A 243,793-nucleotide genomic window follows, 5' to 3' on the forward strand; every position below is an offset into this window, starting at 1 on the left:
AAAATAGGACATAAACCGTCACTATACATAGCCTCACAAGAAACACTTTCAAGCCGTGGGCTGACTGGTGGAGTATGCTATACACAATGCAACTCGGTTGTAGGATGCTCCAGAAGAGACAAAACTAAGATAAAGAACCAGAACTGTGCTTACAGTGGGATCAGTTTGGGGAGAGTCTCAGGGAAACTCCTTCAGTGATCCTGAGTCTTGATGTGAGGTGATGGAACCTCCTTGGAATAGCAGGCCTAAGACCTGTGCATTTACTTGTATGAAAATTTACTTAAAAATTTACTTAAAAAACATAAACACATATGGGACTCTGACATACGTGTTGAAGTATTTCTAGGTAAAGCATATTGCTGCCTTTGCTTTATGTGGAAATGTACCTACAAAGTCAGGTGGGTAGACAGGTGGCTAGATGGCTGGATGATGACTAAAATTAGGCCAAATGTTAGTTTTCATGAGCCTGTGGGTGTTCACTTTGTTTTTTCAACGTTTCTGTGTGTTTGAAAATTTTTGTAACAGAATGTTATTGGGGAAATAACTGGTGCTAATTGCGTTTCTTGGCTGGACCTTAACACAGTCTATGTGTTCCTCCACTGATTGACATTTGGACTGACATCACTCACTGTCAATAGGAAGGTTCCATCCTTATTTGTTTTCTTGGTGTTGTTTGTTTGCTTTTTGGGTTTTGTGCACATGAAAAGAGTGCATATCTCAGACAAAGACACAGAAGTGCTTCTTTGACTGAAAACGTCTCTTTTGCTTTGTAAGGGGCCTGGGGAACTGGGCTCAGAGGTGGGGAGGGTTTACTTGGGATCGCTTGTCCCCATGTTTGAACTACAAAGGGTAGCCTTACCTCGCTTTCCCAGCCTCCAACTGATGCCTAGAAATGGCAGAGGCTGAATTACCTCAGGGTGGTCAGCTCTGGTGTGGGAATGGCAGTGGTTAACCCATTGTCAGCTGCACCATAGCGATGGTCTCTGCGCCAAACTCAGATCTCAGGGGTGCAGCTGAGAGGTGGACGGTAGAGAGGATTGGTGGCCCGTCCCCTAAAATACATGTCCAGGTCCATCATCGAGCACTGATGATAACAACGTGTGTGGGGGGGGGCAGGCTGTTACCTGCCCTTCTCGAGGAGGACCTGCAACTCTGAGCTAGAAGGACCACCCACAGAATTCTTGGGCTGCCTCAGGCAGGCAGGGGCCCAAAGGCATCCTGAGCTGGGGAGGCTGGACTCCACTCCCCATTTAGCAGCATCTCTGCTGCTAAGAAAAAGGAGAAAGGACTAGAGACCAGGAGACTCTGGGAGGTGGAGGGGTAACCTGGGGGAGGCCTGACATTGGTGGGAGGGGCAAGGAAGTCAGGGTGCTGGATCTGCAAACAGGAAGGAGGCTTAAGGATCTTATGGATGGTTAGAGCTAAGAGGTTCATTCTGGTATCGCTGCTCACCATTTAGCAACCAAAGAATGGGGTAGAGAGCAGTGGTGGACAGATTTTCAAACAAAATGAGTGTCAGAGTGAGTTCTTGATGCCTTGAAGTATGTATGTATGTATGTATGTATACATATATATTAATATTATAAATATATATTGATGTAGGAAAAAAAGAATCAACTAAGCCCCCCTGTTTTCCTCCTAAACCCTTAAGCTTAATTTCAAATCTGAATACCCTAATTGCAAATCCAAACTCCCTTAAATAGTCTCATTATAACTCATTTTATTAAATTTCTTTAAGCATTTTTGAAGTGCATTTGCAAGTGGATGCTTCCTGTGTTTGCTTGGAGTACTTCCCATGCCTGACCTAGCAAGCAAAACCTTTCCAAGCACTTAACTAACTCCTGCAAATTTAATAACTCGGAATCATAAATACAGTGAATACCGGATCCTCATAAACATTTCAATAAACTGTTTACAAAACTAATCAAATTATCTTACAACTTTTAATTTAAAATCACAAGTCTCAAATCAATTACCCAAATACACATTTACAATGTAATCCAAAATATGTCAAATTCTCTTTTACATTGCAATCCCAGCAAAGACCAAATATTCAGTTGGCCCTTAAATTTATCACAAATGCATTAATATTAGATGTTTAGTTGATTTTGTTATTCCTGTATTTAATTTAATCTTCCAGGGATTTTAAAGGATGCCCCTGCTTTTTCTCATCTCAGGAGAACTGAAGTTATTATGGACTGCTGCCTCTCATTTCAAGCCAGCCCAGGTCTGTGACCACAGGGCAGTTCTCATCCCCTGACTCTAGTTGCTTGTTATGATTTGGATGTGAAATGTCCCCCATAGGCTCAAACATTTAAACATGGGCCTCAGGTGGTGGCAACGTTTTGGAAGGTTGTAGAAATCTTTGGATGTGTAGCTCTGGGGTGGCTTCCAGGTCCAGCCTAAACTGCCTGTGTTCCTTGATCCACAGAGATGTAACAGGCTATGCAGCCAGTTCCTGCTGCCTCCAGGGAATTCCCAGTCACAGTGCTTCATCTGACTACTCTATTCACTGAACAGTGAGCCCCAATCCCCACCTTCACTCCTAAGTGGTTTCCTTCCAGGCCTTCTATCAGTGGTGAGAAAGGCAGCCCACAGGTATGACTGGTGACTGGAGCCTTCATCATCCTGGCTCAGTCATCTTTGCACTTTTTAATGTATATTAGTGCATCCCAAGCACACGCTGTTTGATGTTTCTGGACTCACAGCCCAGGTGCTTTATATTCCAATTACATCGTTGCCTGAACGAGAGACCTGCTTGGATTCTCTGATTCCCCCCCTGCCCCATTGAGACCACACTACATTCTGTTTTATCCAAATAATCACTTGGTTCTCTATCTCCTGGAATTCGCTCTTCTTTTCTAATTTCTCATCTCTGGCAGGGCCAGCACTTGTAACAAGATGCAGTGATTGGATTCAATCTGACCCCATGCCTTTGCCTGGCAAGTCGATAAACTAAATTTAATGGCATTCTCTCAGAGGTGGACCAAGCCAGGAGAGATATTGTGGTGGCCATGAAGGTCATTAAAGAAAATGGTGGTAGGGAAGAATGGACTGGCACTCACAGTCAGGCCCTGCTCCCAGTCAAAGCCTGGCATTGTAGACTCCACAGTATAGAGACACTAGAGCTAGCCCGTTCCTGCCCATCGTGGAGTTCCTCTAACAGCCTTTGCTTAGAAACTGCCGGGGCCTGGCCAGGCCCCTCTCAGAGCCACACTGGGTGTGACTCTCTTCCTTTCTGACTACCTGCCTTTCCTGTTCTCCTGCCATAGATGTCCACACTGAGGCAAGGTGGGAAGGCTCTCCCTCTACTCCTGCTCTGAGCCCTGTCTTCTTCCCAGAAGTCTGTTCCAGGAGATCTCTTGCATGTCTCCCCCTGTCTCTGCCTGAAGGACTAGTCCTGGTAGAGGGAAGGGACAGCAGGGTGGTGGGATTGGCTCATTCCCTAACTGGCTCTTGCCAAGGACCACCTGTTCCAAGTGGGACACGAAGTACTGATAGCCTTTGGCACAAAGGGGCTGGCAATTTCACAAGTGGTGACCTGAGAAAATGACTGGGTGGAGGATAGCACCTTTGGTAGCACAATGGCATAAGCATCTGAAGGACAGAGGGGACAGTGCCAAGGAGGAGGATGGTGGGACTGGCTGGTTTTTAAGGTGTGACACCCTGCAGAGGGATAATGAGAAACTGAGAGCAGTTAACCCATAGTTAGGAGCTAAGGGTGAGAGCCGAATCTTTGGTCGCTTGTAAAAGAAACGCTGATCTTTGCAGTGAAAGCAGAGTCAGGGCTTAGAGGTGCAGAGAGCACCTAATGTGGAAATGCTTTGGCAGTGCAGGTCTGCTGTGCTAAGGGCAGGCTCTGGTTAGGAAACCTGGATCCCCCAAACTGCTGGTGCTTCTAGAAACAGTGTACCTCTTTAGTGGAGCTGTAACTTTGTCTTTGGAGAAGATACTATAAACACTTTGCATTTTCTGGGCCTTGAGAACAGTCCCCTGGTTCCACATCTGCCAGGGCAAGCACAGGCTTACATCCCAGCACAATCTGGTTTGGACTATGTTAATTCTGATTGAGGGAGGGAAGAAACAATGTTTCAGTGAGGTGCAAGAATTAAGAGGCCCGTGCTGACACAAAGCGGTAGAAATAAACAGCTGAGGGTGATGGGGGTTGTTCTTCTGCATGTATTGGCTGATGAATAAAACACTGATTGGCCAATAGAGGCAGGAAGATAGGCAGGACTCAGGGATGAGGAGAATGCTGGGAAAAGGAAGGCCTCAATTGAGGAGACGCCAAGTAGCCACCAAAGGAGTAACAGGTCCAGGCATTCTCCGGTAAGCCAAGACAATGAGAAAATATGTACATTAATAGTTTGGGTTAATAATTAAGAGAGAAGTAGCCAGTAAGCCATCAGCTAAACAGTTTTATAACTAACGTAGCATCTGTGCCCTTATTTGGGGCAAAGCGGCTGTGAAATCAGGTGGGACAGAAACCTCCATCTTCATGAGGGAGAACCAGAATTCAAGCTCCACTCAGCTAGAGTCCCAGTCCAATGCTCTTCTCCCCTTTTCTCCCCGAATGCCTCTGAAGATGCTCAACACATCAGGGTCTGAAGCCTGACAGACTCTGCCTGCATCACTTAATTAATTCATCTACCATCTAACTGGCCGTGAGGACGGAAAAAGTGAGTCAGCTGACATTAGGAGGAACTGGCTCCCAGCGGCCTCCCGCCAGCCAGAGCTGCTCTATATTTGAAGGTCAGACATCAGAGCCCAGCTGTCCATGTGGAATTTAACCACCAGGGCCCACATGACTGCAGGCAGTCAGACAGTGGGGAGGGGACATAGCCACAGACTGGGGGTCCCAGGTGCTCAGAATGGCACAGCCACCTCTCCATCTTCTCATGTGGGTCTCACGTGATTTAAATACCACAGCCATAGAAGCCAGACATGTTTCAATGTCACCTCCATTCGGGGGATTATATGGTTGGATGGACCCTTGAGGCAAGCACCGGCAACAGTAGCTGGATGAGAGAATGAGGTCCCAGGGCTGCAGGTATCCAGCACCCAGTGTTCCAAAGGGGAGGGGTGCAGTGTCATCTGAACTAAGTGTAGCCCTCTGTTGTCTGTTGCCGGAGAACAGGCTGAAGGGATCTCCCCAGGCTTATTGGACAGTGTTTCTGAGAGAAGGAGGCAGAGGACGGTGAAATGCCACGCAGACGGTAGAGTGTGATGTCATTTTTTAGTAATAGGTCTGCAAAGTGGAGTAAGATACCGTTACAGTTGCTGTTGTCCCTTCTTCCAGAGGTGAAAAGAGTCATCTGCCAACTCCAGGGGCAAGATGAGGGAACAGTAGGCTGTTGGGGGCACCAATGGGAGGAAGACGTCCATTGCAGATTTATACCAAGGCAGAGGGACTGTCAGAAGAGGCAGCGAGCCTGCCAGGCTGGGTGTGTGTGAGCCCAGGCTGGCTTGTCGGGGACACTGAGAGAGCCTTGCAGCTGCTAGAAGGAGACTTTCACTCAACCCCTTCTGGGCTGCTTTCAGGTTTGCTGGGAGGTAGGAATGAAGGGAGATACAGGAAAGGAGGTGGAAGCAGGAGACATGGGTTCTGGGTTCAGAACTGGCTGGGCCCCAGTTTGCAGACCCTCGCCCTCCCTCTGCTCCCTCATGCCCCACCTCCACCCTGGCTCTGAATGCTGGGACCAGCTCTGAATTCTAGTTGTCTTTTCAAATGGCCTTTTATGTAGAAGGCCAGATGCTGACGAGATCCCCTGGGGTCACTTGCCCTGCCTTCTAGGTGACCTTCACGGTCCCTTTCTAGCACAAGAGAAACAGTTTGGAAAGTGCTTCTTGGGAATCCAGAGCTCTTGCTTCAATTCTGGTTGTTCACCAGCCTTCCACGGTACCAGGATGGGTTCCAGTCTTTGCAGATTTCCAAATCTGTCCATCTGTCTGTCCATCTATCCACTCTTTTTCTCCTTTGTTAAATCCCAATTCTTTTTCCTGGACTCAGCACTTTAGGGCTCTAACCTCTGATCCTCCTTGGGCCTAGATATAGAAGTTGGAATGTGGATTTGAGCAGAAAATAACTTGATCAGTGTCCCTGGATCTGCCAAAAGTAGACTGAGAAGAAGTTGTCCTAATTATAAAAACATGCCCTGCATCCCTGGGGAAATTAGTCCACTTTGATATCCTGGGGTTGCAATTAGTCTCTGAGGAGCCATGTCCTAGCCTGGGCTGTGGTAAGGAGTAGAGCTGCCAAACTGACTTAACAATACAAGCTCAGCCCTACCCAAGCACAGTGAGTTTAGGCCCCTACTTTATCACTCCCCCATTTTGCAGCTGATCTTCAGAGAAGACAGGTGATTCCCTAGGATCACACAGGAGACTAAACTCACCAGCTGCACGCTGCTTCTTGGTGAGCAGGGACAGCCTAGTTCCCAAGGTGGACATTATAATTGTTGCTTCCAGATCCCCCCAATTACCACTGGCTGGATCTGTGGCTCTTGGAACTGGGCCTGTTTCTTTGTTGTACTTGTTTCCAATGGACATCACCTATGGTGGTCCTTCAGCAGCCTGCCCTGGGCTACCAGGAAATCTTATCTTATGTGTACAGCAAAACTGAAGAACCTGGGAATTCATTTTCCCTTCAGCTAATGACTGTCCAGTGCAGTGTGGTCTTTGCACAGGACAAGCTGGGGCTTAACATACACTTCAGAGGCCTGAGGGATTGGCAGCTTCCTTCCCAGCGAGCCCCTTGTTGGCTTCCTCCTTTCTTTCTTGCTCATGCTTCCCAGGTGCTTTTCCTGGGAGCAGTCTTGATAAATTACTTGCATGTGGGGTTTGGTCCCAAGAGTTCCTTATGTGTCTCCAGATTCTAGGCCAGGCCCTGATAAGGTAAGAGCTCAGAGACAGTGAATGGAGCAACCAATGAACTTACAGGACTTTAGGGACCAAGCCCAACTCCTCATCCATAGATGAAGAATCAGGCCCGGTGCAAGAAAGGCAGCTGCCCTCAGTCCAGGCCTGATCCAGAACCCTGATGTCATGGACTGTCAGGTCAGGGGCAGCCCCACTGCTGAGAAGCTTCCCCCAGAAGGCCTTGTAGGGAAAAAGGGCTGGCCAAAGAAGCACACCCTGAGCAGAGCCAAAAAAAAACACACTTTAACCCTGCAACCAGAACCAAAAAAAATGCACCCTGTCCCTGACACCAGTGCCAAAGAAACACACTTTGTCCCTGGAATCAGAGCCAGTGGAAGAAATATACCCTGGCCCCAAAATCAGAGCCAAAAGGCTAAAAAGGACCAGTGAAAGAAACACACTTTGGACCTGAAATCAGAGCCAAATCTGAACCTGAGCCTGAGCAGAAAACCAACCAATCCCTGAGCAGGAGATCTAGCCAGTCTGAACTCAGGGATTGAAATCTGACCAATCCCCACCCTGGAAACCCCCCAGGAAAAACTCCACCCCTAAGACACATATAAACCTGTGTCTGTTCAGCCCTGTGGCTAAGCCACCCTGGCAGATGGCAGCTATTATCTTGGATTCTTCCCTCCCAATAAATCTGAATGAGTTTTGGGTGAGACCGTCCTTCCCCAGAATGGAGTGGAGGAGAGAAGTAACCACGGTTCGCCAAAGCCAAACAGAGCAGAGCGGAGCGGAGCGAGCGGAACAGGGCTATAACTTCCCCTAGCGAAGCAGAGTTTTTACCCTCTGGTGTACAGGAGCCGAGCTGTAACAACTTCTCTGGGGAAGCCCTTCCCTTCCCTGCCAGAGCAGAGCTGTTACACTGGGGAAGCCTTTCCCTGGAGCAGGGCTATACGCTGCTACACTTACTGTGACCTGTGGTATTCCTTGACTGCCGACTGCCAGAATACCTTTCCATCCGAGCTGTCACACTCAGTATTCTGTGCCAGAGTGCCTTTCCATCAGAGCCTCTGCAATGCTTACAGGCCTGTCATAGAGGAGGCAGTAAGTGTCCAGGACCTCTGAAGGTGAAGGATAGGACCGTGAGGACTTATTATGGGAAGACATCTTGGCCAGACTTAGGAGGAAGGTGTTGGGATCTCTTAGAGTAGGAATGTTTAGGTTGAACCTGGAGAATGAACCATAAGTGAGCGGGTGGAGGGTACAATGACATTCCAAGCAGAGGGACCTGCAGGGGCCAAGGCAAAAAGGAAAAAAAGCTGGACAATGTAGGTTCTCCCACATTCTGTTGGCATAACAAAATACCCGAGGCTGGATGTTATAAAAGGAAAGAGGTACATTTAGCTTACAGTTCTGAAGGTTGAAAGTCCAAGATTGTGCAGCTCCGTGGGGGGGGGGTCTCTAATAGGACATTGTGATTGTGGCATTGTAGTGGGAGAAGGTGCAATAGGAAGAGGTCACATTCAAGGCAGGAAGTCACAGAGGAGTAAGGTTCACTCTTAGAACACCTCACATTCGAGAAAAGCCACTGTCCTGTGAGACCAAGTATGTTGAGATCAGTTCCCACATGACCAATCTACCTCTTGAGGGTCTCACCTCCCGATATTGCAAGACCCAGAACGAAACTTCCAACACATGAATCTTTGAGGGGCACAGTTCAAACAGAATGGTCACAAGGCAGGTCGGACAGGATATCCCAACTAGGACTGTCCTCACAATGGTCCTCAGTAGGGCCTCAGGGATGGAAGCCTGAGAAGGGTAGCCACTGCAGGTGGGAGTCCACTGCCCCCTCCCAGTGCAGGCTCTGGTTCTGAGGGGCCCCTGGGAGCCTCAACCCTCTCCCCCACAAAGTACCCTCAGCCCAAGTTTCTCTCTGGGCTGGTTCCTCATCTTGGAAGTCTAAAGGACAAGACTCTGGGCACAGGTGACCTCACAGAGGGCTTGGAATTTATTTTTTAATAATTCTCACTTCTTTTTATTTGTGTGTGTGTGTGTGTGTGTGTGTGTGTGTGTGTGTGTGCTCATGAGCATGTGGCAGGGCATGTGGAGGTCAGAGGGAAACTTACAGGAGTTGGTCCTCTCCTTCACTATGTGGGTCCCCCAGGATTAAGTTCAGGTCATCAGGCTTGGTGGCAAATACCTTTACCTACTGAGCCATCTCAGCACCCCCAGGCTAAGATTTCTGATGCCTGGAAACCTGTGAATCAGGTCTGAGCCTAGTAAATGGGGTGGCTGGAGAAGACTGAAGGGTCTGCCAGGAGCAGAGGGGGATGAGCTCATTGTAGCTCTGCATCCACTGCTTTTTGAAGAAGGCTGCTTGGGTACACTGGTTTATAACACAGGGACATGAATTAAGAACAATTTTGGTCCCAGTGATAATCTGTTCTGTATCTCAGTTGTAATTCTAAAATTTTCTTCTTTTCCCTTTTTTCTTTCTTGGTTCTGTTTGTTAGAGAAAGGTCTACCTACACAGCCCTGGCTGGCTTAGAACTAAATATGTATACCATATTGGCCTTGAACTTATTTTTCAGTTTTTATAATTACATTTGTTTGTTTGTGTGTGTGTGTGTGTGTGTGTGTGTGTGTGTACACATGCACAAATTTGCCCCAGTGCATATGAGGAGATCAGGAGATAACTTGTAATATAACTGGATCCTTCTTTTTTACCACATGGATCCTGGGGATTGAACTCGTATAGTCAGGCTGTCAGCAAGTGCCTTTACCCACTAGACCACCCTGCCGACACATGACCATGAATTTCTGATGATCTTTCTATGTCTACCACCCAAATGCTGACCTGATAGGTATGACTCACCATGCCTGGCTAAGTCTCCTGTTGTGGAATAATCTTTTTGTATACTGTGAAGATGTGTCTTTGCCAAGGCACCTTGTAATTGGTTTAGTAAAGAACTGAATGGACAATAGCTGGGTAGGAAGAAGTTAGGTGGGATTTCCAGGCTAGTAAAAAGAACAGGAGATGAATCTAGGTGCAAGAGAGACACCAGAGGACATGGAGAGTAAACAGGGGGGTGCAAAATGGAAGAGAGGTAAAAAGCCACCAGGCAGAACACAGATTAATATAAATGGGTTAATTTAAGTTATAAGAGCTAGTGGACAAGCCTAAGGTATAGTAAGTCTCTGTGCCATGTTTTGGGAGATGGGGGTACAGAGAAAGCCTGCTAGTCTCCTTTTTTTTTTTTTTTTAATAAATAGCACAGAATTGGGTTAACTTTAGTAACACCACAGTTCTGGCCATAAAGCTGCAGGCAAGTGTCTGTTACTGAAGCCAGGGGAGGGAAAGAGCACCCTAGCACAGGACCTCAGCTCTGATGGAGGGTGGGGGATTGACTTAGGTGCCTTTTTTAGCTGTTAAGAGAAATAAGCAGTTTTAGGGAATAGCTGTTCTACTTTGCTGCTGTTGCTGCGATAAACACCATGACCAAAAGCAACTTGAGGAAAAAAGGGTTTATTTAGTTCATAGGTTCCAGTCCATCATCACCCTTGGAAGCCAAGGCAGGAACTCAAGGCAGGAGCTTGAAACAATAACCATTGAGGAATGCTGCTAACTGGCTTCTTCCTCTGGCTGGATCAGCTAGCTTTCTAATATACCTAATTCCACCTACCCAAGGATGGCTCTGCCTGCTGTGGGCTGGACCCTTCTCCATCAATTAGCAATCACGGAAATGCTCCAAAGACAAACTAATGGAGACAATTCTTCAATTGAGGTTCCCTCTTCTCAGGTGTCTCTAGGTTTGCATCAAGTTGACAGCCAAAGCTAACTATGACAGGGACTGTGGTGGTGGTTTGAATAGGTATGACCCCACCCCCTAGGACTCATGTGTTTGAGTGCTTGACCCATAGGCGCGTGGCACAATTAGGAGATATGTCCTTTTTGGAGGAAGTGTGTCGCTGTGGGGGCAGGTTTTGAGGTCTCCTATGCTCAAGCTACTCCAGGTGACACAATTCACTTTCTGCAGCCAGATCATCAAGATGTAGAACTCTCAGCTCATTTGCCAACACCACGTTTGATAGCCTGAATGATAGCTACAATAATGGACTAAACCTATGAATTGTAAGTTAGCCCCAATTAAATGTTTTTCTTTATAAGAGTTGCCATGGTCATAGTGTCTCTTCATAGCAATAGAAACCCTAACTAAGGCAGGGGCAAACTCCTATTTTAATGTACAGGAGACATGGAGAGGAGAGGAAGAGGGGACTGGACAGCACTTAAAATAGCTCACACGCTGGGACAAAAACGTGTGTGTGTGTGTGTGTGTGTGTGTGTGTGTGTGTGTGTGTGTGTGTACACCACAGTGTGTGGGAATATCAGAAGACAGATTATTTTTATTATTTTACTTTATGTATATGTGTGCTTTTCCTGCATCAATATCCATGTACCACACTGCTGTGGTATCTGCTGAGGCCAGAGAACAGATATTTGATTGGAACTAGAGTTGTAGACAGTTGTGAGCTGCCATGTAGGCACTGGAATAGAACCTGGGCCCTCTGGAGAGCAGCCAGTGCTCTTAATGGTTGAGCCATCTCCCCAGCTCCCTCAAGGGCTTAACGTTTGACAGCCAGTTCTTTCCATCTACCTTGTTGATGTAGTGTCTCTTGGGTTTTGCTGCCGTTGGGCTGAGGATTCCAGGCTAGCTGGACTGGGAGCTTCTGGATGACTCTGCTATCCTATCTCCATGTCCCACCGCAACCATGGGAATTCTAGGACTATGAATTCATGTCATGGCTTAAAAAACAAACAAACAAACAAACAAACAAGAATTCTGATAATCAGTCTCAGGTTATCAGGTTTGCACAACAAATGCCAAATGCTTTAAGCTGCTAAGACAAGATGTTGGCCCCAAATGACAGGTGGGGGAGGCACATACATACACACACACACACACACACACACACAGAGAGAGAGAGAGAGAGAGAGAGAGAGCCACATGGATGGCCCCGACCTTTTACTTTCTTGTCCCAGCACTGTTGTGCAGGTCCCACTGCTGCTAAGAGCGGGAGAGAGAGGCTTCTGGACACAAGACTGACTGATTTGTTCTAAGTGGTGCTGGGGCTATTCACACTGGCTCACACACCCATCAACCAGCCTCCTCTACATGACTGTGTGGCTGCAGACAGAGGCTGAGACCAGCTTCTGACCTGCCCAGGAATCTGAGGTTAGGAACTTGGTCACAGGTTAGACTTGGAGGAGAGTGGTGGATGAGAGAGGGAGGAAGGCACAGGGATGGCAGGCAAACATAGTAAACATCATCTCCAAAGCAGCCTGTTGACTGAGACCCAGAGGCTGGGAGACACTGCTTCAAGGCCAGCTCCACTGTCCATTCGATCTGGCCCCGAAAAATCCTTCATGTGTTTCCAGATCGTTCCATGTCTAGATTGGACTTAGGTCAGCAGTTTCCAACCATCTTCATCAGTGACCATTTAAGTATATTTGTAGGTGGGAATCCTTTACATAAAACAGGCAGGAGTGACATTGTTACAACTTTTTGTTTCCCTTCAGATTTATAAACATTACTCACTGGAGAGTCAGTCAATGGAAGCAATAAGGGGGTTTTTGTTTGTTTGTTTGTCTTTCATTTAAACAACCCAAGTAACTTGACATTGGAATGTGTGTGTGTGTGTATACATATGTATATACATATGTATACACACACACACACACACACACACACACATATATATATATATATATATATAACTAGTTGTGACTCAGGGTCAGGGTCAGCATCAATAGCCAATTCATTATTCAGATTTGGTTCCACTGGGTTGTCAATACCCTCCTCCACGCTGAGCAGTGGTTGCAGATGATAATGAATTTAAAACATTTTACCTTATGCCCTTAGAATACTCTTTAATTAGATGCATCTAAGAACTTTAGAGGAATAATAGGCAATTATTATGTTTCAGGGTTCAATTATTAATAATACCCCAACCCTGTTCTTATCTCTTAAACAGTATTCAATTCGAGGGAGCCAAGGAGTGGGTTTCTTAGTTACAGCGCCCATTCTTTGACAGAAAAACCACCTTTCAAATATAGCTTGAAGGATGTTTGAGCTTGTCATTTAAGAAAATCTCATGCCTCAGTTCCCTTATCTGACAGCTTTTCACTCAGACTCCCAAACAGACAAATTAATTTTGATTGCCTGTTAAATCCTGAGCTTTAGGATTCGAATTTACCCTAAACACATTATCCAGTGTTGCCAGCAGGGGGACAAGGTGACCCTAGGTGGATAAACTGCACCTGTGTGTGTGTGTGTTGGCAAGTCAGATAAGAGGGATCCAAACTCACAGCGAACTTTGGTAGGTCCTAAGAGTCAGCATGGGGACCTTACCCATGGTCCCTTCTGGGATGTGCAGAGTCAGCTTCTTGCTGAGCTGGATTCTGATGGGGAGTGGTGTGTCAGTCACTTAGAATGAACTTGGTATCAGACTTGGAGTCAGCCTGTACCCCAAGAGGTCAAGTGTGGCTATTGATCATTAAGAAGCTTATTAAAACAATAGCCAAGGGGCTGGAGAGATGGTTCAACTGTTAAGAGCATCTGTGGCTCTTATAGAGCACCCACATTCCTTTTCCAGCCCCCACATGGGGGCTCACAGCCATCAGCAACTCCAGTTCCAGCATATCCAATACCCTCTCCTGCCCTCCCCTCTGTACCACGTATGCACAGAGTACATGTATGTGCATGTGAAGAAACACAATTAAAATGAAATACATTAATTTAAGAAAGTAGCTGGATTAGGGACTAGCAAGATGGCTCTATGATCAAGAGCCCATATTGCTCTTGCAGAAGGCCTTTGTTGAATTCTTAGCAAATGGGTATAATTGCAGGTCCAGGGGCCTCAAGGACACCTGCATTCACATCACATACTACAAACACATACACATAACTTAAAAAGATAAATCTCTTACAAATAATCATACAACAGCTAAAATAATAAAAAGCAGAGAAGGGAGATTTGTTCAACATCTTCACATTAAAAAGGGGGGACAAAGAAACCCAGCGACCCCTCTAGTCCATCTTTGGGATCCTGAAGTGAGATTGAAGTTTAAATAGAAGACTGGGACTATGCGCATCTAAGCAGTCTGGTCAAGGCGTGCTCCCCCCCCCCCCCACCGCCCAGCCTTATCTTGTAAGGTGATCTGACAAGCTGTCAGAGCTGTCAACTCTCTCTTTTGGAAGGAGGCATGGAAGGAGGCCAGTTTCCTTTTTTAGCTGCCACCGGGCTCCAAGACTCTCAGCCTTTTCCTTCTTCCCGAATGAAATTCACAAGGTAATTCCCCATTTCTTGGGGCCCATTGTTTCAACAGTCTGATAGCGGCTAGGTTGGGGGACACAAGTGTCTCTTTAGAATGTCTTCATTTCTGACAGGCTTACAGGGACAATGGAGTGCCCAAGCTCCTGTTACATGCCCTGAGGGGAACACTGCAGACAAACAATCTCCCCAAGCAGCTGCTGGAGCCCAGGGAGGATGGAGGACGGAAGCCCAGCTAGAGGGACTTCCTCTCAGATGCCCAGGGATCCCTGCAGCAGGAGTGGAGGTGTCGGCCGAGGCCAGCCTGCTCAGCAGCACTTCTGTCCAAGATTTAAAACAACCCTTGAACATATTTAGGGCAGGCTGGGGAGATGGCTCAGCTAGTAAAGTGCTTGCTGTGGAGGCATGAGGCCTTGACTTCAAACCCCAGTACCCACTTAATGGTCCTGTGATACCAGCGAGAGGAGGCAGAAGTGGTGTTGTTGAGGGCTTGCCAGCTGGCCGGCCAGTCTAGCCCGGCCAGTCTAGCTGAGTCAGCAACCTCCTGCTTCCCTGAGAGACCCTGTCTCAAAAAATAAGGTGGAGAGTGTCTGAGGAAGACACAGAAGTGAATCTCTAGTCTCCACATGCAGCACACACACATGTACAGGTGCACATGCATGTGTATGCTTCCACATGCAAATACATACAAACCGTGCTCGTGCACAATACTTACTTTTTTTTTTAGGCAATGTTTGGTGATGGTGATGTACCCAAAGGTCTTTTTCGGTTCCTAGAAGTGCCAAGTAGCCTACTTAGGAAACTCCAAACCTGGACTGCTGTCTGAGGGCTGCCCACCTGGCCCTGTATGGGCACAATGGCCTTGTCAAGATTGATTCTGTTTTCCTCTCCCATCCCCCACCCTGCATGTTTGTTGGAGTAGAACCCCACCCCCTAACCCCCAACCTATGGGATTCCCTTCTAGAAAAGTCATTACTGCTTCTCTTGGTCGCCTGCCAGCTCTAAAGTGTCTTTTTAATTGCATCTAATTTGGCCTCATCTCATTAAATCCTTAATTTAAACCGGAGTGATCCCTCCAGCTCTAGCTGCCTAATGACAAAGGGGCCTGTGCAGCCCTTCCCCCTTCTGAACAGTTTCTCACTCCCGGCTGCTCTCATTTCCAGGTGGTCTCTCCGGGAGGTTTCTGACAAGTGGCTGTCGTCCTTGCCACGCTGAGCATGGCGCCCAGCCAGGAGGGCTTCCCGGGAGCTGTAATTACTGGGAAAGGCTCACCCCCACCACCCTGCTGGAGCCCCAGCTCACAGCCCCAAAGTGGCTGCTGCAACAATATCCAATTCTACAGGTGCAGGCATGATCGAGGAATGAGGCAGAGATCACACAATGAACACATGGCAGGAATCACAGAGTCCAGACACCATGCTTTAGAACAACCTGACAGTACATTGCTGTCTGTAAAGTTGACCCTCAAGAATCCTACAAATGAATTACAAAATCTAACCCCCCCCACACTTCTCAAAATGCAAGTTTAAGCTGAAGATTTTGTACTGGGCTGCCCTCAGGCTTTCCTTACACCCATGTTGCCTGTGGGCTGACAGCTCAGGGCAACACAGGGTCTTCCTGGCCTCATGCTGTAGATGGGGGCATTTAAGCTTATGGATAAAGTAACAGGTTCCAAAGCCCACATGATCTCAGTGAAAGGACTCATTCTCTGTCTCCCTCTCTCTACACACACATACCACACACACACACACACACACACACACACACACACACACACACACTCCTCATCTCCTCTCAGATTTACCCTGGTCCCTCTTCTAGTCACCCAGTACCTCAGCAACTCCTTGGACATGTCTGTACATCTGTCCCAGAACCTGTCTGCAATGCTGGCCCCTGTGTCTCACCTGGCTTATGTCACCTTCCCATCAGCTGTAACCTGCTCTCTTCACAAAGGTCTTTGCATCTTTGCTGTACCGCACCCCTGTCTTGGGGTTTCTATTGCTGTGAAGAGACGCCATGACCATGGCAACTCTTGTAAGGAAACATTCGCTGGGGCTGGCATACACGTGGGAAGTTTAGTCTGTTACTGTCATGGTGGGAGGGCAAGGCAGCAGGCAGACAGTGCTGGAGAGTTAGCTGAGAGGTCTACGTGCAGGCTGGCAGGCAGCAGGGACAGAGTGAGATACCAGGCCTGGCTTAAGCTTCCAAGACCTCAAAGCCCACTCCCAGTGACACACTTCTGTAGTACGGATAATAAAAACCCAGAGACAGATATTGGGGTTCAAGCTGAAGATCAGAGAAGTAAAGCAGCAAGCTAGTAGCTCTCACCTCTACTGCCTTCCCTGGGACTGGAAACTGATCTTACATGACCCTTTGCTTCTTCCTTATGTACCTCTCTAGTGCCAGAATGAAAGGCATGAGCTCTGTTACTCTTTTAGACTGATTCGCTCTCATGTAGCCCTGGGTGGCCTTGAACTCACAGAGAGCCATCTGCCTTTCTCCTGAGTCCCGGGATTAAAGGTGTGTGCCATCACTGCCTGGCCTCTATGACTAGCTAGTGTGGTTGGCTTTCCATTCCAATCCCCAGGTAAATTTTACTAAATCATAAACGATATATCACAGCATATTTCCTCCAACAAAGCCACACCTACTCCAACAAGGCCACACCTCCTAATATTACTACTCCCTGTGGGCTTACGGGGCCATTTCCATTTGGACCACCACACCTTCTTTGTTTAGTGGCTGCCCTAGAAGCCTGAATGACTTCTTGAAGAACACCATTTCCAATGCAAGGTGATCTCCAAACCTAACTGCTCATCGGCACAGGGGCTGTCAGTCATAGCAACACTCCAGAAATGGGTTGGTCTGTCATATACCCACTCCAATCCTATCACTTGCAGCTAAGATCACTTCAGTCTCCTCAAAGGAAGAAGGGAAAGGTAAGGGAAATGGAGCCTTTGCGTTTATCTTGAGGACAGTGTGTGGCCCCTGGAGGCGGCAGGAGACATACATTGACCATGGTTACTTTTCCTTTTGAAGTCTGTGAAAGATCTAATATAAAAGAATAGAACAACCAGGTACGTTGACACTCTAGCTATCCCAGAACTTGAAGGCAGAGGCAGGAAGATGCAAGTTCAAGGCCAGCCAGCACTGTCTTCAGTGTTCCATGCCAGCCAGTGCTATATAGTGAGACCCTATTCCATTAAAAACAAAACAGAAGACCGGAATATAAATCACATCACCCACAATTCTTGCACCCAGGGAAAACCAATGGCAACACTTTTTTTGGAGACAGGGTTTTTTTTTTTTTTTTTTTTTTTTTTTTTTTCTCTATGTAGCCCTGGCTGTCCTGGAACTTGCTCTGTAGACCATGCTGGCTTCGAACTTAGAGATCACCTATCTCTGCCTCCTGAGTGCTGGGATTAAAGGCATGCGCCACCACCACCTGGCCATTGGTAACATTTAGTGAGGTTTATTCTTCTATTTCCTGGCAGCCAGTCACCCAAGCCTGTCCTCGGGAGAGCCCTTTCTTACATTTGTCTTCACACCGACACCTTCATTCAGAGGACACACAGGGAAGACAGTTATGTTCTCATTTTCTCTGACACAGGCTCACAGCTGCGCCCCCTCCTGGCAGGACCTTTAGACTCAGCGTGGTAAAGGAGGAATGTTCTCATTCTCCAGGCCCACAAGATGCATGGAGAGGATCTATGGGCTCATAGCTTCCTCCCTCCCTCATCATGGCTGCCCCCCTGTCCTGCAGTAGCTCTGTGATCTCTGGCCATCTGTGGTGTGAGGATCTGTATTGAGCCTGTATCCCAACCCCTACAGTGTTCGTCCACCATTTCCTCCAGGGATCAGAACATAGACCTGGCATGCATGGCTGGGGAGCAGGGAATTTTTCTCTTGCAGCCAGTCCTGCCTCCCTTCCTGTCTTTTACAAATCCCTTAGTTAAGGTGCAGGTTCCTGTTTCACCTGGTCCTGTAGTCGTTCAGCCCCAAATATACACACAGAGACTTATATTAATTATAAACTGTTTGGCCAATGGCTCAGGCTTCTTACTGGCTAGCTTTCTCTTAATTATTAACCCACAACTACTAATGTATGGATTTCTACATGGTCTTATCTTACTGGAGAACATCCAGTGTCCTATCTTCCCAACAACTACATGGTGTCTTTCTTGAGACCTCTTTCTGTGTCCTCTCCCCAGAATTCTCCTCCTCTCATAGCCCTGCCCATACTTCCTGCCTGGCTACTGGCCAACCAGTGTTTTATAAGGAACAAAACCAGAACTCATGCCTGAAACTGACAACTGTCAAAAGAGCAAAGGCCTTTCCTCCTCCTCCTTCTCTTCCTCTTTCTCCTCCTCTTTCTCCTCCCACTTCTTTCCTCCTCGTCCTTCTCTTCTTCTTTTGAGAAATACATTGAGAAGAAAAGCAAGAAATATCTAGACAGAAACAAAAATATATTATGAGCACAAGCTCTCAGGTCCCTGCCTCGCTCCAGTGAGAGTGCAGAACGAGCTTCATTCCTAGTCCAGCATGAGGCTCTCAGGACACTGTCTCCTTGATCCTCTGCCTGAAGCAGCAGAGCTAGTCAGGTAATGAAGCTGCTGCTTTCACACTTACCCCTGATAATTGGTCACCCCTTTTGAGAGCAGGTGGGTTCTGATGCAGTAATTGGCTGGGGACAGAGCTGAGCACCTGGGGATTGCAAAGGTGTTAATTGCCAGCCTCCCTCCCAGTGCCCATTCTTTCTAAGGAAGGATAAGAGATCTCTGCGTGACTCCTAAGGACCAAAGGGCAGGGATACACCATGGATGGGGGTGGTGGCAGTCAGTGGTAGAGCTTGGACTCAGGAAACAGGCTGGGAGACTGGCTGCACAGCTTGAGGTTTTGCTTCTGGTGGGAGGAACCCACAGAAGGGCTGGTCTGAGAACTCCTGTAGTTCTTCCCAAATGAGGCTGGCAAATGTCCAGCCTGAAACCTAGAGCCCTGGTCAGTGGCTCAGGACTTCCTACCTCAGGTGTTTGTCAAACAGTGTTCAGACACAGTGCATCATTGTTGGAAACTAAATGATTATTAGCAGCAAGCAGCTTTTTCTCAACCACTTTGCTCCCCAGAATGTGTGCCTTTCAGTCCCCTCATTGGGCCGGGAGCCTTGATCTTCAGGGGGCAGGTGTGCCTTTGTTGGGGGAGGGGCAGGTGTGCCTCTGGGACCCAGGCCTGTTCCAGTTCATAGGCACCGAGCTGTGGTGCACAGTTCTTCAGGGGAATGTTAGGTCCACAGCAGGGTGGTGGCCTCACCTCAGCCACCCTTGGTCACCTTGAGACACCTCGTATTAACACCCAAATGCTTGTGGGAAGGTGCACATGCTAACAGTGTTCTGGACACCAGAGAAAGGGCTGGGGCTCAGGATCCTTCTCATTGTTAAGGACTCAGGCTCTGCCCTTCCTGGTTACCTGAGCCACAGCCTGGGAGTTAGCTGTCTAGGCATTCTCCCATCCTTCACAACAGTCCCAAGCCACACCCTGCCTTCTGTTCCCACAACTCTGTCACAGCTGACAGCATAGCTCAGTCCCTGTTGTCTCAGTGGGCCCCTGCTGCCTTGATTTACCCCTCTCCACCAACCTCTGTCTTGTCGCCAAAATGGACTTGGTGAGATTCTGTCTGATCTGATTGTTCCTTGTATAAAAATCCTTCTGTGGGCAGCAACACACACACACACACACACACACACACACACACACACACACACACACACACCCTGGCCTCTGCCTTTCTCTCATCTAGTACTTACTCCACCACCTGGAAAAAGCAGCCCTTTTTGCTTATTTTTCTTGTCTGGAATATTCTTCCCCCTTCTGCAGGCCAATTCCTGATCATACTTCAAGGACCACTCTCAATGGCTACTTCAGATCTTCCTAGAAAAGTTATTCCTTAATTCTTTTATTTCATTTTGAGACTATTCTATCTGTGATAGGTAGAGAAATGCTTCCCCTTCACAATCTCTCTCTCTCTCTCTCTCTCTCTCTCTCTCTCTCTCTCTCTCTCTCTCTCTCTCTCTCTCTCTCTCTTCAAGACAAGTCTTCTCTGTGTAGCCTTTCAGACCAGGCTGGCCCTGAACTCAGAGGTCCGCTTGCCTCTGCCTCCCAAGTGCTGGGATTAAAGGTGTGTGCCACCACTGCCCAGCTTACAATATCTGTTTTTGGAGCCTATAAATATGTTACTGTATATGCTATAGTAGTCTATTTTCTATAACTAGAACAAAATTCTTCAGCCTGACTAAAATATATAGAAAAGGGGAGCCAGACATGGTGGCACATGCCATTAATCTCAGCACTTGAGAGGCAGAGAGTTTGAGAACAGCCTGGAGTACAGAGCAAGTTCCAGGACAGAGGGAGGGAGGGAAGGAAGGAGGAAGAAAAAGGAGGGCAGAAGGGAAGGAAGAAGACTGTTCCTCACTCTGACAGGGTAGCCTTACTATGCATTAGGGGGGTTGATTCCATTTCCCAGACAGAAAGCATGGCACCCTAATGCCAACTTTCTTGCTTACCATATCCTAAACCATGCATGTGTGGTCTCTAGTCAGCCTTCCCTGGGTCTCTGGGTCACTTAGCTTTCTTTCCTACTCCAGCTTCTACTCAGAAACCCCCAACCATAAACAAGATGTCAAACTCAGAGGCCAGGACACACCCTGGCTCCTGGACCATCACAGTACCTCATTTACAATGAGGGGGCTAAGCCTGAAAGACAAAGAGGTCAAAGGGTCAGACCATGATGTGGAGGTGAGAAGTACCCAGGGTGGGCCCCTCCCACCTGCCTCTCCAGGGACTCTAGACAGTAGGATCAACAACCCTTTTCTCAGATAGGGAACTGAGGAACACAGACATTCAATCCCTTGGGCACAGCTAGTTAGTTGAGCTCTGGACTCTCAATCTCTGCACTATTCTGAAAGATGGAGAAACTGAGGTCCAAGAAGGCTTCTCCAGGGTCGTGTATGAACAGAAAGTGGGCTGCTGGAGTTTGTGTCAGTCTTCCAAATCCATGATGGGAGGAAGTGCCTGGACTGAGCTGGAGCCTGGCAGGCTTGCTGCCATCTTCAATTAAACCGTTTGCTTTTCTGACCAGAGTACGATTTAACTAATAGCATCAGTTTTCTGACACTATTGATCTGCCAAGATTAAATATGTTTGTCACAGTCAAGTGAACTAATCACTTTATTGTATTTCAAATACTAATTTCACTAGATAGATGTTGGAGGGGGTGACCCAGGGGAGGGAGGAGGAGATGGGCATGAGCATGGAGCTGGTGCAGGGAGGCAGCAGGCGATCAATGCAGTGGATGTGTCTAGAGGTAGCCAGGGCTTTCCAGAGGCCCATGGTGCTCAGCCTTGGGGAAGCTGCATCCTCTCCAGCCTCCAGGCATACTTGAAATTTGTCTTCTCAGGAGTAGCAATTTCTCAAGCATTATTGGAAAATGGTAGACATTCCCAAATAGCTAATCTAAATCACCCCTCAGCTGTGCCTCTCGAGGTTGCTCTCACTCTGCTAGATGCAAATGCTGCTTCTCTGGGCCATTAGCCATTCCAGGAACCACCGATTCACAGCAAAAGCTGGAAATGAACTCATCTGTCTTTCAGGTTTGGCGCTGCCGTTCCCATAGCTCAGCGTGTTAGATGGAAACCCCAGGTTTCTTAATCGGCCCCTGGCCTGAGTGCAGATGATCAAGGCCCCCTCCTTGTGAGACATACACACAGGTACACACAAACACGTGGACACACAACCCGAGTGTATATACTTATATAACACATCCACAAAGTATGCACTCATGTTCACGTACTATGAGTGAACATAGATACAGATATGTGATGCTCCTGTAGCCACATATGCAAGCTCACACATGTACACAACTGCATATGCTCAAATACAAGATGCAGAATGCTGGGTCTGGCAAGATGACTCACCATGTAAAGGCACTTTCTACCAAGCCTGACTGAACTCACTTGACTTCGGTCCTTGGAACCCACATGGCACAAGGAAAGAACTGACTACTGCAAGTTGACCTCCACACATGCATCAGGGCATCCACTGTTGCCCCTGGAACTAAAGAAAGGCAGATAGTTCTTCTCCATCTTTGGCCTTTGAGGCTTAGGCCTTGGGGAAGAGACACAGGGAAAGCTGGTTCCCCATTGAGCATCAGGTCCCAATGTAAAGCCCTCCCAGTTCTCATGAGCATGCACTGAAATGAGTACAGCAAAAAGACGGAAAACCGTGGTCCTCCGAGGAAGAGCCCTCTGTGCTGCTCACTGAACCCACAGGCTATATGGACATAAAGTTCTTTGCAAAGAGCCTGATGTCTCACATCCCTGTCTCTTTCAGTCTAGCTTGGCTATGAACTCTGTGTTTTGGCATTTTCCAGCCCTATTTGATAAAAGGGGTGGGGGGCATTAGTGGGCAGCTGCAGCTGGAACTGGGGCTTACTGACTCCCATACAGGTAGGTTGCCGACCCTTGGTGACCTCTGGCCAAACCTACCTAGCATCTGAAGCTGGCCAGGGCTTCCTGTTCCTTCCTCAGCCTTGTCATGGTGGCTGCATTTCCTGGCCACAGTTTGCCCTTGAGCAGAACTCCTTACTACTTTGCACTCTGTCTTTTGCAGAGAGCTGCAGAGCTGTGTGGAGAAAGGCTGCCTGGGCAACAGAGCTGAGCCAGGTACTATTTTTAGAAGCATAATTTTTGTGACTTGGAATCTTTAAGATCTGGAACCTTCCTGGGGCATTTGCTTCGGCTTCAGAAGATCATCCATTGCTGGGAATCCTAGTGGGTTAAACAAGATAGAAAAATCAACAGCATTTCCCCAGGGAGATGTGGAAAGTCAGAGGGTAGAGGAACAGCTTTGCTGATCATTTCAGGTCTCTGAATGTCATTAAACCAGAGAGCATGTGCTAAACTTGTAACCCGGCCTCTGAGTTTCTGTCTGTGCTATGCAATTCCAGATGTTTTACCTCTTTTTAAAAAATCTGTTTTATACATGATGGAGTACCCAATTTGGGGGGTGGAGAATCTGGTTCTTCTCCTGGAGCCAGCAAATGCAGGCAGCTGGCCAGCCTGGAGGCATTTGTAAAAAGTCAGACCTAGGACAAGTTCCACAATGGGCTTCCAGGCTCTGTGGATTTGGAGTCCAAAGGCCTGAGCTCCAGCTCTGCTCTGTCTATGGCCTCTTGAGCAAGATGCCTGAGGCCCACGGAACCCAGGGGTAGTTGGTGCTAAATACCAAACCATATACCCTTAGAACAGGCAAAGCTTAAGGCCAACAAGGGGACCTAAGTGGCTGGGACCAGGGAGAAGCATGTACACAGCGGCCAAGCCCTGGGAAGGAGGTATTATTCTCTCCCGACTGTCCCAGGCTCTGCAGACTTTCAGAGCCTATGGCAAGCAGGGAGGACCTGGGGGGGGGCACAGCAGGGCCTTGGCAGTCTGGCATTGACATTTCAGGATGGAGTCATCAGTGTTCTTCCTCAGGCCTCATCAGGATTGTCACCAACTCCCTTTCTTGGTGACACCATGGGTCTTCTCAGTTGTATGTACTAGTGGCTGGTACACATTTCCCAACTCCCAGAACTCTATTCTCCGAATGTCCCCTTATCTCTGGATACTTCCTGTCTGCAGGTTCCTGCTCATCAGCCTGATCCTTGAAAGTCAGCATTTCCAAGACTATCTTTCCACCTACTCACCCACCCACCCACCCACCCACCCATCCATCCATCCATCCATTATTTAATCATCTAGCTACATCACCTATCTATCTCTATCAATCATTTGTCTGTCATCTATCTCTATGGCTATCAGTCATCTAAGTGGTCTTGGCTATCCCATGTCCTCTGTCACCTTGTGTGCTTTCTGAAGCTTGTGTACATAACTCTTGCCTACATAACTCTTTCACTTGCTCCCTGCAGTGATTTTTCCCACACTGCCAGCCCGAGTACAGGCAGTGTCTGGCACTGACTTGGCAAGTCCATCAGAGTTTAGGTCTCTGGTTTTCTTTGGTTTGTCCCTTATGGTTACACGAAGGCAGCTGCTGTGCCAGCCATCCCATCTGCATTCTAGATGAGAAGACATGGGAAAGGGGGGGCAGTGGTTTACCATTCTCTCTTTAGAGTCCTCCAGGAAGCTCCACCCAATAGCTTCCCCTACTTTACTTTGTGCCTCAGCAGACCTACCTGCAGAGATATGCAGTGTCCTCTCTGCACATGGTTTTAGTGGGCGTGCCATCATCTCATCACGGAGGTCAATGGGAGGGGCTGAGTTACTTCTCAGACCCCTCCCCTGTGTGCTTTAAACTCCTCCCACCCTACCTGCACCCACATCCCTCCAGAACCTTCTATTGTATCCCCCCACCCACCCATAGCCAGGGCCCTAGGCCCATCCCTCTCACCAGTACCTCCCCAGATCAGATTCCCCAGCATAGAGTCTCCAGGCTGGCATTTATGACCCCAAACTCTGCAGAATAAGCATGATCTCTGGAAGCAAAAGTTGGGGCTTTGCTGCCATGTTGCTGGTGGGTTTCAGAAAAGAGCAGCTCGCTCCAGGGGAAGGGCAACTGATCCTGGAGTGAACACACACATTAGCTCTGCCGTGCCCAGATAATGAATAGAGAGAGGCTCCTCCACCGTGCTGATTTATATTGTTATGGTTTCTTCCACAGGCCAAGGCACTCATATCCTTCCGCCTCCCACCTTCCCTATTTGCTACAGCAAGGAAATCACATTTTTCATGACTCCTGAGAATTACCGGATGGCGGCGGCTTTATTTGTTAAGGATTGAACTTGGCCATTTCTCCGATGGGGGCTGAACCCTGCTGTCACGCACAGCTTCTCATCCGGAGAGATACCGAGGAAAAGAAATCAGAAGCAGGACTCGGTGTGACAGTGACAGTCTGGCAGGGCTCCAGGGACAGGGGGCTAATAGGGTCTCGCGGCAGGGAGGCCCCGATGCCACTGTGCTGGAGGGGATGAGGTGAGGGTGAGACTTTGAAAGAATTGTGTCACCTATAAACCCTCGGTCAGCAGCGGAACAGTAAATCAGCCAGAGGCTGGAAAGCAGGCCAGGCCTTCCCAGGGCAGGAGCTGAGGGCCTGCTGGCCTGGGGGGCTGCGGCAAGGATTTACAGGGGTGCCCAAACCCAAGACCTTGGCTATAAATTTTTCAGTGTATATATGCATTTCCCTGGGGCTATAGTTCAGAGCCTTTATCAATTCTCTAATCCCAAGAAGTCCTGATCTAGTTAACCCTATCCCCACAGAGAGGGGACCAGCCATGGTCCCTCGTAAGAACAAGTCAGGACTAGGATTTTGCATTCAGGTCCAGGTGTGGCCTGGTTAAATCCTGGCTGTGTGACTTTAGGCTGGTCTCCTTGCTCTGTTTGAATATTATGCTACACAAACACACACACACAGAGACAGAGAGAGAGAGAGAGAGAGAGAGAGAGAGAGAGAGAGAGAGAGAGAGAGAGAGAGAGAGTTGCCTGGGGTAGGGGTAAATTCAACATCAACATTCACTCACAGAAGATTCAGGATTGGTACTCAGTCTTTAAATCAACAAATAACTTAGAAAAATCAATGTTTCTCAACTATTTACCTTCTTATTTATTTAGAAAGCATCTTACGTAGCCTAGCCTATCTTCCAACTTGGCTTGTTAGCTGTGGATGACCTTGAACTTCTTATCTTCCTGCCTCCACCTCCCCAGTGCTGGGGTGACAGCATGCTCCACCATATCCAGTTTCTGTGATGCTGGGATCAAGCTCAGAGCTTCATGTATTCTATTCAAGCACTCTACCAACCGAGCTGCCCTCTGTCAGCCATTTTTCATCCCGTCAGCTAATCTTTATTGAGTATCTCATTTAAGACACTGGCTGGACAAAGTTCACAGTTCCCACTTCCTGACTGGGAGCTCGGTAGGGGGCTCTTGGAGGAGAACAAACCATTCTCGTTGCCATGACAACACCTTGTCCTTCCATAGTGTGACTATTGTGACATTGCAGTTAATGTCCTAACAAGGTCAGCACAGGCCTTTGCGAGAGCATGGGGTGAGGTACCATGCAGGGGAGGGAGGAAAAGTGTTGGGGGCAGGGTCAGGAAAGGCTTCCTAGAGCAGGTGACTAAACTGAGGCCTAAAGGGGAAGCAGCAGTTGGCCAGGAAAGAGCTAGAATGTGGCTTAGCTATGGAAATCCCAAGCATCCAGGAATCAACCACACACCCAAATGAACTCTTTATAAGTTCCCAGGCTGATGCCTTGAGAAGGTCCTTCAGTCCCCTCATAATTTCCTACAGTCTTTATAGATCAGGTAACAGCATTATAACCTCTATGTGACCATCTGAGTTGTCCTTTAAGTCCCCTGGAAATGGAATCTTCCATTACAGTTATGTATGTTTATAGGAACATACATTGTAGGAGCAAGCATTAGGGAGTGATTAAGACATTCTTCCTTAGAAACACATTCCTCTATATACCCTTTGACCAGAGAGCTGCAGAGATGGTTCTTTAGGGCAGTTTCCTGTAAGGTTTTAAGATAAAGGGAGGGACTGTAACAAGCAGAGCCCTCCACGCTTTTTAAATCATTCTACTTTCCCACAATCCTGTAGTTTCTAGACAGAATTCCGTTAGGCTATCCTGACATGAAGTAATCATTTGATTTTATTATGTGCATATATACAAGAGTGTAATTACATATTTGTATCATCTCCCTTCTGTTCACAAAGGTCCAGGAACGAAATAAAGCCAGTAGGAAACACCGACTGCGCCTTGCTGTGTTATCAGCAGAGAAGCCACATCTGTGCCCTCCACCTCCTGTCAATGTTGAATTTTTGTGCACCTTCATTTAGAATCAGATGGACCAGAGTCTTATCCAGAGGAGGCTGGGCTGAGAGCGAGGTAAGGTGGTATGTAAGCACATGACCACTGTGCTGTCCCAGGCTGGTGGAATCCCAGGGTCCCTGCTCCACCAAGGACAGCCTGAGTGATGGCCTCAGCGGTGATTAATGCTGCCTCCCTTGGCCAGACGTGGGCCTGCAACCAAGTGCTGCTGTCATCTCTTTATTCTTCGGCCCCGCCATTATTGAAAATCAATAAACTGTCCCAGCCCAATGAAGTTCAGCAGCTGGGATGGAGTCCATAAATCAAATAAAAACTAAATTATATTTAAATAGGAGCTGGGAGTAAGAAGGCTGTGTTGGAGTAGAGCTGCAGCGCCCAAAAGATGAACAAAACAAATGCCACTTGGCCAGAAAGGGAAAAGGCTGGCTAGCCTTTCTATCCAGCTCTCTGCTAGTCAGCTATGAAGGGTGAGGCCCAGAGTCGTCCTGTGGTCACACAGAGGGAGGGCCACTGCTCCAAGCCTTGAACCTCCCCAGAACCCACTGCTCTTCTTCCCAAATGGCCCCAGACCAACTCAAAGCAACAACTGAATTGCCATTAGCTTGAGAGGAAATTCAAGAGACAGGGTCCACACAGTCAGGCCCTTTGCTCCTTCCTTTACCGGTCTCGCCTCTGTGTTTTAAGATCCCAAGTGGTGTCTGCCTTCAATAACTGACACCGTAAAAGGATCTGGAGCTGGCACAGGGCTGGCAAATCTTCATGCTCTCCCAACCAAGAATATCTAATACCCTGAGTGGGGTCCTCAGGAAGGTTTTGTCTTGCTAGTGGGCCTGACATAACTCTGGGAAGGCGTTGGATACCTGGAAAGGATCTGACCGATTTGTGCTCCAGAACAGACCACCGTGCTGTTTCAAGGAACACAAAATCCAACAGTGATGCATAGAAAACGTGCAGCGCCTACCTACAAGGGACCAAACACCCAGCGGTCTAAGAAATAGGAAAATATGGGCAGTAACTCAATATGGATGATAAAATCAACAGATGAGGACATTAGAACAACGATCCATAGAGTCCATTGCGACCCCAGTGAAGAGAGGTTTAAGATCCCAGGGGATATGTGAAATGGGATCTATCTATGCTAGTAACTTGCTCAGCAAGAAAGGAATAGATTACTGATGACTACAACAGCATGAGCAAATTTGAAAGCCATTATGCTGATTGCATGTATATGAAATCCTAGAGAAAGTAACAGTACAGTAATGGGAAGCAGATCCATTGCTGTAGGATAGGTTGGGGAGGGAGCTGACCTGCAGAGGGCACAATGGAGCTTTGGGTAGGGGTCAATAGAAATGTCCCTGTCATTAGCTGTGGGGATGATTATGAGTGAATACATTTGCCAAAACTCATCAGCTCAGCAGTTAAGAGTGACAACTGCTCTTCCAGAGAGTCTGAGTCCCCGTGTTGAGTGTCACACAACAACTTGAAATTCCAGTGGAATCGGATACCGAGGGAATCTGCACTCCTGTGACCACACCCCCACAAAGACACACACGTACAAATAAAACTAAAAAATATATATCTCAATCTTTAAAAAAATCTCATTGTGGACATGGCTTTAAGAAGGCAATGTGAGAAATCTGTGAGCATGAAGTGGACTGTGGTGATGTTCATGCCAACCAACACATGTGATGCCATGTATAGAAGCGAAACCACCCATTACAGAGGGAGTGGTGCAGGAGGGGGCAGTTTGTCAATGCCAGTACTCAAGATGTGACTTGAGTGCTAACCCCAGGAAGCTGGGTAACGGGTACACGGGAGTTTCGTAATAGTTCTTCCAACTGCATGAACATCTGAAATAATTGCTCCATATAGCTGATTTTTGAAATGTTCCATACAAACTGTCAAAGCTATTTCTTCTCATAACCTGCTCTTTCTTGACACACCAGCTTCCATAGAACATGCGCTGCACTGTTATGGTATGCTGAGGAAATGTCGGGATTTCACATGTTTTTCTTCCTCTGTTTTAAGCCAACAGGAGAAATGGATGGCTTTTCTGTTATCCAAGGATGATTGGAAAAGTTATGGGACACACCTGAGATTTCACCCAAGGGTTGGAGGGGTAATGAACCACAAAGAACCAATTTGAAGAGACATTGGAGAGAAAAAAATTAATGTATTTTCTACTTGTATCCTATTTAACTTGAATTGTTCAAAGAAATAGCTATGGCTTATTACATTGTGATAACAGATGATGGCCTATATTATTCTTATATCTCCCAGTTAGTTTCAGCTGTCAACGTGACACATCCCAGAGTGACTGGAAGAGTCTCAATTGGAGGGTTGCCTCTATCAGATTAGCCTGTGGGCATTTCTATGGGGGCATTTTCTTGTGTGCTAATTGATGTAGAAGGGCCCAGGCCACCATGGGCTATGCCACTTATATAAGAAAGCTGCCTGAGCCAGAAGGAGAAAACTTGTGAGTTGTGTTCCTTTATGTCTGTTTCAGTTTCTGATTGAATTCTTGCCCTGACTTTCCTCAGTGATGAATTATAACCTAGAAGTGTAAACCCAATAAACCCTTTTCTTTCCAAGTTGCTTTTGGTCATGGTGTTTATCACCACAACAGAAGGCAAACTAAAACAAAATTGGTTTCCACTGCAAGCATCTCTGCATCTTCATCAGTGGCCTCTCTTTGGAGACAACTCTGCCATATGATACCAAGTCTCAGCTTCTCTCCATAACTTTTTTATGCTTTCAAAACCAGTACCATGTGGGAGACTGTTATATAGTATTTGCTAAATTCTGCAGCCAGCTTGATGTGTAGCCTTCAGCCCCCTGAGCCACATCTTCAGTGTGATAGCTCTGAAGAAACATTTCCCAGAAAATTTCACTTCAATGATGTTGACCTCATTAACCACAGCTGATTCTTCAGCCTAGCTGACCAACAATCACAGAGTCTCAACATAAAATATTAGAGAAATGGTCCTGAGAGAAACTTTGCACCTGTCTGGAACATCACAAGCCAGGCTTCCATCATCTGCATTTCTTTCCGCATTCCTGTCTTCCAAGCTCCCACTGAAGAGTCATTAAGCTCTGAGCACTCAGCAGCTTTTCAGTGCAGTGTTCTGGACACTTCCATACTCTTCCCCCAAACAACATGGTCATTTATGTCACAGCAACAACTGACCTCTAATGGAGTTGTTTCCTACACATCCCAACATAGAAGACACACAGCCTTTTGTAGGTGTCCAGTATCTAAGTCCTATTTCTATCTTTGGCATTAAATGGGGTCCCAATGTAGTCAGCCCTCTGATGGAAGATATCACTCTATGAATATGTTTCTCTTAATTGGTTAATGAATAAAGCACTGTTGGCCAACAGGAAAGCAAGATAGGCGGGACTAAGAGACAAGGAGGATTTAGGAGAGGGGTAGGGAGGGAGGAGTTTCAAGATGTAGGACCAACAGTATAGAACTCTGGGCCCTCTCTCTGGTAATCCAAGACCATGTGGAAACTTAGATTACTAGAAATGGGTTAATAATTTAAGACAGACCTAGCCAATAAGAAACTAGTAACTGGCCAACAGCACTATATTTAATACAGAGTCTCTGTGTGTTATTTGGGGCTTGCACGGCTCTGGGTCCAGGCAGGCGGAAAAACTGCTCGTTAACAGCCTTCCATATCTATGAGTTCTGAATGTACAGATTTAATTAACTTTGGATCAAAAAAAAATGTTTTTCATCTGTAATGAACATGTGCAAAATTCTGAAGTTATATTATTATCATTCCCCAAATAATACAATACAATTGATGTTTACATAGCTTTTTCCATTGAGTAGAAGTAATCTAGAGATGACCAGGTAAATGGTAGCAAGTACATGGATTGATGGGACTGCTTTCCCAGATTCCTTTGCTGCTGGCATCTAGGTTCATGTATTTGCCTTAGTTAGAAACTATTGATTGTTATATAAAATTAAATAAAAAATACTCTATATGCATAAAAAAAATAAAATAAATTTAAAAAAAAAAAAAAGAAACTATTGATACAATGAAATAGGAGTCTAGAAAGAACCATTTCTGACCATGAGCTGGAGAAATACTGAACTAAACTAAGGCCTGATGGTATGTGGCATTGTTTCTGGCATATATAGGGACTTCCCCAGACACATCTGGGGCTCTGAAATCCTGGCTGCTATCTGGTCTTCATTTTCCTTGCCTGCCCTCCAGTCCTTATTGAGAATCTTTTCTGAGTGGAGGGGGACAGACAATAAACATGATAAATTACAGAGCATATCCACAAGTGAGCAGTATTATAAAGTAAAAGAAGGAGAAGTAAGGAAACGGGGAACAGTTGGGAGTGGGGGTAGAGGGGACTGGGCCTCACAAAGGAGGATGCTGAGCAATGACACAAAGGAGGTAAGTGGGTCTCAGGGAACTGTAGCCCTGGGGTGAGAGCTCCCTGAGGGCTGGAAAGCCAGTGAGAACAGCAGTGTGGTTAGAGTGGAGAGCTGAGGGAAGAGAGGCTGAGGGAAGAGAGGCTGAGGGAAGAGAGGCTGAGGGAAGAGAGAGGCTGAGGGAAGAGAGAGGCTGAGGGAAGAGAGAGGCTGAGGGAAGAGAGGCTGAGGGAAGAGAGGCTGAGGGAAGAGAGGCTGAGGGAAGAGAGGCTGAGGGAAGAGAGGCTGAGGGAAGAGAGGCTGAGGGAAGAGAGGCTGAGGGAAGAGAGGCTGAGGGAAGAGAGAGGCTGAGGGAAGAGAGAGGCTGAGGGAAGAGAGAGGCTGAGGGAAGAGAGGCTGAGGGAAGAGAGGCTGAGGGAAGAGAGGCTGAGGGAAGAGAGGCTGAGGGAAGAGAGGCTGAGGGAAGAGGGGCTGAGGGAAGAGAGGCTGAGGGAAGAGAGGCTGAGGGAAGAGAGGTTGGGGGAAGAGAGGCTGAGGGAAGAGAGAGGCTGAGGGAAGAGAGGCTGGGGGAAGAGAGGCTGGGGGAACAGAGGTTGAGGGAACAGAGTGTTGGGAACCAGCAGTCTGCAGAACTCAATGTCCTTATTCCCTAACCTGCCACGCCCATCCCTCACCTTTTTTAATAACAATAAGAGGTGGAAATGCTGGGAACCAGCAGTCTGCTGACCTGCCCCTTGATGATTGGCTGGATGCTCATGTCCATGTCTCCTCTAAGTCATGACTTACCTGGCTGCTCAAGCTTTACCTGGCTGCCAGGGGGCTCAGTTACGCATGAGCAAGTTTCCCTTTTAAAGCAAGTGCACCAAGTGCACCTCTCTCTTGCCTTTTCTCTCTTGCTCTTGCTCTCTCTTTCTCCTTCTTCCTCTGTCTCTCCCCTGCTTTCGGTTGGCCACCAGCTACCCCCTTTCTCTCCCCTCTCTCAATAAACTCCATGTGGGCGCTGAGTCTCGTGTTTGTGTTTCTTAGACAATAGTTGTATCAAAAAAAAAAAAAAAAAAAAAAAAAAAAAACAAAACAAAACAAAACAAAACAAAAAAAAAAAAAAACGACAGAGAGGCTGGAGAGTTCCAGCACAGCCAGGTGGGAGAACCAAGCAATAAGCCATCCGTATGTATTACAGTTTGAATAATAAATGTCCCCAAAGACTCACAGGTACAAAGCATGGGCCCCATGGCCGCAGTGTGTTCAGCCTGCAGAAGTCATTGGACCAGGAAGGCTGTAACCTCATCAATAGATTGATGGTGAATGGACTGTGAAGAGGTGGGGCCTATTTAAAGGAAGTAGGTGGCTGAAGACATGCCTTGAAGGGTGTGTCTTGTCCCAGTTACTCTCACAGTTTCCTGGTGGCTATAAGGTAAGCAGCTTCCCTCCATCTTGCTCTTCAGCCTCACTGGCCCAAGGCGGTAGAGCCAGCCGAGCATGGAGCAAATGGTCTGAAACTGGGAGCAACCATACCAAGTCTTTCTCCTTTCTTTGTTTCTGGTGTTTGTGTTTGTTTCCTTTATTTCTACTGTAATGGGAAGCTGACTAACATGCTGTGTTTTATGTCTTAAGAGGGCCATTCTGTGTGCCACGTCCTGGGCAACATGCTACATAAGCAGATGGGCATGAAAGCAAGGACATAGGTCATCACAGTGTGCCACACAGAGAATATGGTGGCTTGAACCTGGTCTACCAGCCATGAGCTCAGCTCTGGACATACGCTGAAGGCAGAGTCAGTTGGATTTGGAGCCAGGAGCCTGAGTTGGCACAAAGGTTTCTGGGCAGAATCCCTGGAAGATGGAGTTATCATTTTCTGGGGGAAGACAATGTGTTGTGTGGTCTGAGGTTTAATTGTTAGTCTCCGAAGGCTGTTGTTTCTTTTTAGTTTTCACTGTGTAGACCAGGCAGGTTTCAAACTAACAGAAATCTGCCTGCCTCTGTCTCTGGTATCAAAGCTACCATGCCCAGTCTGTCAGAAGCTTTTGCTGTTGTTCAAGTTTGAGGGTTTTGCTTTGTTTAGATTTTTAAAATGTTATGTGTATGTTGCCTACACATATGTCTATTCACCACATGTGTGCCTGGTGCACACGGAGGCCAAAAGGAGGTGTCAGAATCTCTGGAACTAGAGTTATGGTTGGTTGTGAGTTGCTACGTGGGTGCTGAGAACCGAACCTAAGCCCCTGTGAGACCAACCAGTGCTCTCCACTGCCAAGTCCCCTTTCCAGCCCACCAGAAGTTCTGAGTCAACTCTTTGAGTTCTAGACTAAATCAGTTTTCCAACCCCATTCCCTACAAATTACTACCTTAAAGCCTTAGCTTCCAGTGTGGTTGTATTTGGAAGTGCGGTGTTTAAGAGATAATTAGTTCAAGATGAAATCATGTGCCCCCTGTGGTGGCTTTAGTGTCCTTATGAAAGAGACACCACACTCGCTTCCCAGGCAGAGGCATTGAGTTGGCAGGTGGCAACCCAAGCCTAGATCTAAACGGGAAATACGGGGTGTGGATGTAACGTGGGGCTCGTTAGCAACTATAGATGACTTAAGTCATGAGACAGCAGGGGAATGAGAAGAGACACCCGAAAGAGCACCCGGGGTGCATCATCTGTACAGTGGGGGGCTCCTTTAGAGAAGACTGAAATAGCTTCCAGCAAGGAAGACAGTGTCCCACTGTCAAACACTAAAGAGAAGTCAGAGGCGTCAGAGGCGGGAAAGTCACGATGCCCGCACATTCAGGGCTAGAAGGTTATTGGTGAGATCTTAACCCCACCAAACTTCTACACTTGGGTTTGCCCTCCAGTCTGGTGGGTGTGAATGGCACCATTGCAGCTGCAATTGCTTTAAAATTTACTCTGCTGTTTTCCTTGAGATCCAGGCTATGAATTCAGTGAGACACGGAGCCATTCTGGAACGCAGCCCTCTAGTCATGTCTGGCTCCCACACAGGTCAGAGGGCAGAGGTAACCAAAGGTTTCCTTTCTTGCAGGGGTGGATTGTCCTCTCAGAGTGGAGGAGTAAGTTTCCTGGCTATCTTTGTCTTCTGTGAACTTGCAAGGGATTCTGGACCTGCATCATTGCATGTGATGATACAGGGTAGAGGGAAGGAAGGTATGAGCCAAGAGACAATTAATGGGAAACTCACACAGAAATATCAGGTTCTTAAAAATAGTCACATAGGTGGGTAATGATGGAAACGCACACCTTTAATCCCAGCACTCAGGAGGCAGAGGCAGGTGGATCTCTGAGTTTGAGGGCAGCCTGGTTTACAGAGTGAGATCCAGCATGGCCAGAGCTATAAAAAAAAAAAAAAAAAACCCTGTCTAGAAAAACCCATCAACTAACTAACTAACTAACTAACTAACTAACTAACTAATAGGCACAGGGTCTCACTATGCAGCTTAGGTTGATCTAAACTCAGAATATAGTCTTAAGCCCAGGACCCTGCCAGACTCTGCCTCCTGAATATTTGGCTATTATGCTTGGAAAATATTTGAGTTTTACCAAAAAGGCCAAATCACTGCTCTTCAATTTTTATGTCTGAGACAGGGACATAGTGTCTGCAGATTTCAGGGTTGCCAGCCTCCTTATAACTGAGGCAACTGCTTACAATGGTTCTTTCACACAGACAGACAAATGGCTACTTCCCTCTGGCTCTGCTTCTGTGGAGAATAATGACTGGTGCATAAGGAAAAAGAAAGACCCAAGAAGTTTGCCAGTGAGGTGCTACTGTGACTTGGGGTCTTCAAGTCTTCTTTGCCTGCCGCTGAGGACCCTGACCCAGCTAGACACATACCTTGGTGTCTCAGCCTTTACTTTCCTGACACCTGGGTTGAGCTGATGACCCACCCCTGACAGCCATTTTAGTTCCGGTATTCCAGGAGTCCTGAGATGCTGGGCTATAAGTCAAGGGCAGAAAGAAGCCTTGATACCATTCACAGCTTCCAGACTGCTGAGGATTCATGTCCATTCCCATGTCAACTCTGACTGGGTTACCACCACCCCTACTCCAAAAGGCAGCAGGGATACTGGTAAGGATGTTGGGGATTAGACATGCAAAGGCATTCTAGACAGATGCCACAGTGCAGGCAAAGACACACTTGCTTTTGACAGGAGCAGGCCATGCGTTGTAGGTGCTTTATACTGTGTACGCAGCTCTTTGTAGTTTCCGAAGCTCTTTCACACATCGCTTTACCATTCTGTGCAGGGCAATCAATGTGCTTGTTTGACAGAAAAGGAAACAGAGGCTCTAGGGTCACATGCTAGAAATCAGCAGAGGTGAGATTTGAACTCAAAGCTCTTTGTGCTTCGCTCAACCCCACAGAGGCTCTGAAGCTGATGACTGGGATGACACCTATGTGTCAGGGTATTGACAAATGAGTGTGATTCCTCTGGCCAGCCATGCTGCCTTTCTTATTCACAGTCAGGAGTGGGAGGCGGGAGCAGACACAAAGGGACACAGGACCAATCCATCACTGCTTGATCCAAAGTGTTTTTATTTGGATCCCCCTCCTGGTGCCTCCTGGGACAGCCAGGGGGAAAGGCACATTTTGATTCTAACAGAGCTGTGTACCTTTGTGCCAGCCTGGCTGAGCCCAAATGAAGGAGAAACGATAACTTCATTCCCACTTGGGGGCAACTGGTTATGTCTGGAAACATTTGAACATCCCATAAAGCTCATTTCTTTTGCAAATGAGCCAGATAACACGGAACACATCAAAGTGAAATTCCGTTGGGCTTTCCATCTGGTGGGCCTCTGGGGGAATGAGCCTAGCGCTGCCTTTGTTAATCAGGCCCTAGGAGTTGGGGTTTTATGCTGAAATACAAATAACTATGCATTTGTGGGGAACAAAGCCAAGATGTGATCTCAACTGCATTTGGACTAAAACTCCCCTCTGCCTGCTAGCCGTCCACACATTACACTCAGAATGCTTCCTGGTCTAGACAGCTACATGATCTTTTGTCCCTGCATTCAGAGAAGGTGGACATGGCTGGGCATCTCTTAGTCTCCCTTGATTGCCATGTGCTTTTGGAGAGAACTTTTGTTGTTCAAATCTGCAGCTGTTTGTGTAAACCCAAGGGCTCCCACAACCTCAAAGACACAGTTCCCTAGAGTCCTGCGCAGCATCTTGCCCCTTGGATCCTGCTCCTGGTGGAGAGGTTAGCCGCTAAAATCACATTTCCTGGACCCCACTGAGTCATGAGTGCAAAGTAGATGCATTAATTGGGTACACTCACTTAGTTGTGAAAATCAGCCATAGTCTTGCATGGTCAAAGGTGCCTGTAACCCCAGCACTAGGGAGACTATGGGGTGAGGAGCTGAGATGGAAGGATTTCCATGAGGCAAACCTGGGCTACATAGTCTGAAACCAGCATTGGGCTCCATAGCGAGTTCTAAGCCAGGCTAGGCTACAGAGTAAGACCTTATCCCAAACAAACAAAACAAAACAGACACCCCCACCTCAACTCACCTTCCATTCCTTCTAGAAAACTGGGTCACAGAAGCACAGGGTTTCCCTGAAGTGTGTCCAGAATAATGTCTCCAGAGCCTTTTGGCCCCGGATGACAATAGTGGTAGTTTTATCCTGTACCCAGTCAACACCGAGAGTCTTCTCAACACATTGACAGAGAAGACACATGGTTGAGTTCTGCTGTACTGGGAGCCATTCTGAATGGCAGGCTGGGAGCCCACTCCTCCAGTCCTTTCGATGACTGGGTCATCCCCAAGCCTGGGAACTCCCTTCCCAAACAGAGTACTCAGGTGGTGGATGTTCAGCTGGGCCACTTGTCATCTAAGGTTAGGAACTAGACAGTGGCCAGGATGTCTATGGGATGAGAAGACCAGAGACACTGTCATGTGACTGGCTCCAGGTGTAGGTCAGGAGGGAGCCACCTTTTCCACATCTCCTGGAGACCCACAGCCTTGCCTTCTCCACTCCCCACCCCCACCCACTCCACAGTGATAGTCTAGCCTCAACAGGCTCATGGCTACTGTAGAGCTCTCAGTGTTGGCCAGCTAGTAACAGATGTGCAAGAGGGGCTAGCCTCATCCCACCTTCACACTTCCCTTGGCTTCACCATGCGCAGGCATCCCAACATGTCACCTCTGGTACATCTCATTTCCATCAGATCTGATTTCTGCCCCATCAAAGCCATGCAAGTTGTTGGGATATTCCAACATAGTAGGGGGGGGGGGCAGAAACTTAGTCTTCTGGTACTTTCTTGAGAAACTAAGTGCTTAGACTACAGGACATAGGTTTGAAGCCAGACAGTCTCGAGTTTGAATCCTGAAATAGGTGCCTGAAATATGACATGCATCACTATCTGGGCCTTAGTTGCCCAGTCTAACAGGGCTTTGCCAACCCCCAGCTGAGGAGACTGTCAAAAATGAAAGGGTCCAAGCCTGGACCACACCATGCACACAAATGGGGGCTCATAGCACTGGGGTAAGTTGGGAAAGTCACACTGGCCACTTGACACCTAAGAATGAGGATATAAGGCCAAGAGCAAATGACCCAGGGACCCAGCACCTGCCATCCAGGCTGGGCTTGTCCCTCAGCAGGACTCTGTATGCCTTCAGCATTTGCTAAATAGCCAACCATGGAAATCACTTCAAATGTGTAACTGAGGCTAAAGCAGGAGGATTGCTAAGAGTTCAAGGCCAACCTAGGCTACATAGTAAGACCCTGTCTCAGGGAAACAAAGAATCAACACAAAGTATATCTGGTCCCAAACATGTGCCACACTCCACCCACGGCAAGTGTCTTCCTGTGCATATCTTGAGTCACAGCATCTCCTTATTCTTAGTCCTTCTAACAGACCCAGCTTTCAGCCCTGGAAGATAGCATTGATTGTCTCTCCTCACGAGCTCCAAGCTGCTTGCAGCCCTAGTGTGCCTGGAGGCTTGAGAATAAGCCTGGGGGTGGGGGTGGGGGGATGGTGGGTCTCATGATGGGGTAGAGAGACATAGGCCAGGCCAGAACAGCTGATGGAGATGGGAACATTGGAGTCAATCAAGCAGGGAAAATTGTTTCAATGCTGGAGACCCAAAACATGCACATGGCTGTGAATTCTCTTGAAATGGGTTTTCACCTTCACTCTTCCTTGGCCCAGCTGTGAGACGCTGGCAAATCAGAGCTCAAGCTGTGCCAGCCCATCTGCCACTCAACAGGCTTCGACAGACACTCAAATAGCCTGTCTCTGAGGCATATACTCACCCAAGTTCTCAGAGTCCTGCTGACATCTATACAGAGCTGTCACCACACTGACCTTGTGAGGGTTTTTTTTCCACAGCAGGGTCTTTGCTTCACTGTCCCTGCATTTGTCACAACCAACCACGGAATATACTCTGTCCAGCCTGTCTCACAAAAACCCAATGCCCAGGTTGGACAGAGTGTAGGTGAGCAAAACCCTGTGTAGAGAGCTTGAGGGTGTGGCTGAGGAAGCTAAAGTGATTATGGGCATAGGGCTTTCTGAGCCACATCTGTAACCTCAGCCTTCGGAGGAGCATTTGCATATTCATGTGGAAGCCTCTTCTGCTCCTGCAGCTAGCTGCAGCAAGAATTCAGGGCTTCTGGCTGGCTCCATACCCCCAGTACTTCAGAGACTCTGTTAAACTACATTATAATTAGGACTAAGAAAGCCTGCAGGTGCGTTTTAATATAACCCACAAAAGCAGTCGCGTGTGTCTTGGGTCCCTAGTGTTGAGACAGGCGTCTTTCCCAGTTGCCTGGCTCCAACTGCCCTCACCTCCAGCAGCTGTTCTACTGGAGGACCAATACAACAGGTGTAAGGTCAAAGGTGACTGCAGATTTGCAGTCACAAAGGACAAACTGTGAAGGAGTGATCCAAGTCCTCAGCAGTTGGCTGAATGTCTGACTATACAGCTGTGGCAGAATTGGGGGGAAGGGGGGTCGCTCCCTGTAAGCCTGTAAGCCTGGCCACTGGGTTCCCTGTAAGCCTGGACACTGGGCTCCCTGTAAGCCTGTAAGCCTGGCCACTGGGCTCTCTGTAAGCCTGTAAACCTGGCCACTGGGCTCTCTGTAAGCCTGTAAGCCTGGCCACTGGGCTCCCTGTAAGCCTGTAAGCCTGGCCACTGGGTTCCCTGTAAGCCTGGACACTGGGCTCCCTGTAAGCCTGTAAGCCTGGCCACTGGGCTCTCTGTAAGCCTGTAAACCTGGCCACTGGGCTCTCTGTAAGCCTGTAAGCCTGGCCACTGGGCTCCCTGTAAGCCTGTAAGCCTGGCCACTGGGTTCCCTGTAAGCCTGGCCACTGGGCTCCCTGTAAGCCTGGCCACAGGAACTGTCTTGGTCCTGCCATGGTCTCACTTGTTGCCCAGGGACTGTTCATAGATTTGGGGTTGGGAAGTGAGCCAGGACTCATCTGGTTCCAATCCTCATCTGAGACACCAGGGCTACAAGGGGTTCTAACGCTGACTTCAAATGTCAGTCAGTAGTCAAAGACTATAGGCACAGGGTCATTGAAAGATAAATAGCACAGTGGCCATCTGCCCAGCTGGCATTTCTCTCAGTACCCAAGCCCAGTTTTTGATAAAGAAGCAGAGGCCCAGAAAGGTGGTGCCACATCTCCCAACGGCATCGTGAGTATGAGGAGCACCAAGGAAAATATTAAAAGTCAGTTTCAACAATCTCTGCCTCCCAGCCTCCCTGACCCCTTCCCTATCCCCTTAGCCTTTCTTTCTCCTCTTTCCCTTCTTTCTCGTCTTCATTAAAAAAAAAATAATATGTATCAAAATATTCATGCTCAGGACTTACCTAAGACATCTGGACCTTTTTAAATGTTATTTCAAGAAACGAGATGTACTTTAAAAGTAAGTAAAATTGAGATTCCACTTTGTTAAGATCAGTCTCTCACTATATAGCCTTTGAGATCATTTCTGAAATATGATGTTTTAAGTCAAGGTAAATTTCTAATGCTTTGGGTCCATCATTTCCATGTGGCTCCTCATAATTACACTCGCTTGATGTTTTTGAAAGCATTATAATTATCAGCGAAAATCTTTGTCCCTTTTGTGTTCTTTATGTGGCCCAGATTCACAAGTTATTGAGGAAACACTCATTTAGGGATGGGGACAAGGAGTGGTCACCCCAGGCTTCTCCCAGGTCCCTCTGGGCTTTGGAAACCCTGTATGACAGCACATGGTTAGACTATGCTCTTTCCAGGCTCTTGAGCTCTGGTACTCTCTGCTCATGAACCTGAACGACAAAGCAATCAAAAACTTAACATTTTGCAAGCCAGGCAGGTGGTCTGCTTGCCAGCTGGCTGCCCAACCCACAAGCATGGCTTGTCCTGTGCTGTGCTTGGCAATGGTCAGGAGGACGGTTTGGGAATAGGCTCCAGCAGATTGGCCTCGCAGATGACTGCCCAGCTGCCGAGCTGAAGGGAAAGCAGCAGAGGCCGGCAGCCAGGGTAGGCAGCCTGGGAGGCAGAGCAGGTGGCCTTTAGTATAGCAGGTTTGGCAAAGTCATGTCTGGACCTCACTCTGGGTTCTGTCAGGCTGCTGGAGCGAGAGAAGGGAATGGACTCAAGTGTGCAGTGCATGATGGGAGACGTGGGGTGGAATACGCACGGCTGGCAGGTTCTGCGAGTCTTAGTATGGCTGCCTGCACACCGGACACTGGGCATGCAAGGCCACAGCCAATGCTTGTGGTATGGAGCAAAGGCTGACTACCAGCCTGAAGCTCAGTCTTGGAGGACACACATAGTGCTAAGGACAGACAAGTCCTGGATGTATGGGGAGGGGTCAGGGTACTGCATGCATCCTGGTACAGTCACTCTGTTTATTTTCCTGCCACTCTCTGGGCCTCAGTTTCCTCAGCAATGAGACTTTTGGAAGCAGGCAGAAGTAAATCAGCTCAGAGACAGGAAGGACTGGCAAGGAGCCAAGGCTGGACTGAGGCCCCCCAGCCCTTGGCCTCGCTGGGTACCAGCCTGCTGGCCTCCCACCATCTGCGGCAGAGACCACCAGTTGGAGTCCAGGCTGGTGTGGCAGCGGTGGCTGTCCCCCTGAACCAGTCCTCTGGGAAAGCAGTGAGAGAGAGGAAAGCAGAAGATCCTTCTAGAACACTTTGTTACCTGTTCTTCTCATTGTTTTCCAGTCATCTTACAACCTTAGAAATCACAGACCCTGCTAACAATGGAGTTTGTCCCTAGGCATGGAAACACAAAGGAATTGCATCGCTCTGTAGATGCTGACCGCTTTCATATCTTCTCAAGGTTCTTGGTTTTTAAATGTTTTTTTAATTTCATGCACCTCGGATGTGTGTGCCTATGTCTAATGTGTTTATATGCATATTCGTATGTGCCGTGGTGTACACATAGAGGGGAAAAAACAAAAATAAAAAACTTGGAGTCTGTTCTTTCCTTTCACAGCCCGGGACTGACTTCCTTCAGGCTTGGTGGTAGAGCTTTTGTTGTTCTTTTGATACAACTATTGCCTAAGAAACACAAACACGAGACTCAGCTCCCACAATGAGTTTATTGAGAGAGGGGAGAGAAAGGGAGACAGAGAGAGAAACAAAGAGTAAGAGAGAGAGGCGGGCTTGGCATGCTTGCTTTAAAAGGGAAACTTGTACATGCATAACTGAATCCCCTATGCAGCCAGGTAAAGCTTGAGCAGCCAGGTAAGTCATGATGTAGAGAAGACATGGCCATGAGCATCCCGCCCATCATCGGGACTGCTGGTTCCCAACAAACTTTCCCACCTCTTATTGTTATTAAAAAGGTGGGGGTTGGGCATGGCAGGTTTGGGAATAAGGACATTGAGTTCTCAAGACTGCTTCCTGCTGACTTGGGGTATTGATCATTTTTGGGGAATGAGAAAGCTGGGGTGCTGCCATGTCCTGGTAGCTGGTTATTTCGTCACAGTCCTGTCAAAAACTCTGGCATCTTTTTGAGATCTGGCAAGATGTCAGCAGAACAGAGGACAGGGTTAAGTTTAGAAAAAAGTTTTTTTTTCTTAGGTCCTGGTACTTGAGGGTTGAATTGTAAGATGAGGGAGAGGCTCCCGAGGTGAGGGAAGGGAAGTCCTGGGACCAGGGAAAGGTTGAATATTTATTTGGAGTGAATCTGACCTATTTGGATGGGTCCAATCCGGCTCCCTGGAACTTACAAGAATCCTTTGAGTTTGTGAAAACATAAATATGAAGACACATCAGCAACATACTCATGTTAGAAATAATTTGGCTGAAAGAATTAACACATACAACTGGCAGATTTTTAGTACAATGAAAAGCACCTTAATTTTGAACTTATAGTTACAGTTATGATCATATAGTGGCATAGTATGGTGTTTAGTGCTCTGTCAGAATTGGATTGGATTAGTAGCTCATTAAAACTTTATTGATTAATGTTAAGGGTATAAACAGTAGCAACCTTAAAATACCTATTTCTGAAATCTGTTTTGTAACAGTTGGAGCCTCGACTGCTGCTTTAAGCTGACAAAGCTACCAGTCGTCAGAAGCATCAGAGTTCTTGAGAAGGATAAAATTTTACCTGAGTGATTAGACAGTAACAGAGACTTACTAGCTGGCAGCATGGACAGCCACCCCCAGGTCCTCTACAGTTGTTGAGGTGAGAGGCGTTAAGGATGTCTGCCTTCTGCTGATGGCACAAGACCTGTGGATTAGGAGTTTTTGGAAGACTTACCTTCCATTGGTCCAAGCAATGTGGAGAAAGTCGATTCCACTGCCCTCTTGTCCATGGTTCTTAGAGCCCTTTGTAGCAGTTGAGATGAGAGGCAGGATTGCTCAGTGGCTAGTGTTGCCACTTTTGTGGGTGGAGCTTCTTCAATGTCCACCAGTCTTCTTGGAGGAAATGGGTGTTGCCAGCAGCTGGCCTGTCTCTCTGTTATAAAAGCTTTTTAATGAAACATTTTAAATGCCATATTCTCTAGATCTCTGAGCATTTGAGGGCTGTCTGACTGTTTAGTATACCTTAGTATACAAAATTTGTCTTTAGTTATTTGTTTTAAGCACATAGGTGGCTAGGTAAGGCTTTATCCCTGTAATTAATTAATCTGTCTGGAAAACTGGATGCAAGCTGAGAGGCTGTGGAGGGATGTTATACTCAGAGCCCTCCAGCCTGACTGTAACTGGTTTTAACTTAGTAGGTTAGATTTACACCTGTAAAGGACAAAGAGGTAGAGAAAAACTCCCTTTTGTAACAGAAGCTTAACCTTTATAAACAGCTTACAGGAAGGACTGGGTGGCATAAATATTTTGTTAGTCTGAAATAGACCTTTATAACCTTAAATGTTTATCCTCATTTAAAGACACATAACAATTTAGAAATATTTGAGACTTAGTACACTTGAATTTAAGTTGTATAGAGTTAGCTTACACTTACATATAAAGTTAAATTTAAATCACATGTACAGATATATTAAACAGGACTGGGTAAAAATGAGAAGAACCAGAGTCACGGCACCAATGTTGTTCTTTTGCTATAATTATTGCCTATGAAACACAAACACGAGACTCAGCGCCCATGTGGAGTTTATTGATAGAGGGGAGAGAAAGGAGGGTAGCTGGTGGCCAACCAAAAGCAGGATAGAGAGAAGAGAGAAAAAGAGCAAGGGAGAGAGAGAGAGAGCAAGAGAGAGAGAGAGCAAGACAGAGAGAAAGATCAAGAAAGAGGCATGCTTCCTTTAAAAGGGAAACTTGCACATGCGTAACTGAGTCTCCTGCGCAGCCAGGTAAAGCTTGAGCAGCCAGGTAAGTCATGATGTAGAGAAGACATGGCCATGAGCATCCCGCCCATCATCAGGGGGTGAGGTCAGCAGACTGCTGGTTCCCCACAGCATTTACCCACTGAGCCATCTCAGTGAACCTCAGTGTCTTAACCACCTGCCTGTGCACCTCTGGGAATTCTTGGAACCAGTGGCATGGCTGATAGTTTCACTTGCTCATTAGCGAGTTAAATCAGAATTGAAGTATGCTCATCTTGTATCTGTGAGACCCATTAGCACGGTTGTCTAGAGCTACAGCTTGAAGCAATACCATTCATTAATTCGTCAGTTCAAGCCTGTCTGGTCTGAATTAGCTACTCGGGTCTTCCAGAGTCAAGGTGTCAGCCAGCAGCGTTTCTTCCTGACCTTGTGGAAAGAACAGACTCCTGAACTCACTCTGGTTCTTGGCTATATTCAGCTCTTGGAAGTTGGAGGGCTGAGATCCCTCCAGCTGTCAGCTGTGGCTACCAGCAATGAGAGAGCCTACTAATCCCCAGGGGCTCCTTCTTGGCCAGGAGGAACAGGCCTCTCTAACCTCCTCCTCTGTGACCCCCAAAGGGAGAACTCTGCTTTGTGTGTGTGGCAGGGGAGGTCCCTGATTAAGTCAGGGCCTGTGTCCTAATCAGAGTTACCATTGCTGTGAGGAAACACCATGACCAAAGCAAGCTGGGGAGGAAAGGGTGTATTTGGCTTCTGCTTCTGCATTGCTGTATCATCGAAGGAAGCCAGGACAGGAACTCAAACAGGGCAGGAACCTGGAAGCAGGAGCTGATGTAGAGGCCATGGAGGAATGCTGCTTACTGGCTTGCTCCTTGTGGCTTCCTCAGCCTGCTTTCTTACAGGACCCAGGACCACAGCCTCAGGGTTTCCCCACCCACAATGGGCTGAGCCCTCCCACATCAGTCACTAGTTAAGAAAATGCTACAAAGGCATGCTCACAGCTTAGTCCTAGGGAGGCATTTTCTAAGCTGAGGCTCCCTCCTCTCAAGTGACTCCAGCTTGTGTCCTTGATGTAAAGTCAACCAGCAAAGCCATCTAGAATTGTCTCCCTTTTGCTGGGTAATATGACCTAGTTCCTGGATTGATGCACTGTACCTACAGGTTCCCCCTATGTGAGGTCACAAGGGGTCATCTCAGAAGCCCAGCTACTACAGTCATGATCTTACCTTAGATGATAGACAGACAAACAGACAGATGATAGACAGATAAGAAACCTCAAGCCAGGTGGTGCTGGAGGCAGTGTTTGCCTTTAATCCCAGCACTCTGAAGGCAGAGGCAGGTGGATCTCTGAGTTCAAGTCCAGCCTGGTCTACCAAGTGAGTTCTAAGACAGCCAGAGCTTTCAGAGAAACCCTGTCTCAAAAAAACAAAAACCTCTTCAAGACAATGCATACAACCTGAAAAGTAATCAAAGAGTGACATATTTTGGAGGTAGGAAGGCAGGAGAATGGGGAGTTCAAATCCATCCTTGGCTACACAGCAATTTGAGGTCAGCCTGGACTACATGAGATCCTGCCACAAACAAACAAATTTAAAAAAAAAAATGGAAATATGCTAGTGGAGATTTTGAAGGAGATAATTCCCTTTTAGAGCTACCCTGCTCAGGTCACTTTTGAGTTTGATCATGTTGACTTTGGCTGTCTCACCAGCCAGACTAAAAGTCCCCCCCAAAACCAGAACTTATGCCTATTTATCTGACCAACAGCCCCCAAAGCTCTAGCGTGTAGGCTGGGGACAGGGTAGGAATTAGTTTGTTTTCTGTTGCAATAACAAAATATCCAAAGCTGGGAACTTTATAAAGTGCAGAGTTCTCATTTATGGTTTTGGAAGCTGCAGATCTAATACTGAAGAGTTCCATCTTTTGCAGCCTCAGGTATGGACTTCCCAGATGGCATCTCAACATGGTGGAGAATGGCCACGAGAGAATTCTCAAGTACGTGGGGCAAAGGATTCCATACAGAAGGATTCCAACCATGAGCGGGGTGTTCTGGTCTCCAGGGGCACACAGAAATCATCAGATGGGAGACATCACAGTTCCAGTACTTATTTCCTTTGTGTTTTTTAACATACTTTTTATTTTTTACATTTCATTTGAGGGAGGGATGCATGTGCCATGATAGGTGCATGGAGGTCAGAAGACAACCTGGAGGATTTGGGTCCCTCCTTTCACCATGTAGTTCCTGGGGATTGAACCGGAGTCATCAGATTTGGCAGCAGGCACCTTTACTTGCTGACTCAGCTCACTGCCTTGATTCTTTGCCTCTGAACTTTAGCATATGCTGTTCCTTTTGCTTAGCACTTCCTTCTTCCTACACTCCACAAAGGGATTTCTACTGAATCTTCAACACCCAAGTCAATATCAGGTCTGGGAACGCCCTTCAGAGGCATCGAAATGCAGGAGGACAGGAGCTTTGGCCCTGTCCTCTCCTAGCTGTGTGTCCTCAGCCAGTTCTGTAAGAGAGCTGAGCTTCCTTGAGTGTAAAAGGAGAGCTCTGCCTGTAATAGCAAAGTCAATACTGTTGGCTGGTCCTCAGAACAACAGTACAAGTATGATTGCACTGGGCAGTTGTCACCTCTAGACCTCACTAGTTTTCCCAACAGCCCTATTAATAAGGAAGGCCTGTTGTCTTGCCATTTTTCAAATGAGGAAACTGAGGCTTGAAGATGTCAGATTCAATATTAATATTAATCTGTTCCCAAACTTGTTCCTTTTCTTCTTCTCCTCCTCCTCCTTTTTTTTTTTTTTTTTTTTTTTAAGAAAACGTTGAATGGATACAGAGCTCCTGGATAGCCTCTCAGACAACCCAGAGAGAAGACCAGAAATGGAAACTGAAAAAAACAACCACCACTTGTTTTTTTTTTAGATGTATTTTATTTTTAATTGTGTGTGTGTGTGTGTGTGTGTGCGCGCGCGCGCACGCGCCTACCTACCTGCCTGCCTCTCTGTGGGTATGTATATGTGAGTAAGTGCACATAGAGCATGCATGCAGAGGCCAGAAGAGGCTGTGGGATCCATGGAGGCTGGAGTTACAGGTGCTGTGAACTCGGCTCCAGCCCTCACCCACACAGTGCACTTTCTTTACCTCTGAACGGTCTCTCCAGTCCCCTCTTTCTGCCATACTGTGTTCTAGGAGGCACTGGAACAGCTGCCAGCCTTTCCCATCCCCCAGCCCTTCTCACCTGGACCAATGCTTTGCTTCCTCCTTCCGCTCGCTCGTGCCCCCCTGGAGTGTCTATCTCCCTTGTCAATTTCCTCTGATTTGGAGTCACCTGGGAGACACACCTCGGACTGTTCATGTGGGTGTTTTCAGAGTCGTTTGACTGAGAAGGGAAGACCACTCTGAACTTGAGCTGGGGTTCTGGTCTGAATAAAAAGAACAAGGGAGGGAGATGCCCTGATGTGCATCAGCACTCCCAGCTTTCTGAGCCACTCAGATGTGAGCAAACCGCTCTTTGGTGCCAGCCTTCCTTGCCATGATCGATGGTACCTTCCAACTTCGAGATATGATGAGCCTTTCTTCCATTGTGCTGTCTCTTATTCCGTATTTGGTCGCCAAAAGGGGAAAGGTAACTGTGTGCCCTCACTCTGACAGAAGGCGGTGTGAGCTCTTTCCATATGTATCGGTGTGTCCTCCATTCTCACCCAAGTCTGCAAGCACATCTGATGCTCAACTGAATTCATGACTCGCCGCGGGAACTTTTCAGGAACCGCTTATGCAGTGGAATGATTAAAATCCACACAGCAGAAGAGCCAACATTCTGCTCCCTCCCCCTCCATCCCTTATCCATCAGTATCTCAGCTACGCAGGCCCCACAGGAGCCAGCACCAGACAGATAAAAACATCAAGGCCAGTTCCAACTTCACACAAGATCCTGGAATTTAATTTAACTCCTACAGACAGTGCGCTGATGCTTCTGTGGGCTCCCAGAGCAGCCTCACGGAACAGCTGGTAACAGCTGTGGTGGCTTTGCCTTCACACCTCCCTTGGAATCCCACGGGATTCCATGGAGGCAAGGATCTTGCAGAAAAACTCACAGTTGCCCAGGACTCAGTTTGGGAAGGAACTGCACAAATCACTCGGTGACCTTACTTGTGTTTTAAAAACAACTCAAATGAGAGCCTGGGGATTGCCCCAAAGTCTCATAATTTTCCTTTGCTTTTGATGACTGGCTTTAAGGATTAAACAGGGGGCTAGAGAAGCAATTCAGTGGGTAGAATGCTTGCTGTGCAAGTGTGAGGACCTGAGTTCAGATCTCCATAACCCAGGTAAAATGAGATGTGGTGGTTTGTGCCTGCAATCCTAGCACTGGGGAGGCAGCATCACAGGGATCCCTGGAGTTCACTGGCTACCTAGGCTTGCCAAATTTGTGAACTCCAGGTTAAGTAGAGACCCTGTCTCAAAAAATAAGGCAAAGAATGATTGAATAATATGCCCAATGCCACGCATACACAGCATACACACAGGCATGCACATACACACACCATACACCACACACACACACACACACACACACACACACACACACACACACACCATATACCACACACACACACACACACACCACCACCACCACCACCACCACACACACATGCATAAGCACTTATGTGCACACACACCCATACAGCAAACACATATACACCATTCAGACACATGAACACTCCACAAAGCACACACATGCATATAACACTGGCTACCTCGAACATGCATCTAGAATATAAACAGGTGCAGCATTTGCTAGCCACACCGGGGTCTCATGCTGATACTCTCCCTGCTTCCTCTGCCCCACAGCCCCGTCACTGCCACCAGCTGAGGGCATACACCAGGGTGAATAAAGGAATTTGCCTCGCTGAGCTCCAGACAGCCATCCAAGCTCCTCACTTCGTTATCTTTATATTAAATTCTGGCTTTTCATATTAAACCATGACTATTTTTATATTAAACTATGACTCTTCCATATTAAAAACTCTGATACCAACAATAGATAATTTAGTGGCAAAGCAGCTTTTAAAGTGAAACAAATATAGAACACATTTTCTGTGGTTTTTTAATAATTTTCTATTAGCAGCTGAGGTTAGCCCTGATCTTACTCCATGTATTGATTAAAACTACATTTCTAACTCACCACACATTGTGGTTTCTAGGCCAAATCTCTTGGAACTTTCTCTCCCAACCTTAACCTTGGAACTACATCACCCAAGCTTGCTTATTTGACTGAACTCTGTAACAATTTTTTTTAATTGAATTCAGTAACATTTTAAAATGTATTTATTTATTGAGAACTTATCCAAGCTAAGGCTCTAGGGTAAGTGATTTCTAAAAGCAGGGCTGGACCATTATAAATAAAACAAAACCACAACTCAAAGTAACTCACGATTAATCCAAGAGTGAAATCAGTAAGAGATCATTAAAACCAAGGCAGGCCAAAGGAAGTCAAGGGATCATCATGGAAGGGGCAATTAGCTATGTAAACATTTGAATATCTGTTAGGAAAGATGTGATATAAAGTTACAAGTGACAGCTGAAGAAAAATAGCTAACATCTATACTGCAGGTGAATAACTAATTAGTACAAAGAACTTCCTGCCTCTTAATGTAGAAGGAGACAACTCAAGCAGCAAATGTGCAGAAGGTTTGATGAGGGGCCACTTACAGAGAAAGATGCTATGCTCAAGCCGATAAACACAAAAATAAACCTGCGTCGATCTATCTACACACACACACACACACACACACACACACACACACACACACTATTTTATCTATGTTTATATCTGTATCTATATCTACTTATATCTATAGCTTTGCTTTTCAGGCCAGCCAGGCAGCATTGAAGATAAGTAACACTTAATCCTGGTCAGGAGGCAGGGGGATTGCTTAGCTGGGAAGGGATAGTCGAGGAGGCTGTTTCAAGGCAACTTGGCAGAGTCCATCAACTGCCCCAGACATTCATTTCCAGCAACTTATTCTGCGCACTACCCGACAAAGCTCAGGTTGTTCACTGCAGCTGTTTGTACCCTGAACAGTGTAGATGCACACTGAGAAGTAATAATTGTTAAATGAAGGGCTGGGGAGATGACTCAGCAAGTAAAACCCTTGTACTGCAGGCCTAAGGACCTGAGTTCCATTCCTGGAATAAAGATGGAGCAGAGAACTGACTCTACAAGGTTGTTCTGGGACACACACACACACACACACACACTAATAATAATAATAATAATAATAATAATATCCATATTAAAAATAATTAATGTGAAAAGATATGAGCAGATCTGCCCAGTACAATAATTATTAACTTCCATGATTGTGTGAAGAGCTAACACACAGAAACACCTGTGACAGGTACACATGTAGTTAAGAGGCCTGGAAGCATGGACATTACAGCCATTGTTTCTGAGGAACTGAAGTGAATTAGCATGCTTCTTGTTTGAATTATAATAAGAGAAATTATAAACGTTCAGAAAAACATGGTCCAGCTCCTTCTGCTGGGTTCTGTTCTCTTCCCCAATGCCAGTCTTCAGGCACAGACCTGTGGATGCTGTTAGTTTTCAGTCTAGGCACTGGGTTGATTATGACAATAGAGGAGCTGTGGGGAGGAGGCAGATTGAGGAGTGCTGCTTGGTGCATGTTGGGTGGGAAGTGCCTGAGGTCAGCAGAAAGGTGATGTGTTATCTATGTCTTCCATCGCCATAACAGAACAGCTCAAAGGGAGAAAGGATTTCTTTTGGTTCATGGTTTCAGGGGCAATAGGTGTATCTTGGGGAAGGCAGAGTTTCTGGGCAACCCTCTGTGATGGGAGCTTGTGAGTTTGCTCACATCTTGGTAGATCAAGAAGCAGAGAGTTCAGACCAGCGCCAGAAGTGGAAATAAGGTCAACCAGGAGATCCATGCCCCACTAATGAGCCCCTCATCCTGACTGTCTCTACAACCTCCCCAAACCAGCTGGGGACCAGTTGTTGAAACACACAAGCAGGGACAGTTCAGATTCAAGCTGTAAGTAACACACTGAAGGTCTGGGAAGAGCTCTCTCTTGCAGTCTGTGGCTTTGAGAAAGTTACTGAGTCTGGCCTTGCGGAGTTGACACAGAAAGGGAGAGGGACGCAGGGAGGGGTTGATGTCCCTTCATGGGGCAGCTGAGAGCCACCCTTGCCATCTTTCCATCCTTTCCTCAACATTTATAGCCCCCGAGGCTTCATGTACCCCTTTCCATTGCTCCCTTTGTGGTGATGCCATTGGCCACCGTTGTCCCAGGCAGTGCTTTAGAACCAGAGGCAGTTGCTTTTGTCTAATCCCTCCCCTGCCTTTCTGTGAGTGAAGATTTGCGTAGGTCTGAGTAAGACCCTGAGCACAAGACTCTACTTTCTCACCAGACACTTGGGTCTATTTCATGCATTGCTCTTGACACTGCAATTAGATATAGTTGTGACACCTTAAGGCTTTACAATTCCATGCTTTTGTCCCTTCTGTGGGTATGAGTGGACCCTCTTTTATTACAGATTCCCATCCACTCATTAAGAGGGAATACATACAGTTTATATTTTTATTGGCTCTCCTTGCCCACCCCCATGCATATTGGACAATATCAAGTTAACCACTATATCTTTTTTCTTAAAAAAATTCATTGTTCTTTTTTTAAAAAATTACATGAGTATCTTTGTGTGCAGGTTTGTGCATGTGAGTGAAGATACCTGTAGAGGCCAGAAAAGGATTTTTGTCATATTCCCTAGACCTGGAGTTACAGGCAAGTGTGAGCTGCCCAATCTCGGTACTGGGACCTGAACCTGGGTTATCTGGGAAAGCTAGAAATGCTCGTAACTGCTGAGCCACCTCTCCAGATCCCAATATAGTTTCTTACATCTTACTTTTTCTTAGATTATCCTAGATCCAATCAAGATTAATCACATAAAAATAGTATGGTTCTAGCATGTAAACAAACACTTAGACCAAAGGAACAGAGTAGAGATCCAAGAAGTAAATCTGTCATCCCTGCTTAGTTAGGGTTTCTATTTCTGTGAAGAGACACCATAACCATGTCAACGTTTATGAAGGAAAACATTTAGCTGGGGTGGGTGACATTTTCAGAGGTTCAGTCCATTATCATCATTGTGTGACATGGTGGTGTGCAGGCAGATATGGTGCTGGTACATGCCTTTAATCCCAGCACTGGGGAGGTAGAGGCAGGCAGATCTCTAAGTTCAAGGCCAGCCTGGTCTGCATAGTGAATTCCAGGACAGCTATATAGTGAGACCATGTCACAAAAACCAAATAAAACAAGCAAAAATCAACTCTTAATGGACAAAAGAATTAAATGTAAAGGTCCAAAATCATAAAACTACTAGAAGAAAACTATGTTAGCTTTCCATTACTGTGGCAAAACACCTTAGATAATCAATGTAAAGGCAAGATAAGTTTATCTGGACCCAGACTTTAAGATATTTTAGTTCATATTTGTTTGCTTTAGGCCCATGGGGGCATGGAATACCATGATAGGGACAAAAGATAAAAGGACTGACTGCTCACTTTATGACCAGGCAGTAAGTCACTCTAACACCTTCTTCAAGAATTGATTTTTTTCTACTACATCTTAGAGGTTACAGTGCCTCTCAGTATTCCCATTGGTGACAGACTTCCAAACTACAGGTCCTTCAGGGAATATTCAATACCAAAGCTACAACAACAGCAACAAAAAGAAAGAATGAAAGTTAAAAAGATTCCCGATAGCAATTTAAGCAAGTTATCTAATCCCTTTTAAAAAACTAATTTTCAATTATTTTATATTTGTACATATGGGTGTTTTGTTTGTATGCATGTCTACGCATCTCTTACATGCAGTGCACATGGAGGCCAGAAGAAGGCATCAGATCTCCTGGAATTGCCATGTGGATGCTGGGAATTGAATTTAGGTCCTCTAGAAGAGCAGCAAGCACTCATAACCAGTAATCTGTCTGTCTATCTATCTATCTCTCATCTTTCTATCTACTGCAAGCTCAAAAGCATAAGCAATAAAAGTAAAAACAGATCAAACTGGAAGCTTCTGAACAATAAAGGGAACAAGCAACTGAGTGAAAAGACAATCCATTGAACAGGAGAAAAAAAATTGCAAGCCATTAAGGAGTGTGTGTGTGTGTGTGTGTGTGTGTGTGTGTGTGTGTGTGTGCACGTAACTCAAATCAATAGCAAGAAAACAAAGGACAATACTCTAAATGAATGAGGGACCTGAACCCAAACACTATGAACAACTCACAAGAGGGCACGCAAAGGACAATGGGTGGACTCAAGAAAAGTGCTCAATATCAGGTCATTAGAGAAAGACTAACTCAAGCCACAGCCAAGTATCACCCACACCTACTAAATGATCTAAGTGAGAAAGATTAGTGTTGATGGAGCAGAAGAAAGGGGACTCTCCCACACCCATTCCACTGAACCCAGATGGATAGTTCAGAGAATGTTCCTGTTTTAATGTCTCTAACCACACATGCAAAGTTCTTCTTCCCACATAAAGTCACATATGGATGCCTGGAGAGCCTCATTGTATCTCCCTGGTGAGTATGTTGGCCAGTGACAAAGAGAATCTAAATAAAGCTCAGAGGAGAGGGGGAATGGTGAACCAGGCATTCCCCATACAGAAAGGGAAGCCAAATACTCCAGGGATGCAGTTAAAGAATAAATGTTTACTCTTGTTCAAGGATGGGGGAACAAGACATTGGGAACTGAGACACAGGATGAAGGGAAAGATGGGCTTCAGTTATCTTCTGAAAGTCTTGAATAACAGCTACAGGAAGGTTACGAGCAGATGGAGACATACACACTCATGAAAAGTGTCACTGCAGTGTGAATGTGGTGTGACCACAGCCTCTCTGGACATCTGCCAACCCACTGAACTTGACTTGGAAGAGCTATGAGACGTGTGTAGTTTCTATTGTTGTCCTACATCCTCTCTAGAAAACCAGCATCCCACAGGAGTCATGTGACTGCCTTTTCTGGAGGATGTTGTAGCGATTAGTAGGAGGTGCTGATCACTGTAGGAGTTAGTCCTCTGCTTTCCCCATACCAGGCGAAGCCAGAGATCTCACTTCCTATTCCTTTCAGCTGATGAAGAATCTGTGTGGGTGTCAGACTCAATGGAGTGGAGTGAGTAGGACAATGGGGGTTATTTACAAGCCTTTATGGATGTGCTCTAAAGATGGCCAGATTTAGATGCAATGGTTCTTCCTCCATCTGTGACCTTTGGAGATGACTCTGGTTCCTGCACATTTTCCAGACACGTTCCTTTTGGCTTCCCATCAACTCTATAAACCCAATCATCCTTATGATAGAGTCTCTTGTTGAAGATGGATCACTTCTGATTGTGAAGGGGAAGCCCTGTGTAGCCAAAGAAGTCTTGCCACAAGTTTTGCCAAAGGAAAGCTGTTTCTTTTATGAAACTGGAGGTGACATGGATACCTTTGTGAAGGATGCTGGCACTGTGAGGACACATACCCTTTAACCAACCCTGCCCATGGCTCTTGTCAGATCATCTGGAGACTTGCAGGTGTGAGTCACAGTCATTTGCAGATAGTGCTTGCCAGAGCCTTGGTGCTAGCCATAACCACTAGAGACAATCAGTGAGCCGGCTGGAATGTTATCTGAGCTCTGCCTCTGAATTAAGTTACCCCAGCTTGACTTGTAGCCCACCCAACCTACAAAATATGGTCTCCAAATTATGACAAGATGGAATGAGCCCTCACCCCTACAGAGTCACACACGGAGTGCTGTAGGAGCGAGTTCTGGCCTCCATTGAGAAGCTGTGGAGATGAATGAACTTGGCCATCGTCTCTTTGAGCCTCATCCAGGGAAAACAACCTGCATCCCAGGGGGACTGTGTTCCTCCGATGAGGAAATCTCCTTTAAACAAAACTGCACAGTGCAAAGAGTCATGGGGACTCTGATTACATCATCCAAAGCCTGAAACATAAGACGAGCAAATTCCTTCTGTGATTCAGTTATAAGGGAACCATCTTTGCCAAAAGAGTGATCCACGGATCCCCGGAGCTCACAAGAGAAAGATGATGCTGCCTTCATCCAGGGCTCACAAGGGAAAGATGATCTCGTTGGCATCCTGGGCTCCTAGCAGCAGCAATGGAAACTGGAGAGGAAGAAACAGTCAGAGGCAGGATTTATTGACCCACAGATCCAGCAGAGGAAAGGGGTGAGTCTGGGCCTCGTCCAGACGGGAACTAAGGACACATCCATCCTCTGACACCTCTGTCATGCTGCTCTAGCTTCTCGCTCACCTTTCCATTTCTCCAGGCTGGCTTTGTTCTCCTGGCCTGCACATGTCTGTTCCACACACTGCCTGGTGCACAGTGAAGGGCCTTGACCTCTCTGGGTTTCTTTCAACTTAACAACTGCAGGAGGAAAAGGATCTCTCTAGCTGTTAAACAAAACATGCTGGGTCAGAACTCAGCCACATCAGCCTGGACCACCTTAGCCAACGCGCCTGATCTCTGCCCTCTGGCCCTCTGCTTCAGAAAAAGGCTTCTTGCTACCCAGTTGACACATTCCTCAGCCTTCCTTACACATATGAGTGGCCATAGGTCCAAGTTTTGATCAATGATGTATAAGCAGAAAAACTGGGAACTCTGCAAAGGGCAGAGGCTGCTATTGTCTCTCCTTTCAGATGTGATGACCAGAGCCCCAGCAGCTACCCTGCACCATGAGGTAGCTTTGGAGATGAGACTGTATGGGAAGGAAACAAGACCAAAAGAGCCTGGGTCCCTGATACTGTTCCCTGCCAACCTGAAACTGTCTGTCTGTACAGGTAAAAAATAGATTTTTAGCTAGCTTACATCACTATTCTAGAAGCATCATTTATAGTCAAATCTGATCTTAAGTGATACATGACTGAGGTATGTATAGAAAGAAGAGGCTGGAGAGAAAGCATGCAAGCCAACAGCAATCAGAACAGCTCAGAGTCTCCAGCCTTTGAGATACTCTAGGAACCTTACAGCAAACAGCAGCAGTCACCCACCAAGCTCTCTTCAGCCTGTCTGCAACTCTCTCTCTCTCTCTCTCTCTCTCTCTCTCTCTCTCTCTCTCTCTCTCTCCTGTAGGTGTGTGTGTGTGTTGGTTTTATGGTCTTTTTTTTATTATTACTTTTTATTTATTTTGTGGCAGTGATGGGGATTGAACCCAATGCCTTTGCATGCTAACCAAGTGCTCTGCTACTGAGCTAAACACCCTGCCTGGCCTCTTTTTCCATTATTTGATGAATGGCAACTCTTACAAAGGTAGGCAGGTATGATAAAAATGAAGTTCCCATAATGGGTTTCAGGAAGACCTGGCTCAACAAAGCACTCTGCTGGAACAAGGGCTCCATGATTCCTGACTCTAAGGGAAGCTGCTGCTCCTGGCTCAAATTCCTAGGCATCCTCACTGTTAGAGGCTGTGAAAAGTCTTTGTCAAACAAGGGCTGGGGGGGGGGGGTTCAGTTAACGTGCTTGCTGTGCAATCATGAACCTGGATTTCAAACTCTAGGACCATGTAAACATGGGTGAACAAGGTGGCCCTCCTGTAATTCTAGCCTCAGAAGCCAGAGATGAGATCGCCAGAGTGAGCTGGTTCATGAGACCAGTCATATCAGTGAGCTCTGGTTTTGATTAAGAGACCTTGCCTCAATGACACATTGAGGTGGAAGAATGATAAGGGTGATTCCAGACGTCAATCTCAGTCCTTCACATGTCCATACACATGTGTAAATACACACACACACACACACACACACACACACACACAATACCTCCCTACATACACATACAATCAATACCCCCCCACACACACACACGCGCATACCCCCTTCTCTCCAGATCCAATGTTTCAATGTCTGCAAAGCCAAAAGTTGGTCTGTCGCCTTCGTCTTTTGTGTGGGAAAACTGACAGCCAGCCTCAGCTCTCCACAGGATCTTGGCTGGATGGAGCCAGAGGGCTGTGGGCTATAACCTCCTCGGGCAGTCTGAGATACCAGAGGTTTACCCTAGAACCAGACAATCCAGCAGTTGGCTGTAGATCCCCAGGGCCGGGAGGCCTGGAGCCAGCCCTGCAGACCATGGGGGAGAGAGTTTCCCTGAAATCTTCCTCCTTATTTGGAGTGAATTCTGGACTTCCGGCTTGTGTGTTCCCTGTAAGCGCACATACTCCGGGCTGCCAAGCGGAGTGGGAGAGAAATCCCCAAGGCTGGTTGTGGGGAAGCCCCCCTTCCCTTCTGTCACCAAGATGGGCAGCCACAAGCACCTTCTGCTCGTCCTTCAAATCAAACTTTTCCCTCCTGCCAACCCCTTCCCCCGCCAAGATCCCTCAGATCCACCCCAGAAGCAGTGTTCCTAAACCAATGGCAGACAGAGACATGCACCGTGGAGCCTCTGGAAAGCCCTCCCCACCATCCCCGTAGCTTCCCAGGACCATGGAGGCCAGGCCCAATTAGCAGGTAAAGTGGGAGCAGGGTAGAGCTGAGCACAGACAGAGGGTTTCCACAGATGGCCTCAAATGGCTCCGTTCCTCACTTCCGGCCTTTTCCAATTCTTCCCAGGCAAACTTTCCCACCTCCCTGCCCAGGTCCTCACACACAATCCCAGTCCTCACAAGCGGATTTTCTCTTTGCTCTGTGGGGAACAGGCTCCCATCTGTACTGATAGTGCTCAGCAGGTACAGCCTGCACCTGGGCGGTGATGTTCAGATTCCTCATGATTCATCCCAGAAGTTAGTTCTTGCGACCGAGCTCTGTGAATGACCAGGTGGCCCAGCCTTTGTTTTGGTTCCTTCACAACCGTGCTCCTATCCTGATTCTGGGTCAAGGACAAGGCTGGACCCTGTGTGCTGCATTCTCCTTAGCTGGAAATTTCCAGAACAAAGAGGTATCGATTCCCAAACGGGGGGGGGGGGGGGGAGAAAGAGAGAGAAAGGAGAGCTGCAGACAATGAGTGGAGAGAAGAGAGCTGGAGAGAGAAAGCTGGAGAGAGAGAGAGAGAGAGAGCGCTGTTGGTTTTCAGATCTGTCCCGAACCTCTAAATTTTATTCATAGAAATGGAGCTAGCCTTGGCTGCGAACGCAGCAGGCAATGCCACTGCCGGCTTGTGTCTGAGGCTCACAGCTGTGGAGCGGGAAGCAAGCCCTGCTTAACGATGCTTCCAGACCCAGAATTGATTTCTCCTCCTTCCTTGGCTGCAAAACCGTGAAACTGACAAGGGACAAGAATGGTCTATAGCCCCTGTTGCTCCTCTCAACAGTGTTTCCCAGATGCAAATGTGACCAGGGAACTCCTGGATTGAACCCTTCAAGCTCCCCTGCACTGAGGATTACCCCCTTGGTGGCCTACCACAGACTGTGAAGGCAGCAGCTGTCCTTCCCTTCTGCATCACCTTCAGAGGGAGGCCCCCTGCAAAGAAGGACCCTGGGCCTGAACGTTGCCAGACCCTTCACCTAGCCATACTTCTCCAAAGGGCCCCATACCAGCTGCCCCATCAGTCCTCAGTACAGACTGGAACACTCAAAGCCATTAGGGACCCAGATGGACCCAGGCACTTTGAAGTACCTTAATGTGCAACGTGTGTGATTGTGGTAAAGTCTCTGAGAAGTCCTGCATGATACAATACATGGGGCTTATGTGCTTAACTGACCCTGGGTCACACTTCTCATGGGATGCCTGATATTGCATGCATTCCACAGACACCCCCCCCCCCCAAGAAAGGATGTATTTTCACCTATAGCCACGCCTAGCCTCACCTGTTGGACAGAGAATGTTTGATTCAGCTTGAGTGTCGCAGAGCCTGATACAGACCCGGATGAGTGTCTGTGTGGAAGGAATAAACATACTAGGGATACAAGCCATTTTTAACCCATATGTCAAACCTTCTTTTTCAGGACAATTATGTCTGGCCAGTGTAGCCTTGTTGAGACCAGATCTCCCTCCTTTCCCCCAATTGTATACCCATTTTACACTGATAGGCCTTGGACCAGATCTGGGCAGCATCTGTGTTTTGTGTAGTAGTCATGGGGACTTAGTGTTTCTTTGTGTCTTTTAGGGAGCCTGAGATCTGCCACACCTGTCTCCACCTCCCTCTCGGTCACATGTCACCCTCACTTCTTGGGGTGGGCTGCCCAGGTTTAAGTCCTCTCAGGAAGATGATTTTCTAATCTGACTATGAACACTAGGGATGTGTCTGGAAATTTGTGCAGACGGGAAACTATTTGGGTCTGTCACCTGTATGACCAAGGACCACTCTCTGGGCTTGGTGCTTTGGAGGTCACAAAGTTCTTTCCATGCTGTTTGTTGTCTTATCAGACCCCAGTGTCCAACCTAGGAAACAAACAAGGCCAGAATGCTAGGTAGGTCCCTACTGAAGATGGGGGCGGACCCAGAAAGGTTACCCAGTGACTCCAGGCATACAGCTTGCTGTGACCTGACAGCTAAGTCCACGTCAGGCTGCCTGTAGGCAAGGGAGATATTTCGAAGCCTACTGACACTTTCCTTAGGACAAAGGGACTGGCTCAGCAAACTACTGAACCCTCAGTCCAGGGTGTTTCCTCCATATGGGGGGTGGCAAAAGTTCACAATCTCCTTGGGTCCCCTCAGCTTGAGGACTCCACACTGTGGCTCTGTGGGGACAAGAAAGGGCCAAGAAGCCCAGCCATGCCCGGTCCAAGTCCCTATAACGGTCCTAGGCAGGGAAGGAGGGAGTGGAGATGCTGCTTGCTGGAACCGAGGCTCCTCCCCCTGGATTCCCTGTGTAGCCACCACCACAGAGTGAGCTGGGACAGACTGCAGGTTGTGAGTGGGGAAGGTGGGGGGAGCGAGCCATATGGAGCCGGATGACAGAATTTGGCAGTGCAGGCTCCACAGATGGGCCTGCTTATGTCCAGACACAATCGGAGGCCAAGGCCTGAATCATCTCTCTAGCAATTTCTTGTTTCCAAACACGTCTTTTGAAGAATGTGGGGATGCTCAGAGCAGATATCAGAACCCCACTGGGAGTGGATAGACAGACAGCAGAAAGTCGTGTTGCTTTTGTGCGGGGGATGGGGTCACCAGACAGTGAGTATACCTGGTGACTTGAGAGGCATCGAGAAAGCTCAGGTCAGAGACATTCCTGTCTTTCTCAGGGGATTCTCATAGTCCTGTATGGGGTCACGGCAGCAGCCAGCCCATAGCACTGAAGGCAAGACAGAGATCATGTAACCAATGACCATGGTCTGTTTGTGAGGTGTCCAGCATAAGGAGGGGTAAATAGCACAACCTCATGCCTCTGATGGCCCCACCCCACCAAGGGCTAAGATTTTAGAGGGTCCTGCCCCAGCCCCTTTGATGGCCATCCAATAGGACCCTCCTGTCTTCAGCAGGAAGTCGAAACCAGAGTCTTTTTATTTTAAATTTTTGAGACAGGATTTCATGTATTGCGGGATGGCCTACATGGCCGAGAGTGGTCTGAGCTTCTGGTTTTCTGGCATCCACCTTCCAGGCACTTGGGTTACAGATGCAATCTACCACACCCATTGTAGTGCTGAGGATTAGACCAGAGTTGCACCTGTGCTAGGCAAGCACTCTTCCAACTGAGCTACACCCCACCCTCTGGCCTGCCTTCCATCCTTATGTGTAGCTATATCTGAGCTCTAACCAGCAATACTGACTCCCGAATGCATCCAGCCTGCCCAGTGTGAGGCTCCCAAGTGGTCCCCAGCCTCTGTTTCCCATGATTCTTGGGCTGTCTTCCAGTACACCTGTCTTGTCCCGGAGGATGCACACCCCTGTCCCTTCACCAAAACAGAATGTCCTTCGCTGTGTGCACCACCCTCAGGCTGGCAGGGAGCCCCCACATATCACAAGGCAGGGCTTAGCTGACCTTAGACTGAGGTTTGAGAAGGTGGGGAAAGGAGCTGGCCCAACTCTCCACACCTACCTGGTGTTGCAGACTAAGGCCCAGCTCCAGGACCTGTGTCCTTCCCACTGTGCCCTGGCCTTACTCAAACTGTCACTCTGTCCTCCTCAGAAACACGCTGAGAGTTCACTTGAATGTCCCTGTGGTCCTCCCAACACGCCCAATTATACATGAGGACACCGAGAGAGAAATTCTTTGACTTGTACAAGGCCACAAAAACAAAATGAAACACCTCCCCTCCAAAAAAAAAAACACGTTCTCCCAGGCCTTTTCTAGAATGAGCATAGCCACAAGACACAGCAAACATGCATAGCAGTTTGCACATTTTACAGCTTTTCCCTTCTGTCTTTGTGTCTCCCTTGCTCAATGCTTTGGGCTGAGTATTATCAGCCCATTTATTCTGAGGGCAATGTGGAGACTCCGAGTGAACAGGTGTATGAGTTAGTGATTGCTGTGTAACAAATGACCCCTCCCACAAACCTGGTGGCTCAAAACTGTATGCATTTATGGCGGTCCAGTTTCTGTGCCAAGGACTTGGTATAACCTAACTGCTTTCTGCTTCATGGTCCCCTCAGTCCAGGTGTCTCCCTGGGGCCTGTGCTCCAATCTGAAGGCTCAGCTGAGGAAGGCTCAGCTGCCTGTCCCATCCACTTGACTATTAGCAACATCTAAGTCAGTGGTGACACTGAGGGCCCAAACTCTTCCCTGTAAGTCAGTGGTGACAAACTCTTCCCTGGCTGACTGCATGGGTGACTCCTCATTTCTTGCTCCATGGGTGTTCCCAGTTTGACAGCTTGCTTCACTGGGGTATGAACAGAGACTGAAAGAGAGAGGTCTAGCAAGAAAGTCTTTCTAGTTACAAAAACTCTAGTTACAAAGAGACTTTATAACTCTGGAAGTGGTATCCGGCCTCATTTCCTGTACAGAATTAATTAGAAACAAATCATGAGTTCACCCACCTCTAGGCACCTGTACATGCAGCCCAGGGAAGTAGCCTAACTACAGCAAGTTTGGCCTTTTCCTGCCAGTTTGGATGCTCCCATCCACAGGCCACCAAGGCAGGTGGCAATCAGCCCCTGCATCCTGTGTTCTAGAAAAGGCTCTCAGGAAGAGAGATGGTCCTGTTTTAATGACAGTGCTGGCCCCAGGGAGGACCTGGCTCTTCTCTGGATAGTCTTCCCCGCCCCTTTGCTGCCAGTCTTGACTTTAAATCAAACTGCTCTCTGTTCTAAGACTTCAGGCCTCAGGCAGGAAGAGGATTTACGAGTGGGTGACTGGGAAATGTAATATTAGGGATCAGGACCCAGACAGCAATGTAAGCTGGGAGGTCCTAGCAAGGCAACCTCCCTCCCCCCACCGTGACCTCTCAGGCCCGGCAGCCACCACAGTTTCCGCCTTTATGAAAATCTTCCATCATCCTCCCTCTGCCCACAGCTGTGTCCTCTCCTGGCTGCCTGCACTTCAGCCTCCACCCGAATGAGTCCAGGCCACCTATACTTTCCAGAGCCTGCCTTCTAGAGCCCTGTTCTCTGCCGCTGTCCATGCTGCCCTTTCCCTCCCCAGCCCCCCTGAGCTCCACTCTGCATTGACCTGTCCCTGGCTTGCTCTTCTGCTCCTCGCCCAGGACACAGAACTCTGTGGGCCTTCAGAGCACTGCACAGCTTGCAGGTCGTTCTCTCCCACTAGACAGGACCACTTTAGGAAAAAGCTGGTTTGCACCACCACCCGCCCCCCAGGGTCATCGTCCTTACCAGGACTTCCCTTGCATGGGGCCACCCTGGCTTCATCTAGTCTCTGGTTTCCCCAGCATCTCCACCTCCTCACACAGGACCACCTCTACCTCCCATCCCAGGAGAACTGTGGCACAAGAAATGGTCTTTGTTCCTTCCTACCTTAGGCTTTAGCCAAATCTCTGCTCATCTGACTTGTTGATAGCACAAAGGTTGCCTCCTCCATGAAGCCCTCTCTGACCACCTTTCAGGAGGCAACTGACTCAGTTCTTTGATCTGGCTATGCTGATTCAGGTTCTCAAGGATTTACATCAACGGTGCAAATGTTCCAGTCATCCCAGGTACAACGGTGCCACCTTCAAACCACCCCCTGCAGCAGTGGCCTGTTCTGGAGGCAAAGACAAAGGCTTCCCCTGGGGGAGGGGAGCCCAGGAAATCTCCAGGAGGTGCCTGACAGCCCTGTCCCCCCTCCCCCAGAAGAAAGCGCCCAGAAGGCTGCACTCCCCAGGAGGGTTCTCACCAGAAGGCCCCCTGCTGGATCGGAGCCAGCCAGGGTAGGGGGTGGGCTGTGTTGGGTGGGGGTGGAGACTTGTCATCGACCGGGACAGCTTTCAATGGCTCTTGTTCTGGGTCCCAATGTCTTTGTTCAGATTTACCAAGACCATGGAGACAGCCTTGGTCCAGGGACCAAGGGACCCAGGAGAGCTGGCTCACTGCTTCACAGAGAGTCCCAGGGGAATAGCTCCCCCTACACCTGCCTCCCTGCCACAGTCAGGGAGTTCTCTTGACCAAAGCCTTTTCAGGAGAGTAAGTCAGGCTCTTTGGGTCTTGCTTGTGGTCTTCAGTGTCCATTTGTCTGTCTGTCCTAACTCCTCAGTCTCTCCTGGACTCACACCTCTTCCAACAGCTCCCAGAAGCCTGCCTTCCACTTTCCCGCTCTCAGCGTGGCCCTCACAGATATCCCACAAGGCAGTTCAGTGCTTACCCTCTTCCTTTCGTCCTGGGAGGCTGGCCCATCCTCCTGTTCACACAGCCCACTCAAATGTCCCTGCCCCGCGTTGGCCAGCATGTTTAAACAAGTCACAGATTCCAGGCCTGCTCTGCCTCTTGCCAGCCAGGTGCTCCTGGATCAGTCTCTACTCCATGGCTTTCTCCTGTGAAAGAAAGGTGAGATAGTACCTGTCTGTTCCTGTAAGGAAGCAGGGGTTGAGAGCGCTTGCTCAGGGCCACACGGGTCCCATAGTGTGATGTGCCTGCGCACAGCCACCACCATGGCCTCTGCCTTCCTTCACACTAACCCACTTTGCCCTCAGTCCTCTGTGCTCTTCCCACAGTCCTCTTCCTTTACCCCCATCCCCACCCAACACGCATACTCTGATCGGCCTCATAGCCCTCACTTGGCTTCAGCAGCTGTGAGGACATCTATCCTAAGCAGGGAGCCCAGCCTTCAGAGTGCCACACGCCCTTCTTGGTCACATCTCTCAAGAACTTCCACCCAACGCCCTGGAAAATGAAGGGCTCAGACCAGCAGCTCCAAAAGGTCACTTCTGAAATGGTGGAATGGTGGGGTTGGTGGGCACACTGCTGGACTGAAGGCTGGGATGGAGACAAGTGGTACAGACCTTCAGAGGAGATGAAACAGAAAAATGTATTCACTTCCATTTGCCTTTCTCGTGAGTGCCCACAAATCCCTGGTGTGAGGCAACCCAAATTTACTCTTTCAAATTCTGGGGATCAGGGCTGGTTCATCTGGAAAGTTCTGAGAGGTAACTCCTTCCTTGCCCTGAGTGGCTTTTCGGAGTTGCCTGTGTTCCTTGGCTCATAGCTCTGCTTTTCATCCCTCTGTCTTTGTGGCTAACTCCACACTTCCCACTAACAAGGTTTGCCTCCCGCTGTAGGAGCCCTTATGGGCTGGAGAGATGGCTCAAAGGTTAAGAGCACTGACTGCTCTTCCAGAGGACCTGGGTTGAATTCCCAGCACCCACAAGGTGGCTCACAGCGATCTGTAATGAGATCTGACATCCTCTTCTGGCTGCAGATTGCAGATGTACAGGCAGGGCAGAATATTGCATACATTAGAAATAAACCTGAAGGTGGGGGAAGAAAGAGAAGAAAAAAAGAACCCTTGTATTGAGTCTGTAGAGATGGCTCAGTAGGCAAAGTGTGCCTGCTCCACCAGCATGGAAACCTGAGCTTGGAGCCTAAAACCACATAAAAGTCACATATGATTGGCTGTAAGTCTCGAATTGTAACAAGTAGAGACAAGAGGATCACTGGGCCTTGCTTGTGGGCAGACAACTTAGCTGCAGATTCAGTTAGAGATTGTATGTCAAGGGAAAAAGGCATCTCATGCCCTCCTATGACACAGACACCACATTCTCTCAGATGCAAACATATACACACCACCACCACCACCACCCTTGGAATCACATTTGGGCCAAGCCAGATAATAACAGAATAATGTCTCCATCTCAACATCTTCACAATCACTCAGCAAAGTCCCTGTGGTGTTTGGATGAGAGTGGTCCCATTGGTTCACGTGTTTCAATGCTTGGACCTCAGGCATTGGAACTGTTTGGGAAGGATTAAGGGGTGTGGCATAGCTATCCCTCTAGCAGCATGCCTACTGCCTACCACCATATGATCAGGGACTAACCCTCTAAAACTGAAACAAGCCCCAATTAAATGCTTTCCTTTGTAAGAGTTGCCTCGGTCATAGTGTGTCTTCACCAATAGAAGAGTGACTAAGACAGTTCCTATTGCCATAGAAGGTCACACCCGAGATTTGGGCCATCAGGAAATGGCTGTCTTGGGGAGTGCTGATGGCAGTGCCATGTAGCCAGGACAATGGGCAACACAGAGATCTTTATGATACTGATGCTTGTCACCTTGACTGCAGTGTTGGACACAGCACTTCACAGAGGAGCCAGTGCACACTCACAAATGATTCAAGGCACTTTGGTCAGATCTGGGTAGGAGCTGGCTACATCAGGTCTTTGTCATAGCACTGAGCCGCAGTTTTGGAAAATGCCATTATTGGAAGAAACTTGTCTGAGAGTTCACTCTGCACTCTGTTAGAGTGTTAGTCTGCAGGTATTGCCTAAAAAAATGTCCACATCAAGAGTGCGACCTGAGTTCAGTTCCCAGTGCCGATTAGGGCAACTCACAACCACTAGTAAGGCCAGCTCCAGGGATCTGGTACCCTCTTGTGGGTTCTGCAGGCAACTGCAATAGAGTGCACAGACACACACATACACACACACACACACACACACACACACACACACAAAGAGAGAGAGAGAGAAGGAGGGAGGGAGGGAGAGAGAGAGAGACATTTAAAAATAAGATAAACTTTTTTTAAGTGTTGCTAAGCATGGTAATAGATACTTGTAATCTTACCTCCTGAAAATTTGCATGTGCAAGGCCAGCCTGGAATACAGAGTAAAATTTAGCCTCAAAAACACATGAAAAATAGAAAGAAAGAAAATGTTAAGTGGAGGCTATGGCAAAAGCTCACTTGATTGCTGGTCCAGGGGCCTGGGTCCTCCCAGTCGTGCCCAGCACAGCTGCCACATATCAGGAGATGAGCTCACTCTCCTGCACGCAGGGGACATGGTCAGGTACCGGCCCAAGCAGAGCCCATTAGAGCTCATTCCACAGCACTCTGATAGTTTAGAATCAGGACACAAGAAAGAGCCACCCTATGGGTGGCTGCTATGTCCCCTAAACATGGCACCTGAGCATCTGTATTGTTTTGCAGAGGGAGGGAAGGGACAGTTGTGTGACAAGAGCCCCTGTGCAGAAAAGAATGGGACAAGGGCTGGAAGAGGGCACTGGCTTCTGGACAGCTCTGGACAGCTCTCCACAGGCCTTCTCCTTCAGAAGCACTGGGAATAGCCAGGGCTTGGAGTCCATGGGATTCCTTTTGTCTTTATACCAACCCCTCCCCCACCTCCATCCTCCCTGGAGGGCTTCTGCGATTCATAGCAAGGGCTCTGCACCCCATGCCTTCCCCAGCCTTTGGATGCCCTGGGGAGGAAAGAACAATGTGCAATACCTCCAGGACTTAGAATAGAATTCAAGAGGCCCTTTTCATCCTGGATTTTGAACCTCACTCCACTTACGACAAGCAGACACTTGTCAGCCTTCGAGTAAAAGGGGGCGGGGGGGGGGGTGTGCAGCATGCTGCCTCTTAAGTCCTCTTCTGAACTCTGCCCTGTGCCATGTACACACTAGGGTGTGGTCCCTGTTCCTGGGACTGACAGACACCATCCCCTGGGCAGCAGAGGACAGTCTGGGGGAACTTGGGTGAGCCTTAAACGCTGTCACATCTCAGAGAAAAGAATTGAGAAGCCCTCAGCTCCCCCAGGCAACCAGGAAACAATTTGCAAGACGGAATTCAACAAGCAATGCCAACAAGATCATAATGACCATATTTATGGGAGAATGAGGAGGCCTGAGCTCGGGTTTTCATTATCATGTGTACAAATGTGATCGTCTCCTTGCAGCCGCCTCCTGCTCCAGGCGGCAGCTGTTGGCTGGTGCATGGTAATTTGATGTAAATTGCCCCCAAATATGGTAATTCCCTCCTCTGCCAGGGGAGCTTGAAGTCACAAACCTGGAGAGGTTGGCAGCAGATGTTTTCTTACTTCTCTGCGGGCTGCTGGTGTTATGGAAAAATGGTAGCAGACCCAGAGACAATGCTACTTCCTGTGAGGGACATGGCATGGGTGCTCAGTGTCCACACCTGTGAAATAGGCACAATGTCCTATCTGCTTGAAATAGTAGAGAAAATAAACATTGTTCCATATGGTGTGTACAGTCAGTCGTTGGTGTTATCATCTTGGACCTCACAGGTGACAGTTATGGGGGGCTTGGACAGTCAATGCCCAGGGCCATCCTTTGGTCGTCAGTGATGGCTTCCCAAGGGCAGAAAATAAGAATAAGGTGATTACAGTGAAAGGGATCATCTAGGCATGGTAACTCACATCTGTAATCCCAGGGCTTGGGAGTTAGAGGCAGGAGGATAGCTAGGAGGCCAACCTGGGCTACTCGGTGAGTTTCAGCACAGCCTGCCTGAGCTACAGGGTGAGTCCCTGTCTTAAAATAACAAAACTAACACAGATAAAATAATAAACCAATAGTACTTGTGCTAAGGAATGCCTAACCAAGAGCAGACAAGGCTTTGCTACCGTTACAACCTAAGATCTCCTTGGAGTTAAAAAAAAATCAATACTTCAATATGGAGATGAGCACGCACAGCCAATTTCTCCAGAGAAAGACGGTGACAAACTCGGGGAAAGAGGTGTTTTTCTCCATTTTCTTTTCTGTTTTTCTTTAATCAAGAATGAAAGGCGCATTAGAACAACCTTGCGATGGCTTTATTCCAGGAAAACTACAAAAAAAAAAAAAAAAACCAGAATGCTTGGAGTGGGTGGCACTTGCAGAAGTGACCTACCTAGAGGAGGAGGATGGAGGAGAGCGAGGGATGGCAGCCTGCCCAGTGTGGACATTATGTGGGGCCAACTAACAACGTGTCCCCAAAGCCAAATCAAGATAAATGATGCAGGTGTCCAGCTAATGTGAATGTCTTTCGTGGAAATTGTCCAATAGGAGGGAAACCTCACATGTCAAAGATGCTGTGAGGACATTAGAAAAGGGCTGCAGAACCCCTCCATGGCGGGCAGGGAGGCGAGCCAGGATCGCTGCTGCGTAGCACACTCTGAAGCTCTCTGAGTGTAGCTGTGTTCCGGGGAGGGGGCGTGCCATGTGAAGAGAACAAAAAGGTTCGTTGTAGCATAAAGGCAACTTCATGCAAGGGTCCTTGCGGGGCCCATGGAGTGCCTGGATGCCAGAGACTGGGACAGGGAACAGCAGGTGCCCCAAAGAGGGAGCCCCCCTCCCAGGACTCGCCATGCGATTCTGCCTCTCCTTAGGGAAGATCACCACAGAGGGTGGCCCCAGCCTGTAGTGAGAGATATCCACCCCACCCCCACCAGTTGCATCGACCACTCCCATTGGGGCGTGGGGACATGTGCAGGTGTGACCTGGGGTGGGGGCTAGGTCTGAGGTGCTGGACCCCAGCTCGATCTTGTTTCCTAGTTGGAGACAGAGAGCATCGGAGGCATCCTTGGAACGGGAACCTGCGGGCGGTCATCTGTTTCTGATGTAAGCGAATTCTCCCCGAATATACATCCATCAGCCTCCAGCTCTGGGAAGCTACATAGGTAACGAGACCTGGAATAGGTGAGACCTCAGTTGAAAAGCTGTTTTCTATTGTCAAAGCCTCCAAACTGTGACCTGGGCTGGCTCCTTAAGAAAGCTCAGGGGCTTGAGGTATGCAGGCACAGGTTGGAACAGTCACGCATGACTGGACACTGGGATTATCTGTCTCCTAAGGATGCCTAGATGATACTAACAAACGCCTACCCATTCCAGCCCATATGTCCAAACAGCCCCCGAAGGAGAAAGAGGCAAATCCATTTATTCATGAACGGGGGAAGGAAAGAGAGAGAAGGAAGGCAAGGGAGAGGCAAGGGGAGGGGAGGAAGAAAGAAAGGGGGTGGAGAGGGAGAGGAGAAGGCAAGGTGGTGGGAGAAGAGGTGGGAGGAAAGAGCAGGGCTGGGCACACTAAGTGTAATCGTAATCCCTTTGTAAACACGGGCAGAAACTTGTCTTCCTAATTGAAAAGCCCATGTGGGCCGCTTAATCCAGTCCAAGTTAATGAGACCAAACCACATTAAAGCAGTATCGACTGCAGTCGTCACAATGCCAGGAGACCAGAGGGACTATATCGATAGGAGCGCAGCCACCACAGTTCTGGTCCCGAGGCCATCAGCTTGCCGCTTGTGTATTCAAACATCCCATGGGACAGGCAATCCAGTCAGTCATTCAGCAGGGGCTGAAGGAGTTTGAGGGAGGGGACACCCCCATGACCTGGATCTCTTCCTCTTAAAAGGAACAAAGTGGCCTGAAAATAATATGATAATTAATAAGATAATGAGATAAAAACACTCACCCACACAGTGTGGCAAAGTACAAATGTGTTCTTTGGCTGATTCACTTTTCTGTTTGATGACTTCAAAGAAGTCATTACCAAGACAAAGCTGGGCCTCCAGGCGCTGGAGGTGAGGCTGTGCCCAACTAGCTCTTGAGCCCAGTGATTTTCTTGTGGGCCTTGTTCTCAGGAGAAAGCCTCTTGTCTTACATGAGATAAACAAGAAAGCCAATAGCAAGCCTGGCTGTGAACCTGACCCCAGTCAACTGGCCTCATTATCCCTCACCTAGACCTCATGACAAGAGTGAGTGTCTTTAGCCTGACTGTTACCCTCCCGGATCTGTCCTCTGCCTGGACAGATGTTCTCTCTGGTTCTCATCACTTTACCCTTTACCCTCTGATAGAGCTCAGTGGCATTTGACTTCATTGGACACAGGCAGCCTGCTATCACGGCACCCTAACTCTTACCTGAAAACGCCCCCCCCCCTCGCAGAGCACACCCAAGGTCCCTCACTCACCTCAGGGCTGGACCGTAGCTGCCACTCTCTGGCCAATAGATGTAACTCCATCACCTGGTTAACAGGAATTGGAGAGGTCAGTCTGGTATTAGCCCCACCACACTGTAGGTCAGTGTCCAGTTACAAAGCTGTTAATGTAAATGGCCTCGTTTCACTGGTGGTTGTTTGGCTCCAGGGAGACACAAAGTCTCCCGGCAGGGACTCTGCCAGGCAAGTTCAGAGGCACAGTTGGCCAGAGCACTTCTTGCCTCTGGAGACTACAGAGGATCCATATAATCCCTTTTCTTTTATGAAAGAGGAAACAGAGGTACAGAGAGGTCACAGATCTCCTAGCATCCCAAAGCTACTATTGGGTGATGACCTATATGGATCCAACTCCATCGTCACCATGTTCGGCCCGCCCACACCCTTTGACCTCGGTCATCATTCTCCAGTGGGCTCCAGGAACCGGATTTTTCTGGAGTATTATTTATATACCATGACAGGAAGCTGCCATTGGACCCGACAATAGATGGCCTGTGATTGAAGTGGCTCCACAGTCCTTGAGGGGTGTCCCTCTTCTGGGAGCAACTGTCCTTTGTGTACCGAGTCTGTGATAACTAATGGGACCTGGTGGTAGGGAAGGCCCTGAAGCCTAGAACAGGCTCCACAGTTAGGCTCTGGTGGAGTGGAGGGCTTTCAGGAGGTGCAGGTGTGATCTCAGGACAGCAGAGCAAAAGGCACTGCCAGGCATTTGCTCCCATGTTTGGAGACATTAGCACACAACAGGGGTCAGATTTGCATCAGTGTGCACTCTGGCCTCCCATTGGTACCTTCGGTCGGAAGGGAGAGGTGGCTTCCTATCCAAGTTCCACTTACACTGCACAAGGCAGCCAGGCCTGGGGTGGCCTCCTGGGCTTTCAAAGAAGAGATTGCCAGCAACTTTGCATGTGAGCCAGAGACCTCATCTGGCATGTGCTCAGGCTGAAGGGTTTAAAATTTCAGTTTTCCCCAGGGTAGGCCAGAAGGACCATGCCTTTGACAAGGTAGTAAAACGTGTTTACAAGAGAGATAAGGGGAGCTGGCAGTGTGGGCCTCTGCGGCTGTCTCTCAAAGGTGTTGCCTTGAAGCATTCAGAGTAGAGATGTCTAAGAGGGAGCAGCCTGTGCCTGGCCCAGAGTACCCCGGGAGATACTTTCTCTTTCTGCCTTCTAGATTCTTCCTCCTCTCTCCCACCTTGACACATGCCTGCAGATCCTGGCGGAGAGCCAGCCTGGATTGGCTGGTCACTCAGGGGTTGTTAGATGGACTGACTTTTCTGTGTACTTCATCCAGCACTCAGCTTTCATAGGGTCAAAATCTAACACACCCTCTGTTATTTCCCGTTTTCTAAACAGTCGCGCGATGCCCCGCCTCTTCACACCTTCCACACAGCCTGCCTTGACAACCTTGTCCATCCCACCTGATCCCACACTCCTACACACTGGCAATTTCTGACAAAAAGTTCCCCTTGTTCTCAAGCATGGTCTTTCCCCATGCTGTCCTCCCTGGCTGGATGCTCTTCCTACCCTCTGCTGCCCATCTTCTTCTGTCTGGCTTTAAGGCTAACATTTACCCTTTAGGATGATATCAATGTCTTTGTACATCTGTTTGTCTCATGGCCTCTGCCTTGAGGTGGCCATTGGTGGGATGGACTCACCCTTGGGTGTTACCTTTCCCATCCACGACAGGGCAGATGAGCACCTGCACATGAAGTGTAGAGTCCCTTGTGGCCTGCAAAGGGTAGGAAACATGGCAGAAGGTTCCATGGATCCAGTACATCTACTGCAGAGAAACGCTAGAGAACTGATATTTATATACTAGGTACCCCCACCCCAACCCCACCCCATGCTGCCAGGGCTCTAGATGGGTTCGCTTCACATATGGCTGTGAAGCTCAGAAAGTACAGGTGGGCTGGAGGTTGCTTTCTGGCCTGAAGCCTCCCTTGGCAGGGCTATGGAAGTGGGAAGTATCTTCCTAGCAGGGTTCTGCTGTCTGTCTTCCACATCCCTGGGTGCTGGGACAGTGGCAGAATAGCTGAAATGTCTCCTGTTAACTGTCAGAGTGACATAGACAAAGAGCGTGTAGAGAGCACAGAGTGCCCCTCAATCGTTAAGTGACAGAGGAGCACGGCAGGCAGCTCACTGGGCACCATGACTTCGCCATTGCAAACGGGGACACTAACAGCGGCCTGTTCTTGATGTAATTGACCCCCAGACAAAGGCTGGAACTACAGCTCAGCGTGCATAAAACAACAAAACAAACAATAAACTAAAATCCTGGGCTCGATTCCCCCAGTGCCACATAAACCTGGTAAGATGTCAGATGCTTGTAAAACCCAAACTCAGAAAGTGAAAGCAGAAAAACCAAGTTCAAGGTCAGCCTAGGCTACCTAGTAAGTTCAAGGCCAGCCTACAGGAGATCTGTCTTAAAACAAACACAACAAGATCAAACAAACAAAAACCATGAAGGGGTTGGGGTGAAGCAAAGTGCTTTATTCTCATTTACACACCAGTTTCTCAGTTCCGTTTCCTTTCCACCAAGCACTTGTCCTTGCTTCTCCAGATCTCGACACCATGGTCATGTGTTGCTGGGGAGCTGCAGTTTCTCATCTGGACAGACAAAGAGCCACCTGCAAAAGGGCTCTGGTAATAAAGACTGCTGTGGGCTGTGAGCAGGGAGGCTGGTACCCCAGCCACAAAGCCAGACTGACATGCCAACCCTGACTATATGGTGGCCCAGAGGGAGAGCCTGTGCCCCCCCCCCAGGAAATGGTCCCTCCTCACAACAGTGTCAGGAGTTAGGCGGCATCTTCTGACCTCTCAGAGAAGGGAAGTCACCCATCCAAGGTCACACAGCCAAGTGGCTACATCAAGCTTCAAAAGGAAGCTGTTTGAACGTGCCCTCTTAGGCGGAGTCTCCCTTCAAGGTCAAGCTGAATGGGCTCAGCTCTGTGGCAGGGTTAATGGACACAGGACAGAGGTCTGGAAGTGCAGGCGAAGTAAGGGGAATTGCACCTGACACTCCAAGCTAGCTGATGGACAGGTGATCCACACCCCTGCTACGGTCTGCATTGTCCCCGTAGTGGCTCCCAGGGAGTAGGGCAGATACTCACAATGTTCCAGTCCCAGCGGGGGGCACAAGGGCAGACTCTTAGATGGAATTAGTAATACCCAAGGAATTCCTTCAGAACAGTGGGGGGGAATAAAGGTTCTTAAAAAAAAAAAAAAAAAAAAAAAAAAGCCTAATAGCAAATTTTCTGGATTTTCCAGCTAATTTGAAGGTACCTACTTGGAACATTTTCTTGTCAGAAAAGATTTTAAAATACATTCATTCAGTGTGACATGATAATTGGGCCTGGCTGTCTGATGAATGCCTTTTATCTCTTCCCCGAGCTTTTGTTCAGTGAGATGGAGCTGAGGGGCTGCAGTGGGCACTTGGTTAAATGCACAAACAGAGCCACTTGCGATGATTGTGGTCACCAGGGGCAGCCAGGCCTCAGAGGGGCAGATGGAAGCTTATGTGATCAAGTGATCGGAAGAGGAGGCATTTAGTGGCTAGAGAAGGCATTTCCTCACTGGGCACAATGAGGTGAGAGGACCAGGGTCAGGGAGGAACAGGAAGCTGCTAGTGTCACTCAACTTGTGGGGGTGGGTGGCTGAGGTGCTACCTGGAGCTACATTTCCTGAGCCAGGCTCCAGGTCCCTGTGCCCTGCCTCAAGAGTGCTCTGTGAAATGAGGCATAGCAGTGGACAGTTTATATCTGTGTCAAGCTGCCCCTGTCCCCACTTCCCCTCAACATCCCTGCACCAGAGATCCCGCACTCTGGCCTGCAAGGGAAGACTGGGTGGCCCCAAGGGTTGCATTATCCTGGCGACTGTTCTCTGCCTGTCGTTGCCAAAGCAGCTATTTCCATGGGCCATTCTTCCTCTCTATCTTTTATGTTTTCCTTTCCTTTAATGCTTTTGTTTTATCAAAGGCAAATTTCCAGGCCTGGCCATCTGACAGTCACCCGCAAAGGATCTGTATTTCTTTATCATCCCTAAGAAAGAGAGGCTTGTTTGGATTTATTGTTTTTCAACTTTACGTCATTTTCCTGCTTATCACTTTTTTTTTTTATTGAACTTGCTTCCAATTTATTTTTTTAGAACCCAGAGCTGCTTTAGACTGTCTTGGAGCCTTCCATATGTTAATAAGATGTTTGTAGAAGTGTAGCTTGTGTGCTTTCCTCCTCCGAGCAGGGCTATCCTTCCTTTTAAGAGACAGCTTGTCCTCAAAAATGCCCTTCATTAACATTTAACGAATAGAACAGTTTCCACTGGGATTAAGAAGTTGACATTTCCATTGTTTTTCTTAGAAAACAGCACAACATTAATCGTGCCCTCCAGGGACTGAATTTTCCACAAAAGTGAGATAACAAAGGCCTAGACTTGGAGTCCATACCTGGTTCATGTGTTGCTATTTAGACATGTATGTCTGTCTGCAGCTCTTCATGCATAATCACATCTCTGTGTTTGAAAGTGTGTTTATGACATTTTGCACATGCCAGTGATTGTCTGCCAATGTGTAATTGGCTGTGTGTGTATCTGGGATAATGTGTTTGTGTGTGTGTGTGTGTGTGTGTGTGTGTGTGATATTGTGGGTGTGTGCTGTACATGTATGATTGTGTCCATGCATAAATTTGTCTGCATATGCTTTAGTGTGTCCATCTATGTACATAGAGCTTAGCATACTTATGTGGAAGTGGGTGCTATATGTTATGTGTTTGATATCTGTGAGCCCATGTATCCAGAGTCTGGATGTAAGCTCTTGTGTGGGTGTAAGTCTTTGTCCTGTTTGCTTAAGTGTTTGGGAGCCCCAAGGACGCTGGGCTTTGTGTTCAGAGCCCCTTATAGAAATATACACAGCACCCTCCGGTGGACATTGTCGGAATGCACCCACAAACAAAACAACAAAAACAGGCAGGCTCAAAATCACATTGGATTCAAAACAGGGTTACTGGTTATGTGCAGGGCCGTGTTTCTGGGATATTGCTTGAGAATAGAGGCTGTATTATGCCTCTGGACTAAGGTACACATTCAACAGAGAACCCCCATGGGTCCAGCACAGACAGGTGCCTCATGATGCCCTGAGGAAGGGGCTTTTTCTCTGGCTTGGGGACAGGATCACTGGGCTTCATCCCAGCTAGAAAAGAGTTATCCAGTGTTCAGAAACTACCTCATGTGCACATTTCTGGGACTGTGAATTCTCCACCAGCCTCCTCTGCTTCATTCCAAGAGTGTATCCAGCTCATTGCCTTTCTGGTAGCATACAAAGTCCTCCCAGTCTAGGAAATGGGGACCTTTCACCAGAGACAGCACTTTGTTCCCCATCGTCCTCCAAAAGTGTGTCACAAACTTAGAGGCTAAAACAGGTCCCTTATCTAAAATGGGGCATCAAAGACCAGATTCGGTGGCTCATACCTGTAAACCCATGTTTAGAAGGCAAAGGCTGGTGGACTGTCAAATGCTGGAGACCAGCCTGGTCTACATAATGAGTTCAAGCCCAGCCAAGGCTACATAGTGAGACCCCATTTCAAAATGAAACAATTGAAGGAGGTGTCAAGAAGCAGGGAGAGGGTCGTGTCCTTGTCTTCACCACTTCTAGATGTGGCCTGGACTTCTTGGATGACTGCACATGCCACTTCTACCTCGTACTCTCAGGCCTCTTCCTTACGAGGACAGCTGGGAGGATCTGGAGCCCACCCGACACTCCAGATCCTCTACCTCCAGATCCTCAGCTTTACCCTGTGGATGGTTTGAATACATTCTAATGCTCAGTCACCAGGGAGTGGCACTGTTTGAAAGGGTTAGAAGGATCTGGATATGTGGCATGTTGGAGGAAGTACGTCACTGCTGATGCTTTTAGGTTTCAGAAGCCAAGCCAAGCCCAGACTCTCTCTCTCTCTCTCTCTCTCTCTCTCTCTCTCTCTCTCTCTCTCTCTCTCTCTCTCTGCCTAAGATTCTGGATGTGGAACTCTCAGCTCCTGCTCTATCACCATGCCTGCCTGAGTGCTGACATGACCTGGCATGATGATAAAGGGACTAACCTCTGAAACCGTAAGCAAGCTTTCTTACAAACTTTCTTTTGTAAGAATTGCCTTGGTCATGGTGTCTCTTCACAGCATAGAACAGTGACTAAGACACCCTTACAGCAAAGCCAGTTCTGTTTGGGAAGAGCACACTTATGGGATTGCTGAGGAGGATATGAACATCTTGGGGAGAATCATTTGACTACCACAAATGCCCACTCTATGGGTTGACACTATCAGTTCACTCATGCAGATTCTGTGTGTGGAATGTTCTCCTGACCTATCATCACACTCTGTCCTGTCTCATTCTACCCTCTCAACAGTCCAAAGGGACAAGTGTTGTTATTACAACTGTGTAGTAGGTACAGTTAATGCTACGGTTTGGATCTTGACTGTCTCCTCAAAAGACTGCATGTTCAAGGCTTGGTCCTCAGCCTGTGGCCCTACTGGGGAGAAGATGTTCCTTTTAGGAGGTGAGGATAGCGGAAGGAAATTAAACTATGGTGGTATGCCTGTGAGGGGCATATGTGGATTCTGGTTCCATTTCACTTTATGTTTTATAATATTTAACATTTATTTATTTATTATTTGTAGGTTTGCGGGTACATGTCACAGCATATATGTGGTGGTTAGAGGACAGCTTGTGGTGGTCATTCTCTCCCTCTACCACCTGGATTCTGGGGATTGTTCTCAGGTCATTAGGCTTAGAGGCAAGTACCTTTAATGTCCAAACCACCCTGATGGGACATGTCATTCTGTAAATATGTTTCTCTTATTGGTTAATGAATAAAGCACTGTTGGCCAATAGGAAAGCAAGATAGGAGGGGCTAGGAGACTAGGAGGAGAGAGAAAGTAGTAGGGAGGAGTCAAGATAGAAGACAAAGAGAGCAGAACACCAGACCCTCTCTCCAGTAAGATAAGATCATGTGGAAATACTTAGATTACTAGAAATGGGTTAATATTTAAGACCTAGCTAGCCAATAAGAAATGATAGTAACTGGCCAACAGCATCTATATCTAATACAGCGTCTCTGTGTTATTGGGGGCTGGCGTGGCTGTGGGACCAGGCTGCCTGAAAAACAACTCATAACACTACCCTTCTTCCTGTTTTGTTTTCTTGCTTCCTGGGCTCCATGAGGTGAGCAGGCTTCTACCATGATGCTCTGTGTTGCTATAGACCCAAAACAACCAGACCTACTGTGGAAAAACTGTGAGGCAAAATAGATCTTCCTGATTGTCCAGTTATCCTGTCACAGTGACAGACAGCTGACTAACACTTCTGCCAACAGTAAATGATGTTCTAGTGTCACGTGGGTTACACATCTGGGCTGTAGTGGAGACAGACTTTAACTCCACATCACCAAATCTCAAAGCCACACCCTTCTCCTTGAAAGGATAGTAATATGAGAGCCATATTCTCATCTTACACATGGAAAATCCAGGTATTTGATGGTGACTTGACATGCATCAATTGATACCTTGAGAAATGTGTGTTTGTGATGGGCAGAGCATACATGGGCCATCCAGGGCATGAAGACATTAAACGTCAAGCCTATTGAGGTTTTATGTTCACCAAGTTCATGTTTTTAGACACTACTTTGGGGAACATTGTAGTGATATATCCACCTCAGCACCTATAGCACTGACCACGCCTTTTGGGTGTGGTCATAGATGCGGATGATAAGAATTGGGTCACAGAGAGCATGGGGAGCAAGGTCTGTCTCCTTGGAGCAGGAACACAGCAGCAGTTACCTATTGTTTTTCCGTGTAAGTTATTTACTAATAAACTCCCCTTCAATTATTCTGGGTCTGGTGAATCCTAATTTCCGGATAGTCCTGTGTCTGCCACTGCAATCAAGAAGTTGACTATTAGACAGCTGTAGTGGTGCACACCTTTAATCCCATCATTCAAGAGGCAGAGGCAGGGGCATCTATCTCTGAGTTCGAGGCCTGCCTGGTCTACGTAGCAAGTTCCTGGACAAAACAAAACAAAACACCAAAACACACCAAGTTGAATAAATATTCCCTTACTTCCAAATGCCACTGTCCCCTTTCTCCTTTGCTCCTAAACCCTTTCTCAAAGTTCAGCCCTTACAACACCAGTCCAGCTTATATCCCAGCAATGTAGTCTTTTCCAGAATATTATAAGTGAAAGTATAGATAACCTTTAGTTCTTTTTAAAAATTGAATTATTATTTAAACATAATTAAATGAGGTGTTGTTTACATATATTTGCACATCATTTACATGCAATGCACACGAGTTTGGGGATATAGAGTTCTATGAAGTTTCACACACAGGCATGTGACCACATGCAAGACTCAGAACCATCCTAGTACCTCAAAAAGTTCAGGGCTTGCCTAGCCTGCACGAATCCCCTGGCTTGACTCAGCACTATATAAACCGGGTGTGGTAGTGCACACCTGTAATCCAAGCACTTGGGAAGCAGAAGTTCAAGGTTATCCTTGACTACATAGCAAATTTGAGGCCAGCGTGGGATACCTGAGACACCATCTCAAAGAAAAGCCAATCGCCTGTGCTTTGGGGCTGTGACCCTTTCCCCCTGTTGGTCAAGGTCTGCTTTCTGTTCCTGTGATTTGTCTTTTCTGGAATGTCCTATAGAGGCCTCCTGGAGTTCCACTTTCATTCACTGCTGGTGTCTGTGTGGCATTTACATGTCAAGTTCCTTTTTCTCAGGCAGTGCCCCTTTGTCCTGAAGCACCACAGGGTGCCCTCTCACCCCTTGACAAGCTTTTTGGATCCAATTGTGGGGGTTGATTCCCAGTGCTGAGGTTCCCAGTGTGGCTGTTCCCAGTGGGCAGATCCCAGTGCTGTGGTTTCCAGTGCAGAGGTTCCCAGCATGAGGTTCTGAGTGATCCTTACAGAATGTTAGGCTGTGTTTTCTTTCTTGAAGGAATTTCTTTGTCTGCTTCTGATGAGGGGGAAATGTTAGGTCTCTAAAATGATTGAGAAGTGTTTCCGCCTCTTCTATTTTCTGTAAAAGTTTGTGTAGAATTGGTATTATTTCTTCCTTTATAATCACTTGGTATTAGAATTCTCAGCAAAGCCATTAGAACCTGGGGCTTCCTTTGTTGGAGGGGTTTCAGTTTTGAATTCATTTTGTGCAGTCAGTTTAGGGCTTTTCTTGTCGGCTTCTTGAGGGAAGCTTTGGTAGTTTGTGTCTTCCAAAGAATTGGCCCTTTTCATCTATGGTATTAAACTCATGAGAAAAGTTGAAGGGAAATTAGCGCTGGATTACACACACACACACACACACACACACACACACACACACACACACACACACACACACCCCTACCTAAGGAGACAGAACAAAGAACAGAAATTCTGGCCCAGGAAATTATCAGAAAGTCATGAAAAATGTTAGGAATTTCTGAAAGGAAACAGACTATTAAAGGTTTAATCATGCACAAAGAAGTGAAGCAATGAAAGTCTTAATCTAAAATATTGGAAATCACATAAATGCCAAAAAGAATGAGAATGCTGTATTCTTGTGATAGGAGAGACATCATGCAAACAGTGTAAAAATATGCACAGCGAATCTGGCAAGGAGCATAACAAAAATACTAGCTTTTTTGTTTATGGAGCGTTTGTCTTCTTTTCTATCCAAATTTCCAGCATGTGCCTGAGTGTGTGTGTGTGTGTGTGTGTGTGTGTGTGTGTGTGTGTAGTTTTTGAGACAGGGTTTCATGTAGCCGAGGCTGGCCTCCAACTTTCCAAATAGCCCTGGATGACCTTGAACTCCTCGTCCTCCCTGCTTCCCTTTCTAAGTGCTGAGTTACAGGCATGTCCCCTCCCTCCCCATTTTGTACAGCTCTGGGGATCATGCACAGGGCTTCGGCATGTTAGACAAGCTTTCTGCAACCTGAGCTACGCCCTCAGCCTCCCAGTATATTATATGTTTTTAATGGGGAAAATAGTGGGGTGGGGGGATCAGTATCTTCCTTTGTCTCTAGTGGATGATTCTACCCTCCACTTGCAGACTGGGTACTTCCTTTCTTCTCAGTGTCACTTCTCTTCACTGACATTCTGCCTCACAGCCTTTTGTGAGGGATTCTCTTCCTGGTTCCCAGCAGCCCACCTCAGGCACCTAAGTTCACAGGTCCTTCTTTGGAAATAATGCCTGCATCCCTGGCTGTGAGCATCCTCCCTCCTGGGGACAACCTCTCCAGAGAAAAGGGAGAGAGAGGTCCCTCGGAGAAGGAAAGCTTTGTAAGACCTCATCTTCTCATTGTCCCAACTGGTCCTGCTATTTCCAGGACTCTCACCCTTCCAGAGGTCGCTCTAAGACCCTGTGGTGCTGCCACGCCACGCCACCGTCTAGGCCCTCTAACTCTGTCCCTATGAAGGAAGGAGGAGCAGAAGAGAGAGGGGAAGGAAGGAGCAGGACAGGGATTGGGGAGAGTAGAGAGGGGGAGACAAAGGGGAGGGAAAGAAGTAAAGGAAGAAGAAGAGGCAAGGGGAGGGGCCACAGAAAGAGCCAGGAGACTGCCTAAGGCCTTGACTTGATATTAGAGCATTTGCCTCACAAGTGTCCCGAGGGACACTGCATAACACATCCTCTTCCTTGGAGCAGGAATGGCAGTGGGCAGGCTGTCTGGACTGTCTTGGTTAGGTTATTTAGGTGTTGTCTTCAGCAATAGGGCCTTATCATCAGTCTGTTGAGAGCAACCAATAGCCTTGGCAATAGGCTGGGTTGTTTGGGGGTTTTCATGGGGCCCCCTTGGCCAACAGTTCATTTAGATGTAACTTAGCATTTGAGGTTTCATTTTATGATAAGTGATATCTAATTGGGGCTTTGATCCCCCTATTATTCAGTGATTCCATTTTAGATTTCTTTCATATGTGTGTATATTTTAAGAAGCTTCTACTGTAGTAGGTTTCCATATGACCCCTTAAATGGCCTTAACGTTAGCTGTTCCTCCCAATATTCCCTCCTTTCCCATTTCCATTTAATTCTCACATTCCAGTCCTCTTCCTCTAGTCCACCCACATCTATATATCTATATGTTTTATTTCCCATTTCTTGGGAGAGCCTTCCCTCCCACCTAGTCCCTTACTCTGTACTTCACCTCTGTGGTCCCATGGGCTGGCTGTACCCTGATTATCAAAGACTGCCCTGTTCTCATCAGTAGACAGTCCATCCAGAAAAACTGGAGCTAGCCGCTTGACATTAGATATCAATTTGGCCAAACAGAACATTCCATCCAAACATGAAAGAACATACCTTCTTCTCTGCATCTCATGGAACTTTCTTGAAAACTGACCATAGACTTGCACGTAGAGCAAGTCTCAACTGATGCAAGGAAACTGAAATAACCCCTTGCATCCTATCTGACCACCACGGATCAATAACAACAGAAAACTTACAAACTCATGGACACTAAACAGCTCATTCCTGAATGAAAAATGGGTCAAGACAGATTGAAAGGAAGAATTTAAGAATGTTTTAGAATTGAATGAAAATGAAAACACGAGATACCAGGCCTGTAGGACATGATGAAGTATAACATTGGAGAGATGGTTTACCCATTAAGAACATTGCCACTCTTCTGGAGAACCCAGGTTCCACACTCAGGGAGCTTACAGCTGTCTATGACTCCAGCTCCAGGAGATGCTACACCTCTGTCACCTGCACTCACATGCACAAGTCCACACATCAGGGAGGAGTCAGGGTCACTTTAGAGGCTTCACTGGGTCAGTATACAAATGAGGAAACTGTGGTCTAGAACAGGGAATGGAATTCTGGGTACAAAAGAGATAAAATGAGATCCAGGGGCAAAGACTCTCCTTCCCAGCATGCACACCACCTGGCCTCCAGCTCTGCTCTGCCGCTCACTCAGCCCCAGTACCTATTTCAGAAAGTGGCTGTTGCCTTCAGGTGGACCAGGGTTCTTGATTAAATCAAGTAGTACCCTCGCAGGTGGTTAGCTCTTTGTGATCAGGACTGGAAAGTGGCTTCTTGGTGCCCACTTAGGGTATTTCTCAGGATCTGATGTGAAGCCTATGACTTGTGTGCACAACCCAAGACAGTCCCTCCCCAGATCCAGGACCCAGGAAGCCTGAATTCCATTGCTAACATTTCCAGACAAGCTGTGTGTCCACGGGCTGGTGCCTTCCTCCCTGTGAGTCTTACTAATAGTCTCTATCCCATGTAGGGTACTATCCCATGTTAGGGTGAGTATTAGCTATAGCCCCATTTTACAGGTGCAGAGAATGAAGACAGTGGGTGGGTGGGTGGCACACCCTGCCTTGCCAGAGAGTGAGCCCTGAAAAGTCCCAGGACTGGGAAATAGGTATAGCCCTCTGTCCTCTTTAAGATGGCTGCCAGAAGACTAGCTGATAAGTCTGGAAGGAGCGAGGCTAAGACAGTGACTAGGGAGGGGATATGGGGGCCCCTTGTAAGACTTAGCAACATGGAAGCATGCTCTGGGCTAAAGTTAGTACCCATATGTCAGCTCCTAGCCCTGTTGATGGGGACAGTGGGGGACATGTTGCTGTCTGTCACCACAGCTCTCTGTGGAGTTCAGGGTGAGTCCACTGCTCTTCACTGAGTCTCCAGTCTCCAGCTGAGGGCTCTGGCTTGTAGTGAGCAATGGTGAAGGGCTCACAGAGCAGTGGGGTGAAGGGCTGGCTGGTTGAGGATTAGCTTCTGGGCAGGGGTCGGTTTAATGGATTGGCTCCCTCAGACCTTTGCTACTGAGCCTCAGGATTATTGGGATTATTGTATGTTTACAGCCCTGCTTCCCTTCAGCAGTGATTTAAAAGACACTTATCTGCAAAGCCTTGTGGTGCTCAAGGGAGTTAGATCAGGAGGTGAGGGCTGGCTTACCAACCAGGGGTGGGCCTAAGGCGGGGATATCAGGATTAGAACCTTTCTCTTGAAGCCTATTGGTGCCCTTGGGTAGAAAAGACCCTGCAGACTCCACTGGCATTCACAGGGCTGGGTGACTTGAATTCTCTCCACCAGAGAAATTGAAAATGGGGAGGGTGTGTTTTGTCTGGCCTGCAGACGGTGTTTAAAGTCTTACTAATATTTAATATTTAATTAATATTTAAGCCTGAGAAGAGTTGGAACAATAAACTCACACACTGCTGTTGGGATGTGAGTGGATACTCTCCTTCTGAAAGGCTGGTAGGTAGATGTTTTTCTACTAAAAACTGAATGCATGAATGCTCGATATCCATCCAGCAGAAACGGGAGCATATCAGCACCAAATGACAAATACCACAATGTTGAAATGGCACAAGGTATAATAGATCCAAATTGTAAACAACCTACATGTCCATCAACAGTTAAATGGATGAATTCATGAATTGAAGGTTAGCCATTCAAAACTGAGGCTACACAGCAGCAAACATGGAGTAACAGTGGCCCTGTGGATGAATCTGATACTGTGCTTAATAGAAGAACCAGACTCAGTGCCCTGTGAGTCTCACTTACAGAATTCCATGTTTATAAAGTTCACAGCCAGGAAGAACTAGTTTATGGTGTCAGAATTCTGGGCAGGCAGTTGCCCGTAGGGTGGGTGTGATTGGAAGGTCATCCCAGGCCAGTGGAGGCTCCTGGGTACCCAATTCTGACTTGTGATCTCTGGGATGGGTCTTCACATAGCCAGAGTCCTTGAGGTGACCATACACTTAAGATGTGTGCACTTGACTATAAATACTGCTGAAATGGCTCAGCTGGTGTCTTGTTTTTTATTGTGTTAAAACACCATGACCAAAAGAAAGTTTATTGTGGCTTACAAGTCTCTGGTCACTCTTATCACTGAGGGAAGCCAGGGTAGGATCTCAAGGCAGGAACTGGAGGCAGGAAGCATTGGGGGAGTGAAGCTTACTGGCTTGCTCAGCTTGCTTCCTTTTTTCTTTTCTTCCTTTTAAAAATATTGATTTTACTTTGTGAATGGACATGCTTGCCTGGTATGATAGATCCCCTAGAACTGGAGCTACAAACAGTTGTGAGGAGCTCCCATGTGGGTGTTTGGGACTGAACCCCAGGCCTTCTAGAGGGCTCTTAACTGCTAAGCCATCTCTCCAGTCCCGCAGCTTGCTTTTTTATACAACCCTACCAGGCTGTAGAAGGACCTTCAGGACTATCTGCCCAGGGGTAGAATCACCCACAATGAGCTGAGCCCTTGGATATCAATCGTTAATCAAGGAATTGCCCCAGAGACTTACCCACAGGCCAATCTGATGAAGGCATTTTTTTTCTCAGTTGAGGTTCCCTCTTAATCAGATTATGTCAATTTGACAAAAAAAAAAAAAAAACCCAACCAGGACAGCAGGTAAAGGGGTTTGCCACCAAGTCTGAGTGACCGGAGCCTAATCTGACTCCCGAGTGTTGTCATCACACACACACACACACACACACACACACACTATTAAAAATAAATAAATCTTAAAGTGTTTCTTAAGCATATGACAATGAGGAGCTCACAACTAGGCAGGACAATGCAGGATTTCCAGCACAGAAACCCCGAGCCCTTCTTCCCTGGGGACCAGGCTCTGGGGCTCTGCAGGCATCCTTGTCTGCCTCTCAAGTCACATGTATGTGTTCTCACCTGGAAGGATGTTAGTTCCAAGTAACAATAATGTTTAACTGTTGACAGCTCTGAGGACATGTGATGGCAACTGACCTCCAGGGATGACAGGCAACACATTTAGGAAGGTCTCATGGGAAAGGAACATGGCCCTGTGTAGGAGACGCAGCCCCTGAAGTCAGTGTGTGCCCTGAAATCTAAGAAAAGTGACTCCAGACCCAGAACTACACACAAAGAAGTTTTCTAGGGACTTCGGGACAGAGCTTCGTTTAGATGGCAAAAGACGAGGGGATCCTTGCACCCCATTGTAGTGAGATAGTCCTTCTGTGGCACTGACCACGCCTACTGGGGGTGGAGCCATGGGCGGAGTGACCTGTGGAAGGAGGTCTGAGGGGGCCAGGAAAGGCTCTCTCTTTCTGTTGGACAGGAGAGGATCGGGTTGAATTTCCTGGTGTTCCTCTGTCTAGGTTGTAAGTTATTTCTCCCTGAATAAACATCGGCCTATTTGTTTATCCTGATCCTTATTTACCGCGATACCCCATGGTGGTGGGGAGGGATGGGCTACAACCTTGAGAATACTTCCTTGTCTTTCTAAAAATATCCCTGATGTGTTCAATGTTCATCAGTCCAGTTTCTGGCACACCACACTTAGCTGCTCGTTTGTCCTAACAGGCTGGGGAGGTGTGCCAAGCCTGCTGTTGAGCAAAATAGTGGTTGTGGCCAAGATGGCCACAGTGGTGTCAAGAAGGTGCCCCTGTGCAAAACCCTCACACCCCCAGTTCACAGACTGTTCTCACCCAACCTGAGTGTTGTACATGGCAGAGACTAGATGGGAGTGGGATAAAAAGAGGTGTGAGTTTGCCACAGAGAGAGACATGAAGGACACCCAGGGCAATCTGCACCTGTCAGTGTAGACCAAGGGCAGGGGAGCCGTGAACAGTATAGGCTCAGCTGCTTGAAGGCTTGCCTGGGCAGGGAGGGTTCATCATGTGTGTGGAGTGCACACATGGATGATGGCAGCCTGTAAGGAGATCTCAGCTCCATGCAGTGTAATTACCTCCAAAGTCAGATGGTGAGGGGCAGGTCACCATGTGAACCATATGCTGTTGGTGACACGATCAACCTTAATGTCTTAGTTACTTCTCTATAGCTGTTAATAGACACCAAAACCAAGGCAACTTATAAAAGAAACAGTTTATTGGGGACTTACGGCTTCGGTTTCAGAAGGTTCGAGTCCATGACTATTATGGCAGGGAACATGGGAGCAGGCAGGTATGTCGCTAGAGCAGTAGCCAAGAGTTCACACCTGAGCCACAAGGAAGAGAGAGAGAGAGAGAGAGAGAGAGAGAGAGAGAGAGAGAGAGAGAGAGCAGAGTGGTACTCTAGCAAGGCCATGCCTCCTAATCCTTCCCAAACAGTTCCACTAGCTGGGACCAAGTATTCAAAGGTATGAGACTAGAGGGGTATAGGGGCCGTAGGGGCCGTTCTCATTTAAGTCACCACACCTAATATAACACCAGAGGAACAATAATAAATGGTTAGAATTTATCTACCATAGGGCAGAGGGAATTGGGGGCCGCATGGAAATTAGATACACCATTCTTGTTTTGTTTGTTTGTTTTTAACAGATACCAGACTCATGATATAATTTGGTAGCAGAGTGTTTGTTTGACATGCACAAGACCCTGAGTTCTATCCCCAGTAGAAATAAAAACCCTCAAATCCAAACAAAAGAGCCTGACCACCCTTAATAAAACATGAAATTGTCATACACACCAAACTATTGTATTAACCAACATGCTGGTCAGCCAAGTGCCTCCAGCCAGACCACAGAGAGCAGTGGCACCCACCCGCCCAGAAGCATGCTTGAGAATCACCCTGTTGCGGTGGACCGAGTAAGTTCCCCAAAGCCTCGGGGTCCTGCCTTCTGGAACCTCCAAATGGTACCTCAGATGGTCAAAGGGTCTTTGCAGACACAGTTAAGCTAACAAACTGAAAATCAGGGCTGGTGGGAGGGCAAAGCCTGATGACCTGAGTTCAATCCCTAGGACCCACATGATGGAAGGAGAAAAATAAATCCCACTAGTTGCCCTCTGCCACGCATATACTGTGGCATGCATGAGTACACACACACACACACACACACACACACACACACACACACACACACGAAATAAATGTGGTTTTTAAAAGTTTTTTAATTAATTTAAAATTGATTTTTTTTTAAATCTCCTGAAGTTAGGAGGTTATCTTGCATTAGCCGGATGGAACGTGAACGCAGTCACCAGTGTCTAAATGAAATAAAAGGATGGGGGAAAAGAAACCCAGATGAGGACAACTCCAGTGTGCTGCTGCTGTCTTTGAAGAGAGAGAAGGGGGTCACATGCAAAGGAATGCTGGCAAAGCAGCACAGCACCTGAAGAAGCCGAGGGAACAGCACTCCCCACGCCTTAGGAAGGGGCCATGCCTTGGCTTTGGCCCAGTGAGGTGGATTTCTGGCCTCTAACTTCCAGGCTGTAAGAGATCAGAAATATGTTATTGTAAACAAGCAGTTGTGTCATCCTCCTCTTCTTTTCTGTGTTAGCAGCCATCACAAAAGAATATACTGTTCCATCCCTTGGTTCAAATGAGCAAAGCTGAGAGCAAGAAATTCCACGCAGGGATGCAGGGCTGTGTCCAAAGTTCCAGGCCTGGTAGCTTCTACTGAAAATGACACAACATGTTCTACAGCAAAGCACGTTTGCACATTTACTGCTTGTCCTAGTGACATCAAGTAGCATCACCCCTCCGAGTCACTCTGTAGTGCTAGGCTTGGGGGAAGGAGACAGACAGAAAGAGAGAGAGAGAGAGAGAGAGAGAGAGAGGGAGAATGAGAATTGAGTTAAATAGTCCTTTAGGCACGACTTTCATTGACCAGCCACAGACTGGAGGAGGAAGTCTGAAGTAAGAAGACTCAGTCCCATCAGACAAAACAGGGTATCTATTCTTAATGGTTTCCAAGGTGAGCTAGAGAGATGGCTCAGTGGTTTAGAGCACTTGCTGCTCTTGCAGAGGACCCAGGTTTGATTCCCAGCACCCACAGGGTGGCTCACAGTCATCTGTAATTCCAGTTCCCGGTGATCTTACGCTCTCGTCTGACCTCCATGGGTGCCAGGCACATACATCATGCATATACATACAGGCAAAACACTCATTACATATAAAACAAATAAATAAATATGAAAAAAAAAAGGTATCCTGAGGGAAGGGGAGGTCTTTGATATTGGAGATTGCTGTGATAAAACACTTGACCAAAAGTAACTTAGGGGAGAAAGGGTTTATTTCAGCTTACACATCCAGGCCACGGTCCATCATTGAGAGAAGTCAGGGCAGGAACTGAAGCAAAAACTATGCTTACAGCCTTGTTTACTGGCTCATGTTCAACTAGAGTCTTATACAGCCCAGGACCACCTGTGTAGGGATGGCATCGTCATGGTGGGCTGGGTCCTCTCACATCAATCCTCAATCAGTCTCTCACAGACACGGTGGCAGGTTAATCTAGCCAAGGCGATTCTTCAGTTGAGATTTCTACTTCCAAAATGACTCTAGAGCATCTCAAGTTGACAATAAAACTGAACCATCACATTCTTAGTTGATATGTAGCCTATGCTACATGCAAAGGCAGAGGAAAAAGGCATGGGTAACTTAGGCTCCCGACAGGCATCATGAAGGTGGATGGGCTCCACACAATGTGACAGCAGTCAGGTTTCCTTCCACCTCTAAGTGGAAGGGGGAGTGGTGGCTGGGTTTCTTGATACTCGGCTTGTAGCCCTCTCTGGGCCTGATTTCTCTAATAATTGGTGAGAACCAATTACACAACCCCATCTTTTCAACTCTGGCTCCAGCTAGACACTCTGAAGATTTCATACCCATAGCCAGGTGCCGTCTTTTGAGAGTCTAGTCAGGTGGTCTGGGTGGGGCTTAGGCATCAAGGACTTATGTTTGCTCTGAGGTGATTGTAATGGACAACCAGGGTTTGAGGAAACTTGTCTGCCTCTGAATCCCAACACCCACTTCTAGGATGGAGCTCTTAGATGGGCCACCCACACACAGAGGTGCAAAGCCTCAAATGAGGTCACCCAAAATTCCTAGTGCATAGGAAGCCCTCGATGAGTATTCCTCAGTATTGGACTTCAGTTCAATCAGATGAGTCACATTTCACTGCTGCATGCTCAGGAATCCCCCTTTAGAAGCCTGAAGAGAGAGGTCCCATATGTCGCTGACACAGCAGCATTTCCAGGAACATTGGAACCAAGCTCCTTAAGCTCTCAGGAGACATGAGACTCAGGACAGGGTGGACTCAGGAGTCTGTGTCCCTCAGGCTTTGTCTGTGAAGTTCTGGTACCACGCTCAAGGCTCAGAATAGGCGCATGGGCCAATGTCACCTTGTTAAGTGCTTTTCTACCTGTACCACTGTGTGTGCTGTTCAGTTACACAAGAAACTGTCTATGTATGGTTATTCTACTCTGACAGGCAGGTCATTGTGGAACTCCTTGAGGAGTTCGTTTGCTTGTTTAAATTTTATTTATGTATGTATGTTTTCAATTATGAGCGATCTTTCTGCATGTATGCTTGAGTGCCAAAAGAAGGCATCAGATCTCACTATCAATGGTTGCGGCGAGCCACCATGTAGTTGCTGGGAATTGAACCCAGAACCTCTGGAAGAGCAGCCAGTACTCTCAACCCCTGAGCCAGCTCTCTAGCCCAGCCCCCAGCTTTTTAAATAATTGTTCGCCTCTTCATGCTCAGTGATGCTGATGCTATTCTAGAGAAACAGCTCTGTAGCCCTCAGGCAGTTCAGGAAGACTTTTTGGAGGCTTTAAGCCCGGTAATCAGGAATTAGGGGTGAAGCTCGACCAGTTCAACTTCTACAGAATTGTGAAGCCTGTCCTACTCTGTGAAGAATGGGTTTAATTGTAACAGAGCCTCAGACCTTCATAGCACAACTGACTCCATGATGGAATTATCATTCAAGCCATAAAACTCAGCATGTGCGTAGACAGCACCACCTAAGAAAGAAAACGAAGAGCTGATGCATCAAAGGCCATAGCTCTGGGGAAGTGTCTGAGTACACTAATCTTGCTTTGGCTTCTGTAATTCCACATCTGGCTAACAATTGTTGTTGCCCACAACATGGTTCTTGTACTTGAAAACTCACACTGAGAAAGGCCCAGTGCTACTGGGATCCTGAACACCTAATAAAAACCGATAAAGACTTTCTATTGGCTTAAACCCATGTCTGAGCAGTCGTCTCTGGAGGACACCCTACAACACAATGACCGTAAGAACACAGTGTAGGCAAATACCCAGCTCTGTCCAGCAAACCTGTGCCCTTATCCTCTTCTGTCGACCAGGATGTGTTTTGACTGAATGTAATCTGGGATGCCTCTTCCATCAGCTGCAGGGCTGTCCAAGCCCTCCATACCCCCTCCTCTTCCATTTTCCTTCTACTGCAAAATAAGATTGAATGATCCACTCTCTCCCTGTGGGCACTGTGAAGCCTGTTAAATAAACATGTCTATTAAAGGCGTTGATCTGTCCGCAGCAGGCAGTAATTGCACGTCCAAGGCTGCAGATGCCATGGCTTGGCTGTGGATTTACTTTCTATCCACCAGGGCTTTCTGCCTGGCAATGGGCAGGTCCCATCCTTCCTTGGCTTCCCTATAATCTGCTATGCTGTGGGGGAGGGGAGAGGATGATGGAGAGTCAGGAGTGTGATAGGGAGGTGAGGGGACAGGTGTGTTAACTCCCCATCACCTCTCATGCTAAGAATCTCTTTGGCTCAAGTCACAAATGACCAGGCAGGGTTCCTTTATAGCTACAAAATGTCACTGTAGCTAGAAAAGCATATTACCATGATATGGGAGCAGCCAGTGTCTGAGACCTGGGCTGCAGCAACTCCTCAACTCTGACCCCTAAGCCTCCACACACCTGCATGCAAAGGAGCTAAGCTGTGTAGATGGCTCAGTGGGTAAAGGCGCTTGCTACCAAGTCTTACTACCAGAGTTTGAACCCTGAAACTCACATGGTGGAGAGAGCTGACTCTAACAAGTTGTCACCTGACCTCCACACACTGCTGTGGCACATGTATGTACCCTACCCCAAGTAAATGAATTCCAGTTTAAAAAATAAAAATAAATAGATGAGGGCGCTGGAGAGGTGATTGAGAGATTAGGAACACTTGTTCTTGCAGAGGACCCAGGTTCAATCCCAAGCACCCACAAGGTGGTTTACAGCCCTCTGTCACTTTAGTTCCAGGGGATCTGATGCCATCTTCTGACTTCATTAGGCACCAGGCACCCACATGGTCCATTCACATGTAGACAAAACACTTGAACACCTAAAATGAACAACAAATCTTAAAAAATTAAAAACAGTAAAGCCTGGTTCAGTGTGGCAGACAGACACGGCTCCATGGAGTCGATGTCCTGTGATCAGGGTGTGTCCAGAATCTCACCTGGGTCTGGCATGGGTCCTCTACAGGCTGCAACACTTTCCAAGGCTCCCAGGAGCCTGTTCCTCCCATTAGCGGCAGACCTTGGGATGCACTAATCTGTCATCCTCCAGTTCTAGTGTGGAATTGTGGTTGGAGAAATTGGCCCTGGGAGGACAGCTATGGCCCAATTCTTTCCTCCAACACTGTGAAGGATTTTCATCTGACCTGGCAGAGGCTTGCCTCCTTCCTATATCTGAGTCTTTGTATATTCCTTCCTCCTGAACGTTTCTGGGCTCCCTCAGCCTAGGACCAGAGCTGGGGAGAAGGGGAAACTAAGAGCCCCTTGACCTCTCAGGGGCCACCAGAGGGTGGGGCCACATAGCTCCTTTCACCTACTTTGATTTTATTCACCTCTGAAATTCATTCCATTGCCTCCCCATGAAGATAATGGAGTGGACGGTGAGGCCGATACCCTGGGACCCAGGCGGCCAGGCTCCCCCCTAACCTTATGCCCACTCTCCTTTGTGGGTCTCTCTTTCCTCTCAGGCCCAGCATTCTGTTCTTGGGAAGAAATAGTCCATGATCCGTAACCTATGTAAACAGATGAGCAACGGGGAGCATGTATGCTGTTCTGACCCTGGGGCAATTCATTGTCAACCTGCAGCTGAAGCTTCACCAGGATGCTGACTGTATAAAAAGGCTATTTAAACATCACACCCAGAAACGGGGAAGGATCAATAAACTGCACCTGGTGCCCACAGTCCAGGCCCTTCGCCACGATTCCCCCCACCCCACCCCACCCTTGTGTGGTGGTCAATGTTGTCAAACTGATGGGACTTAAAATCACCTTGGAGACAGACCTCTGGGTGAATCTGTGAGACAGTTTCTAGATTGGGTTAGCCAAGCTGAAAGTCCTACCCTGATTGCCTGGGTGAATGAAAAACAGAGGTGAGTGTGAACAGCACAATTCACCTCCCCCTGCTTCCTAACTGGCAGACACAGTGTGGCCCATTCTTTTCAAGCTCTGGCCACCATGCTCTCCCTGATGTATGGGCTGTACCCTCATACTGTGAGACAGAAGAAACCTTTCCTTCCTGAAGGTTTTGGTCAGGGTATTTTACCCCAGCTACGGGAAAAGTCACTAATACATTGGGCCTCGGTCTTCTCATCTCTACCATGGTGAGGTCTGGACAGAATTGCTCACAGAGCCCCGATCCTAGATCCATATCTGAATCTATAGGACCAGGGGTCTGTCGTCGCGAGACTCCTCTAGGGACAGTGTCTCTCCTGGTGAGCCCACTGAGTCAGGGACTTGGGATCGGGGTTTGGTGAGGTGGCACTCAGCACTAGGTCAGTTGTCTCCACAGCTTGCTTGGTGCCTCTGAAGTGTGGCAGGAAGTGCTGAGCTCCAGGGGTACCACTTGGGCTGATTATCTCTCTCTGAGCCTCAAGGGTCATTCTCTGTCAGCTGGTCCTCACAGAAGAGGAGAAAGTTCTTCGACAAAGCTGTTTCTGTGTCCACAGAAATGCAAGTCCCAATGTTTTGGCCACCGTAAACACCACAGTTCCTAGCCTTCCTTATAGCCATGTAGACCGTGTTCTGGCCAATGAGAAGTAAGTGGGAACATCTGGGCCATAGTGGGAATGTTTCATTTGGAGCAGTTGGCTTGTGATTTGCTGTCTGTCTTCCCATCCCTCCCCGCATCCTGCCTCCAGCAGATGGGCAAAGCAGCTGTTTTGGATCATGAAGACAGTGTCCATGGCTGGGGACAACAGCATAGTCAGCTGGAGCAGGGACATAGTTTTTCAAATCATTGATCGGCGCCTTCTACCTCTTCTGCTTTGGACTTATTTCAAGAAGTCATTTCCACCTGAAGTTAGCCTGGTGCTGGGTTTTCTCATGCTCACAGAGGACCAGAATTCTCACCTCCTCCCAGTGTGGAACCCAAGCACCTCAGGGAGACATACAGGCCAGGAGGAGCTCCTCCCCCTTCCAAGGACCGCCCCCTTCCAAGCCACCAAGCTCCCTCTTCCCTCTGGCCCTCTGCCTTTTCCCCATGCAATTTTCCAGATTGGGCTGCAGCCTCCCCTCCTCCAGAGCCTTCTTCCTGACTGTGCCAGGGTCTGTGCTGTGGTTTGGGCCCCACTTCCTATTTCTCTGCTATCTTGGCACCAGCGGGATTTCTCACACTGTGGGAGAGAAACCTGCTGGTTTCTATGTCTGTCTGCCTCCTAATCTGTGAGCCACCTGAGGATGGGCTCCATCTCCACACCACCAAGGCCTGGCTTAGGGCCCGGCCTAGGCACGCTGGCAGAGACAGGGACTGTGGGAAGGAAGGCGCAGGGATGGCAGATGCTTGCTAATTTGGAAGCTGCTGGATCTGGTAGGAGCTGGGCTGAGCAACAGTCTTTGATCCAGAAGGAACTGGTTGGAAATGGTGGAAGGAAAGGACATTCGGAGCTGCCACTCACTGCTTTCCCTCTGTCACCTCTGCTTTAGCCCCGCTGGCTCCAAAAGGCCCTGGCAATGCCGTTAGTAATAGAACAGCATCTCAGGCCAGCTCAATCAGCAGATGTGTGAAGATACACTGGGTCCCTGCCAACAATGTGTACTTCAACCAGGGCCATAACAGCTTCTGATAACGGGATGGGAAAGTCAACCCACAGCGTTTCACAAACAGCAGATGTGCAGGGTTCAAGGTGTCTGACCTCAGGGCTCAGCCTGCAATGAATATTTGTTCACAGCTTCATTTTACTGCGCTCTGGGCTTCTGGTGACCTTTTGGTCCCCCCTCCTTTTCCCACAGTGATAAAGACACTGGAGAGGCTGCTGTGGGGTCCAGGGCCCAGGCTCTGACACCTAGCCTCCTGCCCTTCGTGCCATCTGTCTATTGAGTCATCGTTATATAATAGTTAACTTTGGATTTAAAGAAAGACTGGACCCCTGGGCACAACCATAAGGCTCACAAAGGTAGCAGGTCTACGTTAGAGCCTCAGAACAAAGAGGACACACTTACTGATTTGGAGGATATAACCATTCCTTTTCCTTTTTCTTTTTGTTGTTGTTTTATTTTTTTGAGACAGGATTTCTTTCCGTAGCTTTGGCTGTCCTGGAACTCTCTCTGTAGATCAGGACGGCCTCAAACTCAGAGATCCGCCTGACTTTGCCTCCCGAGTGCTGGAATTAAAGGTGTGTGCCACCAACACCACCTGGCCTTTCTTACTTTTTAATACTTCCTAATAAGCAGCATAAATATTCTCACAATTAGAAGAAGTCCAATGTGCCCCTCTGTGACCATCACCTGCCACTAATTCCCAATACCTGCTGTCCTGGTGCCATGATGGAATCCCACATCCACCTAGGGAACAAGCAAGAGACACAAACAGCAACCAAGGTGAGTTTTCTAGCCTGCACATGAGGTTGGAGCACCCTTCCTCATTTCTCAGACTTTGCTCTCAGATTTGGGGTGTGTGTAGTTTCTGAACTACCCACCTTTGAACTTCTTCCAAATGATAGAAAAAAATACTGTCTTATATCAGTAGTTGACAAACCTAATTACACCATGGAATCCATGGAAGAGCTTTAAAATACAACCATGAAACCAGATGCCCATGCTTCCAAAAGCTGCCCAAGGCATAGTAGCATACAGCACAGTGGTGAACCATTGGTAAACAGTTGATTCTGACTGACAGATGGCTCAGCTGGGAGGTCATCGTATTAGTCAGGGTTCTCTAGAGTTACAGAATTTAGAGAATGAAACTCTCTCTTTCTCTCTCTCTCCTTTCTCTCTTTCCCTCTCCCTTCCCCCTACACACACACACACACACACACACACACACACACACACACACACACACGAAGGGGATTTACTAGAATGACTTGCAGGCTGTGATCCATCTAATCCAACAGTGGCTGTCTATGAATGAAAGGCCCAACAGTCCTGTAGTTGTTCAGATCACAAGGCTGGATGTGTTGGCTGATCTTCAGTATATGCCAGAATCCTGAAGAAGCAGATTCCAAGAGCTTCTTTCTTCCATGTCCTTTTATAGGCTTCAACTAGAAGGCACGGTCCAGTTTAGAGGTGGGTCTTCCCACCTCAAAAAGATCCAGATTTAAGCCATGTCTTCTTGCCTCAAAGATCCAGATTAGAAGTGGATCCTCCTACTTCTAATTAAAGTAGCACTATTGGGGAGGTTGTGGATCCTTATGGAGAAGGGCCTCACTGGCAGAAGTGGGTTGGAGGAGACATTGAGGGTTATATCTGGTTTCACCTTCTGCCTCAGGCTCCCTACTTCCTAACTTCTGGTCTGATAGAAAGTTACATTTCGATATAGTTAAGAATGGCCCTCACTGCTATGCCTTCACAGTCTTGATGGGCGAAACCCTCTCATCCATGAGCCAAAATAGACCCCTCTCTTCTGTTAGGTTGTTTTATCAGGTATTTTGTTACAGCAGTGAGCAAAGAAATCAATATAATTTGCCTCATAGATTATTGCTCACTTTCCAACAGCCAGAGCTCTTGTGTCATCTCCAGCGCCCTCTATGGTCTATTCCCTCTTTCTCTTCTTCAACTTGGCCTCTTCCTTCTGGATTCTACCACCACTGTCTTCCTTCAGTTCCTTGAATGCAGCCTGGATTCTCCCGCAGCAAGGCCTGGGCATCAGTCCTCTCATGCCCCATCCTGGGCATTGCTGGGGAGTGGTTTATAAATGTAGAATAGAAAACTTTAACAAGTTACCGCAAATGTGAAGGGTGGGGCATTCTCACCAGACATGTGCCTGGGATGAAGGGGAACACTGTTTCCAGAAGAAAAGAGAGGTGCTGGACAATCAAAATAAAGGCTGTCCACCATATTCATGGTGTGTCCACACCACAGAACTCTGCAGTCACGGCCATGTGTGGTAGAATATTCCTTTACACTGTGTGACTATTTGTCACTGTGATTGGTTTAATAAAAAGCTAAACGGCCAATAGCTGCGCAGGATTTTGGGGGCAGAGAGAACACAGGGAAGATGGGCAGAGACAAGAAGGAGAAGAAAAGATGCAGAAAAGTTGAACACACAAAATGGGGTAGAGCCAGGTGGTAGATAGACTGTAGATTAAAAAATATGGGTTAATTTAAGTCATAAGAGCTAGTTAGAAACAGGTCTAAGCTATCAGCTGAGCTTTCATAATTAATAATAACTCTTCAAGTCATATTTTGGGAGCTGGCAGGTGAGACAGGAAAATCTGCCTACAGCTGTGAGCTCAGATATCTGCAAGCCCTATGAATGAATCAATGTCTTAGTTTGTTGTTGTTGTTTTGTTTGTTTAGTTTTTGAGACAGGGTCTCACTACGTAGACCTGGCTGGCCTGGAACTTGCTCTGTAGAGCTGGCTGACCCCAAACTCAGAGATCCTCCTGCCTCTGCCTGCAGAGAACTGAGATTGAAGGCGTGTATTACCACACCTCCGGATTTTTTTTTTTTTTTTAGAGCACCTTTATTTTAAAATGTTCAGTCCCTGCAGAATGCTCAGTGTCTTGGTCCATCCTCATTCCCATACAGAGAATAATGGGGCCAGTGCAGAATGTACCGTGGAGTTCACCTGCCTCCTTTGCTTGGACTCTGATCTGCCCACCAGCCTCAGAGCTGGACTCTTTAGTTACTTCCTAGATACAGAGGGCTCTAAAAGGTTGAGGAGTAGAAATTGTTCCTCTCCCTAATCAGTCCAAGGTAAGCACACTCCCATTGCATATTCTCTTGTGCAATGACTCCCTCCCTAACCACCACCACCCAACTTGTATTAGCTCACCCTTTTCCCACCAATCCCTTCAACCAAACACTGTATGTCAGTGGCACCAGGCCCAATATCTGTTGCAGGCTCTATAAAAGAAGAGAAATCCAAAAATCCCCAAAAACAGCCAAGCTACAGCAGAACTAATTCATGACTTTCATCTTCAGCTGCTTCAAGGTCATCATCTCCAACCACGAAGTGTGATCCTGGTTGATTAGTATGTGATTGTCCATGAGAAATCTTAAAATCACTGTTATGTCCTGTCAGGAACCCTGCTCAAATGTACTTCCAGATGTGTCTCCTCTTGTGGTTCAAAATTCTGCTGAAAACTTTGAGCTATTTTGGTTTTGAATTTTTTTAAACACATTTAGCTATTTTTATTAAGTTCTATTTTTGATTTTGATATGAAGCCTTTCTTTAGTCCTCATTGTGTATATTTAAATCCAATAAACATGTAAGGAAAAAGGTCCATTATTATTATTTTATTATTAGCTTGTATTATTATTATTGTTGTTGTTATTGTTATTAGTTTAATACTTTTACAAGGAGACCAAGCACTTTGGTGAATTCTGATGCCCCAGCTTATGGTGTGTTTGGGGTGGGTATGCTGGCTCTGGGTGGAATTTAAACATGAACCATTCATAGGAGAAGTCTTTTTCTGGAAACATTGTGATTCATTCACAGGATCCACAAAGAACTCTTAGGCCTGTACTTCCTAAGCATCTGATAATCACACATATCTGGGGAACCTAAAAAAAAAAATCCTTACCAGTTCTGACCTACAGCTGAGTTGAGGAGTCCCTTGTCTAGCTCATCCTGGAGTAGTATTCTCTTCTAAAGAGGTCTGGCAAATAGATGTCTGTAGGGGGTCCATGTTTCCTTACTCTTCTCTAATGAGGAGGACAGCATCCATCTTTGAAGGCAGCCTTTCCCAGCTCTGTTTTGTTTGACTTCGTGTTTAGTTGTGTGAGGAAGGATATAAAGACAGGGCAGAGACCTCTCTGCTGGAATCCAGTTTGCTTATCCTGCTGGCTGAGAGTCAAGAAACTTCGAAGCAACTGATGAAACCCAGGATGCCTGGAGAGGCAGTGCTCACTTTCCTAAAGACTCTAAGACAGGATGCTCGAAACAACCAAGAGCCCTGCTTACTTAGGGCTGGAATGTCTGTGGCCTTGAATTGAACTGTATTAGAATTCCTTTCTCATTTCTAACTCTAAGCAATGCCTCTTCTAAAACCATCTTACAGTTTCATTTACAGAGGAACATTCTTTTAGTCAAGGTCAGTATGTAGAGCAGCTCATATACTCTTATTTAATTTTTAAACTTTTCTTCGTCTCTATGCCTTATTGTAAATAACATCCTATGAACAAGGTAACAGACCATAGAGTCACATCTATCTATCTATCTATCTATCTATCTATCTATCTATCTATCTATCTATAATCTATTGTAAGACCCTCAGAATGAGGAGTCTCCCAGTTTCGGTTGGTACCCCAAGAACTCAAATGTCCAGTCCAGTTGCTGCAACACGTGAGAGGCTTTAATGTTTGCACAAACTGGCTCTTTCAGCACACAGGTTAGAGAGAAGCCCCATCCCCCGGGTGTTTTTAAAGGCAAAACCTACAAGGAGGGGGTGGGACCCTCTGTCCATTGAGTATGACTCTTTGAGGCCGGATGGTCTGGCTGTTAGGGTCAACAGACCTTAGGGCCTCAGGGTGTGCTAATTTAATCTTGTCTGGGCAAACCGGAGGTGCAGCTATCTCTTCGTTTTTTCTAAGGACCCTATCTACCACCTGTTGACTCACGGAAAGGAGGGGCAGTGTGAATTCTTTGTATCCTGCCATCTCAGGGCCTTGTGAGGGGAAGTAAGCAAATTCCAGGTCAGACTGTCCTTTATTTCAAGTGTGTGGGGGGGTATTTAACTTTACTTTTTTGTCTTTCACTATCTATCCATCCATCTATCATCTATCTATCTACCTATATCTATCCACCCATCCATCTATGGCCTTTGTAGAGACAACTAAATGAAACTCTTCCTTGAGAAGCCTATACTTGGGTGTATTTGGTGCTTTTTCTGTGAGTCTCTCTGAATGCCTCCACTTAAATATAAAGCTTCTATTAACTCTTAACTACATTGGAATTCCTCTTTTCTGAGTGGTTAAGGGTCTGGCTTTAACTGATGGAAGTCCCCAAGGAGGTAAATTCCTCACAGTGTTGGGGCCTTTCTGGACTGTGTCTCCTCACCACGGGGGAGGGGATTGCACGAGCCCAGCCACACTCTTGCCTTGATGTTTTTCTCCTGTGCCCTGTAACTCCCCTTCACTGGTCTGACTTTGCTCTCTGGCACTGCCCGGACCCTGTCTGGTCTTGATTTTCAGACACTTGGAGGGCATAGTTGGTTTGAGTTCTAAAGGGTGAAAACTCCAAGCCTTTCAGCGCCCCCCCCCGCCCCCCCCCATCTTATAGCAGCCTCTCCTTGGTTCTTGACTTCCATGGAAATATCTAGAAGAGATACACTAAACACTGATTAGAAAGTAGGTAAAGTTTATCACTGAGAAGTGAGGGACAAGGCAATGACCAAATGGACCATGGGGGGAAAAAAACCACACCCAAGGATGAGAGCAAACAGCGGTCAGAGACCACAGTGCTGACCCATTTCTGGGGAAGCTTCATATTATTCTTCAAGACCCTAGAGCTGGCAACTGTTTCTGAGAAATGTTTTCTGTCCAGGTGATTGACAAGTCCATTTGGATTCACTATTAAAAGAAGGGAGAATGGTATGTCTTTGTTCTTTACCAGAAAGCTTGGAGCTGGGCAATAATCTTGTAAGATAGTTGTTTAGTTATCTATTAATGACCTCCACCCCTTCCCCTACCCCAGGCAGTGCAGAGTTTTATCTCCACCCAGGATCAGAGTTATGACAAAGATCACACCCTATGATTGGTAATAAAGTCCCGCGGTTTCATGTCATCCTGTAAACCCATGATTGTGAGGGTGGTGTGCCCATTCCTGATGACCTTCAACTCTGCTAATCTGTAACTAACTCCACGGGAGTCACTTCCACAGTCTTCATGACTGCATTTTAGGTTGGTTTTTAAATGCATGTTATTTTTTAAATGTCCAAATCCTGCAAGCCCCTCAGTGTCTTGGCCGATGTCCACCTTCGGTTCAAAAGCAGAGACTGGTGATCAGTGTAAAATAAACAATGTTGCTCGATTTTGTCTGGAGTGTCTCCAATCTGCTCGTGATTCTCAGAGCTGGAATTTTCAGTACTGTTCTAATCTAACTGCAATCGGCACTCCAACAGCAAGGTCTGTCAATGATTGACATTTAAGGAGGGTCTCCAGGATGGAGCCAGACTGTAATCTTGGGGAAACACTGCCTCTCTTCGGGTCCTTCTTTTGATTGCCAAAGGTACGCTTAGGCTCTCAGACTTGAGCCTTCTACTTTGGGAGGCCAACCAGAGACTTTTGGAGAGTGCAGGATGATGGGCCTAGGATGGCAAGAAAGGAGAAATCTGGGTGCCTGGCCAAGACTCCCCAGTAGTGGGAGGCGCCGGGAGCAGGCGGAGCTTAAACTGGCAGCAGAATCTCATTGGTTCCCAGCGAATGCCTGGAGGCGGGTCCACACCTCCGCAGGACCTACCCAAGAATACTAAAAGCTAAACCAAACCAGGACTTGATCCTGAGACTCCGACTCTGAACCCCATCCTGCTGCAGGTATCTACCGTCGCCCTCCCTCGGCGCTGGGGCACGCCACCCCTTCGGTCCCGGAAAGGCAGGTCTCCCCCGGGTGTATTTGCAGGGCCCTTTCCATGCCTCTTTCCCTCCTTCTTCCTATCTGTCGCTGGGGGACGCTGGATGGGCTGGGAGAACACAGACCTCCCAAACCTTATCTTGGTTCTGTTTCTTCACCCTCGCTCACCCGGCCCACTGCGGCGAGCCACAGTGGAGAGGCAGAGACCCGAGCACCCTTCCCTCAGGTCGGTGGTCCCGGGTCTCTGACTGCAGGACTTTCGCTCTGTGGGCACTGAGCATCCGGTATTCGGGACGAAACGCAAAGCTAGGCCTTTGGGAATCCGAGGACGAGCAGCTTCTGTACTTTCTTAGCGAGGTCCCTGAACCTCTGTGGTCCCCTCCAGAGTGGCCATCAATATCCGTTTTCATCACCTGAGGGCTGCAGGGAGGCTGGTGAATTTAGAGTGAGAAGATGAACTGCGAACTGTAAAGTGGGATAACCTGTGACCAGCGATTTTCTATGTGCAGAGCCTTGGTGTGATCTAAGAGCAGTTTGCTACCCTTGACCTGGGCCCACTCTCATTCCTGCCCCCTTAGCCCCTCCAATCACACACACTCACACTCACACACCAGGTTTCCCAGGGAGGGCTTTCCTGGTCAGCATTGGCTTCTGTGTGACTAGGGTCCTAGCTGGAGCCACGTTGTCCTGAATGAATTCTTTGTTCCTCTCCCTGCAGTGGGAAAGAGTGTGGAAAATGCTGGGGGGGGGGGGTCAGGGGTCAGGCTGGTGCAATTATGTTTTGCTGCTGGGTGGAGCAAGACTCAGGTGAGACAAAAAAAAAAAAAAAAAAAAAAAAAAGGCACAATGATTCTATCCTGATCAGAGATTAACTGTGGAGCCAAGTAGGAACCAGAAACACTGCTTAACAGTCCTTTATGGAATTTTAGATACCGTCTAAATTTTTATTGCAGTTGTTTTAGTAATTTCTGCTGTTTTCAGAGGCTTAGTTGACAATAAACAGACCCATCTCAGTTGCTGCTTGTCTTGTACCCCAGAACATTAAGCTCCTTCCCACTGTGCTGCAGGATTGTGCCAGGCTGGTTTCTGGGCCCTTGAGTATTCTGACGTCTGCCCACGTGAGGCATGTCAGGTTTTATACCTTGCAAGGCCCCATTCAACACCACCCCAGGGAGCTCTGCAGGAGAGGAAACAAGGTCCCAAATCTCTAGGCTTCTTGCTCTGGTATCAGGCCAGTTTTTTTGTAGTCTTTGTGGAAATCTCCATGCTCCCTTAGCCTGCCATTCCAAGTGTGTCTATTGAGTAGCTGCTGTGTCTCAGGTGTAATTCTAGGCACCAAGACCAAACATTACCAGGGACCTGGATCTGATGGGAAAGCAGGATTAGTAAAGGAGTAAGTGCTGTGTTGCTTGTTTTACTGAGACTGAGATTCACTCTGTAGACCAGGCTGGCCTTGGTTATAGTCATGAGCTATAGCATCCAGCTTGAGAACGGTTTGTTTATGGTTTTGGCCAGAACTAGGGAAAGAGAAGTTCTTAGTTTCTCTTGGCTTTTCCTGTAGCCGCACTAAATTTCATAGAAAAGGTGAATCAGAGGCCAAGAGATGTGCACATGCAGATTTTAGCTGGGAGGCAAATGATTGGGACTGTGAGTTTCTTCCGAGACTCCAGGCTACTGTCATTCTCAGAAGGGGGCTTTCTTGGAGAAATTCCGATTCCATTCCTCAGTTCCCTTCCCTCTGGGTCTGTAACACTAGCAGTGGATAGAATGAGAGCAAAACTCCCTGCCCTGGAGGAGCCGCCCTTACTGACATGCAAATGTCAAACTGTGGCAGCTCCAGAGCTGCTCCAGGGTTTGTTTGCTTTTGTTGTTATGTTTGTTCACAGTCTGTCATATGTTGGAGTTTGTCTTCAGACTCACTAAGTAGCAAATGATGGTCATGACCTGCCTCTTGCCTCCACCTGGTTAGTGCCAGGGTTACAGGGTTGAGCCCCAGCAATGACTGAACTAGGGCTTTGTGCATGCTAAGCCCAGGGGCTTAGCAGCTGGGCTAGATCCCTGGTCCCAGTTCCTGATTCTTGTGTTCTCAGGCAGGGGACTGAGCAGAAGCCAGTAGAGGCGGGTTATTAAGGGATAGGCCATTTCCAAAGGGGAGGGAGGGAGCAGGGCTGGAGAGAAGAGGTTTAGCTGCTCAAACATTAAAGGCTCACAGAGGACCTGGGCTTCTCTCTCTCTCTCTCTCTCTCTCTCTCTCTCTCTCTCTCTCTCTCTCTCTCTCTCTCTCTCTCACACACACACACACACACACACACACGAGGGGGCTTTCTGCTTCATTTCCATAGTGTGGGCTTTTTCTCAAACATCTATTTATCTACGTACAACTTCATGCCTGGTGTGTCTCATTAGCACCTTAAATTTCCATCCACAATTGTGGGCTTTAGTGTTGTGATGAGACATAGGTCAGCCATAGGTCCCAGACACTGCAACAGGAGGTCCAAGAAGGGCCTTGCAGAGCAGGTGATATTTGATAAGAAACCCAGAAGAGGTGAGGGAAGGGACCAGGCTTGGGACGGACAGGATGGGTGGACTAGAGAGTTCTTCTGGCCTTTGTACCCCACAGCCCATGTTTTAGGAGGCCATATTCTACTCCATTTTCTTAGTGGGCCTCCGGGAAGCCCCACCCACTCTCACCTGTTCACCTGTTTTTTGTTTTGTTTTGTTTTTCCTGTCTGCTCCAAGGTCCTCATCATGCTGAGCATCCGATTCTCGGTGCCAAGGCTGCTCTGCCTTCAGGGCAGGACCACCTGGTACTCCACCGTAGCTGCTCTCCCGAACCCAATCCCAAACCCAGAGATTCGCTACAACCAGCTGTTCATCAACAATGAGTGGCACGATGCAGTCAGCAAGAAGACCTTCCCCACAGTGAACCCCACCACAGGCGAAGTCATTGGGCATGTGGCCGAGGGCGACCGGGCAGATGTGGATCTGGCTGTGAAAGCAGCGCGGGAGGCCTTCCGCCTGGGATCCCCATGGCGCAGGATGGATGCCTCAGAGCGGGGCCGGCTGTTGAACCGCTTGGCCGACCTTGTGGAACGGGATCGTGTGTACTTGGCCTCCCTGGAGACCTTAGATAATGGGAAACCTTTCCAGGAGTCATACGTCTTAGATCTGGATGAGGTCATTAAGGTGTATCGTTACTTTGCTGGCTGGGCTGACAAATGGCACGGTAAAACCATCCCTATGGATGGTGAGCATTTCTGCTTCACCCGGCATGAGCCAGTGGGTGTCTGTGGCCAGATAATCCCATGGAATTTCCCACTGGTCATGCAAGGCTGGAAGTTGGCCCCAGCACTCGCCACAGGCAACACTGTGGTCATGAAGGTGGCAGAGCAAACCCCACTTTCGGCCCTGTACTTGGCCTCCCTCATCAAGGAGGCAGGGTTTCCCCCAGGAGTGGTGAACATCATCACTGGCTATGGCCCCACGGCAGGAGCAGCCATAGCCCAGCATATGGATGTGGATAAAGTTGCCTTCACAGGCTCCACCGAGGTGGGCCACCTCATCCAGAAGGCTGCTGGTGATTCCAACCTCAAGAGAGTCACCTTGGAGCTGGGTGGGAAGAGCCCCAGCATCGTGCTGGCAGATGCTGACATGGGTCATGCTGTAGACCAGTGTCACGAAGCCCTTTTCTTCAATATGGGCCAGTGCTGCTGTGCAGGCTCCCGGACATTCGTGGAAGAATCCATCTATGATGAGTTTCTCGAGAGAACTGTGGAGAAGGCCAAGCAGAGGAAAGTAGGGAACCCTTTCGAGCTGGACACCCAGCAGGGGCCTCAGGTGGACAAGGAGCAGTTTGAGAGAATCTTGGGCTACATCGGGCTTGGTCAGAAGGAGGGGGCAAAACTTCTCTGTGGTGGGGAGCGTTTTGGGGAGCGTGGCTTCTTCATCAAGCCCACAGTCTTTGGGGATGTGCAAGATGACATGAGGATTGCCAAGGAGGAGATCTTTGGGCCCGTGCAGCCTCTGTTCAAGTTCAAAAAGATTGAGGAAGTGATTCAGAGAGCCAACAACACCAGGTATGGCCTGGCTGCGGCTGTGTTCACCCGAGACCTGGACAAGGCCATATACTTCACCCAGGCCCTGCAAGCTGGGACTGTGTGGGTGAACACCTACAATATTGTCACCTGCCACACACCATTTGGAGGCTTTAAGGAATCCGGCAACGGGAGGGAGCTGGGAGAAGATGGGCTCAGAGCCTACACAGAGGTGAAGACTGTCACCATCAAGGTCCCAGAGAAGAACTCCTAAGATTGGCCGCCTTGGAAGCCCAGCCACGTCCTACAGTTCCACAATATCCAGCCAGTAGATGGAAAAATTTGACTTCAGACTGAGTTCTAAATGAAGTGTTATGAGGAATGTCAACAAATAAAATCAGAGCTGTTCTCTTTAAAGCAGAGATGGTGACTGGACTCAGAGCACTATCCACCTCGTCCCCAGATCCCAACCTCACTGATGGCCTTCCAGTTATTGCTAAGAAACCCTAGGAGTCTCCAGAAGGTATATTTAAAGCCATTAGCTATAGCTATAAAAAAAAAAAAATGATGGATTGATCCAGGTGCAACACAAATGAGCCTCAGAAACAGAATGCTAAGTGAAAGAAGGCAGCCTCATGTTGAAATGCCCAAACCTGTATCTGTGTAGAAAGTAGATCAGCAGTTGGCAGGGACTGGGAAGTGGGGGGGGGAGGGAATAGGGAAATGAATGCTTATGAATATTGGGCTTCTCTTGAGGTCTTGAAAATGTGGAATTGGGCCATGGACATGGTTGTACAACATTGCAATTGTACTGATTTACTACCAAATTATACACTTAATTAGGGTATGGGAATATTTTTCATTTAAAAATTAAAATAAGCTAAATGTTCTATTTGCAAATCTGTCTAGATTATTAACTTCTTTCTGCTGAACATTTTACTCTCTGAACCTTAGAGAACCCTGGTAGTCATCCAGCCCCTCCCACCCTAAGTTTCTGGGCTTATCTTTGATTTCTCTTGGCTGATGTGCAAAAACCCATGGGAAAATGCTCCATTTTCTGCCCAAAGCAAGTCGATATCACTTAGGGGTTTCCACAGTCATCCTCCTAACCTTGACTGAGCCACCTCACCAGGAGGGGTTTGCTAGCTTCTTTCCTTAGAGTTCTCTATTTTTTGCCGCTCTTGTTGCTTGCACACACACATACACACACACACCATGGTGACAGTCATGGCAAATCCAGGCCTGCAGGTCTAGGTCAGAAGCTGAAGCCCAGCTGTCTCCTGTCTTCTGTTGTTACAGTTCCTGGTGCTTACAAATTATTCCAAGTCTGCTTATTGTGAATGCCACAGTCTGTGAATGCTACACTCTGTGAACACTACAGTGTGAATGCTACACTCTGTGAATGCTACAGTGTGAATGCCATACCTGTGGATGCTACTGTGAACACTATAGTCTGTGAATGCTACATTGTGAATGCTATACTGTGAAAGCTACTGTCTGTGAATGCTCAAGGAATGCTACACCCTGGTTATCTTTTTAACAACCTGTCATCAAAGTGATTTTGTTTTTCAGAACTTGCTATGTAGTCAAGGATGCCCTTGAACTTCTGATATTCTTGCTTCTACCTCCTGAGTGCTGGGATTACAGGTGTGTACCACCACAGCCAATGTTATGAGGTGCAATGGATAAAACCCACCCTAGACAAAGCTGCTACCACCCCAGGGCCTGGGATTCAGACTAAATTAGAAAGGGGAAAGAAGAAAGTCAGGTGAGCATTACTGTTCATTTCTTCTTCCTGACTGTGTACACAGTGACAAGTCACTTCACACCCCACTGTTATGTGTTCCCTGCCAGGATAGACTGTATCCCCTAACAAGGAAAGGGGGTTTCCTTGGGCATCAGCCTTCTGTTCTGCATGTGGCCTGCAAGCCTGAACTGTGATAGATACTGTAGTTTGGAAGCCATCCATGTATCCATTCATCCTTTGTGTAGACTTCCTCCATGCTCACTTGGTCAGGTGCCAAGCCAGGTGCCTTCATACGCCACTTTCACCCTAAAACAATACTGTGAAGTAAGACATTTATTTAAAGGCATTTACATATATACTGTGTGCCTCCATGCATGTGTGTGCCTGTGTATGGGTGCCTTCACTCAGGCACACACAAACCAGAAGAGGCTATCAAATGCCCTGGAGTTGGGGTTACAGGGGATTTGAGCTGCCTGACATGGGTGCTGAACTCAGGTCCTCTGGAATAACAACAAGCTCTCCTAACCACAAAGCCATCTCCCTAGCTTTGTGGGGTTTAGGAAGCACCTTATTTGGGTCAGTTTTCCATGAGGATGTGCTAGGGGCCAGACAAAGGAGTGTACTTAGGAGCCCCTCTAGTCAAAACTCTGAGCTCAAGTCTGTGGTCCCCCGTCCACATAGCGCTCTAGTCACACCTGCCCTGATTAGCCCCATGCTAATCAGGAGAAACTTCCATTTGGGTTGGCATCATTATGGGTACAAGGCTGACCTCTGGTGGTCCCCACTTCTGCTAACTTGCTCAGATCATTCATTGATCTGAAAGAGAAAATAAGTCCTTTGGGACCATTGGGAGAAAACAAAGACAAGACTGCCTTGTGGGGGCTCAGTCTGTAAGTAAGACAATTACAGAATAGGGTGGTAAATAGGAGTGCAGGGGACAAGCCATGAGAGGAAAGTACTTATCAAGCATCCACAAGGCACCAGTTCATTCAGAGCTTCCTTCTGCCTGGGGTGTTCCCTAGGAGATGCACCCACAAGGCACTGGCTCATCCGGAACTCCCACTGGGATGCTGCTAAGCATTTGATAAGCAGCTAGGCTCTCCTCTGCCTGCTGCACTTTGCTCAGCTCATGGTAAGGCCCAGCAAGAGTGGGACACAAGATCCTGGTGGTTGAGAAAGATCCAGGGGCAGGCCTTTCTGGGAGAGGGAAGGCCAGAGCCTGTAAGAAGCACAGAGATGGAGAGCTGTTCCCACAGGAGTAGGAGGCTGGGGAAGTAGGTAGTCAGGGGTTGGAACACTCTGTCCAGCACCCTAAGGAAGTCATGCCCCACAGTAGGAAGCTCTGGTAGCCTTAAAGAGCAGGCTCATATTAAATTTCTAAAGGCCACTCTGTTTTCATGTGGAAAATAGATTTGGGGCAGATTGTGTAGGACACTGTTGTTTTGCCCACCACAACACTAGCTTGAACAGGGCGTGGCAGAGTCGGAGGACCCTGATCAGCCAGGAAGCAGGGTAGGGAAAGAGGATAGATTGGTACAAGAGGAGAGTCAAACATAACCCCTTTGGGTTGTGGTAACTAGGTGGGGGGGGGGGATGGAGGAGGCCGCTACTGCAAAAGGGAGCCTTGAAGCTGGGGAAATAGCTCAGATAATAGAGTATTTGTTTAGGATGCATGAAATACTAAGTTTGGGTCCCAGAACCATGTGTAATCAGGCATGGTGGCACATGCCTGCAATCCAAGCACTCTAGAGGTGGAGGCAGGAGGATCATAAGTTCACACTCATCTTTGGTCATACATCACATTTGAGGCTATCCCAGACTACATGAGAACTTGTCTGGGGAGAAAACAAACAAGGAACCTTGCTGGAGGAGCGGGCTTAGGAACCAGGGGACGGTGATCAGTGTGTTTACTCATTTATTCGACCTGTTATGAAGTGTTTCACTGTGTGCTGGGAATTGTGCTAGGTGCTGGGGGTACAGCAGGGACCAGGGCAAAAAATTGTATGCATCCTAACTGATGGAGGAGGGAGGCCTTATGCAAAATACACACAATACAGTCATCCCTCACTAACCACAGGGAACTGGTTCCAGGACCCAGTGGGCATGCACACACATTTCTCTTCAGTCAAATGGTGCTATCTGCATCTAACCTGACACATCCTCCCAGGCACATTACAGCCCACCAGTGATAGGCACTGTGAGAACTCTCTCTGCCTGTGGGACCAAGCACTTCTTAGCCACAGGAAGCCCTGACCTATGATGGAATGCACACTCCAGGGGAGAGAAGTCGCCTCCACTGAGCCACTGTGGCAAGCGTGGTGCCGGGCTCCATGTCCTAAATTCATTAAACCACAGACACAAGAGCAATGTGGTTTCCCTTAATTAATTAAAATATCACATAATACGAACTCTCTGATTTACCGTTCACAAGGCCCCAGCAAAGGCTGAGAATGAGGAAACTCATTAGAGAAGACTGCTCCTCACTGGATGGCTCTGATCGTCTGGCCTACATCCTCAGTCTTGGGGGACAGGAGGGCAGCATTTTCTAAAGATAGGAATTAATTTCATTGCAGAACCTGTTGGGAAAATAGCCATTGTACTAAAACGCAGTCCTTCGGTGGTTTAGGATAAAAAGTGAACACCTTTGGAGTTGGTACAGACTTTAGAATCACTGTGGTATCCAGTTCCCTGTGGAGAATAAGCCTGTGTTTTGTCTGTGTGTGTGTGTGTACATGTTTGTGCAGATGAATATGTGTATCCAGGCACATGGTATGCAGGTCACACATAAGTATGTGTGCCCGTGGAAGGCAGAGGACCTCAGATGTCATTCTTCAGAACTGACCTTATTTTGTTAGACAGGATCTCTCGTTGGCTGGCCGCTTGCTGATTAGGCTTAGCTGTCTAGACAGTGAGCCCCAGGGATCTATCCACCTCTAATTCCCAGTTCTGGCATTGTAGGCTTTCACCACCATGGCCAGCTTCTGAATGCGGTTTCTGTAGATCAAATGCAGGCCCACACACTTGTGCAGCAAGCACATGCTGTTCCCCCCCATATATGCCTATGATAGGTTGAGTTTATAGAATATGCATCAACAACAATAATAAAGACAAGTTTACTGTATATTATAATTAAGACTATGTGGATGTTATCACTTTTGGGCAGCTGGTGGGTCAGCCTTAGGAAACCCTCCCACACAGCTGGTGGGAACCTGGCACACATTCTATCCTCCCACCTAGTGACTTGCACCTCCTGGTACCTGACCCCTTTCCCCACTCTGTCTATGGGAGATGAGAGTACAGACAAGGAGTGAATAAATTACTAAAATACATGAAAATACAAGGTCAGGAGACTCAGAAGGACCCAGCTGGGGAGAGTGGATGTTTAAAAACTGTCAAGTAGGGGGCTGGAGAGATTGTTCAGTGGTTAAGAGCACTGCCCTTACTGGGGACCTGGGTTCAGTTCCCAGCACCCACATGGTCTGCAATTCCAATTTTAGGTGAACGGTTGCCTTCTTCTGGTCTCCGTGAATACTGAATACAGGTAGGGCTCAGACAAACATGCAAGCAAAATACCTGTACATATTCAAAATAAAACAAAATGCCCTGCAAGTGGAGAGCTAGGTATGGTAGGGCACACACCTTTAAATTTAACACTTTGGAGGCAGAAGTAGGCAGATCTCTGTCAGTTGAGGCCAACCTGGTCTACGTATGGAGTTCCAGGCCAGCCTAAACCACACAGTGAGACCAAAACATAACAAAGAAAAACTGAAATAGGGGTCAGACAAGGAGGCAACCACAGCCCAGGTGGGAGAGGTGAGGGGGATCGGGTGGAAGCAGCTAATGCAAGCAGAAAAACGGGCAAGCTGCACGCAGGTGGACGAAGATGAATGGATGGAGCCTGGATCCAGCATCTGAAGCAGCATTCCCAGGGTGGAGAGAGTCCACCCCTAAAGGCATTTGTTATCAGGGTGCAGGGGTTGCAACAGCATGAAATCTATGCAAACGGGTGAGTGTGTAGGTGGGCAACTGTGCTTCCAAATGGTGACAGTCATGGCATGTGTTCCTGCTCTCAGAAGGCGTCTTTGAAGCTCCCGGAGTGAAAAGCCACTGGGCTGAACAATCACCCTGATCCTGGACATTGATGAACATTTCTGACAATGCACCATGCATTGTTTTCCTATGTCACTCCTAAGTGTGACACATAACTCAGCCCCAAAAGGTCACAACACTTGGTACTTCCACGAGGGGCTCCTGCATCCAGTGCAGACCTGAGGTGACCGAGCGATTCTTCACACTGCAATTACCACCATCACGTAAGCAAAGTATATCTGTCACCTTCTCCACAGATAGCTGTCTCGAAGGTGACATCCTCTGATGTCATTCCACTAAGCATCTGAGCGTGTCATCTCCTACCTGCTCAATTCACATTGAGAACAGACTCTCAGACATGGAAATAGCCATGATGGGGGCAGTTGAGAGGGGCAGGAGGGGCCAACTCTGGTGTAGACACAAGCAGATTCCCTGGCCCTCCCAGTCTGACAGCAGCTTTCAACTTCACTTCTGATTTTACACAGAGGAAGGGTTCCCACAAACCCCCTTGAGGACACTGTGGCCCACAAGCAAAGGGGACTTGCCCAGGTCACACAGTGAATGTGCACATGGACACCATGCTTCCAGACTCTCAAGCTTGTCTCCCTCTGTGTGTACAATACACGAAAGAGACAATATCCCGGCCCTTCAGACTCAGCTCTGCTAGGATTAAAGGAGACAATCCAGTTCTAATAAGAACTCCCAAACACAATGCCTGCCATGAGCAGCAAGAGTATGAGCAGAAGCCGAGATGAGCTTCAGCCCACTGGGTGTGGCTGCATCACCTGTCTCTGGTTCAAGGTCATCCTGGGGAAAGTGAGCTGCAGGTGGGGGGAAGCAGCTGAGTTCTGTCCTGCTCAATGGCGGCCACCTCTGGCAGAGCACCTGCTCCCAGCCCTGCGCCTGGCTGCTGCATTGAAGCAGTGATGGCAGAAATCCCTGCTCTTCCCACCTTAGCTGGGCTCATATGTGGGACAGTGTTGTGTGAACTTTCAGGTCTGTCCACAGCGAGGGACCCCAACCCTGATGGTAAGACGCTGCAGACAGCCTGGCGCATTCCTTTAATGCCGGCACTGTAGAGGCAAAGGCAAGTGGATCCCTTCGAGTTTGAGGCCAGCCTGGTCTACAGAGTGAGTTCCAGGACAGCCAGGGCTATAGTGAAACCCAGCCTCAAAAAAATAAAATAGGAAGAGAGAGAGAGAGAGAGAGAGAGAGAGAGAGAGAGAGACAGAGAGACAGAGAGACAGAGAGAGACAGAGAAGGAGAGAGAGAATGCATGCAGTCACCTAGATCCTGCAAACCAGAGAGCAGATATTCTCATTTTTCTTCGTTTCCTCATTAAGCGGGTAAGGACAAATGCACCGTACTGCAGTGTGATTCCGCCTACAGATGACACCTGGTTTCCTCTCTTCAGTGTGATATGCAGAAGTCAGGTGTGTACTGTCTGTCTGCTTGGGAGAATGCTGGGTTAACAAGGACACAGTTTGGTCCAGCAGCTCCTAGGTCTGGCAGAGGGTCCCATCTAGAGCTTAATCTCCTCACAACAGGGAGAAGGGGGAGCAGAAGAGCCGCCCGCACTGTCCATGCCAGGAACTAACGGATGACTTTAAAAAGAATGCCAGGACCATAGTTCCTGAGGCCCATGTCACTCTAAGGGGGTGCGGCTACAGGGAGCATTGGGTGGAAACCAACCCAGAGGAGCAAAAACACCCATCCCATCCCAGCCACCAAGGAGGGGAGCACAGGGACCCCCCCAACTCCCCATCCCCCCCCCAGTCTCCAGACACACAGTCACAGAGCACCTACTAAGTCACAGACACCACATCGTGAGTCGTTTAGCACGTGCCTTGTTTTGAGCCCTTTAAAATTACAAACACAGTGTGTGACCCATCCTGGGGCAGAAGAGTTTAAAAAAGAACTGTTCTAGAACAACTCATTCCAAAAATATAAAGAAGCTACATGCATGTATGTCTCCCCAAAGTCTGCCCTACTAAAAACTACATCTGTTTAAGAATCTAGTTTGCATTCCCTTTTTAAAAAACATACAAAAAGGAGTCATCTACAGGCTGTTTCCACCAGATTGATCCAGTCCTTGACGTCGCCGCCATCATGTTGTGACCTGTGTCTCCAGAAGCCTGGGAAGGAAAAGGGGGGAGGGGCATTAGAGGCAGATGCTTTCTCTGTTGGAATGACCTGTGTGTTAAATTCGAGGTGGAGGATGTGATGCTGGGGTCCAAATCCTTTCTCGGGATGAAGGGATGAAGCCAGAGTTGATGGGGGCGGGGCAGTCCTGGGGCAGTGAGAATATTCAAGACCAAAGGCCAGATATTCCAAGGAGGCGGACTCCAGCTTATAGAAAGGACTTCTCAAGCCCTAAAATGCCCCAATATGGCTGTATGGTGATAATGAGCATTCATTCAGTCCCAGAGGCACACAACAAGAGCTGGCCAATAGTGCATGCTGTAGAGCAAGCTTAAGACGTGGATGCAAACCATGTTATTATAAATGTTATAAAACAATATGTATTCTCATGTGTATCATGCATAATAAAAATGAGTATTAGGAAGACAGCTTATAAGATCTGATTACCCAGCTTTGCTGAAGTCCTGTGGTTTTACACCGTCATGGTTTTCTCTCTCTCTTCCTAGGACCTCTGACGACCTACAGATACTGTCCTTCAACCTCAGTGTCACTTCCTCAGTGACATCTTTCCTTCAGTCTCTCCTGCCCCACACCCATTGCACTCCTTGAATTGTGGTGATGTTTGTCATTTCCCCATACATCCTCTACAGAATTGACGGAAGGCTGTCCAACATAAGCAGTCAGGAGGATCAAGGGATTAGAACCACAGCAAAACCCTTCTGCTTTCAAGAATGTCTATCACAGATGACTCAGCAGCTAGGAGCACTGACTGCTCTTGCAGAGGACCTGTGTTCAGTTCCCAGCACCCACATGGCAGCTCCAATCCTGTCTGTAACTCCAGTTCCAGGGGATCCAATGCCCTCTTTCAGCCACAGGTATTAGGCATGCATGCAGCACATATATACACACACAGGCAAATACTCATACACATAACAATTTTAAAAAGAAAAGGAAGCCAATTGTTCTTATTTCTAATTTTTCCTGCTCTATTAGACCTTGCTGGTCAGTCTTGATAGTGGTATCTATTCATGATGAAAACTCCTATAGCTGTGAGAGGATCATGCTGCCCTTTGGTTCTGGTGAGTGGAGTGTGTGTGTGTGTGTGTGTGTGTCCCACTTCATCCACCTAACACAGCCAACGATCCATTGGCAAATGTGACATCACTTTTGAGCAGAAATTTGGATAAGGCTGTACACAGTTCCTGCTCATCCTGTCTGCCATAAGTATGAACATGACCCATGCTGGGGCTGCTGAGAAATCAGTGGAGCAGAGTCACAGTCACCTTGCAGCACTCATGTCTCCTGTGCTACAGGGAGGGAGATAGGAATGACTTGGGATGTGTACCATGCTCCTCATAGGAGGTCGGCTGGAATTGGGGAGTGGAGGCTTTTGTATCTGCTCAGATCGAGGACTGTCACCGTGCTGTGGGACTGGGCCTCTCCAATGGCATTGGCGGCATGACAGTGGTACACTCCCTCATCTTCTTTCCTCAGAGGATTGATCTAGAAATACAATAGGTAAATTTAAAAGCTTGCACACGGCACACATCACACTCAAAACCGACAACCTTGTTCAGTGTTCTTTGTTTTCAGGCAGGCTCTCAGACTCATTATGTAGCTAAGGATGATCCTGAACTCCTGATCTTCTGGTTTTCACTTCCAGCATGCTAGGATGAGAGTCCTGCGCTACCACGCATGGTTTCGGTGGCCCTGGCAATCCAGCCCAGGGCTTCCTATTTGCTAAGCACTCCACCAACTGAGCCACACCCCAGCCTGAACTCAGTTCATGACAGAGCTGCACCATGGTTGCTTTTCAGAATCTGGCAGGCCTCTTGGTTTCATTTCTTGCCATGGAGGCTGGCACCCGGTGACACTGTCTTCCTAGGGACCCTCTTGAAGAGCTGCTCCCTGCTGTGGCTCTTGTTTTAGTGGCTTCTCTGTATTCTGAGCTGCCTGACCTTTCAGTAACAGTGGCAAGAGCTGATTTTGAGGAAAAAGGCATGACTCTTACAGGACAAACATCTACCCACCAGAGAAGACTGCCAAGTGTTCTTTATGGGGCTGCCTTTACCAGATACCACCAAGAGACCTTGTCCTCAACTTTTCTCACACAAAGAGGGAATATGCTTGATTTGAGAAGGCCACACACACTCAGCTGCAGTCTAAGGCCCTTGCTTGGATGAAGCATTGTCAAACTGCCCAGAGCTGGTAGAAATGAGGCAGACAATCCCCTGAGAGCATGACGGAGTCTACCACACCCATATCCACTCTTGTGTCTCTTTTGGCTTCTCCTGTAGTAAGAGCCCCTGTCCACTGCATACCACTACATGCCAAGGGGGCACTCAGGCACACGATATCATTGAACCCACACCAATCAGGGTATTGTGTGTCAGCTTCTCTGGAGACTGACACATTCCATCTGCAAGGAAGCTCCTTAAGCAGGAAGGTAAACAACTCAAAAGAGCTTCAGGAAGTCCCTGAAACTGACCAGATTCACTAGGCCCCTCCCTGCCTGAGTAAGCCATAAAAACAGAGCCTCCCAGTCAGATGGAAAGAAGCTGAGCTGCAGAGAAGACCCTCAGAGCAGACACCTGGAAGAAGCAGAAACCAGCTGGGCTGCCTGGAAGAGGTTCAGACCAACCGAGAGGCCTGGGAAGGACACTGCATCCCCTTGAGCTGCATACAGGCTGTGAGTGTACGACAGGTTCCCCACTTTGTGAGCTGTCACCCTTGCTGGGGTGGGCTTTGGGGACATGGCTGTCTCTGAGTCAGCTCCTGTAAGTAACCCAAATAAAACTTATTGGTTCACCATCAGACTTTGGTGGTACCCATCATTTGGTCTGTCATGGGAATCCCTATCTGGGGTGTGTAGGTGTGTGTGTGCACGCATGTAGCATCTCCCCAGGAAAAGTTTGTCACACAACAGGGGAGAAGGGTGAGTGTCATTGGTCTCTTTTTATAGGAGACTGACTCACAAGTACACCTCAGGCTGTTGGGTCACAAGACTCTAAGGCTAAGAGAGCAACGGTGACTGTCTAGCCTCAGCCTTAGCTCCTGTTCCCTAGAATTTTCAAACAAGTGGCATTCCTTTATCTTAGAAAAAAATGTGAGTACTGTTAACAACACCCTGTGGGAGAACCCCAATGTTCCAGTTCCCTCTCTACCTGTAGCCACAGGCAGGTACATTAGTTTCTTGTAGTTGCTGTAAAAAATAGTCCCAACTTTAGCAGCTTAATACAACACCAACTTATCACCTTCAATATGGGTCTAGCAGGCTCAAAACAGGGTCTGTCCAGCTTCCCTAAACCTTGGGGGGGGGGGGACAACGTGTTCTCTTGTCTTGGCCGATTTCTAAGGGACATGAGCACTGCTAGGCTAGGTGGAGGATGGCCTCCACCTTCAGTTCATTAATGGGGAGCACCTCTCTCATCCCGCCATGCCTCCTTCCTCCTCACTTAGACTCACCTTTTAAATTGGACTGATCTGGGCAATCAGCTTCTTGTGACCCCAACAGCATGTGACTTACCTGTGAGTCTTCCTGGGCAATCTCATCTTAAAGCCTTAACAGCCCCCTCACCCCCCTGCCGCCACACAGGGAAGCCCATCCAGAGCTGGACATTGGGATATCTTTTGGGGCCACTGCAGCAGATCACTTATTGTGGTAGTTTGGATGTAACTGGTCGCCATAATCTCATAGGGAGTGGCACTATTAGGAGGTGTGGCTTTGTTGGAGTGGGTATGGCCTTGTTGGAGGAAGTGTGTTACTGTGGGGGTGGGCTTTGAGGTTTCCTATGCATAGGATACCACCCAGTGTCTCACTGGATTTCCTGCTGCCTGCAAGATGTAGGACTCTAAGCTCCTACTCTGGCACCATATCTGCCTACACAACACCATGCTCCCCACCATTACGATAATGGACTGAACCTCTGCAACTGTAAGTGAGCCGCCCCAATTAAATGTTTGCATTTATAAGAGTTACCTCAGTCATGGTGTCTCTTCACAGCAATAGAAAGCCTACCTAAGATACTTAATTTCTTAGGAGCTATCTATCCTGCCCGCCTACTCTAGAGGGTCCAGTGGAACAGAGACGGGGCAAGGTGGATCTGGAAGCATACATCAGTTGCTCCGTGGGCTACAGAAACGGGTTAAAGAATTTGAGGTCAGTCAGCCTGGGCAACTTAGGAAGATCTTGTCTCAGATTAAGAATTTAAATGTTTAAAATCACATTTATTTACTTATTTTGTGTATATGTGTGTATGGACACGCGTGTCTGGAGCTCAAAGGATAGCTTGCAGAAATCTGTTCTCTCCATCCTCTGAAGATGTGGGTCCTGGGAATTGAACTCAGGTCAAGTACTTTTATGCACTGAGCCATCTCATCAGCCTTCCAAATAAAAATGCAAAGTGAGGTCCTGGGTTCAATCCCCAGCAAAGCCAAAAGGAAAGAATAGGGAACAATTTTAGAAGGGTAGCGTGTCATGAGAAGACAAGCGGTGGCTTGTCGATAGATAATTTTCAAAAATCTTAAACACTCACCAAAATCCAGGATGTGGTCTCATGGTCAGAAGGTCCGCCACGCACCTGGACAGCTATATTGACATGGTCTCCGGGCAACTCCTCCAACCCCTCAGTGCCCTCAGGAGAACCCACAACCTGTATGAGGCGGAGAAAGCACGCACAGTTTAGAAAACCAATTCTGAGCCAGGCTGACTCCCCCCCCCCCCCAGGCCTCTGGCCACCTGCATCCTCCCTGGGACTCCAAGGCAGAAACCCAAATGCCTGTCATTCTTATGCAAATAACTTGGCCTTCTTTTAAATCTGTGACTATTCGGACAGCGACGCCTGCTGGACAGTAAGGTTGTCAACTTTGCCAAAGGGGATAGCTGTGAATTCCTCAGCCCTTAGAGGTCTGTTGGGGCCAGGGATCAACTAAGTGGTGACCTTTGCCAGTCTCTCAGAATTGGCCCTCAGTGTTCAGGACAGGATAGAGTCTCAGTATCTTCTTACAGCTCCGTGCCACAACAAAGCCGTCAGTATGTCTGCTAGCAGAGCTTTCTAGGCATGTAACTGACCAAATGAACAAATGGTATGGGAAGGAATGCAAGCCTTCCTTTGGAGAGAGTGCTGGGGTAGCAGCATCGAGGCATAGGGCTGGAGCATCTTTGTCTAACCCTCTGGCCCACAGACAAACACACCTAAGGAAAAACTGTGTACCACCCAAGGACCCTTCTGTTTCTGTCCTTCTCTCCCACCTTCACAAAGCACATGCACACAGACACATGTACAAATAAGAGCTTGGAGAAAATTACCTTCTTCCAGGTGATGACTGGGGTGGGCACAGCCTTCACCTCACATGAAAGGAACACTTGAGCCCCAGTGACGTTGTGAGCATCTCGAGGTGGCATGAGGATCATGGGAGCTGGGAGAAGACAAAGGAACAACCCTTTACCCTGGCAGGAGCCCAACCCTGGCCTCTGAGGCCTGCAGGAAGCCCTCTGGGGAGGGACCTTCTGGGATCGGCAAGCCTGCCCTTTGCTTTCACCACCAGGAATAGAGAATTAGAGGGAAAAGTGATGTCCAGATGTCCGGTGGTTCTGATGGACTGGAGCTAGGATCTCAACACACTCTCTCCTGAGTACCCCCAACGCCTCAGCTACCATCTGCTTATTTATTGCTGGCTACAAAGCACCTGGCTGCCTCGGGAATCTGGCTCTAACTGTGAGTCATATTGCCTGTTGAGGGGTGGAGTGGGGGGTCCCAAAAAAAATCTGGTGACAATCAAAGTTTTCTAAACACAGAGTGACCAAAATTTAATCCAAAATCAAAAGAGGAATGGAGTGGAGGTGTTCTGTCAGCGCATACACGAGTCATATCATATGGTTCCATGGCAGTCTGGGCTTCAGAGCCCAGGAGCTTGGCACCGAATCTGCCATCCATCGTGCCACACACCTCTAACAACACCGCTGACACACCAAGGACCCACACCCCAAACGCTTCATTCAGATGTGTGTGATGAGCTGCGGGGGCTTGTGGGAATTTTTTGTTTTATTTTTACTGTGCTTGCTTTCTCCTCTTACAGGTACACTGGCTTACAGAAAACAGAGGCTTTTCCTTCCTTTCTTCCTTCCTTCCTTCCTTCCTTCCTTCCTTCCTTCCTTCCTTCCTGCCTTCCTTCCTCCCTCCCTTCCTTCCTTCCTTCTTTCCTGCCTGCCTGCCTTCCTTCCTTCCTTCTTTTCTTTTTCTTAAGATTGGGTCTCCTTAGCCAGGCTGACCTCAAACTCTGTACTTGGTTAAGGATAACTTCAAACTTCCGATTCTCATGACCCGAAGGCCTGAGTGCTGGGGTCACAGCTGTGTGACATCAGTGGTACCCGGTACTGGGGGTAAACTCGGGGTTTTACACACACCAAGCAAGCACACCAACTGAGGCATGTCCCCAGCCCTCTCCCCATTTTGTAATCTGTATTTATATGAAGGAGTGCTATAAAAATAAAAATTTTAACACACTTTGCAGCAAAGTGTCGAAGGTATTCTACATCCCGCAGTGTTGATGTCAGAGATGGCGTCATTACTTTTTTTAATTTAAACATGTTGAGCTTTATGTGTGTCTTTGTTGTGTCTATATGTATGTCTGTGCACCATGTGTGTGCCCACCGACTACAGAGGCCAGAAGAGTGTCACATCCCCCAAAATGGACTCACTTATGGTTGTGAGCTGCCCTGTGGGTGCTGGGAATTGAACTTGGGTCCTCTGGGAGAGCAGCCAATGCCCTTAACACTGAACTGCCTCACCAGCTCCCAAGATTGAATTCTTTATGTGAAGACAACAAACCCATCCATTGCATTAGGGTGCAACATTGCTCTTAGCGTCAATGAATGGTAACAACTGTACATACACTAAAGAAGTTTTAAAGTGTGTTTCTTCATGATTTATTATCAATGAAGCATGCTTAGCTGCGTGCTTACTTCATATACGCTGTACTCAGAGGTACATAGAGATTTCTCAGGTCCTACAATGGAAAAGGACTAAGAACCCTGAGGGGTGGTGTCCAGTCAAGTTACCAAGAGCAGGGACACTTTTCTGCCGCCGTGTACGGGGGGTTCAGAGAAGAGGGGCTTGGGTTTTGTTTCTTTAGGAGGACCTGAGAGCCCGTAGCACAGGTTAGCTCCCCCTTCCACCTCTCTTCTTATCACGCCAGGGGTTTCTTCAGCTGGCATCAAGTCTCACCCAGAGGTCCCTTGATGCCCTGGCCTTCCCTATGCTTGGGACTTATTGCCCCTATTGTTGCCCCAACTCCAGCAGGAGGATTTACTTCCCATCCCTACAGGCCACCATACACAACCAAGTCCTAAACGAGCTGCATCACAGGTGGCCTCAGGGCCCAGGATTCTCTACCTAGTCTCACCCATTCCAGACAGCACGCCCAGCCGTGATGTCTGGCAAGGCAGAGGCCTGGCCAAGGGAAGGCTGTCAGCTCTTGCCTCTTCTCTGTTTCCCCGGAGTGAACCAGCTGTGGAAGGAGGAAGCAATTATTGGGGTAGCATGACCGCTGAGCAAGTCAGGGGCAGATGTGGCACACAGATTACTAGATGAAGAAAACATGGCACCTAAAAGAGAAATGCCACCATTCTGGAGCCAGCAACCAAACAGTGTGGTAGGGCCTATGCCCACTAGGGCTGCAATATAATAAGAGAACAAAGGGAGAGGGACAAGACTGATCACAAGGGTGATGCAGGGGTGAAAGGTCCCAGAAAGGAATCACAGGTGGAGTGGGCCTCCCTGTGAGTGCTGGGAATCAAACCCAGGTCCTTTGGGAGACTAGCCAGTGCTCCCAACCGCTGAGCCATCACAGGAAGGAGGATGACGTGGTATCTCCAGACACAGTGAAGGCCGACCTTGTCAAGCCACTACCTGAGGCATTTGCACACCCCCAGGAATGGAGAACTCACTCCCTGCAGAGCTGGGCCCTAGGAGGGCTCTGTGGTCCAACTCATCCTCACAGGAGCTACTTCCTTCTTGTGTAACACCACCTGATGTCACCAGGGCTGGAGCCCTTGGTGCAAGGGCTCTCCAGCGTGTACAGGTGGCCACCTCCCCCTTCAATCAGCCACACTTTCAGCTCTGCCTACATGACTGCTTTCCAACGGGATGTCCAAACCCACACCCAAGAGTGCAGGCAGCGCCCTGAAGAGAGCCCCCAGGCTTCCGACATGCCCTGCAGCCACAGACCCACACCAGCGTTGTCTGGCAGAAGCACCATCTGCCACAACAAAGAGGGGCTAATTTATTCACATCCTCCTGCCAGCCCCTCCTCACAGCAACACTAGCGCTTCCAGCCACAAGCCCTTCCACCCACGAGCCTGTCCCCAAAAGGCTGTGGGACAGCCATACTGTCCCTGATTCCAGGGCCGTCAATAGGTTCCAGAGGGACGCTCCGTCAATGTGTTTCACTTTCCTTCAAGTAAAGTCATAAATTTTAAATGAGACTTCATCACTCCCTTTCAGGCCTAAATGAATAAACCAGTAAATCACATTTCCTACGCGCGCTCCTCGAGAGTCTCCAGTCTCTCTCTCTCAATAACTACAATTAAGAGGGACTGTCTAGGGAAGGCTGCCTTTGCCACTGCTGTCACGGCAGGAAATAACCATTTCTTTTACAAAAGAGCCTCCTGCTTTCAGTGTTAAAGCCACCTTTCCCAGTGCATTTATTTATCTATAAATCTGCATGCTGCACACACTCATTCTGGTGCTGCAGACCCGTGTTGGACTGATGCATATGGTTGGGAAGAAGTCACTGTTGGAAGTAGAGCAGTTCTGTGACCTTCAAAGATTTCCTCAGGCTGCCTGTTGTCAGTCATCTTCTTTTAATTTGAATATATCTGACATTAAATTTGCGTTCTTAGCCATAACAGCTCTGCACGGTCAGTAACAACCACAGTAATAGTAAAGACGCCACAGCTAAAGCTGCTTACAGCTGTTAACGCCTTCCTTTCCAGCAGTCTTACTGGATGCCAGCAGGGGGAGCTGCCCTGGGTTAGTTTACTGTCAATGACGGGGAGGTAGGATTCCTGGTTGTAGAGATCAAGCCTCATTTTAGTGCTGACACCATCTCATCTTGCCTTTTCCCCAGCGGACTCTCTCCTCACACAAGCCCTGGAAAGTCGGTGTTTTAACTCCCATTTTACAGCCAGGGAGCTAAGGTTTTGAAAGGTGAAATGCCTGGAACAACAGGGACTCATTCCGGCCATAGTTCCACACACTTCCACACTAGCTTTGAAACTGAGACGACTGTTAGTTTGGTGGGCTCCACCCTAGAAGGAGAGAGCAACTCTTTAGAGATCGTGTCAAGGGCTCTCAGGCACAGTGGTTTGCTGGGAGGCCTCACGGCTTACAGGGTACAGTGGCACAGCCACAACCCATGTCAAGCCAAGGATACAGAGCGAACTCACCAGAGAGGAAAGTCAGGTAGGGGACCCAGGCACCAGCTCCCAGGGGAAGCACACAGGGCACAGTCATAGATTGAGACACTACTGTGAAGCGCTGTCTAATTGGGAGGCTCGGTACCAGGGTTTTAGCGGGGGGCTGATCACACAGGTACTGAATTATGAACCAAAGTCTCAGATCCCTAGATGGGTGGATAAGTCACCCATAACACTCATGTGCTGGAGGCCTCTGGAGTTCTCAGGGCATTACAGGGGTGGTGGTGGTAATGTAACTGCCCACTCAGGAAGTGGATCCCAGCAAGAGGTCTGTAGGTCACCAGAGGTATGATCTGAGGGGACTGTAGGGTTCTGGTGCCTCCTCTCTTCTGCTCCCTTGCTTGGGAGTGGAGCAGTGTGTCCTGCCACACACTCCTGCTGGGCTGTGTGGCTCTTGCCTGGGGCTAAAAGAGAAATGGGGCTGTAGATTCTGGGCCGGCCTCCCAGAACCAGGAGCCATCCTACCATGGTCACTGCAGGCATTTCATGGTGATGGAACATCAATGTCAACGTGGAGCACACTCTGCCGTTTAGGCAGTGGGCCACTCTCCTCAGTTCTGGGGATGGTTTATTTTCCTTAAGCCCCTGTTCTCAGTTCTCAGGCCAAACTCGCCAGCTGATCATTCTGAAATGACAGTCTCAGGCCAGTTACTTGAGCTCTATTCTGCATAAGGAGGGGACATTCTGCACATCACCTCCCAGCGACGCCCACGAGTGACTGCCCATAACACTAGCAGGACATCTCCAGTCCTCAAATTACTTGTGTGACAGCAGGGTACTCGGTGACTACCAGAGGAAGGCAGGAAAGCATGGTGGGCAGGGGTTAAGGAAACCCACTTCAAGTTCTGCCTAGGCTGTGTATTCAGTGTCACGCTTTAGTTAGTTTCTTCAGAATGGACACAGGTGCCCGACCTCTTTGGAACCCGAGTCAGTCCATGCTGGCTGGCACTGTCCCTATTAGGTCTGTGGTGAGACAGAGACATTAGAGTGGAAGGGCAGAATGGAAGGAAGCTGTTCACCTAAGGGCTACCAGGAAGCAGAGGGAGGAATAGAGATGGTCCTTGGGACAAGATTAAGGCAGAGATGCCCAGTTACTTCCTGTCATTAGGCCCCACCTCCAGGAGACCCTGCCACTCCCATTAGTGCCACAGCCAGGGACTAACCCTTTAATACACACATCTTCCACAAACACTTCATATTTAAGCTATGACATGCCCGATGCCTGCCCTCCAAGGGCTGGACCTCTTGCAATCTGCCATGGTTTCCTAAGGGACATAGAAGCTCATGCTACTCAGAACAGACCTTTCCATTGTGCTGAGTTTGCTTGAAGCCCTCTGCTGACCTCTGCTGACAGGTCCTATCTGGTGGCACCAGAAGCCATGACCCTCAACCCTTAGGGTCTCCAGAGCTCAGAGAAGCTGCAGTGGCTCAATGCCTCGCAGGCTGGAGCTGGATGGCCACAATCTTGAAAGAGCCCAGGACATAGCTCCTCACCTCAGTGTTGCCATGGCTGCCAGAATCCTGGAAGGAGGAGGGGTTTCCTTCCCACCTACCTTTGGCTGGAATAAAGTGGCTTTCTAGGAGGGCCTAGACTTCTAAATGGATCAGTTCCATCTTTCTAACTCTTCCCTGCTCAGGATTTGCTTCCTTCTCATGCTCATAGCAGCCTAGGAAATCCAGGCTGGCACCACTCCATCCATGCCAGGGCTAGACAGCAGGTCACAGTCACTCAGCTGTGTGTGGTCAGAAGCAGTACCAGGGAGATTCAGCTGCCTGGGAGTCCAGGTGCTTGGGCAGGTTGTGACCATTGTCTGCTTGGGAAGAGAACACTGCCCCACACCCTCTGGCATGCGGGAACATAATGACGGTGTCTGTGTCAGCTGTGCGGGTCTTCGCAGATCAAAGGACCTGTATTATTACTGCATGTGGTGATGGTCTCCCTACCCCTTACATTAAATGGGTCCTTGGTGGCTGAAATGAAAGATTGTCCTCCGTGCCTCAGAGATTTAAATTAATGGTGCCATGGACAGCAAGAACAGCCAGAGTTGTCCCCCAGGACCCTATCTGCTTGTACTAAGACACACACAAGCAAAGAATTTAATGATCAACGTGCCGAACAGGCTTCATAATTTATGCTTATAATCACGGTTGGATGTGGAAGGAGCTCCAGCTTAATCCCACTGCCTGCAGCCTGAGACTCAAATCCCCTCCCTCAGCATTCATGAAAGGCTTTGGAACACGAGGCCCCTTTCTTTGTCCCTCTCACAAAGTGGCATTCACCGCCTCCTCTGGTTACCTGGTAACACGTACCCCGGGCTTCTAAATGGAGCAGGAATTCCAACCAAGGTGAATTTCTAAGATCCAGGAACTCAAGCTCCCAGAGAAACTGCTGGGGCCCAAAGCCCTGCAGGCTGGAGACGGATGGCAGGGATCTGCCAAGAACTAGGCAAATGGACCTGGAGCCCTGTCTCAGCTGCGGCGAGCCTTGTAGCTTCAAGAAATCCCCTCTGGTGTGCCTCAGTGTTCCCTTTTATTATGGCAATGGTTCTCAATCTGTCAGTTGAGACCCAATGACCCTTTCACAAGGGTCACCTAAAACCATTGGAAAACACATATATTTACATTATGATTCATAACAGTAGCAAAATTACAGTTATGAAGTAGCAATGAAGATGTTGGGAGTCATCACAACATGAGGAACTGTACTAAAGGGTCACAGCATTAAGAAGGTTGAAGATCACTGCCTTATGGGGATAAGTAAGATTCCCCTCCCTACGGTGGTTGCAAAAATCAAGGACAATAATGTACACAAAAAGCAATGTATAACAATAAAATATTTACACTTAGGTGTCTAATGTACAAGGTTCAAAGGATGTGCTCAATCTTAGGCAGTGGGCAGTTCTGAGCAAAGGCTTCTGGGAAGGGTAGCATCTAGACCCAAACACTGTTTGCCGCCACTGTCCCATGGAGGCATCCCAGAGACACTGGTCTTCACTGGGAAGGGGCTAATCACTACATAGAAACCCCCACTCCATTGAAGAGGAGGTACCTGGGAGCTGAAGGAGTCAAGGAGGAGCTGAGGAGTGACTGTCACCAACACAGAAGTAAAACTGTCTGTTTCTCTTCAAACAAGGTCCCCTGGGGCTTTGTTAAAAGTGCTCCTGCTGTGTCTTTTGAATTAAAGATGGCTTTAGGGCAGCCCAGAATGAGGTGCAGCCAGAGTAGGGAAACAGCTTCCTGTGCACGAGCCCACGTCTCCCTGAAACACAAGGGCAAAGACCCCCACCCAAGCTTGTGAAGGAGGAGGTGACAGAGAGACAGCATCAGGTCTGAGGTGGGTGACACGAACCCTGGTGGAAAGGACAGCTGCGCTCAGGAGTGCTGAAGTCTGTCACTAATGAGGTCCTGGGAAGTGGCTTCTGAATTGCTCCCTCTGGCTCTCAGGACCTCTTTATTCTCCAGGCTGGAGCCCAGGGCGGGCCTCGGAGCCCATAGATCAGAGCCGAGGGGCTGGCACATTTACTTGTCATTTGGTAATTTTCAGTAAATTAGGGGTGTGGATTTTCCATCTGCCATCTGTCTGTACTCTGGTAACCATAGCAACCACCATCTGCCTGACTTAATATTATCAAGTCCACTCCTGAAAGAGTGCTGGACAAGGGGTTGGGACCTGAGAGGTGACAGCCTTCATGGACATCTTGGAGAAGTCCCCTGCTTTCTCTGGGTTTGGGTCTCTTCTGCACGAAGCAGCTTTGGGCCCCATGCCTTGAAGGGGTCTTCTCCTAGGAACAGAATGCCACTCCAGGGGGAAAAAATCACCCAAGCCCTCACCCCTGGGAAGCTCTGGGGGCCTGGTCAGCATTTCTTCTGTGTCCCTGTGTGCTATTAGTGCTACCTGTCTCAGACAAAGGGAATTGCCTGTGAACCAACTGCTGAGGAGGCAGATTGTGGGCAGTGACAGGACTACAGGAAGGAAAGACTAGACTGGGTCGGTGCCTGGGGCAGGCACAAGCATTTCCAAGCAGAGAGGTCATCAACAGTGCTCCCTCTCCCCCTGGGGCCGCTGTGGCTGGAGAGGGAAATGACCTGGCTCAATGTCACTGCTGGAGCCAAGGAGTACCCAGGAGTACACACCGCCTCCAGTACCACCCTCCACTGGAGCCTGGACTAGCAAAGAGCCATAGTGACTTTCCCATGTAACCCAGCCTGCTATAGCCCCTCACCGGGTTGCCCGCCGTCATTGTTTCCCGGTACAGTGGACTTCCTGCCCCATTTCCAACCATCCATCAGAATCCTGGGTTTGAGCAGGTTTCTGTGGAGTATTTGGAGGGAGAGGAGAATAACACAATACCAAGCACCATTTAAGGCCTGGAGAAAGAGCCACCAGGTGTCTTCCTTGAAGCACTAACTTGGGCATTTGGTTTAGACTTCATCTCCCAACTCAGGCCAGAAATCTCGAGAAGCCTGAAGCACAGGCTGCATGGCAGCATCATACTTATCACTATCCTTTCCAAACAGAATAGATGGGCCCTAGGCATGTCAAACCCACACACTGGCAAAGTAGGCTAGCCTTTTTGGACATTCACAGACACTGACATTTTGTTTTTCAGAAAAAATTACCCAGGACAATGATCAGTTAGGGCGCCAGGGAGGTGTGCAGTGTGGTGTTAAGCTTTGAAGTCCTTGGCAACTGAGAGTTTTCTATTCATTCCCTTAAAGCAGAACACTTCAAATTATGTGCACTTTAGACTGGGTCTGTCCCTATGGTCCAATAATCTTTTCAGAGCTGAAGTTTCCAAAGGTCTCTCATACGATGAAAGCTCCTTGAGGGCCTTAGTCTCAGTCTTACTGGATACCCAGTACCCTGTGCTCCTGTCTTGGTGACTTTTCAATCCCATGTGAGGCTCCTGCTCTCTGGGAGTCCTCATCTTCCCTTCCTCTCTATTCAAACAATCCACTTGGCCCAGGACCCACTCCAATCCCCATTTTCAAGTAACTGCAATAGCAGGTTCTTAAGCATCCATATTCTTATTTGCTCTAGGGGTGGGATCTCCATGACGGGGGTAAGGCAGCAGGCAGGGTGTAGACTTCACCCCCTGTCTGCCCTAACATGAAATTAAGATGTGAAATATTGCCCCTGGAGGGGAGGCTGAGGCTCAGGTGGTGTCCACTTCTGTGTAATAAAATTCTTTGTTCCACATCTTAGAGCATTGGGGTCCCGTTTCTCCCATCTACCTGGGCCTTTCAGGTTAAACTCCACTCACCGAACTCGCAGGGGCCATCCCGTGCCTTGTGTAGGTGGCCAGGGTGCACACGGGGTGCGTGCCGGGCACGCAGACGTAGCGCACAGATGCTGGAGTAGGAGCGGCCGTCGGAGCCGCAGACCGTGCCGCGCTGAGCGCACACGCAGAGCCCGGTGCCCTCGGGCGCCGTCCCGGCGGCGCGACTCGCACACACCAGGCCGGGGCCACAGCGTGCGCCCACCCGTCCCCCGCAGCTCGCGCCCTCGGTGCCCAGGCAGCGTGAGCAGCAGCCGCACTCGTCGCGCGCGGCGATCCAGGGCGCCGGGCAGGGCGAGGGCACCGGGCAGCGATCCAGCCGGCACGGGCCGCACTCTGGCTGTCGTCTGCCCGTGTCACGGAGCCCGAGGCCCCGGGTCAGTGACGGTAGCAGCAGGAGCAGCAGCGGCAAAGGCGGCATGGCCGGCTCCCGGACGGACGGCAGCAGCGCCTCTGCTCCGCTTAGCGCTCGGCGCGTGCAAAGCCACCGCGCCCGCCCCGCGCCCGCTGATTGGCCCGGCCTGCACCGCGGGGCGCCCCTCGGCCCGGGACCAGCCCAGCGAGGCCCTACCCGAGTGTCCAACTGCAGGGAAGTCTCCAGAACTAGGGAGTGGGTTTGGGGGGAGGTGGGAGGGGAACACTCAACCCCATCCAAAAGACAATACTATGACTCTCAATTGTCCCGCCAAGATGCCCTATTTTATTTTGTCGTCTTTCCAGTTTTGTTTGGTAAAGGAAATCTTTACCAATTTTACAAATGGATGGTTAGATTTCCCTCTCGGCTAGATTCCCAGTCCCCCAGCCCTGATCCCAGAGGCCACTCTGGCTATTAGATCTGGTTATGTTTTCATACAAGCGTGGGTGAGCACATAGCCCAGTCACCCACTGACAAGGCACTGCACAGTGCTGTATGTACGACTTTTCACCTGGGTTTTCGGCCTACAGAATTTAGGTTTCCCACCTTTAATCATCTCTAAAATCCAGTCTCTCATCCAAACAATGCAGCACGGGAGAAAAAGGTGTATGTTCTCAGGGATGTTTCTTAAAGGTATCTACAGCCATGCACCTCATGGTTGACAGGGACCTGGTGGTGACAAGACACAGTGATGTATTTTGGACTTTGTGTGAATCAGTCTTGAGTGTTACCCTTTACACAGTGTTTAGATATACAAATGCACAGTATTTAACAACTTGTGTTCTGTCCTTTGGCTATTGAGTGTTGGAATGGGGTCCTGGAGAATCAGTGTCAGAGTGCTTATGGCCTAGTTAGTAAAGCGTTGAAAGACAGGTTCTTGCTGTGGGTTCTTCATGTAGGCTCCCAGCCAGTTCTAAGCACCTCATCTTTGACAAAAGGGGCCCTATCGCTGGATGGTGATGTGTGGCTAGGGGAATACGCCCAAGGGGGAGAAAAACTTACCAACCAGGCTTCCCAGGAAGTACTCCGAGTTCACTTGCTCTCACGTATACTATTGGCTTACTATCTAGAGATAGAGAAAGCCCCTCTCTCAGTGCCCAGGATGGGCTGCTGCAGACCTCACAAGTTACACACATTTTCCTTTCTTAGCCCAGTTCCTGCCCCGTTTGCCATCTTTGGGGGAGGTCCTTACCCCCAAAAGAAGCCCTTGTAGATGCCACTTTATGGGTGAGCAGAGTAAAACCATGTGGCCGGTCACTCTAACAACGGGCATGGGCAGAGATGTCAGGTGCCTTGGGGAAGGGAGGGGAAATGGTGAAGAATAGAAAAGGAGACTTCCAGGAAAGCTCTCAGCACATGACCAGTACTAAGATTCCATCCAACCCAGAGACTGCACCTTCACCTGAAATGACCTTTTAACCCGCTCACACCTCTTGATCCCCCCATCCCATCTGTGACTTTTTCCTAAGAAAACAATCACTCCATTTGAAGATTTAATCCCAGAATCCATCACTGCATCAAAAAAAAATGGAAACAATATAATTGCCTACAGGCAGGCAATGATTAAGTAAATTATGATCCATCTGACAATAGATAACTATAATAGAGGCCAATAGATACTAAAAATGAGCATGGAAATGCAAAGATGCTTGGTGAGCTGGTCATTATAAAATGCATGTCTGTGTAATGGCATATGTACATGTGAGTGTTGATACAGAGAGAGAGAAAGAAGAGATTGATTGTTTAATGCTGTGAAGGAAACACGATATTCATGCAACAACAGGAAAACAGGATTTGGAAAGGGAAGCAATAACTGTTCCCTGCCTTACAAGGACATCCTTCCGGTAATGCGTGCTTTCTAATGGCTCTTCATTGTCCCAAGCAGAGAATAATCTGCTCTGGAATGAGTGGGTGCCCTGCCAGTGGAAGAGTTCAAGGGTGAATCTTGAGGAGCATCACTGAAGGAATCAAAGCATTAGAGGTTGGAAGAGGTGATCTGAAAACCTTTCAAAATGAGCCATCACGAGGTCCGAAGCATGACTCTGAGACCAGGGGGAACCAGACATAGCAAATGTATACAGAACAGAATTTGTCTGCTTTTTATGCAGACACCGAGGGAGCAGGCACTGAATGATGTCACTGTGAAATTCATGTGTGCTTAATGCAGGTTGAGATATACAATTCCACAGAGGCACATTTACATACGATCTACATTCCTTTTAAATGGTAGGGAAAGCATTATGTATGCATAATGACCCTGAGAATTAAAGCAAAGGATTCATTTTCCAGCCCTGAGCCTAGGGCATCAAAGTGTGAGTGTGTCTGGGTAAGGAAAACATACCAGGCTTTGAAGATGATCAGCTTTTTAAAATTGTCCCAAGCCCACAGTCCAGCACAGTTAGTTATAGCTCTCCATATGCTTCTCAGGGGACCCCAGATGTAGGCCCTATAGGATTATGGTATGTGGTGGGGGTGAGCGCTCCAGATAGGGAAGGGAACTGGGGTAGGTGGTGAGACGCCAGGCACAAATGGATGTGATTTTCTGTTACACACAGGGCCTGGGCACAAACACAAGGGGAGACCAATTAATGGTCCAAAGTGGATGCATGCAAACGAGTTCATTCATCCCATAGGCCCAGAGATGAATAGCAAGTGTCCCTGTCCCATGGGAGTTCAAGCAAGGGAGGCCTTTTATCAACAGCCCAACCTCAGGTCGGTCCTGGAAAGCCTCTGTGTTTTCAGACCCCTAGTGGACCACTCCAGAGCAGAGTGAAGTCTCAGGAATGATGTGTGGGGTTCTTAAGAAGCATGATTGGCTTCAATGATGGATGCAGTGAGCACAGCACGATGCAGACTTCTGCAAAGATGGGCATTCAGATGCTGAGCAGCTGACAAAAGAACCACAGGGGAGGCTTCTTCCTGCTGGAAAGTTGGATAAAACAACGAGACAGCCCAGGACAGGGCTGCATTAGGGCAAGGAGACACACAGTTTTCGCCCTGGGCATCTGTTCCATCCAGGCCACAGTGCAGAGAGGTGGGCCAAGCAGGTCTAAGAGGTCTGGCTAGACCGAAGAGGAAGAGGTCAGAGTGTAGAGTTAGGAGAGCAGGGCGTGAATGAGCGAGGGAGGAGCTGCAGAGAGGGAACCCCAGAATTTCAGCCCTTTGGCTGACTGCACCAATTTGGAGCAGGACTAGGGCTTGGCACAGAGTGACTGCTGGGGCTGAGAGCAGAGCAGAGGTCCTCGGGCTCTTCCTGTACTGATGGGAGGCTGGAGTTCAGCCCTGGGCAGGGCAGACTACCCCTGCAAGGCCAGGGACACTCACTCTTATCAGCTGAGCAGTGTGAGTGGTGGTGTTCAGCACCAAGGATCTCCTCCTCTGGGATTCCAAGTTGAAATTATTCCACTCTCCCTTTGTTCTCGCCCTGAGGATGGCAGCTGCTTCCTTCTACTTACCTAGCTAACAATTTCCTCCACTAAATTCTGTCTATTGTCTAGTAAGAACATTAATGGGACCAGAAGTGGTCCTAGGAAATAGCCCTCAAAGATGGACCACAGTCAAGCAGCCAGAGAGCCTCACTAGAAATAAGCTCCAATAATCACTTACATTATTTATGAAAATAGCAAGTAAGAAATGTATTTCTTTGCTGCAGGGCTGGTATTGCTGAAAATGGCTGATGCAATTGAATTGTGTGGGCTGCATAATCACAACCTAAGCTGAATCCACAGCCTTGCCAACGTACTGCATCAAAGTCAGAACAGCGCTTTGGAAACTGAACACCTGAGATGTGAAATAGGGAATCAACATGGACTCTGAAGAAGCAGAAGCCTCCCTTGCTAGAGGAAGCTTGCCTGGCCTGTCTTTACTGAGGACCTCGCAGTAAGATCCCATTGGCAGTTGCTTGACAAGGATGCTTTGCTCCTGGAGACCCACTCCCTTCACTCCCAGAGTCTCAACAGGCATCAGACATGTAAACAGGGCAAGGATAACATGAGTCACATTTGTTGAGCAGGATGCCCTCATCAGGCTCAGATAACAGGAGGTGGCTCTGCAGTTTGTTTATCGGCTAGGACCTAGTGATGCTCCGACCTCTGTGTAGTAATATGGATGTGCCAGAACTGCCTTAGTGTGTTGCAGAGAAAACAATAAGAAGGCTTAGGGGGAATGTTGGAACAGATATGTCATAAACAACCTGCATGCCCACACACTCAGTTCCCCAGTGGGCTCAGAGGACATTCCTGTCACCGTGACACCGAGACAGTGACTCGTGTCAGGAATCAGCCCAAAGGAATGTAAGGCAGCATATTACAGAGACACCTGCAGTGATTATTACAGCACTAGTCACAACAGTCAAGCTATGGAATCATTAGCCAAGGTGCAATAGATAAATGGTTGAAGAAAATGTGGTATGTATACATAATGGGGTTTTATTTAGCCATAAAGAGGGGCAAAATTATGTCATTTGTGGGAAAACAGATGGAACTGGAAAGCCCCACATTAAGGGAAATGAGCCCGACTCAGACAAATAACACATGCTTTCTCTAATCTGTGGCTCATACACACACACACATATATGTATATGTGTGTGTACATAATTTTATGTATGACATAAAAGTATAAACTAGACTTTGGGGAAAGGAAGAGAACTAGTGGGAAGGGATGAGGAGAAAGGGGAATATAGGAGGGAGAATATGGTCAAAACACATGATATACATGAATGAAAATGTCCTTATGAAGGCCATCACTGTGAACAATGACTATACACACCAAGCAAAACAAAACAAAAACTTGAAGGGGGGTGGAGAGATGGCTCAGTGTTTAAGAACACTAGATGGTTTTCCAGATACTGAATTCAATTCCCAGCACCCACATTATGTCTCACAACCATTTGTAATGAGATCTGGTGCCCTCTTCTGACCTGCAGGGATACATGCAGATAGAACACTCTATACATAATAAATAAATGAGTAAATCTTTCTTTTAAAAGTACCTGAAGAACCACACTGATTTCCACAGTGTCTCTACCAGTTTCTCTTCCCCCACCACAGCAATTCTCTTCCTTATATCCACCAGCATTTGTAACTAGTTTTACTCATTCTAACTGGGGCAAGATGAAATCTCAAAACTCTCGAAGCAGTTTTAATTTGAATTTCACTCGTGGCTAAGGATGTTGAGTTTTAAACATTTTTTTTTCCTCAGTCGTCTGTATTCATTTTTTTTTTTTTGAGAACTCTCTGTTTAGTTTCATGCCCCATTTTAAAATAGAGTTGTTTCTTTTTTCTTAATGTTTAGTTTTTTGAGTCCTACGCATGCTGCCAGAGGAGAAAAATAATCGCCAATCTTACTCAGCTGTGAGTCATTCAAGCTACATCAGTGACCAGCCTAGCAAGACAAGCCCACAGGTGTAATAGTGGCATGACTGTCATGGGAGTAACCAACCACTTTCTGATTGGATTTAAGGCCACTCCACAAGATGAAACCCATATCTGCTACTGTTATTAGAGGCTAGAACGTGTGACTAGGCAGGCCATAGTCCCTGGGGGGGGGGGCACCTACCACTGTTATTCTGCTACATGGTCATATTATTAAACCCACTCCTAAGGACTTATCATTTATCTATAGATTAGTGCATCTTTCAACCATCACCAGGGATGCTTCTTTCTTCAGTAGATGTCACAGCTGGTCATTTCACAGAGAATAAGAGATTTAGGAATGCTTGGCCCTAAATTGGGCATCAATATCTCATACTCTCAATCCAAGGCTCTAGCACCATTGAGGAAGTGGGGAATAAAGATTGTAAGGGCCAGAGGTGATAGCCTGCACAGTAGGGCAGCTGCATACCTAGTCTCACAGCAGTTGAAACCTGTGTAAGCTCAAGCCAGACAAAAATCCCAGCATGGAGATGGGAGGTTGACAGGGCCTTAGCTGAGGAGCAGCTGTCAAAGTTGATAGCTGCTGAGGGAGGAGAGTCAGTTTTACTTAAGTTAGGGGTCCTAGGTAGGTTGACCAGGTCCAGTGGATGACCACACACCCAAGAGTATATGGGCAGCACAACTGAACTTGATGGAGTTTTTCTTTCCTTTTAAAATGAGGACACAGCATTGAGACTATAGAGGAGATGTAGATTTGGGAGTGGGAGGGGGTAAGAGACCTGCTTCAAAGGAATAAGACAACAAGTAATAGAGGAGGACACTCAATATCTTACTCTGGCCTCCACAGATGTACACACACAGGTACGTGTACACACACACACACACACACACACACACACACACACACACACACTATGGAGGGGAGCACAGGGTCTGGGTTTTGGGTTTTTTTTTTTGTTTTGTTTTTTTGTTTTTGTTTTTGTTTTTGTTTTTTTTTTGCTTCTCTTTAATTAGAGATTCTGCCATGGAGGTGTTTCTTGAACGGTGCAGTTGGCCTGATTCCCAGAATAGTAGAAGCCAAGTGAGCCATTAACTACCAAAGCAGATACTCTACAATAGGCAGCAGCTGAGGTGGGTGTCTGTGATGTCTAGTTTTAATTGCCAACCTGACTAACACTAGAATACATGGGGGAATAGGCCTCTGAGCACACCTGTGAGGAATTAGCTTGATCCCATTAATTGATGGGAAGATCTATTGCAATTGTGGTGGGGACCTGTGGTAGGGGTTTGTATAGAGAAAGTGGGCTGAGCAGAGGCAGGAACACACACACTGCTTTCGGTTTCTTTTCTTTGTCTTACTTTCTTTTTCTTTGTGAAAATTTTGAGACAGGGTTTCTCTGTGTAGCCCTGGACAGCCATCCTGGAACTCACTCCGTGGACCAGGCTGGCCTTGAACTCACAGAGGTCCTCCTGTCTCTCCCTCCCGAGTGTTGGTATTAAAGGGGTGTGCCACCACCTCCTGTCTGCTTTTTGCTTCTTGACTGTGGACGCAGTGTTAGCAGCTACCTCCCTAAGCTTCTGCTGCTTTGACTCCCCAGCAGTGATGAACTATCAAACCATGAGCCAAAATAGTCCTCACTAAGCTGCCTTTGCCAAGTATTTTATTATAGCAACAGCCTAGGAAGTAAACACAGTCTCGGTGACCCATAGGACTCTGCAGCGTTGGCTCGATGTGACAGTTAGTGACGAATTGGGGAGTTTTTGCTGTACACAGTTTTCTACTCTCGTAGACATATAATGGTTTCACTGTGGAACACAGAGGATTCCAACATTTTTCTACCATCATTCCGAAGTGTGGAAGAATCAAATTAGTACATTTCTTGGACGGTATTGGATTAGAATGTTTGATTTAAAAATTGCTATTTGAGTTGCTGATAAGTTTCATATAAAGAAACGTTAAATAAACTGGGTTTGGTGGTGTTCAAGGTCAGCTTGTACTATATATAGAGTTCCTGGCCAGTTAGGACGACATTTCTAAAATGGCCTAAACCTATCTCTGCATTATGTATCACACATCCATTCAAAGCAGTGTTCTTAGCACTGATAATTATAAAATCAAAATGCCAATGGCTGAACTACAGATTGACTTTGAAAACCTTTGAAGCTGCTATGTGATGACACTCTGCAGTACCACGTATTTAGCCAAGGACAATTCTGCATGTAAGCATGAATAAACAGCACAATGCGGCATTGGTATGTAAATTTGCTTTAATCCTTAATACAAGATAAAGGTATACCAAAGAAATGCTGTAAACTGAATTTCTCTCTGAGTCATTATCAGTAAGTGTTCGACTTGTATACCTGTTTTATTTACCTGTTTACATGGGATTGTGTAGAACTTTCCTTTAAAGGCATTGTGAGGGGAGTTGAAGCCCTGTTCCACGAAACGGGAAAGCCTCCCGTCCGTCTCATGTTCCAAAGTGGTTATGAATCAGTGCAGTGAAGAGCTTGGCTCCCCTACCTGCTCTTCAGGCTTAACCTAGACACGGTGCCCTTGTTTGCAATGATGCCGGCTGCCCTCAGGGGTTCCCTCTAACCATCCACCACAGTGAGCCACAGCAGGGTAGGGCAGGTGGCACCCACACACCCAGGCTCAGATCACAGGGCCCCCACTCTGTAGTGACCTCCAGAACGGACACACACACTTGACATCTCATCATGACCTGGACAGCTATCACGGCACAAGAGCCACAGAGCCACATAGAAGCCCCGAGCAATTCCCTCTGCTATGTAGGAACCCTTGCTGGTTTCCTCACAGATCTTTGAAGAGACTGCATCTGGAGTCATCGTTAGTACTATTTTTTTTTCTTTTTGATTTTTCCAGACAGGGTTTCTCTGTGTAGCTTTGGAGACTATCCTGGAACTCACTCACAGAGATCTGCCTACCTCTGCCTCCTGAATGCTGGGACTAAAGGCATGTGCCACCAACTCTGGGTTAATCATGTAATCTTGTGACCTCCTCCCACTCTTAAAGCCTCCTCTCCCTTTAACCAATCACTGACTATCAAACTTCCAACACACAAGCGCTAGGAGCATGAATACCTCTGCTTCTCAAGTGCTGGGATTAAGGGCATGTGCCACCACACCTGGCAGAGTATTACTTTTTTGTTTATTTTGAGATAGTCTCTTTACATTGTCCTGGCTGGAATGTTCTATGTAGTTCAGGCTAGCCTTAAACTTATAGAGATCTGCCTGCCTCTACCTCTGAGTGCTAGCCATCATGTGGTTGCTGGGAAGTGATCCCAGGTCCTCTGAGCCCTCTCTCTAGCTCCCTATGAGTATTACAATAGAGAAATATTAGGGAAAAAAGAATAGAAAGTTTTCAGGGAAAGTTAACATCTCAAGTGACTCCCAAAGTTTTAGAAGCTGTTTTCTGGGGGTAGGCGGGGAGGGGGGCAGGTGAGGGGGCAGGTGGGGGTGGGGGCAGTTAAGCAAGAATTCCAGCACAGCTGGTGTAGGGGAGAGGGTGGAGGAGGAGATGGGGAGAGGCCTGGCAGGTAACGAGTGTGTGTTACCTCAAAGTACCGCCTTGGTGCTAAGAGACTCACACCGTAGTTGAGAAAGCTCCTCTCCCAGTTCTAAAACAAGTCCTTATGTCCCAGTATTGGAGCAAGATTCCTGACCTATATACAGTGCCATATTTAATAAAGTGTCCTGTGCAGACACAGGCAGGTTTCAGTTACATTTTGCCTGTTGGTGGAAAAGTTAGTCTTATATATGGAGAAGCTTCAAATCTGGCCAGGCTAGTGACCTCTGAAAGGAGGCAATTAAGTTCTATTTCACAGCATTCCAAAGCTTATGCATTAGGTAGCTTCCCCAAATGTTATCTTCTACAAACAGACTTGGGCAGAGAGATGCTTCATCCTACCCAGATGCATAGGCATCTCTGCAAACATTTCGCCGTATACCTATGACTTAAGAGACAAGTTTCTCCTAACCGCCAGCGTGGCTTCTCACCCTGACAGCCCATCTTCTTGGCCACACTGTACACTGCCAATGGAGACATGTCAACCATTTCCCACGTACACCCGACATTAGAGAAAATGTCTGTGTGATTGTGGTGGCAGGTACTGTTACTTTAATATATCGGTAACTGAAGGCCCATTTAAAAAAGGGACAAATTGCTCTCTGTCCTAGTCAGCTTTAATGGTCAACTTGACACAGCCTATGGCTGTGGGAAGACCTCAGCTGAGGAACTGACTGACCAGGTCTGATTGGCCTGTGGGCATTTCTGGGGTGAGTGTCCTGATTGTTAATTGGTGTATGAGTCAACCCCAAAGTGGGCAGCCCCATCCCTAGGCAAGTGGTCCTGGGTTATTTAAGAAAGCTAAGAGTGAGCCAATGAGCATGCAATGAGTGAAGCTAGGCAACTGGCCCGTACATTCACCTTTGCTCATTCTACAGCTTCTGCCAGCAGTGCCTGGAATGGCGCCACCGTGTGGACAAAGCTGGAGTGACTTTTCCTCATGGGCTCAAAGCTAATTTCCTATGGTTAAGAGCCAAAGAGTTGGTCAGGAGAGATGCCTGGAGGGAGCTGTGAGTCTTCCCGAGCAACGAGGTGAGTGTGGGGGTCAGGGAGACCTCAGAACCAGCAGAGGTAGATAGACGAGTCTTCAGACGCCACTGCCACTGCCGATGACTTACTCCACTGCAACCTAGGGCAGGGAGGGACTTTTGCACGGCTGCTTAGTTTTCCTGAGAATTATTGTTATTACCATTTATAAGCAAAGAGGTAGCTTTGGCACTCAGTTCTGCAAACCTGGGAAGTCCAGGAGCATGTCACCAGTATCTTCTCTGCTCTGGAGAGGGCCCACTGTTACTTCATAACCTAAGGCAGAAGGAACCTGAGTGGCAGAGACACCGCCAGGGATGTGCTTTACTTTCATGTTTTTGATTATTGAGATGGAGTCTTATGTAGTTCAGGCTGTTCTAGAACTTACTATGTAGTCAATGATGACCTTGAATTTCAAATCCTCCCACCTCCACCTTCCAAGTGTTGAGGTTACAGACCTGAGCTAACATGTCCAGTTTCTACAGCACTGGGGATGGAACCTGGGGCCTGGTGTATGTTGGGCAGCCACTCTACCACCGGAGCTACATCCCCAGCCAGTGACACATTTGTAACTACCAGCTATGGCAGGAACTAACCTAGTCCTAGTTGATAAAAACTCTCCCGATAAAGATAGTAATTGGCCACCCCTCCCCCCCAACCTTCCCCCATCGCTTTCCATTCCCACCTTCACAACAAAGTTCACCAAGGTTTGGAGATACTGAGCCAGATTCAAGCCACATAGCTCTTAGGGCAGAGTGGGGTTGAAGACCCAGGTTTCTGGCTCTCCCAGCCCAGGCCTCCCTCTTTGCTCTGTCCACGCACGCCTTTAGTGTGAGTGACTCTTTTGATGCTCTAAAAGAAGCCTTCAAATGACTTGTGAGCCAGCTTCTTCCCATGCAGCCCTGTCACGGGGGCTACCCCAGCCCGTCTGCAATGCAGTCATTTCTCCCTTGTTCTCCATGTTCTGTCTGGGTGAAGGCATAAAACTTTGCCTCTCTTCAGGGAGGAGGGCCTTGTGCAAGCTACGCCCCTGACCTACCAGGAAAGGAACAAGCTGGATTTAGCAAGCATTTAGCCTCAAGGACCAAAATAGTTCACAGTACAATGCTCTTCATGATATTCATGACACAAATGAATGTCCGAACAAGGAAGGAGGCAAGAGTCTGGTCATACCACCTCAGTGTGGCTTTTTTTTTTTTTTTTTTTTTTTTTTTTTGAGTGCTGAGCCTTTTCAGGACAGTCTGGAAGGATCAGCTTCTTCCAGATTTTGAATGCCCAGCTGAAAGGTTGGGTTTTATTTATTTATTTGGTTCCTAGATCTGTTTGTGAAGGAATGTGAGACAACTATATGTTCTTTCTCAAAGAGAAAAGCAGTCTTCAGGCAAGGGTCATTCTCAAGCCCAGAAGGCACTTAGTGTCACCCTGATACTCAAGTTCGTTTATTCCTAAATTTAACTAACAATCAAGTCATATTTCTACAGAAGGAATAGAGGCTGTCCTATGACAGGTTCCTGACTCTCAGGAAGCAAGTGCAGTCACTGTGATACACTGTTTGGTTTCCTTCTGTGGCTTCACTCACACTCTGAACTCTGATTGGCACAGGGATTGAAGACAGTGACTTCTTTGCTAGGCTCTGGCAAATTTCATCAATATGGTCTCCTCACTCTGATCACAGCAGTACTCCAACTGAGGGTCATAATGCTCTTCTCTATACAGCATTTTGCCTTTTGTTTGTTTGTTTTTTGTTTGTTTGTTTGTTTGTTTTGAGACAGGGTTTCCCTGTGTAGGTTTGGAGCTGCCCTGGAATTCACTCTGTAGACCAGGCTGTTCTCGAACTCACAGAGATCTGCCTGCCTGTGCCTCCCAAGTGCTTGGATTGTAGGTATATGCCACCACCGCCTGGCTTTGTTTGTTTGTTTGTTTTTTAAATCTAGAACCTGTACAGATCCATGGGCACTAGTAGCACATGCCTTTAATCCCAGCACTCAAGAGGCAGAAGCAGGTGGATCTCTATGAGCTAGTTCCAAGACAGTCAAGAATACAGAGAGATAGCCTGTCTCAAAATAAAAACAAACAAACAAACAAACAAACAAAAAAAAACCCAACTACCCAACTTCCCTGAAAGAACCATGAAAAAAAAAAAAACTTAGAAAGACCCTTCAGATATCCCAAAGCTGGGGAGAGGAGTCGGTGTACATTGTATAGAAGAAATAGGCTCACACAGGCTAGCATTCTGGAGAGAAATCAACTATGGAATATCTTAGATACATCTTAACTTCTAGGTTTGGATTCAATATAGAATATTTGGAAAAAGTAAAAATGTCTGAGGGGGTTGTGGAAAGAAAGATACCACAGGGCTCATGCCAGCCCCTCAGACACGGGGCCTTGCTATTACAGTCCAAATCCCCCAGAATTTACTTGCCTAAGAACAGATGTCTTGCCTTTTCTACATCAGTGGCTGCCTTCCCATCAACCCCATCACAGAGAAAATTCAACAACGACCTTTTCTTCAGGGTGGGAGGAGAATGGTGAAGGTCATCCCAGTGGAGAACTCATCCACTTGCTGCAGCCTAACCAGGAGCTAGAGGACCTGCGATGGGCACCTGCAGAAGAGAGAGGCTCTAAGTACCTAGCAGAGAGCTGGTATCCTTGCCGTGGAGCCTCCGGGCACACATACTGGAGAGCTACCATCCAGAGAAGCTGCAGCTGGCTCCCAGAGGCTTCCCATGCCTCTCTGTTTGCAGGAACCTGGAAGAAAGCTGAGTTGCACTGGGCTCTCCTGTGTTCTTTTCCATCTTTCTTTCAAGTCCATCTTGACAGCAAGCATTTGTGGAGCCTCTTCTGTACCCCAAACATTGTGCTGATTCAGATCTAGTCATGCGGCAGAACCATTACAATCCGCAGGAGCCCGGAGACTTGGTCACCAGTATCTGCATCATGGCTGGGTATTCAGCTGGCTGGTGCTCACCGAGTGTCAGGCACTCTCCTAGACATGTTCGGTGTCTTAGCTCATTTGAGCCTCAAGTGTCCACAACCCAGATGCAGCTCACCTTCCGATGGGCTCAGGGAACTGACGCTGTGACTTACCTAGTATCAGGTTTCTTAATGGTGGAGCTGACTCCCAAAACTACGTTCCAAAACAGTGCACCTACCAGCATCCCACACATTCGGAAGACTCACCTGTATACGGTGACGAATGTGGCCCAAGCAGAGAAGATGTGTGCAGGACTGGGTAGGGTTGTTTCAGGCAGTGGTAGAGAGATCAAGTGGGTGATACTATTGCCTGGGCCATCTGTGACAATGGTGACCATTGTTCACTGCCTCCCCTCCCACCATAGCTGATGAGACTGTTGGGGTAGGCTCTGAGCTCAGATGCCAGAGCATGAGCTCCTGGTACTTAGAATGTGAGCATCTTTGGAGACCTCACCTTTAAGCCATTAAGCTATCCTGATGCCTTATTCTTAAAGTAGGGGACTTGGGCCTTCAGGTGCTGGCAATGCCCTCTGGACCCCAGGAAGGATTAGGGAAGGTCAAGTGAACTGCTGTGACAAGTCAGCCCCAAGTGTCATAGGCTGTTTTGGGAGCTGGTTGGTGGCCTAAAAGAAAGTATTGTAGAGAGGGCCTTCCTGCTCCCACCCCCTGAGAATCCTAGATGCCTGGAGCCTGGCCTTGGTGGGGGAGAGCCGCTAAATAGCAACCTTACTTTCTGCCCCAGGAATGGGAGGCCCAGGAATGGCCCAGCCAGCAGGCTCTGCCATGTGGCTGTGGTTCAGCAAAAGGCTGGTTGCCAGTGCCCAGGGAGAACCTCTAAGCCAGCGGTCCTGGTTTATGGCTTGGAGGCAGAGTCCTAGTTTATTACCTATAATAACTTTTTATAGCTACCCAAAGGCGCACAGCTACCCAGCAAAGCCTCCACATACAGTGGGAGGTGGGTGGTCCTGGGACCACAGCTGGGGCAGTGGAGAGGCAGGAAAGGGACATCAGCGAGCCCCAGGAGGAGGTGATGGAAGACAAGTGCTGGGTCTCAGAAAAGCAAGCAGAGCAGCAAGCAATCAGTGTTGTGAAACCAGGAAGAGGGCAGCTACCTGATTTCACTCCCGGGTAAATGTTTGACTGGATGTTTGCCTTTTCTCTGAGTTTTGGGTCTACAGATTGAACTGGGCAGAATGCTAGTTCATGGGAAGCCATCATAACCAAGGGCCTGAGAAACAGAGAAGACTCAGGGACAGCAGCATCCACCCCACCAGCATACCGCCCCCTGGCAGCACTCTAGAGCAAGATGCTTGCAGCCAGCACAAGGTGAGTAGCAGAGGCTGAGTGGCGATGGAATGTTCCAGACAGCCAGGTCCTCCTAGCTCTTTTTGATGGGTGTGATCGGCAGATACTGGGAGAAAGGCATGGGCTGGCTAATCTGCAGGCAAGCAGGCAGGCGTGACAAAGGAAGAACTGTGGTAGAGTTCCTCCTTGTCAGTCCAGAGCCACCCTGGGGTAGGGCCCAGGTAAGGACTTACAGGATCCTTTGGAATCTTGTCTCAGCGGAATCTATTATTCTGGTGTAAAACTCCCTATCTTCTTCCCCTTTTTAACTGATGTTTTATAGTTGTCTACATTTATGGAGTACACTTTGATGTCTTGATATGCATATGGCACACTGATTTGACCTCAAACATTTATGATTTCTTTGTGGTAAGACCCTCCCCCACACACACACACATTAAAATATGTAGCTGATTGCTAACTCTAGTCACCCTTCTGAGCCGTGAAACAGTGGCATTTATTCCTCATAACTGCAACTTTGTAGCTGTGCTAGCCTCTTGCCAGCCTTCTCCTTCGCCCTCCTAGCTTCTGTCCTGCCCTGTGTTTGTATGAGTCAGCCTTTTCTAGACACCCTGTATACATGAGGTCAGGCAGTGTTTGTCTTTCTGTCCCGGGCTCATTTCACTTCCTAGAATGTCCTCCATGTTCATCCATGTTGTCTCAGATTACAGGCTTTTCTTCCTTATTTGAAACTAAATAGTATTCCATCATTTAGATGTACTGAATTTTCTTTGTCTCCTCATCCACCAATGGACCCCCTGGTAGACGCCATATCTTGGATTTAGAGACCTTCCATGCCATTTCCCATGATGCTTGTGCTGATTACCCCAAGAGTGTGTAGGAGTTCCCTGTCTCTTGTCCTCAGCAGCATTTCCCCTTCTGACAGGAGTGGGTGTGCCCACAGTTCTGAGAGGATCGGAGCACAACTGGAATGGGAAGGATGGAGGATTGGGGAAGTCCTGCCCAGGTGGCAGGGATGGAGATTTTCATGCTGACCTGGAAACATGGTGGATCAAGAACAGAAAACAGGCCCACTGCCTTCTGCTCAGAATGCTGGGGGGGGGGGCTCACAAAGAAGACAGGAGAGAGAGGAGCCATGGAGACAAAGAGGGCATGATGAGCAGCACCTAGAAAAAGTGGGAAAAGGCAGACCAAGCAGGCTGAGCATCTATCTCTGCATGTGGGACGGGAACCGTGTGCTGACAGCCCAGGAGAACCTGTCCTTTTCTCTGTGTCCCCAGTGAGCCCCATGGCTAGGAGAGGAGGGAGAGGCTGAGGTGACAGGAGCCTGACACCATCAGATGTGAGTTTCTAGAGAGGTCTGTCTGGTCCACATGGAGGATGGGTTGACACCATGTGGTCTTAGTGAACGTGATGACTCCTGGGTTATGAGCATGGGCAAAGATGAAGGGATTCCATGGGGATAGAGAAGACAGCCAGAGTCACTCTGGGTCTGTGACGTGGCTGATGAGCATGTGGAGTCCTGCTGTGAGGACTTCAGACAGGCACATGGTGCCACCACTCCTGCCATGAGGACTTCAGAGGATGAGCTGGTTAGAGGGCTATGCATTTGGGATAGGCTGACCTGAGACTCCACAGGAGGCAGGCAGCTGTCTGTAGGCTGTGTGGCAGGGACTCAGCCCATCATGTGCCAGTTGCCCCGCCCCCTTGACCTTCTTGCAATGTCAGTCCTGTCCTCAAGAACGTTTTTTCAACCACAGTCTCCTCTGGGGCAATGGCCTGGCCAAACAGGGCCCTTCTCACAGGAAAGCTCTGGCCTGAGCGGCTCAGCTTTCCTCCAAACATAGAACATGAGGTCATTTCCCCTCCAAGGATCCTAGCCACAAATTCTCTTATGCCCATGTGTCTGAATGTTTCCCATTTGGAAGATCTAAAGTGTTTGAATTTCAACTCTGCTACCCAATGACACTTTGGGCTTTTCCTTGTTGGCATCTCTGATGTATGCTGTGGATGGGGCTAGCTAGAAAGGTGCTAGAAGAGCGTCTATCCACCACACAGCATTCAGTGAACAATTCTGTTGTTTCCATTGGGTGGAAGGATTTGAAGGAGGGTGCTGCATGTGTTGGGCAGATGATAGGGAAGGACTGGAGAGAAGGGATGGCTCAGTGGGTAGGAGCACATTTTTCTCTTGCAAAGGACCTAGGTTCAGTTCCCATGTCCAGTGTCTCACAACTATTCCCAACTCTAGCTTCAGGGATCTGAATTCTCTTGTGGTTCCTTAGACACCTGTACATATGTGGAAACAAGCGTGTAAACACACACACACACACACACACATGAATGACAAAATAAATATTTGTATAACTTTCTTTTCCCTCATTTTCTTTAATCTGCATGGGTGTTTTGCCTGCAAGTATGTCTACTTACTTTGTGTATGCCCTGTGCTCATGGAGGCCAGAAGAACATATCATAGTCCCTGTAACTGGAGTTACAGATGTTTGTGAGCTGCCATGTGGGTGCTGGGAATTGAACCCAGATCCTTCCAAAGAACAGCCAGTGATCTTAACCCATGAGCCATCTCTCTGTTCCTGGTAAAATATACCTTTAAACAGAGAATGGTAGGGAGTAGAAATGGACCCCTTTCTTCTGTAGCCGCCTCCCAGCACCGCCCCTACATACACTTTTTTTTTTTCCATGATGGCTGCTCTGGTCTTTCCAGACACACATAAAAACAGCCATGCATGCCCCTCAGGGAAAGGCAGCAACCAGGAGCTGGCCATGCCCAGCCAGGAAATAAACTCCAAACAAGTATAGAGGTGGAGGCAAGGAGAACAAAGGTCTGTCCAGAGAGAAGCGAAGGGGCCAGGGAGAAAACAGAATGGACACAGGGTGTGTACGCAAGGGCCCTTGTGATCATTCTCCCGGTTCTTAGGGGCTGTTCCCCAGGATCCAGCCGAGAGCTGCAGGTCTCTGAGCCCCAGGAACCCCAGCAACAGCAGCAGAGCTTGGTGACACAGGACCACTTTCCTGGGCGGCTTCTTTGATAGAAGAGGCTGGCAGCTCAAGAGTGCAGCTGCGACATCAGAGCACAGGTGTCCTGCTCTGGGCCACATTGCTGGGCTGGTGGTGGGGCCAGAGTCAGCCGCCACCTGGTCTGCTGGTAACCAAAGCGAGGAACTGCAATCTACCTCATGGCAAGGGGCCCAGGGCAGGGAGCCCCTGATATTGCAGCCCTGTGACAGTGACTCACTGGGCAGAAGGGGCGGGGCCAGGAGACTGATCCTGAGAGCAAGGGCTAAGTGTTCTGGGGTCTGGGGAAGCAGCTCCCCACTGGCATCCCCTTCAGCTCTCCAGACACAAAACTGACTCACCCTCCTTCTGTTTCTCCTCCTCCTCCTTCCTCTCCTTCTCCCCACTTCCCCTCCTCCTGTGTTCCTCTCCATTTTTTGAAGAGAGGGTCTCACTCTGTAGCCCAGACTGTCCTCAAATCTAACACATAGCCTAGGTTGGCTGCAACCTCCCTGTAATCCCTGCCCCAGTTCTCAGTTTCCCAGAGGGCTTAGGTGCCCAGCTGGAGAAACCCTGTGTATTCCCAGAGTTGCCCATAGCAGAGAAGCAATGGAGAAAGGGAAGCCGAGGGCTTAAAGGCGACACTCAAGTCAGAGGCTAGCCTGGGAGAAAGCCCGTCTCAATGTCACACCCCTCCCATCCTCCTGAAAACCACCTAAACTAAAACAAGGCTCCGCATAACCCTCCAGTGCGCAGCTCTGGCTGCTGGTACTAAACTTTTCGTTTTCTCACTCTAAACTCCACTCTTGACCAATTCACAGTTAATATTTATCTCTATCTTCCAAATGTGGACATCCTATTGTTTTCTAGGCCATGCCCAAAGGCATGAGTATGGCTGCCAGGGGCATGCTGGGAGATGTGTCATGATGGCTCTTTACACAAAAACAGGCATAGCTGTGTGTGAGTTCGTTACAGACCATGCTGATAAAACAGAGAGGCACACAGCATACACATGGGATAAATAGTCCCTGCTCCTTATTCCAGTTGCACAGAGCCAGTTAGTTGCCTCAGAATGCCAACACTGATTTTTGCTGATCCCTTGTCTCCGGGCCAGCCTTGAACTGCAGCTGGCCAGTGAGCCGGTTTCCACATGAGTGGTGGTGGATACTTTATTTACGTGAACGAGTCAGACAAATGGAGGAGCAAGAAGATGTCAGTAGGAAGGCCCTGCTCCTCCACAATACAAACTACTTTTTGTTGAGCCATAGATAAGAGTTTCTGACTCTTGGAAGAATAGCACCACAAAAGAAAAAAGAAATCATTTTTGAGTAGCTCACTAAGTATAGCTGTAAGTACAGCAGTTTGGGGCTAGAGAGATGGCTCAGCCATTAAGGGCACTGACTTCTCCTGCAGAGGACCCAGGTTCAGTTCCCAGCATCAACATGGTGGTGAATAATCTTCTGTAATTCCAGTTCCAGGGGGACCTGATGACCTCTTCAGGCCTAGATACACAGACAAAACACCTATACACATAAAGCGAAATAAATCTTAAAGAGAAATATAACAGATTAAAACATCTGCATTATAGACATTTTCTCTATCATTTTTAGTCTTTCCATAGAACTGTCAAGTCACCCTGATTGGCAATAATGCTACCCAAACTGCAAAAAGTTAATTATGACCTAGAAATAGAGGGGGAGGCAGATGGGAGAGGATATCTGCATTCTAGCTCACATCTCCAGGCTCTTCTCTGACCACCATTGGCTTGTGCTTCTCAGAAGGTAGAGTTTCCGGAAGTGCAATTACTGCATCCGGGAAGGATCTTGGTGCACAAGCAAAGCAGTGCTCAGAGCCCTGACACTTGTTTGCAGTGAGATTCCCGTCTCCTCTCAGCCCTCAGCACAGCTGGGGGCTCCTTCCAGGTGCTCCCAGTCCAGAAAGCCAGATGACACCTTCTCTCATTTCAGTACTAGTTGAGGGCTAAGGATTTATTTTATGGTTTTAGCTTTTTTCAAAAATTCAGGTCTCAGCAGGGTGTTGGTGGTTCACTCCTTTAATCACAACACTCGGGAGGCAGAGGCAGGCGGATCTCTGTGAGTTCGAGGCCAGCTTGGTTTACAGAGCGAGTTCCAGAGTTCCAGGACAGCCTTCAAAGCAATACAGAGAATCCCTGTCTCAAAAAAACCCAAAATAATAACAATAATAACAATAATTATGATAATGATGATAATAATAATAAATGAAATAAAAAATTCAGGTCTCATGTAACCCAGGTTGCCCTGTGTGTCTGAGGCTGGGCTTGAACTTCTGATCCTCCTGCCTCCACCTCCTGGGTGCTGGAGCTGCAGCTGCACCCCATATTGGACTGTTGTTTTCTATTTTAATTTTTTAGCCGGCACACAAAGCAGCACATGGTGTGGATGTGACGTGGCAGGTCCTCACACTGATACACTGGGCAGTGGTCAGAGCATGGCCATCCATTAGCCCACAGGCATCTCAAACACCGATCATTTCTGTGTGTTGGCAGCAATCTCAACCTCCCTTCCAGCTATTTGCAAGCAGGCAGTACATCACTGTGTGTGTGTGTGTGTGTGTGTGTGTGTGTGTGTGTGTGTGTGTGTGTGACCACTCTTCTGTGCTCTGTAACACTGGGCCTTATCCCTCCTCTGTAGCTATAACCCATGCCTGTTTCCCTCTGCTCCCTGTCCCTCCCAGCTTCTGGGCTTATATGAGGTCAGTTTTTAAAGAAGCATATTTGCTATCTGTGTCTACTTTATTTTACTCAACCTGATATTCTACAGGCTTATTTCTGTTCCTGACAACTACAGGATTTCATTTTTTTATGCCTGAGTAATATTCCATCACATACATATACCACATTTCCTTTATCAATTTATCCATTAGTGAGCACCTCTGCTGATTGTCTATCTTAGCTACCACAAATAGTTCTACAGAGAACATGGTAACAAACTTTATTTCTTTTCCTTTGGATGTGCACACCCGGGAATGTTGTCACTGAGTGTGGTGGTTCCATGATTAGTTAGTCCGTTGTTTATTTTTAGACAGGGTCTCACTATGTAGCCCTGGCTGGCCCAGGCTGTGTAGATCAGGTTAGCCTCTAACTCACAGAGATCCACCTGCCTCTGTACCCTGAGTGCTGGGTTTAAAGGAATATGCCACCATGCCCAGTTCTAAGCTTAGATTTTGAGGAACCTCTATGCTGTTTTCCTGGTGGCCATACTAAGTTTTATTTCTACCAACATTCAGTATTACCTTCTCTCTGTGTCCTCACCAGCCCCATTATTTCCTGCCTTGTGGATGCTAGGGAAGCTCCATACTGGTTAATACCAGTGGCCCACTTATGTCTTTTGAGAAATGAAAGCTCGGAGGCTGGAGAGATGGCTTAGCAGTAGAAAGCACTCACTGTGCTTCCAGAGGGCCTGGGTTCCATTCCCAGCACCCATGTGGTGGCTTGCAGCCAACCTTAACTCCAGTTATAGGGGCTCTGACAGCCTCTCCTGGCTTCTGCTGACCCCAGGCAGGCGCACAGCATACTTACAGACCTGCAGGCAAAATACTCCTCCATACAGAATAAAATAAATAAATCATTTAAAGGGAAATGAAGAATCAGGTCACTTGCCAATTTTTAACTTTGTTTAAATACCTTTTTGTTCCTCCACTAGCAGCCTACCTAGTAGTTTTTAGATGCTACCGGTCTGTGTCTCTCTCTTCATGTTGATTTAGTTTTCTTTCTCTTCCTGGTCATTGTTGGAGTAATCGAATCTTTTCTTTCCTATTACTTTTTACCTTACTGGATTATGTTCTGCCATTCTCTTATGGTGGCCTGCCTCTGAACTGTTTATCTGCTTATCTAGAAGTTCATTTTTATCTAAGTCACAAAGGGAGAGATAAAAGTCTGGAGCCCCATGTAAACAGGAGAGCGGAGCCAGCCTGCTGTTGTTTTCCACTGCCCTCCATGCGGATGCCGGATGCCGTTTGGTGCTTGAGTTGATGCTGGATCAGGCATCCTATTTTGTAAGCTCAGACATCCTATCCTGAGGTACTTAGCTAGCTACTGACTTTGTCTGCTGATTCTTCTGTTCCTGTCACTTTAAACCCTTTTTCATAGGTTCATTTTTCTTATTGCCTGAGAATTTTCTCTAATTTTTTTTCAGACAGCTTATAATGGAAAATACTTTTCAGTTCTTGTATTTATAAATATGCATTGACTACATCATTAAGTGGAATGTTACATGTGAATACATTTGGCATTCATATATTTAAAATAAATATTTACATATTCAAATGCAGGGAGCTGAGGGACAACTATTTTGCCAATCCCTTGGCAGTCTTCTTTCTCTGATTTTCTTTGGAGGGCACGCCCTCTAGCGTTCCCTCCCGAGAGAGCCTGTGTTCCCTCCACTTCCTCAGGAGGAAGGGAATGAATACAGTGTTCCCTGGGTCTTTGGCCTCTTGGGGGCAGTCTTTCTTGCAGGGTCCTGTGTTTTGCGTGGGTGTTTATGTGTGCTAGAGAGTTCATGGAGGATGTGCTGATTGTGTCAGAGCCTGGCTGTAACTGATGCCAGGTGTAGATTAAGGCTGGCTTTGGGGGTGGGTGGGTGGGGAGTGTCGTGCTAGCTGTGACACTTTAGTGACTGGCCCGTGAAGCCCCTCCAAGTGCTACTCCTGATGGGGCCACTGCCCTTCTCTCTGTGAGCCACACATTCTACACTGGGGATGTAAATACATTGTCCCTGGCTGACCAGGGTCAAGGGTAAGCTGTTTGGGCTAAGCTGTCCTGTCTTTACTGCTGCCTTTGCAAGCCCCATGTTGGCACTCTATGCCTGTTTCCTGTATACTCACGTGTGCATGCACATGTCATCATGAGCCTGTGGAGGTTAGAGGACAAGTTGCAGGCATCCATTCTCTCCTCCCACCGTGTGGATCCTAGAGGATTGAACTCAGGTTGTCAGGCTTGGTGGCAAGCCCCTCTGCCAGCAAAGCCATTTCACTGGCCCTGCTCTTGCATGGGTGTGCACGGAGCTTGTTCCATGTGGCCTCACACTCTGTGGTCCTGCTGCTGTTGGTCTTTTCCCTCTGATCTTGCCTCGGCTCTCTGATACTTCTTTGCTCTCAAGTATGACTTCCTCTCCCTACCTTCTTTCCTTCCTTCCTACCATGTAAGAATTTCCTGTGGGACCAAGAGACCGATGCATGTGCTCAGCTACCTTTTCAAGAGGCAAAGGGGAACTACACCTCTGTCTCTCTTCTCACCACCTGAGCCCCGCCCCGTGATATCTAGACATTTCAGCCATCAGGTGAGGCATAAGAACAGGCTGCTAGGGGTTTAAAGGACTCCAGGGGATGTGTGTGTCCCTGGTCTCCCCCAAGGGTTGCTCTCCCTGAGACCTCTGAGGGGCAGGAGTCACTGGTTGCAGCATGCAGCTGAGGAGATGGCTGGCTGGGTGCACTGGAGTCAGGAAAGGCAAGAACAAAGATCAGAGAGGTGATGGTGTGATGCACCACGGCAGTGCTGTGCAGTCGGGGCAGCAGGAGCAAAGTGTGACGGAGCCTAGAAAAAAGAACATCCCTTGTCAGGGAAAGCTGCCTGGCGATTCTGCCTTGAGGTCCTGCCAGCCTTGTCCTGAAGTCTGAGGACACGTGTGGTGTGTGGTGTGTAGTTGAATGGCTCCCCTCCAGTCCCAGCAGCTCGCTGGTGTTTCTGACCTTAGCTATGGAAAACCAGCTCCACAGTCTGACTTCTTGGGAAGTTGGTGATGGTGCCTGCAGTCTCGGTCCCCTCATTCGCACAGGGCCCTACTGAGGCTCTGGGAAGGTGGGAAGAACTCTGGTTAAGGGATCTCATGGTCATTAATTTTCCCTAATATGTGAAAAACCTTGTAGTGTTCTGTAAGAACATCCCACAAAACCCAAATCTATCCATGACTGTGTCATCCAGAAATGAATGGAGGTCTTAGTGCCAGCTCCAGGGATGCTGGAGAGATCATCAGAACGATGAATGACCACAGTCCTTTGGGGAAGGCAGTGAGTGAGCAGGTCTCAGGAAAGCAAGTAAGGAAGCTCAGATGGCCCGAACTCCTGAGAGCTGATTGGAGTCAGTGCTGTCCCAGGGACTGATGATGTGAACCTGACTTGTGGCTGTTTTCCAGGACCAGGCAGCTAAATGTCACTTGTGACAGCTCAGTGGACAGGGAGGTCTTCCTCCATTTCTCCCTCATCCCTTCGGTAAGTAAAGGTGTGGGAGCACAGGGGAGGGGGGCCAGAGCCAGAGGCAGTGAGAGGGTGCAGTCAGGGAGTTGAGTTTGGGATGCCTCACCACACAGGTGGTGGGCAGGCCTGCATCACTCAGGGGAGAGAGAGCAGGTCATTTTCCTTCCAGTGTGCATCCAAACACACAAAAGAAAGCATTTAGAGTCCAAGAGTCAGGGACATGGGACTTTGGCAGAGTGAAAAGGGGGGGTTGGTTCTTCTTTTCATCTTTTTTTTTGTGTGTATGTGTGCACAGGTGTGTGTGTGTGTGTGTGAACATGTTTATGCATGAATGTATAGGCCAAAGGTTGTCCAAGATGCTGTTCCTCAGATGCAGTTCACCTTTGGTTTCTGTTTTCCATTTTTTAAATTTATTTATTTATGGATGTTTTGTCTGCATGCATGTCTGGGCACACTACCCACATGCCTAATATAATTGGGTGCCCTTGAACTGGGGTTATAGATGGTTGTGAGGTACCATGTGGGTACTGGGGATTGAACCTAGGTCCTCTGGAAGCAGGCAGTGTTCTTAAGAGTATTCTTAACAGCCTGGTGTTGGTGGTGCACACCTTTAATCCCAGCACTTGGGAGACAGAGGCAAGAGGATCTCTGTGAGTTCTAGGCTAGCCTGGTCTACAGAGTGAGTTCCAGGACAGGCTCCAAACCAATACAGAGAAACCAGAGTGTTCTTAATTTCTTAATTGTACCCTCTCTCTAGCCCCTGCCTTGGTTTTGTTTTTTGTTTGTTTTATTTTGTTTTGTTTAGTTTTTTTTTTTTTTGAGACAGTTTCTCATTGAGACCTGAGGCTTGGTGAATAAAGCAGATTGGCTAGACAGCCAGCATACAGGGATCTGTTTGTATCTACCCCCCCCCCCCCCAGTACTGGGATTATAAGCATATGCCACCACATCTGTTTGCTTGCTTGTTTTAATGTGGATGCAGGGGATCAGGTTCTAACGCTTGGACAGCAAGTGCTTTTCTAAGTTATCTCCTCAACCCCTAGGAAGAACTTTCCTAAGTCAGTAAAGATAGAGCTAAGGTCATCTTGGAAGATGTAGGGAAGAACATTCCAGACACAGAGGAAAGCATGGTCAAAGGCCCTGTGGAGAGTGGAGGAAGTCAAAGAGGAGAAACTGAAAACTAGAGCAGAGAACGAGGGTTGGGAGAGTCCAGAAGGTGGGTGGGCTGTTCAGGAAAGAGCCCTGTGGGAGGAGAGTTGAGCAGGAGGTGTGAAAGCTCAAGCCAGTCTGGGCTACAGATAGAGTTCAAGACTCTTCTAAACAATCTATTGGGGCATAGATCCCACCTTTAGAAAAAGTAACAAGAGGACTAGGCATGTAGCTCAGTGGTAAGGCACTTGCCCAGCATGTGTAAGACCCTAACCCGACCCCTGGTATGGAGAGGAGGTGGAAGGGGAGAGTTCCAGGTTTGGGGTGGACGAAGGAACAGGGCAATAGGAACATGGTAAGCTTTACCTAAAACATCCTGAATCCGAGAAGTTTTCAACAGAAATGTCAGCTGGGGAGCCTGACAGACCTGGAGCTCCTGGGTCGTCAGGACAGGGGATGCAGACACACACCTGTGAATCTTCTGTGTCATTAAACGTTTTCACTGGGGAGAAAAGCAGGGTCAAGGGCTCGGACAAAGCCACAAGGAGATCTGGCTCCAGAAGCCAGGGAGAGAATGAGCTCTCAGGGGCTCGGTGGCAAGAGCTAGAGGAGAGCCCAGGGAGGATGGAATGAGAAGAATGCAGTCATCCCGGGGCACTGTGGCAGAGCACACTGGAGGCTGCTGGTGACCAGTCAGCTCCTTCAATGCAATGACAGGGTCTGAGGAGCCAATAAAGACAAGGAAATAGAGAGCACGGTAGACAATTCTCAAGAAGTTCCCGGTAAAAGTAGAATAAAGAATATGCCTGCAGGCCAGAAGAGGGCACCAGACCTCATTACAGATGGTGGCCAGCCACCATACATTCAGGCAGAACACTGTATACACAATAAATAAATAAGTAAATAATTTTAAAAAATAAAAGAAGAAGAATCATCTGGTGCTTGAGAATATGACCACATCCACAGAAACAAAAGGGTAAAAGATTTGAAGCCTGACAGTATGGCTGCCTCTGTACAGGGAGGATATGTCTCCCTCGTAGCAGTATGTGGGGCAGGTTGGACTTGAACCTCTATCTGTGAAGGGCCACACAGGGAAAGACCAGTATCGAACCTTCTGGGAGCTCTGGAGTACATGGAGTTCAGGGAGTCACAGTCACTTTAAGTGTTCTGCTTGACCACATGCTCTTTCCCTGTGAGGCCACCCTGAGGGTGACTGGGTCCCCTGACATACTGTTCTCTCCTCACAGCTTGTCATCATCTTGATCTTGTCTTTCCTCCAAAGACGAGAGCATCGTAGACAAAGAGATGACACCTTCTACCTCCTGGGGGACCACTTTGGAATGATCATGTGAGTTGGTTCAGTGTCATCCCCTGAAACTTGGGGTATCCTGTGGTTGGGACCAACACAAAGTCCAAGGCCACATCGCTAAGAGGAATCGGTCTTCTTCCACTCTGCCCACCTGCCCCTCCATCTTGTGTCAGGGTTTCTATTGCTGTGATGAAACACCATGATCAAAAGAGAGCTGGGGAGGAAAACAGTTATTTGACTCATACTTCCACACTGTAGTTCATCGCGAAGGGAAGCCAGGGCAGGAACTCAAGCCAGCAGCAACCTGGAGGCAGGAGCTGATGCAGAGGCCTCAGAGGGTGCTGCTTACTGGCTTGCTCTGCCTGCAAACTACATGGCAAGTGAAGGGCTGAGGCCGCTGTGTTACTCTTTTCTATTGCTATGACCAGATACCTGGCAAAGAAGGAACTAGATACCAGAGGGAAGGAAGAGTTCATTTTGGCCAGCAGTTTAAGAAGCAATACAGTTCATCATAGCAGAAAAAACATGGTGACAGAGGAGGAGGCAGCTCGTCATATTGCATCTGCAGTCTGGAAGCAGAGAGAGGTGGAGGCTGGTTTTCTGTTCACTTCTTCCTTCCTGTCCAATCAGAACCAAACTTACAGGATGGGATGATATTATCCACATTCAGAACTGGTCAGCTAGACCTTTCTAGAGCATCTTCATGGATATACCCAGAGACATGTAACCATGGCCTTTCTTAATCTCATCAAATTAACATTTAAGATTAACTGATAAAGATTCTTTGACCTCATTCACACTGGGCATGTGGCAGAACTTGTGAGGCAACCGCATTAAACTTATCTGCCTGGCACCTGTCACAATCCCTGGTTCTCTTAGTCATTCTGGCCTCTCTCGTTGTCACTGACTGATACTCCCTGCTATGAGAAATATCCATCATAGGCTCATGTATTTGAACAGCTGGTCACCAGTTGGTGGCCATGTTTGGGAAGAGCCTTGGTAGAGGAAGTACATCACTAGAGGCAGGCTTTGAGGTTGTAATCTGGGTACCATTTCCTGTTCTGTCTCCCTTTCTCTCTCTGCTTCCTGTACTCAGATGAAATATGATCAGAAATATGTGGCCAGCTTCATGCTCATGCCTTCCACAGCAAAGTGGATTTTATCCCTTTTAGAATTGTAAGTTAAAATAACAACCCACTCCTGTCTGCTTTTCATTGGGGCATTATATAACAGCAACAATCAAGGTAACTAATACATCCCCTCTTGTTGGCCACAATGACTCCATGATAAGCAAAGAAGGAGGCTCCTGTTTCTTTTTAAACTTTGGTAAACTGAGTCTCAAGTACAACCTAAGTACCATGGTTGGGTCTTAATGGAATTCAGTTTGACAAGGTGTGTCTCTGCAAACCTGCACTGAGCTGGAGTTCCCCCCAAAGTCCTGTAGGTTCCACCCTGCAGACCTTATAGTTCCTAAACACATGGTAACATGGAGGGCAGTGTACTGAAACAGGAACATGAACTTGGTGCTGAGGAAAACAATAGAGATGAAGACAGTTCCTTAGGCTGAGGTCAACGGAAGGCAGACGGGGTCTTCCAGACTCTGGTTTGTAGTGGTGACCAGCTCTCAGGTCACCAGAGTGCACTCTATTTTTCTCTCCTGATGGCAGGGTGCCATGTTACTCACACTAGCCTCAATTCACTGGGAAGCCAAGGATAACCTTGAACTCCTGCTTCTCCTGTCTCCAGTGCCCAAGTGCTGGGATTATAGGCATGCCCCAGCATTCCTGCCTCCAGGGTCTGATTTTGGTTGCTGTTGTGAACTAGGGAAAACTCCTTCGCTTAGGAGAAACAGATCTGTCTACATTTAGCCATAGGAAAGAGGTAATTTTAAAAGGAACGTTACGTTTTCACAGTAACTAACTGACTTCCTGAGAACTGAGAGGAGACTACCAGGGAAGCGGACTTTCTCTCTTTCTGTCCCTCCATGTCACTGCGGCATGTGAGACACTGTGCCATGCTCCTTTTGGCGGTGTCACTTAGGCTCCTGCTTCCCTGTGACTTTGGCTTTCCTGTGATGGCCACTCTGATCCTGACTCAGGGTCACAAAGAGGAAAAGACAAGGTCAGAGATTGGCCTGGAAGAGCCAAACTCCAGCAGGGACCCACAGTGCGGTCAGCCATGTCTAGGAAAGCACTGTCACTTTAGGGAGGGCAAAATTTCACCTCTGCCCTTATAGGGCTTTCCAGCCGGGCCTGAGAATTAAATTGAGGGCTGCAGAGATGGATGGCTCAGCCATTAAAGGCTAGAGCTGCAACCAAAATGTCAAGAGCATTAAATTGTCGGGACAAACTGACAGGGGTAACATAAATTTACTTAATGTGCCCATAAGGACATGAATATTCACAGATGCAGTTAAAGTTGAACATGTAGGACCAGCAAGGTGGCTCAGTGGGTAAAGGCACTTGCCATCAAGCCCAGTGGCCTTCACTAGTTCCCCACATGGTGGGAGAGAGCTGACTCCCACAGGTTGTTGTTCTTTGGTCTCCATATGCATAACACACACACACACACACACACACACACACACACTCACTCACTCACTCACTCACTCACTCAAGTGTGTAATAAGTTTGGGGAAAGTAGCTAACTGAGAGTAACTAGCAAAGAGTGTTATTTTGGAGACCTGTGTGGAATTCTCATTCATGAGAATAATCATGCCATTTCTCTACTCTCTCAGAGCATCTTTTCCATGGGAATTTCATCTGCTGTTTTAAACCTGATCAGAGAAATATTTTTATATTGCTTCTCAAAGATTTATTTTTATTTGTATGAGTGTAGGTGCCCTCAGAGTCCAGAGATGTCAGAGCCCCCTGGTCCTGGAGTTAACAGATTTTTGGTTGTGAGCCACTTGGCATGGGTGCTAGGGATCAAACTCAGGTCTTCCACAAGAGTGGTACGTACTCTACACGGCCGAGCCTGCTCTCTGGCTCCTCATTCTCTCTCTCTGTGTGATTTATCCCCTAAAGTTTTTTTAACCTTAGTTTTTATTTTATGTGTATGGATATTCTGCCTGCATGTAGTCTACACACCATGGGTGCACAATGCTCATGGATGCTAGAACAGGGCTTTGCATAATCTAGAACTGAGATTAGTAGATGGTGTGAGCCATCATATGGGTGTTGGGAATGAAACCAGGGTCATCTGAAAGAGCAACCATTGCTTTTAAGTGCTGATCCATTTCTCCAGTCACATACTTTCTTTTAACTGTCAACTTTTTTTGGTCAGTGTCTTTAATTCAAATTATCCCATATGCCAAGTGGCATAGTTGAAGTGGCATAGTTTTAGCTCTTTCCTTTACATGGTTCTAACTTAGCCAATGACACCCAGACCTTCGTTAGAGGTATGAGGGGAAGTCTGATGAGACATGCTTCTTGTTTTGGTATTCAAGTCACACTATCTGTATCTAATAAAAGCTTGTTTGCTAGGTGTCATGGCTCCCAGTGTCCTTGATCCATCCCTACTAGATGTTGGGGTCCCCTATGGAAAGAATTGTGTCTTCCTCACTTTAAAGCCCTGAATCTGTGCTTAGCTCTAGACCTTGATTGCAATGAGCAGCTCTCTCTCTCACTCCCTCTAATTGGTGGGATGGCTTCTTTCCAGGTAATCTAGAGCCTCACACACCATTTCTGTTGTCTACAGGCCTCTGGACTTCGTGGGCACTTTCCGCAACCGATGGTCCTATGGAGTTGCCTTTGGGGCCACAGCCAATAAGGTCATGTTCTTGTTCTCAGAAGGCTACCAGCCCCTGAAGGTTCCGCAGTGGGCCCAAGGTACCAGCTCTGCCTCACACACCCTGGGAATGTCACCTGGACATACTTGCTCCCAGAGTCCTTGGGGGTTGTCTGGAGGCATGAACTCTGTGAGCAGCCACATTCTTCTTAGCCTATCACTTGCCCAAAGTCGTGCTTAGTAGACCACAACATTTCCCAGCTTGGCTCAGTTAGACTCAGAGGTGCTTTAGACAGATATAACCAAGGCACAGGAAGTAGAATCCTTCTCATCTCCTCAGCCAGTGCCCCAAACCGTTGCTCTTCTAACAGCAGCAGTTTCTGAGGCTCCTCCTCAAAGAATGATGAATGTTTCTTTGGCCACTGGCCGGAGGCCTCTCTCCGCAGGCAGCATGCTTTATTGAAAGGAGCTACTCTGACCTACAGGTTTGGTGAGCTCTCATGCAATTCCAGAACCATCTCTCCATGGCACCAACCCCAATGTGCACTGCTGGAGCACAGTCAACACCGCCAGGAAGGCTGCTGCAGTCTTTGTCTCCTGCGGATGGGGTGTCACTGGCTTCCTTGTCTGTGTCCCTGTGGCAGGACGAATGTGCCTCTGATCAGTTCATTTCAGACTGCTCTCCTGCAGTCTTCCCCACTGTACTGTCAGCTTCTCAAAGCAAGAGCCCTGGCCATTTCTTCTGTGCAATGCCTGGCCCAGGAGCATCTCAAAGCTGACACCCAGTAAGGGTCATCTTGGATGACTAAGCCTTTCCTAGATGCTGTCAGTCCAACTCAGAGCTAGTCAGGGGGGCAGGCAATGTGACCATCACTTCTGCAGAGAGTGCTCTCCAGTATGCACCAGTGTTCTCCAGTATGTGGACCAGTGTAACCACCACCTTCCTGCAAGTGCTCTCCAGTACATACAACATGCCTGTGTGGGACTCTGTGATGCATTTGGATGCCATCCTTATAGCTGTTTTAGTTTGTTGACTGCTCTGTCTCTGCCTGCCATACTGTGAGCTACTAATGCTTCCAGTCTTTGTCTCCATGGTCGGCTGGCACCAGCCATGGGGGGGGGGGAGGGGACAGGAAGGGTCTGTGGCTGAAGGAAGCACATCGGTGCATTCCTCTGGCATGGCCTAGAGCTCTTCCTCCAGTCTGCTCTTCAGGTCCTGAGGTCAAGGTTTGAGCTCAGAATGGAGCACTGTAGCTCTCCTGGACACCTCTGAGTAGAGAGCAGGGAAGCCCACAGCATCCCGGCCTTGTCTCTTGCAGCCTTTGTGCTTCTCATCGGGGGCATGGAAGTCGGCCTGTCTTACTTTCCCTTCTTTGCCTGCCTGTCCTCAGAGTCCCGGCTGGTCAGCTCCATCCTGGGCTTCAGCTACTCCCTGATCTGGTAAGATGACTTTGCTGACCTTCTTCTGACCACTTTGGCCATGGCTGAACTCCAGGCACAAGGACAGAGAGGGCTTGGGGTTCAAAAACAAGGCCCAGAATGAACAGAGGTGACTTGCCCAGTGTTCCAGTGTTGCTTCTTCTTGGGGTTCTTCCGAGCCTTCCACGGGTCTGTCCAGGACCCTGCGTGCCTCCTAGGAGGGTGTTCATGATTAGAATGCTAGCCACCGGAAATTAAGGAAAATTCACTCTGGAAACTGACAGGGTTCTCACAGAGGAGTCGAGAGCCCCATGTCCGTGGCTTCTCCTAGAGAAAGTTGCCATGTCTGCTTGACATTCAGAGATGTCTTGGCTTGGCCTCTTCCTCCTCCTCCAGTCCCTAAGGATGTCGAGCACACACCTGCAGCCACGCAGCTTCCTACAGTCCCTCACCTCTCCACTTACTCAACAATCACTCTTCATGTTCCACAGTAAGCCAGGGACAAAGCAAGAGAGATCCTCATGGACGGACACTGCACTCTGGCCGCCAGGCCTCTGCGTTCCTTTTCCCTGTGTAGGGTGCCTTCCTTCCACCAGGGACGATGCTTGGCTCACACTGAATATGACTTCAGCACTATGTACTTATGCAGAGCTGGCACCAGGGAACCTCTGTCAACTGAGTGACATGCCTTGGAGCAGTTCCACTCCTGAGTCTCTGAGGCTCATCACTTGCTTCCCCATCTCCCTCCCCCCCTCCGACACACACACACACACACACACACACACACACACACACACACACACACACACTCCTACCTTCAGCAAGAGCCTCAGCCACAGTCAGGAGGCTTAAGATCTTGCCTTTGTCTGTAAGTGGCTTGGGTAAATCCCTCGCCGGCCCTGGACTTCCGCCTCCTTGAATGTTAGAGGCAGAGAGGAGGAACGTCCTGTGTCTTCCTCCTTGGTCCACAAGGACTCTAAGATGTGTCCCCCATCAGGGCAGACCCAGAAATGCAGAGCTCAGCTAGGCACAAGCGGGTGCCCAGTCAGGAAGGACAGACACAGCCCTCCCAAGGGCAGCAGGCAGGGTGTGGACCATGTTTGCTGGGCTGCTCTGGGTTGTGCTGGAACAGAAACCAACCCTAACCTGCTTCTGTCCTGCAGGTTTGTGGTTACCATTCTTCAGATCTCACAGTGTCCCCATGGCCAGGTAAGTCCCTGCTGACCTCACGCAGGATGTTCAGTCACCACCTCAGGGCCTCCTGGCTCTGTGAGCTCAGGCAAACCTTCTCTGGGCTTCAGTTTCCCTACCTGTGAGGGAGGGGGGTGGACATGGTTCACCCGGTTTCTCTTTATGGAGCACCTTTCACTGACTGCCCTGCTGGTCGCAGGCAGACATTGTCTCCTTCAGTCCTCAAGGCAGCTCATCAAACCCACTTCATAGGTGAGGAGACTATGCCAACTTTGCCTAGTAAGTCACAGGAGGCAGTGGAGCTGGGAGCCAGGGCGAGTAGGGCGGAGCCAAGGCTCCTTTCCCCTCCACTGAGCCCAGCTTCTCCTGCTGTAAAGCTGAATGAAGACCAGTGTGACCACTCCGTGTCCTCCCCAGAGTTAATGAAAGTTGCAAGCTGGTTCTCCGAACCCAGAAAAGGAGCAAAATGAACAGGATATTGTTAGCCAGGGCCAGGCAGTTCTGGAAAAGCTCCATTTGGTTACACTGTGACAATTTGGTGCTAATTTGGTTTCTAGCAGTAAAGAAAGGTATTTCTCTAGGTTTTTTTTTTTTTTTAACCTTCTATATCCCATGAACCCTAGCCAGGAAAGATGCTTTTCATCAGTGGACACTCTTTACTGATCCCTCACTGGTTACCCCTAACAATGACCAACTTGGGGCCAAAGTTTTTTACTCTCCTTCCTCGCTCCTGCCCTTTTTGCCATAACTATCCCAGCTCATAGTCCCTGATGAAGCCTCCCTCTGCAGGGTTCCCCAAAGTAAAGGCTCACACCATCAGCAAGTTGCCTGAGCCTTGTCTGTCCTTCCTTCTGGTGGTCTTTCATAAAATAAGGGGGCTCAAACTTTTCCATCCGGGGTTGCTGGACTCCAAATCCATTTCTGGGATTGGCTGACCAGGTTTTTGTGTGTGTGTGTGTGTGTGTGTGTGTGTGTGTGTGTGTGTGAGAGAGAGAGAGAGAGAGAGAGAGAGAGAGAGAGAGAGAGAGAGAGAATGGTTGACCATGTAGAGTCAGGAGGGGAAGCAGGGATTGACTGAACAGGTTTTTGTGTGTGTGTGTGTGTGTGTGTGTGTGTGTGTGTGTGAGAGAGAGAGAGAGAGAGAGAGAGAGAGAGAGAGAGAGAGAGAGAGAGAGAGAATGGCTGACCATGTAGAGCAAGGAGGAGGGGAAGCAGGGATTGGCTGACCAGGTTGGAGTGGGGAAGGGGGCAGGGAGCAGGGATTGGCTGACCATGGAGAGCAAGGATTGCTTACTGCTTTAGTGGTGCAGAGAAGGTAGATCTGGGGGGAGCCCCTGGGAAGACCGTCCTGTCCATGTCTTCACAGGGGGAAGTGTACCTCAGCCTTAGCTCACTACAGCCTGCTAATGCCCCCCACCCCCAACTCTGTTTCTGTTTCAGTTTCTAGGGAGGTTCGAGACCCTCATTTTCTACTGGCCCTCCCTGTTGTGCCTGGGTTTCCTGCTGGGTCGCTTCCTGCACATGTTCCTTAAGGCTCTGCCAATCCGCCTGGGCCTGGAGCCACAGGCAGTGAGTGCTCAATAGCAGCTGGGAGGTGGGGGTGTCTGCCACTGCTCCTCACTGTGCCTTCCTGAACAGCCTCTCTGATGAGCGAGACAAGCTTCTCAGTGCAGTGGCAGGCCCAGCCTAGGCTCGGGGAATTAAGGGCCAGGCCTCTGACCTTGGGGGGGGGGGGATGGGGAACAGGAGCCTAATAAAACTGAATCCAAATCCTGGCCTCCATGGGCAATGACCCCTTAAGAGACCAATTCCTAGCAAACCCCTGTGAGCCAGGATGTCCCCTCCTTCCTCACAGGAAGAAAAGTCAGTGCTGGAGGCCCACCAGGCAGAGCATGTGAAGCGGCTCCTGAGGAAGCCCCGCCCACAGTAAGGTTCCTCCTCTGCCTCTTCACCCCTGAGGTTGGGTTCGGTTCCCTCTGCCTCTTCACCCCTGAGGTTGGGTTCTGTTGAGCCAGGCCCACGGGACAGACCCTGGGACTGTGGAGCGACCGCTGACAGCAGCAACCAAGGCAAAGCAGACAAAAGCAGGGAGGGAAACAGGGAGCCAGGACTTGAGAGGGAGTCCATTTCAGGCCAACTGGAGCAGGGGGCTTAAGAGACAACGTCAGAACTATGTCTTCCTAGTGCCCTTTAGACTGACTGTCTGGGCCTCACACTGGGTAGGCTTCCTCCACACTACAGTCTCCGGACTTCAAGAGGAAAGAGACATTTCACTCTCCATTTTTAAAAATAAATCATTTGAGTATATTCCATTGGATCAAATTCCAGCTGAAAAATAATTACTGTGTCTAGATGAGAGATTGGCCTACAGAGATTGGCCGAGCCCGAGTCACATGTTTCCTGTCTCACTCCTTGGGACAGGAAGTAGAGGCAGCCTCAATTAACAAGGAAGATCCCGGGTGGGGATTATTAGCTTCCCACTGCTGCTTCTGAGATAGCCCAGCCCAGCCCAGCCCGCCTCTGCCTCAGCCACCAATCATACTGGGTAGACCCCAGAGAAAGGATGTATCCTGTCCCAGGTCAAACAGCGGCAAAGTCCCTATGGGGTGATTGGTAGCTTTGGAGACCTATGTTAAAATATATGAAAAAATACTGGCATCAACAAACCCCAGATGTGTTATTTTCTCACGTGTAAGAACTCTGGAGGTGAGCAGTCCACAGTGACCCTAGGCTGCCTGTAAAGTTGGCCCACAGCCATCTGTGTTTCTCTTCCAGCATTTTAGGGTGTGACTCCCCTCCCCAGCACCTCCTTGAGGTCCAGTGTGGCTGCTGAAGCTCCAGCCTGGACCAGTCCCTAGTCTGCATTTTTGAGGGCAGACAGAGGAAGACAAGACAGAAAAAAAAAGGGCTTGTGTCTGTGTCAGTCACACCCGGGATGTCTCCCCTAAGTCTCACACTCAGGGTGTCTGGAACCTAGTTAGAACCATGAGCTGCGAGACAAGTTGGAGTTTCTGTGATGTGGCTTCTTTCTTCCTTCCTTTTTTCCTTCCTTCCTTCCTTCCTTCCTTCCTTCCTTTCTTTCTTTCCTTCCTTCCTTCCTTCCTTTCTTTCTGCCTCCCTTTCTTTCTTTCTTTGGTAACTCCAAATAATAATAATAATGACAACAACAACAACAATAACACCACCACCTCCATTCTTTCTCCTTAAGGATGAGGGAAGGTGAGTGAGAGGGATGGAAGCTCCCAGTGTCCCTTTTCTGGTGTTCATTCACTCACAGAGAAAGAGGAAGGTCTTGGTTTCAGACCAGGGTGTATGACTGGGACCCCTGCTTCCAGTTCCCCAGCAGGATGATTGGGACCCTCGTGCTAGCATCCATCTGCCTGTACCTGGTAAGTAGAGCCATGACAATCCTTTCCTATTCTGTAACAAAGATGTCTGTCCGGGCTGCTGTCCCCCGGGCTTTGGGAGCAGCATGTATCTAATGCTTGGGTCAGAATGGAAATGTGGCTTGGGGAAAAACAGGGCTTCAACTTACCTTTCATTTACACACCACCCATATGACAGTCACAGGAGAGTTAGAAATAAAACTGGTGGTGGCTCACACCTTTAACCCCAGCACACAGGAGACAGAGACAGGTGGGTCTCTTAGTTCAAGGCTAACCTCTTCTATATAGTTCCAGGGCTTCATAGGGAGACCCTGTCTCAAAAAAAAAAAAAAAAAAAAAAAAAAATCCACGTGGTAAAATTAGCATTGACAGAGCTGGAGAGATGGCTCAGTGGTTAAGAGCATCAGCTGCTCTTCTAGAGGACCCAGGTTCAATTCCCAACACCCACATGGCAGCTCACAATTGTCTGTAACTCCAGTTCCAGGGCTTCTGACACCCTGACACAGATATACATGCAGGCAAAACACCAATGTATAAAAAGTTAAAATAAATCATTAAAATTAAAAAAAATTGCTAAAAAAAATTTAGCATTGACTAATAGTTGATAAGGAAAAATATGGCTGGTATCGTTTGATATGCAAAACTGAGCCAGGAAAGTTGATAGAAGCAATGACCGCTAAAGAAAATGTACAATTATAGATACTAAGTTATACTGTGAAGAATTAAGTCATTTAAATATAAAGTAATTGATTCTCTTTGTTTTGTTTTGTTTTTTTCCCTCTGAGACAGGGTTTCTCTGTGTAACTCTGGATGTCCTAGAACTCACTCTGTAGACCAGGCTGGCCTCAAACTCAGAGATCTGCCTGCTTCTGCCCCCAGAGTGCTGGGACTAAAGTCATGTGCCACCACTACCACCCAACAGGGAATTAGTTCTCATGAGAATAATTTTAGTAAATTAAAGATGAAAGTGGGAAATTAGAATTTTTTATAGTATAGAGCATTTGCTTTTTTCTCAAGAAAATGTTTTCAATGTTGATATGATCTCACTTCAGTTTTATCAGATATAAAATCAAAACACTGGTCATGGTCTAAGTCCCTGGCAATAAAATGGCTGAGTCAAAGGCAGCTGTCATATGCAGAATGCAGACAATAAAGCCTAGTAGTCTTTGCTTGTTTTTAGGGCAGGCGGGTGATGTATCTTTAGAGTAAGTCTGTGGTTCAAGTTTTAAGAGAATGAATTATTAGGTTATACCGAAGTTCCCATGCCTTTTGTCTTTGTCAGGGTTTCTATTGCTATGAAGAAACACCATGACCACGCAAACTTTTTTGAAGGAAAACATCTAATTGGGGCTGGCTTACAGTTCCAGAGGGTTAGTCCATCATCATCATGTCAGGAAGCATGGCAGCATGCAGCAGGCATGGTGATGGAGAGGTAGCTGAGAGTTCTGCATCCTGATCCACAGGCAACAGGCAGTGAATTAAGACGCACTTCCTCCAACACGGCCACGCCTCCTATAGTGCCGTTCTCCATGAGCGTATGGGGCCAATTACATTCAAACTACTACACCTTTCTAAATGCCAGTGGCTTGTCATTATGTGTGTTGCCCATCTCCCACCCCCAATGCTGAGGGCATGTGCAGGCAGGGGAGGCAGCTCTCTTCCTTGCAACCCTCATCTTCTATCATGTGCCTTCCCCATACCTAGGACTTCAAGGCCACCTAGTCAATGGCGTGGAGGGAAAAGTGGCAAAATGCTTGCAGAAGGTTTTCTTGAACAAGGGTTAGAAGTACCACCTATCCCTTCTGCTTATTTTCCACTGTCCACATGGGGTGATGTGGCCACATCCAACAAAGGGAAGCTGGGAAATACAGTCCAGTTCTATGACCAAAGGCTGGAGAATGATTTTTTTAATTAATTAATTTAGTGTAGTTGTGTGTATAAATGTATGTGTGTGTGTGTGTCCACATGTAAGGAGGTCAAAAGTCAATGTTGGGTGTTGCTCCTCAGAGTCATCACTTTTGTTTTGTTTTGTTTTGTTTTTGTGCGTGCGTGCATGCGTGCATGTGTGTGTGTGTGTGTGTGTGTGTGTGTGTGTGTGTGTGCATGTGGAGGTCAGCAGTTGACATCAGGTGTCTTCCTCAATTGAGGAGTTTGGCAGTTGAGCTACTCTAGCTAGCCAGCCCATTGTGGGGTCCTTTGGTTCTACTACTTAGCACTGGGATTGCAGGCAGCTGCCACACTCACCAGGCTTTTATGTGGATCTTTACGATTATATTAAAAAGTGCTTTATCCCCTGACCCATCTCTCAACACACTCCCCAACCTTGTTTTTAGAGATAGGGTCTTCCATTGGTACCTGGAGATCCCTGACTAGTCTAGACAGCAGGGGGGTGTGGGGGGATGTGAGGGGATTGGGGTGGGAGGGGGTGGGACGAAGTGTCACTGAATCCCTGGGATCTGCTACACTCTGCCTTCTTAGCTCTGGGGTTACAAGCACATGCCACCATGCTGATTTTTTTTTTTTTAATGTGGATGCTGAGGATCAATCCAGGTCCTCATGCTTGCTCTGCAAGCCCTTCATCCACTGAGCGGTCTCCTCAGTCCCCAGAGGATGGATTTAAAAGGATAGATGGAGCTCCCTGCTGCATTGAATAACTCACTTGGCTTGGTGTTATGGTGTGTCTTAAGAAGTTATTGAACCTCTACTATATAGTAAGCACTGTGTTAAGAGCTAGAAGAGGACAAAGAGATGATTCAGCAAAGTCTTAGTCCAGGAGAAGCTGTGGGTCCAGGAGAAGTAGTAAGACATGGAAGGAGAGGGAGTTCTGTCATTCTAGAAGAGATTTTCTTTTCGAGACAGGGTTTCTCTGTGTAGTTTTGGAGCCTGTCCTGAAATTTACTTTGTAGACCAGGCTGACCTTGAACTCACAGTGATCTTCCTGCCTCTGCCTCCCCATTCTAGAAGAGAAAAGGAGATGGTGATGGTGTTCTGAAATTCAGTGAGTTACTCGGGACTAAGAAACTGCCGGATAATGCTGGCATTCGCACTCCACTCTCGAACACAAACATGTTCTGGTGGTGGGAACCAGAAGGGCAATGGTGTCCCGGTGGGCAGACAGGCCAGTGGGCAAGCATTGCTGTCACGTGGACTACCTTCTCCAATTTTGCTCCTGTTTACACTAGTGAAGGGAGCCATGCTGAGCTGGTCTCCGGAGACCTTGACGCCTGTGCTCTGTATTCCCAGTTCATTGTCATCGAGTTCTGTGTGTTTCTACTTGTGAGAGACAAGCTGGATATGTTTGAAGACAGGCTGCAGAGCTACCTCACCCACATGAACGAGACGGGGACCTCGACCCCAGTCATCCTACAGGTGAAAGAACTGATCATTGTCACTAAAGGTAAAGCCATCCACTCCCCATCATCAAAATCGCATTGCAATTGCCTGGCCAGGGTGCCTGGAATTCTTCTGTGTTAGAGTTGACCTGTGCCTTTCTGAGTTGACTAGGACAAAGAGCTCAGGACAGCTCATTTTGTTAAAAATCATTTGGAGCTGATATGTGACAGTTGTATAGCTTGGTCCCTAGCAGTGGGATCAGGGCCTGTCTGTCCCTAATGCTTGAGCTGGCTTTTGGGAACCTAAATACGGCCTCAATACAGAGGGAGGAGCTTAGTCCTACCTCAACTTGATATGTCATGCTTTGTTTACCCCTGTGGAAGGCCTGCCCCTTTCTGAACAGAAATAGAAGAGGAGTAGGTTGGGGGTGGGTTGGGGGGCCAGAGGGGAGGAGGGGGAAGGGAACAGGAGGAGAGGAGGGAGGGGAAGATGTAAAATAACTGAAAAAAGTTTTAATTAATTAAAAAAAAGTGGAAAGAAAGAAAGGAAGAGAGAGAGAGGAAGGGAGGGAGGTAGGTAGGAAGGAAACCATTTGGCCACTTGGGGCCTGAACTGGGCATGCCCATAGAACAAAGGTTCTTGAGGTCATGACCTCATAGGGGTTGAACAACCCTTTCATAGGGGTTGCCTAAGCCATAGGAAAACACAGACATTTACATTATGATTCGTAACAGTAGTAAATTTACAGTCATGAAGTAGCAATGAAAATACTTTTATGGTTTGGGGATGATCACACTATGAAAAACTATACCAAAGCATCACAGCATTAGGGAGGCTGAGAGCCACTGCCTTAGATATTTCTCATTTTAAGTAGTTGCTTGAGTTTCCCATTGTGGTGATAAACGACTCTTACAAAAGCAATCTAAGGGAGAATTTATTCTGGCTCACAGTTGAAGGCCCAGTCTGTCACACACAGAAATCAAAGTGCAGGAGCTTGAAGCAGTGGCTCACTTTATAACCACTGTCAGGAAATGAAGCAAGTGCGATCTATACTCAGCTCCCTTTCCCATTAAAACAGCCAGGACCGGGGAATGGTGCCGCCCACAGTGGGCGTGTCTCTCCATGTTAGAGGTGTGGCCTTGATGGAGGAGCACTTGGAGAGTTTAAAGTTCCAGTTCTCCTTCTTGCTTGTGAGCATTCAGTGGCTGCGTCAGCCACCATGCCTGCCTCCCCACGGTGATCCTAACAGCTGTGAAGTGATTTTTCATTGTGTTTCTAATTTACATCTCCTGAAGATGTAATCATGAGCATTTTTTCTGTATGTACATTGGACATTTGTATATCTCCTTTGGAGGACTGTAACAACAAAGGTACTTTATGACAGAAGCTTTCTCAGAAAATGACATATCCCAATGATATGTCCACCATCCTTGGAGAGAGGAGATATCCACTGTCTATCTCCTAGGTGAGGAAGAATCATGGACAAGATGTCAGGATAAAGCCAGATGAATGACTGCTTAATCAAAGTTCTGTTGCTGTGAAGAGACACCATGACCTTGGCAACTCTTATAAAGGAAAACACTTAATTGGGACTGGCTTACAGGTTCAGAGGTTTAGTCCATTATCATTTCGGCAGGACGTGTGGCAGCACACAGGCAGACATGGTGCTGGAGAAGTAGCTGGGAGTTTTATATCTGGATACACAGGCAGTAGAAAGAGAGAGATTACTGGGCCTGGCTTGGGCTTTTGAAGCCTCAAAGCCTGCCTTCATGTGACGTACTTTCTCCACCAAGACCTTGTCTACTCCAAGGCCACACCTCCTAATCCCTCCCAAGTAGAGTCACTTCCTGATGACTATGCATTCAAACATATGAGCCTATGGGACCATTCTTATTCAAAGCACCACAGTGAGCAACGTGCTTGCTGTGCAAGGACAATTTGAATGCACACACACACACACACACACACACACACACACACACACACACACTAGTTCAGTTCTGTAAAATGGGACTTAAACAGGCAGTATGGTGGTTTCCAAAAGATTTTGTGGTGCTGATGTTTTATGAGCCTATCTCACCTAATATCTCTGTATTAGTTCCTTTTCTATCAAAGTGATAAAACACCATGGCCAAGGCAACTTGCAGAAGGCTTCCTGTGGGCTTATGGTTCCAGAAGGATAAGAGTCCATGTGGCAGGAAAGTGTCAAGCAGGAATGGCAGCTGGAGCAGAGCTAAGTTGAGAGCTCCCATCTTGAACTGCAAATAAGAGCCTTTAAACTCTCAAAGCTGGCCTGCAGTGACACACCTCCTCCAACAAGGCATCCTCTCCTAAACTTTCCCAAACAGCGCCACCAACTGGAATCAAGCATTCTAACGTCTGACCCTATGGGGAACATTCTCATTCAAAGCATCACACTCCCTTAAGCCACCAGACACCTGTTGCAAGTGATTTTTCTCCCCACTAAGATTAGTGAGCTGGGAGAACTCCAAAGCCAGAAGGGGACATCTTTGCTATGAATTACTTTCTTACAGCTCTGTGGTCACAGAAAGTTACCTTACAAGTGAACCCTGAGGCAGCAGCCTATCTTTCCATATTTCTATGCCTTATTGTTCCTGTGAACATCTTATGAATCTTTAATGTAGGTTTATGTTCAGTATGATGAGTCCTTGAGCTCCATACTCAAAGAGCACATTATACTTTCATTTTGATATCACCCATTTTTTTTTAAAAAGATGTATTTATTTTTTTTCAGGCAAGAGGTTTTCATCAAGTCTACCAGTCAGCTCTGTCCCACCATCTGGCTCCCAAATAACCACACAGAGACTTACTACTTATTATTAATGCTTGGCCAATAGCTTAGGCTTGCTACCAACTAGCTCTTACAACTTTAATTAACCCATGTTTCTATCTGTGTTCTACCACATGGCGTGGCACCTTATCTCAGTACAGCATGTTCATCTACTGCTTCCTGTGCATTGCTTCGATACTTCCCAGACTCCCATGACTCTCTTCCTCCCAGTATCTTCTCTCTGAAAATCCTGCCTAGCTATGGGCACAAAGTGTACAAAGATTGTTCTACAACAATCTTTACTTTAAGTGTGTGTGTGTCTGGTGCCCTCAAGGGTCATTCATCTCCCTCTGCTTCCTGGCTGCAAATGCTATGTGACCAGCTGCCTCAAGCCCCTACTATTCTGACCTCCCCTCCATGAGAGGCTGTACCTAAGAACTGTGAACCAAAATAAACTCTCCCTTCCTTAAACAGCATTTGCCAGGGTAACCAAGACAGAGCCTAAGTAACAAAACCCCATGAAAGGTGGATGCTACAACCTGTTGAGCCCAGCTATTCTTGTGACCAGTGCACCCTATCCCTTCCCCTAAGTTGCAATTAGAAGTCAGCTATTTCCTGAATGGGGCCTGCTGTTGACATAGATCATACATAGGTTTTCCCAACCTTAATTGAGCGTAGTTGGAACATATTAGTATCAAAGTTTTCAGAAGACCATGCAGGAAACAACTATACTGGGGCTGTATGTGGCTAAACTCAGCACACGCTCACCCGCAGAGAACGAGGTAAAGGAGTGTAGGAGGTTTGCCTGCACCTTTCTGATGGGGACCTGCTCTCTGCAAGTCCACGCCAGGTGTGTTTTCCAAGGCTTCTCATGTCATCCTTCATATCTCAGGAGTCTGGGTGGTGACCATTTTGCCTGCCTCCCTCACGTGTGTCAGCTATCTCTTCCACATTTTGGCCTGTTACAGGTAAGAGAATTCCAGGAGTCATTTGTATGACTTCAGTGAAAAATATGCATAGCATTCTTTATCCAGAATTCCTGCCTGGCTTAGCGCGGCACTAGGAAGTGAATATAAGGGTCAGGTGTGGTCAAATGCATCTAAGAAATATTTAAGAAACAGGCTGGCAGAGAGGCAAGTCCTCCCGATACCTGAGACCTTGGCATTTCTTGTGCATCATCATTGTTGGGTGTCGGATCTGTCCCACTGTTGAGGGCTGATAACATCAGGCCCACAGCAGTAAATCCAGCTCAAGGGATCATCAGTAGGGGTAGGGTCAAGAGGCCTGAGAGCATCTACTTAAAGAACATCAGTGCAGGAAGAAGGCACATGCTGTGCCTGCTCTCTGTCTCTGTGTCTCTCTCTGTCTCTGTACACTTCTTATACATTGTTCTGCTACACTTCTTATACCTTGTTAGGCATGTCTTCCTCTAGATTAGGGAAATTTTCTTCTATGATTTTGTTGAAAATATTTTCTGTGCCTTTGACCTGGGTTTCTTCTCCCCCTGTTTTGTTTGTAAATTAGGTCTTTACATAGTGTCCCGGATTTCCCAGATGTTTTGTATCTGGGAGTTTTTAGATTTAACATTTGACCAAGAGGTCAATTTCTTCCCTGTTGTCTTCAGTGCCTGAGATTGTCTTCCATCTTTTGTGTTCTGTTGGAGAGGCTTGCCTCTCAGGTTCCATGTTTGTGTTCCGAAACTTTTCAATTCCAGTTTTCTGTCAGTATGGGTTTCCTTTATTGATTCTGTTTCCACTTCCATGCCTTGAACAGTTTTCTTCACTTCATCACACTGTTTGTTTGTTTGTTTGTTTGTTCATGGATTTATTCATGTCCTCTTTAAAGTCCTTGATCATATTTTTAATAGACACTTTGAAGTCCTTGTGTTGTGGTCCAGCCCGCAGGGTCAGTTGACGGGGACCCTGAGGGAGGGAGTGAGAATGAGGGACGAGAGACGTGAGAGACGGAGACAAGACAGTGCTCTGATCACGCCTCACTTAGTGAATTTAACCACAGGGTTTAAGTAGTGGAGAAATGAGGGAAGGGGGTGAAGGGAGGATGTGAGGGAGGCAGAACGTCCCTCCAAGCAGGATGCAGGTGCTCTGCTATAAGTTGCTATACGATAAGCCTGCAGCTGGGACTCTTTCAGGGTCAGGCTGCACCATATGCTTAACAGAGAGCAGTCATAGGGGAATGGAAAATTACCAGTATGTTAGTATCTAAGAGAGTAGTAGGAAAGGTGGCTGTTAAGATGCTAACTTTGCTCTGGGGTTCCCCACAGTGTGTGCTTCCTTGTCTTGTGTTTCAACTAATCTGGATTCCTCAGGGCTGACCATAGGAAGGCTGCCGGCCTCTAGTGGAGACATACTGTCCTGGCTGTGTTTTGGTTGTGTGTTCACGCTGGCATCTGGGTTTGGGATGACTGTACTTCTCGGTGTTAATATCTGGTCTTATCTTTGTTGGGTGGGTTTCCACTCTTCGGTTTCTGATGACCTCTTTGGATCTTAGGAGAGTGTCGTGGCTGCGGGTTGCCTGGTAGGGTTGCCTCTGAGTCCCTTCCAGGAGTGATCACTGGGGATTTCCAGTAGAGCTTGTACTGAGGATGACACGAAGGAAGGGGGATGGACAGAAAGGCAGAGGGCTGAGAGCGTCTGTGGAAGAGGAAAGCCGAGTCTGCTGTGAGGATCTGAGTCCCTGGCTCATGAAGCCAGTGGGTTTCCCGGGAGAGTGCACTTTGGGTGCTGGTGGCTGAGACTAAGGGATGGGCAATGGGGGAAGGCTGTGGGAGAGAATCTGCTCAGTTCCCTGGGAGTGGGGGCCCAGAGCTACATTTTTCATGTCATTCTGAGAATTTCCAATTTAGTGATCATGAAAAGTAGAACCCAGCCAGGAAAAATACTGGAGATTGAGTATAAAGTATGAGGGTTGGGAGGAGGAAGGAAGGAAGGGAGGAAGGAAGGAAGAAAGGAAGGAAGAAAGGAAGGGAAGAAGGAAGGAAAGAAGGAAGAATCCCATAAATGCAAGTGTGGCCTAGGTGCAGAACATTGCTAACCTTCACATATAGCCCAGAAACTGGACAGGGGTGTGGGAAATGGAGGGTGAGGGGTGGGGTTCTATGAAGGGTTGTTGTCCCTTTAAAATTTTTCTGTTTAAAATGTATTATTAGGCTGGGTATGGTGGTGTACGCCTTTAATTCTCAGGATGCTCAGGATGCAGAGCTAAGCAGAGCTCTGTGAGTTCTAGGCTAGTTTGGTCTCCATAGGGAGTCCCAGTACAGTCAGGGTTATATAGAGACCCTATCTCAAAACAAACAAACAAGAAACACCCCCCCCACAACAAAGTATTATTATTGTATTGTGGGCGTGTGTATGATGTGTTTGTGTGGGTGCATGTGCCATGGCTTGTGTGGGGGTCAGAGGACAAATTGTGGGAGTTGACTCTCAACTTTTACCATGTGAGTCCTGGGGTCACACTCCGGTCATTAGGCTTGGCAGCAATCCAGTTAGCCTGCTAAGCCATCTCACCTATCCTTGACTTTTCTTTATATTGCTATACGGTTAAGCTATCACCAAAATTGACTGGTGTTAACTGGTTAAAAATGTTAAGCAATATGCATTTACCGTAACAGAGTAAGTATAGAAAACAGAATGAAAATAAAAAAGCAACATGTAATCTCATCTATCAGCTTCAATTGCTGTTATGATTTGATCAATATGTATTATTTTGGGGAACTATAGTAACCTTGAGATGTTGAAGAGAAATCAGGACCTAGCCTGGAGCTGCAGTTGACACCGACTGCCATAGGCCTCCATGGACCTTTCTGTTGAGTTCTGACCCTACAGAAAGTGCCATGATTATGAATGTCACCTACTTTTTCTCTCCCACAGAAAGCATATGAAGAGGTTGTGGGCTGGAGACAAAGACTTCCTCCCTCAGAAGTTCCAGAGTCCCTCCTCAGCAGCTAGTGTTGTGAGTCTGTAGGGGAGTTGAGCCACACATGACAAGAGCCAGAGACGCCAAGTCAGGCCTCCATCGAGAGATGCAGCTGTCTGAAGAACCTGCTTTAGTTTATGGGTGGCCCTCAGATTAGATGGGGTCCTGGGTACAAGGACTGGAGGGAAGGAAGTTCTTATCCTACTGAGACCCCTGTTTTCCTCCTAACTCCAGGTGGCCATTGCAAGGTACTCTGGCTGGCAAATAGCCTACATTCTCTGGGGTAAGTGTCACCCCAGGACCCATATAGCCCAGCACATGTCTCCTGGGCACTTTCCAGTGGTGAGGAGAAACGTGGAAGGGCTAGAGAAACAGCTGTAGCTTCTAGCTTTGAGGAGTCTGGGGAATGGTGGAGAAACACCATGTGTCATCTCCCACCTGCCCTCATCTCACCGGCTATCAAGGGCGTTCCAGGGGAGCTGACATTTGAACTGCATCTGGCAGAGTGCTGGGCAAGCAGGAAGATAGGGAAATCATGATAGGCAGAAGAAACAGCACCAGCAAGTTGCCAAGAGCCTCTGCTGGAAGTGGGCATAGGCCAGGTCTGCCTACAGGGAGGCCAAGAGGGCCCTCTAGTGATCCCCTCTACTTCGTCTCCAGGCTACCTCATCATCCATGTGGTACAGAGCCTCTGTGGTGTGATGCTCATGTACAGCCTGGTGCTACCCATCCTCCACCATCAAGGCCTGGAAATGCTGCAAGGGCTGGGCCTTGGGGTGTAAGTGCTGAGTAGACGACCTCTCCTCACTGATCCTGGGGACCCAGCTCTGGGTCCAAGGTCTTGTTCTGCTGTCCCAAGGATGGGTCATCACAGCACCTCCCAGGGAGGGAATCTGTGTTTTCAAGTCTTCTTCTCCCATCACTCCATGGGACTTCACATTCATGTGTGTGATACACAGAATCCCATTTTCCAACAAGGAAATGAGTTGTAGGGGGATGAAGTGAGAGGTGGGACAGCAGGAAGGAAGGGGCAGGAGCCACGGGTACGGATGCGCTATCTGATGTGTTGCCTGGTGTAAAACTCCTACCCTCCCCAGAGCCTCGCGCAGCTCTCTGGAGACTGGGAAAGGCTTGCCGAGCGCTTGCCATGCCCCTTAAGGGTTTGATGCCACCAGGAGACAAGTGCTATGTTCTAGGAGAAGGCAGGCTGAAGCCCAAGCTCCCTTTAGTCACCACCCCACACTGCCACCCACGTCGTTCAGCACATGGCGCTCTGGAGGACTTTGCTGCTCTCTGCCTGGAATTCACCTGTGCACCTGCAGGGTTGCCTGTCTGCTCCAAGGCATCTTCTCAAGCTTATTCTTGGCTTTCATTTTCTATGTGAAAGGATTGCATGTACTTAGCTAAGCTGTTCTGAGGACTGCCGCTCCACCGCCATCCTTAGCAAAAAGGGACACAATGGGAACCATGAGTTGTGATCTAGAGCTAGAGAGTCAGCATGTGGCCTGGGGGGCACCTCCCCCCCCCTTTTTTTTTTTTTTTTTTTTTTTTTTTTTGCCCATGTGCTCCATAGGAACGGGAGTGGGTGGGATCAAAGCTCAGAGCTTGCTCTTCTGAGTGCTCTCTCTCCACCCTTCTCCCTCTCTCTTTCCCTCCCTCTCTCCTCTCTCTTCCTCTTTGTCTCTCTATCTCTTTACTGTCTCTATCTCTGTCTCTCTGTCTCTTTGCGTCTCTATCTTTTCTTCTGCCTCTCTGTCTGACTCTTTGTCTCTCTGTCTTTCTGTGCGTGTCTCTGTCTCCATCTCTCCCTCTGTGTCTCTGTCTGTCTCTCTCCCTCTCTCCACTCACTGTGTATCAGAGAAGGGCCTGGGACAGTAGACTAGACCAGCTCAGGGTGGGTCTGCCCTGTGTTTCAGCCTCACCCTGTCCATAGTCGTGGGCCTCATGATCCTGCAGGTGTGGATCGCTGGCAGATTCTTCCTGCAGCCCAAGCTGAACACAGCTGACAAGCAGAAGCCCCTGGCTCTCCACAACAGGTGAGGGCAGAGGAGTGGGAGGGGTCTGTAGGGCTGCTGCTGCTGTGTCCACCTTCTAACTAACTGTGCACGGTTCTGGAGGGCTCTGAATCCTGTGAGAGGCTGCTGTGCTGTGCACAGGGGAAGGTCTGGGGCACATGACCTGGGATCCAGAGTTGCCTTTTTTGGTGGTAGGAGAGCCGGGTGACCTTGTATGACTTCGCTAAATGTGTGAACTTCAGCTTCCCTATTTGTAAGTTATTTTTGCATTCCTTAAAGAGGTGTTTTAAGGAAGAAACATGTAAAACATGAACATTATAGCCAAGTGCATGTAATTCTCATTCATTCATTCACTGAGGCAACCTTAGCACTGACAACAAAGAGATAGATATCCCTACTCATCACCTTTAAGAGCTTCATCCATTACTAGAGGGGACTGGCACCTGGGTAAAATTCCTGAGTGATCTAAAGAAGAGGAGAGGGGATGGGGGCAGAGTCTGGGAGGAGGGGAGAGGCCAGAGATGAGGAGAGAGGAGGAACTGGCATGGATGACAGCAAGACATAAATTGTATAGTGAGATCCCCAAATGTCCACCATACAATGAATGAATGTCCTTACATAGTGGGAACACCAAGGGACACAGAGTGATAAGACCAAAAAGACCTGTCAGAGGAGTCTGTGACATTGAGGATGCAGTTTGGTCCTGAGCAACAGGACCGTTTGGTCAGGTGGTCCTTTGGAACTTTTCCTCTGGAGGACCAGGGACAGGTCTGGCTGGGCCAGGTCCTGTGGTAGAGGCAAACATCAACCCTTCAGCCAGCAATAGCTATTTGTAGTCCTCTAAGAAGCCTCATGTGAGAATCCTAAGGTCACACAAAGTAAGTAGCATTTACCCTGCTCTGTGCTCAGTGCTTTCCATCCCCCATCAGGACCAGCCCCCACCAATGCTCTCCATCCCCCATCATGACCAGCCCCCCTCCCCCACCTCCCCCAGCACTGTGAACTGGGCACTCAGCTCCACTTGTGATCCAACAGGAGATCATAAACTTAGGAGACAGTGTCCCAGAGTTTAATGTCTGGTCTGGACGAAGCCAGGGCAGACTGTGTCACCACCTTGCCTGACTAGGGGCTGCCTCTTACCTGCTTCTGCCTGCAGGAGAGTGTTCCATAACTTCAACTACTTCCTGTTTTTCTACAATGTGCTGCTGGGCCTGGGTGCCTGCCTCTCCAGGCTGCTTATCAGCTGCCTCCTGGGCACGTGGCTGATTGCACGGATCGACAGGACTATCATGCAGAGCGGCTATGAGGGGGCAGACATGGGTGAGCGATGGTCCTACTGACCACCTTGTGCCTTCGTGGAAGCTGCCTGGAAAAGATGGGCACGAGTTCATACCTTCACAGGCCTAGAACTTGTCTTCTGGTAGAGGTCATAAAGCCAAGCAATAGAAACAAGTGTTTTGGGTTGGGGAAATGGCTCAGTCCTTAAAGGGCTACTGTGCAAGGACCTGAGTCTGATCGCCAGAACATATGCAAAAAGCCATTCAAGGTGTGATCTGCTTGTGATTGCAGTACTAGGGATGTGGAGACAGGAGGAACCTTAGGGCTAACTGGACCAACAGCCTAGCCTAATTGGTGAGCCCCAGGTTAGGGTGAAAGACCTCTTTTTTCCTGTATACATGTGAACACACACACACACAAGAAATGTGTATTTTGGTGGTCAGAGGGAATTCGAGGTTCCTTAACCCTGCTGTTCCATAGGCCATTGAGATGTGGGACAGAGGACTCAAACTTTCCAAATAGATTTGTAGTGAGACACATCTCAGAATGATTAGTAGTGCCACTTGAACATTTAGTGAAGAAAGTATCTGGTTTAATATTCTCTAAAGTTATAGCCATTCCCAAGGAAGTAAAATTAGTGCTTCTGGCCCCCGCCTGGTCGTTCATTCCCTCGGCTGTTTAAGATCTGCACTGACAACTTCCATCTTCCTTTGGCTGCTCTCAGCCCCTTTAAGCTTCAAGTTCTCTATCAAATGCATCTTTGCACTGACTCTGCAGATTCTTCGTAAGAACTCAGACCACTAAGGCAAAAGAAAATGACTAGCAGTTATCCAGGACAGGAGGGGCAGAGGCAGGCAGATCTAGCTCTGTGAGTTCAAGGTCAGCCTGGTCTACACAGTGACTTCCAAGCCAGGGAAACATTAATAATAATAATGACAAATAACAATTGCATCATAAAAAGTACAACTGAGCAATAATGGTGTGGTGGTGAGGGGTTGGCAGGACCTGACCTGCTTTTACCTGGGTTTTCAGGCTTCAATGCATGGATTGGCATGCTCTTTGTGGACCACTACCACACCAACCCTGTGCTGGTCAGCTTTTGTCACATTCTAATCACAAGCCACAGGGACCGGAAGCTTCAGAAGACCATGAAATACTGGCACCTGAATCAATCAGCAGGTAGTGTCTCCTGTTTGAACCTGCACTAGTTCAGAGTGGGAAATGGATACTCAAGGGCTCCCTGGGACTCCCAAAGTGCCCGATCCCTGCATTGCTCCCCTTCCTCTGCATCCCTTTAGCCCAGGCTGCTCAAGAGGCACAGCTCCCATCAGTCAAACTGTGTGGCCTTGGCCTGCAGACTAGCTCACCTGCCTATTCCAGAACTGAGCTCCAGTTCTGCTAGCACAGTTATCTGTATCCCATTGTCTTGGGATGCCAATGTACATCTCAGGCTACTGGCAGATGGAATTTCAAAAATGGAGCTCAGTTTTGATTACTATACCCTATTGCTTACAGAAAGTACTCTGAGTTCCTCCTGCCCCATAAGGGCTCAGATATCTTCACTGATATCCCCTACAGTTCTATGGGATATCTAACATCTTCTACCTCTCATTCCCTGGGAGTCCTGACCCAATGCCTCCAGTCACTCCTTTTACATTGTAGGTAACTGCTCCAAAAGTTTGACAATAGCAGAGACAACACCCCGCCCCCACCCCATCTTCACTCCTGCTCTTTCTGATTCTGTCCTAGGTCCCCGATTCTCAGCCAGGGCCCGAACTAGGTGGCTCCTGCTGCAGACGCTGATCAACAACCCCAGGCTGATAATGCTCAGAAAATCAAACTCAGGCCACGGTTCTCAAGAATTCACACAGATTCTGCCAACCTGCTCTGATTGCTGATTGGACCACCAACTTCTGCTCCAAGGCCACACCAACAGCTGTGTGAGCACGAGGCTCAAGGCATTTGATGATGGTGTCATTGGGTGCAGGTGCTAAAAGATGGTGACACTCATTGGAAAGACACCAGTGCCAGGTTGTGAGGCGTGGGCATTGCCCTTATGCAGAGCCAAGCACTTACCCAGGACAGACACAGCCTGACTGTTGACAGTCCTTCATGTGCCTGCACAAGTGCTGTGAGGACCCGAAGTCTCAGAGCGCTTACAACTGGTTGCTGTGTACATTTGTTCCTATTGGTGCATATGCCAGGGTCCTCTCTTTTAGCTGCATCTCTACAACTGCTCTTTGACAGTTTGATTCTAGAAGCTGAGAAAATGGAGCATACAATATACACTACACACACACACCCCTACCCTTCTACCTCTGGCTAAATGACTTTGTCTCTATTCACAGATATCTATATTTACAAATCATTCAAAGCACACAGACGCCCTTAAGTGTGTGCCTGACACTCTAAACTCTCAAAGGCAGAGATCCGACTTTGGTTGTCTGTATGGTTTGAGTGTGTGCAGTGTCTCCCAAAGGCCCAAGTTCCTGTTGGCCTTGGTCCCTGGGATGGCACCATGCAGAAGTGTGGGACCTTTGAGGAGTGGTGCTTGTAGGAGGTCCTTAAGTCACTGGAAGTGTGACCTTGAAGGGTATCATAGGACCCTGGCCTCTATGTTTCTTAGCTGATGGGATGAGTATTTTTGCTCACTAGACATTCCTACCATGATATTGTCCTTAGAAGCCAAAATCCATGGAACCATGAGCCCAAATAAACCCTTTTCCTTCATACATTCACTGTCTCAGGTATTTTGATGCAGCAACGGGTAGCTAATACAGATCTCATGTCACAGAAAGATCCAAATGTGTGTGTGTGTGTGTGTGTGTGCATCTGTGTTCCGTATTACTCATAGGAAAATGAAAATTAAAACCATGATGCTACACCAACACACAATGGCTAGGCTAAAGTCCAAAGACCAAGTGTGGGTGAGGAGACACACTGGTGTGTGTGAACTGTTACCACTTTCAGAACCTGTGGTAGATTTGCTAAGATGGACATGCACGTATTCTATGACACAGAAATTATAATGTTAACTACATGCCAAATAGAAATGGCTGTGTATGCTCTCCATGCAGAAGAATGGTTAGAGCAGTGATTTGAATACATTCCCAAATTGTAGAGAATGGAGGATGCCCTGAGTGAGTGAAACAAACAAGCCGAGCTACTGGAACGCTGTAGTTTCTCCATCTGAGAGCCCAGACAACCACACAGCTCCCTGTCCATGTGTTTGGCTGTCTATCATTGTTTTTATTCCCTTGTTTCCCCATGAGGTTGAGTCCCTGAGTCAAGCAAGGACACAGCTCCAAATTGAAACAGAAAACACCCAATGTGCATTGAAAATATAAAAGAAATAAAACAGCTATATTTCTAATAATACTATCAGAAATGGACTTTAAGCACATTCTTTTTATAGTAAAGAGGGTTCTTTTACATATATTTTTCATTTGTTCTTTGACAGTTTCATATATGTGGATGTGTCCACCCCTCTTCTCTTTTCTCCCAGACACTCCCCCAACACGTCTCTTCCTCCTGTCTTCATGTCTGTTCCTGTTTGCATTCTGTTGCTGTGATAAAACATTCTGATCACAGTAACTTAGGAAGGAAAGGGTTTGTTTCTGTTTACACTACCAGGTCAAAGTATATCACTGCGGGAAGTCAGGGTAGGAACTCTACAATCCTCTACAATTGAGATGAACATGTGATTTCCAAATTTAAGCCCATTTATATAATTTATAACATTTATTAATTTACTTAGATTGAGCTGTCCTTGTATCTTTGGAATATAAGCAACTTTATTTTGGTGAATGATCATTTTGATGTTTTCTAGAATTCTGTTTGCAAGTATTTTCTTGAGAACTTTTGAACCTATGTTCACTGGGGAGATTACTCTGCAACTCCCTTTCTTTCTTTCTTTCTTTCTTTCTTTCTTTCTTTCTTTCTTTCTTCCTTTGTCTCCTTCCTTCCTTTCTTTTTGTTGCTTCTTTACCTAATTTTGGAATCAAGATAATACTAGCTTCACAAAAAGAGTTTAATAAAAGTCTTTATGTTTCTGTTTGATGGAATAATTCAATGAAAAAGATTGATGCTAGTTTTTCTGCGGAGGTAAAATTCACCAGTGGCTCTGTCTGTACTGGGATTTTCTTTTGGGGGGAGGTTTTAAACCACTGCTTCAACTTCACTGCTTATTATGGGTTCTGTGTTACCATGGCCAGCTCCCAAGTGGCTATAACTTTTAAAAACTAGAACACCCAGGCAGGGCAACCTTCTGATGCCTGAAACTCAAGCCACCAGCCTTTCCTGGCTGAGCAGAGACTGAAAAATAAACAAACAACATAGGGAGGACAAGAGTCTGAAAACAAGTGTTTTTTGTTTGTTTGTTTGTTTGTTTGTTTTTGTTTTTTAAAGTATGTTTTTTTGCCAGGTGGTGGTGGAGAGCACCTTTATTCCCAGCACTCAAGAGACAGAGGCAGGCAGATCTCTGTGAGTTCGAGGCCAGCCTGGTCTACATAGTTCCAAGACAGCCAGAACTGTTACACAGAGAAACCCTGTCTCAAAAAACCAAAACCAAATAAATAAATAAAATAAAAATTACGTTTTCCTTCCATTCCCTAGGTCACCTACAAGCTTTCTTTTCAGCTAAAACGAATCTAATTTTGATTTTATTTCACGCTGATCAAAGAATGAGAATAAAAGGTGTTTTTATTCACTGCTTCCTCATTCACCTGTGTCGAAGAGTAAGAATAGTGTTTTCTAGTCATCACCTTTCGCATTTCTGATGCTGCAGCTAGCTGCAGAAGGTCATTCACTCTAGGAAGTCACTTTGGGAAGGACTTGCCAGCTTGGGGGACCCTGCCTGCCACTTTGGGTCTTCTCTGGAAAGGAGCAGAGTGGCCTACAGTACACGGGAAATTAGATTGTGTCTGGTTTGTTCCTCATTCTGGCCAGGCAGGTCTTGAGCCTTGACCTCTGAGCCCGCCAACCTCTTCTGAACTAGGAAAGATTTGATCTCTTTCAGATTGTTACAGGCAATGACCACCTTGTGCTACACCCTCACCCCACCCCACCCCCACCCCCGCACAGGTTGCTTTGACTAAAGAGACTGACTTCCTTGACCTCAACAGGCAAGATCTGCGCGGGCCCTCTGATCTCCTACTAACATTGGGAACATTTAAGGGCGCTCCAAGAACCCAACACGAAAGTCGTGGTTGAGTTTCCGTACTCCATATGGGTCGCTGCTGTTGCTGAGTGACCCCGCTGCGGGAGAAGGGAAGTGTGGGCGGTCAGGACCAGCCCCGCCCCTCGCGTTGCCTCGGAGACGGACAGCGTCTGGCCGCAGTTGCTGCGGGTGGTCCAGGCGAATCTAAGCTTCAGGTGCGGGAACAGCCAGCCTTGGTGCTTGGGCCTCTTTCCAGATCCCTGGGCTTGGAGGGCAGCGGGATGATGCAGGAAGGAGTGCGGGTCTCACACCGTAGGCGTCTAAATAGCAGAATCAAATCCTTCCCTTCCCGCTACTCCCCGTTTCTCCCGGAAGAAGTGACTGGGGTCCCAGTTCCATCTGACACCTTAGGCGGATTGACTGTCCCTAGAAGAGCTTGAGGGGAGCGAAGTCCTGCCTTTTGCAGAATGTGCCTGTGTGCATTGGGAGAACCCACGTGAACAGGGCTTATCTGAAGAAGTTTGTTACCTGTTTCTCTTTCTCTCTTCCCCCTCCTCCCACCTCCTTTGTTGTTTTCTTTGAAATTCAAGTTTTCCCTGGTCTCCTGTGGAATCTAGTGCTGTCTTAGGGCCTTAGCACCTGCACTTGGGGAGGACGTCTGCTCCCAACCTCGCAGTGGACACTGAGATCAAGTCCAGGACGAAGGGGAACCCCTCCAGCAGCCAAGATGTCGCCAGTGGGGAAAATGTCCCAGGTAGAAAATGGAAAAGTCTACCAGCAGATCTTCCAGGCCCAGGTAGGCTCCCTGCTGTCCACAGCTCCCCATCCCTCTGCTCTGGACTAACTTCCTGTTCTCTTCTAATTCTCTTTGTTCTGTGAAATTGCCTATCTAAGATCCAAATCTTACTTATTTTATATTTTACTGACAGTAGATTCTTAAAATGCAATATATTTTGATTGTGATCTCCCCTTCCTCATCCACTCCCAAGTCTGATTTGTAGTTCTTTGTGGGGTTTTTTTTGTTTGTTTTTTTGTTTTGTTTTGTTTTTGTTTTTTTTCTCTTATGGTGGGGATGGGGGTGGGGAATGGGGGAGAGGGAGAGGGGCTCACCACCCAGCTACCAAATAAATCACACGGAGTCTTATTCTTTTTTATGAATGTCCGGCCTTAGCTTTGCTTGTTTCTTGCCAGCTTTCCTTAAATTATTCCATGTACCATTTGCCTCTAGGCTTTTACCTTTCTCTATTTCTGTATTTCTTTCTTAACTTCTTACTGTGTGGCTTGCTATGTAGCTGTGGCTGGCCCCTGGCATCGTCCTCCTTATCCTGCTCCTCACTCTCCTCCTCCCAGAGTTCTCTTCCTATTTACTTTCTCTGTCTGCCAGCCCCACCTATTCTTTCTCCTGCCTTGCTATTGGATGTTCAGCTCTTTATTAGACCAATCATGTGTTTTAGTCAGGCAAAGTAACACAGCATTACAGAGTTAAACAAATGTGACATAAAATAATGCAGCACATCTTTGCATCATTAAACAAATGTTCCAGAGCATAAACAAATAGAACACATCTTAAATTAATACTCCACAACACTGATATTCCCCCATAAGACCTACATTTTAAAAAGTAGAGCTTTGATACTACTTTGATTTTTAAAAATAATTGCTATTGGGTATTCAAGTGTACAAATAGAACATCAGGATGCTTATTCTTAAAATAATTAATTTTGATAAAAATTTTAATTAATGTTATTCAGAACTAGTCTGAATTAACCATTCTGTACCTAGGTCTTTTTGTCAAGAATAAAAGCAATTCATATTTTTTCTATTTAAAAAGTGGGTCATGCTGGGCATGGTGGTGCAAGCTTTAAGTCCCAGCACTTGGGAGACAGAGGCAGGTGTATCTCTGCGTTTGAGGCCAGCCTGGTCTACAAAGCAAGTTCTAGGACACCAGGGCTACATAACAGAGAGATCTTGCCTCAAAACAACAACAATAATAAACAACTGGGGTAGTCACATACCTTACCGGGTGCCCAGTGGTCCCCTCCAATCAAGGACTTGCCTTAAAGTATTAAAGGCTTCATTGGCTAAGTCTGTTGTAAAGATTGCTGTGTCTTCTTGAATGTATCTTACAGATCAAAGAAACCTTGAAAGAAATCCATGAACTCCAAACCTAATGTACTGCTTATTTAGGTAGAGTTTTTACTCCTAGTTTGAGCCATAAATCACACTGCCTGTATAACCTTTAGAAATGGTGAAAGCAGATAACTTAAATTACTCACATGATTTAGCTCCTTAGAAGTGAGTTACTATTCTTAATTTCAGCAAGCTATTTTTCCATGTGGTTTAAATTTCAAACCCACACTATAATTTGGGTTGTAATTTTTTTTAAAGCAAGGTGCTAGGTTTGTTGAATGTATTGAAAGGGGCAGAATATCTGGAAGTATTCAGAGTGCCACCCGCCTATAATTTTTAATTTATGCTTTAGGAAGAGATTTATACTTGGGTTATGTGTGTGTTTTGACTTGAGTATGTGTGTGCATGCTTTGTGCTGTTGGAGGCCAACAGGGGATGCTGGAGATATAGGTGGTTGTAAGCCACCAAGAAGGTGTTGAAAATGGATCTCTGGTCCTCTGTAAGAACAGACAGCAAGTGCTGTTGCAGAGCCATCTCTCCAGCACCATAATTTATGCTTTAATTTATATGTATAATTACACATTATCTCATAATTATTTCCTTGTCATAAGAAATTTGTTGTAATTTCTGTCTTTAATAACTCCCTAACATGCCATCAAAGGAATGCTACTCCACCAATGCTACTCCACCAATGCTACTCCTAATAATGGATAGTTTTGTTTCTTTTTTTTTATTCCATTGTTTTCAGTTTCTATGATTAAAAAAATGTTTGTGTAGACTAAATCTGGATTCCCATTCCAAGTTCTTACATACACCTTCCTTGAAATAGCCTGTACCTGTAAAAGGGAAGGGGATCTTCTGCAGTGTGTGTGTGTGTGTGTGTGTGTGTGTGTGTGTGTATAGTTGGAGGCCTTTGTGTAAAGTGTCTTCTGTGTGGCAGGTGCCTCCATGTCCTTCTAAGCTGGGCGCAGTCATCATGAAGGGCTTGGGCATCTGGGACTCTCACAATACCCTATCTCCCATCTTTCACACCCTCAGGTGCAGCTGGTTCAATCTCTGGCAGCCACCAGGAAGCGGGCTGCAGAGCATTCTGGAGCTTCAAAGAATGTCAAGATGCCCATGATGAAGAAGGTGGCATTCCCTGAAGGGGAGACAATGACCCCTCGGCAGAGGAAGTGGGTGCATAGTCTCCCCAATGACTGGGTCACAGAGAATCCGGTTCTCTATAGGTGAGTCTTGCTGTCAAGCCAACTGCAGATCCGCAGTCTTCAAAGACTCAAGATGGGTGGCAAGTAGGAATGCGGTCTCTGGTACCTCCTCCAAAAGAGGGAGGTAGTCACATCTGCATAGTTTTGGTGGGGTGCCTACACCCAGTGTCTGGGTAGAGGGATCACACTCTCATGAAACTTGATTCCTCAACAATAGCAAATAGCCACATTCCCTCAAAAGTGGGAAGACCACATCAGGGAAGCTCCCTTGGGAGGAGGAGCTGCTGCTGAGACACAGACAGGAGGCTGAGGGAGGAGGGTGGGGATAAAACTCGGGAAAGGAGGGTCTGATTCATTGCAGAAGGCCGTGGGACTGCATGAGGGCTAGTGAGAGACCATCAGGAAAATAATGTTCACTGTGGGGAAGAGTGAGGCACTTTGGGTTTCTCTGGTGCTTGCCTCAGGTGGCGCATTTATAGGCTTTATTCCAGAGTTGATGTCACAGTCTTCCCTCCTGGTCCTCTCCACAGAGTTAGTTTACTGAGAGATCTCCGCTCACTCCACCTAGCTCCAAGCCTATGGACCTTGGTGCCATGGAGTGGCTCTGAGATTCCAGCTCTGCTCCACACAATGGTTCTATATGCCCTTCCCAGAAATGGGCTTACTCCAGCTGCCTCACAGGATGGTATCTTGGTTACAGTTTCAGAGGGTTTGGGCCCATGACTATCATGGGGGATCATGGCAGCAGGCAGGCAGGCATGGTGCTGGCTGGAGCAAGAGCTGAGAGCTTACATCTGATCCACAAGCATGAGGTGGGAGGGAGAGGGAGAGAGAGGAGGGAGAGGGAGGAAGGGAGGAGAGGGAGGAGAGGGAGGAGAGGGAGGAAAGGGAGGGAGAGAGAGAGAGAGAGAGAGAGAGAGAGAGAGAGAGAGAGCGCTAACTGGAATGGAAAGGGCTTTTGAAACCTCTACACTTAACCCAGTGACGTACTATCTCTGGAAGGTCACACCTCCTAATCCTTCCCAAACAATTCCACCAACTGTGAACCAAGCATTCACATATATGAACCTGTGGATCCATTCTCATTCAAACCACCACAAATGGTCTGCTGAAGACCAAATAAGGGTGCATGCTAAGAACTTTATTCTTTATTGGGCTGTTCACCTTTGTGATCCTTAGTTTCCCATTTGGAAAGGGTTCCAGCCTCTGACCCATACTGGCCAGGTAAGAAATTTAGAGCTTGTATCTGAAGCAGGGAACTAACGCTCCATCCAGGAACCCTCTTTGACTATGCTTGGAGACAGCAGTATTGGTTGGGAGCCTGGACATTCCCTCCAAGGCTTTCTGGAATAAGAGGCCTGGGTGTTGCTGGAGTTTCTTTTCAGCCTAGTCCCACAACCACTTTGCCCCAAATAAACACATGGATGCTGTATTAACTATAAAACTGTTGGGTGATGACTAGGGCTTTGTACTGGCCATCTCTGTCTTAATCATTAAGCCATTCCTATTAATCTAAGTATTTACACATGGCCTTATCTTACCAGAGAAGGATTCAGGCCTATTGCTCCTCCCTCTGCTACACGGCATCTCTGCAGCCTCCCTCTCTCTCCTTACTCCTTCCTCTCATAGCCTCACGTATCCTTCCTGCCTGGCTATTGGCCAAACAGTGTTTTTTATTTATCAGTCAATAAGAGAAACACATATACAGAGTAACATCCCCCCATCACCTGGGTGGTTGCCAATGCCTGTGCTGTGCTGTCCTGGGGGTTGGGGGTGGGGCTAGGTATCAAGGTTTACTCTCCTCCACTTGTTTCCTCAGGGAAAAGGAACAAGCCAGGAAGGAAAAGATGCGCGAGACCGAGGACATGATTGCTGCCCGAGAGGTGCAGGGTCTCATGGAAAACATCAGTGAGCCTCCTGCCCTCAGTCCCAAGGGAAGACCTGTCCCAGGCATGACGTCTCCATTTCAGAGGCTCCCGCTGCCCTCACTGTGGTCCTCTGCTCAGCATTCCAGAGGCTGTCTTCTGGGCATCTCCCCACACCCCCCAGGAGGGACAGCAGTGGCTGCTGCACAGTGGGCAATTCCAGGAAGGACGGAGCTCACCACTGTGTGTAATTTGGTCACTTCTCGGGCCATGTTTTCTTTTCCTCACGACATGTCCTAGTTGGCATTCCACTTTATGATTTTATGATTAAGAAGTAACCCATGCTCATTGAAAAAAAAAAAAAGCAGAAGACACAAGAACCTGTTGGTAGTAGTGTCCTTCTGCTGAGAACCCCAGACCCACTACCTCAGGTGGCAGTCAGCTTCCAGCTTCCCAGAGAGACACAAGGCAAAACAGAGTAGGTGGTGGGAAGAGGGTACAAGCTCAGGGCTGAGGATTCAGGTTCGTATCCAGCTGCCTGTGACTTAGCTCTTTAACCACCAAGCCAGGCTGTACACATTACAGAAGACTAGTAACAGCCCCGGTCTCCTGGGTTGGTCATTGGGTGCCATAGTTAGAATGATGCTGCCACACGGTAAGCATAGTCTAGTGTTGGCTAATATTGCTGCAAATGGTCCCTCTCTGGGTCATCTACTGTATTTCCTTCTTGCTTGCTTGCTTTGTTTTACTTTTTTGAGACAGGGTCTCTTTGTTATGTAGTTCTGGCTGTCCTGTCAGGCTGGCCTCGAACTCACAGAGATATGTCTCCTGAGATCTGGGGTTAAAGGTGCATATCACTACTCCTGGCTTTATCTTACCTTATTTCAACTTCATGGTGGCACAGAAGCATACCCACCCATAAACTATTCAAGACAGACTTCAGCTCAGATAGTGAACAGTTTGTCACAGACCAGGCTTTGTGTTAGATGACTTTTTCTCAATTGTAGACTAATGGAAGTATTCTGAGTGCATTTAGGTAGGCCGGACTAAGCTTCCATGCTCAGTAGATTTAGGTATAATTAAATGTATTTTCAGCTTACAGTATTTTCTCTTTCTAATAATTTTACCAGACCAGAATTCCCTTGACTCAAAAAAAGCATGTGTGTTTGTGTCTATAAAACTTCTTTTGTTATTTTTGACACAGCTCCACTAAGTAGGCTGGCAGGAAACTTAAGATCTTCTTGCCCTTTTCATGCTGGGACTGCAGGCATGAGCCATCCATGCTTTTTAAAAAGAAAACCACAGACATTATCACCCTATATGCACCATTTGAGAATTTTGCCCCAGTAGTTGTTGATTTATTTGTGGTACAGAGGGCTGAAGCCAGGGCCCCGAGCACGTAGGCGAGTGCTCAACGCTGAGCTATACCCCACCTTGCTCCTTGCAGCACTCATGGGTCATCTTCATCTCTTCTCTTGGTCCTCAAGTCGCTGCCACTGCTGCCCTGGCTTTGGGTATGCGTTCTGAACTCAGGCCTGTGAGCTGATGCTCTCTGCCGTGCTGGCCCCCCGGGAGCACTGTTCTTTCCCTGGGAGCACTTCTCTCCCTGCGGGCTCATCAGCTCTGTTGTTGCCCTGCAGTTTCTGAGAAGACAAGCTCCAGCGTCCTCCAAGGGCAAGAAGAGTACCAGAAGAAGAAGTACCTGAGTGCACTGGAGAGCTTTCAGGAGGAGATTGAGCAGATCGGGGTGGTGAGCCCTACCCCTCTCTGTTATGATATGGCGCAAAGGGGACCTTGGAAGGGTCGGTCCCATGGTGGGTGAGGGACAAATGGCAGTGAGAGACAAATATGCCATTAGGCAGGACTTATGTGGAAAGTTTATTGGGGGAAGATAAAGGGAGTAAGGGAAGGGAAGAGAGAAAGAGACAGAGACAGAGACATAGAGGGCTGTCTCCTCAGAAATGACAGAGAGAAAGCGAGAGCGAGAGAGAGAGCAAGAGAGAGAGCGAGAGAGAGAGAGAGAGAGAGAGAGAGAGAGAGCGAGAGAGAGAGAGAGAGAGAGAGAGAGAAGGCAGAGGTTGTCTCTTAAAGGGACCTTTGCACCTGAGTCCAGAGCCGGGATACTGCCTGTCCTGTGCAGACGTGGCACAATCTGTCAGGATCCCAAGGGACGGGGACAGGTTTGCCTGGATCACAACACTCTCTCCTCTGTTCTGTGGCATTCCCATGGTGGGGAGGTGTGTTTTCATTGCCCCCAATCTCCATTCTCCTCCTCCCTACCTGTGTGGTCCTCAGTGTCTCAGCAAAACATAGACATGGATGGAATCATAGAAGGCATGTTCAAGGGGTTTGTTGCAAGAATGTCATAAGCGCAGGCTTCCTTAACTCTCAGAAAATTCCTATAAGTCAGAAGCTCTTACCTCATTTTGCAGAAAGTCCCAGAGTCTTACCAGGACAGGTATGAAAGCAGCCCAATCAGAACTGTTTGTCTGACTAGAAACCCAGCCATTGACTCACTGCTAGTCCTAGTCCCGCTAATGGAGAGGCAGAGGGATCTAAGATGTACCCTAGACAGTTCAGCACTTGTGGGGTTTGTATTAGTCAATTTTCTGTTGCTGTGATAAAACACATGACAAAGGTGACTTACAGTCACATGGCAGCAAGTGACAGGCATGGCAGCAGGAAGCAGAGTGCTCACACCTTCAAGTACAACCCAAAGCAGTGAGAGCAAGCAAAAAGTAGGGTGAAGCCTTAAGCTCTCGGAGCCTCCTCTCACTGACTTACTTCCTCTAACGAGGCCACAACTCCTAAACCTCCACAGACAGCACCACCAATTGGGGACCAAATGTTCAAATGCCCAAGACTCTGGGGGACATTGAAACCACCTCAGACTCCGTGTTTTCCTACTCTCGGCTCTCTGTTCTTCTCTAGACTTCATCTCTAACTACAATTGGGGCTCGGGAGGCTCCTAAATGAGACCATTTATTCCGTCCACACTCCTCTCTGAGACATAGGCCCACATCTCCTAGTTCTCTCTCCTCTGACTTCCTGTCTTGAGTCCCAAGCACCGGCTGTGTGCCCAAGGCACTAAGAACAGATTCCGTTCTGTCTTCATTATGGCCCAACTAGATGTCAGCCCTGCCCTCACTGCCTCTTCACCTCCATCAGCCTTGGTTTTCATTTCCGGGCAACCTTGGCTTTCTTTCATCCACTCCTTCGATTACTGTTGGTTGAATACCAGTCATGGACATGACCACTCCTAGGTGTGGTTGAGGAGAAGGATTTTATTGTAAATATGGGAGAGAGTGCAGCCAGAGGCATGCAGAAGGGTCCAGACTGAACGGGGCTGTGAGAGGAAGGGGTGGGAGGAGAGTGATAGGGAGAGAGAAGAGAGAGCAAAGAGGAGGGAGGATCAAGAGCTCAGAGCAGAGGACAGAGAGAGAACCAAGAAAGGAGCACCAGGAGGGGGCGGGGCCAAAATGGCAGGGTTATATAGGTAAGAGAAGCAAAGCCCCAGGGCTGGAGGCGTTTAGGGTAGAGGCCATGGTGAGGAGTGTTGAGAGGAGCCTAGAGGCCGAGTAGACACTGGTATGTTAAGAGGCAGGAGCCACGGTTAGCCCTTTGTCCCAAGTTTCTTTGGGAGCTGACAGACTAGATGGGATGACAGCCCTTCCATCAGCTATTGAGAGAATCAAGTGGCAGCAGGTACTACACAGGCACCATGCCCGGTATGCCTCAGGGTGCCCTGGTCTTCTGGGTGTGAGTTCATCATCAGTCTTCATCATCGGTCCTCAACTCGTCAGGTCTAGATAATGATCCTTCTTGAGACACGATGGGCCATGGCACCTCCTGTCTGGGGTGTTAAGGCCCTGACCTTCAGCCTCCTGGCCTGTTGCAGGAGATGGAACCTCTCATCCTGGAGAAAGGGGAGCTTCTTCTGAAGAAGATGGCCCAGTCTGATGAGGATGTTGATCAGTTGTTCAAAAAAGTCGAAAATGAACCGGATCTTGAGAGCCACACTATCGAGGTAGGGGTACCTGGTGTCTGTGCCTGCTCTTCCTGCCTCTCCAGGAGCTCCTGGTCTGACCCTGTTCCTCTGGGCAGACTCTGTTGGAGCTGTGGGAGAAGGTGGCTGAGAGATTCATGCAGCAGAAGCAGGAGATTAAAGAGCTAGATCAGGAGCTGTTGGCACTGGAGGTCTCTCGAGCCAACAAGGCAAGTTGGCTTTCTCTAGAAGGGTCTGTGGGACATCCCTCTTCCTGTTAGTGCTCTAGGAACTGAGAGTCACTCACAGTGATGCCTTCTCCTCTCTAGCTGAAGGACGTGTTGAAGAGATATGTTGACATCATAGAGAAGACCTCCTACCTCCTGCGGCCCGATGTATATAGGCTGATAGATAAAGAAGCCATGGTGAGTGATGTTCTGTGGTGGGCCTAGGGTATCCTGAGCCTGGTGTCTCAGGAATGCATGATGTCCCCAAGTAACTCAGTTAGGCCTCTTTGGTTGGGACTCAAATATTTGTAACTGCATTTTCAATAGCAGTCATTGAGGAGTGTGTTCATGGTTTCCTGCTGTCTGTAGTTAGTTACATGCCTAGCACTCAGCCATCACTTACTGGGCCATGTCCCAGCCACTGTGTGTGCAGTCCCATGGGTGCTACATTCTGGGGTTGTTGTTTTAGGGCTTTCACTGTCCCAGGGCTCCCCACCCTTGGCAGTCCCAGCCTACTCTGGGTTCCTCATTCTTCCCACCTCCCCTACTGGTCAGTTTTGTTTGTGGCTGCAGTGTGCCTGCCTCTTGGCTCTGTCTCCCTCCATGGACGGAAAGTAGGAAATTCAAGGTTGTTCAAGATGTCTCCAGAGTAAAGCCTGACCCTTCTGCTCTGTGAGAAGGCTCTTGCTCGGGCTGCTCAGGGGTGCATTTTTGCATTGGTATTTGTGCACAGCTGACCTTGCCCTAGGTCTTCAGTTGGGATAGCAGTGCTCCTTGCCAGGACATGTTTGGAGGGTGACAGCAGGGGTCTTGACAGTAAGTCATACTTGTTTTAAAATTTTAAACTTAAAGAGACATGTAAAAAATATTTGTGTATATATGTATGTCTCTCTGTGTCTATATTTGTGTCTCTGTGTATGTGTCTTTCTATGTATATGTGTCTCTCTTTGTGTATGTGTCTCTCTATATGTATATTGTCTATGTATGTGTGTCTCTCTATGTATGTGTCTATGTATTTGTGTGTCATCTGTGTGTACATGTGTATCTGTGTATATATGTGAGTCTCTCTTTGTGTACATGTCTCTCTGTATGTATTTGTGTGTGTCTCTGTGTGTATATGTGTGTCTGTCTGTGTCTATATTTGTGTGTCTCTCTGTGTGTCTCTCTATGTATTTGTGTGTCTCTCTGTGTGTACATGTCTATCTGTGTGTATATGTGTGTCTGTCTGTATGTATATTTGTGTGTCTCTCTGTGGTTCTGAGCCACCCTGAGTGCTGGGAACCAAACTGAATCCTCCAGAGGAGCAGCAAGCACCACTCAACCACTGAGCCATCCCTGCAGCCCTGAATTTACTTTGCAATTAGCATAAAAATATGCGTTGTCATGACGTTTTAAACCCTGATCTGGTTTGTTGACCCTCTCCCCGCCTGGGTCTCCCCAGCCCTCATTGCCTTGCGCCCTCCCACCAGCCCCATTAGCCTCCAATCTGTTTTCACGTCACATGTTGCCACGCCTCCCTTTTCTCATGGCCTCTTTTCCTCCTCCCATGGCCCTCTTTCCAGTTCATAATTTACACCTACACTCATACGTTAAACACTTACAAACATTAAAAATTGGGGCCACATATGAGAGGCAATATGTAACACTCGTCTTTCTGAGTCTGGGTCATCTCATCCTAAAGTTTGGGCTTTGTGTGTCTCTGGAGATGTGACTCAGTGCTGTACTTCCCTTCTGGTGCCCAGTGTCCCACTGCTGTCACCTGGAACATGCGCTCACACTGTGTGTATGCGTCTCATCAGATTTCATAGTCCTCTACTCTCACAGCACTGCTGTGGACCTGCAGGGCGAAGAAACACTTGCTTAGACCCCAGCAACACAGTGCTTGCTGGCACGAGGCCTCGGGCCCTCTGGAATTCCTTCCCTCTGAGCCTGGCTGGGCCTGCAGCTAGCTAGAGGAAAATAGGTAGCATTGAGGATTTTTTATGTGGTGGGTTGGGAGTGGTGAGGGGGAAAGCTGCTCTTATTTTAGCAGCGGCGGAGGTTGGGGGGGGGGAGAAGATGATACAGGGCAAAGGGCAGAGTCATGCTATGCAGGAAGGAGCTATTCCCATCCTGGTCCAGGACATGCAGATCAGCAGTCCTGGGAGGACCAGGTTTGGAACTGGATTCAGCACATCTTTGGGTCTGGGTCTCACAACCATCACATGTGGCTGGGCTCTCTGATTTTGGAACAAATTTATATAAAGGCATCAAAGAGCCAACTGGAGTGCCACCCTCCCCCGTTTCTGAGCAGTGACCCAGTGCAGCTACATGTCTGGGTTGGTGTTCCTGCTGTCAGGGACATGCTTCGGCCTTCCAGGAAGACCCCCTGAAGAAGAGTGGGTCACGGCTGCTTCCCCGTCTGTGGCCTCCAACCCTCCTCACATCCCACCACAGCCTCACTTAGCCCTGGCCTACCCCGTCTCCTGACTCCTCTCCTGCCCTGTCTTGCTGACCCTTACTCTGGCCAGAGAACTGCCCCTGCCTAAAGCCCCACTCACCTCTGACCCCAGGCCATGAACCAGGCTCTACTGGGCAATCGGAAGGCCATCGCCCAGCTGTTGGTCAACCTGACTGAAGCCACCCTGCAGCAGGAGCTTGACAACCGCCACCGCTGGCAGGGCCTGGTGGATACCTGGAAGGCTCTCAAGAAGGAGGCCCTGCAGCAGAGCTTCAAGTCAGTGGCGACGCCCCTCCTGTCCCCCGACCTTTCACACCCCCACCCACAACTCCCTCCTAGCCTCAAGGCTGCCTTTTCCTGCTCTCCTCGTTATCTAAAAATACTACTGTTTTCTATGCCCCTATATTTAAATTTAGAAATAGATAAAGGCATCAAAAAAGAAATTACCACTGACCCTTCCTGGACGGAGAAGTAGGCTGAGACTTGAGCACTTTTAGACCCACAGAGTCCATGCCATTTTAGACCTCATTTTTCCATGAACACGATTTCACAACTGTCCTCTGAGCTCAGTATGAATTATTGGAAAGTGTTCACGTACTTGTCAGTATTTTTCTATTCTTCTGTATTAGTTACAACCTAGGGTCCTGTCCTGGAAGGACAGGTATCTCTCAGGTGGATCTCACCTTCCAGAAGCATGTTTCCTCTATGGCACAAAGAGGGAGGAGAGGACCTGTCTCTGCACTTGGGTGCTGAGGCTCAACCTTGCCCTTCCATGCAAACTCAGTGAAGTCCCTAAGTATGCCAAGTCTGCCTCCGGGCACCGTAACAGGCCTGCAGTAGGGTCTCGGTGATGACTCAATGAGACACTCTATAAACAGAGCCCATCTGGGCCCAGGATTGGGACTGTTATAAAAGTCAACAGATAGCAAGCAGTAGCGATGACCACAACTGACTTTTCCTGGACACTTCCCATGATGCAGGGGGCATGGGACTTAGGGCTTTGTTTGTTATCTATCTGAGTCCTCACAAGTTCCCAGTGATGGGTGCTGCCATTAGCTCTGTGTTATAGTCCAAGGCTCAGAGTGGAAGAGGAATGTCTTCCGGGTCAAGGGGTCTGAGGTGGGGCCATTATGGTTTGGATGGCGTGGGCCAGGGTTATGGGGCTCATTGTGTTCTTGTCTAAGTCTCTCTCCCACTTCTCCCCTTTGTGGTACGGGGTGTGGCTGTCCAGTGAGTTCATGGCTAGCAAGAACATCCAGGAGCCCCCCGCTGTGCAGAAGGAGCTGGAAGAAATGCTGAAGAACCAGCAGGTCCTTCAAAAAGTGAGGCTGGATCACCTCTGCACCATCTGGTAAGGTCACTTCGGCACCATTTGCAGTGGTGTGTAGGAAAGACCACTGGGGTCAGCACCTTTGGGGGTCCAGGAGGGGGCATGTGGCCTAGATCTTCCCCTGAAACTCTTCCACACCGGTCACCTCCTGGTGCTGGGGGGGTGGGGCTGGCCACCCAAGCCCTGATGGCAAGAAAGCTCATCGCTGTGGAAAGAAGCTCAGTTTGGTCTTGACAAAGCTTACTAGGAAGCAATGGTCGTGGAGGAGGGAGGAGGAGGAAGAAGAGGGAGAAGGGAGGAGGGAGGAGGGACGGGGAAAGAGGGAGGAGGGAGCAGAGGCCATGTAAGAAGTGGTAGGACAGCCATAGCTTTGGCCCTCATCCCAAGGCACTTTGGAGAGTGGGTAAGAGGCCAAAACACTGGGAGGCTGCTGTCCGGGAGGCACCGTTCAGGGTCTTTCTGATCTGGTGAATAATAAGGGGCTTTTGTGTGAGGTGCCAAATGGGGCACCAGGAGATCCCAGCCAGTTCTTTAGCTCCTTCAGTATTATATTGACAGGGCATTAAATACGCTGGCCATTTTGTCCAGTCTTGTGCAGACCAGGCTTACCTGTCATCTCTTCTTTCCCCAGTGACCTTCTCCCTCCCAACTATAACAAAAACCAACTGACCGAGTGGTATGATTCTCTCACTTCCCTGAACAAGCAGCTTGGTGAGCAACATCTGTGAGATTTCCAGAACTTTACAGAACTCTGCCCAAGTAGGAGCTTACTGTAGTCAGCCTTCCCGGTCATGCATCTGAGGAGTGGTGGCCCCTCCATCCTGGGACTTTAGGATGTGTGATCCCTGAAGACCCCCTCCTACACTCACTGCCCAGTCCACAGGCATGCTAGCCACACATTCTGACCTCTGACATCTGACTCCTGACCCAAGCAAGGGGACAGAGACACAGGGTCTCTGCTTAACTCTCAGGGTGGCACAATGGCTGTTAACCCGAGTGTCTTACAGTTGGAGGCATGGGATTGAGGTCCAATCCTGCTGCATGTCCATGGGGCAGCCAAGGCATCTCATGGCCTCACTGTCCCCCTCTGTAGAGATATCAACAGGACTAATCATGGCCCCTACCTTGTGAATTAATGTCTATTTACAGTTTAGTCCCTAGCTCACAGCAAGAAGGCTGAGCCATAAATGGTTAACTGTTTAGAACAGTTCACACTAAGAGTGTGAGGTCACAGCCCATAGCCCAGCTGCATGGTTTGGAAATAAGTTCAGGCCATGGTCATACACACTTGTCTACTTGCGCTCTCTGGATGCTTGCTCACTGCAGCCCAGACTGTGACACAAAGCTGGAAATGCTGGCTCAGTCATTTTGTGGAAACAGTGTGCCAAGCCTTACCTTAGAAAGTGTAATGATTTTTCTATCTCTGAGGCTCACCACAACCCATTGAGGTCAGTGGCCATGCCATAGGCACTCATGTTACTGTGACACCATTCCGGATGAATGTATGAAGAGAGTGAAAAATCTATTTTGGCTCGTGGTTTTCGAGGCTTTCAAGCAATGTGGGAGCCTGTGGTAGAGACTCCACACAGGGGAGCAGGGAGCAGAGAGGGCAGCTGACCAGAGGCGAGGCTGTAACCTTTAAAGGTCCACTCCTAATGACCTGTTTATGTCAGCTAGGCTTCACCTCCTAAAGGTTCTGAAGCCTTTCAAAACACATACTATCAAAACTAGAGCTTGCAGCGTACATTTCAGGTGCAAACCTTTCACGTGTGCCATTGACTCTGTGTCCCAGAAGATCCCCTGAGCCTGAAGCTTCTGCTAGAGATGAGAGCTCCTCATATGAGGGCATGCTCTTGGGGTGCTAGGGACAATGTTAGGGGGAGACACCCAGCCCCTGACCTGAATAGAGGGCTCTGCCGAGCAATCTTTGCAGTGGAAGCTCTTTGTTAGGGGCACACCTCTTCTAACTTTCCCCTTCCTCTTGGGAGAGCATCTGACCTTTGACCTGTTTTGTTTTCTGCTCCTGGAGACACCTACCACATGGATTGCATGGCTCTGGTTCGCTTCCTGTATGAGAAGATTTGGCAGGAGTGCTTGACCTATGTGCAGAATTGTAAGGTAGGCTTCCTTTCTGTGGGGCTGGGAAGAGAAGCTGCATGCTGGACCTGATGCCTTGCCCCCAGCCTTCCTGCCTGCCCCTTCTTCTCCAGTCTCCAATGAGGCTATCCTTCCTTCCTGTGAGGCAACAGGTGCTCACTGGCCCTTGGGCGTTCTGGGTCCCTCAGTCTGGCTGACCCTCAGTCTACAGGGCTTAGCTCAGCATTGCTCTCTCTGGGAGGCCCTATGAAATGGAATTGTATAAGCCATCTCTGTCTGTAAGGAGTATTGATTTTCCTCCCGACCCTGGTCTTGTCCCGCTGCCACACCAGCCCCAATTAACACACCGAGACTCTGTATTTGATATAATGCTGTTGACCAGGTACTAGTTTCTTATCGGCTAGCTCTGTCTTAATTATTAACCCATTTCTATGTATTTCCATGTGGTCTTATCTTACCGGGGAGAGGTGGCTGGCGGTTCTGTTCTCTCCAGACTTTCCATCTTGACTCCTCCTTACTCCTTCCTCTTTCCTCCTTGTCTCCTAGTCCCACCTATCTTGCTTTCCTATTGGCCAACAGTGCTTTATTCATTAACCAGTATGAGAAACATATTTATAGAATGACATCTCCCATCATCTGTCTTTACCCTTGGTTGTATTGTTCACAGCACCTGGCCTTGTCACAGATGGGGGACCATATTTTAAGGGCACACCACAATGCCCCTTCATAGATAGTGCTGACCCTGGTTCCAGCCCCACCATCCTCTCTGGCCTGCCTGCCTCAGGGCAGGGTAAAGCAGTGAGTTTATCTTCAACCTGTCCAGAACAGCAGCAGATCTTCTGGAATTTGGGAAGTAGTTTTTCAATATCCCATCTGTGTCCCCTTAGTAAAAGTGACCAGGTGAAAACCCTACAAAAGCCTAGGCATTTTGAGAAGTTCTGAGCCCCGAGAGCCTGCTCACTACCCTCAGAGAGGGCCTCGTATTCTCCAGACACCTCTGGCCAGCTCTGCTCTGCACCTTACCCACCCAGGATAGAACCAAAGGGAGTCAGTGTGCTCCTTGCAGCCCTGTGGGGGCCCTGAAGCAGCCGATTCAAAATGAGGCCTTCTCAGCCAGGCTCTGCCTTGCTCTCTGTCCACCCTGCAGAAGCAGCTGCTGGACTGGAAAGCTTTCTCCGAAGCAGAAGCAGAGAGCCTGGTGAATCCATCCTTCTTCCTGATGGTGGGGGAGTTTCAGAGCAAGGTGGAGAAGAAACTGGAGCTCCTGGATGTATGTGCAGGGTGCTGGGGGCTCTCCAGGTGGGGCACATCTCTAGAGTACTGCAGTGCAAATCCTATAAGTGTAAGGTGTCTCTGGTGTGTCCTTCACCAGTCCCTTCCTGCATAGGCCTCCTGCGCTAGTCACACCTGATCATCCCCTGGCATCAGGGCTGCTCAGGCTTAGGAAATCCACTTAGGCCATAAGTGTGCTAGACACACGGCTGGCTCCTGTGTTGAAAGCTGGGGAAGGCAAGAAACTCCAAGCCCCAAGGGATTCATAGTCTTGATCTAGAGTCAGCATACCTTTTCTGTGAAGGGCCAGGTAGTGATTGTGTTAAACTTTCTGGGCCACAGAAGTCTGTCACAACTTGTCACATCTACCAGACGAAGCAGTGTGGAAACAAAGGGTGTAGATATGTTCCAATGCCTTCATCAAACTAAAGTTCTCACATCTGCTAAGAAAGTTCTCTGGCAACAAACTCTCACCAGCCCTAACATGCAGGGCTTTTCAAAAAATTTTTAGATTTATGTATGAGTGTTTTACCTGCATGCATGTATGTGCACCATGTATGTGCCTATTGCCTGAGGAGGCCAGATGAAGTCATCAGAGAATGGAGCTATGAATGGTTGTGAGCCACCATGCAGCTGCTGTGAACCTAACCTGGGTCCTCTGAAAGAGCACCAAGTGCTCTTGAGCACTGAGTCATCTCTCCAGCCCCTGACATAGAGTTTTGAAAAGGTGAAGTTGCATGTGAGATTTTAACAGCAGGTATGGAATCGTACCCAGATGCTAAGAGACAGAGTGTCCTAGAGAAAGATGTCCAGGCTGAGGTGATTCGGTCCTGCTACCCCATGCAGGGAAGGCCAGGAGCCCATCTTAGTTAGGGTTTCTATTTCTAAAACATCATTATCAAATGAACTTGGGGAGCAAAGGGTCTGTTTTGTTTATACTTCCACATTGCAGTCCATCATTGAAAGAAATCAGCAGAAACTCAGGCAGGGTGGCAATCTGGAAATATTAGCTAAAGCAGAGGCTGTGAAGGAACACTTACCCACTTGCTCTTCATGGCCTGCTTAGCTTGCCTTCTTATGTAGTGCAGGACCAACTACTGCCCAGGGCTAGGTAGCACCCTCCACAGTGACTGGGACAGCCCACATCAATCATTAATCAAGAAAATACTCAACAGACTTACAGTGGGCCAGTCTTAGGAAGGTGTTATCTCAATTGAGAGTCTCCGTTTCCATTTGACTATAGCGTGTGTCAAGGAGACGCAAAACTAACCAACACAGAGCCTAAAGCTGACTTTGAGGAATGGTGCTCAGGTAGTCACTTCTGTCTCTGGAGACACAGGGCCCCGTGGACAGGTCATCCTTGGGGCCTGTGCCAGTCTGCCCTCCAGGTAACTTCTCTGTGTTCTACCTCGGGCGGCAGAGCTCCTTTGAGACCCTGGCCAGGCAGACCGAATTTCAGAGTGCAGACCTCTTCAGGTACTTCCAGGAGGCTGTGAGCCTGTGGGAAGGCCACCAGAGTGTTCTTCTGTCACAAGAGCTGGAGCTGGAGAAGAGGATAGAGCAGCATCGGCAGAAGCACAACCAGGAGAACCAGGTGCCCAAAGCCTAGGGCCATGGGGACGGGACAATGTGGGCTGGACGCAGACTTCAGGAGCCACACTGCCGCTGCTAGCTTTCAGATAAAAAAAAAACAAAACAAAACAAACAAACAAAAAAACAAAAACAAAAACAAAAAAACTTAACAAAAGCACTGTAAACAAAAATGAACTGAAAATAGACCCTAAACTCAAATGTAAAAGCTTAAATTGTAAAATGTGTGTGCTGGAGGCTTGCCTAGATCTTGGGGGAAGATGGGAGTAACAAGAAGATTTCTGAACAAGGCCAGAGCTTTGGGACAGGTCTTGCGAATGATGCTTGTCTCTAAGAGTGTGCACAAGAAAGAGACAGAAAGATAGACAGATTGACTGGCTGAGATTGAATGGGGAGTAGTCAGTAACATGATCTGGAGCTGGTGGGGGTGTTTAGCAGGTACAGGTGCTTGCACGAACACCTAATGACCTGAGTTCAATCCCAGTGTCAGAAGAGGCTTCCAAGAATTATCCTCTGATCTTCACAAGCATGTGCCTGCAAACAAACACACACACACACACACACACACACACACAGAGAGAGAGAGAGAGAGAGAGAAAGAGAGAGAGAGAGAGAGAGAGAGAGAGAGAAAGAAAGAGAGGGAGAGAGAGAAACAAAAGAATTAAGTAAATAAGTAAGAAAATAAGCAAGATGATCAAAGTGTAATTTTATGAACCATGGCTGACTGCTGGCCAAAGAGAATGAACTCTTTTTTCCCCATAGTGTTAAAAGATGACAATGTAACGAATCTCATTAGGATGGCTGGTGATAGACAGGTGCACTACCCCCACAGTGCACTCCAGAGTTATTAATTTGCTGAGTAGGGGGAAGGAAGACCTTTGTGGGAAGTCAAGCCTAATTAAAGGCTAGGGTGGCCTTTTTATGAGAAGTTTCTCAGGACAAACAGGCTAGAATCCCAGGCCCCAACATGGCAAGTAAGGTTGCTTCACTGTGAGCAAGTGGCAGCATTGGCTCTTTTAGTCTGTGAAGGAGCAGCTGACAGCGATGCCTGTCACAACCTGAGCTCACAAAGTATCTAACTCTTGAGATCATACATAGCTAACTCACCCATGTGGCCTGATAAAGTGAGGTATAGGTAGCATTTCAGGGAATTGGATCCAAGTTGTTACTTACAGATGCCTCAGAAATGTGTAGTACAGGCTTGACTATAGGGCCAAGGCACAAGAGGCATGTCTTTGAAGTGGCTCTTCTGAGCTGGGACCTTGAGGAGGTAGACGGGGACAAAACATTCCAGGAACAAAGAAGAGCCTGCGCATGTGTGCTGGGGAGAGCGAGGGTGGCCACAGACTTGGTCCCTCTCAGGCCTTTGGCCTAACCCTCAGCTCTGGAGAAAGTAGGACCTGCGTGTCACTAACATTCTGCCATCCCGGGACACTCACCTGTGCTTCCCTTGTTTTGGAAATGGCTGCCAGATTCAAGAGATTAACCTTGATAAACTTCTAGACCAACTGAGGCAGCAGAGCCAAGAAGAGACACTGAAGACACACCTGGAAAAGGCCAAGAATTTTCTGAAGAACATGAAGTCCAGGTAGGGCTGACCAGACCTCAGGGGACAGGAGGAGATGGCCCGGATTCACAGTTAAGGGAACAGCAGCTAGCGCAGGACACCAGAGTTCTGATCAGCAAACTCAGATAAAAGCTGTGTCCTCAACACTGGAGAGCATTAACAATCCTTTGCCCCTGGAATGGGAACCAGCAGAATTTCCCAGGGTGAATCATGGCAAGTTTGTAGTGAGACATGTCAATGCCACGAACTTGGCCTTCCCCTTTAAAATGTAAACATGTATACTCTTTGGGTTTTTTTTTTTTTTTTTTTTTTTTTTTTGGCGGGGGTAGGGGAGATGAGACAGGGTTTCTCTTTAGCTTTGGAGGCTGTCCTGGAATTGGATCAGTAGACCAGGCTTATGTATACTCTTTGTTAAAGGGACAGGAAAGTCAACTTCTGCAAACAGAGATGCCCCCCTCATTTTCACCCAGGCTGTTGTTCCTTTGTATGATAATGCACATTTATGTACACAGATATATCCTAATATAATGTTTTTAAAAAAATAAAGGATGAGTTATATAATGCAAATTATTCTGTAATTTCAGACCTATTTCAGATTTTAAGTGACCATGTAGAATTTACTACTATAATTACTTATTAGTCACTTGATCATATGTTAGCCATCTGGTGATTAGCTTTTCCCCATTGGCTCTGGGTTCTCTAGAGAATTACTAACAGTTCTCTGTGAACTGCATGCCTCGGTAGAGCTGGTTCTGTAGGGACCATTCCCAGAAATAGACTCGCCATCCATCTCGTGCCTGCACATAGATCTGGGGGTTTACCTTTGGGTAACTAAGCTCCTGAGCCTTATTTACTTTGCTTGAGAAACAGATAACATTTCTGAGCCTGGTGATGTTTGCAGGTTTGATGGAATAACATAGATTAAGTTCAAGGACAGATTTAGGATCATGGGCAGGAAAAGTGAGTCCACATTACAAACGAGAAACTTCCCAGATTCTCTACAAAGACCATGTGTTCCTTGTATGATCAGGAAAACAGTACAATAGCTCTAAGACTGCCTCTTAGAGCACAGAGCCACCCACCAGCTCTGTGCAGTGCTAGTTGCGGGATGGAGGCATGGCTGGGCCATGGCTCCAGCAGGGGTCTCCCACAGAGGTCCCTCACACAGTCATTTCATCCTCCTCCCTCCTAGGTATGAATGTTTTCACATCCTCCTGACCAAAGAAGTGATGGAGTACCCAGGGCTCATACTGAAAGAGCTCAACTGCTACAGCTTCACCCTCAGCCGACACTTCTACATTCGTGAAATCTTCGAGCAGGTATCAAGGACAGGTGGCACTCGATAAGCAGGAAAGGGGAGAGCATGGCTTCCTGTCTGATCTGCCCACAGTGAGCAGCGTCATTCCCCAGGCAGGGTATTTTAAACCATTTGGAAGCCATCATTAATTCTGCAAAGGAGGGTTCCATGTCAGGAGGTAGAGGATGAAGTGACTGAACAAAGACTTTCTCTTAGTTTAAAAGGGCCTAGGGGCTAGGTAGATGGCTCAGCAGAGAAAATGTTTGTTGGTCAAGTGTGAAGACCCGAGTTCAAATCCTGAGAACCCACATAAAGCCAGGCACAGTAGCCCAGATCTGTAGTTCTGGTGCTTCAGTGGGGAGATGGGAGTCAGAGACAGGAGGATCCCTAGAAGCTCAGAAGCCAGCTAGCCTGATATGCACTGCAGTGAACAGTAAGGAGACCCTGTCTCCAGATGAAAGGTGAGGATAGACACGCACGGTTGTCCTCTGACATACACATGTGTACATTCCCCCCACAGTGACATGACCCCCCCTTCTCACTTGCATACACATATGATTGATGGGCTCTAACCTGGAAATGAAAAGTCTAATTTCTTTAATGCTTTGTGTTCCATTCATAATGTCTGTCACTGGCACATTATTCTGCTAAAATTAAGCCAAGACCCATTCACTCTTCCCTCAGGTGTTCCTCACCAGCTCCACCCCATCAGAACCAGCTCAGCCAGGATCATGTTGCCAGGATCATTCTGTCCACCCTCCCTGGACTCTGGTGCAGCTGCTGGTTCACTGCTGCCCATCATTTCCTCTAGTTCACATGTGAGACTGTGTCAGAAGGAGCCCTGATTCCATTACCTAGTGTTTACCATGAGGCTGTGCTGGCCGTCTGGGAATTAAGGAAACAATGTTTGCCTGGCCTGAGGATGCAGATTGCCCTAGTAAATGAAGTTAGTCATGGCCTGCATGGCCTTTTTTACCTAAAGAGACATGAAGCTTTAGAAGCAGTAGTCTGGAGAAAGTTTGGCCTTGCTGGCCCTGCAGTGATTTGTTTTTTGTTTGTTTGTTTGTTTGTTTGTTTGTTTGTTTTTCTCCTTGTAGAATTTGGCTGGGGAAGTGACTTTCAAATTCAGGCAACCAGGTAACATACCCTGACTTTCTGCCATTACTCCGGTACATCTGTGGGTCGGATACCTAGTCCAGGCAACGCTAGTTGCTGTCTGCTTATCCTGTGATGTTGGTCACCAACAGAAACCCATGAAATGCTCTTCATGCAGAAAATAAGGAAACTGAAGAAAAAGCTAAGGGCAAGAGTGGCCATCCGCAAAGCTGAAGAAAGCATAGGTCAAGAGACAGGTTCTGAGAAGCCAGCTGAAGAGTTGGAAGAAGCAGGTGAAGAGACAGAACCCATCATGGCTGGAGAGGCACGGAGCCACCAGGACAAGTTCTCACAGGGGGACAGGATGGATGAGTTCAAAGAAGGTTCCATCCAAGAAACTGAAGAAATGAGCAGCGTTAAAGAGACTTTCTCAGAGGCGTCCCAGGAACCAGAATATGTGAAGTCTCAAGAGGAGAAGGAGGGGATAGAGGCAGATGAAGAGGAGGAAGAGGAGGAGAAGGAAGAGGAGCAGAAAGAGAAGGAAGGGGAGGAGGAAGTGAAAGATGAGAAGGAAGAGGAGGAGGAGAGGGAGGAAGAAGAGGAGGAGGAGGAAATGAATGAGGAGGAAGAGGAGGAAGAGGAGGAAGAGGACATGACTGAAGACATGATGGAATACTATCACGAGAACTTTTTTATGGGTTCGGTAAGCCAGCCACTGGTTCATTGTTGGGTATGAAGAAAGTCTGCTGTGTTCACCCTGTGCAGGTTATTCAGATCAGCTGGTGTCCCCAACAGCCCTGTCTCTACAGAGGTCCAGATAGAGCTACAAGAGCATTCATTCCATTCTACTTTTTGTCGACAAAGACCCAGTCCTTCCTTCACAGCAATAATTTTTAAAATTTGCCTCCTTTTTCTCATGCCCCTCTTCATCCCTCCCTGGGGTCTCGCTCACCTCCCGTTTATTGCACAGATTGTCTCAGTCTCTCCCACTGCAACTGCAGAGATGACAAAACACTGGGGCAAAGCTCCCCTTGATGGGTAATTTTAATTGTCAACTCGAGACAACCTAGAGCGGCCTGGAAAGAGTCTCAGTGAGAGATTGTCTCCATCAGGTTAGCCTGTGGCCATGTCTGTCTTGATTGATGTGCGAAGCCCCAGCCCACGGTGGGCAGTGCCATTCCCCAGGCAGCATGTTTGAAACTGCAAGCATATGAGCACACATGCATTCGTCCCTCTCTGTTCTTGGTTGTGGATGTGCTGTGACTAAGTGTGTCAGCCTCCTGCTGCCTTGACTTCCCGCTCTCATAGACTGTGACCTGGGGGCGAGAGCTAAACTAAACCCTTTCTCCCCTGAGCTGCCTTTTGTCAGGATGTTTCATCATAATAATAGGAAATGCAGCTAGGACACTCCCATTTCAGGGTTGGCAAGTAGCTCATGTTAGTAAGCCTTGTCTTCAAATGCACAAGACCATATCCTGTGTTGCACAGAATTCTGTGACAGCAGAATGGCAAAAGGCATATTTCCTATATTGCTGTGGAAGAACTTGCACATGGAACTTTTTTTTTTTTTTTTTTTTTTTTTTTTTTTTTGATAAGTCCAAACTCAAATGTTCACACGTGTTGAGAAAAGATTGGAGGTCACAGGTAAAATGACAGGTGGTAAAAAAAAAAGTGTGCCTTCACTACTCAGTTTCAGGCAACAATGAGTCACGTTTGGTGCTGTTTCAAAGAAAAGAACACGGGGAGCTGAGATTTGTATGTGAAACATCTTCATTTCAAAACCATGGAGGATGAGGCTCAGGGATCCAATCCTTGCATACAAAAAGCACTGGAGTGGGAGCAGAAAGGAGATGGACTGGGGTTTGGTGGGGATAATGTGGGGGATGGGAGGGTTAGGGAACTGGGAAGGAGGAGGTGAGGGAAAGCTCCCGTTGGCTGTTTGGGCCACAGATTTTCAATCTGTGCTGTCACACCCATCAGTTGACCCTGAGTTTCAAGTCTCTTTCTCTGCATAGGCTGACGGCAAGGAAGAGAGCCTGGAGGAGATGCCCTATGAAGAAATGGAGTTTTTCACAACTGCAAGTGGAAACACTTACTTTGCCTTCCTGTCTGTGGAAGATGAACAAAAGATACACACGAGGCCCCAGTCCTGCCAAGTTACACTATTCCACGACTCTTTCATCACCAAGTACATAGAACAAGTGACGATTCCTAACAAACTAATTGTCAAAGTTAAGAAACGGTGAGTAGAAACTGTTGTGTTCACATTCGCTCTCTTTTTATTATTATTAATTTATTGTTTACATTTCAACCCCAGTTCCCCCTCCCTCATTTCCTCCCATTCCCTCCACTCCCTCTTCCTCCCATGTGCTCCATGGAGAGGGTAAGTTCTCCCATAGGAAGTCTACTAAGTCTGTGCCATCACCTCATTGAGGCAGGACCAAGGCACCTCTCCACCTCCCACACCCCTGTGTCTAGGATGAACAAGTTATCTCTCCATATAGAATGGGCTCCACTAAGTCAGTTTGTGCATTAGTGTTAGGTCTTGGACCCACTGCCAGTGGCCTCACATATTGTCCCAGTCACACCATTGTCACCTATATTAAGGGAGTCTAGTTTGGTCTTACGCAGGTTCCCCATTTGTCAGACTTGAGTCAGTGATCTCTCACTAGCTTGGGTCAGCTGATTCTTTGGGTTTCCCCACCATGGTTTTGACTCCTTTGTTCATAGTTTTTCTCCTCCCTCGCTTTGATTGTACTTCAGGAGCTCGGCCCATTGGTTAGTTGTGGATTTCTGCATCTGCTTCCATCTGTTTCTGGAAGAGGGTTCAAGCTTCTCTGGCATTGTGGATTGTAGGCTGGGTATCTTTTGTTTTATGTCTGGTATCCACTTATGAGTGAGTACATACTATATTTGTCTTTTTGGTTTTGGGTTACCTCACTTAGGATTTTTTTTTCTAGTTTTGCCCATTTGCCTTCGAATTTTAGGATGTCATTGTTTCTTACCACTGAATAGTACTGCATTGTATAAATATACCACATTTTCTTTATCTATTCTTCAACTGAGGGGCATCTAGGCTGTTTCCAAGATCTGGCTATTTTGAATAATGTTTCTATGAACATAATTGATCACATGTCCTTGTGGTGTGAATGTGCCTCCTTCTGGTATATGCCCAACAGTGGTATTGCAGGGTCTTGAGGTAGGTTGATATCCAATTTTCTGAGGAATCACCATACTGATTTCCATATCAGCTGTACAAGTTAGCACTTCCACCAGCAATAGAGGAGTGTTACCCTTTCTCCACATCCTCTCCAACATAAGCTGTCACTGGTGTTTTTGATTTTAGCCATTCTGATCTGTGTAAGATGGAATTTCAGAGTGGTTTTGATTTGTATTTCCCTGATGACTAAGGATGTTAAGCATTTCCTTAAGTGTCTTTCTGTCATTTGAGATTGTTCTGTTGAGAATTCTCTATTTAGATCTGTACCCCATTTTTAATTGGATTATTTGGTAGCTTGATTTCTAGTTTCTTGAGTTTTTTGTGTATTTTGGAGATCAACCCTCTTTCAGATATGGGGTTGGTGAAGATCTTTTCCTATTCTGTAGGGAGCCATTTTGTCTTGTTGACAGTGTGCTTTGCTTCTCACTTTCAGGAGGTCCCAGTTATTAATTGTTGTTCTCAGTGTCTGTGCTACTGGTTTTCTATTTAGGAAGTGGTCTCCTGTGCCTATGTATTTCCTTTCCACTTTCTCTTCTATGAGGTTCAATGTGAATGGATTTATGTTGAGGTTTTTGATCCATTTGGACTTGAGTTTTATGCATCATGATAGATATGGATCTATTTGCATTCTTCTACATGTTGACAGCCAGCACCATTTGTTGAATATATTTTCTTTTTTTCCCATTTTATATTTTTAGCTTCTTTGTCAAAAATTAGGCATTCATAGGTGTGTGGGTTGATATCAGGGTCTTTGATTGGATTCCATTGGTCCACCTGTCTGCTTTTATGCCAATACCAAGCTGTTTTCATTACTATAGCTCTATAGTAGAGCTTGAAGTCTGGGATGATGATGCCCTCAGATGATCCTTTTGTTGTACAGGACAGTTTTGGGTATCCTGGGTTTTTTGTTTTTCCATATGAAGTTGAATATTTCTCTTTCAAGGTCTGTGAAGAATTATGCTGGGATTTTGATGGGAATTGCATTGAATCTGTAGATTATTTTGGTAGGATTGCTATTTTTACTATGTTGATCTTACCTATCCAAGAGCATGGGAGATCTTTCCATTTATTGATGTCTTCTTTAATTTCTTTCTTTAAAGACTTGAAGTTCTTGTCATTCAGGTGTTTCATTTGTTTGGTTAGAGTTACCCCAAGATATTTTACGTTACTTGTGGCTATCATGAAGGGGCTATTTCTCTGATTTCCTTCTCAGCCTGTTTGTCATCTGTATATAGGAAGGCTACTGGTTTTTTCTTTCTTTTCCTTTCTTTCTCTTTCTTTCTTTCTTTCTTTCGAATTAGACTTGTATCCTGCCACTTTGCTGAAGGTGCTTATCAGCTGTAGGAGTTCTCTGGTAGAATTTTTGGGGTCATTTATGTATACTATCATATCATCAAATTCTCCTTTTCAAATTTGTATCCCCTTGATCTCATTTTGTTTTCTTATAGCATTAGCCAGAACTTCAAGTACAATATTGAAGAGATATGGAGAGAGTGGACAGCCTTGTCTTGTTCTTGGTTTCAGTGGGATTTCTCTGAATTTCTCTCCATTAGTTTGATGTTGGTTGTTGGGTTACTGTATGTTGTCTTTATTATATTTAGGTATGTTCCTTGTATCCCTATTCTCTCCAAGACCTTTATCATGAAGGGGCGTTGAATTTTGTCAAAGGCTTTTTCAGCATCTAGTGAGATGATCATGTGGGTTTTTTTTTCTTTCATTTGTTTATATGGTGGATTACAGTGACAGATTTCCTTATGTTGAACCATCCTTGCATCTCTGGGATGAATCCTACTTGGTCAAGGTAGATGATTTTTCTGATGGTGTTCACATTATCTTACTCTGAACTTTCTACATGACCTGATAGAACTATAGACTCATTTTATCTAGAAAGATTAAAAACTTACATAACTGAGGGAGGGTAGAGCTGAGAAACACCATAGAAAATATCAAATACCCAGAATGTTCCACAGACATGGATATCCTTGGTGAATGTGATCCCTATGCTCTTCCCAGGGTGCGTTGTTGGTCTGGCTTTATCATAGAAATACTTTCCTGAGACATCTACTTCTGGCTTTCAATTCCTAGTACATCCATGACTTAAAGTGTCTTTTATTTTTGAAAGGATGTATTTGTTTTATGAGTATTTGCCTGCATGCATGTGTCATATATGTATAGTACCTGTGGAGGTCAGAAGAGGGTACCAGAACCCCAAGAACCTGGAGTCACAGATGGTTGTTAACTGTCTTCTGGGTGCTGGGAACCAAACCAAGGTGTACTACCACAGCAGCAAGTATTCTTAACCACTGAGCCATCTCTCCAGCCACTTATATTTCTTTTATTTAAAAATTCTAAGCTGTGCAGTGATGGTGCACACCTTTAATCCCAGCACTTAGGAGGCAGAAGCAGGTGGATACCTGTGAGTTCAAGGCTAGCCTGGTCTACAGAGCTACCAAAGAAACACTGTCTCAAAAAACAAAACAAAACAAAGAAAGAAATAAAATTCTATAGATATAAGCCAAAGGCATGCTACATTGCATATGGCATTTTGTGCTGATCAACACAGAAAATACAAAAGAACTATGGAAAATAAAGAAATGATGTGTGATCCTTTTTTTTTTTTTTTTTTTTTTTTTTTAATGACTTGTGTATCCCAGTGTTCTGGCACTATTCCTGAGGAGATGTGAAGGAGTGTAGACACACAATAGCTTTTCACCTTTGGGCTCTTCTGTACTTGATGTGGGTACAGGTTGTTCATCACAGCCTTCTCTGTGAGAGTAAGAGTCTGACTGGATGGATGGATGGTGTCCATCCATTCAATGAGATAACACTTGCACAGGGAACAAAATGAGGTATGGGAGCACAGAGCACTTTGGGTCTCAGGATGGCAGACCTCTTACTGGTCAGTCTTTTATTGCTGCCAGAGATGACTGGCCCTTTCTCGTCTCTCCCCAGGCTTCGAGCTGGATTCTTCGAACATCTTGAGAAGTGGTTTGACCAGTGTGCCCTCAATGCTCGCATCGTTGTGGCTGCCAAGGTTGATGAACTGGATTCAGAGCTGGAGCTACGTCTGCACCTGCATAAGCCAAGACTCCGGCATGTGGAGAAGGATATTCACAATGTCAGAGCAGGTTCGAGTCATCCTGGGAAGGTCACCTTGTGCCCAGACATCCCCTACAGGATCTGCTGTTCATGGACTCATCCTCATTTTTGTTTGTTTAACTGCCCTAGTGTACCTGTGTAATGTTAGGTTGTCATCACATTTAGAAGGCGTGCCCAGAATCAGCATATGAGATTTTAAAATCTTCCTCCCTTCCTTCTCTGCTCCCTCTCCTTCTGTCTCTCCCTCCTTTCCTTTCTTCCTTCTTGAAGCAAGATCTCCAATTGGTAGCCCAGGCTGCTCTGGAACTAACTCCTCATGTATCCCAAGCTAACCTCAGACTTGTGGGAACCTCCTTGTCTCACCCTCGTGGAAGTTTCTCCTTTCTTCTCTTCTCACTGTGGAGTGTCAGGAGCAAAAGGAAGAGTGTCGTCATGTTTTAGCTCGTGGGTTCCAGGTCTTCCCACACATCTGTCAGATACACACCTGTGTGGTGGATGCTCTAGCAGCAAGTCTACGGCTTAGAAACGAGAACTCTCTGGTTCACTTTCTCTGGCTGTGTAACTCTGAACAGAGTATCTGACCACTCTTCCCCTCGCTACCCTCCTCTATAGGAGTGGGTGTTGAAGTGGTGTAGGAAGGAATGGTGAGCAGCTAGTCTGAGATACGGTGCCCCAGGGTGGAAGTCATTATTTCCACCTGATCGTTGGTCTTGGAAAGACAAACCTTTTCTTTTTCAAACAGGAAGCGCCACTAATGGGGAGGGGCACACAATTTTAGTCATTCTTATTGGCCCCTGTTGATAGTTCACTTGAATCCGCAGCCCTTTAAGGCTCTCCTGGACTGTCACATGTCCCCATCCAAACTCCCAGGGTCTGGAGCAGTGACGATGGCAGTCCCCGAGATCTGCAGTCATGTGCTCTGGGAAATGTGTGGACTAAATGCACTAAGGGATGAAGAGAACTGTGCTGAAGGCCTATTCCTTTTGTTGCTTTGGCCCTGAAGACCAATGCTCAGCTTGGAAACTGAGACCACAACAGTGAAGTCCTAGCTCCACACTAGTTTTAAATTTAAAAAAGTTAATTATCAGCTAGGCACACACCTTTAATCCCAGCAGAGGCAGGTGAGTCTCTGTGAGTTCGAGGCCAGCCTGGTCTACAGAGTGAGTTCCAGGACAGGCAGGGCTACACAGAGAAACCCTGTCTCTAAAAAAAAAAAAAAAAAAAAACAGAATAATGGCACTTTTCCCATTCATGTATGTGTGTATGTCATCGTACTTTGTCCATATTCATCCCCCATTACTGAATTTTGTCCCTATTCAAACTCCTGTTGGTACCCTTCCTTCCTCAAAATAGTCACCCTTCTTGTTTCATCTCATAAATGATGGATGGACACACACACACACACACACACACACACACAGAGGATATATAGATGTAGATATATATTCATTCATATGTGAGAGAAAACATACACTATTTAACTTTCAGAAACTGTCTTGTTTTGTTTATCATAATCTCCAGTTCTGCACATTTACTTGAAAATCACATAATTTCTTTCTCCTTTATGGCTGAGTAGAATTCCATTATGACTATACACTACTATGCAGCTAGCCACTTGCTGTTGATGTCCACCTAGGCCATCTTAGTGACTGTGAATAGTGAGGAAATAAGCATGGGTGCACTGGTGTCTCTGGTTTGCTGACACCATTTGTTTTTGTTAGAACTGTACCCATAGCCCTCCTGTCAATCACTCCAGGCGGTAGTACACTCGGGTGGGAGATGTGGGGCTCTCTCTGCTTGCCATAAAAGCCTATGAATGGCTCTGGAAACCTGACCCTTTTTCATTCCACCTCACCTTGGAGCCAGTTGGAATTTGGACTATTGGACATAATATTCATTGTTGGAAAGGAATAGATCAAGACTTCCCAGATTTGTGCTTGTTGAGGTGCCCCCACCAAGATACCAGTGCTCCTCAAACACCCCCAGCCATCCTCGTCTCCCTGGGATTCTCTGCATCCCTAGTTTTGCCTTCTCAGCATCTGGAGGGCTCCACCAGCAGAGAGTGCAGACTCACAGCCCCTCTCCAGTATGGGACCTTGAAGTGGGTGTCCACTGGTCTTCAGGTCTGGCCAGGTCCGGTCCCGCCCTGGAGAGGGCAGTCAGAGCATGGTAGGGGTTCTTGCCTGACAAGGGTGGTCTTGCCTTGGGCTGGCCTAAGAGATACAACAGCTGGCCCCATTCCAGGGAAGGAAGGGCTCAGTAGCTTCTCTCCTTCTCTTGCAGCCGAGCTCCTGCTCCACCAGGAGAGGCTGGATAGCCACTGTGCAGGTGTGATCGAGACGCTGAAGAAAGAGAGGCTGATGTTCTGTCAGTTCCAAGAAGAGCAAGCTGTGCGCAGCAAAAACTTCCGCCGCAAGATCTACGACATGGAGCACATCTTCTTGAATGCCACCAAGAGCCAAAGGTAAGGGGTTGGAGCATCCCCTTCCCAGGCCTAGCTCTAGAGGCCCAGATCCTTCTGACAAAGGGGCAGAAGGCTTTAGGGCCTTTGAGAGTGCCTTTGCACCAAAGACCCAGACTGGGGAGTATGGGCAACATTGTGTGTGAGGCAGCAGTGCACAGCCTGGGAAGGAAGAGGTACATACATGTAGTCCCTGTGCAAGGGTGCAGATGCTGTGCTCGGAAATGTCTGTGTTGAGGAAGACTGATTCCCCTTGGGGCACCTGGAAGGGCTTCCTGCAGGAGAGCATGGCTGATGAACCCAAGGGTGCCTGCCAAAACTTAAGGTAGGGGCATCTGCAGGGCAGCTAGAACAAGGGGCTCCAGCAGACCACCCAGAAATATAAGACAGAGGCCTCCTTTGGGTGACAGGAAGGACCATGGCAGGTATCTCGGCAGCAGTCCATCACAGGGGCAGCCGATGCCGGTGGCCTTTGTGCAGAGAAGTAACTTTTGTTTGAGGAGAATACAGGGTAAGGGTTCCACACTGCTGAGGAGTCAGACGCTCGGCTGGTGGGAGGAGGGTCCTTTACTAACTTGCTGGCAATACCGTTTTGCTTTTTATTTTGAGAAGGGGGTCTCACTAGATTGTTCAGGTAAGCCTTGAGCTCACTGTCATTCAGGCTGGTCTTGAACTTTTGTGATCCTTTTGGTCAGCCCCATGAGTGCTAAGATTACCGGCTTGCACCAGCACAACTGTCCTTAAATCTCCTTTCTAGTGTTTCTTTCCTAGCCAGAGGAGTTGGGCAGTGGATCTGGCAATGCCTAGGATTCCCATCAGGCTCAGGCCACACCCAGTCCTTTCCTGCCTCCAGGCTGGCCATTCACCACCACCTACCTCTCTCCTCTCTCCCCACAGGCTGGTTAATCTCACCAATGTACTACACCGGGAGCTGCTTAGCTATGTGGATGTCATCCAGGTGTCCCTGCGAAGCTTCCGGCAGTACCTGGAGGAGAGTCTGGGCAAACTCCGCTATACCAACATCGACTTTGTCAAGCATTGCAGGTATATTTTAGGCCTCTACAAGTCACCACAGTTTACTCTTGGAGGGTGATCACGTTTCTCTCTCAACTTATTTTTAACCCGGTTTAGATGGGCTGTTCAGTGCTATTAAGTGCAAAGTGCTGTTATCACCAGCACTGGCACTAGAATTTTCCATCATCACAGACCAAAACTCTTTACCATAAACATTCGCTCCTCATTCCCCTCTCCACGTCTCCGCTGTCACCGTTTTACTTCCTATCTCTATGAAATCGACTATTCCATGTCCAGCCCTAAATGATCATCTATAGTCTCCTTTTCCAAATCTCAGGAAATATCACAGAGATGAGGCAGAAGGAATGGACACTTTGGAGGATGGGGAGGTGTGGTACTAAAACCATACTGGACATGGCATGACCCATACACTCACTGAGCTGCACAGGACTGGACCCGTTGGTCATTTCTTCCTGGAAGGAGGCTAGTCCCACTAGTTCTTACAAATTAAGTTAACCCATTTATATTAATCTACATCTTGCCTTATGGCTTTCTACCTTTCTTATGTCCGACTCCCCCCAAGTCTTGTTGGTATCTTGCACATGAACACCTGGATTCATCTACTGTTTCCTCTCTCTGCCCAGAGGTCTTGCCTATACCTCCTGCCTAGCTCTTGACCACTCAGTTCTTTAGTAAACCAATCGGTAATATATGTTCACACAGTGTGCAAATATCCCACTATACCCGATGCCCTTGGAGGCCAGTAGAGGACATCAGATCCCCTAGAACTGGAGTTACATATTGTGAGCTACCACATGGGTGCCAAGAACTGAACCCAGGTCCTCTGCAAATGCAGCCAGTGCTCCTAACTGCTGAACCATCTCTCCTGGATTCAATTTTTTAAAAGAGCTTATATTGTTTTGAAATTTGAAAATTTTGAAGATCATTTGAAAAACTCTTTTGTTCATTTAACATAAATAAACATAAAAGTAAAAAAAAAAAATAGATGTTCTCAAAAATGTGTTTTCTATACTTTCTATGAGCAAACATTGTTGCTGGTTTTGTTCTGAAGCAGAATCATGTTAATGCGTGTTAATTATTTCACCCATTACGGTGACAGAATAGCCTGAGAAAAGCAACCTAAGGAAAGGATTTGCTTTGGCTCATGGTTTGGGGGGGACATGCAATGCATGGTGACAGGAGCATGGGCCTTCACAGTCAGAACACAGAAAGAAATGACTGCCTGCCGGTACACGGCTGTCTTCCTCCCCTTTTCCTTTCCTTTCCTTTCCTTTCCTTTCCTTTCCTTTCCTTTCCTTTCCTTTCCTTTCCTTTCCTTTCCTTTCCTTTCTTTTTGTTCAATCTCAGACCCAGATGGTTACTGCCTACAGTTAGGATGGGTCTTCCCGAATCAGTTAAACTCCCCTGAAAGAGTTCTCACAGACATGCCCAGTGCTGTGCCCTTGATGATTCCAGACCCTGTGAGGCTCACAGCAAAGGCTAACCATGCACTGTGTGACAGTCTGTGCCTGTGCCCATGAGTTACCATGCCCTGTCCGTGGCAGAGTTTGCAGGGCTTACATTAGTTTTACATATTATTCAGGCATATATCCTGCATATGCCTGCAGCACTCTTATGGATTTTAGTTCCATTCTAGCTGATTTGTGCACATCATTCTTCCCCTGTAACTGACAAATCTAGTCCTTGGAGCAGGTGAGCTGGCTCAGCAGATAGAGGCGCTTGTATCCAATCCTGATGACCTGCATTTGGTCTCAGGATCTCACAAGGTGGCAGCAGAGAACTGACTCCTGACACATGCATCATGGAATGTGAGTGCATGCGTGCGCTCGCACATGCATGCACACACACACACATACACACACACACACACACACACACACATGCACAATATTTCATAAATAAAAACGTAAAAGCTATTCCTTGAGGTTTAAAACTTAAGGGTTCCAGTTTTCTTTCCTGGTTATATCAATTGCTTTTCCAAATTGACTGCTTCCTGCTTGTATTTCCCTTTCTGCTAATTTTCTGTTAGTTACTTGTTGCCATGGCAAAATACCTGACAGAAGCGACTTAAGGAAAGGTAAATGTTGGCTCAGACTTACAAAGGGTTACAGTCCACTATAGCAAGAAGGCATGGCACCAGGAGCATGAGGTGGTTGGTCACATTGCTTCTGTCCTCTGGAAGCAGAGGTCTTTCTTATTTATTTAAATGTCTTATATTTGGTTATTTTGTAATTTATGTCAGAGAACTGTAACATCTCTTGTTGTCTTCTGATTCCTATTCATGGCGTCTTACATCTTTGTGAACGTTTTTCCCACTGGAAGTCACTTGTTTCTCTTGGATTTTTTTCTGCAGCATCCTCTTTGAGGCCTGGACTCACAGGACATTCCTTCAGAGAGTCTGTATTTTTTTTTTAGTGAACCACTTGGGGAAATACCTACTAAGAACCGATTAAAATTCTCTGCTTGACGTTTTGATTCATTTTGTCATTCTGGAGAACACATATTCAGTTGGTAAACAAAAATCTCAGGTTGGAAGGAGCTTTCTTTCCTCCTTGCCCTGGGATCTCAGTATCCTGGAACCTGGCGGGATTCATGTGTCAGTCAACCTTACTAACAAACTGGCAATCTCACTGCCTTTGTATTTGTATACAAAGTTATCTTTCCATCACCTGCACTCAGACCTAAAGCCTCCACCTTGAAATGTACAGGAATGTTCAGTTTGACTGGTGGTCTTTTTCTTGATCATTCTTTAGATTGTTTTCAGAGGGAGGCAACTTTTCCCCTGAAGAAATTGAGTTCTTGTGTTATCGACTGGAGAAGGAGGCTACTCGGATTGAGTTCGTTGAAAGTCTAATCATGATCCACATGGAGAAAATGGAGACAGAGTACCTGGACCAGGTGGGGCTCCCTGGAGACAGAGCACCTGGACCAGGCAGGGCTGTCTGTTCTCCTCCAGACAGTCTCCAAGACTGCCTGCCAGAGGCTGTCACTTCTGAATAAAGGCTACACCTAGGCACCAGCAATATTTAAGCTCCCCGGTTCTTCCAAGGCCTAATGTTCCAGATCAAGTTCACCCCAATTCACTCATCTTTCCTTACAGGCCAATGATGTCATCAACAAATTTGAGAGTAAATTCCATAACCTATCTTCAGACCTGATTTTCGTAGAGAAAATCCAACGGCTGATGACTAATCTGCAAGTGAACATCAAGTGTCAGGTGGGTCAGGTCCAGCCTCCATCTAGTGAACACCAACTCTGTACAGTAGTGTGGGGTCTGTCCTGGGGTACTTCAGCCAGGAAGACAAATAACGCTTAGTAGCCCCACCCATTCACTGCGTCACCGCACTCCACAATCACCAACTTACTTTGTTTGGCATTATTTGTCCATATAAGAACTAGACAGACTGCTTTTATTTCAGTTTTAGAGATGGGGAGAAAGCTCATCCTTAAAGTGCCTGACCCAAAGCAAGACCCGAGGTCACACCCCAGGACCCATGTCTAAAAAGCTGGGGATGGTGTTTATGATAACAGTTCCAGTGCTGGGGAGGAGAGACAGGCGGATCCCTGGGGCTTGCTGACTGGTCAGGCTAGCCTACCTGGCAAGCTCTAGGCCACTGAGAAACCCCGTATGGATTGCACACATTGTGGCTGACTGGATATTAAATAATAATTAAACAAAAAGAGGACATGGAATTGGGGGTGCTAAGAAGGTGGGAGAGAATCTGGGAGGAGGTAAGTTAGAGTTGGGGGTGAATATGGTGAGAACACATTGTATAAAACTATCAAAGAATTAATAAAAACATTTAAAGCAAAACAAAAGTGAATTGCTCCCGGCAGTAACATATAACTTTGACCTAGGGCCACTACCTGCGCGCGCGCGCACACACACACACACACACACACACACACACACACACACACACGCTAAGGCGAAGGCTATGAGAATGGACCTGGATGAGGTGTCTGCAGGACATGTCCTGATTCCAGAATCGAGAGGCCAAGGGGTAGGTGGAACTCATGGTACTAGACATGACGAGCTGGGCTGACCACCTAGAGACATAGGGGTTTAAGGAGGAAGCTTTCACAGCCCAACTGTACATGCCCGAAGAGCTTAAGATGCTGGACACTCATGGGCACTGGAGACCCACCTGCAACAGTGGCTCCAAGTTTATTGTCTCACAGCAATGATGATTAACAGCTCAGACACCCATGGGGGCATGCAAAGTGGGGGTAGGCTGTGTTAATAGTTACTATAGAAAAATAAGAAATTGAGAAAAAGGACAAAGTTAAGGAAAATTAAGGGAAACTCCTGAGAATGGGAAGATTTTCCAAGAGATGGAAGGACACGGTGTTTCCTGTGTAGGAGGGGTTTTGTAGGGCAGTGTCAGGACCTGACTGAGGTCATCTATTAAGACTGGTTCATTATCTGGGCTATCATGAGCCTACTCTCTCTGCATGTCTCCTGAGCCCAACAAGAAAGATAACCACGGGCTGTTCTTGGGTTTCCCACTGAATCTTGAACGTCAGAAACCCTCCTCTGTCCATCTCTGACTCTGGCTTTGTTGGTTATTGCTAGCTGCTGGCCAGTAACTGGTGTTGCTACCTGACCTTGAAGGTGTGCTGTTTATTACACTGAGCTCTCTCTGTTCTCACACTTGTATGGTCAGAATGTAGCTATATCATGGCAGAGCTAACTCTACCACAGCCACCAAGGTGTAGCTGTAGTTTTCTTGGTTATCTCACATGTCTACAGGGTAGGTGAGAGATCTCATAGTAGAGGCTTCTTCTTAGAAACCACCCTTATGCTTCGGTCTGTTGTAACTAGCTACGTGAAGCAGGGACGTTTGAAGGACAGTAGTGACGTATCTGTTCCCTAAGGACATCTCAGTGGCCCAGAGTCTACTCCTCTTCTTATCCACCTGCCTTGGTTGCTTCATCTCCCTCTGTGCTATAGGCTCGGCCATTTAAGCCCTTCATCTTCCTTTTAACTCCAGCTCCTGTTCTCACTGCAACCTTTGTGAGCCACTTGCAGCTTCTGTCATGGGTTCCTTTCCCCTACTGTCGAGAGAGCTAGCTCCTGCATCTCTAGACAGGCATGCATTCAAGGAGCAGTGTCTGAGGACCTTCTGGGGCCGGGCCAGCCAAACTGAGGAGCCTGGGAGACATTCCAGCCAAGGAAGTGATTGCTGAGGCTCCAAACTCTGAGACTGGATTCAGTCACAGTCACCTGCTGCTGTCACTCAGAGGACCTTCTTTATCCATCTGTGAACTGGGAACCAGACAAGTAACTCAAAAGTGGTGGTGCCAGTCAGTGAGCTGATGTGTGCTACACTTGACCTGTACCCTGGTGCCAAGTGAGTGAAGGAAGATGATGGAGGGCTTTTAAGACCTCCAAGAGAATCTTCCCCAGAAGGGAAGGGGAGATATAGCTGTAGGGGGCAGAGCCCTGAGTCCATGGTCACCCTGCCCTGTTTAAGAGACACATTCCTAATGGGCCTCCAGCCAGCATGGAAAGACTCCATCCCTGAGTGCTCACAGCCTGCAGGGCTTACATTCTCAGCAACAAATGCCTTAAGCAGAATGCATTTGCACAAGGGACAGCACTGGAAATACTGATGAAACTCAACAAGGCGACGGCAATCTGTGATTCTGTGACATAGTCATGCTCCCTACCAACTGAGCCATCTTCCCAGCTCCAACAGTCACAAGTTCTGTTTAGGATGCTGACTTACAATTGATTCTATATATGAGAAGGTGGGGATCTATTCAAGGTGGCATATGACTTATGTGATGCTATAAGCAGAGTATTCTTCATTTTGGGTGTGGTAGTGTACATGTGATGCAAGTGTGTATGTGTGTGTGTGTGTGTGTGTGTGTGTGTGTGTGTGTGTGTGCTCGCATGCATGGAGGCCAGAAGTGGGTATTGGTACCTTCCTATCATTCTACTTACCATAGCCTTGAGATCATGTCTGACACTGAGCCAACTCACTGCTTTGGTGAGGCTGGCTGGCCAGAGAACTCTCAGGAGCCAGCTCCCCATTCTGATGTTGCAAGCACAAATGGCTGTGTCCAGATTTGAACTCGCTTCCTTCAGGCATCAGAGTAAGCACTCTTGCCTATTGCGGTAATAAGGATCAGGATAAACAAATAGGCCGAATAGATGTTTATTCAGGGAGAAATAACTTACAACCTAGACAGATGAACACCAGGAAATTCAACCCGATCCTCTCCTGTCTGAGTCACACCAGAAAGAGAGCGCCTTCCCTGGCCCCCTCCGACCTCCTTCCACAGGTCACATCCGCCCATGGCTCCACCCCCCAATGGGCGTGGTCAGTGCCACAGAAGGACTATCTCACTACACTTGCCCACTGAGCCATTTCTCCAGGTGCCTGCATATGCTTTAAAGATTCTTCATAAATACCTTTGAGTAGCCCCCGTGTCATGGCTGGGCTACCAGGTTTTGTTTTGTTTTGGAGTCCTCTTTCAGCATGATGCCTGTCCAGGGCTGTGAGAAGCACCCTTGCTATGTCCCCGGGTATCCTGTGAGCCGTGATGCTGTGACACTGTGTGGGTGTTCCAAAGCTCTGAATGTCTTACATACTTAACCGTACTCTGTGGCACCAGTTTCATTTAAAAATACCTACTTGATACATTAACAAAACCTTTTAAACTTGTATTGATCTACTTTCTGATATAACTGTGTACTCTCTCATTGGATGTTTTTTCCCCAGTGTGTAATCAATTTCTTGTGTGTCTTAAAGAACATGTTCCTGTTCTTGATACATATTCTAAAAACAGAATCTCAAAACTCCTGTTTCCTAGGTGGCAAAGTCTAATTCACAAGCAGAAGGTTTAAATTCTTCTCTGGAACATCTTCAACGCAAGATACAAACATGTCGAGACCATCGGGAAGATAAGGGCGTGAGTGCATCACAGATTCTGATCAGGAATGGCACAGTTGGTATAGACTTGCATCTGGGTACCAGGTTTCTTCAGCACAGATAGGGTGGGGTGTCTCTGAGCCTCACTGGTCAACTTTTGTGTTACTCAATGGAAGGCAGAAAGAAAAACCAACCAATTCTGCCATCACCACTGGGTTTGGGGACCCCTACTTCTGTCTGCAGGGTCATCAGGCCTTCCCCTCTGCACTGGGAGCTCAGCCCTAGGTGAATGAGTGGAGCAGGAGCTCCTTTCATCATAGCACATGAATTGATATTTCATGCCTGACCTTGAGAAGTCAGGATTGCAGCAGAGTTTGGAAGGACTGTGATTGTGAGCATCTCTGGCTACCCTAAGCCAGCAGAGCAGGCCTCTGGGTATGTGCATACTTGTTTTTTGGCCATGAGTGCCTGTCTCTGCCCCAATCCACATGTGCTCTGGTCTCCCAAGGTATCTCTGAGCAGCTCACCTAGATGCCCTCAGTACTTCCTGCTCCATGTCTCTTGTGCCAGCTCTGGGCTTTGTCTCCATTGATTGATGTGAGCCCCCAAAGGACATTTATTGTCCTATTTTCATTGCAAATTTTTGTATGGTATAGCACGTGATTCTGGTTTTTTTTAATTTAATTTTTTTATTTAATTTATTATCTTACATGTCGATCCCAGTTCCCTCTCCCTTCCTCCCTTCCTCCCTCCTCACATGCACCCTGACCACCCTCCCCTCCCATCCCCCCACCCCAATTGCACATGTAGGGCAATGCCATCCAGGTGGGGTCATGTAGATCTGTTTGCACGTGATTCTTAAGAAAAGTTCCCATAGGGTATCATGTGCAGAATGAATGTCCCATTGTTTGCCTTCATATAATTTCCCCACACATTCTCTGAGTTAATCATTCTGGGTGTAGATGGAAGGTGGGTCCTACATTTTATCCATCACTTCCCTGGTCTTCCTTTCCTGGTATCAAGGGACAAATTAGTTGTCCTGCTAGGACCTTCAATAGGTCCTTTAGGCAAGCCCTGATTCCAGAATAGCAATATTTTAGATTCATTTCTTCCCCTTCCAAGCTCTACCACTTCTTTGATGTTGTGTGGCTATCAGGAGATTTACCCAGCCTTCTGACTGGGTGGAGAGAGTGTAAGCTGGGCGTGCCATTCCTGTGTGGATGGAGGGGCCTGGCTTATAGCCTGCAGAACAATGGTGAGGAGACAATGGTAAAGTCTTGGATGCATGGTGGGGATAAAGATGGTTGAAGGTGCATGCCTGAATCTGTAGAGTGCTGCTAAAGGGAATACCAGTGAAATGAGATGGATAGTCAGCTCTCCCGCACAACTCTCCACACACTTGCCAACTGGACCAGATTTGTCCTTTGAACATAATATTTTAGGAGACACTAGGGGATGTTCCATATCCCCATCAAGCAGTTTTGAATCACTTGCCTATAGCTGAACCTAGAAGACCAGGAACAAATCTCACCCATCAGTGAAGGATTTGCCACCTTAGAACAGCTGCCCAAGACAGCCATCCAGTGACACCCAACACACACACACACACACACACACATACACACACACACACACACACACACACACACACACACTCCTCTAGGACCATTTCCTATGAGAAAAGGGACTTGGAAGAACCAAACATTGTCCTTCCTGGATAAGCCCCTGTCTCTGCACTTCTAGTGACCCTGACTCTTTTCTGGGGCTCTCTCCCTCTGTATTCCCATTAGAGGGTGACTACAGATGACCTCCTTGCCTTTGTCCGATCTTGGAAAGAAAAACTGAGCCAAAGGATTAAGTACCTCAACTGCAGCCTGGATGTGGTGTCCATTACTCAGGAGGTCTTTACGGTAAAGAACATGGAGAGATGGGGGAAGGGGAGAAAAGCTGTAGTCTGGGCTCCTAGGAAACCCCACAAGATCTAGTACAGCACCAGAGTAGAGGAGATGCCCAGGCTTCATCAGGCCTGCTGCAGTGTTATGGGAGTTTGACACACCATGGAGTCAGATCTCAGCTGGGATCCCCTGTGGGCCTGCTCCTTGCATTTATCTCTTAGGAGACTCCTTACATCTTTGGTACCACTCCTCTCCCAGGGCCCTCGAGTTAGCTAGTGCATGTTCACTCAGTCAAGTCCATCCACCTCTGCCTCTGCCTTCCCATCTGCCATGAGCAGTCACATCCCCCATCTCCAACAAGAACCAACCCAATGTCTCTTCCTCTGGCTACTAAGTCTCCTTCACACTCAGTGCCCAGTCCTTTTACAGCAGCAAAGGCCCAAATAACTTTGTCATTTTCCGGCCTTCAGTGTCAAATCCAAGCCCTTCAACCAGTCACACGGGAGCCTCCATGGTCTGTCATCAATATCCTTCATCCCTCTCTCCCAGTCAAAGGCATCACTTGCCTTCTGGTCTGGGTGGGACTACGGGCCCTGGAATATCTCAGTCCATGAGGTAAGGTCTCTGATTAAGAGGCCATCTGCCAGAGACTGAGCACTGGCATGAGCAGAGCCTGCACGACCTGCCTCTTTCCTCATCCCCACATGGGATTTTGCTCATGTGAGTCTCAGCCACTCCCAGAGAACTCAAGAGCCAATTGCTGCATGAGTAGGCTGCTGCCACTCAGCTCTCACTGCCAGATTTTTGCTACCCTTCATTCCAAGGGAAGGCTTTCCCTACTGGGCAGCCAGATAACACCCCCACAGCCATTTCCTACACTGCTCATGGTAATACAGAAGCTCCAGGGTTCCAGCCTGAGCCCTTTCAAAGGCCTCCCAGAAGAGGAGTCTCAGAATAAACAATGGAACAGTCAGACCAATTACTCTGTGGGCATCTCTACTGTCGTTTCTCACAAGCAGCTGGTCACTCTTCATCTTATCTTCATTCATTCCCTCATCCCATGTGGTTAAGACACCAGTAGGGGATCTCTGTGGCTGACACTGTAGGTCTCGCTTCCTGCTCACAGAAGATGCTGGGACTTTTCCTTCATAAGACTGGTCCTAATTCCGACCACAAATATGTGTGTGTGTGTGTGTGTGCGCGCGTGTGCATGCACCCTGACTGCAGGCTTCAAGAGATCAGGGACCCTATACAACCTCTCCATCCATGTCCCCAGGATTCAGGCAGAGCTTTGTGAAAATCAGGCACTTGGGAAATCTTTATAAAGTCAGGAATTAATGAATGATCGATCAACCACTTTGTAGAATAAATGAGCTCAAGAAGCCAGGCAGCTTGCCTCCAGTCATCACTTAGAAAAGATGGCAATGGGCAGTGTCTGTTGCCTCCTTAAAAAAATGGTTCCTCTCTTCTCAATGTTTCTCTCTGGACTGCAGGACACCATCCTGACTGATATGGAAATAGAGAGTGACATCCTTGTGTCTTCAGAAGCCTTTGAGGAGGAAGCCAAGGTGGGCCTTATAGCCCCTGAGTCCTTCTCCCAGCCAACCCGTATGGGGAGGCCCATGATTGAAGACCCTGCTGTGGATGTGGTCAAGAAAATCCTTCAGTGAGTGCCTACCAGTGTGGCTTTGGGACCCTGCTCACTAAATACCGTGGAGTATTAGGAGCCTGTGACCTCAGGCCAGAGGCTTCCCCTCTTAAACCTCAGTTACTCACCCAAATTCTGAGCTCACAGTGAGACCCACACATGTGGTATTGAGGACCAACAGTTTGTTACCCAGGGCTTGGCCTGGCCTGTTGTCATGGTCACTATGGAAAAGTTCACTTCCTTCCCTTTGGTTTCAGAATTCCTCAGACGAAACTGGCATTGCCAAGTGACAAGGATCGCTCCCACACAGGTAGGAGCACAGAGCTGTGGGTCTCAGGGAAGAGAGTGGCAGGGACGTTGGTGGCAGCTGCAGCCTATCATCACCTCTTCTTCTCTGCTCTTGTCTTGGACACCCGTCATCCAAAGCCTTGAAGAAACATCGGTACCGGGGAGAAAAGTCTATAAAGAAGGCCTTGGCCAGCTCCAGTATCACCTCAGCCGGGAGGTGAGGGTGCAAATCCATCCCACATTTCCCCATCCAAGATGCCCTGGGCCCACTTGTCCCCAGACAAAGGCCACACGGCCGGTCTTTTCCTTAGACTCTGATCTCAGGCCCCACTTGCACTCATGCTCAGGATCTGTGTGGCAGGGAGTGGGAGGGGCAGTGCCAACTCTGCCTTTGTTTAGGCCTGAGTCCATCCTTAGGAGATCACAGCTCCCACCTGTTTGTACCTGGAGAAGTGTCTGGGTGGCTATCATTGGGATGACAGGCAGATCCCTGTCCCACAATCTCCCCGCAAGCTACACAGCATTAGAAAGGGGGACAGACTGAGCACAAGAGCAGGTGGGTTTCCTGGAACAATTTCACAGATACAGAAGGACTAGGACATGGCGTCTAAGTCCATGGTCACCTACACAGCTCTGGAGAGGTCATCGCTCACATGTGAGCTTCTAACCCGTGTAGTTTAGGGAAAGCAAATAGCACAAATGGCAGAAGTTAAATGGCTAAGCCAACTTTGATTGTTTGCTAAGCCCTGAATAAATAATTGTGTGTGTGTGTATTATTCCTTGTGTAAATGCATTCACATCTAACTAGAAGTGCTGTATGATTATCTACTGAACCCGAGGTCTTTCCTCAAATCTTCATGGGAAAGGGAGGATGAAAACTTCTGGACCTTACCCCTCTTCCACTTGTCCTCTACCTGGCCTTGGTTGGGACTTAGCAATAAACCCAAAGTTAAGTTTTTTGTTTTTCAGAGAAGTTGAAGACTGGGGAAACATCCTGCAGAGCTATTGTAAACTCTAGTCGTCCTGCCCCATAGGCATTGCAGGTTCTCAGGTACCCCAGGCAGGGTCCAGGGGGTACAGAACCCCCTGCCCCCCATACACTACAAAGTTGATGGGGGATATCCTTCTGTATATATGTTTCTCTTATTGGTTGATGAATAAAACATTGATGGGTCAGTAACCAGGCAGGTAGTATGGGCAGGGCTACCAGATGAGAAGAATTCTGGGGAGAGGAGGCAGAGGAGCTGCCAGGGAGATGCCATGTAGCCTCTGAAGGAGTAACATGCTGGAGCATTCTCCTGTAAGCCAGAACCACATGGAGATACAGATCGATAGAAACGGGTTAATAATTAAGAGAGAGCTAGCCAATAAGAAGCCTGAGCCATTAGCCAAACAGTTTATAATTAATATAAGCCTCTGTGTGTTTATTTGGGACTAAAGGGCTGTGGGACCTGGTAGATTAGAAACCTCATCCACAAATGGCACCATCAATGTGGGGCAAGAATTTCCACATAACACCCGACAAAAGCTTTATAAGGGATTCTAAAAATAAAAGGACAAAGTCAAGCACAGCTTCTTGGTAGCAGCATTTTCCCAGGAGGGCTCTGTTTGCTGGAGGCAAGCACAGCCTCTCTGTTCCTTTAAGAGAGGCTTCCTGACTTAGCATTAGCTGCAGAAATGCAGAGCTCTTTTAAGAGGACCTCCTACCAAACAATTAAGTGGTGCTCACAAGCAGCTGAGCAGCCAGTGGCATTCTTCTTGGTGATAACATGAACCTAAACACTCTGCCACGAAGCCTAGACTCTCAGAAAGCCAAGGAATAGGGCAGGACCAACTGCTGTTTTAAACTTAGCCATGCAGATTAAAGACTCATGTGATCAGAAAAAGATAGAGATATACAGTAAAGACAGATAAAGATGAAGAAAACCTCTAAATGTTTTACAATGTGTTTAAAACTATAATAGGCTTTGGAGAGAAAAGAAAAAGGATAAAGTCCTTAAAGAGAAACAGTAGCTGGGTGTGATGGCATACCACTTTAATCCCAGCTCTCTCGAGGCAGAGGCAGGCAGATCTCTGTGATTTCAAGGCCAACCTGCCTTACAGAGTGAGTTCCAGGACATCCAAGATACACAGAGAAACCCTGTCTCAAAAAACCAAAAGATAAAAGTAAAATAAATAGAGTAATAAAGAAAAAAGCTACATAAAGTGGGAAGTACACAGGGAGTCTTGTGCTGTCTTTAAATTGATTGCTGAAAAAGGGATCATCTTCTGTCTCACAGTATGACGCGACATACCAAGGTCATCAGAGTCGACAAAAAGTACCAAGTGCTGGGGGAAAGGCCTCCTCCTTCTCAGGCTGAGTAAGTAGTGGCACATTGTTTACCCACTGTGGACCCTTATACCTCTGTGAGAACCCTTCCTCCCCTGTGAGAACCCTTCCTTCCCCTCTGATAACCCTCCCTTCCCCTCTGTGAGAACCCTTCCTTCCCCTCTGAGAACCCTCCCTTCCCCTCTGTGAGAACCTTCCCTTCCCCTCTGAGAACCCTTCCTTCCCCTCTGAGAACCCTTCCTCCCCTCTGTGAGAACCCTTCCTCCCCTCTGTGAGAACCCTTCCTTTCCCTCTGTGAGAACCCTCCCTTCCCCTCTGTGAGAACCCTCCCTTCCCCTCTGAGAACCCTTCCTTCCCCTCTGAGAACCCTTCCTCCCCTCTGTGAGAACCCTTCCTTTCCCTCTGTGAGAACCCTTCCTTCCCCTCCGAGAACCCTTCCTTCCCCTCTGTGAGAACCCTCCCTTCCCCTCTGTGAGAACCCTTCCTTCCACTCTGTGAGAACCCTCCCTTCCCCTGTGAGATCCCTCCCTTCCCCTGTGAGAACCCTCCCTTCCCCTCTGTGAGAACCCTTCCTTCCCCTCTGAGAACCCTCCCTTCCCCTGTGAGAACCCTCCCTTCCCCTCTGTGAGAACCCTCCCTTCCCCTGTGAGAACCCTCCCTTCCCCTCTGTGAGAACCCTCCCTTCCCCTCTGTGAGAACCCTCCCTTCCCCTCTGTGAGAACCCTCCCTTCCCCTCTGTGAGAACCCTCCCTTCCCCTGTGAGAACCCTTCCTTCCCCTGTGAGAACCCTCCCTTCCCCTCTGTGAGAACCCTCCTTTCCCCTGTGAGAACCCTCCCTTCCCCTGTGAGAACCCTCCCTTCCCCTCTGTGAGAACCCTCCCTTCCCCTGTGAGAACCCCTCCCTTCCCCTCTGTGAGAACCCTCCCTTCCCCTGTGAGAACCCTCCCTTCCCCTGTGAGAACCCTCCCTTCCCCTGTGAGAACCCTCCCTTCCCCTGTGAGAACCCTCCCTTCCCCTCTGTGAGAACCCTCCCTTCCCCTGTGAGAACCCTCCCTTCCCCTCTGAGAACCCTCCCTTCCCCTCTGTGAGAACCCTCCCTTCCCCTGTGAGAACCCTCTCTTCCCCTGTGAGAACCCTCCCTTCCCCTCTGTGAGAACCCTCCCTTCCCCTCTGTGAGAACCCTCCCTTCCCCTCTGTGAGAACCCTCCCTTCCCCTCTGTGAGAACCCTCCCTTCCCCTCTGTGAGAACCCTCCCTTCCCCTCTGTGAGAACCCTCCCTTCCCCTCTGTGAGAACCCTCCCTTCCCCTCTGTGAGAACCCTCCTTTCCCCTGTGAGAACCCTCCCTTCCCCTCTGTGAGAACCCTCCTTTCCCCTGTGAGAACCCTCCCTTCCCCTTGAGAACCCTCCCTTCCCCTCTGTGAGAACCCTCCCTTCCCCTGTGAGAACCCTCCCTTCCCCTCTGTGAGAACTCTTCTGTCTATGAGAACTCTTTCTTGGTGCAAGCCTTTTCTCTGTGAGGCAAGTAGAGAAGTAGAGAAGGCAAACTTGCACATCAAGATAAGTTTGTCTTAGGTTAGTACATATGTTTGTTGAGAGACATTTTTCACCAAAAAGCTCGCATTTTCCAAGCTCAGCATTTCATGGCGCCAAGACAATTTTGAGGTTTGAGGACTTTGCTTGTTTGTTTTGTTTTTTCAGTTGTCCATCCCTACTGCATTCCTCTTTTCCTTTATTGGCACTTTACTGATTAAAGCAAAAGTCAGTTTACTTAATATAGCTTATTTTTGAGAAAATCAGCAGAAACTCAAGTTGAAGACATCAGAAGCCCTTGGAGAACGCCAAGCTATAGAGTGGATCCCGCTCTCTCACTGAGGGACCCCCTACTCTTCTTGGCAGACTTTGACCCCCCAGGGGAGGTCTTACTTCTGGAGCTGGGCAACTATGTGAGGAATGATGTCTAACCTGCCAGATGACTCAGGAGAGAACTCATGTCGGCAGCTTGATGTGCCGTCATCTATGCATGTGACAACCTGTGCCACAGAAACTCTGACTCTGTTCCCTCTAGGTCTGTGCCATTTTAATTCCGTAAAGAGGTGAGCTCCCAAAGTAGTCAAGATAGGAACTGTTCTACCCCCACAAACACCAAGCAATCAGGAATTTGATTTCCCCTTGTAATTTTGTCAGCTGGAGAATAGCATACAAATGGATTTGCAGCATTTGACTTTCTCAGTGACAGCACAGTACCCCAAGTTCCATCTTAATCTCTCTCTGCTACTGTAACAGAATGTCTAAGACCATACAATGTATGAACATCAGGGATTTATTTCTTACAGTTGAGACGGTGGGGCAGTTCAGGGCAGAACTAGCCAGGCATGGTGGGTCTTGCCTAAAGTCCTAGAACCCAGGAGCTAATGCATGAGGATCACAAGTTTAGCTTGCCTAAGCTACATATCAAGACCCTGTCTCCAAACATATCTTTTCATCAGGACCTCTCATTCCTATGATAACTAGCCTGTACCCTGAGTTTCCAACATGTCTTAGTTAAGGTTTACTATTGCTGTCAAGAGTCACCACAGCCACAGCAACTCTTATAAAGAAAACATTTAATCGAGGGGGCTCAGCTACAGTTTCAGAGGTTCAGTCCTTTATGATCACGAAGGGGAGCAGGGCAGCGTGCAGGCAGACATGGTGCTGGAGCTGAGAGCGCTACCATCTTGTAAGCAACCGGAGATCAACTGACTATCACATTGAGGGAAGCTTGAGAAAAAGACCTTAAAGCCCGCCCCCACAGTGACAGAAGGTGTGCTCAGATTAAAAATGTGCCCTCCAGCCTCAAGGTCTGGATTAAAGGCATGTGTGTTCCAGACTCCTCCAACAAGACCCCATTTTCTCCAACAAGGCCACACCTCCTAATAGTGTCACTCCCAGTGAGCTTGCGGGCGCCAAATACATTCAAACTACCTCACAACACATGAACTTTATTTTTATTTTATGTGTGCGCTTGCCTGGGTTCTGTCTGTGCTATGCAGGTGCCTGTCAAGGCCAGAAGAGTTACAGGTGTCACTGGAATTACAGGTGGTTGTGAGCTGCCATTGGGAATCAAACCCAGGTCCTCTGGAAGAGCAAGTGCTCTTAGCCACTGAGTCTATCTCGTCAGGCCCAGCCAGCTATTTCTATTCTATGCCTGACTTAAAGGCATGATTTTCTTCTTCTCTATCTCCTGTCAGAATTTTTGCCTAACATGTGCTGTTTTTCTCTTAAACTCTAATAAAACTTAAATTCTAATAAAATTGTCCATGAGTTTTTTTTTTTAATCACATCAAAAAGAAGAAACTTTTAGAAATAAACACACAAGGAAAATGCTCAGCCTCACTGGGTCACCAAGAAATGAGCAGAGGACAAGCCCATTCTGTACTTCGCCTGAGACTCACTAACCCAGGACTGCAAGGGAGCAAGCAGCCAGCTTAGAGAGGGAAAGCAGATGCCCTGCACTGAGGGCATGGGTCATCAATAGTCTTTCTTCCAGAAATTCCAGAAGCCATCAGCAGAGGCTAATGGGAACCATCAAGTCTGCCATCTACAAGTCTGCATACCTTTCTCCCAAAGAGCTCATCCTCCTCACAAAAGAAGAACCTCGAACAAAGACATTTCATGCAGCTTGTGTTGTGTAACCAGTTGCTTGGAACTACTCTGTTCTGAAGCAAACAGGAGTCCTGTAGGAGACAGCAATGCATGCTGTCTGCAAGAAAACACCCACTGTGGAGGAGAGCCTGGAAGAGAGCATATTCAGCCACAAGGACAGATACTTCCATGGCATTGAGGTGAGCAGTCACACCCTTGCTCAGCTGGAGAGAGGGCTCACAGCCTCAGGCCAGATTTGGTCACTGTGGTGGGACTACTTAGAGCAAAGCAATGGTGGACAGACATGATCTAGAGAGTGGGGAATCAAAACACATAGTATCCGGTCCAAGGTCCTGTGATGTTAGAGGGGATCCGGAACCAGCTCCTGACAGAGTGTGACCTAGATGCCACTATTTCTAGGGTTCATCCAGGAACCTGGGGCCAGTGTCTGGTGACCAAAGTGAGTGGGGTCATCTCTCCAGAAGTTACTCAAGGTTACTCTCACCAATTAATTGTTTGGAGTTCTGTTAGCGATCTCTTTATCTATAATCTGACAGATCTCCCCTGGGAATTCCCCTGAGAAATGTTGTGGGGGGTATTCACCAGCCTTTAAGAATATGTGAAAGTTACTGATGTACCTTGATTGGTGGACCATCCAGTCACTCTCAAGCAAGGAAGTCTCCTAAGGCTAAGATTCTGTTGGACTGACAAAATGAATTGCCTACTGTGCAAAAAAGAAAAAAAAAATCCCATGCAATACCTTGCTGCTGATTTCCTAGAAATGCAATGAATCTCGGACTTCAAGCAAGCTCTCTACCCCTCCAGCTATGCCTCCCACTCATCCATGCAATTCTTTTCATGCCAGTCGAAAATGGAACAAAATCTTCGAAATTCCAAAAATCAAAGGATTGTGAACTGTGGTGTAGCTATATTTAATGATGCTCTACAATCATTTAAGACCGTATCCCAAAACTGGGGGTACTAAGAGTCTGATAAATGGACAGAGAACATGTCAAATCCATGTTAAGGCAATTGTGTCGGTTTTAAGTAAAATTATCTGGAGGAAATGCACTAAGATGTTGGTGTTAATTTCCCCTCGTTTCAATATAATTGCATCTCTTAAAAGTATGAGTTAGTTTTGAAATGATAGACCAATGACCTAGGTATTTGGATCTGGTGAGTAGTACTACTTATAAGCAGCAGTACCTGGGACACTTCAGAGTCATTGTGAAATATCGTGTCCCATGACTCCATGCAATCTGAAGACACTGGTTCTTCATCTCCTTTTGCTTTTAAAACAATTGAGTTTATGGGGCATGAATATCCACCAGTCAGTAGAAATTTGCTGGTGTATGGCCCTAATGGCTACTTAGAGTGAGTGGAGAAGCTGCCTGTCTTAGTTAGGGTTATTATTGCTGTGATAAAACACCATGACCAAAATCAACTAAGGGTTTATTCTCTGACAGTTCCATATAATAGCTCATCCTCAAAGGCAGTATGAGCAGGAACTCAAACAGGGCAGGAACCTGGAGGCAGGAGCTGATGCAGAGGCCATGGAGGGATGCTGCTTACTGGTTTGCTCCTCATTGCTTGAGCAAGCCTGCTTCTTATAGAACCCAGGACCACCTGCCCAGGAATGGTATCATCCATAATGGGCTGCCCCCCCAACCTCCCAACAATCACTAATTAAGAAAATGCTTTACAGGCATGCCTGCAGCTGGATTGTATAGAGAGAGGCATTTTCTCATTTGAGGCTCCCACCTCTCAGATGACTTTAGCTTGTGTCAAATTAACATAAAACTCTCCCATACTATACAGTGCCCCACAGGAGATCTTACTCATTGGCCTAATATTTTTTAAAAAAAACTTTTAATTTGCCTTTATTTGTATGAGACAGAGTGGTGTGTGTGTGTGTGTGTGTGTGTGTGTGTGTGTGTGTGTGTGTGTGTGTGTGGTCAGAATGACTCTGAGGAGTTGGTTCTTCTCCCCTTCCCTGTTAGGCAGGCTTTCTCTTCTTGTTTCTCCTTTGTCATGTGCTAATTTCAAGGTTATTCTAGTGTCTCTGCTTCTCTTCATATCACAGGAGTACTGGGATTATAGACACCATTTCATCTGGCTTTTTTTTTTTTTTTTTTTTTTTTTTTTAACATGGATTGTAGGATCAAACTCAGGTCTCAGGCTTGCTTGGCAATCAATTTTACCTCTGGGCCATCTCTCTGGCTTTGGCTTATTATTCTTAACTAATCATTTTATTGTTACTGTTTTAGACAAGATTTCAGTACTTCAGGCTGACCTGGAGCTCAAAAGTAGCCAAGGATGACCTTAAACTCTTCCTCATTCTGCCTTGACCTCCTGCTGGAATTATAGGTGTAGGATATCATGACCAACTCATTCTTTTTTCAAAGAATTCAGAGACCACCAGTGCTCCCGACAAACTTCTACATTCCACAGTCTTCACTGAGAGTTAGTAGAACTCCAATATTAAAATGCTACCACCAAGTGTATTTGTGCAGATAGGCAGTCATAAATAGGGACTGTGGACTGGACTGTGTATGGTCTAGAGCTCCACAGAGGAGACATCAAGGGGAAAATGTGTTAATGTTCACAGAAACAAGAAGAAAATATTTAATTAGTTACTGCGCAAAATCCCTAGCTCAAGGCCCATTAGCTATTTCTGATCAGTTAAAGTTTCATTTTTGTGGACTATGGCCATCTGTTCATTATGCGCTCATGCAGGAAATTCAGGTACCAGAGATACATCCATCTAATAATCTCCCAATCAGTATTTTAAATACTTGGTAGACTTTATAGTCTGCTGGGAGAGATTAGCCAGTCAAACCAATCAATCCCCAACCCACTGATTAGAATGCTCCAGAGGAGCAGAGAGTTATCAGAATCAGGCAATTGAGAATCAGCATAGGATCAGAAGAAGAAAGGGAACAAATGACAAATGAGACCAAGACATTTCACAGCTTTTTTTTTTTTTTTTTTTTTTTTTTTTTGGGAGGGGGGGGGGAAAGGCATTCAAAGGGCAAGGTCCTGGAGTAGTAAGGACTAATTATTAGAAGTGACCAGGCTGGAGGAGAACACTCAGACCATTCAGATGTTTGGTTCTGTCTGTGCTGGTATAATCTGGAAGGGGCACCTCACAGATCTGCTTTGTTCTGGTTGCAGGGACTTCAAAGGCATCATCATGAACCTGCTCTGGGAGAGCAACGAGCACCTGCTGTTCACAGTAGAGGTGAGAGCCATCTGCAGGCCCTTTGCCTGCCCTGGAAACCCCTTCTGTCTTATGCTGCCTGTTGAGCAGGGATCCCACCACCTCAGGCCCCTGAATCTGTCTGTTTCCTTTTGTTTTGTTTTTAACTTTTCCTCCTAGGAACTAAACCATCCAGCACGTGTGCATTCATTTATCTAACCAGTCAGCAAACACTGCTTAGACACAGTTTGTGTGTCAGTTGATGTGTGCCAAGAGGAACAAACCCAACCTCTGTCCCTGGGGCCCCAGCAACCTAGACATGGTGGGGTGCCACAGTCCTACCAAAGCCAGGCAGGTTTCAAGTCCTGAGACGTGGAAGGGGCATGGGTGGGAAGAAATGAAATAGTGTCGGACCACTAGATGAGTTTCACACAGGTGGTTGGGCCTGAATGGCTCGAGCCACTTTATATGTATTTCAAAAACGAGCTTGTTTTTTTTTCCCCTCCAACGTCAAGCTCTGGCAAAAACAATTATGTCAAATATGCCCCCCCCCAATTTTTACATCAAAATATCTTTTAAATAATAATAAAAAAAGTGTTTATCATTTTGCCAGCTTGGCCAGATATTGAGCCAGGTATGTTCTGTGTTTACAAAGCTAAAAGGTGACAAGCATAGGCACATGTTCTCAAAAACAACAATATCATTCAAAACTTAACAAAGCATATTACAGAAGTAGAGGCGATCTGCCATAAAATGCCAGCATACAGTTCGCTCACACTTCTTCAACTGCCCATTAACTTTTATTGCCTCCAATCCTGTCAGCACTGAATCAGAATAGTTCCCAGGGTCTGGAGTGGCAGCTGGCATTCCCAGATAAGAAACCCGAGAAGCATCAGTTCTGGAAGAGTTTTTGGGGAAAATATTTGAGGGAAAAAATGTTCACATCTGTCCCATGAGTGACCTGACAAAGTGGCGCTAAAAACCGGCCAAGAGGATCGTCAATATTATGATAGAGACTGTACAGGCCACACAGTTCTAGCAGTATTCTGCGCTGTTTCAGAGTCCACTGGTCCTTGCTGAGTGTGACTGACCCACAACTGGGCCACATGGCTCCCATATGGCTATACAGGTAGCCAGATGGGGCTTGGGCACAGCCTGCATGCTGTCCTGCTCTGGCATGTCCCAGAACACGCTCAGGCCTGCTATCTGCCTTCCACAGGCTGGGTTCTGCCAGGCAGGACCTCTATCTTCGTGGTCCACAGCCTAATGCTTTCTAAGTTAACACCCAGCCCTGTTCCAGTTTGAGAGGGGTCTCTAAGACTAAATAGGAGTTTGCCATTCACTCATTCAAGTAGCAATATGGTCTGTTTGTAGCCATGTGTGGTGGGTGTGGGATATGGTGGGGGTCATACAGGCAGATGGGGTACATGTAAAGGAACAGAGGTGTGGAGTTCAAGATGGGCTGGTGGGGGCTACACATGGTTACCTCTCTCTGGCAGGATTTTTACCGCAGAGAGAAACGTCCAGTCACCAGGCCTGAATGCATGTACGAAAACTTTGACCAGTGTGCTGAGCACATCAGCAAGAAGATCCTGGAGTATCAGAACAAGGCAGATGAGTACCACAACTCCTGCCTCCTGGGTAAGTGCAATTTAGCTGCAAGGAAGTCAGCAGAAGGAATGCAAAAGCAGGTATGGCCACTGTGAACCTCAGCCCATTCTCCCTTTGACTCCCTGAGGAGACAGAGGAACAGCCCTGTGAAACGCCAACCTCTTGGCGTTAAGAAAAAGCACTGTTTGTTTCTCAGAGTTTGCCATTCCAAGCCCAGCTGACCACAGGGTCTTTGCTCTGAGGACAGTGATAGAGAATGGAACCCTCTGAACTCACTGGGGAACACTGACTTTGGCTTGGATTTCACTTGTTCTGCAATCACAGGCCATGGCCAGTCATTCCATGGCTTTTGGTTCATTTCCAGAGTTGTATAACCACCACCAATGCCAATGTTAGCCCTCATCAATCTCTCCCCTCCCAGACCCAAGCAAACAACATTCATGTTTGTCTATAATTTTCCTTTCTGTCTCTTTCAAGGGATGGATTCACATGGTCCCTTGCAAGTGTCTTCCTTTGTTTCATGGAATGTTTTTGAGGTTATGCATGTTGTGAATTATATGGTACTTTGAAAAAAAAAAACATAGAATAAGATTCCTCTGTACAGATCTATCCCACTTTATCGGGCTCTGCTGTGTGATTTCAGAGGCAGCAGGGGAGGTGTGTGTCGGGGCAGGGGTTAGAAGGTAGCCAGACCTGGGGGCCAAAACCCAGCTCTGTGATCTCTCAGCTTGTGACTTTAGCAAAGTGATTCTACCTCTCTGCGCCTGTTTTCTTATCTGTAAACTGGAGGAAGTAACAACAGTCACCATGGAAGGCCTCTTTGAGGGTTACTCCCTCAGAGCACTAGGAAGGCTGAGGCCGGGTTTCAAAGTCAAGGCTAGCCTGGGCTACATGGTAAGAGTGGGGGATGAATAAGGGAAGAATGAAAAAGTGGTGGAAGGGAAAGAATGGGAAGAGGAGAGAGGAGGGGAGAGAAGGAGGGGAGATGTGGATGCGCTTATAGTTCAATGAAAGGGGAAACTGGAAACACGGGAGTAAGATACTACAGAAACAACCACTTAGATGCCAAAGAGAATGAACTAGAACTTCTGAAAGGAAGCATCAAGAGTTGCCATTTTAAAGTGATGAATGGGTGTACAGCCAGGTTTTATATAGCTGAGTGTGGATTGGGGAATTGGGAAGCAGACACAGAGGAAATATCCTGGGAGACAAGGAGATGAAAACATGAGTGATGAAGATATAGGAATGACAGATAGGCCTTAGCCCATGATGGTTGGGAGGTGCAGGAAAGGAAGCTTACAAAGTCGAGGCAAAACCCAAAGAGGTCATAGATGGAAACTTGTCCAAGCTGATGAAAGACAACACATTTTAAGCACACTGAGAAGGATCCCTCTGAATTTGCTTACTCTTCATTTTCCAGCTTTGCCCTGCTGCCTATTTCCTTTAGGTGGAGTAGCTCTTATCACATTGGAGACCTTTTTGTTTTTTCCTTTTGAAGACATGGCCTCAGCAACTTATATTTCCTCTCCCTAATACCCTACCCCCAATTCCTGCAGAATTACGTGCCCAGGTGAGGAGGTTTGAGGAGCTGCTGCCCCAGGTGTGTTGGCTGGTGACAGAGAACTACAAGGAACAGCATTGGAACAAGTTTTGCACATCCATGAAGGAGATCCAGGAGCAGTTTCAGCAGCAGCAGAAGCAACTGCAAAAGAAGAAGGTGAAGGCCACAGGGCTAGGAGTGCAGGGAGGCAGCTCCTGAGCAAGGCTGAGTCCAAGGAGAGAGGAGGAGCTAGGTTTGGGGGTTGTGGGGACAGGGGATACTGGCAGAAGGCATTGGCCAAACTCTAGGATGTGTTTGAAATTTTTAGTAGGGCCTTGGCTGTTGAGATCAATGGTGCTGTGGGATATGATTGGTGCTAATTTTATTGAGCTGAAGGTCCAGATTGTGTTGGAGCAGGTACCCAGTTCAAGCTTCTTTCCAACCCCCAGAGTTGGCACCAGCTACCCTCCCACCTCATCCTCATGGCCACTCAGTCCTCTTTTTACACTCAGATCACAGAGCATATCTGTCTGGATATGGCCTTCATTAGTAGAAGACATTGGTCCTGATTCCACAGTCTGGCTCAAAATCTCTGCTCATTTCTCTCTTGTTTGATTGAAGGATGAAAATGCCCAGAAGCTCCATCCAAATCTTGGCCACCCCATAAATGCCCATCAAATAGAGTCCCTGAACATCATGGAGGAGCTAAGACAGCAAGAGCTGGACCATCTGTTGCAAGCAAACCAGGAAAAGATGGAGGTGAGTGCTGCCACTCAGTCTCCACCTCAGGTGCTGAGGGCCATACTTCCCTTCAGAAAGTTGGCCCTGACAGTTGGTACCTGAGCCAGAGAGCACAAAAGGGGTAGGTCTTTTTTTGGTAGATGAACTGGTCATTATGGGATGCTTGCATATTTGTTTGAAGACAGGGTCTCCTCTGTATAGTCCTGGCTGTCCTAGACCTCACAGAGTGCCTCCCAAGTGCTGGGCCGGGCCACCATGCTTGGGCATACTTTGACTCCTAAATTATTTACAAGAACTAGTAATGACCATTTTCTTCATGATCTATACCTACTTTTTTTCTGTTTGGTGAATTGTTTGTATGTGCCTTGGCCATTTCTGAATTGTGTGTGTGTGTTGGGGGAGGTATGTGTGAACATGAATGCATATGCACATGGAAGGCAGAGGTCAGTGCAGGGCCTTATTCCTCAGGAATAGTCAGTCCGTTTTACAAGACAAGGTCTCTCACATTGAACCTGGAACTCACCAAGTAAGCTAGTAGGAAGCTCTTTTCCCAGTGCTAGGATTGTAACACATACCATTGCACCCAGCTTTTTTTTTTTTTTTTTTTTTTTTTTTGTGAGTGTGGAGATTGAAGTCAGGTCCTCATGCTTTCATGGCAAGTACTTTACCCACTGAGCTATTTCTCCAGCCTCTCTGAATCCTTTCTTAGTTCAAACCAGACCAGATGTTGGGAGAGGTCTCTGGGCTCTAAGAACCAGGTGCTAGTTAATCCCAGTGCGTTTGGTAATGTGCCTTGCCACATTACCACAGTGCCAACTCTGCCCTCCCTCTGCTGGCCTGCTAGTGGAGATTTTGTTTATGAAGTCCATTTTTGTTGTTTCTTCCAGGAATTTGCCAAGAAGTACAGCCGCTTCTTCATAGCAAGCTTGGCTTCCTTCACCGAGAAATTCCTGATGCAGTTGGATGAAGTGATCACCATTGATGACATCCAGGTTCCACGTAAGTGGCATACCAGCTGTGTCCCTAGGGCATCATGAGGTGTAGGGTGGTTGGGTCTGACGGGTGTCTGCTACCCCTTAGTCGAGATGAAACATTTTCTCCATTGAGTGGTATTCTGGCCCCCAGAATGATCTACAAGAGCTACACTTGTGGCTTTGAATGAGTGAGTTTGAGTATATAGCAAGTCAATGTAACAAAAATAAATATCAAGTTGCAGATAGATCAATAGGCAGATAGCAAAACATTATCACACAGTGCTCAAAATATTCAGTTAGGGAAGTCCCTTTAAGGTACCAATCTGGAGCTACTGATAGATCATCCTGGACAGAACAGGGTGTCCCCTTAGCTGAGGCTTCTGTTATCAAACTTGTGGGTCACAGCCTATGTCCCAAATCAGATCTGACATCCCATCCTAATAAGCCTACTAAATAAGCCAAACAAAGTGGAAAGCAGAAAAAGAAAATGTATTCAGTGTGGCTACATTCAGGAGAGGGACTAAGAAATCCAGCAAAGCCCCTAAATTTGTCTTCTGGGTCCTGAAGTAAGGTCAAAGTTTAAATAAAGGGCCAAGTATATGCACATCTAAGCAATCCAGGTCAAAATATGTTCCCATCCACCACTGATCTATCATTGTGAACTTCGGTCTCATCCCATGCGGTGTTCTAAGGAGTCCTCAGAATGGTGTCAAATCTCTTTCCAGGAAACAAGTCCCCTTCTAGCTGAGGTCATTTCCCTCTTCCAGCATGAGAGCCCTGGGGAAATTCCCATTTCTTGGAGTCTACTACTTCAACAAGCTGATAGTTCCAATCAGATGCTCACAGCATACCTCAGAGACCACCCTGGGAATTTGAGGCTGAGGTCTAGGATTCCCCACCGAGGCTTTCCCCATGGATGGGATTCCCTCTGGCTTCTCTTTCTCACTACAGCTGTTGGAAGGTATTCCAGCTGTTTTCTCGAACATTATTCTTGAGCTGTTTTCTCTGACATTATTCTTGGGCTGTTTTCTCAGACATTATTCTTGGGCTGTTTTCTCTGACATTATTCTTGGGCTGTTTTCTCTGACATTATTCTTGGGCTGTTTTCTCTGACATTATTCTTGGGCTGTTTTCTCTGACATTATTCTTGGGCTGTTTTGCCGTTCTCTTCTCTCTCTCTGTCACGGACTTTAGGGGGTAAAGGGCAGCCTATTCCCGAATATGTGGCCTTGCAGGACACTTGGAGACAAATGTGCTTGGGTCAGAAATGGGCATGAATGGATGCTTCCACAGCCAGCTTCTTAGTGAGCAAAGGACATGTGATAACTTACTAATTTAATGTATGTCACAAGTAGACCAATCGATTTTTCTTATTTTCATCAAAAACAATGAGGTGAATGAAAAGGTAAGTAAATGTCAACAGAATCGAAGAGTAAATATAAAAACAAAGTCCTGGCAGGGAATAGCTTCATACTCTTGGAGTTAGGGCATATTGGTTCTGAACATAAAATAAGAAACAGAGATCTTAAAGGAAATGGTGGAATTTCTCTGTGCCAAGATTAAGACAGGTTTAAAAAAAAAAAAAAAAAAAAAAAAAAAAAAAGTCCAGTATGGAAAGAAACCACAAACAGGAAGAGTATTCCTCCTCACCACCTGTGAGTCAGAGAAAGGCCAGCCCTCCCTGGGGTGCTAAGAACTCCTTCAGGTCAGTCTTGAAAGCAGACACAGGCATTTCCCATGAGACACAGTTCCTGCAGCAATGACAGCAAAGGATGCTCAATCCTCACAGCAAAGAATGTGAACGGTAAGTGTGCTTGAGATAGAACAGAACAGTAAGAGCCTACCAGAAGCATTGTGTCTCAAGACACTTTTGAAGTGCCCCTTAGGCCACGAGATCCTCCTGCCTCTGCTTCCTGGGACCATAGGCATGTATCCAGCTAGCTTCTTGGTTTCAGTTTGGTGACTGAACTATCAGGCCTGATGAAGAAGTCAGGGAGCAGAAGCCATACGCAGATGGACAGACGGCTGGACAGACAGAAGGAAGGAGGCATGTGCCTTGCTGAGTGCTCTCTTGAAGAGTCTCTGTTGGTCTCTGTTTTCACTCTGCACTCAGAGCCCTGCTCTTCTTACCCAGAAAGCTTGTCCAAGTTGGATCCCAGGCCATCTGCTGAGCAGGCTTAACTGTTCCTTCCAGGATGAGGCCTCCTATCTCTAAATCTGACCACAGTGTCATGTCATGTCCTTGGTTCTCAAGCTATCTGTGAGGTCACGGTCATAAAGCACCTCTTTTCTCTCAGGGATGGAATCCCAAAAGCAGAAACTATCAATCCTCATACGGAGGAAGCTGGCCAGGCTGTCTCTGGAGGAAGAGGTTGAGAAGCCCCTGATTGAACGTGGGAGCAGGTGAGAGTCTAGAAGTGAGCAGTGTGAACGGTTGTATCTCCTGAAGGTGGGGCAGGGTTGTGGGGAGGGACTTAGTCTCTGAACTCAGACAGACCTGATAGCTCTGGAAAGTCATTGATTTCCAGCCTTGAGTTTCCTTCTCTGAAATGACTGAGGCTGTTTGAAGAGAAGGTTAGGTGAGGTCACCCAACACATACTGAGAACTGCACAGCTACTGGTTCACATGAGAATCACCACCACTACAAAGGAGAACTGTCCTGAGGGGAGGGAGGAAGAGTCTCAAGCTGCTGCTAGCACTGAGTCAGCTGTCAAAGTGCCTGTCCCCTGGGTCTGTGAGCAGTGATTCTCTCAATTGTGTTCTCCATAGATATTCCTACAGCATAATAGGAAAAATGGGCCAGGAGCTCATGACTGCTGCCCAGATGGCAGCCTGATGAGGAAGCAAGGCCCAGAAAAGGGAAGAAACGTAGGTGTGGCATTTCCCCTTTTCATACAGCAGGGCCCATGACTGTGCACACCATTAAGTCATCACGGGAAAAAGGAAACAACATAAAGAACCAAACAGGAAAAGCTTAGGGGACCTTTAACAAAGCCACCTAAATCCACGCTGATGGCTGAGTTTTCAGGCTGTGTACTGGGTGGCTGACCAAGGGTGAAGCCAAACATGTTTGTCTGTAGGAAGTGGCCAGGAATCAAGCCCAACGAAATCACCGTTCAAACCAAGATACTGACTAGGAGGACACCGTCAATAACCACTTATAAGACCACCCTGGGCCACTTGGCCACCGTAGAAGCCCGAGATGCTGTGTACCTGGTGAGTCAGAGTCAGGCAGTGTACCCCTGGGTGGGAGGGACAACGCAGCCCAGACTGACTGCCCTGGGAAGGAGGGACCTTCACTCCACTGGGTACCTTAACACCTGGCCCATGGAGAAAACAGCACATGTCAGCATGCCCCAGAGCCGTGGGTCTCAACTCTCTATAGGCACAAGGACACATGCCAAGGACCATGTCCAGCCCCCAGAATAGCATGGTGACTGAGGTGTAAACTCTGTGCTGTACCCAGCTGAGAGATACCTCACCTAGTGGCTGTGGAGAGAGGCTTTGTGAAAGGACAGCAGAGTCGGGCACAAGGCAGACACACAGAAATAGCTGTGGGTGTGCACTGGGGTGCAATCACAGGAACATCCGAAAGCCTTCAGGTGCTAACTGGTACCTCCTGTTCTCCACATGAGACATCTTGTCACATCCTCTCCAGATGCTGAGGGATGTAGAATCTCCCCCATCTCACTGACAACAATACCCAAGGACACTTGTCTTTCTACACTACTCCCAAACAGCAGAGCCAGGGTTTGATCCTCACTGGTAGGCTGTGGGGCTGACCTGATGAGGCTTCACCCGAATGCCACCTGATGTATATCTGAAGATATACAGATCCTTGGTCCTGGTGCCCATGGAGAGACCTGGTCCTAACCACATACCGCTGGTCCTGGAGAAAGCCTGAAATGCCCAGTACTGGTTTGTCTTCAGATGTTACTCCAAGTCCTAGGCAGAGGGAAAGACTCTACCTGCTGAATTCAGTGAGGGGTGGAGACCCAGGGCTCAGCCTTCTGAAGAAGTCAGGGACCCCCATGGAAGCTCCATGCAGGACAGTGGTCAGGAATGCTCAGGTTCCAGAACCAGAGACACCTGAGTCTCCATCCCTGCTTAGCTTCTCTTGAGCTGGGTGACCACAGGGTTCCAAGTCTTAGCATTCCAACTCTAAGGTAGGAGAATAACCTCAACTACCTGAGAGCTTGTAGGGTTAATTCCTGAGAAGTGGCTTTTAGGACTAGTGCTGGTTCCTGAGGACCAGGAGCTCTGGGTCCCAAAGCTCAGGGCTCCCAAGTCTGCAAGGGCAGGAGTCACCATGGACCTTCTTCTTGCTTCTCTTCAGAAATACTTGGTACTGTTTGACAAAGAACTGAAGACCATCCAGAACTACTTCAAGACACTGGAGTTGGAGGCTCAACGCTGGAAGGAGAGCTGGAAACGCTCCCTTGACACTATCCAGGCCCTATACTTGCACCATCCTTCTCCGAACTTAAAATAAAGCCCTTATTTCAATCCCTGTCCATCTGTCTACAGATCTGCACCCCAAACACTGTAGTTTCATCAGCGACGAGGACACTTTCAGTAAAGAAGACAGATGTGGAAGGGGGTGCACATGGTTATCAGGGTACCAGGACCCAATCACTTAAAATAGGCACCAGGACATCAAAGGAAATAGCATTCAGAAGCATGCTTGGTACTTCATTTCACTCTCTGGATAGAGAT

At 47.7% G+C, this 243,793-nt stretch overlaps 4 protein-coding genes across 4 annotated transcripts; 3 read left to right on the top strand and 1 right to left on the bottom strand.

Moving 5' to 3' along the window:
- The first annotated feature begins 100,945 nt into the window (after positions 1 to 100,945).
- Positions 100,946 to 105,771, top strand: Aldh1b1 (aldehyde dehydrogenase 1 family member B1). The gene is made up of 2 exons (XM_051187726.1): positions 100,946 to 101,016; positions 103,793 to 105,771. The coding sequence occupies exon 2, from the start codon at positions 103,802 to 103,804 to the stop codon at positions 105,359 to 105,361; it is 1,560 nt and encodes a 519-aa protein (XP_051043683.1). The 5' UTR covers positions 100,946 to 101,016; positions 103,793 to 103,801; the 3' UTR covers positions 105,362 to 105,771.
- An 8,616-nt stretch (positions 105,772 to 114,387) lies between these two features.
- Positions 114,388 to 128,373, bottom strand: Igfbpl1 (insulin like growth factor binding protein like 1). Its single transcript, XM_051187608.1, has 4 exons — positions 127,808 to 128,373; positions 118,374 to 118,483; positions 117,601 to 117,717; positions 114,388 to 114,568 (listed from the first exon to the last, which is right to left on the bottom strand). Exons 1-4 carry the CDS (start codon positions 128,241 to 128,243, stop codon positions 114,419 to 114,421), a joined length of 813 nt encoding a protein of 270 aa, XP_051043565.1. The 5' UTR covers positions 128,244 to 128,373; the 3' UTR covers positions 114,388 to 114,418.
- A 14,102-nt stretch (positions 128,374 to 142,475) lies between these two features.
- On the top strand, positions 142,476 to 179,348 carry LOC127224629 (stimulated by retinoic acid gene 6 protein-like). Its single transcript, XM_051187727.1, has 18 exons — positions 142,476 to 142,520; positions 151,679 to 151,754; positions 154,136 to 154,236; positions 157,897 to 158,027; positions 159,246 to 159,366; positions 160,509 to 160,554; positions 161,977 to 162,105; positions 162,392 to 162,462; positions 163,814 to 163,925; positions 167,166 to 167,319; positions 170,939 to 171,014; positions 173,934 to 174,015; positions 174,214 to 174,262; positions 174,640 to 174,757; positions 175,896 to 176,015; positions 177,151 to 177,314; positions 178,305 to 178,451; positions 179,022 to 179,348. Exons 1-18 carry the CDS (start codon positions 142,501 to 142,503, stop codon positions 179,168 to 179,170), a joined length of 1,866 nt encoding a protein of 621 aa, XP_051043684.1. The 5' UTR covers positions 142,476 to 142,500; the 3' UTR covers positions 179,171 to 179,348.
- Positions 179,349 to 183,105: 3,757 nt separating this feature from the next.
- On the top strand, positions 183,106 to 243,581 carry Ccdc180 (coiled-coil domain containing 180). Its single transcript, XM_051187729.1, has 37 exons — positions 183,106 to 183,226; positions 185,599 to 185,789; positions 187,588 to 187,676; positions 189,274 to 189,383; positions 191,532 to 191,660; positions 191,738 to 191,848; positions 191,948 to 192,043; positions 194,398 to 194,561; positions 195,517 to 195,636; positions 196,247 to 196,326; positions 197,645 to 197,733; positions 198,860 to 198,982; positions 200,405 to 200,578; positions 202,047 to 202,162; positions 203,334 to 203,460; positions 204,536 to 204,575; positions 204,686 to 205,236; positions 206,549 to 206,775; positions 210,706 to 210,881; positions 213,136 to 213,316; positions 214,211 to 214,357; positions 217,102 to 217,246; positions 217,449 to 217,565; positions 221,171 to 221,269; positions 223,020 to 223,139; positions 224,618 to 224,790; positions 225,030 to 225,082; positions 225,199 to 225,277; positions 227,340 to 227,420; positions 234,186 to 234,252; positions 235,710 to 235,851; positions 237,378 to 237,538; positions 237,983 to 238,120; positions 238,990 to 239,101; positions 241,374 to 241,479; positions 242,158 to 242,293; positions 243,414 to 243,581. The coding sequence occupies exons 1-37, from the start codon at positions 183,158 to 183,160 to the stop codon at positions 243,567 to 243,569; spliced, it is 4,995 nt and encodes a 1,664-aa protein (XP_051043686.1). The 5' UTR covers positions 183,106 to 183,157; the 3' UTR covers positions 243,570 to 243,581.
- The last annotated feature ends 212 nt before the right edge of the window (positions 243,582 to 243,793 follow it).

The sequence above is a fragment of the Phodopus roborovskii genome, unplaced genomic scaffold, assembly GCF_943737965.1.
Source record: "Phodopus roborovskii unplaced genomic scaffold, PHOROB, whole genome shotgun sequence".
Classification (NCBI taxonomy): Eukaryota; Metazoa; Chordata; class Mammalia; order Rodentia; family Cricetidae; genus Phodopus; species Phodopus roborovskii.

What these genes read in the sequence shown, in the direction of transcription:
- Aldh1b1 (XM_051187726.1), top strand. Translation starts at nt 103,802, where the DNA reads ATGCTGAGCATCCGATTCTCGGTGCCAAGGCTGCTCTGCCTTCAGGGC.
- Igfbpl1 (XM_051187608.1), bottom strand. Translation starts at nt 128,243, where the DNA reads ATGCCGCCTTTGCCGCTGCTGCTCCTGCTGCTACCGTCACTGACCCGG. An exon ending in GGATGGCCCCTGCGAGTTCG is followed by an intron (nt 118,484 to 127,807) that starts GTGAGTGGAGTT and finishes GTCTTCTCCCAG; the next exon opens with CTCCCATGATCCTCATGCCA. An exon ending in CAGTCATCACCTGGAAGAAG is followed by an intron (nt 117,718 to 118,373) that starts GTAATTTTCTCC and finishes CGCCTCATACAG; the next exon opens with GTTGTGGGTTCTCCTGAGGG.
- LOC127224629 (XM_051187727.1), top strand. Translation starts at nt 142,501, where the DNA reads ATGCTTGCAGCCAGCACAAG. An exon ending in TTCAGCTACTCCCTGATCTG is followed by an intron (nt 159,367 to 160,508) that starts GTAAGATGACTT and finishes TCTGTCCTGCAG; the next exon opens with GTTTGTGGTTACCATTCTTC. An exon ending in AATAGCCTACATTCTCTGGG is followed by an intron (nt 174,263 to 174,639) that starts GTAAGTGTCACC and finishes CTTCGTCTCCAG; the next exon opens with GCTACCTCATCATCCATGTG.
- Ccdc180 (XM_051187729.1), top strand. Translation starts at nt 183,158, where the DNA reads ATGTCGCCAGTGGGGAAAATGTCCCAGGTAGAAAATGGAAAAGTCTAC. An exon ending in TTTCAAATTCAGGCAACCAG is followed by an intron (nt 204,576 to 204,685) that starts GTAACATACCCT and finishes GGTCACCAACAG; the next exon opens with AAACCCATGAAATGCTCTTC. An exon ending in CAAGGATCGCTCCCACACAG is followed by an intron (nt 225,083 to 225,198) that starts GTAGGAGCACAG and finishes CGTCATCCAAAG; the next exon opens with CCTTGAAGAAACATCGGTAC.